Here is a 288358-nt window from a genome sequence, read left to right as displayed (position 1 = left end):
GACAGCTAAAGCAGCCAGCACTGACAGACTGCAGAAGTCCGTGGAAGTTAACGTTGACATTTGCCTGGAGTTACTCTTTTTATTATTTGTAAAACTGATCCAACTCTTTCATCATAAATAAGGCAGTAAGTTCAAACATGAACCAATTTACTGTACAACCATTTGAAGGACTTGCAGTATTCATCTGCCCCTATATTAAAGGCCAAGTCCCATTGCCAACAGAAAAGAACTGAAAGAACTTTATGTTCTAATTCATTCTCCAAGAAGTAAAACCAGCCACAGTATCTAATCTCCCTCCTCCCCCATACACTACCCTACCCTACCCTACCCCTGCCCCGCATTCTTTTCCCACACCCCAGATATGAAAACAGATAGCAAAGTCTACAACACGCTGTTTCCTGATAGTGAGTCATTGCTCTGAGTCAGCCTTTGTGTTCTAGGGAACCTGGAAGTCTTTGAAATACATTGTTGATTTTGGCAAAATTATTTCTCATTGCTTTGAGGGAGAAACAATTTACATACATCATTTTAGTTCTGATGTTACCTTTGAGATGAACAGGGTAAAAGGATGGCCTAGGATTTTCTTGTACTGGACTTACTGCTTAGGAAAAATGGAATCTCTGTTCTAGTGCACAATTGCATCAAAAGGCAATAATTGATTAGCAAGGGTCTCCACAGAACATTTGCACTGAGGTCTGAGGGTTCATGTGGCAGCACATATCCCACCTGCCATCTGTACTATGTCCATGGCAGAGAACAGTGCCTCTCCTGACTGCTATTTATGACCTTGGACACAGTTCCTACAGTACTAACTGACCCCATCTGTTCTCCCTCCTTCCACATCTTGAGAGAAGAGACACTTCCGTCTCCTGGGTTGTTCAGTCTACTTCACCACATTAACAGCCAAATCCAAATTATAGTTGCATTTCAACAAACAGGACCACATCCAATCCTATTATAAGTGAGCGCTCCTCCCATTGCAGGAGGAAATGCGGTTGTTCAGCACCTCTGAAAAATCAGGCCATTTCCACATAGATGCCTTTATATTTATTTAGGAGCCTAACTTTAAAGGATCTGTATTTGACAATGTTGTCTTTAGCCCATAGCTGACAGCTTGGCACACGTTTGCTTAGTCAGGACATTAATGAGGCAATCTCTGGTGTATCAAACTCTCAGAGTTCATGTGTTTTCCTTGGCTTGCCCTCTCTTCCCCCAAGGTCGGACTGCTATCTTTATAGAAAAGAATTTCCATCTTTCTTGGCAGAGGGAAGTATCAATGTTTTTGTTAGCATGCTTAAACATTACCTCAGCTGCTCATCACAAACATTCATACATCTTTCCTACCTCTGCAACCGTATCCATATTACAACATCTTTAATTCATTACCTCTTAATATGATTTTTAATTTCCACCTGCAATTATGAATACTTCAGACTTCTTTTGAACCCTCATTTCCCCCCCCCCCCCAAGTACATCCCCTCCCTCTGTGTGTGTTTGGATAAACACCTTTGCTCAAGCCAGGTTCATTAGCATTTTAATTATTTTATCCCTCTAGGACTTTTCTCTCTGATTTCCTTTCTGAACTCACTATTTTTTTTATGCACAGGTACATTAGAATAGAATAAGAATATATGGTGGAAATGGTATCTTAAAGTTTGTCTAAAGCTTTTCTTTTAAAGGATCCATTACAAAAAAATCTTTTAAAGATTTTCTTTTTGTTTTTAATTGACATTTTCCGGGCAAAAGAGAAAAACAAAAACAAAAAACAAAAAACAAGAACCTGAAACATGCCAATAAAAATGAGAACTCAAAAACTTGAAAGATTAAAATAGTCTTAAAAAGCTGTAATAAAAGGTTTACCTGAGTGAGTGTTCAGAAACACTAAGACCTTAGCACTATCACCAGTGCATCACTTCCTGCAAGTACAGCTAACATAAGCCCTGATCCTGCAAAGTACTTACATGCTTAATGTTACACACTGTGGGTAGTGTAATTTACTTCAAGACTACTCACAGTACATTCAAGTTAAAAGCACATACAGAGGTGCAGGAATACACACCATGATGGCAGCACTCAGTATTGGGCTATGTCTTCACTGACAAAGGTGTGGTTTTACCATGAGGTAACTAATTAATGTTAGCTATTCCACTGTAAAATCAGAGCGGAAACAATGCACCTGTAGTTTTACTGTGAGGTAAACTAGGTGGGGGGTATAGTGCCTACCTCACCTAGCTACCTCATGGTAAAAATTACAAGTTCCTAGTCAGGATTTTACTGCAAGATAACTATTGCATGTTTGTTACCTCACTGTAAGCCCCTGCCCCACACACACAAGGCTTGTCTACTATTTTCACATGATAACAGCAGTTGTGCTAGCTTACTGCTCGCTCCCATATGCTCACAGTGTGCCTGGCATCCCACGATGCTTACAATCACTGCTGACATCATGGGAGAGTCCTGTGTATGCATGTGTCACACAACCTTCCCTAATCACCCATTATACTAGCAATCATTGCAATCAGCATGGCATATCTCCTCCCCTCCCAAGATACACAGTGTGAGAGCTGCTATCACCAGTTCTGTGACTGCAGTCACTCCCACCAGCATTGAAAGGAAAAGGTCCATGTGTGTAGCACATCAGAGCAGCCCAGCCCATGTGTCTGCCCTGTAAATAGTAGCCTGCTATATTAACTCCTCCTGAGAAGCAATCCTACTGGCAACTCACATGCTCACCTGTAGGTTCTCAGTGAGATCAGACTATGGAATACAGAAGCCATTTAAAGCTGGATCTTACTGAATATCAGGGCCTGCAAACAGATTCCAATGGGAAAAAATAGTTCACCAGCATGCTGTGAACTGATCTTTGAAGGCTCGCTCAACTCAGTGGTTTACCTGCCCAGGAAGTGTGCAGTTTTCAGCTAAATCACTGCATGGGTGATCTGATTATTACATGTGTGATCTGATCGGTTAACATTGTTCCAGACCTCAGAATTATTGACCTCTGAGGAGGTAAACAACAACTTGTGACTGACTTGTCTCATGGCTGTTATGAGGCAGCCGCAAGCCAGGATTTCTCTCGTGGAGGTAACAATATTAATTATAATTTAAACACTTACCTCCTAATGAGAATCTGTGTCATTCTTGTGTCATGGGTAGTGTTTCCACTGGAAAAGGAAAAGGGCAGAAGAGGAAAAATAAATAAATACATACTGAGCTTTCAGACCAGTTACCCCAGTGGCTGCAAGTCAGCATAGCTCCATTAAGGGGTCTGTCTACACTGAAAATGCTGCAGCTGCACTGCTGTAGCACTTCAGCGTAGACACTACGTACGCCGACAGGAGGGGTTCTCCCTTCAGTGTGGGTAATCCACCTCCCCGAGAGGCAGTAGCTAGGTCAATGGAAGAATTCTTCTATTAACCTAGCACTGTCTACACCAGGGGTTAGGATGGCGTAGCTACATCTCTCAGAGGTGTGGATTTTTCATAGCCCTGAGATTTGGTCTCACTAGGAACTAATGTTGGTATAGCTACGTCACCCATTGACATAGCTATCAGCTCTCGGGGAGGTGGAGTACCTATGCCGACGGGAGCAGCTCTCCCTTTGGCGTAGGTAGGGTCTTCACTAAGTGCTGCCGAGCTGTGCAGCGCAGTGCTGTAAGTGTAGACAAGCCCTGGGAGTGTAGCTATGTAAGTTCCCAGTGTAGACCAGCCCTAAGTCACTGATTTACACCAGCTGTAGCCCTCTAAATTTGTCTCAGGGAGTGTGAGAGCTCCACAGTCATTTTTGTTATATATATATTTATATATGAGGTTTTAGATCCATTCTAAGGCTGTTTAAAGACTGGAATAGGACATAACAATAGAGAGGACCAGAAGAAAAACCCTGTGCTTATCAAGCTCACCTAGCTTGGGGAGGGTGGGATGGGTAGAACGGCAGGCCAATATTCCATGCAATTTAAGTCTACCTGAGGCCCTACATATTTTATTTCACACAATGACCTGTAAAACCCAGGTCAAATATCTGACCTGCTTGGTATTGTTACGTGACCTGAAAAGCATGTTCAGAATCTCTCTTTTGTTTAACATATAGAGTGTACATTTATAACAGTTATTTACAAAAATAACCTGCCAAATGTGAGTTGAGTACAATGTGATGCAGTGTTGCTTTACAGACTCTGCATACAATCTAAAACAATGGCTTGGGGAGGCAGAGTTTGCACCTGTCAATTAATCTCATTTATCTGTTAGAGCCTATAACCCACTAACAACCCCCACCAGCTGCCTTTCCTCCTTCCCCCACCCCACTTCCTTTCCCCCCTATGGTTGCAGGGATGTTAACGGGCCACTTCACCTTGAATGGTCCGTTGAAATATGGGTTAACTACTGAACCATTTGTTTCACCTTGTATTTAGCTGTAACACTCTGAGTACTTTGCCAGACCAAAAGAGCTCTGTGTAGCAGAAAAGTTTGTTTCTCTCACCAACAGAAGTTGGTCCAATAAAAGATATTACCTCACCCACCGTGTCTCTCTAATAGCCTGGGATTGACACAGCTACAACACTGCATAAAGCCTAGTGGTGACATTTTTAATGTCAGTTTATGGTTGGGATGAGAAGAAAAGGGGGAAATTGGGAATTGCTGTAGGAATGGAGATACAGACAGAAGAAAAGAGGAGACACTCAAGGGCAAGGAAAGGAAACAGAAACAAAACCAGAGAAAGGAAGATTGGAAGACAGGGCAGAAAGTAGTGGTCCTGCATGTGATCTTATTTTCAAACTAAGGGCATGTCTACACTGGCAGAGTTACAGTGCAGCTCAGAGAGCACCAAAGGAAAACTACTGTTGTGTGTTCACACTGTCAGCTGCCTGCACAATAGTGTGTTCACACTTGCAGCGGTATTCAGAGCTGTGCACTCTGGGCAGCTATCCCACAGAGCATCTCTTCCTCTTCTGCCACTAAGGCCTGGTCTACACTGAGGAGTGGGGGGAATTGATCTAAGTTACGCAACTTCAGCTACGTGAATAACGTAGATGAAATTGACATACTTAGATCTACTCACTGCGGTGAGTCGACTGCTGCTGCTCCCCCGTCGACTCTGCCTGCGCCTCTCATGGCAGTGGAGTACAGGAGTCGACGGAAGAGCGCTCAGGGGTCAATTTATCGCGTCTAGACTAGACGCGATAAATCGACCCCCACTGGATCGATCGCTGCCCGACGATCTGGCGGATAGTATAGACATACCCGAAGAGTTGTGGGATAACAGAGGGGGTCACAGCGCTGGTCCCCGTAGCGCAGAAAGCTGTATGCCTCTCGTTGGGGTGGGTTTTTTTACAGCGCTGCAACTGCGCAGTTTCTGCGCACTAAGTGGCTTGGCAGTGTGTACACCTCAGGAGTTACAGTGCAGAAAGCTGCTTTACTGTGCAGAAACTTGCCAGTGTAGACAAGGCCTAAGTGACACTGAATGCGAAAACATGGTGCTATGTAAATAAACAGTGATAACAAATGTTTAGATACCATTTAAAGACCTAATTCTACTCTCTATTTTTGTGACAACCTCCCACATCATGAGTAGGAGTTTCACTGTGTATTGAGGGGAGTATGTCACCCTAATTTTACATCACAGCCCTAATTAAAAATGGAATCCAGCCCCCTACAGTAGATGAATTTGCTACCCCTGACCTGGACCAACCCCAGCAGTGGCTAGCATTGCTGTAGATAAAGCGGCATTAAGCAAATCACTTATGTGACAGATTTAGTCCCTATCAGCTCATGAAGTTTTCCTGAGCAAGTGGCAATTTCTTTGAATTTATCAGTTATTCAAAATTATTTGACTTTTTTTAATAGATCTTTTTTAAACAGATGATTAATTGGAAACACTTAGGGTGGAAGTCAGATTTCACTATTTGTGCTGTATTGGTAAATTGTGAATGGTCAGATTGGCACGGTTTCTGTTCCCTTAGCAGATAAGCATTTTCATGCAAATACTCAGAATTATAAATAATTTGCCTTGAAACTTGAAATTCTGGGATGATTTGTACAACTAAACCTTGATCACTCTCATTTTCAGTGTGTGCATGAACATAGAGGGGTCCAAGCATGGCAGAGGCGAATTAGGATTTCAGCTAACATTAATGGGCAATGTTTTCTCAGTATTAGCCCAGCTCTAGTTTCATCTCTCTATACCTACTTAAATATATGCCTTGATTTATATTTTTTACATTCCCTGAATAATCCTGGAGACCAGTGACAGGATGATCTGAATAACGTGGGTATTTACTGGAAACTTCCTCTCTTCCTTTGGATACAATCCACGGGATTCAAAAGTTAAAACAGGAACATCTTGCTAATTAGGACATTTTCCCAGCTTCCGAGGTTCTATCAACAGGCTTTCAGTGTGCCAACCGGGAGTGTTTGAAGTAATCACATACCTATGATGTGTTTCTGATATGCTTAGTGTTATCTGCTTCTTCATGTCAAAAATCAAAATGCAACTTTTAAGGCCACATCCTCAGCTCGCTGGAAGTCAATAGAGCTGTGCCCACGTACACCATTGAGCTTAGACTCTTAGTTCATTGTGTGAAGGTCAATCCTTACAACAGAAAAGCATTCTTCAGCCACACTATTCAAGAGTTTCATGTTCTTAAAAAAAGAAATGTGAACAGAAATGAAAGACCTACTCCCATTTGTTCAGAACTTACGTTCCCTTTATTGTGCATTTGTTACATACTATTGTTAACAAACAATAGAGATGTTTATAAGGAAAAGACTTTTTAATATATTTTTATCACAAAGGATCACATGAAAATAACACCATTCATTTCAATTCCATCATAACCTAGCAGCTAGCACTTCTGTCCTGCATCCCCAAACGAAGTGAAATCCATTTGAGCAACTGCCCCTATCCTCACTTACCCTCCTTCTCTCATTCACTCCCCTCCCACCCCCCACCCCTGGAGCTGGAAAAATAATCTTACTGTATTATATGCAAAACACAACAAAAATGAAATAACTAGTTATAGTTGATGTAACTGGTTGCTCTAATGATCCAGGAAGTCCCTTCCAACCCTATTATCTATGATGAACTGTACATTTTATTGACCAGGGAACATATAGTAGTGTAATTAGCTTTCACTTAAACAATTATGCAACTGTCATTTCCGATCTAAAGGCAGGAAACAGCACAAGAGGGAAGGCATGTTGGAATTAACAGGCATGGCTCACTGTACGGAGGAGCGTTAACCCTAGAAGGGCATGTTTCAAACATTGCCAACAGTCTGATCAAGACACCACAGCATCCAGAGGACTGCTACATTTCTAACTTCATTAATATTGTCATAGATATTTATCAAAGCCAGTGTTCCTGCTTTAGAGTAGGCCCAGGAAATAATGACTCAGCCCCCATTCCTCAGAACTCACACTAACCACCAACTCCTGTACACCAGGATCACACCACTACACATGGGACTGTCAATTCGGTTTTTAGGAAGGGGGCAGCAAGATCATTCTTTGCCCTCTCCACCCCAACTTAAATAACTCATGTAGTATGGGGGGTTGGTTGGAGAAAGGAGATTGGTATCAACAGCCTGCTCTGCTCCACCAGAAGCACAACTTAGGGCCTATGCATCAAGCTGGGGTTGTGGGACCAACTGCTCCCATAGGTGGAGGGTGCATTTTCAGCTTTTTCTCTAAGAGAGATTCAGAGCCGGCGCTAGGCATAAGCAGACTAAGCAATTGCTTAGTGCTCCGAGCAGCTCAAGGGGCCCCCCTATTAATTATTAGTATGTATTGTGGCGGGGGGGGGGCAAAATATTCCTGTGTAGGGCCTCCAATGGGATAACACCAGCACAGTAGAGACTTCAGAATAGCCAACAGCATAAGTACTTGATACAGCCCTGCCATCCTGTCCCACTGTTACAAGTCGATAGAACGTCTCTCAAGGATAATTAATAAAATCAAGAAGGATAAATACAGTAAATTAACCTAGGTGTTATTGGCCCGATTTTCAGAGATGCTATTTATGAGTTACTAGTTTGTACAGTATAAATTTTTCAAAAAGTGCTTAAGTAACTGAGGAGTTTATGTCCTAATTTAGTCACTTAGAAACGTAAATCAGGATTTCAGCTCCTAAATCACTTAGGTGCTTTTAAAAATAGCATCATTAGGCTCTACTGCAATAGAAATAATAAAGTTGCTGAGCCACAGTTGCCATTTACTTCAGTCATCTGTAAAACAGGGGTATTAATGCTACCTCTTTCACAGGGCATTCAGACGAGTAACTAGCAGAGCTGGGCAAACCTTTTTCCACACACACACACACACACACACACACACACACACACACACACACACACACACACACACACAAAATGCAGATATGTTGAATGAAACAGTTAATGAATGTGTGTCAATTTCAGCATATAGTTTAGGGCCAAGAAAGGGGAAAAAATTCAGAAATGTAAAAGTGAACTTTTTCAACATTTTCACAATGTTCCAGTTTTCTAGGTTAGATTCCCAGGAAGATAAAGGCACTTTTCACAAAACAGAAAAGGAGGTGGTGCCAGTGCCCTTGTACTCTAAAGAAGGGGTTCTCACAAGAAATTTTTTGGTGGCCTCAGAGTGTGGCCACCAACTCTTGCTGGTGGTCGCACTGACAATTGTTCCTAAAATACATAATTAACTTTAGGAAAAACAAATAAATATGCACATGTCCAAATCATTGTAATTTATTTAATGTAGGGTATTTTTGCCAACTCAATAATAAAAACAATGTACAGTTGTCTCCCTTCTTTACTGGACCTAAACAGAACAGAAACAAAATAAGATGCTTTGCACATTTTTGTCCATTTTGTTGTTGTTTCTTTTGCAGCTTTTTTTTTTAAACTTGCTAGCCAGTAAGACTGCTGCTATGAAAACTGATATATGTATATTTGTATGTACAACTTTTCACAGCAGACTTACTAGCTAGCTGGGAGGCAATGAAAAGTGATATTAACAAACATACAAATATTGCTTTTCACAACAGACTTACGCAGCCCCGGCAAGCCGGGGACAAATTAAGCCATGGATGGAGAGGTAGGGAGGGAGGCAGTGGGGGCCAGGGGCAATGTGGGGTGGGGAGGTGAGCCTGAAGCCCCCAGACTGGGGGATGGAGACTGAAGCCCTGGAGCCAGAGCCTGGCACCTGCCACCCCAGGGCTGAAACTGGAAGCCCAAGCCCCTCCACCCCTGGGAAGGTGGGGAACTCACACCAGCTGCCTGCTCCTCTGGCATTTGTGGCTGCAGAGGAGGGCAGGGCCCAACCCCTGCTGGCAACCCTGGGGTAAGGGCCACTCCCCTCCCCCCCCTACTTACCAGGAGGGAGTGGCCATAAGAAAAGCCTCTGGTGGCAACATTTGAGAAACACTGCCTAAAACCCAGTGGTTTTTAGATACTCATTGGGGAGAGTGGGTGTAAGAACACAGGGTTCAAGACGCTGCTTCTGAGGAGGGATTTGAACTTGTTCTCCCACATGCCAGGTGAGCTCCCCAACCACAGAATTATTGGGTACCACCACCTTCTTCTCAGTTTTGTGAATCTAGCTTTCATTTCCTTCACTTTTATTTTAAAGTGGTTACAAATGCCACCAACATAAACAAACTGTTTGACCCAAAAATTTTTTCCCAATTCTCAACTCACTGAAAATTGCAAAAAAAAAAAAAAAAGTTTGGGTTTTTTGTTTTGTTTTTATTTCTTTTGAAAAGCCAGTGAACCAAAAGAATCATTTATTTTCATAGCTCCAGTAACTATTTACAGTGCTTTAAAAATTTACAGTGTAAGATTTTGATCTAGTTGAGGATCAGGTGCTCCTAATTCCTCCCATTTTAAAGTATATGTCCAAATTCTCAGATGCTTTAGCTTAGGATAGCAGATTTATTCCAGCTGAGAGCACAGCACTGAGGTTGCAGTGAAAGTTGTTATGATGCTACATGGGATTTATGTTTTCAAGTGGAAAATAAACCACTCTTCTGAAGTTAATTTAATGCTCCCGAAAAAAGATTCTGGTTTGTCTGTCCTGGAGTCTGAAGTCCTCTGTTTGTTCACTGAATGGATACAGCACAGGTAGTACAATGCAAACTTCCTTACATTATCCCACATCATATCTCAACCTTTATGTTGACATACCACATTATAGTTAGAGGTTATTTTGGTCTCCACTTGTATTCAGACTTTAGGGCTCTGCTAAAACTGCCAAGAAGGGGTGTCAATTTAAAAGTAGGTTTTTTATGCTAATATTTGTCTACTAGGATAGCAACAAAGACCACTAACAGCTAATGAACTTTTAAGAAACAAAAGTGTTTTCAGGTAATAATACTTAGTGACAGAGAACATTAAAAACAATCGATCAAAAAATCAGAATCAAGTACATGACACAAATATAGCTGCATTACAGGGAATGTCTATGGGTGTATCAGGATGTATGACTAAGTAGCAAGATACAAGAAACGGCAAGTATAGAGGCTATAATACAAGCATTGAGCAACATTGTTTTTAAACTAAATGTTTATCACAGTTTTCCATGAGTAACCAACTGCTCCTTAAGTACCATTGTGTATATTCTTTGATACAGATTATAAATACATCCAGTTTATTTAGCTCTTCCAGGGGTTTCAGTGAAAAGGATGATGTTTATTTTTAATATATAAGAATGATGAAGAGTTGTAGAAGGGATGAAATAGATTTTTTCTGAATGTATAAGATGCATCTCTACATGGTTATAACCCTGCTTGTCCAAGGGAAAGGTTTCAGTCTGCTCTTAAACCTGTAGTAACACTCCTGGAGCTATTTCGACTAGACTTTTTCCCTTTTATTCCCTTCAGTATATAGTACATGGATTATATACTTTTCATTTTTATAACACATTTACCCTTGTTCTCATTTCACACATTATGCAAGTGGGCCCAACTGCATTTAAGACAATGGAGTTGTGTAAAATTCACTTCATAGACAACAGTAAAGTTACATCTGCGCTGAATTTAGCTCAATGTATGATTTTTTTTCAGATAAGTAGAGTGAACTATAGAAAAATGACTTGTCTAAGGTCATACAAGGCAGAGTAAGAAATAGAATTCATGAGTCCTGATGATCTGTCTCCTTCTTCAACTACTGTAACACACTCACATAAATATTAAAATCAAGATTTCGTTTATGTGAGGAAATTGGAGAGAAAAGTTCTAGTCAAGAGGACACAAGAAAACAGACTCCTATTCTATTTGGAGCCCATGCATTCACTGTTTGAATAACTTCTTAGTCATACATCCAGAAACACCCATAGACACTCCCTGGAATGTAGCTATATTTGTGTCATGATTTTGGGACAACATGGAAGGGAAATTCATCAGCATGAGGTTGTCCTGAAATTATAATCTTGATTTCTTAAAGAAAACACTATTCTGACAAATCTATGGCAGCCATCATGCTTTGTCTTATCAAGAACATCATTGGGATCTCCAAGAGAGGGAATACAGCTCCTTCCCTGCCTTCCCATAGTGATGAATTCACCTGCAATTCATGCATCAAATTCATCCCCAGCATGATTCCATTCAAATTTAGAAAGTTATTTCAAGGATGAATTTTCCCCATGGGTCTTTCTCATAAGATAAAAATCAAACAGACATTAAAAAAAAAAAACATATTGTATAAGAATGAGCCATAGCAGAACAGAACTAAATTAACTGGTAGTGTTTTAAACTGGAAAGATAAGAAGTTCTGAGAAAGGGAAGAGACATGCCGGAGAGATAAGACATTCTGAGAAAGGGAAGGTGAAGGCAGCTTTATTTTCACTCAAGAAGCTACTAGCTCATCCTCCATGTTTTTAAGGAGCATAAGGAGGATGTAATTTAATGTGACATATATAGTCTTCCCTTACCTTAAAGGGATTAGGAGAAAAATTGTTTTTATCTTCTTTCCTCTATTCACAAATGTTCCATTATTTACTCTCAGATATTATGATCACAGCTTTACAAAACTCACTGTTTCAGTTTATTTGGGCATCATGAAACCTCTTTTGGACTAGTTTTTCATGGGCTCACCCCCAAGAGTTTTGACTTGAGTTTCAGCTTCATGGTAGACACAATTATTGCACCTTCAGCTTCTTTCTTATATACTATTCTCCAAAAAGTCAGAGTGCATTTTGGTGTCTCTTCTCAAAATGCTTCTTTCTCTGACCAACGTGGCATGCAGCACAGTAAATCAATGGTGTCATTCAATCACAGCTGATCAAATGAGGTCAGATCTTCAAAGACCTTCAGAATTCTTTGAACACTGATAAAATATTGCTGTATCAGCTGTTCCTTGATGTGCTATAACATGCTTGTCTTGTAGGAGACTGTTACTAGATAATTATGTGGAGACACTACTAAGGGGATGTAGAAAAGCTATGCAGAACTATAGCTAACTATCCGCAACTCCACAGTCCAGTAGATGAATAGAACATCCAAAGAATCAAATTATACTTTGGAAAAAAGTGGAAATGTACCATGTTTATATTTCCAACAAAATCAGTTGATAACTCTACTGCCAAATGATTAATTATTATACCAAGAGCATTCTATGTTACCCATAAAGTGCTGCAATACAGTATACATACCCAACAGGCTTAAAGGATGAATGCTTTCAAAGCAAAGGCACTCTACCTCAGCCTCATTACTACTTTATGGGTGAAAAACACTTGCCTGATAAACACTATAGAGATATATTCTGATGGAAGCAGATCTAAGCTGTTTTCTCTCTAGTGAGGCATTTCTAATAAGAACAGTATATATTAGAGGAACCTTCCAAACCAGAACCAAGCCTCTGTTCTCGTGAACCACTAACAGCACAATTCTAGTAAAATGAACAAATAGATGCTCCTCCTTCCCCACTGTGGCTGTTGGAAATTATCTGGGTTTCTCAGTTAGTCACTCAGGACAGGTGGACTTTGTTATGCTTGTTAATTATACCATTATATACCAATTATATACAGCAAACAGTGAGGGAAGAAAAGAAAGATGTGAAAGAAGAGCCCTGACAAATAAATGGGGTAAATCTGTTTTAATCTGTTCATTTGGTTGTTGGTTTGTTTTAAATATGAGAAAGTGATAGAAATAACAACCTAAGCGTGTGTGAAATGTGCAGGTTCTTCAAACATCATGGCCACTGTGTCTCGTATGCCGCTATGTACCAACATGTAATGTCCCCTCTTGCTGCCCTATGCAGTGCCTGGTGTCTGCTGGTCACTGATGTCCACTAATATATTTGCAATTAACTGTGTAGTGAATTATTTCCTCTCTTTAAAAGTAGCCCTCTGTCCCCTTACTGTTACAGTAATGATCATGTCACTATAATATGAATACATTATTGGGATGAATGTATAGAAACTGCTAGAAAGTGAGTGAAGCAAAATGTGAATTTGTCTAACTCCTTCAGTGGTTTTGTCTAACTCCTTCAGTGGTTTTATTCTTCTTATCCCACACAATAATACCCTATAATAGAATGGCTTATTAACCACAGACCACAAGGTTAATAAGTACATCAACAAAACAAATATACTAAATTAAAACAATACATTAACATTCATTAGTATTTCACTGTTGATTCCCAAACATGCTGCTGTCGCATTATTATCAGGTGATAATTGTCATGTCAGAAGATAGGACCCATATGGCTCAGCCAAAGCCTCTGGGAGATTCTTCCATGAACAAGTCAGTCAGCAATAGGATTCTGAAGGAAATGCAAGAGAGCTTTTGTCACCACATCCAGCTCATCTTAAAGACTCAACTGCTTTTTAAAATATATATTTTTAATATGGAAAAAGTCAGCAATAAGAAATCAGCTATGAAATAATGGGATTTCTCCCAGGGTATAAAATTCAGTCTTTGCCAGATCAGGTCCTACTAGCCAGCAAAGAAGAATATGCTGTAGCGTCTTGAAGGAAGCTTATACACTGAGTGGATTTTAATGCCCGCAGGTAATCAGCAACACTGATTTACATTTCAGCTAAAATGCAGTGCCTCTCTGCCTGACCCTATCTGCCTTAATGAGAGCTGCCCCCTGTTGAGGTTTAAATTGGGCCTCCCCAGCTAAAATCATGAGCTGCTACAATTTAAAATAAAGAGCCAAGGTTCTTTAGTAGGGCTCTGTAAAAATTCATATCTTCTGTGGCTCAACACAGAGGGGGATTTGCATCACACACTCCCAGGGGGTTACTCCATAACTTGTTCTTTTCCTTTAAGTCCCTTTTAAAAACCTATTTCAAGTCCGCCTTATAGCTCTAATCAAAACAATATTAATGTTTAAAATATTTTAATGGGAAAGATGTATATGCTAGCCTCCTAATCTTCCTATCTCTTCTCTCTGTTAACTCTTCTTTGGTTGCCCTGAGCCCATGAGGAATCAAAATGAAATGAAAGTAACTCTATATGGGATCAGGGTTCTGTGCTGATAGCTGCAGGATAGGGGCTTTGGATTGAAAGTTGTTCTAGAATCTATTTTTTCCCATTTTTTCCTGCTCTGTGACATGCTAGGCACATCTCTGGACCTATATAAGTAATAATAAGAACTCACCAACATTATTGAAATAACTAGTAAAGAGTGAACATATGCACACAGTTAAATGCATTTGACTAGTACTGATCTGCATCCCTGTTTCAGATATTTGTTCTTTTTCCTTGTCCCATCACAGCTGTTCCCTCTGCCTGAACCCGCAGCAAAGCCAGGCGCCTGCTTGTTTGGAGTGACCTCCAACTCCAAGTCAATATGAGTTCAAGAAACCCTTGGATGCCTTTATCTCTGGCTGACTCATGTGTGCAATGGATTTTTATTAAGTTGCTGACATGTTTACAGTTTATGATTTTGAAGCAAGACTTAGATTACATTGCTGCCTTTGTATTTCTACATATCTCTGTAAATTAACTTGAAATTACCTAATGTATTTCACTTTTTCCCGCTAATTGTACACACTCTTTTGTCTAGCTCTATTACCCTAGTTCTATCTGGAGTTTTGTATTTAATGGGCATACTAGTTTTGAACATGTTTGCGTAATCTGGTTTCTATGGTACATTTCTATTCACCATCTGCTTGACTGAAAAATATATTTTTCAGTTAACAGACAAAGCCTGGTAGTGTTTCACCTTTTGTTTCCTTCCAGATGTAGTCTTGCAAACACAAGAGGGACCACAGACAGCTGTCGGAGGAGTAGGACAGAAACTTTTATTAAACCCTCTACTCACCTAAGCAGATCAGCCCCACCTGTATGCTCTTGGTGGACCTAGATCCAGAAAACCTCCCCTCAGGGTGTGGAAAGAAGGAGAGAGCTGCAATTCTGGGTCATGTTTCTTGGGGATGGCCCTTGAGGTTCTGTAGAAAGACTGGTCTTTGGGTGGGATGGGACTGTCTGCTCTCCATGGCATTGCTTTTACACAAGAGAACATTGTAAATATTAACATTAGACATACTGTTTTGAAAAAAAAATCCTTCTGGCTAATAATATCCAACAACAGAACCAGCCTCTAGGCGATCATAAACTTTCCAGAAAGGCTTGGATGGGAAGGATGAGAACAGTGTTACAGATGATACATAACAAGATGTCTATTTTTGGATCTGAGAAAACCACAGCTCTCAGGAGGAAAAGCTTCCGTTTCCACAGCTGCATGAGGCAGTGGAAAGGTCGTGCCTGTAAAATCATATGTTAATCAGAAAAGCTGAAAGTAGGCTATATATATATATATATATATATAAGCCTAAACCCAGTAGAGATGCCTAACGCTAAAAATTAAGCACCTGCCATTGTGCTTCATCACCAAGTGTTAGCTGCACCTGAAGAGGATAGCAATCTACTGCAGGGATCATTTCACAGCAGCCGTGGCAACACAAGATCAGACAGCTACCCGAGCTATATAAAATATTATCTGAAGACAGCATGAAGCGGCAAGATACTGTAGATACCAAACACCAGCAAAACAGGTTATCCCCTACACCCCACCTTTTCCTCCCATTCATTAGTGAGAATAGATTGCCATCCACTGGGGCCTGGCAACTTGCTGCTGTCTCAGTAGAGTTTGGCAATGCCATGAGCATCAGGCAGGGTCACATACTTATGCAAAAGAAGAAAACAAAGCTGTTCACTGAGGATGCCCTCAAAGAAAGCAACTCTGATACTCAGGAGTAATTATGGTGCCTGAAGAGCTTCACTCGTCACATATGCTTGCCTGGAGACTGGCCTTTGGGAGTCTTGCTCTTAATTTTAATGGGAGTCAAATCTGGCATACAGAGGGTAGTCAATTTATACAACACCAATACAATTCAGAAAGTGCAATGTGCTGTGTCCTCAGGTACTCTCTCTCTCTCTCTCTTCTCCCACAGTTTCCTGCCTGTAGTGACACAGATACACACTTGACCAATATTACCAGTGCACAGAAAGATGCAGTGTCAAGTTATCAAAAGCACCCTTTTCAAAAATCTCACAAGGGTATCAAACTAGGCAGCGATTAGCCAATAAAATATGACAAATCTGGCACTATTATGTAATAAAGACAGTTTCTGTGGATTAACCCAAAGGCTAGGCCATCAGCTACTATGTTGCATTATTACACACTGATACATAGCCTGATGGATTTAGGGAAATTTAGAAAACTCTTTTCACTTTTTAAAAAATAGGCATAGTTTAAAAAAAACAAACAAAAACCTCAAACTATGAGTAATTTCATATATTCTTCCATCCTAAAAGAAATGGCTTATGACAGACATGTAACATGGAATCATAGGGAGAACATCTATAAGAATTATATTCATGTTTCATGGTGTGGCAACATCTGGATCTGAGCATCTGGAGAGAACATTCATAGGAGGCCCAGGAGAAGCAAAACAAAACCCACTTTGGGGTTTATGGCTTATTTACAGAGTTCAGCCTAAAAAACACCAACCAGAAGGGTATCTGACCATATTCCCTTATGCAATTTAGCAGCCTTTTTAAAAAATCCACTCTTATATCACATCCCTTGACTACTGGTCAGCAGAATCCTGCTTGTTATCTAATCATAGTAGCCCTGTCCCTTTTTAAAGATCAGGCTAGGCTCAGTTGCACCTAATTGTCTCAACTAATTGACTCTAAAACCCCTACTGGCAATTAACTCATACTGCTGTTAGGCTCTGCAAGGCCTTGTCCTAAGGACAGCACTGAAGAAGGTGTGATGGGGCTGCAGGGCACCTCTGGGATAGCCTGCATATCCCACCACACATGCTTACTGATTTTTAAATACGTCTTAATCCATGAAAGGTTTTAGCTCCCCACTGTTGCAGATCTCGTATCATCTGCTCAAAGCCACATGTCTCGGACACTGGCTGTTGCAGCTTGGGGGTGGGGGTGTAAATTGCCTGCTTCAGTAAATCTGGATTTTAAGTTAAACATATTTTTTTCTAATAGTCTCATGATTTTTTAAAGCCACAGTCATGGAGGAAATTGCTTAGTGAAAATCCCTGTCCTCCTAAAAAAGACAATTTCTTATTTAGATGAGGACACTACAAAGGGCCTGCAAGCAAGGTTGGAAATGATAAGGGAGGGACATAATAACGCTGTTTTTAAAAGACCAAGCTATGCCTTAGTAGCAGTAACCTGCTCTAGAGCCATATCACCTCAGGTTGTGATCAAGTCTTGCAAGCTACACGGAGTTGGATTTAGTCAGTAGTTGGATGGCAGTTTGGTGCCCAGAAAGTGGCATTCTCCCTAGTCAGTGCTACCCAATGCTAGCCTGAGACACTGGGCTGTCTTTCTTTAAGATGAAATGTAAAACTGAATTCCTGACTACTTGTGGTTGTTAAGGTCATTTTTTCTAAAGGAAGCCTCTAATGTTGCATACTTGGTCGTTTTCACATGCAAAGGGAATGTTCTGTGAAAACAAAATCCATTACTTGCATATGTAAAAACTAATATGTTCCAAATTATTTGTACAAGTGATTGTGGCCACACAGAGGGATTATATTGAAATATCTTTAAAGCTTTGGTCTTTTTCCTGTAAGTGTGGCAGTTAGCCCTGGCACCATGTCCAAATTCAGTGTGGAAAGTTACTGGCACATTCTGCATACCTAAAACGCCTCAAGCTAGAGACTGTATTTTTCGTGAAAGGAAAATCCTGCCACATTCCTCGGTGGAAAGTGTTGGATACAGTGGAACCCATAAGGTTCTGCTATGCATGGTGGAGTTATTGCGGGGAGCCTCTCTACTGGGTCTACACTATGTGCCACATGCTAGTGCTGTAAAGGAGCTGTATGTGCCCTATTCAGTGAATCCAGGATTATACAGATCAACAGTCCAAATTCCTAATTGCACTGAAGGCTTCCCAATAGGTTTTCAAGTTTGTGGGTGGAGGGATTCCATACTCCACAGATGTCCCCAGTGCACAGCCTATTTACTTAAGCAGTACACGCTGAGGAAAGCCATAGTCCTCTACTGTTATTTTCTGCTGTATACGTTAGCTGTGTAGTGTTAACAGTTGCCATATTCCACTCCAGAGGTGGCTGCCTTTCAGTGAGAGTTCAAGTTACCTGGATATATAATTGTATAATGGAATTTGAACAATGGTCTATCTCCAACAGGCTGTCTCCCACGTCTCTAGTAAGCTCAAGTAGCCCCAAGTTCCCAGTACAATATATTTTAATCCTTAAGTATGACCTCCACTACACATGATTTATGTGTGTCCTTTAAGTGACTGCCTAAGACATGTTTCACTTGTATATCATTTGTAAATTGCTTTGGGCTGAAAAGTGCTCTGTAAATGCAGTAGATTGTAACTTCAAATGATGTGCCTGCTAATATAGCCCCTATAAAGCACAATTCATAACAGTTGTTGGGGATAAAGTTACTATAGACTTTTGTCTTGTATGGTCCTGAAACCTGACAATGAATTAGTTGTATTTTTACTATGCAAAATCTTATTGAATTATGACCTTTATTTTTATGTGTATTTTTTCATATTATAATACAAAGTAATAATATTGAGTCTTCCTTTTATCACAAATGTGAGAAATCTATGTTAATTCAGAAATGAGAAGTGTTTCTTAATAAATAAACTCAGTATAAGAGCAAGTATTTTAGTGCTCATGGAACAAATACTGAAGTACATCTCTTTCACTAGCAGAAGTAACTATGCAGATATGCTTCACAAATATCTTTTGGAGAATAGAGGTTTGTAGGACCACATGCAACACTTGCCTTCTTTTACTGAAAAGTCACAGACTTGATTCTGCTCCCACTGAAGGCCCATGTCAAAACTCCTATTGGTTTCAAATTCAAAATCAGGCCCATGGATATGCAGCCTAAGAGGAACAATTGAATATATATCATAGGCTCCAATCTTGGCTTTCAATCAATAAGCTCCTTGTCTCCAGTCCTGCAAAGGTTTGTGCAAATGTTTAACTCTAAGCATAAGAGTAGTTTCATGGAAGTGAATGAGACTACTCATGCTTAAAGTTAAGCAGGCATGTATGTCTGTGAAGGATCAGGGCCTTAGGGCTTGTGTACATACAAGTTCCATGGCTTTAATTTAAATTGGTTTAGTTAAACTAAAATAATTTGTATGTGTGGAGTCTCATATCAATTTAAAACTGTTTATATCCATTTTGCTTTCATCTGTAAATTTATTAATTTAAAACCACTCAAACCGAAATAAGAGTTGTCACGCAACTTTTTGCACTGATTTAACTAAATCAATTTTTAAACCAATTTAAGTTAAACTGGGGCAATTTTCTCAAATAGACAAGGCCAATAATGAAAACCTGTTTTCAGTGTGCCCAGCTTCTGCACCCGGCTGAACATCCTGAAAAGTAACTCTTCTTCTGAGAGGCCCTGGGGAAAATAAACAATACAGGTGCTATAATCCTTTGACTTAAAGGGCTGAGTTCAGGGTCAAGTGGAAGTCTGAACTCAAATTATTTTCTTTGCGGAGTTAAAATCAAACATATATATTAAGGAATACAGTCTCCTGAGTTTAATAGCTGGAGGCAATTACAGCAAGGAAGTTATGAAAGTAAATTAAGAAAAACAAACAGTGTTGACTCTTGGGGTATGTCTACACTACGGGATTAATCCGAATTTAAATAATTCGAATTTAGGAAACCGATTTTATAAATTCGAATGTATTCGGCCACACTAGGCACATTAATTCGGTGGTGTGCGTCCAAGCTACCGTAATAGCATCGATTTCCAGAGCGTTGCATTGTGGGTAGCTTTCCCATAGCTATCCCATAGTTCCCGCAGTCTCCACCCCCCTTGGAATTCTGGGTTGAGACCCCAGTGCATGATGGGGCAAAAAACATTGTCGCAGGTGGTTCTGGGTACAGCCTCCCCCTCCCTCCCTGAAAGCAACGGCAGACAACCATTTCGCGCCTTTTTTCCTGAGTGAACTCTGCAGACTCCATACCGCAGCAAGCATGGATCCCGCTCAGCTCCAGAACGCAGTCATGAACATTGTAAACACCTCGCGCGTTCTCGTGGAGTTTATGCTTACCCAGGACCAGAAAAAAGAGGCGAGGAGGAGGAGGCGGCGACTGCAGCGCAGCGACAAGCGTGATGAGGACATGGACATGGACCGTGAATTCTCTCAGACCGCGGGCCCCGGTGCTTTGGAGATTATGATGTTAATGGGCCAGGTTATACGCTTGGAACGCCGATTCTGGGCCCGGGAAACAAGCACAGACTGGTGGGACCGCATAGTGTTGCAGGTGTGGGACGATTCCCAGTGGCTGAGAAAATTTCGCATGCATAAGGGCACTTTCATGGAACTTTGTGACTTGCTTTCCCCTGCCCTGAAGCGCCAGAATACCAAGATGAGAGCAGCCCTCACAGTTGAGAAGCGAGTGGCGATAGCCCTGTGGAAGCTTGCAACGCCAGACAGCTACCGGTCAGTCGGTAATCAATTTGGAGTGGGCAAATCTACTGTGGGGGCTGCTGTGATGCAAGTAGCCAAAGCAATCACGGAGGTGCTGCTACGAAAGGTAGTGACTCTGGGAAATGTGCAGGTCATAGTGGATGGCTTTGCTGTAATGGGATTCCCTAATTGTGGTGGGGCGATAGATGGAACCCATATTCCTATCTTGGCACCGGAGCACCAGGGTACCCACTACATAAACCGCAAGGGGTACTTTTCAATGGTGCTGCAAGCACTTGTGGATCACAAGGGACGTTTCACCAACATCCATGTGGGCTGGCCGGGAAGGGTTCATGACGCTCGCGTCTTCAGGAACACCAATCTGTTTAAACGGCTGCAGCAAGGGACTTACTTTCCGGACCAGAAAATAACCGTTGGGGATGTTGAAATGCCAATTGTTATTCTTGGGGACCCAGCCTACCCCTTAATGCCATGGCTCATGAAGCCATACACAGGCAGCCTGGACAGGAGTCAGGAGTTGTTCAACTACAGGCTGAGCAAGTGCAGAATGGTGGTAGAATGTTCATTTGGCCGTTTAAAAGGTCGCTGGCGATCCTTACTGACTCGCTCAGACCTCAGCCAAACCAATATCCCCATTGTTATTACTGCTTGCTGTGTGCTCCACAATCTCTGTGAGAGCAAGGGGGAGACCTTTATGGCAGGGTGGGAGGCTGAGGCAAATCGCCTGGCTGCTGATTACGCGCAGCCAGACACCAGGGCGATTAGAAGAGCACACCAGGAAGCGCTGCGCATTAGGGAAGCTTTGAAAACCAGTTTCATGACTGGCCAGGCTACAGTGTGAAATTTCTGTTTGTTTATCCTTCATGAAAACCCGCCCCCTTTATTGACTCATTCTCTGTAAGGAACCCACCCTCCCCCTTCCCCCAGCTTGCTTTCAAAGGAAATAAAGTCACTATTGTTTAAAAATCATTTATTCTTTATTAATTGATTATAAAAAGAGGGAGAGAACCTGAGTGGGGTTTGGGAGGAGGATCAGCGGGAAGGAAAAGCCCACTAAAAAAAGGTTTAAAAAATGGCAGCCTTTTGCTTGGGCTGTCCACGGGGGTGGAATGGGAGGGTGTACGGAGCCTCCCCCCCCCGTGTTCTTACACGTCTGGGTGAGGAGGCTATGGAACATGGTGAGGAGGTAGGGGGGTTATACAGGGGCTGTAGCGGCACTCTGTTCTCCAGCAGCCGTTCCTGAAGCTCCACCAGACGCCGGAGCATGTCTGTTTGCTCACGCAGCAGCCCCAGCGTTGCATCCTGCCTCCTCTGATCTTCCTGACGCCATCTCTCATCTCGAGCGTCTCTCCTCTCCTCACGTTGGTCCCTTCTGTCCTCACGTTGGTCTCTCATGTCCTCACGTTGGTCCCTCCTGTCCTCACGTTCACTGGGTTCTTTCCTATACTTGCAAACCGTGTCCTTCCACTCATTCAGATGAGCTCTTTCACTCCTGGTGGATTGCATGATTTCTGCAAACATCTCATCTCGCGTCTTCTTTTTCTGACGCCTTATCTGGGATAGCCTTCGGGAAGGAGGAGGGAGGCTTGAAACATTTGCAGCTGCTGGAGGGAGTGAAAAAAGGAGAGAATTTTTTTAAAAGATACATTTTTCAGAACAATGCTTATACTCTTTCACGGTGACAAATACTATTCACATTACATAGCACATGTGATTTCTGTGCAAGGTCGCATTTTGCCTCTTAATATTGAGTGCCTGTGGCTTTGCTGCTAGAGATCACAGACGCAGGTCCAGGCAACAGAATTCAGCTTGCATGCTGCCATGGTAAGCCACTGTCTTTAGGCTTCTGCGCCCTGCTTTCCCACATACCAGCCCGTTGTGCTGCAATTTTCCTGTTAACCTTCAGCAGCAGAAAACAAGCTAACACCCCCCCACCATCCAATTCTCTGGGATGAGTGCTTTATCCCTCCCCCCACCGCGTAGCTGGTATCAGGGAAGATGCCTGCAGGAACCAAACTAACACCCCCCCCAACCCGCCATGAATTCTCTGGGATGAGTGCTTTATCCCTCCCCCCACCGCGTGGCTGGTATCAGGGAAGATCCCTGCTAGCAAAACGCGAAAAGCTCTGGGCCAATCCTCCCCCCCCCCCTTTGCACTTGGCTAAATGCAGGAAAGGATTTCTTTTCAGCCACAGGCAAACAGCCCAGTAGGAACGGCCACCTCTGTCCCCTTAATTAAATTCCCGTATTTCAACCAGGTTACCCTAAGCGATATCACTCTCCTGAGGATTACACAGCAAGATAAAGAACGGATGTTGCTTGAATGCCAGCAAACACCGGGACCATACGCTGCCAGGCTTTGTCATGCAATGATACCAGATTACTTGCTACTAGCATGGCGTGGTCAAGTGTCCTACCATGGAGGACGGAATAAGGCTGCACTGCCCAGAAACCTTGTGGCAAGGCTTTTGGAGTACCTCCAGGAGAGCTTCATGGAGATGTCCCTGGAGGATTTCCGCTCCATCCCCAGACATGTTAACAGACTTTTCCAGTAGCTGTACTGGCTGCGAATGCATCCCAAGTGCTCAGGGCAAATTAATCATTAAAAATGCTTGCTTTTAAACCATGTTTTATATTTTAAAAGGTAAACTCACCTGAGGTCCCTTCCATGGGGTCATGGTCTTGGGTGCTGGCTTGGGAGGCTTGGGAGGGTACTTCAGTCAGGGTGAGAAACAGATCCTGGCTGTTGGGGAGAACGGAGAGCTGGGTGCTCTCTGCCAGCTCGTCCTCCTCCTCCTCCTCTTCCCCTTCCGCGGAATCATCAGGTGTACCTGATGAGATTATCCCCATCTCGGAATCCACAGTCAGAGGTGGGGTAGTGGTGGCGGCCCCCCCTAGAAATGCATTTAGCTTGGCGTAGAAGCGGCATGTCCGCGGCTCTGACCCGGAGCGACCGTTTGCCTCCTTTGCTTTTTGATAGGCTTGTCTGAGCTCCTTGACTTTCACGCAGCACTGATCTGAGTCCCTATTGTGGCCTCTCTCCATCATGCCCTTGGAAATTTTTTCAAAAGTTTTGGCATTTCGTCTTTTCGAACGAAGTTCTGCTAGCACTGAATCCTCTCCCCATATAGCGATCAAATCCAGTACCTCCTGTACGGTCCATGCTGGTGCTCTTTTTCGATTATCAGCCTGCATGGTTACCTGTGCTGATGAGCTCTCTGTGGTCACCTGTGCTCTCCACGCTGTGCAAACAGGAAATGAAATTCAAATGTTCCCGGGGCTTTTCCTGTCCACCTGGCCAGCGCATCCGAGTTCAGATTGCTGTCCAGAGCGGTCACAATGGTGCACTGTGGGATAGCTCCTGGAGGCCAATAACATCGAATTGCGGCCACACTAACCTTAATTCGGATTGACAATACCGATTTTGACACTACTCCGCTCGTCGAGGAGGAGTACAGAAATCGAATTAAAGGGCTCTTTAATTCGAATTAAATGGCTTCGTTGTGTGGACGGGTCCAGCGTTAATTCGATTTAAAGCAGCTAAATCCGAATTAAAGTCGTAGTGTAGACCAGGCCTTGAGGAATGACTACATTGCCAATAACTGTTCAAAAAGTAACTAGACTGCAAGGGCACTTGTCACATCCTCTAGTCTTTTTGAAGCCTGAATAAGTGGAATATGCTCTAATTTCTCTCATTAGTGATTTGTTTATGAATGTCCCCTTCTGCTGTTATTAGATCCCCCTTTGTTAGAGGCTAAATTTACCTCCTTTCTTTTCCAACTCCAGAGACCACCAATGTAAAACCAGCCTCTGTAAAGCAGCAGGATGTTACAAGATGCTCACTTTCATCCCCTGAGACCAATGAAATGTGAAGATCAAATGTTAAAAGGCATTAAAAACATATATCTAAAACCAAAATTGATCTTGCCATATGTTTGAGGCTTTCACCACATGGCACCACCAAGTCAGAACATACTTTATTGTAAAGAGGAGGAGATAATTTTCCCATATCACTGTAGCCCTTCCATCGTTTCTGCATGAACAGCTGGTGGCACATAACCATCACTCACAATTTGTTATGCTCCTTCATCTACCTTTTTCAATTTGCACATGTTCACTAAATTTTCTATCATAAAAATGTCTTGTTTGCTTTAAGGCTGTGACCTGATTATTTTCCTTTAAGCCTGTAACAATCTTATTCTAGCTCCTGTTTACCGTATGTAAACTGTTACTTCTTTGGTTCTTTAACTTTAAAAATTAGATAGAATTAACTAGATCAATAAATACAAAGGTAGAGTTAAATGGAAATCTTTGGGGACTCAATTTAAATATAATGTTGTGCAGGCATGTATGTACTATTTATTTATTTTCTGTACCAGTACTAGAGATTTGCACTTAAAAATTATCTTTGTTCTAATAATTAATATTCTTTGTTATTTCCTTCCTAAAAACGAAGTATATTGTTTGCAGGGAGTTGGAAGTGAGGCCAGTTATGGTGGAGCCAAAGAGACAGCTGCTATTCATGACATTCTCTCCCCTGACACAGAGCACACCCCAAACTTGCAATACAAACAGGCAAGAATCAATGCTCAGTGAGCCATCATTATAATGTGAGTCCACTTCCAGGCCATGAAAGCTCTATTGGATGGTTTGGGAGACAACAGTCACTGAGGGAGTGCCTAGTAGCACCCCTTCAGTGGAGCCATTTTGACATGGGGTCAGGAGACCTGAAAGACCCCATAGCAGAGCAGAGGTACAAGGCCTCAATGTAGAAAACCCTTGCATGCAGTAGCTCCCCTGAGATCTGTGGGTCTGGAGATGAACAGCTTGGAACTACTAGGAAGACAGGGGGCAGCATTTGTCCCAATCTGCAACAATGGGGACTATCATTTGATTACATGTTATGCATGGAACTCTATACCATATGAACTTGATCTGCCTACTGTAGAGATACGTTTATGAAAGATTGTGATTTGGAGACGCTCCCTCAAAAGGGACTGTGTTTGAGTTTGGGAATTTGGAGATGTGCTCTGGAGATGGAGGTTGGGAACACCCACATATTAGAGGTGTAGCTGTGTTAGTCTGTATCCACAAAAAAAATGGCAACTGAAAAATGTATCTGAAGAAGTGAGGTTTTTTACCCACAAAAGCTTATGCCCAAATAAATCTGTCAGTCTTTAAGGTGCCACTGGATTCCTCGTTGTTTTTGGGAACACCATAGATGCGGTCCGGTTTGTTTCATTAAAGTTTTATTCCTTTCTCGTTCACTGGTTTGTTATTTAATGAACCCCAAGATCATTATACCTACCTCGTTTACTTAGACAAATCTCCCATTAACTTCAATGGCTGTTGGGAATAGCTGTAGCTGATTTCTACCACAGGAAAAAGGATTGGATGTAATCTTATATGTGTATTATATATTGACACATTATACTCCAAATCACTGGATGGCAAGCTTACATTTGAAATGATTTACTGCAGTGGTGCTCGCCTGTTTTGTAATAATACATAACTGGGATTTTTTAAATTAACATGTATTGAAACATCTCCAGGTTCTTCGATAATTTCTAATTCCAATTCACTTTGAGTCTTTAAAAGAAAAGACACAGGGACAGCAAAGGTGTTACTTGCACCACAAAATACAGTGTAACATCTAGAAATGGAGAAAGCAAACCAAAAATAAAATCACAAGGGAAAAGAAGACCTTAGAGAAATATAAACATTAACTGCAGCGCCACCAAGTGTCAAAATTAAAAATACCACATATATCTAAATTCCTTAGGAAGATCAATATTTTGGGGCACTTTTTTTTGAATTTTTGACACCTACATTCATATTTAGGCACCTAAATAAAACTGGCCTTTTTTTCAGCGGTGCTTGATAAAGATGCCAAAGTTTGAAAATCATTGCCTTTATGCCTAACCAAGACAATATAAATATTTTAAAGAAGAGTATAAATAGCAACGTGTAAGAGAATACAGTTTGGGAGAATTTGGGATTGTTTGGACTTGAGCAAAAACTCTAGGATTTGAATTGGTTCATATCTTGAATTGGTAACATTAGTTCTTCCATCTCTGCTTTCTGGATGGGTAACTGTGGATATCAACAATATTTTTTTTAAAATCATTTGCTGGGAGCACCTTTTAAAATTGCTATTAATATGAGCAATTGCAACTACTAGCTGGAGTTCTCACCAAATTCTCTAAACATTGCTACCATCTCCTCTCATCTGGGTGGAAAGAAGTCCTCATTTGCCTGTCAGTGAGCGCAGTCCTACAGTGGAAATCTAATCCAGACATGTCCAGGAAGACAAGGAATGCACACTCAACAAAGTGAAAGAAAGAACTAAACACGTCCACATTTAGAAGCCAAAATCTGATATCTGGGGGAGGAAAGACCTAATGTGTGTGAATAGGGATGAAATGTTCCTTTCTAAATATGACCTCAAATTCCTACGTGATTTAAGTGACACCAATGAGCATTGGTGCCGCCAACAATATTGACATAAGGAGAGAAGCATGAAAAAGACAAGGAATAATTAAAAGTTCAGAACTAAAGTGGGTGATAAAGTTCTCCACTCAATAACTTTACTTTTGGCACATCCCATTCACCTTTCTTCTTCTATACAGCGCTATTTAGGGCATGATCCAATGACCATTAAAGTCAATATTTTAAAAACTGATGCCTCAAGTTAAACTCTGAGGGTGGCCTTCTTAAAAGTGCACAGCAATAGACTACCTCTGCCCCTGCTAACATCTGTGGTAAAACTCTCATTAACTTTCATGGGAGCAGAGTTAGGCCACTTCGGACAGCTTTTAAAAATCCCAACTGCAAATCCTTAGTTTAATGTCAATATATGAACCCAGGAGACTCATTTTAGGGACCCATTTTCAAAAATGTTGACCTACTTGATTTCAGGGAGGGTTGGTTCAGACACTTTGGTTATAATCAAGTCCCTGTGTCTCCCACAGTAACCTGGACCTAGATGCTGGTAAGATGAGGCCCCCTGTATTCAACAATACTACAAACCCTGTAGTAGCTTCATGTAAATTTAAAAGAGGAGGGAGTCATTCAACTATGAAAATCAAGAAGGTGATCAGTGCAGTATTCTGCATTATTTAATCTCATATTACAGTCAATGTGCTATACTTTGCCTCACAGTTTACAGAGTGTGTCATAATTTTGTCCTGAAAATGAATAGTTGCATGTGAGGGGGAAGCTGGAGGTTCTGGCAGCTGTGAAGCGGTACTTGGCATCCAGGAAAGCATGAGAGGTGATATGAAATTGTCACCCAGAAATCCATTCAACATTATTATTATTGATTATTTGTATTGTCGTAGCACGTGTGAGCCCCGGTCAAAGATTAGGACCCTGCTATGCTAGGCAGAACAAAAAGATGGTACCTGCTTCAAAAAGCTTACATTGTAAGTATAAGATGAGAGACAACCAGCGAATACAACAAACAGCGGGGAGGAACACAAGATAACAATGAGATGCGCGTGACAAGCACTACACCAGCTGCCTAGCTCTTGTCAAGTGTTTTGTAGGCATCACATCAGAGTAGAGTTTAAGGGAGGACAAGGCAGTGGCTTTGTGGAGAGCTCCTTCCATGCACAGAGGAGAGAGTACAAGGGTGCTTGACAGGGAGGGAATTCATGTTTCTCTCACCCCCTCGTGGATAGGAACTGAGGATATATTAAATTTGGAGAGAGGGCTTGAACTCCTAGTTCCTCATCTCAGCTACTCTTGAGAGCAACCAACTGCCCCTTGCTTAAGTATTCACCACTGTTCAAAGAACAAAGGGCATGTACATTAGCTGAATGTTTCTGCTAAAGTGGCTTCAGTGAACTAATTAACAAGATGCCATTTAAACAGACATCATTAGGGTTAGGTAGTTCACCCCTCTCACAGCTATTGCTTCAGGCTGCCTGGAGACACTGGGAAACAATAGTGTAGTGGTTTGCACTCACTTTACCTTTGGAAGGTTAACTTCACAATCAAAAAGGCTAATAACATTTTTTTAAAATTACTCTGGAAACGGCTTGGTAGCAATGGGTCGATTCTGCGGAAAAGTCAGTGGCCACAAGATCACAGGATACTCTGGGCACTAATTTAAAACTTTCTAGAGCATGGACCTAGTCTTTTACTTTCCTGATTGTCTAAAAAATAATAAATATGAAGGAGAGAAACCTGAGATTTTTCTGATTAGCCCTAATACACAGAACTATCATGTAAAAACAGAGAGATGAGGTGATGGAAAATTCACATATTCTTGCTCAAACCATTGGATTGCTTCACATTGCAGCAGCTGGTACTGCAGTGGCAACAACTAAAGAGTGCTATTTTCTGGGAGATCTTTCTCTGCTGGCAATAGTGTATTATAATGCAGTTTTACTGCAGAATTATACACCTCTCCCATCACTCATTAAAGGTCTCCAATGTATATGCCCTAGATGTGGATCTTGAAAATTCCATTCTCTGGCCAGATGTTGACATATCTGGAGGTTCCCTTGGGGCCTTGGATCACACAAGACAGGCATGCTAATCGGTCTCTGCAGCAGCTCGAAGGGAGTTAGTTACATGCTTCTCCCTTGTCAACATCTGTCAGGAACTACACATTAATAACTCTGCTATCTTTTCTCCGGTGAAGGAAGGAAAAGGTAATGATTGACAGCCTTTATATTTTCAAACAATGTGAGAGTCTTAGTTCCCCACTATTAGGTTTAGTGTGTGCAGGTAAATGAAAGAGATGAGATGGGGAGATGGATATAAAAATTGCACACACACACACACACACACACACACACACAGGGTAAAACCAAAGGAGGGGCTTCCTGTTCCCCAACACAGTCTGTGCCAGAAGTGCTTCTTGAGCACAGATCAAAATTTGTAGAGCAAATGAGGAGTCACAGCAAGTTCAGGATAAAGCAAACAGCCTCATGCTTCACATTCCTGTAATGATCATGTGCTGTTATTCCCATACTTGCTTGCTTCTTGTTCTGTGGTATTTTTGCTAATTCCCGTGCATTAGTAGTTTATAGAATGTGGTTTTACTTAGTATTTTTCATATTGATACTAAAGCACTTTACAAATCAGTGAGTTATTAGATATTAGGGAGCAATCCTTGGCTGGTGTAAGCCATGGCTACATTTACACCAACTGAGGAGCTAGCCCTGGTAGTGCAGTAAGGGTTTCATTGATTTCAATTATCTTTAAATCAGACCTTAACTGTTTAGGCAAATGCATTATATGCAGAACAATAGCTCAGACACAACCTTAGAAATTAAAATGTCATTCACTCAGACTCAGACTATAATAGGCCCTGATAAAGTGGTTCTCACCCCCAGTCTTCAGAAGAGTCAGGGGTTTTTTAACCCACAAGTTACCAGAAAAAAAAGCTCTGAACAGTTGCCAGCTATTGAGAGAATGAACCTCTACTTAGTGGCTCATTTAAAGAATAAAATCTCTACCAGCACAAACCTTCCTTTGGATTGCAATACAGATACAGCCTTGCCTTTCAGAACAAAGGTAACATTTTCAAAAGCGCCTACGTCCTATTTTCAAAAGTGAGTTTTTCACTTAGGTGCCTGAGTCCTGATGACTTTGCATGAGGCCTTTGCGCCTAAGTACCTAACTGTTGAAAATAGAACTTAGGCTCCTAAGTCACTTGGGTGATTTTGAAAATTTTACCCTAATTCTTATGTAAAATTAGCATTCACGGCCTTTTACCACAGAGAAGTGATTACAACAAGCTAAGCCATATTGGACTCTATTTCTTCGATGTAATCTATATACACACAGTAGTAGTGCCCACTTCATTGAAATGAAGCCCTTCGGTGGAAACCCATGATCCAGATCACACAGCACCCAGTAGCATTATTTTTGCAGGTGGGCTCCGAAGTATTTGCATGGATCATCATTGTTTTTCACTGTTAGTTTTCTTGCCTTCACCTTTGCTTTCCTTACCACTGGCTGCTAATTTGCATAAGAAAAAGACCTGTTCATCCTGTTTTCTCTTTGTTATTGTACACATTATGGTCCCTATCCAGAAACCCTTACTCACATCAATAGTTCCACTGAGGACAATGGATTTAGCCACCTGATTAAGGACTGCAGGATCAAGCCCTATCTCTGTTGATCTTTAATTATTTATTTATTGTGCATTGGAATGTAGGCAGGTAGGTTAATAATAAGGAACATGATTAGAAAATCATCACCCACAAAGTCTTGACATGTACACCTAAAACTCCATGGATGTATTTATTTTACATATAGAGTATCCAATACTGGGACATCTTGACACTACACACACACACACACACACACACAACTATAAACACCAGTTTGTAACCTTTCACACTAGGTACAATGCTAACCCATCCCCCATTTAGCTAAAACCCACCAGGAAGGAAAATCAGAGAAGTAAGAAGTTAGTTTAGATTCATCTGGCAAAGACTTGGCCAAAACATCCAGCATTACAATTGTAAGGATAACAAAACTAAAGAGTTTGGGAAAAGAAATAAACCCTCATGCTGCAAAGCATAAGTCAACCTCTGACTAATGGAGCTTAGGGGGAAAACTGCCTACTGTGGGGTTTCTTGCATCTTCCTCTGAAGCGCCTGGTATTGGCCACTCTCAGAGACAGGAATCTTGCCTGGATGGACCACTCAGTGGCATGGTATGGCAATTCCTATGACCCTATACTGTGAATTTTAGGAGGTTAGGAGCTTGCTTTGTTTAGGGGGTTTAGGAGCTTGCTTTGTTGACTGCCCCTAAGAAGAGTTTTACAGTCAAGAACCCTTCACTGTAAATGCCTTGTCAGAAGAGACCACACAGATACTTCTCAGAAGAGCCCACACAGATGCCTCTGCCGAGCTCATTGTGGGGCATACATGCACTTCTTTAGTTCCAGTGAAAGGGAAGAAATGGCCATTTTCTATATGATGAGATGAAGGCATAGAGACATATCAAAAAACAAGAAGCTTGCAAGTCTGAGGACTGGCTTTTCCTTCTCTCCTGCCTTATCCATAGAACTGAAATCAACAATTTCTTAGCAACTTTTCTTCCTGGACATCATAAGCCAGCTCCTCAGCTGGTATAAGTTGATGTACCTTCACTCAGCTCACTGGAACCTTGCTGGTATATACCAGCTGAGAATTTGGCCCCAGGTTTACAGGATAAAGAATGATATAGCAGTTCTGGGTTCAAATTCATTGGCTCTGTGATAGTCCTTGAAAAGAGAGAAAGAATTTTACTGCATTTCTAAAGTTGACAAACTTTCTGAAACCTTTATTTCTAAAAAGATACATCTCCCCTGTGAATCTCACAGGGAGACCTCTTATTAAGCACGGCTACATATGAGTACAGGCCCAGCAGCTCAGGCTGCTTTCTAGCAGTGATTTTCTAGCTGTCCTGAAGATGGAGCTACTTGCTTAGCTAACTTGTAACCTCCACCCACACTGTTCACCTGCCTGGCTGGAATCACTATGATTTCCAGCAGGTCCTCAGAAATGTGTAAAGACTCACATGAAGTATTAGCTAGGAATCAAAGCTATAAGTTCAGTGCAATAATGAAAAAATTCTAAATATTAATCAAATTGGGTTGTTCAGTGCTCGATGATTTTTTGGAGGGAGGGGGGATTTATAATTATTAGCTCTAGAGCTCAAAGTGGAGTACACAACCTACAAATGTGATTAGTATTTTTATACTGAGTACCAAATATGAACGTCAAGCAGAAGTGAAGCGGCACATGTTCAATTTGTTATATTTTTGATTACCAAAGGCCTTGAAAATGAGAAACTAAGTTCACCAGGGAAGATATAAACTTATTTAATGCAGTTCTCAAAACACTGATAGGAAAAACTCAAAATGTGGTATTCAAATGTGACCAAGAACATCCCAAATTAGTCTATAGAGGGATTTGTGATATTTTAGACTGATTTTTCATAAATTCAGATGGATTAGCTTGGTTCTTTAAGAACTACTGAATGCAGCTAAAGTTATTCATTGAGTTAAAAATTCAAGGACAAGACAAATGATTAAATATTGCATCTCAGGAGCTTTCTTGTAAAATAAAGCTTTAATAAATGAACTAAGCTGGCAGCAAAGTATTTAATGACACCACTTAAGTATAAACTGTGGAATGAAAACAGGAATGGACTTTAAATAATCATCTATGAAAAGTAGCTATGCAAACTACGCAGGATAGCACTGAAAGTAAGACTGGGTGAACACTAAAAAAACAACATTCAAATGAAAACTGCAAATTTACTTTAACAGTATTCACAACCTTCTTAATTAACTTTCCGTGTACATTCATCTGAGTGATTTTATTGTTGTTGCTGTTGCTCACAAAGAATACAGTGGAAAGAGAAAGAATTGTGAATATTCACACGAATACGTTTTTACCCTGTTAGCCACTTATGCAAGCTCTTTCCAGCTTATGATATATTCAGCCATCCAGTCAGGGAACAGAACAAATACCATTGTGGCATAGAAGCCCTGTCATACAGCATGAACTACAAAGAGTAAATACACAAAGAAATGTTGAATAGTTCATGAGCAATCAATAAGCTGAAATTTATTTCCAAAAATATTCAGTCATTTCAATAGCAAACAAAAATAATAAAAATTGCAAACAACTTCATAGGCCTTATTTGCAAGCAGGAGAAGTGATTAAATTTGTCAAGTAAATTGTTTGCTTTGTATAGTTCACTTAGCTTTAGTTAAGAGGTATTTCCTAAAGTCATTTCTTTAATCTTTTGATAAACATGAGGGAGACAAGGTAGATGAAGCAATATCTTTCATTGGACTAACTTCTGTTGGTGGAAGGGACAAGCTTTTGAGCTTCACAGAGTTCTTCCTCAGGTCTGGAGAAGGTAACCAGAGTGTGAGAGCTACATATAAGGTGGGACAGACACCTACCTTGTCTCTCTCATATCCTGCGGCCAATAGGACTACAACAACACCGCAAAAAAATTTAAAGATGGACAGAGAACAAAGAAAAGCAGGACAAGAAGGAATTAACACTTTTTAAACAAAGCCAGAAGAAAAGAGGAAATAATCTTCTTGTGGTAGAGAGACAATCTAAACCAATGACAAGATAAAATATAAGAAATGCACAACAGATGGGCCTATTGGAGAACACATGGCTTGTGTAATTAACCTTGGTACTTAGTGATGATGATTAACAATCCTTACCTATCACTTATTCCAAAACAAGAGATCCAAGCTTTATGGGCCTTATCAAAACGCTGCTGAAAGCAAAGACAAGAATCCCATTGGCTTCAATGAGCTTTGGAGCAAATTCAAGCCCCTTGAAAATGTATTTAATTTCAAGAGAAGTTACAGTATTTGAAGAAATAGAACTAGAAAGCAATCTCTTCCTCCCCGTATAACTTTTAAAAATCACATATGCTAGTTATCCTCTGCCACTAAAACCTGAAAGGTTTTAACCTTCTGCTGTCCATCTCCTATGGCCACTGGATTGGATTTGATACTATTCAGAAACTTGCAGAAGTGATCCTGTTGTGCTAAGAATGAGAGTAAAGCCAAGAGAAGCTTATGTTTTATTATTTTTAATATTTGCTAGAGCTGGTAAAAATAGCAAAAATTCTTCTTAAAAATGCTCATTGAAAAATTCTTGCCATTTTCCACTGAAATTTCAAAAATGTGCATCAGTGTTATACTGAACAGCTGCATTTATTCAGTCATGGGACAGAAATATGCCATGTCACCTGTGTGTCCAGTCAAACAGCTCACATGTTGAATATTAATACTCAAAAGAACTGTTCAAAGATGAGCTACGGGTCAATACATATTCACAGAAATTATAAAATGCATCACCTTGATAAATGAAAACACAGCTTGCATGTAGATAATCAGTGAAACAAAAAGAAGGCAAAATTCATTAGATAAGTTATTCTTTACAAATTATTCACCATTATATTAAGCATTGAAATGGCAGAAGAAACATTTTCTGGAGATAAATGTAATCCATCATAGTGGCCTATTGAATTCCTCTGTATTTTCCAAAAAGTTCATACATTCAAAACTTGTTTTTGAATCCGAATTCTCCTGTTCCTACGGCCTACATACAGGATAACCATTCAAATGCCAACTTCTAGTAAGCATGGTCATCTGGAAGACATGCAATGGGGGTGGACATTGGAGGTGGAGGATGAAAACTCTAGGCTTGTTTAGGGGTTTCTTGGTAATAAATGGCAGGGTGGCCTATTCCATGTCTGATACTTGGCAGCAGCTGGAGCTCAGAGGTGACCACAGGTATGTAGATATAAGCACGACTAGTTATAGGAGTTTCAAGATAGCCTGTCCAGGACTCAAACCATTTGTATGCATCAGGTAGGCATGCTCCTAATCCTTATTGGCAGTGGACACCCCATATACCTGTTTGGAATTGTCAATTTCTGGCTTACCCTGCATACTGTTTGCCTGACTGTGCATACATCAATAGATGTTTTGATGAGAGACTGCAAAGGAAACATTTGTATGGCTTCTCTCAGTTTATTTATTATTATTTAATTATAGTTGTCTCTTTATTATGCATTAATGTATGGTATTTATTAGTTAGTGTATTCCTTTCATCACTTATAAATGCTTTACATGATCTGTGGATTAGTAGTTGAGCGTTCAAGTAGCTCTTTGGGGCAGAGACTATCTGTGATTCTGGGTTTATACAGCATCTAGAACAAGGGGGTCCTAGTCCATGACTAGGACTTGAAGGTGTTATGATATAATCATCATCATAAACCATATGAACATACCCATGTATATGGATATTATTTCACTCCCGAGTATGTGTCTTTTTTTCTGTTCTTCCTCAACCTCCTTCGACTCCGCTTACTCCTCCAGCCGAGGTGGAGTACGGGCGTCGATTCGGGGATCGATTTATCGTGTCTAGACGAGATGTGATAAATCGATCCCCAATACATCGAACACAACCCGCCAATCCGGCGGGTAGTATAGACGTACCCTTAGTGTTTTTATTTCCCCTCTACACTGTATATTTACTCTATTTAGAGTATAATTTAGGAACTTCTCATTCCTCAGAAACTAGCAAAGTTTATGGGATGGGAAGGAGGGGGCAGAGTGCCATCCTGACTCCACAGAAGCTCCTCCATAGGGTCTGTGCAGGGAATGGGTTCTGTATTGGGATGGTGAAGGAGTGATAGCTGCTCTCTGCATTATCCCTACTCCAAACTCATTGGGTTCTGACAGGAGCAGCATTAACTTATTCATTAACGTTCCTACTGTTACCCAGTATGGTGTCAAACACCCCAAAAGGGGTATTCTGGGAACAGTGATCACTGGCAGGTTGGAGACAGATGGGACTGTAGGGAAGCGCAGAGGTACAGGATCTCCGCATGAATGGTCCAATATCCACACAGATCCAGTAATTTTGGAGAGGAAAGCTTCTGCCATTTCAGAGGAATGAAGCCAAAATTCCACAAGGAAAGAAAAAGAAGGAAACTGCATGAGTGAGAAGTGACAGTCCTATAAGTAAATTACACTCGCATGGGGAATGGTAGGGAGCTAAGTGACAAAGACAGGAGCCCATTCATGACACATGAATACAGCAGCATTTTGATAGGACCGTTCTAGATCTGAAACAAAATTATATATATGAAAATTCAGTAGGAAAAGGTATCATTTTGCTGTGTTACCTGCTGCTTTACAGGTGCCAGATCTTGACATAGGGTTCATCTTTCTGCTTTTGAAAAGAACAAGGATTGATTACTGTGTGCAACTCTGCCATTCCATTGGAGGCTATTCACACTCACACTTACAGGACAAGTCATGTAAGCAGCAACACAGCCAGGCTGAGGAGGGAGCTGTCTTCCGATGATGGGAGTAGCCACTTTCCTCTGCTTATAATGAAGACACAGATAATCACTTATTGGTCAATCACTGGTGGCAAGGTGCCAGGCTTCCTCTGTTCAAACTGGTGTATCTACACGCAGTGCTACACAGTCAGAATCACAGCACATAGCTGCTCCAGCTACATGACACACACGGAAGCTTACAGGCTCAGTTGTCCTGTTTCTTGCACAACTATTACACTTGAAAAAGAGGTGTACATTGCTCTCAGTGGCACTGAAAATCCCATTGCTAAGGGCCTGTCCATACTAGAGTTTTGTCTAGATCAGGAAAAAATGGTCAAATTAAGGATGGGCTTAGTTAACACAAGCTATCTAGCCTGGCCTAAAGCCAATTAGGTCCCCTGGTGTCCACCTGGACCAGCTAACTTGTATCAAAATACTATTTACCCTGTCTACAAAAGAGTTTTCAAATGTGTTTGTTCAACTGTGTTAGCTAGGTAACTGTGTTTTAAAAGCACGAGGCCCATGTCCAACCAGAACTAACTAATACAGCTCAAACTTTTTTGAATTCTTGGAGTCGATAGTTCATGTGACAAAGTGCTCATGCATGATCTATAGGATAAGATCAATGCACAGTCTTTGCCAGAGGATGTCGTGAAGGCCAAGACTATAACAGGGTTTTAAAAAGAACTAGATAAGTTAATGGAGGATAGCTGAATGCATTTTCAAAACAATAATTGACAGACATATTGAATTACAGGAGGTCTTAGGAATAGTACAGTTAGAATCAGTGAGATTTCTCCCTCTTAAAAATATGGATAAACAGAAAACTGTATAATCTGTTTTAATTACATATATTTCCCAATGTGTCTTGTTTTTTTTTCTATGCCAGTGCAGAAAGAAAGATAATTTGTTCTTACAAGACAGAATTTTCTATTTATCTTGTTTATACTCATTCTTTGTTTAGAAGAAGTCCTTCTGAAATATTAAAAAGCAACTAAGAAATTTAAAATAAGATGATGCTTTGCCTGGCAAGGCTCCAGATGAATTTCAGAGGGAACATTTGCATTTTCCCTTCATTGCTAAATTTGTGGATCATGTCGATCAGTAAATATGAGGTGGAAACAGAGGAACTAGGATTGTGCACTTTGGACTAGGACTGAGTGTACAATGTAAAAGGCATATTTTGCAACTGCATTATCTGTTTCAGAGTACAGCAGTGTGCAATGTTAAGAGATACTGGACTTGTTTCTCACTTCTCTTCCCTTTGTTTGTTTTACCTTTGTTGGTTGCTTTTTTGCAATGTCAAAGAGATTTAGCAAAAAACAACAGAATTAAATGATAAAATAGAGCTATAGGAATGCAAAAATAACGGGTCTTGTTCTCTACTGCTTTGCACTTTGTACATTCAATTAAATTCACTATGTACCACTGTAAAGTGCTACCAAACCAGAAAACTCATTAATGTTAGAAGTTTAACGCCATCTTTATACTCACTTTCGTAAGCGGCTACACAAGGTGCAAAATAGTGGTGAATATAGGGTTGCCACCTTTCTAATGGCTGGTAACTGTACCCCCTAGACCCCACCCCCAGCTCCGTCTCCTCCCCCGCCCCCGGCCCCACCCCTGTTGCTCACTCCTAGGGGTAATAAGCACAGTTTGCACACACACAGGGGGATTTTCATTTACAGACACTCATTTTAACTTTTTAATTTCCACACACTCTCAGTGGGAGGTTTGCTTCTGGAGAACAAGGGAAGGGAGCTCCGCCTTTTGCACATACAGCTGGGGTGAAAGGGAGGACTCCCCATCCATTTACACAGATGCCCAGATTGGGGGAGACACTCCCCTTATTTACACTAGTACCTAAGAGAGAGGAAGGCCCCACCCACTTGCACACACTGTGGGCATGTGGAGGGAAGAGAACCAGCTGCTCCCCCATTTGCAGCACCCCCACCTAAGAGAGGAGAGGAGGGGAGCACCCCCCCATTTGTTGCACACCTGCCCAGTTCACACGTCTCACCAAACTCCAGGCTGAGAAACTTTCCAAACTTTCCCCATTTGGGTGGTCAGGAGTGGGCAGGAAAGGGAGGTCTGTGGGCTGTGATTGGCTGGGCGGACAGGGCATTGGGCTGTGATTGGCTGGGCTCTGTATCCCTCTTCACAAGGATGGCGAGTGTTCATTGGGTAAGCATATCTGAGTGGGTTACATTCAAATCAGTAGTGAGCAGTTTCCACAGATAAAAAAAAGCAGACATCAGGGCTTGTCAAATGGCACCCGGACATACAAGCCAAAACCCTCTCTATCTGAGTGAAAACTGGATGGGTGGTAACTCTAGGAGAATAAGGCCCATTATTTGAGCATAAAAAAGTAAATATTATAGCAAATTGACAATGAAAGACTAACAAAAGGCCACATGCTCCCATCCTCTTATAAGAGTGGAGGGGGAACAGAGATGTAGTAGTAATAGATATTTATATTCTGATAGTGGCATGTAACTGGAGCATCAGTTTGGAGAGGGGAGGCACTGGTTCAGCAGCATGTTCTGCCTCTCCTGGAAGCACACAGAAGACTATGTGTAAATGCCATAAGGTTGAGGCTTCATGGATTAGGAGAAGGAGTGTAAGGGATGGCAGGGGCAAGGTGGAGACAGAAAGCCACCACTCTTCATGACATGCTTTTCTCTGAACCCAGAAGGTATCCAAGCAGAAGTTAGTGGTACTCTCTCTCAGAAAGAGAAGTTTACATAGATTAATGTGAAAGATGCACTAGGTGCATCAGAAGCCATGCTGTAAGGGAAGGGACAGGCTACATAAGATAGACAGATTCCTATCCCAGTAGATCCTCAAGACCCACTGGGGTTGGAGGAAGTTCTCCATGCCTTATCTACCTGGAGGCCTTATCTAGACTAATAGGACTTAGAGGTGTTATATTAGAACATGTGCGCTCACATATAGTAGCCAACATTTTAAAAGTCTAGAGTAGGCAAGGTCCTCTGGCTTAGGCTTTAACTTTATCAGTTTAACACATACAAAGGCAGTGTACCCTGTCTATGCTAGACTTTTAAAATGTGGTAGTTAGTCTAGTCAAGGCCTGAGAGTATTAATTGGAAAAGAAACAGGGCAGGGAGAAGAGAGATGGAGGGGAGGGGGGAAAGAAAGAGCATGCAGGGAACCAGAAAGAGGAGAAGGGGGAAAGACTGAAGGACAGAGAAGGATATAAAACAGAATAAAAAGGAGAAATGTATGTCACATTTATACTTAAAAATAGTAAATACTAATAGAACTGGTAACAGCTCTCAACCCAGAAGAAATTGTGAGTGTGGCCAAGCACTACAATAGAAAAAATGAGAATGAAACTAGTGAAAAATACACATAAAGGACTGACAAGTAGAGAACAAAAGCCAGGGCACATGGTACTTTATATTTGATGGAACATTTGCTGTTAAATTTACATATGCCCAAGTCATAATAGTCATTCTCCCAACTGCTGAAGCCAGTGGGAGAGAACCATACTCACCATACCCGTGGGAGAGAACCCATGGGAAAAGCCACAGTAGGACCAGAGGGGAGGATTTCTCTGAGGAACTCCCTTGAGCCATTGCCTCCAATGTCAGGGAGTGGGAAGCTGGGGTCCATCACAAAGGGTGGAAAGCTCCCAAACCTTGTGGATCTCCCCAGATAAGTCCTGAGAATCTCATAGAGGCACAAAACCAGTTGTGTGGAGGCATTGTGGGTCTGCATCATTTCCTGAGCCCCCTGATTCCCTCCGGCTCCTAAGCTGAGCAGCTTCACTGGAGTCAGACCGCCAGAGAATCCTAGACAGAACATGATGCTGGAACTACCTTTTAGTGTTTGTACTCCAGCATGGAGGGATTTCACACAAAAGGTAATACTATCTAGGGCTGTATGTCCTTTTGCTTGGATTTCCTTGAGAGTTGGGCTAGGGTAAACAATGCCCATGCCACACACGTATAACAGAACCTACAGGAGCAATATGTAGGATCCTGGAAAATGGAGGGAGTTGATGATACCACAAAGGTAACTGACCTCCCTTTCTACATGGGCTGATCAAAGCCAGGATATGGGGCCTCATTCAAAGTTCATTAAAGTCTATGGGAGTCTCTGTTGACTTCAGTGGTCTTTGGATTAGGTCCATGAAGAGCCACATCCATGCATGGACTCGAGAAATGATTCCCTAAGCAGCAACCACCCTTACTGTTGTTTGTGAAAAAGGTGCTGTTTAATATCTAAAGTGTACCCAATAGAAAGAGTGCAGCATGCATCAGTACAGGGTTCTGATGAAAAGAAGATTCACAGCTGGGATGGATGATTTTTGATAGCTGTCAGAAAGTGAATTGCTTTTTGTGTCAACACTTCTAAAGAGCTGTTAAAAGCAAGACACACTTTACACTACTAGTGGTTCCTAAATTGACTGTGAAATGCCACTGGGTGACACAGGTGGTGGAGATTGGGGGACAAAGGGAAGGGAAGATCACTCAAAACAATTTCATTGTACATAATGTATGATGTACCCCTTCAAAGTTTACACCTTGTAGCCAAGTTCACTCACTGCTAGGCATCCTGTCATGGCATAGCAGCTCTTTCACTGCTAGCACCCCCTGCCAACATGTGGAGGGAAGCTAGCACCCCCTGCCAACAGTTGCTCCAGGGCAGTGGTGCTAACTCCGACAGTAACTGTCAAACCAGGTCACTGTCTCAGGTCCATGCCTTCTGGGGTCACAGTAGTCAGTAGTCCAAACTAATAGTCCCAAAAACACCTTTAACGCAAAGATCTTTCCCCCTCTCTGGAGCTCTTCCTCAGCCTGTCTTCAGATCAGCCTGCAGGCCCCTTGCTGTGCTCAATAACCCTTATGATAGGCTTGTACACCCCCTTCCTTGGGGCTGGTAGGAGAACTGTTTTTTTTTCTGGATTCCAACCCAGGGCCCTTTACTAAAAAGGTATTTCTGCTCCTGTACCTGTGCTGTAATTTCCCTAGGCTACTCCCTACCCAGTCTCTTAAGTTCTCCTCTGGGTCTCCCCATCTTTTCCCTGATTAATCAGGGTCCCTCCCAGGCCTCAGTGCCTGAAGAGCTTTCCTTGCTTTCTGAGCTTCCTGCCAGGCTTTATCACCACTTAAACATGGTTCTTATTCCCATTACTACTACCACCTTCTGCTCTTTATGGGGGAAGTGCCTGATTCTCCTCAGGTGGGGCTCATTCTATAATCAGGTTGGCTTAGGGCAAACACCTATCCTGCTTAGAAAGAAACAGCTTGAAGTGGGCTGATTCTACAAGGATAGGGGTTTCATTTATTGAACTATGATAGACAAAGAATTTTCCATGATGTCCAGCTCACTGCAGAATGCTTAAAATATAGACTGAGCTGAGTCGGAGAGGTAGAAACAAAGCTGCATTATATCAGATGTAATGACGATTGGAATATCTTTTTTCATTCCAATGGATCATTGATTTAACATTCTTTGTTTTATTATCAATGAATACCTACAACAGCCACATTTCGAATGTGATTTAGAATCATTTTGTATGTACTATAACAGTGTTTTGATAACAGTTTCAGTATCATTTTGAGGGGGAACTCAAACAGAGCTTATATTTTTGCTCGGAATTCAGCAGAACATTCAGTTTGTGAGTGAATGGAAAGGGTATTGTAAGTATTTTCAGATTTTAATTATTTCCTAAGGAGGGGGGGGGAAGCACTCCCTTTAAAGACAACACTAAGGAGATTTCTATTTAGAGGATATGTAATAACTCATATTGAGACAACATTTTAATCTCACCAAAGCTTTAGATAATCTGCTGGCACCTGTGTTTGTTCCTCTTCCTTCCCATTATAGTCCTTAGACTTAGGGCCAAAGGTCTGACCTTGCAGGCTTTACTCATGGCAGTGGCCCCACTGAAGTCAGCGAGATTCTTGGCATGAGCAAGGCAAGCAGGATTTGGCCCTGAAAGTGTCACCTATGAGGAAGTGGTCCCAGTGTCCCCCTCAATTTATCGCCACTGAAACATTTTCCTCTTCTTTTGAGTGCCACTTCCTGCACCATGTTTCCTGTTATTTGTGTTGGAAATGTGGCAGTGATTGCTAGAGGAAAGTAGGGCCTGTGGTATCAGTAGAAAATATAGTGCATGTATAGTATGGTTACACATGGGTCGTGCATAAACAAGACCAAAACTGTCCTAGTAAATCAGATGAATATGTATTAGCTAGGATGATTATTAAAGAATTACCTGAGAGCTTTCTCTAAGTGTCTATTGTATTCCACATCATTCTCTATACAGTGTCTATATACTATATAATCTAGGTTATTAGATAGCTTTATAGTCTGTAAACTCTTTTGGGTAGGGGCTAGCTATCATGAGGTGTAAGCAGGATGGAGCCCCTTCTCTTTGGGGGCCTCTAGGCTCTCCTGAAATACAAATAAGTAAAAATAATTGCATAACCCAAAGTCCAGTCCATGAAGTCTGGAGCAAGGGGAGAAAAACAGAAAAAATATACCTTTGTGTGTCTAGTTTATAATCTGGGAGGGGGGAGATTTAGTGGATACAATGATGGGCACTGTACAGAAGCACAAAAAGGCAGCTGGTGGGAGGGAAGGAGATTCTTTATGTCCTATACTTAAAAACCGCATAATTTTGAAAAGGTTAAAATAACGTCACGTTTGTCTAATTCTTTGATACTTTAATTCATGATTCCCTTTTTAAAGTGTACACCCCAGGAGGAATGGTGCGTCATTAAGGAAAGGAAAGAGGCTTGCCGGGGACAGAAAGCAATTTCCCGTAGCAGGTGCATGTAGCAGGTGGTACACAGTGTACCTGCAACGAAAAGGTAGCTTTAGCCTAAGATTTTATTTAATATGGAAACCTTATTGCATCCTGAGCCACTACTGGGGGTGTGCCAAGAAATCGTGTCTGCAGCATGATTTATTACGTGAAAATACCACCGAACTAATCAGTGGAGTTACTAATTAATACAAATCTGCATTTTTGCATAAGCAATTAGTGCAAAGAGAGTGCAATGAAAGAGGAAGTTTGACTCGTTTAATCTCAGTGCCTATTCAAGCGGAAAGACCCACCAGGGCAAGGCACTAGGATCTACATTTGGATTTTTTTCTCTTTTGATTAGTTAAAGGAACTAAAAGGTCAAATTATCAATATTTAATTCAAATGGAAATGCGTTTGTTAAAGAGGAAAGAAAAGACTTTATTTAAACAAGGTGAGACTCTGGGGGTAACTGCCGGGATCAAAAATAATTAGATTTTTCAGTTACAACAGCGTCTAAATCCCGTCTGATAAGAATCCTAGTTCCTAATAATAGAGGTGGTTTGACACCAATAGCACAGACTTGTTGACAGTCCTTAAACTCTAACCCAGGCGGTTGCTGGCCTAACAATGCCATCTAGATATTTGTTTTAATGGCACACACTTCTGTGATTTGTTTTGGAGTTTTTTAATCAACTAGAATGATATTTTAAATCTATTGTGATTTCATAATTGTATGTACTTGACCAAAGGAGTCACTTAGCAAGCTGATAATTAAACCTTGGTCGTGATGTATTTTCCATTAACTAAATAGAAGTTTACATTTATAAAATTAAAAAAACTACCACATTTAACTGGGGGGGGGGGGGGGGGGGGAAATAGGCCATTGAAATTAAAACACTTCCTCCTAGGGGGCAAAAAACTACCAGAAAAGAATTTAGAATTGTATTAAACTCTAGCACAGCCCTGAACGCATTCTAAAATATTATACTATAAGATATTAACAGATTCCAGTTAAATGATATGCAAGAAAAGCTGGCTGTATCTGAACCATAAATACGATAACCCCATTTGGTTTGGACAGTTTGCACTGTGATTGCGTGTGTCGTACTTTCACTTGTAGTAATCTGCAGTCGTTTAAGGGAAATAAGATGGGGGCCGGTGATTTCACTGAAATGGGGAATTAAAATTGTTCCTCTCTTTAAAAGTTCATGCACGATAACGGAGAAGGGAAGCCCTTTGAGATATGTAAACAGCAGACGAGGGAGGAGGTAATGCCCGGTGGCCTAGATCGGGTAACTGACACTGGGAGCTGGCCTTGGTGCTGATTTGCTCCCTGTTTGCCCCTCCGATTTTTGCTATCAAATTCATTGGCTGGCCACACAATTGTCCAGAATGTAAACTAACAGGGACCATTTCAACTTTGCTCCCAGTCTAGGAAGATTAAAAATCCCAACCCGCTAACGAACGCTTTTGCTGGGAGATCGGCCTTTGTCTGTTACCTGGCTCTGGGTTCCCATTCGGGCTGCAATCTGCTTCCGAACCTTACTGTAAACAGGTGGGAGACCTTTGATCAGACCACTGCAAATATGGGGACGCCTCCAAACTCTAACCAACATACAAAGCCCGTTTAAGTCTTTTTTAATGAGCTGTAAGTGGCAACATCCACCAACGGCTGGGGGTGGCGGGATTCTATATTGTCAACTTTTTATTTTAAACACTCATGTTCTGTCCTTGTCTAATCCCGTTCATTGTTTGGGAAGACAGCAGAAAATGTAAATAACAAATACAAGAGAGACAGGCAAACCGGGCTGTTGATATAGTAAATCATTCACTAAATTACAAGCAAGGCTTCCTCTCTCCAATAGCTTAAAGCTATTTGGGGGGGGGTGTACTTTTTTCTTCGTTCTCGCAGGTGCAATATGAATCAATTATCTTAATTAAGATAATGCAGCAAACCCAGGAGATTTCCCTGGGACGGATTTTTCACTCTGGACAACTGTAAGGCATTTTAACAGCATTTCCACGCCTTCCTACGCCTCTTCTCCTCGATCAGCAACACACACGTCCCTGTATTTTCGAAAGCATTTGCTCTGGTACATTTGATTTGTCTTTCTTTAAAAAACAAAACAAAAACAAAGCCCCACTATTACCGAATCTGTAAATCTTTCGCCCCGATTGTCTGCTCTGTGTTAGCTGTTAACTTAGCTGCTCAGCTGAGCGGGGAAAGAGGGAACGAATGTTAGAGACCTGCAGCTTTCTGGACGTTGGGAATTGCTTTTGTTTTAATAAAGGAAATTCACCTCCTTTGGGGGAAGTCACAGCAGTGCAGAGAAGCAGACGAGCATTGCTGGACTCAGAAGTCCAATCCTGCCCCATTGTTTTTCCAGCCCGTCTACCCTTTGCCCTGCTCCCTCCCCGCTTCTTTCCCTCCTCCCCCATTGCGTGCCCCTCAGCCGGTGATTCTTCCTTCTGCTCCTGCTGCCGAAGTAACCGTCAGGCCAGGAGCAGGCGCCAGCAGATGAGCTGCAAGCGGGCAGCAGAGGGGAGCAGATTTGGGACGTTGCATGGGGGCAGTGAGCCGTGAAAGGGGCTTTTGTTGACAACGCGTGCGGTTCGCGTGCCGCTCCGCGAACAGGAGCCCCCAAGCCCGGGGAGCGGGAGGGGGAAAGAAAGAAAGAAAGCCTGGGAGTCAGAATTCGAGAGAGGAAGAGAAACCTGAATGGAAGCAAGGGGAAGCTGAGTCAGAAGCCAGATGGAGAAGGAGGAGGCTGAAAGTCAGGAAAAAAGGAGATGCTTAAACGTGACCAAACATACAGCTTACGAGAAAAGGAGAGAGATCGGAATTCCAGAGACGCAGAGCCAAAGCGAGGGAGTCAGAAACAAACAAGTTAGGGAGAAAGAAGGTAAAGCAGAATGGATGGGAGCGAGGGCTAGCTAAGAATAGAGACCGAGAAGCAGAGGGGAAGACATAGAGTGAGTGGAAGACAGGGTGAATTTGAAACAGTCTACAATACAGAGAAATCTCCCTAATTCTCTGATCAGCCTGCCTGTTGGCCCTTGCCGTCAATCTCTCTCCAACTGCACCAAGAAACATATTCTGTACCTGCAGCCTCCAGCTTCTTCTCCTCGTCGAACTTCTCTCCTGTCCCTAATTTAGAAATCAGAACCTGCCAGTCCTCTATATCAGACCCAATTATGGGTGGATAATTGGCGAACTAGCGAGTTCAGTGAGTTCAGTTTGCCCATGTAAACCGGGAATATGTAAAATATTAAAATAGATATGTGCGTAAAATATGCTTGCTGCTTATTGCAAACCTCACCTGATTACAGTTTTCTACTGTTTATTATTGGGTTTTTAACGTAGCCACTGTATCTACGTTTTGATCTTTTGTCATCCTAGTTTATCTCTAAGTTGTACATTTTAATGCTGAAGAAATATAAGATGTAATCAAAATACGATTCAAAACATTTCAGAAGCTGAAATAAAAATTATATCTAACTATCCCTAACCTCGCCCGCCACTTGAAACCAGTCCATTTAAAGAGTGAAAAAGTGTAATTTGCATTATATTCGTAGGTTGAGAGGAGAATCCACCCAGTTTGACTATTTGTCCAGTCCAGTCGATAAAGTGGACCTAAAAGTACAATGACAAAAACAACAACATCCAAGCCAAAACCTACAACATTCTGTCGATCTGAGGGTATTTCTGCCTCAAAATAAGAGAGATGGAAACTGGAGACAAGCAACACAAAGTAAAAGGGTTTAGATTCGTAGGCAGACAGTTCTATTGCATCTTTGCTTCCCATAGAACAGGTTAGCTGAACAGCTATTTGTGATTTTATATCCAGATGTGCAAAGAGACGCATCACCTTTCCACACGAAGCGAACATAATGGTATGTAATATGAGAACAACTTAAAATAGAAACGTGTCCAGGTCCAGACGGGGTCCCTTAATCGTAGTTAAAATAATTAGTATTGTCCGTTATTAAATACCAGATACATTTTACACGTTACCAAAGTTTAACTTGAAACAAACCAACACACAGTAACTAGATAATGGACAGATGTCCTTAATCGATAACTATGATTAAGACAAAAAGTCGCATTCTGGTGTTTTATGTTTACCTCTAAGCGTGGGGGCCACGTAGGATCATCAATGTGATGAAAATATTTTAAAAATAACACGACCTGAAAATAATAACAAAACAAAAATACTTTTCAAATCTGTTCCTGAAAGGCAGAGTTATTGGTTTCACATTTAAAGCCGCATGACGCCAAAACAAATGATTTCCTTTCTTTCTTTCTTTCCCTTTCGTGATTAAATCCTTGGATAATGTGTACTGTACCAGTAATAAAGCTCCACTTGTTACCATGCAAGCCAGGATACTTCCTTGTTAAAATGCATCCCTATGAAACTTGGCAATGTTTGCGAACTCAAGAGATCTGTTTAAAGTCTTTTAGAGTAATTGCCTATAAATGGTCTTTTAAAATACAATGTTGACAATTGATTTTTAAAGAAGGGGATTAATTTCGAGCAGAAATGGGAGGAAAGTATGCATCACAAACTCCAAACCATAGAAAGAGCTGTCCGATTCTGTTAAGATTACTAAACATCAAGACTCGACAGTTTCATCGACGCATAACACCTTAATTCTTCATCTTGAACCGTAATTTAAATGTGAAGATCTATACATATTAACTATTTTTCCATCTTAGCCCTCCGTTGAAGTGGATGCATTAATAAAGGGGTCTGAAAAGTAGAGCACAACACGCTGCTCTTGTTTTCATATTACAGATTTGCACTTGAGCTACTGAATAGTGAGAAGGCACCTAACATCGCTTTCAAACTAGAACTAAACAGCCTATCATTCTTCCCCAAATAACCAATAAAGCAAGACCCATTCTGATAAAGTATTAATAGAAACGCTCACTGGTCCCTAGGTATAACATTTACTTTACCTACATCTTTAAAAGATTTTCATTTTCTGGTAACAAAGTTAAATTCTATTTAAACGTGCAAAGCTTGATTCATGACACACAAAGGAGACTGTGTAATACTTTCAAGGATATGTACAACCCGACCTAGCACATGGTATTTTATATAGATACAAAAATATATGCATGGATGATAACCGAAGGCAATGATACTCCGATAGTGAAATATATCATTAAAATGTGTGTTTGTGTGAATCTGTGTGGGGTGTGAACAAGCGCACAGGACTGGATGAAAAGTGCCTGAGAGGAATTTCTGGTCTGCAGGAAATCAGTTTTTGAGCTGTTTAGGTGAGTGTGACATTGCAATAATTGACATTTAATGTCTAAAAGATCTTTAAAAGTTGCTCAGCTGTGTTTCCAGTGAGGAAAACAAATACACTACGGGAGGAAAATGCTAAAAGGTGCCTTCATTGGGAAAGTGGAGAAATTGCAAACGCCCACTCTCGGGGCAGAGGTGAGGAGTGGGGGTGAGGACACCAGACTAGGAGATAGTAACAATTACCGTGAAAAGAGGATATGTACATGCTGAAACCTCAGTGGATCTGTTCCTCGTCCCTGCTAACCAACTCTACTGGAAATTTCTTCTCTTAAAAAACAACACACAAATCCCAGAGCAACAACAGCAGCGCCAGGAAAGTGCTCCCCTTCCCAGCGGCGAAAGGGTTAATCTCTCCTGCGGGTACAAACAGGTCCGCAGAGTCTCTCACTGGCGACAGATGGCCACTTTCTTTTGGCCACAAAGGGATGGAATCGAGAGCTCCGCTGAATACAAATGGGCAGGTCACGTGAGAAGCCCGGACCCTTTGCTTGACGTGGACTACCATATGGCGCGTGCCGCGGAAAGCTGAGAGAGGAGGGGAAAGAGGAGGGAGGAGGGGTTTACCAGGCAGCACCAGGGGCGCAGGCGCTATAGGCTATTAAGGGGGAGCGCCTAGATCCCCTTTACCCCTCCCTCTCCTTTAGCATCACTGGCCCCGCTATATAACCTGCGCGTCCTGCACCCAGCCCCTAGAAAAAAGAGAAAACACCCCCACACAAGAGAGCTCTCCAGGAGTAACAGGGTTATGAGACCATCACTGCAAAGAAGACACTAAAAAAAAAGAAGGTAATTATAACCCCCGATTTCCTCCTCCGAAACAGAATTTCAGCACAGATACCTGCAGCTGTATGTAGCTAGAGATATACGTGTGAGTGTTTAATGTAGTTTTTAATCTGCCTACAACGGAAACAGATTAATGCCCCAGTATCTCAGTGTGTTTCATTCTAAGACATTATTTCCACAGGTTGCGATTATGGGAGCCGGGGGGTTTAACCCCCACCCCCGATTAACTTTTTCACATATTTAGTTGGTACTCCTCCTCTTCCTCAAACCCCAGTGTAAATTTGGTCTGAATATCATTGTTTTCTGTCTATTTTGTAATTTACCACTTATATTTTTTGGGGGGGTGAGGGACAGAGGGAATACGGCGAGTTAATTATAGAATGGAATTGATGGTCCAAAGGTTTGAATGAGAAGGGTATTATTTCCCATAAGCAGAAAGGGTTGTTGGGAGAAGACGTTGGAAGAAATACTGCTGCCATTTATGGTAAAGCTGCTGTAGTGTAAATCGGGCTTGGAGGTTCGTTTAGGTAAGTGGCGAAGAGTTTGGAGAGGAGAGAGAAAAGCGAGAAGGAACTGCAAGAGCTGCTACCTGTTACAGTGTCGGAGATACCAAAGGCTTCAGAAGCCACTCACAGCAATGCACTAATTCCGTTGTTGCACTGAAGCCCTTGTGTTCACCTCAGCAGAGACTTTGCCAGCATGGAACACTGCCGTTCTGCGAATGATACTTGTTTTCATCTTTTTGTGAAAGGGTTCAGCAGAACTTTGAGAATCCTGAAATGAAGGGAACAAGTAGTTTTCAGGTGGACAGTTTTTTAGACAAAGTGTCACACCTGATCCCCCATCTGGAGAGCTGAGCCTTGCTTGGCTCTGAACAGTTCTGGAGGTTGCATTCTGGCTATAGTACGGGGGAGGGGGGGAATTGTAGCTACTATAGGGAGGCGGTAGGAAGAAAAGGAGTGCAAGAAAATGAATAAAACCTGTGGTTACTGGATCTTTGTTTACAACTTTTTCCCATAGAATCTGCAAACGTTCACAAAACTGCTTCACGTACTCCGATTGTGTCAATCACATTTTCTTCTGCATCATCAATTTATATTCCCCGCTAATATTAGCAAGTTACATAATGGCATTGGGACATAAATACATCAATTATAAGCGAGAAGCGCAGGCACAATTAAAAGTTTAATTTCTTATTTTTGGGAAAACATAATGCCTTTGTGTACACACACACACACACACACACACACACATTTTGTATATATGGAAAGAGAGAGGGAGGGCTGTGGGAGGAGGGTTGTGTTTCTTCTGTTTAAAGTGTTTCTTCTCTTTTTGTCCCCTCTTAAATGCAGGACTTCAAAAATGACCAAATCGTACAGCGAGAGCGGGCTGATGGGGGAGCCCCAGCCCCAGGGTCCCCCGAGCTGGACTGATGAGTGCCTCAGCTCTCAGGACGAGGAACACGAGGTGGACAAGAAGGAGGAGGATCTCGAAGCCATGCAAGCCGAGACCGAAGAGGACTCGCTGAGAAACGGCGAGGAGGAGGATGAAGACGACGACTTAGAGGAAGAGGAGGAAGAAGAGGAAGAGGAAGAAGACGATGATCAAAAGCCTAAAAGACGGGGTCCCAAGAAGAAGAAGATGACTAAGGCGCGCATGGAGAGGTTCAAGCTGAGGCGCATGAAGGCTAATGCCCGGGAGCGGAATCGCATGCACGGGCTGAACGCGGCTCTGGACAACTTGCGCAAGGTGGTGCCCTGCTACTCCAAGACGCAGAAACTCTCCAAGATCGAGACCCTGCGCTTGGCCAAGAACTATATCTGGGCGCTCTCCGAGATCCTGCGCTCCGGCAAGAGCCCGGACCTCGTTTCATTTGTACAGACCCTGTGCAAGGGCTTGTCCCAACCCACTACCAACTTAGTAGCCGGCTGCCTCCAGCTCAACCCCAGGACTTTCCTTCCCGAGCAGAACCAAGACATGCCGCCCCATATGCAGCCGGCCAGTGCTTCCTTCCCAGTGCACCCGTACGCCTACCAGTCCCCGGGTCTTCCCAGTCCGCCCTATGGCACCATGGACAGCTCCCATATCTTCCACGTGAAGCCTCCGCACTCGTTTGGGGCTGCTCTGGAGCCATTTTTTGAAAGCACCCTCACTGATTGCACCAGCCCTTCCTTTGACGGACCCCTCAGCCCGCCCCTCAGCATCAATGGAAACTTCTCTTTCAAACATGAACCTTCCAACGAGTTTGATAAAAATTATGCCTTTACCATGCACTATCCCGCAGCTACTCTGGCAGGAGCCTCAGGCCACGGATCAATCTTCTCTGGCTCTGCCTCTCGCTGTGAGATCCCCATAGACAACATTATGCCCTATGAGAGCCATTCCCATCACGAACGAGTCATGAGTGCCCAGCTCAATGCCATCTTTCACGATTAACCCTTGAAGGCGCATCAGCGTCATGACAGAGAAGGAAACAAATCGACTGTGCGTACAGTGACTGACTTGTTTACAAAGGGCAGCCCTTTGGGTACCACTGCTACGAAGTGCAAATACTCCAAGATTCAAGTGATATATGTATTTATTGTCGTTTCTGCCTTTAGGTGAAACTGGGATGCAAAGTTCCTGTTCACCTTCTGTATTATTTTCTAAAAGCTCTTGAAAACTACACTGTAAATTTGGTGTAGGGGTATTCAGATCGTTTTAATTATCTGATCGGGATAACAAAATCACAAGCAATAATTAGGATCTATGCAATTTTTAAACTAGTAATGGGCCAATTACAAAATATATATAAATCTATATTTTTCAACCAACATTTTACTACTTGTTACCTTTCCCATGCTGAATTATTTTGTTGTGATTTTGTACAGAATTTTTAATGACTTTTTATAACGTGGATTTCCTATTTTAAACCATGCAGCTTCATCAATTTTTATACATATCGGAAAAGTAGAATTATATCTAATTTATACAAAATAATTTAACTAATTTAAACCAGCAGAAAAGTGCTTAGAAAAGTTATGTTGCCTTAGCACTTCTTTCTTTTCAAATCGTTAACAAAATGCACAGTCCTGGCAATTTCTTCCCATGAAATTATTTCCCCCCTTACAATTAGAACCAGATCCCTAATTCTTGAGAGGATATAAGAACGAAATACTTATTTTCTATTAGAACATATCAATTCAACACATTACTTGCACAAACTTGTATATAAATATTATAAGCAAATGCCAACACCCTTCTATAATCAAAAGCTGCTTGACTATCACATACAATTTGCACTGTTTCTTTTTAGTCTTTGAACCCCTTTGCATCCCGTAATTTTGAAGAGAACTTGAAAATAGTAATGTTTCCAGACAATATAAATGCATGATTTTATACATATTCACACAATCGGTGGTTTGTCACATACTTATATTATGAATTGGAGCCTAAAACTAATCAGGAGTTAACGTTGGGCTATATACCTATTGTAGTCAATTAGTACAGTAGCTTAAAACAAATTCAAACCATTTAACCCGTAATTAGAACAATAGCTATTGCATGTACAATGCAGTCCAGAATAAGTGCTGTCTGAAATGTAATGCTGGTTCAACTGGAATCAATCTGTACTGTAATTTTGTTTGTAATCCTGTATATTATGATGTAATGCACACTGGGATTTTAGAAACATCCATCCATTTGCAACAACATAGTATTGGACATTTGATCGAATGTTGTATTTCTCTTTATATGTGATTTTTTTCTTAGTGTAAGTAATTCCTATGGGATTATTGTTTTACTTGGATAGCTCATGAAAGATGCAACATTTATTATTTGTAGAATAAAACGGACTCAAAAACAAAGTCCTGGATTCTTTCTTTGTTTTTATTTTTAGTTTTGTTTTGTTTAGTGTAAAACTACATTATTTTGTATTGTTGGTCTGTTTAATTTCAAAGGATGTAAATAGAAATGTAGTACAAATTTGTGAGTAATATGGAGACGACTGAATTTGAGTTTTCAGCTTGAGGTTGCTGGTTTTGGCTTTTGTGTACTCTTTGTGACTGATGTGACCCTTCTCATTAAAAAAAAAGAGACAAAAGTGTTAACATTTGTGGGCTACCAAGAACTTGCAAAATTTGCCTCTACTCTCGATTTTTTAATCCTTGTCACAACACAGCAGGGTTGAGAGTTGGAGTGGATTTCTTTAAATTTCAGGAAGCGTCTTCGTGTCTCCATCTTCTCTTGATTTTTAATACTTGCAAATTGTCCTGGTGCTCAGTGAGAGCACTGAGGGAAAGTATACATTTTAGCCATTGTTTTCGAATAGAAAGTGATTCAGCAATCACTAACGTAGTTAAAGCGAACCGGTCATTAAAGGATTAATTCTGACTCATTAAGGATTCCCTAAGTGGTACATAAAAAGCGAGTTATCCAAAGTTGTTTGCCCACAATATGGGAAGAATTGACCATTTATGATCCAACTATTTGTTCATGAGATTGTTTCTCAGCCAGAGTCTTTTCCCGGCAGCAGGTACTAGCCTAGGATTGGCTCCCCTGGACTCCGCCTCTTACGGCCGTACCTCTCTTGAACCATTGGGCAGGTTCTTCCTGAGTTTGGTCCCAGCTCAGAAGTCGGTAGAACTAATTGCTCGCTCCACTCTGAAAAGTCTTGCCGCTCACCTCCGCCATAGAGGTGGTGGCTAAGAATGAAGTATCTGGAGAATAGTATTTTGGCACCATCCCTTCTCCCCATCCCCAGCAGTGCTTTCATTCTTCTCCTTAGCAGCTGCACAGGGTTGTTTTTTTCTCTAACCAAGGCCATGATTCTGACACTACCAATTCACCAGGCACTGTTCCCCTTCTTTCGAGACATGAAACATGTGGTCCTTTAATTTTTAATCTTCAGTGGCCTTCTGGGGCTGTAGAAACCTACAGACACAAATTGCCCAAGAAATCTGAATAATCTAATGGCCATGAACAATCTAGAAATGAAATTATCAACAGGTCTGTCACAGACTGGTGCAAATGAAATGAGTGACCTTAAAACTTCTCCTTGAAACACATTGTACAAAGTCCTTCATCACAAGTGGGAGATACTTTATAAAGTGCCTTAAAATGAACCCCAAATGAATGAGTGAAACTTTGCAGGTCTGACCATAGAATATCAGGGTTGGAAGGGACCTCAGGAGGTCATCTAGTCCAACCCCCTGCTCAAAGCAGGACCAATCTGCAGACAGATTTTTACCCCAGTTCCCTAAATGCCCCCCTCAAGGATTGAACTCACAACTCTGTGTTTAGCAGACCAATGCTCAAACCACTGGGCTATCCCCCCCTAAAGAAGTGAAGTGACGTGACTTGCCCAAGGTCACATAGCAGATCATATTATTATCTCCTATTTCAAAAGGTGCTTTATTGTAAAAACAAAAATCAAAGAACCAAAACCATATTAAAATTTGCAATGTGTTTATTGCCAGTCTTTTGGCCTAAAAACAAACACATTGAAAGTTAATTGCTAGGCTAGCTGATTCACTTTGCATTAGCTCGATTTCATTTGGCTGTAGTTGGATAAAGTGTGTTGCTCTGCAGTCTAGAAACTGTTGCTGAGTGAAAAAGAAAAAGAAAAACAATCATTAGAGAACAACTTTTCAATTACTCCATTGCTCTTTTCTAGACAGCAAAGATAGCTAAATATACTCCTGAATAACCTAAGGAGAAACACTGAATGACAATTTCGAATACAAAATTAAAAAAATCTGACCTAGGTTTGCATGCCTTTTGGTTATATGTCTTCTTCTTACACATAAGGATTCTTCTAGTCAGTCAAGGGGCAACTCACTTACCACCATCTTTTATTCAAAGGCAGGCACAGATGTTCCTTCTGCAGGGGAGGTTTTAATTTATGAAAATTATATTGTTTATGCATGAATGCACTCTGCATAACACACAGTATTTCCATGTGATGAGAGAAATACCACAGAACCAGTGCCAATGTCAGGAACATATTCTGCAAATTTAGTCGCTTAAATGTTTAATGAATATTTGGAAGGCATTTCCAAACCACAAGAAACCTTTTTAATTACCTTCTCTTTTTCAGTTATTAACAAAATTCAATTCCTCTAACCAATGCAATTTACTTTAAAGGTCTGACTATCCTTTTGAATATTTGTTACCACGGTACTTCAAAAGAAATAATAATTAATAGAACAAACAAACGAATAAAGAAAATTAATTACATATTTTGGCAGATACTCCATTTGACACTTCTTCTTGTGAGTTTTGTTGTTTCTATTAGGGTTTCCCCACCACCATTACCACCCTCAGGCAAGACCAATATATTTTGAGTTATCTTTTCATGGTGCCATTTCTGATGATTGTACAATATTTTTTTTCTTACTGGAAATCATAATAGGCCAAATCCTGAAGTCCTTATTCAGGGTCTGATTGTTGTGCCCCATCAGCTAGTGTTTAAAGAGAAGAAAGTACCTGCACAGTTCTCCTCACAGATATCAGTAAACTGGTGGGATTACCCACCATCCTTATGTGGAGTAAGCGGAAAGCCTGATTCTCCAGCCCATATGGATCCCAGGTAATCAGCTGGAGGTTGGGACCAGCTGCACAGAGGCCCTGTGCTTTCATTCCAGCTCTGTGCACTGGTGGCCCTTTCCCTATCTCAGCAACATAGCTCCCTTAGAACAGAATGTTTAGTGTTTCTGCAGTTGGCAGGTGCCCAAGAAGCCACACTTAAAAGGAGATCACCATCATGCAGGGGGCTTAGTAGAATGGTCTTTCTACCATGATCTTCTTAGGGCTGATGTGTGGATGGTATTCGTGGCCTGACCACTCTTTCCTCATCCCCATCCACTTCTTGCTTTCTCTTCCTGCATGGAACTCTGAACCCATCAAAAGCACTCCATAGGCTCTGAGATAAGTAGGATCACTGCTGCAGAGGTGGCTGAGCCCCCTCATTATGCTTGGGAAGGCTGTGATACATGGGTGAAGGACTATAATTGGGAACCTCAGATTTTACTCAATACTTACTTCATTGACTTCAGTGAGAATTATGCCTGAAAAAGGATCTCAGAGCCTGGCTCAGTGACTTCAGTGGGACTATCTGACTGAATAAGGGAAGCAGGTTTAAGCTCATTGGATTAATTGGAAGGAGGACTGGGTTCTTAATTTGGATAAAATATATAAAGAGTTACTTTCTTCAGGAGCTGGTGTTTCAGTGGCTGAGTAAACCACTAAATGATAGCAATGTATGATCTCAGAGGCTAATAACAGGGCAATAAATATCATTCTAAACTCAATCTTGGCATAAATAGACCAGCCATTAAAACAAAGTTTTTTTAATTAAAAAAAAACCCACTTTCAATCACCCAGCACAAGTTTAATGTAAAATAAGTTAGACTTGGTGAACTAATAGCCTATATATTGCTTTCACTGTTCTAAAAATAAAGGATTTGAAGTGCCTCAGATACTAAATTTTGACAAGAAGGGTACTTTTGATAGGATAGAACATAACTGCCATAAGGAACCCTACCAAACAATTTAGATAATTATAGAGCCAAATGCTGCTTATCTTATTTATACAGTCCTTACTCATTCTTTATTCAGGAAAAACTCACAGAAATCAAATCTGCCATAGTGGGAATTTTGCATGACAGAGTACTGGAAAAAACTGCAGAATTTGGTCCTCGTGTTTTTTTATTTAAAAATAATATAAATATGTTTCCTTTTTACCCATCAAGCTGCATTGTCTTAAAAAGTATGAGTTAAAGTGTACATTTAAAAATGGTCTAAATACATTATTTAGCTAATAGACATATTACAAACAGTTTAAGATATATTAATGTGGCTTGAAATGATGGGTTGAAGAGCTACATCAGAACTGTTCTGTATAAATGTGTACATGTGTTTTTTAAATAATTAAAATACATATTTAACAAACTGTCAGAAGCGAGGCAATCGAAAATTAAGGCTGACATTGCTCTTTAAGCATTTCTTTTATGTATTTAGGTTGCCTATGGGGTGTGTTAAGCATAGAATATCAGTCCTGATTTGCAATTTCCTGGCCTGAACCAGTTTGCATCACAGACTTAATTGCATGTAAGATAAAATAAGTATAAGTCATTGCGGTCTACAGTTCCTAGAAACATTGTGGTGAGCGCAGGACAAAAACCAGAATTCTGATTATAGTGTTATTGTACATTTTTAACAAAACATGTCAAACTTAATGCAAAGAAGAAATAAAATGCCACTCTAGCCCATGCATCCTTATTTCATCTTGCTTCATCCATATTACATCTTTTTTGTTTGTCTTGTTCTCACTGATCTTCCAGTTCCCTCACTTTTCAAAATTAATTTGCCTTGTCTTTCTGTCACCCTTCCAGTTGCCTCTTGTACCTGTTCAAGCTTCCCCATTTCTTCTTGTTTTTCTCTTTGCAACGATTTCGTTCTTTGGCTTTTTTTTCAAGTTTACTTTGTCCTTCACAGCTTTCTTGTCTTTCATTTTCTCTTTCTCTCTCTGTCTCTCTCTCTCCCTCTCCCCTTGCCCCCCTCCATCTTCCTTGATCTACCTTTCCTGTGATAGGACACCAATAAAGCTCACCAATAAAGCTCACCCACAGAAAAGGTTTCTACTGCTAGAGTTCTCAATAGTATTTCACCCATGGCTATATCAATCTTAGAATTTTAGTAAAAGCTGAAGCTGATGTTTGATATTTCTGATTTAAAATCAAGACAGAAAAAATTAAAGTGCCTGGGCTGAAATAATATTGAAAACTGTAGGTACACAGACTACTTTAGACTTTAAGTTCTTCTCTAGAGTAAACATTCTAGACGATACATACTTAAAAAAAAGGTGATGCTCCAGGTTTAAAAATCCATGGCATAGTATGGACTTTATACACTGGGTCTACTATTGTCACAAAGCCAGAAAAATGTGCAAGCCAGTGATGTGCTTCCAATGTCTAAATCCAGGCTCCTCCAGAAATTAATCTCCCTTAGCCTCTGATACAGTCCAGCAACCAGCAGTTTTCAATTTCACTAATACTCAGTACAAAATCATACATTTGAATCACAGTGCATGATCTTTTGCACAATTATTGCCGAAATAAGGGGCAAAGTGTGTCCTCCGTTGACTTGATGGAAGTGCATTGTGGGACATTAGATACAATAACAGATAACAGATCATCTTTAAAGTGAGGTATATTTTTTAATATAAAGACTGCCAGTCTTTTTAAACATAGAAAATAACCAACATTTTAACATGAGGCTCCTGTGTAACCCCTCTAAAGCCTTTCCAGGCAGCAGAAAAAAGTCATCTGAAGATTTTTTTACACCAAATCCATCTGTGGTTATGTTCTGCAACTTACCTCCTTATCATAGGCGTGTACAGCACATTTCACTAGGGTGTGCACCCAGGGAGCCCTGCCCTAGCCCCGCCCCCGCCCTGCCCCCATCCACTCCCTCCTATTTCCCGCCCCCTGACTGCCCCCTTCAGAACCCCCAACCCCCCCGCTCCTTGTCCCCTGACTACCCCCTGGGACCCCTGCCCCTATCTGCCCCCAGGACCCCACCCCCAATCTAAGCCTCCCTGCTCCTTGTCCCCTGACTGCCCCCCTAGGACCTACCCACTACCTGTCCCCTGACTGCCCCAACCCTTATCCACACCCCCGCCCCCAGACAGACCCCCGTGACTCCCACACCTATCCAACCGCTCCCCACCCCCTGACAGGACCCCCAGAACTCCTGACCCATACAACCTCCCCTGCTCCCTGCCTGCCCCAACCCCTCTCCACACCCCTGCCTCCTGACAGGCCCTCCCCAGAACTCCTGACTCATCCAACCCCCCCCCCCAGCTCCTTGTCCCCTGACTACCCTGTCCAGAGACCCCCCACCCTAACTGCCCCCCCAGGACCCTCCTTGCTCCCTGTCCCCTGACTGCCCTGACCCCTATCCACCCCCCGCCCCCTGACGGACCCCGGAACTCCCATGCCCCATCCAACCCCCCCTGCTCCCTGACTGCCCCCTCCAGAGACCCCCGCCCCTAACCCCCCCCGTGATCCCACCCCCTATCCAACCCACCCTGCTCCCTGTCCCCTGACTGCCCTGACCCCTATCCACCCCTCCACCCCCTAACAGACCCCGGGACTCCCATGCCCCATCCAACCCCCCCTGCTCCCTGATTGCCCCCTCCAGAGGCCCCCTGCCCCTAACCACCCCCCCGTGATCCCACCTCCTATGCAACCCACCCTGCTCCCTGTCCCCTGACTGCCCCCACCCCTTATCCAACCCCCCTGGCCCCGGACCCCTTACCATGAGGCTCCTAGCAGCATGTTCTGCTCCGCGCAGAGCCAGACATGCTGCCCCGTGGGAGCGCGCAGCCCCGGCCCCCAGAGCGCCACGGTGGCATGGCTCCAGGGGAAGGGCCGGCGGCTTGCTGTGCTTGGCTGGGCGCTCCGGCCCGGGAGCGCGGACCTCACGGCTTGCCGTGCCGGGAGAGTAGAGCGCCATTTGCCCACCCCTGCATTAGGGTGTGCCTGGGCACACCCGGCACACCCCGTGTGCACGCCTATGCTTCTTATCTACCCCCATTGCTCTAGGCTTCCCTACTCTCATTGGTTTATTGTCACTATGCTAGCATGCCCATTTGCAATGGGAGGACACATATGGCAAGTTATAGAATCTTTGAGCAACTTGCAACAGTATTCTTACTACCTTATCCATATTTCTGGTGGCAGCAAGCAGCATGTCTCCCACATGTTGCTGACCATGCCACAATCAGAAATAGCTATGGGCCTTACCTCCACTCCTGGGACATCCTGGGAGGTCTACAGAAAGCCAAGACTATAGTGTGGAGACCTTGTACTTTTGTATTCAATCTGGACCCTGGTGGCTTCCCTCCATTAGGGACTTACCCAAGCTGTTGCTGTCTCTTGGATCTCCAGGAGATGAGGGCTTGGTGGAAGACGTAATTTGGTATTACCTTTTCCCTGGAATCTCCAGCATGCCTCTCCTCCCCAGCAAGATAGGGTTGACATGTCCTGTTCAATCTCTGACCCCTCTCTCAACTCAGATCCCAGATCTGCAGAGAGACTTCTGTGCTATCCAGAGAAGCAGGAACAGCGATATGTAGGCAACTGAGGTCCCTTCTGCCAAGGAGAGGGGAGATCCAAATGGGGAGGTTTAGGAGATTGATCCAGACCATAGCTAAAAGCTACTGAAAGGCAGACCTATATCAGTGCCAGGTGGAAATGATTATAGTTAGTATGTATAGAAAAACTCTTCAGTTGTGACAGCTAATCTATAAATTGATATTATACATCTGAATTTAAAAATATTTTTGTATACCAAATTAATTAAGTATATTGGAAATCCATGTATTATGCATAAAATAACAGTTGTCTTGGAAGAAAATACCACCGTAGAATTTACTCAAAGGTTTTGATAATGGAGTATTTATTAATGGCAGCAGAGGCCAATAACATCTAATGTTCCCTCTAAGGATTTCCTCTGCTACATACATTATGTATATATTTAATTTTATTCTTTTATGTTTTTAATCTATTTAATTTAAAATATTAAGTTATTGATTTACTATCACCTTAAAGTAAAGTTAATAAAAGGCTATTACAACTTCCACTGACATCAGTTGAAGGGTATTACAAGTCTCTTGGGAACTGTAATACTCTTTCACTGATGTCAGTGGAAACTGTAATAACATTCTAGGGACACAAAGGAGTTATCAGTTTATTCTTTGATTGCAATTTACTGAGAAATAAACTGGTATTTATTATATGAGATATACTGTGTAGGCTAATAAGTGGTTCCAGAGACAAATAAAGATTGCTTAAGCAGTTAATATAGAGCATAGAGCCTGAAAGTTGATGCACCTATTCTTATTTTTATCATATATTGTACTTTACCTTCTAGTTAATGATTTAACTTTCCTTCTAAGTGACATCAATGAAAATACATTAAAGCTCTCATTGATGTCAAATAACTGATACAGGTTTTATTGGTTCATCTACTGTTACAGTTGTCAGAATAATACTCTGGAAAGTATATTTGGTCTGCAGTTTTTTATCCTGCTATACCAACTTCTGGCCTGAATTCTGTTTAAACAAAAGACAGATATCTCCAAATTTTCTACATAATGTCAACCTTTTGCATTTTATTTTGTTATTTTGCAAAGTATATAGATTCCAACAGAGAAGATCCACATGGAAAAAATACTGGGCACAACTTACAAAAAAAACCACATCAGAATAGGTCCCTTATTGTTAAGACTTTTAAGCAAGCAGAAGTTTTATATGATTAGATATGAGTTGGGGCCATATTTGTCCCTTGTAAAATAATCCTTGTTTAAACAAGCTTTTGATGATTTGTTATAAAATACGGTAATATACTACTGTATTTTTATTTTTCAAATTTTATGTTCAAGTACTGCACGTAAAATATTTTCATAGAAAGGTTGACATGATGATCCTATAACAACAGTATAGTGGTCACTGGTGTAGACCTTGCTGTTTATCATTCTTGACCTGTAATTCTCTTTTGCTAAAATCTCTATCTGCACTTTTTATGTAAACAAAATATGTTAAAGCCAAATTGTGCCATCAGATATGCACACACAAGTCACAATCTGAAAGAATTACGTGTCTTTACCTGAGGGCAAAATGTCAATTGTTACTGGTCATATCCCATAGGATATACATGAAGCTACTCTAAATAGAGACAAATACATTACAAATAACTATATACACAGTTATGATAACAATGTAAAACAATGTTATCTATAAAATATACCAAAAAATTACATAAAGAGAGAGAAATCAAATCCCATGGTAGAGCAACAATTAAAATAGATTGTATCTCTTTTCTTTCAGAATGTTTCCATTAAAACAGAAAAGGTCTGTTCCTTGAAAACAATGGAAGAAAAGAGAGGTCGATTTTTCAGTTTTAAGAGAAAGCCCAACAGGGGGATTTTAGTAGTGTAACAGTGGAAGACATTATCGGCTACATTTTAATTAAAGCTGTGTGAATGGTTTGACTTGAACTCAGAAGTACTCAAACCCAGCCTTGATTTGTATGTTTTAGAATTACTTAGATTATAATTCAACCAAGTGAATAACAGAGGTAACTCAATAAGCTAAGTATCACAAGACTGTAAAATAATGCATTTTTAAACAACTTGCCTTAGAAGTGTATTTTCAGCTAGATCAGGGGTTCTCAAACTTCATTGCACCGTGACCCCCTTCTGACAACAAAAATTACTACAGGTCCCAAGGAGGGGGAGAGGCGGGGGACCGAAGCCTGAGCCTGCCCAAGCCGCACCGCCCTGGGTGGAGGGGGCCAAAGCCCCAGGGCTTCAGTCCCAGGCAGAGGGCCTGTAATATGAGTCCCACCGCCCAGGGCTGAAGCCCTCAGGCTTGGGCTTTGGCCCCAGGCCCCAGCAAGTTTAAACCAGCCCTGGTGATCCCATTAAAACAGGGTCATGACCCACTGTGCAGTCCCAACCCACAGTTTGAGAACCACTGATCTAGATCATTAGCAATGGTGTACAGATAGTTATGATACTTTCACAGAGGGCAATTTTGTTGCCTTTGCTTGAGTAAATCACACCATTTATTTCAGTTTTGTGTGGGTGTGGATAGGATGATTTCTTCAGATGTATATAACATCACTTAGATTTCTAAAATGACAGACATTTTTACATTTAATTTTGAATCTTAATTCACACCATTCATAGCTCATGGCATGCAATATCTTTTATTGCTTATTTTCCTCAACAAGTACCCCCATTAAAAACATCTTTATTATCTCTGGAAAATGGTGAGAGAAAAGTGAACCACCCCTCCCCCTTTTGAGGAAATTTTGTTTGCTTCATAATTGCTATTGTTTGTCACTTAGATACTGAGATGACCGACACCTTACAAATACCATAGACAGAGAGAGACGATTATTGCTATAAAGCACAATCTGCAAACAATTATAATAGTATAAATGTATGTCTTAAACATGAGACTTCTGAATATCAAGGAATGGCAAATTGTTTGCGTGTCCTTTTAATGGTGCAATAAGGTAAAAGTAAAGAGCTGAGTCTTTAATACAAAACACATATTGCCAGGCTTGAGAAAAAAATCTGAGAGCAGTTTGCTTGAGAAAAAAATCGGAGAGCAGTTTGCTATTTATTTATTTAGGAAAAACAAGTTTACAAATTCCCTGCCATGTAACTACCAAACAACCCCTAGCTTTTGTTTAGAGAGACATTATACACGACCATAATGATCAGATCTTTCTGTGTAACAGGGTGTTACCATATTAATGGAGATATCCTATCTCCTAGAACTGGAAGGGACCTTGAAAGGTCATCAAGTCCAGCCCCCTGCCTTCACTAGCAGGACCAAGCACTGATTTTGCCCCAGCTCCCTAAGGGGCCCCCTTAAGGATTGAACTCATAACCCTGGGTTTAGCAGGCCAATGCTCAAACCACTGAACTATCCCTCCCCCTTACAACACCTCTAAGTGCTAACATGCCGTTCCTAGTGATTTTAGTAAGTTGAGTGAAACCTCAACGTAGAAGTAAAATAGCGAACATTAGCAACACTTGTAACAGGGGTGCGAGGGGCTGAGGCTCAGGGGATGATCCTGCTCCCACTGACTTCTGCGTGGTGGGATCCAGCCTCTCCAAACAACCTGGGCAAGCTCAAAGCAAAGGCCTGATCCTATTAAAGGCACCTCAGGCTTCACATGTGCTACGGCCAAGCGACCCGTGCACCACGCCGTCAGGAGCGGTCAGTGCGGGCGGGATCCAGCCCTTTCCTCCTTTAAGGAGGCGGGGCTGTGCTAAAGGCCGCGCAACAGGGACCCAGCTGAGTAACGATTCCTAAGGGCTCCACCCGGCGTTCCGCGCGCGACCGTATGGACGGCCGTTCACGGGCACGGCTGGAGGGCGCGCGCCTGCGTGTGAGCACTCACCCGCCCGACTCCCTCCACCCCCGGCTCGCACCCTCTCACGGGATGGGAGGGGGAGAGGAGTCGCTGCCTTGGCAGCAGCCGGGACGCGGAGAGTCTCTCGCTTCAACTTGGCTTGGAGGGGGGTGGCGCCGCCATGCTGGGGGCCGAGATCCCCTTCCCCCGCCCCAGGAGAGAAGCTTGGCCAGAGCTTGTGGAGGAGCCTTCGCCGCCGGGGACCGGGGTGGAAGATTCGGCTGGGCAGGGGATTGCCACCACCACCACCTCCTCTTCTTCCTCCTCCTCCTCGATGGCGCAGCGGTGGGAGGAAGAGGAGAGGCGGGGGGCGGCCCCCCTGGCCAGAGACCCCCTGCGCGGGGGGGAGGCGGCCGGGGGCGAGGAGGAGCCGCTCCTCAGGGGCATTTTCCAGATCGGGAAGAGGAGCTGCGACGTGGTGCTCAGCGCCAGGCAGCTCCGGTGGAGCCCCATCCAGCCCGAGAGCCGCGGGGGTGAGTGAGGGGAGCTGGCTGGGGGGAGAGTGGGGAAGCGGGGGCGGACCCTGCTGCTTCAGTGCATCCCCAGCAGCCTTCAATGTGCCTGTCAAGGGGAAGGCGATTTGGGGCTGGCATATTCCCCCCTCCAATCAAAAGTGACTGCTAAGTCTCCAACTTGTTAGCGGAGACGCTCCAGCCCCAAGCACCGTCCCAACCTGGCGCCACCCACCCTGATGGCGCATGGGGGACTGTGCATCGCCACTGTTTTGCCACTTTAGTTGGTCTTGTTTTGAACACTTGCTAAATTGATTGAGGCTAGTTCAGGCAGGGAGGGATCAGGGATGCCTGCAAGGGGCTGGGCAGCCACAGGGCAGAGAGCAGCAGGGGGAGGAGGTAGTTGCCAGAGTATGTTAGCGACATACATATCAAGTTACTGTAACAACTAAATCATCGCTAAAGTGCCACTTGCTCCTCCTGGAGAGGGCCAAATCTTTGTGTTCAGTTTTTGGACCAGTATCACTTTATGCTCCTGTGGCTATTTCCTTTTCTGCCAGACCACAAATTTTACCTATGGAAGGGGGACAATTAGCCTCAGATGAAATTTTCAGAACAAAACTGCTGAATTTCTAGTAGAAGAGGGCTTTTTCTGTGGTTCCGTCTTACAAATCAGTTTATGGAAATTGAAAGTTTACTTAAAACAGGATTACAGTAAATTAGTTAAAAGAGATAATTACTGGCATCTCTCTTCACTTTAAATCTGTGCCAGCAATAAAAGTGAAGAATTTAATTAAATAAGGTTATCAAGATCTCAAACCTAAAACAAAGTATCCCTGGGCAGTCTTTCTTTATTATTCTAGTATATAAACACTATGGAAACATGAAATAGTGTCTTACAGCTTTTAGCCATAGGCAGAATAGAAACAGGATTTTTATTGATTCTGAAGCATCAGTTTTTTGCATTTTAATCTAAATGACAGCTGTATATATGCTATATAGTAATTTATTGTGAGCTGTCTCTAAGTTTTAGGGTGAGGCTTGTGGATCAAATCCTGCTCCACTTACTCAGCTGAGTAGTTCTTCATATTTCTACTGTGAGTAAAGCAAACTGGATTTAGTTCAGCGTCTTTATCTCAGGGTTTTGTGTCAAACTCCTTGATATTTATTATGGTGAAATTTTTAAGGCAACAGCAAAAGAAATTAAGCTCCAGAAAGTTGTCATGATAAAACAGTCTTCAGTCAGCAAAGTTGTTGAAAAGGACTTGATTGAGTAAAACAAGATCTGTTTTACAAAAGATTTTACAAAGGGAAAATTTTCAAATATCCGCATGCTCTTAATTCAGAGTTACAGATAAATATTTGGCTTTCCAGCAACTTGGCTTTTTCAGCAATTGCTAAATCATAATCTCTGCTCACATCTTCTCCAGGGTGTCCACAGTGGGACTCTACTGTACTTCTCTTTTAGAGCTGGCTCTCTAGCAGAAAGCAAATGGTATGTTTAATAAATGCAGAGAGGTGCTTATTGTATGAGAGAAATGGCACAAAATCCATGCTACTATGATCAGATTATTGCTGTGGCATAGCCAACTCATGCATACCCAAAAGCTATACCAAAGGAATTTTGTGTTCAGCTGTAAAAAAGAACTTTGAGACCTGGTATGCCACCAAATAATCCTGTTTCTCAGGGTTCCCCCAATCACAACAGCTCAAAACTATATGAGACTCCCGGGGCATATGTCTGTGTGCATATGTAGTCCAATATGCCAGGCTGCATCTCAGGACTCTTCAAAGTTGTCTGGCTTCTGTTTATTCACCAAATCATCACCATCTGAACATGGTGCCCTTGTGAGTACTAACTTCACTAGATTGGTGGACAGACCCCCTTAGTGTTTGTGTGGGAGTTCCCTTTGTCCGCTGTCAGCCTTTGATGACACTGCTGACGAACACATCTGCCCTGTGATGGGGAGCTCATCTGGGTCCCCTCTGAACTCAAGGTTTGTGGTCCTTAAGGATCTCCTATCTTCATATCAATGTCAGAGAGCTAAGGGCTGTCTGCCTCACCTGTCAGGCCTTCCTATTTTGTGTCCAGGGAAAAAGCCTGTTTGTTCTTACAGACAACACTGTGGAGATGTTTGTTTTACCTCAACAGGCAATGGGGAGCTCACTCTTTCCTGCTTTGTCAGGAAGCAATTCACCTATGGAACTTTGACTGAACTTGCAGTGTGAGTCTCAAAGCCTCTTACTGTACAAGGGTGCAGAATGAGCCAGTGGACCACTTAAGCAGATAATTTCCAAGCCACCATGAGTGGTCTCTTCACCCGGATGTTGCCAGATGAATTTCCAACAGTGGGGGACTCCCCAGATAGACCTATTTGCCAAGAAGGCTGTCAGGAAATGCCAACTGTTTTGCTCCTTACAAGGCCACAGTCCCGGTTCCATCACAGATACTTTCCTGCTGCCCTGGACAAACAAGCTGTACTACACTTTTCCCCCAATCCCACTCCTACACAGAGTGCTGCTAAAGATCAAACAGGACCACTCCTAAGTTATATTAATAGCCCCAGTGTGGCTTCCCCTTTATTGGATCTGTCATTGGCAGCTACAATTTCACTCCCATTGCACCCAGACTTGATCTCTTAAGATCATAGTTGACTGCTCCATCCAAACCTACGGGCCCTTCATTTAGCAGCTTGTAGGCTCTATGGATAAATTGTAGGGAGGAGTCTTGCTCAGAGCAAGTTTTCCATGCATTGTTAAAAGTATCAGAGCTTTTTACATGTCAAAATAGAGGCGTTTTCCTATCTGGTCGTGTCACTTCGGGGTCTCACCAATGCAGTTCTCTATCCAGGATATACTGGATAATCTCTTGCACCTAAAACAGGTCTGTCAAGGTCCAGTTGGCAGCAGTATCAGCTTTCCATCCGCATGTGGATAACTGTTCTATATTTTCTAATGACGTGAAGGACTGGAGAGATTTTACCTTCAAATAAGGGAACCTATTACCCTGGCACTCGAATCTAATTTTGTTGAAGCTCAAGGGCTATTGTTTGGTCCTTACTGCACCTACCTCTAAAGGTGGCTTTTCTAGTAGCTAGTGCTTCAGCCAGAAGAGTGGCTGAACTGCGTGCTCTGACGTCTGAACCACCTTATACACATTCTTTTTAAGGATAAGGTGTACTTGCGGTCTCATCTGAGATTTCTCTCTAAAGTGGTATCTAACTGTCATATTAAACAGTTAATTTATTTACCTATGTTTTACCCCAAGCCACATGCCAATAAAGAGGAGTAACATCTGCAAACTATACACATTAGAAGAGAGTTGGTGTTCTACATAGACAGGACTAGTTTCATTTGTTAACCCAACTGTTCGTGGCCATAGCAGACAGAATGAAAGGTCTCATGATCTGTTCACAAAGAATTTTGTCTTGGATAACTTTCTGCATGTGTTTGTTATGATCTGGCAGGCATTTCCCCATTGGGCAAACTGACACCATGTTCCACAGGATCACAAGCGGCCTCAATGGTGTTCCTTATGCAAGTCCTTATCCAGGACATTTGGAAAGTGGCAACCTGGTCTTCAGTTAATACCTTCTCATCCCATTATGCTTCTACTGAGTACTCCAGAGAAAATGGTGTACAACTCATCCAAGTTTAGCAGTCTGTGTGTACATTAACTCAATCCCTCCTCCTACATTACAGCTTGTAAGTCACCAAGAGTGGAATGCACATGTGCAATCACTCAAAGAAGAAAAAATGGTTACTAACCTTTTGTAACTGCTGCTGTTTGATATGTGTTGCACATGTCCATTCCATGACTTGCCGTCCTATGCCAGAGTTGTCTGTCAAGAAGGGACTGAGGGAACTTGGGGGCAGCTGGGCCTTTTGTACTGGCACTCAGGGTGACCAGATGTCCCGATTTTATAGGGACAGTCCTGATTTTTGGGTCTTTTTCTTATTTAGGCTCCTATTACTCCCCACCCCCGTCCCGATTTTTCACACTTGCTCTCTGGTCACCCTACACTCAGTGGCACGCATCAGCAGAGGGCTCTGGAGCCTCCTTGATGGGTACCACTGAGGGGAAATTTTCTAGCAATTCTGCATGGGGTGCACGCACACCAAGAGTGAAATGGACATGTGTAACACATCTTGACAAATAACAGTTACAAAAGGTTAGTAACCAACGTGCACTTCATTTAACTATAGGGTTGGTTGATCTTACTTTAGGCCACCGGTTAAGTTACCCATTTCTCCTTGGAGCCTAAACTTACTGCTAAGTATCCTCTGTGTTTGAACTCATCTTGCCACTCTACATTCGTTTGAGGAAAGCAGTTTTTCTGCTATCAGTCACCTCAGCCCAGAGAGTCAAAGGACTTACTCCAGTTCTGACTTATGATAACTTATGATAAAGTAGTTCTCCAAGTATGTTCCAGTTTTCTCCCCAATGTGTTCCCAGCCTTCCACCTTAGCTAGGAAATCTTACTGACCAACTTCTATCATAAACACAAGACCAGATAAGAGGCCCAATGGCATTTCCTGGACATCCATTGAAAACTTAGTCTTCCTTTCCTGAAGTGAAGGGAGCCTTCCATGTTAGCCCTGGGGCTGCTGTCCTCAGGAAGTGGTCAGTTCTCCTCAGTGGGCTTCCATTGGTCCGTTTCTGAGACCATAATAATGGCCATATTGGGTCAGACCAATGGTCCAGATAGCCCAGTATCCTGTCTCCTGACAGTGGCCAGTGCCAGATGCTAAAGGGCAATTTCAAGTGATCCGTGACCTGCCTTGTATAGTCTCAGCTTCTGGCAGTTGGAGGTTTAGGGATATCTGGAGGATTGGGTTGTCTGTGGCCATCTTGGCTTCTTCTCTCCTGTCACTTTAGCCTAACCTTTCTTAGCTTCTCCATAGTTACTCTGTCTCCTTGGTTACTGCTAGTCAGACCTATTTTTCCACACTGATAGGCATAACAGAAAATCAGATTTCTTACCTTGTAAGTTGTTCTTAGTGATGTAGCAGCACCAGTATGGACACCCTCTCAGGATGTTGCAGTGGAAAATTGGGCTCTGACAAAGTGACTAATCAGGATAGTGTGGGCTAACCATAATTTTTCCCCAGCTCTGGAAATTGTCTGTTGGTGGAGGAAGTAGAATGAGGTGTCCTGCACAGGTTGGCTGTTACTTTCCTGACTGAGAGAAAAGGAGGGCTTGCCTATTTGTCAGTACTGGTGTTACCAAGTCAGGGAAAATAATTGATGAAGAAAGGGGAAAAAAAAGTTTTTTCTAATGCTGATCAATATGTAACCTGAGATAGTATAGCTGCTCACGCCTGAGCAGCAGTTCAAAATCATAGAAAAGAAAACTAATTGAAGAATAGATTTAAAAATTAGTTGTGTGTGGTTATTTGAAAACCTTAAAGATTTATAATAGGTTTTGTTGGAAAAAAGTAACGAACAGCTAAAGTGAAATTTAATATTTATGAAAGATACTGGATTAACAGCACTGGAAATGGGAGTCACTTGCATATTAGAATAGCTACAGCACAAGGAATTGCAAGCTTCCCTGGGCTGTTCTCCCAATATATCTTTTCTCTGTCCTGGGAAGGCTTAATGTGGTTGAAAAAGGACTTTATTCTCTGTCACTTTCATTCTTGAGCGTCTTTCTTGAGACTGCCAACAAGAATTTCAATTTGTGGCAATTTTGGTATTGATTTATGATGCAGATGCTTGTCACCTAGGAAATGGACAGAGATTGCCAACTGATTTAATATTGGCCTTGGGTCTAAAACTTTCAGTATCTGTAGATGTGGGGGCTTCTGATAACTAAAGATAATTTTGGCATATGTCTTCATTCTTGAAGACCTCTGGACACATCTAAAAATGTGTGGAAGCACTCTTCAAGTATCAGAACTGGGTGGTTGCTAGCATGGGTTGGGTTCTGGGACTCCAAGATAAAGCATGCTTTTGCATAAGTCACTAGACACAAATCACATAATTTATGTTAGCATGTAACTAAGATACCTGGAGAGCTCAAAGAAAATCTTTTCTAGAATACTGAACAATATGTTTTTGTCGAAAATTTTAAAAAACGGTAAAGGAATGTTTTTAAAAGCATAATAGGAAAAAATGAAATATCAAAACAACAACAAAAGAGTAAGTCCTTAGTAATAAATGACTTAGAATTAATTCCAAGTACATAGTAGTCTGCTGCCAAAGCTATTTAGGAACAGATGTGGGTGAAATAGATACCAGTAGTCTGTTCAGGATATTAAGGTAAGACATCTGTCAGTCTATCGGGTAGTCAAGAATAATGGAAACAGGAATAACACCAAAAATGGCCCTTTACAAAATGTGAATTATTGAAGTTATTAGTTGATCAAATTAGAAGCTTTTGATTTGGCTGCTGATATACAGAGAACATTTTCTTTAATATTTGAACTAATGGGTTATCGGGTGTCCAAATACAAATGTGATAATATATTCAAGTGGTGGACATAAAAATGAGTAATACTAGATACATCTGACAAAGTCAGCTTTGTATTACATGGTTTAATTTTCATTTTTAAAATTATCTGAATATCTTTAGCACTTTCACACATTCTAAACTTTTAAGACTCAGCTATTTCCTGAGAGAAACAAAACAGGATTTTATATTAGTATGTCCTCTATATATCCTTTTTTGTTTAATAATGTATAAATATTCATCTGCTTCTTTCTGCACATGAACATTAATTTGTGAGACTTATTTTTATAAGATGGAATGTGCTGATAAATTTTAAGACAAATTTTCATCTTTTGTTATCTTTTGCCACTTTCAGGCATTACTTCTTTGATTCTCTTAAGTGTGGGAGCAGAAATTGAGTAGAATTAATAAACTTTGAGTGCATGCTGGTGCTTGTGTCTAGTTTGTGCATGCATTACAATTTTCTGCATACAGGCGAGAGAGAGAAAAGTCAAAAAAATATAAATACAAATTTCTGTATTAGACCCTGGTCCTGCAAACATACATGTGCTTAAGTTAGTCAGTTGGGAATATTCATGCTTTAAATTTAAGTGCTTTAAGTTTTAAATTAAGCATGTGATAAGGGCATGCAAGGTTGGGGTCCTAGTGCTATTTGGATTTCAAACAGTAGTGCCTTCATAATATTTGGATTTCAAACAATACAAGGGAACTCTAATTTATTGAATTTTTTTTTGAAAACATAGAAATAGTTCTATTGGACTTAGGTTTAAAACAACAACAACAACAACTCCTCCCCACTCCAAATGCCTCCCCTTTGTTTTTATGAAATTTAAATCTTGGACAAATCTTAAATTGATTGTTTTTCTGCACTAAGGAATTATTAGACTTAACTATCTGTAAGCACTGTAAATGGAAAGATACTCTCGTTGTAACACTAATTGAAGTCATGACTTGCCACTGGTACTTCCTTTGCGAGTTTTTGTGTGTGCATATAAGGGGTGGAGAATATCAGAAATGAGTATTTCGAGAGCCAGAATGTGAGTTAATTGTTGGATAACTTTGCTTTGATAATTTTGCTTTGTACAGAGTGTGTTTTGGCACGTCAGTGTTTGTCAAAATATGTTTATCAGCATTTCAAAACTGTTTGAAGAAATCCTGGGTGAAATCCTGTCCCCATTGAAATAAGTCACAATTTTGCCATTAACTTCAGTACGACCAGGATTTCACCCTCTGATGCTCTCTTGGTTGAACTGTGGCCCTTACTGGAATAGCATAGGATCAAAGACATAGGCAATACCAGTCTGCATAGATAAACTCAAATGTTGCAGTACAAGTTGCTACTTTACTTGTAAGTGAGAAAGCTTTGCTCTTTTTTTCCAAATATTTCCCCCCCTGTATTGTGCTACCAAGGCCGACATCTTCAGATTGTTGGAGCTTAGTCCTCTCATTCTGATTTTTCCACTCTACCATGCCAAGAATCCGAACCGAGGTGCTCTGCACTGTGGTGAGATCATCGCATGCACTGATTGTTTCTGGGACTCATCAGAGTTTCCAACTCATTATTTCCTTAGGAGTGGAGAATTTGCTTTCCTTGGTGGAACAGGTAAGGGAGTTCAGTCCCATGGAATCTCCTGGTCTTGGGAGATGCACTGAAAGCCAGGGCCATCTTCATGGAGGGTCTGTGCTTCCACATAGCTTCCCAGCCCCTTGGTCACTAATACAGTATAGCAGTACCTTTCTACCTTCCAGTACCCCTGAACCATCATCTGTGTGTGCGAGAGGAGACTGTTTCATTGTATGATGTTATCATGTAAGTTAATGCTGATGGGGTCAGCAAATAGCTATGACTGGAATCCTGATTCGCTTGAGGCAAAGGGGGAAGAATGCAGCTCTCCATGGCTCCTACCTTTACCCCGCCAGATGTGCTTTTGCTTGTTGCTCTTGTCACTGAAATGAGGGGAGCTCAGTTTGTGGCCAGAATGTGCTACATAGTAAGTATCATAAAGCATTTAAAAAAAAATTACTTTGTGCCTTACATCAGAGGGTCTGAAACAGATTTACAATCAATTAGTTAAATTCCATTGCATCCCTTTGAGATGTATAAGTATTAGATTCTTTTTAAAGGTAGATAAGTTAAGGAAAAAGAGGTTTGTTGGGAGTGGAGGGGTTAGTTTCACTTCAATTGCAGCAAACTAATGCATTTATCTATTAAATTTGGAGGAGAATCTTTCTGACATGCTGATCAATCTTTCTTTCATTATTTTCATTATTTAAAAAAACCTGTGGGCCAAAATTTACCCTAGATTATATTCATTACATCTTCATTGAGTTCAACAGTGTTTTGCCTGAAGTCTTATAGCTAACAAATAGGTTCCGTTCCTGACTCCATCATAGAAGCTTTAAATTTAGGTCATTGGTAACTCTAATGATGAAGCCAGTCAGATTCACATGAATGGATTTGTTTCTTAGCTATTTCCAAATATTTCTGAATGGCCATATCATTCTGTGTTAGGGATTTTAGTTCTTAGGCTTATTGAAGCCCTGTCCCTTCTGTGTGCCTACACTTTAACTTTTACTGTCACTTTCATTCTGACCAGGTTACTGATGTGAGTTGTAATATTTTCAAACTTACTTCTGTAGTGATGTCAGTTCCCCACATGTAAAATGAAAAACTGCTGAGTATGTGTTTTTGTGTATTTTCTTTTTTAACTCTATTTTTTTCCCCTCCAAAAATCTTCTCTACTGACCAATCTGCATTTTTTTTTTCATTTGGTGAATTCCCATTATAAATATTCAGATTGAGTAGTTTGAGTGTACTGTACAAAACAATAGTAAAAAGAATGATTGGGAAACGGTGCATCTGCTTTTGGGTTCATTGTGTTCACCCTTAAGTTAATCTTCCTGTCAATATTGGCATGTTTTATTTGTTAACAATGTGCATTACAAAACAGGAAATAATATCTAAGTATGTTTGCACTAGAAAACAAGAGAAGTAATCAATACACATAGAAGAAATCTTGTTTGCTTGCTGTTTCATTCATGTAAATTGTAGTGATTGCAACTTTTTGTCTTTTGGAAGACAGACTTTATTTTTATTAATCACAGTCCTTAAAAATATTTTTATCCACACCAGAAGTATTTACAAACAAAAATAAATACCTGAAAATTCTGTGAACTCTGAATAATATGCATTCTTGTGTTCTTTTTAAGCTGTATTTTAACCTTGATGGATCATACAACTTGTATTTTTCTCTCTTAGCATACTGGCCCCCATTTCTACTACTTATGTGTGGTGGGTTTTTTTTTTTTTTTTTTTTTTTTTGGTGTCTGCACATACTGTTGCAACATAATGTGTTGAGTATTTGATACATATATTACCATATTGCCATAAGGAGCTGTATTATTTTAGACACCAACTGATTTCATGAGAGTGTCAGATTTCTTTCACATATGCCTATGTTTTTGTGCAGATGACCCCAAAGAACATCTGTTAGTTTTGTAGTGGTATCTGCTGTTTCCTTTTAGAATTTAACCTTTTTGTCAATTGTCGGTGGGACTCTTACAGAATTTCATTATGGGGTCCTTTCTAAATTGATTTCTGTTCCACAGATATTAACTGTCAAAGTTCTGAGTTAATTGTGTTCTGGCATAGCATGACAGTGAGTGCAATTGTGAAGTGGATTATAAATGAAACTTTAAAAAAATCCTCTCAGGATCGCTGTATTTTGCAGTGCAGCTCTGTTATTTAAAATAAGTGAATAAAACACTGTCTTTTGATTGGTATCTCTATATCTTTACTAGTCAGGTAGTGTATTTACATCCCCTAATACAGTGGTTCTCAGCCTTTTTCATACTGTGACATTATGTTACAAGAGAAAGTTTTGGAACCCCTTTCTTAATGGTTTTGGGACCCTCTCCGATCTAACTATAAAGAATGGTAGGATGGTTGAGACCCTTCAGGATGAGAACTTCTGCCCTAATGTTTCTCTTAGGATGGTATTCCTTTCATCCGCATACTGCCTGAATAATTAGGATTTACATGGATAACATGTAGGAGAGCTGGAGGCAGCAATATCCATACTCCCAACTTTCGGATTGGTTACAGGGCCTTTAGCTATATGTTGTGGATCCTGTGGCCTCTTCTCTTGCCTGCTCTAAATGTTTCTCTGTATGTAAAACTTGAGTAGGGCTCCCTCTCTGACATACATGAAAAATGTTCAGCCAAACTTGGACTTTCAGCAGTGCAAAGGGACTTTCTCAGGCCCTCTCCACAAGTTTGAGTTTTTCCCAAAGAACAAGGAACTTTTACTACATACAACTGAAAGAGAGGAAACGTGGATTTGTTGATAACATGGTGTTTGAATTGAAAACCATTTAATGTTTCAGTTGAAATGAGTAAGCTCTCCATCCCGCAAAGACTTGAGCATATTTTATTTTTTTAGACACAGCCTGTAGTCCCATTGTTTTCAATAGGACTACTGTCTGCATGTAGAATTAAATGCACACCTAAGTCTTTGCAGGACTGGGGTCTAATATAGCCCTGTTTAATGCATTGAAAAGATATTTAGCCTATCTCTGTTGTATCTGCTGGTGTTTCTATAGCTTTATTCAGTGGTAAATATTGTGAACTAGCAGGTAGTTCTTTTAAATTTAAAAGGTGTCTTGCATTATGTAGATATTTATCAAGTCAAAAGGAAAGTACTGATTTTTTTTTTTCTCTCCCAGTTTAATACTTTTCAGCAGTGATGTCACATTAGTAGAGCATGTTCTTATGTAACATCTAAAATGCTGTTATATGGTTTTCAAATTTCAAACATTTAAAATTTCTTTGCTAAATCTTTATATTGTATTCTGCTAATTCAAAATAGCAGATTGAAATGCACTGCTTCCAGTGAATATGGAAAACTTTGATTGTTCCCTGCAATGACTGAAAATAATAACTCTGTTTCCTGACAGTGTTATAAAATAGTAAATCTTCAGTCAACCAGAGAAACATCTCATAAAACTGGAAGTTATACAGCATTCAATATATCAGTTAACTCATGAAGCTAAATTAGTAAGCAGTCTGTCTTCCTGACTATTGAAAGCAGTTACTCACTGACATCAGCTATGGCTCTGGTATGGTATGAAACAGTAGTATTTAGGCCCTATACTTTGCTTGTTGCTCATGGAAGAATAAGATTTTCTGCATTGATATGAACTTTACACTGTTCTATGATTTGACAAGATACCAGATACAGTACAATGCTTTATGGGCATTTGTGTTGCTATTGCTTTATGGGTGTTTGTGTTGCTATTGCCAATTTCAGTAGACAAGTCCTGACTTTTTTCTCCAAAGTCTTCAAGTCATGAAGTTGGAACTTTGTAGGCATATTATTGGCAGCCAGAACATCAGAACACACTACATGGTTTTGAATCAAATGATGTTAAATCATACATTTGTCATCCTATTTCTGCATTTCTTTCTGAACCCTCACTTGAACAACTTGCCACTGTTTTTCTCATAAAATGATCTATCTTTCAGAATAGACTGAAAGATGTATGCATTGCAGCCACGTGAGTCTCATCAGTGTCCTTGGGCTTGTATATATCCCCATCTACAATCGTCTCACAAGAACACTCCTCTAAGAGAATATTGACATCCCCAAGAACAAGCAGGCTCACTGACTCCAATGCCACCACAGAATGAAATTCTGTAATAGCTAAAGTAGAGAGCCTGGTGAAAGGGGATAGTATTATACCAATCACACTTTAACTCATTCTTGAGTTTTCTGGATGCAGGGCCTACAGCAGAGCCAGTCTCTGGGCAACATAACAAGCACAGCTGGTTTATAGTAGACTGCCTGATCCGCTACACTGTCTGATTGGTTGGAGGAGTCAGCAGAGCAGCTCTTAAGCCCAGCAGCAGCAGTTCAGTGGCTGCTCAAATTGTCACCCACAGCTGTGATCACTCCTGTACCTGTCTTTCCTCACTCCAGGTAACCAAGTTGGGAGGGTCCCAGAGCTTGGGCTTCAGCCTGAGTGCAGAAGTCTACACAACAATGAAACAATCCCGCAGCCTGAGCCCAGAGAGTCCAAGTTGGCTGGCACGGGCCAGGTGCCTGTTTTTCTTTACTGTGTAGACATACCCAGACTCTGGTTCTGACCCTGGGCTATGATGCCTCACTCTGGCTCTAAGTCTGGGCTTCAATTTCTGGCTACTAACTCCTGCTCTGACCATTAGGCATGACTCCTATTCCAACCATTAGGCATGACTGCCCACATCCTGGTCATGTGACGCTGGCCTTGATATAAATTACATTCAAATGTGGAATGCAGGCAGTTCTGACTTTAGCACCTGTGATCTCCCATACATCTGTCTGTAAAATATAAATATTAGAGTGTGTGTGTGTGTGTGTGTGTGTATATATATATATATATATATATATATATATATATATATATATATATATATATATATATATATATATATATATATATACACTCTAATATTGAAACAGAAGGAGAACACAATGTGGTAGGGTGACATCGTTTTTTAATATGAGTTTTGGGAGGGACGTGTTATTCACGAGTGGTAAAGACATGAGTTACATATATCTTCCCAATTGAGTGAGTATTCATAACCCTTTTGCAACCCCACAACATGATATATTCTGCATATGCCACCTATTTAATAGTGCTTTACAAATGTTTAAAGATTTTTTTTAAAAAAAATTATTTGGACTTTTTAATATATAGTTGCTTATAAAGCCTAGTGTCTTAGTTACTTTGGGTTTGATACTGTATGGTGCAGAACACTTGAGCCACATATGCTTCAGAGCTTTGCTAATTTTAATGCTTTGGATCAAGGCCAGAATGTTCAATACCTTGCAGGATTGAGTCCCATGAACCGAATTGTTACAGTGCTCAGAATGAGTCATAAAAACGATTAAAGCCATCCTAAAATAACTTTTATATACTCAAAACAATTTCACATACAGGTCACAATTTCAAAGGCTCTCATGGGACTTCCTAAACTAGGAGTGAGTGCTAGGTCCCTTTGGAGAATTGAGAATAACCTCTTTCCACTAGTACAAATGTCTTGTGTCTAGCCCTGCAAGATCACGAAGTAACACAATATAAATTGAGAAAGTGTGTATATGCAGAAGACCTCAGAACTGGTGTAGGACTGAATCTTGCTGATGAGTGGACTTGGGATGGGGATAACTTTTGGGGGAATGGGGAGATATTCCACATTTCAGAGGAGAGAAGCAGGGACCAATTCTATGGCAGTATTTTTTTTTTAAATTTATTTATATATATAAAAACTCATCAGCAAGATATATTTAATTATTCAGTCCCACTTTTTGAAGCTGTTTGAGTTTAAAGTGTAAGAATACGTTCTTGGGTGAGGTAGAAAAAGGTGCATATAAATATACTTGGCACATGGTTCTGCAGTTTATCACATGGAAATCACGTGTGTGTGTGTGTGTGTGTGTGTGTGTGTGTGTGTTGCAATTCCTAAACAAATAAGGCAGTTTATAAACAGAATTTGATCCCTGACTCTGATTTTCCTGGCTTTTGTCTATTTAGGCTACATAAATAGCTAGTTACTTAAATGGCTTTCAGTATGAAATTAGTTGTCACTGTTAGTTTATTTGAACTATGACCATATATCTCTTCTGTCAGTTCATATACTCAAGTGAGTGTAGGAAAGCGTGCTTAGCTAGGTTTTGTAAAGCTCTGGAAATGCAAAGCAACAGATGTTATGCTCAGCACAATTGCATGTATCCTGGAAACAAATCTTTATAGAGTACAGACTGATTCTTAGAAAAACAAAAATATGCCATACAAATGACACAGTTAAAGGTATCAGCAGTAAATACGTATGACTTAATATAATGCTGTTTTGCAATATTGTACCTGAATGTGAACTTTTAAAAATATAAACATATACCGTTAGTTATAAAAACATTAAAAGGAATGCATAGAGTTCTATGGAAAAAAGACGTAGTGACGTATCTTTATTGTATTTAAAATAGGGTTATTGTAGCTTTTTTTTTTTTTTCATTTATATTAATTGTGATGTAGCAGAAATGGAAAAAATATACATAATGGAAAAAAAAATTTTTTAAATGAACTTGTGGGAAAACAAGCTTGTGTATTACATTTTTTGCTTTCTGTGATAGGTTTTATTTACTATATTATTGCAACTTTTGTAGAAAATTGTTTGCATGAGTAGATAGGATGTCTCAGGATAATTTGCTTTTAAAAACTTACATAAAAAACACATCCCACCCTTTTGAACATATAGAGGAAACTGCATGACAGAACCAGATTACCATTCTACTATTCCATCTTTTTAAAGTGACTTTTGTGCTTGTAATAGCTAGAAGTTTAAGTCCACTCTTCAGTAATAGAACAAATGAAAAATGTAGTGGTCTTTTGTTGTGTAGTTCAGAGTGAGGTCTCTTTCTCTGTTCCAATTTCAGAAAAACAGCAATTGCCCAACCCTTCCTCTGGAGGAGACAAAAGGCAACCCCCTCAACCTCAAGCTGGGGGGTCTTTGGGCTGTCAGGAAAAATTGTAGTGGCTTCTTTAATAGTTCCCCCTCCCTTGGAAGGGAGTTGATGGGGTGGGGGAGTTAAGGCATTGCCTAAAGAAGCTGAAACAGCCTCCCCTAATGTCTGTTACAGCAAGGAGCTGAATCCCTTTCCCAAGCCCCTTAACCCTCATACGAGGAAAGGGTGGTGGGGTCCCAGCAATGGGCTGGGGACTATCTGTGGAGGGCTTTGGGGCTGACAGCAGCCCTCCACCAGGTGGAAGTGATTCAGGAAGGAATCATGACCTGCACTCTGTGAATTGTTGCTGGCTAGTTCCCAGATGAGTTAATACAGTTGCAGCCCTATGAAGGGCCAAAAACCAATACCCGTAAGACCCCACTAGAAACATGCCTGCTGGATGATGATGATTCCCTGTTTACAATTACATTTTGAGACTTGTCCGTGACTTTTTTAATACATTTAGTGTATGTCATGTTAATTTTATATTCTAGTTTTTTAATCAAAATGTTGTCCGGTAGCAAGTCAATTGCTTTACAAAAGTCCAACTGTAATGGCTGTTTCATTACTTTGCCTGGAGTTGATGTCAGGATTAAAGGCCTATAATTACCTGGGTCATCCAATTTACCTTTTTAAAGAATTGGCACAATTGGCACAAACTAGCTTTCTTTTGGAATTTCCCCAGTGTTCCAAGAGTTACTGAAAATCAACATTAATGGTCTAGCAAGCTCCTCTGCCAGCTCTTTTTAAAAATCCTTAGATGCAAGTTAGCTGGACCTGCTGATTTTAAAATGTCCAACATCAGTTGCTGCTGTTTAACATCCTCCTGTGTTACTATTGGAATGGAAAGTATTTCATCATATCATATGACATCATCATCTGTTTTTCCCCATACAGAACAGCAGTATAGGTCTGTCGCATCTTACGCGCATTTAACATGTGCGATTTCAGCTTTACGCAGTCAGCAAAACCAAAAAACCCCCAAAAAAACAAAAAAAAAAGAGAGAAAAATAACAATTTTAATACTGTACCTGTAGTGCAGGCGATTCCGCCCGCCATTGAACTCAATGTAATTTTGACTATACGCAGTTTTTGCTTTACGTGCTAACTGCGGAACGGAACCCCCGCGTAAGATGAGACTCGCTTGTATTTGTTGAACATGTCTGCCTTTTCTGCATTATTATTGACAGTTCTACATTTTCCATCTAGTAATAGACCATTAACATTGTTAGGATTTTTTATCTTAATATCATATAAAAACTCCTTATTGTCCTTGATTCTGCTGGCAATAGACTTCTAGTTGTGGCAGGGTGGATTTGATTTAAATCACTAGTCAGGAAGACTTGATTTAATCATGGATTTCTACATAAAAGTCCATTCTTGTTGGTGGTTATAACCTTGTACATATTCTTCACAACTCAGAGATAGATGTAGGTTTCATTTTTAGAAGGTACACACTATACATTTTTTTAAGTGATTTATTTTGAAAACTTTTCAGATTAGTTTTACAGCTATATCAGAAAATGAATGATTGTTTGGTTATTTCATTTACCAAAGGTAATTGAAGCAAATATTTATGAAGTCACTGGGAGGTGAACTATCTCCAGTTCAACAGGTTAATCATTAATATTTGGAGGATTTTTTTGCCATGCTGTATTAGGAGGAGAACATCACCAGACAGACATTTAAATTGTTTTATTTAACTAAAACAACAATGTTATGTATTCTGTTTTTTTCTTTAACAAGCATATGAATTTTTGAATTTAGTTAAACATTCAAGTTTTTTTTAAATCAGGTTTGTTTTTGTTAAATTTGTTAAAATAATTAAATGAAATATTTTAAAAAACCCACAAAAATAAATAAATACATAAATTGACTGTCAGCCAGGTCAACATGAGAAACTTTAAAATATTGGCTTCTGCAGCTAATTCAGTCATCTTCACCTTCATTTTCCTGTTTGTTCATAATCTAGAAAAGGAAAAACAAGCTTTCCTGCTTTTTCAGGTCCCAAATGATTTCTCAATTTGGAATGAATTAGTCCAAAGGAAGAAAATATTCTTTCTACACCGGCAGAAGAAGCTACTGCTGTTAAGTGAGATTATCACTTCAACAGTCTCTGAATCCAAGTGCTTAAGTGACTTCCACCAGTTCACTGGTGTGACTTTCTTTAAAACATCATCAGCAAACATATATTTCTTGAATGGTTCACCCTTAGCTCTGAAGTTTATTACAGTTGGTATTATTGAGGAATGGTTGCTGGATGTCCATATCATAGTCAACTCTTCTTCTTCAGCAGTAAAGGTTTGACTCTGGTACCGAGTATTGAGAATATTTGCAAGAAAATGAGCTGGAGATGGTGCTCATCCTATTCGTTTTTTTAATGCTTGTAATTTAACTCTGTCATTGCATATTTCTCTTTTTAAGATCTCACTCAGTTCCTTCTAGATTTCAACAGCATCAGCAATAAAACAGTTATTTCCCTGCATTTTGTTCAAGGTTATAGAAATAGGCTTCAGGGTACTCAGCATGTATTCAACATTTCTCTTAAGCCCAATGTTGAGAACTTTGGCTGTGACAGTGCCATCTATTTTTTCATGAGTTTGTTCACAAACTGTCAACGGATTAGGCCAATTCTTGATATAGTGCTCAAAACAGTCCACTACTGAGTTCCATCGCATGTCTTGTGGGAGAGTTAGCTTGGTTCCTCCCCACTTTTTTCAGAGCAGCTGCTGCAAAGTGGTTGTTCCGGAAGTACTTGGAGGAGAGGAAGGTGATCAGGAACAGTCAACATGGATTCACCAAGTGCAAGTCATGCCTGATCAACCTGATTGTCTTCCATGATGAGATAACTGGCTCTGTGGATATGGGGAAAGCAGCGGATGTGATACATCTTGACTTTAGCAAAGCTTTTGATATGGTCTCCTACAGTATTCTTGCCAGCAAGTTAAAAAAGTATGGATTAGATGAATGAACTATAGGGGTAGAAAGTTGGCTAGATTGTCAGGCTCAATGAGTAGTGATCAATGGCTCGATGTCTACTTGGCAGCCGGTGTCAAGCGGAGTGTCCCTGGGGCCGGTTCTGTTCAACATCTTTATTAATGATCTGGACTATAGGATAGATTGCACCCTCAGCAAGTTCACGGATGACACTAAGCTGGGGGGAGAGGTAAATAGGCTGGAGGGTAGGGATAGGGTCCAGAGTGACCTAGATAAATTGGATGATTGGACCAAAAGAAATCTGAGGTTCAAGAAGGACAAGTGCAGAGTCCTGCACTTAGGACGGAAGAATCCCATGCACTGCTACAGGCTGGAGACTGACTGGCTAAGCAGCAGTTCTGCAGAAAAGGACCTGAGGATTATAGTGGATGAGAAGCTGGATATGAGTCGGCAGTGTGCCCTTGTTGCCAAGAAGGCTAATGGCATATTGGTTTGCATTAGTAGGAGCATTGCCAACAGATCGAGGGAAGTGATTATTCCCCTCTATTCGGCACTGGTGAGGCCACATCTGGAGTATTGCATCCAGTTTTGGTCCCGCCCCTCTACAGAAGGGATGTGGACAAATTGGAGAGTCCAGTGGACTGCAACGAAAATGATCAGGGGGCTGGAGCACGTGACTTACAAGGAGAGGCTGAGGAAGAGCTGCATACTAGACATTTTAATTTTTTTTCACTGTGATAGCTTTTATTGTTACTTCTTGTATTCTGCTATGTGTGCATTTCCTGATGTATCAATTGTTTCTGTAAGGAAGACATTCCCTTCTTCTGTTGTCATACAAGCACATACAACAGAATCATTGTGGACATTGCTCCACCCATCAAGACTCAGGTTAACAATTTTACCCTCTAGACCTTTTGCACACTGCTCAATTTCTCTTTCATACTCTTTATCCAACAATTTGCCTGTGACATCTGCTCTGTTGGGTGGACTGTATCCTGGTCTTAATGACTGAACCATATTAATGAAGTGTGAGTTCTCAATCATATGGAAAGGAGAGTTTGTTGCATAAACAAACGGGCAATTTTTTCATCAACTACCTCCTTTTGTAATCTGCTGGTTCTTATCACAAACTTATCTATGGTTGTTTCTGGATGATGGAGATTTTTTTTTCTTTTTGCTATAGGTGATATACTGTGGCAGATAATTCTAAACTATAGAAAATTATGGTGATCTTGAAGGTGTATAGACTTCAGAATCCTGTATTTTGAGGATGGATTCTCCTAAACAAAATAAGTCAATGCAGTTATTTAATTATTATTACCATATTGCTCATTTAGTATTACTCATTGCATTCACTGACACTCCGTGCTACTTTAAAGGTGAAATTGTAAAAGGAAGATCTGCCTATTTCAGTTATTTATTTATTTTTATCACAACTGCATCTAAAATGATAGTACAATAGAGTAACACCTATATTTATTTTTTTGCTCAAACATGAGAATTCAAGAATAGTTCAGAAGGAAGACAGGCAGTCCTTAAGAAAGAAGTAGGAAATAAAAAAGTTTACCAACCTGAAGATCCTGCATGTTCAGACATGTTCCTTTCATCATCTTCAATGCAGATTCCTCCTGAGAAGGAACACTTCTCATGATGTTGTTTCATTTGGGCAACCAGGCCTTACATTTCTTAGTTGCACTGTTTGCTTTGTGCACGCATGCCTGTCTTACCCCCAGGTAGAGGAACTTCATTATAATATTCCCAAAATGGGTCTTTCTTATGGCCTGCTGCCATTATAGGTTTTCCCTTCTAGTGAGAGAATGGTATGGTAGATCTCAGATCAATGAAGACTACACTCAGAAAGACCTCAAGACTTCTGGAATATGCTGCTCAAGCAGTTTCACTTTTGTTTCTACTGCCTGTCCCTCCCTTCTCCCATTTATCTCCAGACTTCTTCTCCTTGTCCAGATCTATTCCACCTCTAACAATCTTCTATTCATTGAATTTTTTGAAACTTTGCACTTTTAGAGAAGGGGGAGGTGTTTGACTCTGTGTACAAAAATTTGCAGAGGGACAATAGGGTTGAGGTCTGTTATTTCTCACCTCTATATTTATTTATTTATTTAAAAACATGCTTGTTAACAGCAAAAATGTTATCTCTGGAGACACAAATCCACAGTTTGAGAACTGCAAAACTAAGCATCTCTGATGGTATCTTCTAGACAGAGCACTGAGTCCCATTGGGTAGATAGAAAGATTAACCTAAATAATCTATACAGAAGCCCCTGGAACCCCATAAGATTGGGTCCCTAATCCATGAACTACTGGAACTCATTTACAAAACTTTTGTTAGACATTACATGAATATTTTGTCTCATACTATAGAATTAGAATTTATAATCCCTATTCCATGATGAGATATCTTTGAGCTATATGTATCTTAATTAAAACTATCTTTAGATAGGTTTTTCCCCCTCAAAAAGCATTTTATCAAAAAAATCCAATTTTAAATAAAAAAAAAAATCCAATTTTATTTATTTATTTAAAAATTATTGATTTTTATCCACCCTGAGTTGTGGTCTTTTGCAGCCCTTATAAATTTTCTGCAGTTACTAGCTTCTGATTTATATTCATTAGTCACCTTCACCTTCCTTCTTGTTTTATTTATATAACCTTTTTATAGTGGCCAGGTTTTGTTTGTTTTTTAACTGGGCTACCTTCTTCTTTATTTGTTGGTTTTAGGGCATCTAGGACAATGTTCTTAAACAACTTCCAATCATTATTCACATTTTTCTGTTTACATTTTCTCTCACAACCAATTTCTCATAATTGTTTTCAGCTTTCTGAAATTGGCTCATTTAAAAGCGCCAAGAATACTTATTACCGATTTGTACTTTATTCTGTTTGCACATTACAAATGTGAATTGGCTACCAATACAATTTATTCATCAAGGCTTAGTTTACTGTATGTTGGATGCAACACTTTTGATTTAGGAAGTTGTCATCTATAATATTAAAGAATTCAGAGTGTGTTTTTGTACTGGCAGCATGAGATATCCTGCCTATATCACCCAGATTGAAGTCCGCCATGATCTCTCAGCCTTTTTCCTACACATTTTATAGATAGGTGCTTGAGGAGTTAATCACCCTGTTCCCTGGTGTGATTTGATAGTCTATGGAAGACACCAGCTAGTACCCCCTTTTGTGCTTTATTTGTTAGGACCTTGATCCATAAGCATTCAAGACAATTTTTTATGAGCAGTCAATGATTCAAACAGGTTATGGCATTTTTTACTTAAAGTGCCTCTTGATCTTTCCTAAATAGGTTATAACTGTTGATTTTAACATTGCTGTCATGCATATTCCACCAGGTTTCAGCAATACCAACTGCATCAAATTTATATTCCTAAATGAGCAATTCCAAATCCTCTCTGTTATCTAGGCTCCTAGCATTTGTGCAAAGGCAATTAAAGAATTTCTTCTCTTCATATTCTTTGGTTTCTTGATTAATTTTATTCTCAACATCATGATTTTGTGCTAAATGAGTGCCCGTTTTTTCCTTCTTCTCACCCTCCCTTCTTGTTGTTAGTTTAATGTTCTCCTGACTACTGTAGCCAGCCTGTCTCCAGGATGATTAGTTCCCCTTCTATTAAGATTGAGGCTATCCCATCTGTAAACAGTTTCCCTCCCCATAGAAGAATGATCAGTGTTACACAAAACTGAAATCCTCTACCTTATACTTAGCCAGTGGTTCATTTCCAGAATCTTCCACCTTCTGTCTTTGCTCATGGGACAAGAAGCATCTCCAAGAAGATGACCTGGATGGTTTTTCTCCTGCAGCACCCTCTCAAGTTCCCTGAAATCACCAATAGTCTGAGATATCCCATGTTGCATTGTCATTATTGCTGACATGCACCAGTGGATTCTTGCCCATCAACTTCAAAAGCCCATGCAGTCTTAGAGTGACATTTTGTGTCTTGGCTCCCAGAAAACAGCACATTTTCTTTTCGTTTTTCCTAACTATCGTTAGGGATTCTATGCTGTCTGTCATCCTTGGATGATTGAAGATCTCTTTGTAGGCAAGCTTGATTTTCTTACAAGTTGTGTGAGCATCCACAAGTGTGTCCCATTCACCTCTCCATTCCATTCAACAAGCTGTCTCTTCAAAGATCTCTTCCATGGTTTTCTTGCTAAAGACTTGGTATTGAGCCCTGTCAGGTTCCCATGGTGTTCTCTGGACCAGTGATCTGCTAGGTAACTCCAATCCTTGACTCTGGGAGCCAGCCTTACCCTGCTCTGCTGTGAGAACTCCCCACTCCCAGGCTGTTCACGCACAGCCTCTAGCATGTAAGCTGGTCCCAGCTACATGAGTGAGCACTTTTGGCCAGCTGCTGCTTAGATTGTGCAACTGAATGACACTAGCCAATATCTCTGGTCCCAGACACAACCCTAGGAACCTCTGTCTTGCCTGCTGGACTCTGCAAGCTTATAGGAGTTCATCAATTTAACAAAGAAATTGATATGTAGCAGGCTTGTTATTCCAAGGGGAATCTCTGACATTCTACAAACCAAACACACTGCTTCAGGTAGAATAAACAAATATATTCACTACAAAAGAGAGATTTTTAAGTCAAAGCACAAGTCAGATTTGGTCAAATGAAATTAAAAAAAAAAAGCAAAATGCATTCTAAGCTGATCTTAACACTTTCAGTGCCCTTACAAACTTAGATGCTTCTCACCACAGGCTGACTGGTTGCCCTTCAGCCAGGCTCTCCCCTTTGATCAGCGTTTCAGTTGCTTGGGGGTGGTGTCTGTAGATGGAGGTGTAAGAGAGATCATGGCAAATGTCTCTCCCTTTTATCATGTGTTTTTTCTTCCCTCTTGGCTTTGCCCCCCCCCCCCTTCAGAGTCAGGTGAGCATTACTTCATCAAAGTCCCAAACTGACCAAGGGAAGGGGGTAACTCACTTGAGAGTCCAACAGATCCTTTGTTGCAGCCTAGGCCAGTGTCATTTGTTCCTGTGAGGCTGGGCTGGGTTTGTCCCATACATGCCCTGATGAGGTGTGAACTGCCCCTCTGCTCCTGAAGAGTTTTCCTTGGGCTTGTTTTAAGCCATGAGGACACATTTTCAGCCTCATAACTCTATACATGAAATTACAACCTATAACATTACTATACCAACAATGCTCAGTGCATCATGAGCCTTCCAAAGACACCCGACATGACAAACTTTGCATTGGATACCACATAATCATATTATAAGGATGAACATGGGAGGGGGTGCAGGGTGTTCCCCCGAGGTACAGAGTTTCTCAATCCCTATGTAGAATCCCTACTGGTTCTTCTCTTCTCTCTGGTGTCCACAGCTTGCCCATCTTCCTCCAGCTGTGTAGAATGCCGGCTCGTTGTCTTGCCTCTTGTGGTTACAAACTACCAGGCCTCCTCTCTCATTTTCCCCTCTCTCTGATTCCTTTGTGGTCACATCCTTTTTCTCTTAAATCTGGGTAGCGATGCTTCCTGAATTTTGGTTGTTGATGAACTCATCCGCTTCTCTGATGCTCTGTATTGTCTGCACTTGCCCTTCCAATTCAAGAATCTTTTCTTCAAGCACAGCCACCAACTTACACTCTATGTATAAAAAGTCCCTTCTGGCTTCAGACAGGAAAGAATACATGGCACATCTGTCGCAGGTCACAGACACAGTTCCATTGCTGACCATTACATTACTGAGCATAAAACTGTTCCTAGAAAAAAGCCTTTAATCCGGCCTTTCCAAACTACCTCCGAAACTCTCCTGTTTGTTGCTCATTCTCTGCTATCTGCTGTGGCCTTTCACACCACCTGCCCCCAATCCTACTTTTTATGCCAGGGCTTTTAAGGGGGTCCTCAAAGAACAGCATATGTCCTCAATAATTGTGCCAAGGGAATTCTTCCAGCTGGATCTGGACCTTTCAGAGCCACTTTTTGACACTCTGGCCCTTTTACTTGGCATTAAGTGGCCTGAGCAGGGTGAGAATCTCGCCCTATACAAATAATCAGTAGTTCTCCTTTGAGCGATTGTGCACGTGTATATTCCATTGTAGGTGTGTATGCACCCAATGCAGTGGAGTCAGCAACTTCTGCCAGCAATACCGGAGCGTGGTGCATGTGCCCTGCTGTCCTTGTGCACAGAGCTGAGGGGTAACAGGGCATGGCTGCCACCTCCCTTTCAGTTCCTTCTGACCATCTGTAGCAAGAGTATTATACAACCAGCATTTTTCTAACTATTTAGTACATAGTTTTATAGTGTACACATTTTCATTGTTATAGTATAGCTAATCCTGGCTGGCTGTGAAAATGCGGAGGTCCCCAGGGTTTAAGCAGTGTTTCACTTGCAGGCTGTAATGCCTGTAAGTAATAAATACTTTAATTTATTTTGCTTGGGAGATGGACATGTCAGGGATAAATGTTCCTTATGTACCTCTTTCCCAGCAAGAACAAAACAATCAAGGGAATTCTGCTTTGGGGAGCATTGCTTATAAAGATGATGTGCCCTTCTTCAGAACAAGACCCCAATCATGAGAGAATGGAGAGCTCTTCTACTAAAAGTGCTTCTCTAGCTCCTTCGGGCTCTAAACCAATGACTGGAGAAAGAAGATGCTCTTTTCCTTCTCTTGCAGCGACTTTGAAGCTGAAGAAGTTTCCTTCTGAGACAGAGAGGCTGACGAAGTCTGACACCGTGATCCACAAACAGGACAAATCAAGTAAAAGACATAAGTCCCCTGGTACTGAGTCAAAATCTAGGCATAAGCATCAGCATTCACCAGTACCATGTGAGGTGGCACCATCGACTATGGCCCCAGCAGGTCCATCGAGGTCAGTGCCTTCAACTTTTAAAATAATCTACAATATTTTCAGTGAAGCAGACACCCTTGTCTTAATCCATTCTAACATAATTGGGACCAGTGCAACATGTACTATCTACCAAGAACTTACCTCCAGTCTCGGTACTATCGACACCACAAGCATATTTTGCAGCAAAAGACTTGTATACCTTTCTTTCCCAAATTCACTGATCATCATTGTCAGATACTAGTGATGGATTCTATCACTACACTGGCACCATCAGAGCCACTGGTGCAGTTGTTACAGCAGAAGGCATTTTGTCCTCCCGAACAAGCGCTATGTGTGTCTACATTGGTACTGTTAGAGCCATCTCAATGCAGTCGGTGTCACCAGTGCAGCAACATGCATCGCTGCTGGTACCGAGACCACCACTGATGCTGGCTGGAACAGCTCCTTGCTTCCCTGAAGAGAGCTATGTCTCTTCTTCTCATTCTGAGCAAGACAGCCTGTTTCACTCTACATGTCAAAATCTAGGCATGTTGCATAAACTCATGGGTTGGGGAAAGAGTATTAACCACCTAAGGACATTCCCTTATTTTGTCCACCACCTTGGGCAAAGCAGAGATTTAACTACCTCCTTTGTCCATACTGGACACTTTGGACTGCTACTAGACCTTCCAGATCTCTATCTGCAACGCAATCTAGAAGGAAGTCTCAATCTCCTTCCCAGCAAGGAAAGACCCTATACCTGTGCATTTTGTGAGCCATCCCCAACTTTGGGGGTTGCTGAAGAAGAGGGAACCAGGGAGGAAATCTTGGATCAGCCGCCACACACATCCTTATTCTTCCCTGATGAAATCATTACTCCTGAATCTTCCTCGGTTCCCCCTAAGGACCTGGAAATCTTATAAAGCAGCTTGCTACATCTTTAGGAATACAAGCGGAAGTTGTGCAGGACAATCTGTACCGGCTGCAATGTATTTTACAGACTCCAGCCCTCTGGAAGAGTACCTTTCCAATTAATGATCCTTCTTAGATCTGGCCAAAACTCTTTGGCAGACTCCAGCTTCCATATCACCGACTTTCACACACATGGATGATAGGCATTATATAGTTCCTCAGCAGGAATTTGATTATTTTTTCATTCACTCTGTTCCAGACTCTCCTGGAGTCATTACAGCTAATGAACGCTTGAGTCAATCTCAATTCAAGGCTACCTCACAGGATAAGGACCATAAAAGACTAGACCATTATGGCAGGAAAATTTGCCACCGCAAACCTACAAATGAGGATTGCAAATTACCAAACTTTGCTGTTCAAATATGTTTATTAATTGGACTTTCATCGCAAAATTTGCTGACAAGTAGCCAGAGGACTGTAGGGACCAGTTCTTGGCAACAGTGGCTGAGGGACATCTTACAGCTTGTACATCTCCTAAAACAGCCATTGATTCATCCTGTACTGCCTGATGCTCCATGGCCATAGTGATTTCAATGAGGCATTCTTCCTGGCTGAAGGCCTCTGGCATTCCCAAAAGAACTGCAAAACACAATTGAAGGTTTTTGAAGGCTCTGGTCTTTTCTGAGAACAATTTAATGATGTGATGCATATGTTAAGACTCTCTTGTGACTCTGCACTCACTGGGAATCTATACTCTCATGACAAAGAGGAGGCAATTCAAATCTCAGATGCAGTTCAGGTCTTCTTTTTATCAGCCCAGACTTCCAGGATTCTTCCAAGAAGAGATCCAAGCCTCCCATGTGTCAGCCTTCAGACTTCCACTACAACAAGGGAATCATTTTGATGATACTATTGAGGACAGTGTACCAGTCAGGGCAGATCTCCTAGACCCCGTATCTCCTTTTAGAAACCGCCTGTCTCTTTCTTTTATGGTGCATGGAGTGAGATGACATCAGACAAGTGGGTCCTCAGCAATGTGAAGGAAGTGATCATGAAATCATTGAGTTTGCAATTCTAAGGAAGGGTAGAAGGGAGAACAGCAAAATAGAGACAATGGATTTCAGGAAGGCGGATTTTGGTAAGCTCAGAGAGCTGATAGGTAAGGTCCCATGGGAATCGAGACTGAGGGGAAAAACAACTGAGGAGAGTTGGCAGTTTTTCAAAGGGACACTATTAAGGGCCCAAAAGCAAGCTATTCCGCTGGTTAGGAAAGATAGAAAATGTGGCAAAAGACCACCTTGGCTTAACCACGAGATCTTGCATGATCTAAAAAATAAAAAGGAGTCCTATACAAAATGGAAACTAGGACAGATTACAAAGGATGAATATAGGCAAACAACACAGGAATGCAGGGGCAAGATTAGAAAGGCAAAGGCACAAAATGAGCTCAAACTAGCTACAGGAATAAAGGGAAACAAGAATACTTTTTATCAATACATTAGAAGCAAGAGGAAGACCAAAGCCAGGGTAGGCCCACTGCTTAGTGAAGAGGGAGAAACAGTAACAGGAAACTTGGAAATGGCAGAGATGCTTAATGACTTCTTTGTTTCGGTCTTCACCGAGAAGTCTGAAGGAATGCCTAACATAGTGAATGCTAATGGGAAGGGGGTAGGTTTAGCAGATAGAATAAAAAAAGAACAAGTTAAAAATCACTTAGAAAAGTTAGATGCCTGCAAGTCACCAGGGCCTGGTGAAATGCATCCTAGAATACTCAAGGAGCTAATGGAGGTATCTGAGCCTCTAGCTATTATCTTTGGAAAATCATGGGAGACGGGAGAGATTCCAGAAGACTGGAAAAGGGCAAATATAGTGCCCATCTATAAAAAGGGAAATAAAAACAACCCAGGAAACTACAGACCAGTTAGTTTAACTTCTGTGCCAGGGAAGATAATGGAGCAAGTAATTAAGGAAATCCTCTGCAAACACTTGGAAGGTGGTAAGGTGATAGGAAACAGCCAGCATGGATTTGTAAAGAACAAATCATGTCAAACGAATCTGATAGCTTTCTTCGATAGGATAACGAGTCTTGTGGATAAGGGAGAAGCTGTGGATGTGGTATACCTAGACTTTAGTAAGGCATTTGATACGGTCTCTCATGATATTCTTATCGATAAACTAGGCAAATACAATTTAGATGGGGCTACTATAAGGTGGGTGCATAACTGGCTGGATAACCGTACTCAGAGAGTTGTTATTAATGGTTCCCAATCCTGCTGGAAAGGCATAACGAGTGGGGTTCCGCAGGGGTCTGTTTTGGGACTGGCTCTGTTCAATATCTTCATTAACGACTTAGATATTGGCATAGAAAGTACGCTTATTAAGTTTGCGGATGATACCAAACTGGGAGGGATTGCAACTGCTTTGGAGGACAGGGTCATAATTCAAAATGATCTGGACAAATTGGAGAAATGGTCTGAGTTAAACAGGATGAAGTTTAACAAAGACAAATGCAAAGTGCTCCACTTAGGAAGAAAAAATCCTCCATACAGAATGGGAAGAGACTGTCTAGGAAGGAGTACGGCAGAAAGGGATCTAGGGGTTATAGTGGACCACAAGCTAAATATGAGTCAACAGTGTGATGCTGTTGCAAAAAAAGCAAACGTGATTCTCGGATGTATTAACAGGTGTGTTGTGAGCAAGACACGAGAAGTCATTCTTCCGCTCTACTCTGCTCTGGTTAGGCCTCAGCTGGAGTATTGTGTCCAGTTCTGGGCACCGCATTTCAAGAAAGATGTGGAGAAATTAGAAAGGGTCCAGAGAAGAGCAACAAGAATGATTAAAGGTCTTGAGAACATGACCTATGAAGGAAGGCTGAAAGAATTGGGTTTGTTTAGTTTGGAAAAGAGAAGACTGAGAGGGGACATGATAGCAGTTTTCAGGTATCTAAAAGGGTGTCATAAGGAGGAGGGAGAAAACTTGTTCACCTTAGCCTCTAAGGATCGAACAAGAAGCAATGGGCTTAAACTGCAGCAAGGGAGGTCTAGGTTGGACATTAGGAAAAAGTTCCTAACTATCAGGGTGGTTAAACACTGGAATAAATTGCCTAGGGAGGTTGTGGAATCTCCATCTCTGGAGATATTTAAGAGTAGGTTAGATAAATGTCTATCAGGGATGGTCTAGACAGTATCTGGTCCTGCCATGCGGGCAGGGGACTGGACTCGATGACCTCTCGAGGTCCCTTCCAGTCCTTGAATCTATGAATCATCCAATTTACTTCCCTTCCTTATCCCAACCACCATCCCCCTCCCTGTTTAGAGTCCCATCTCACAAGATTTTATTATTTCAGGAAGTATATTCTCCTCTAGAATTGTGAGCTGTAGAGGAAGTTCCTTAACACTCAGGGAAAGGCTTTTATTCTTGTTACTTTCTGATTCCCCTAAAAGAGGTGGGTTAAGACCCAGTCTGGACTTGAGAAACCTGAACAGATTTTTCAAGAAACTCAAATTCAGGATGGTCACCTTTTTGTCTGTCATCTAGTCCCTAGAGATTGGTTCTCTGCCCTTAATTAGCAGGACGTTTACTATCATAGAACTATACATCATGGCCACAGAAAACATCTGTGGTTTATATGGGAACACACACTGCCAATACGTAGTGCTATGTTTTGGTCTATCCTCTGCCTCAAGGTTGTTCACCAAATGTATTACAGTGGTCATGCCCATCTCTGGTATTTAAATATATCCTTGCCTGGATGACTGGCTGCTCTGATGAAAATTAAAGGAGCACATTCAGAATTGCATCAGTCAGATCATACAACTATTCTCTCATCTCGTGCTGAAATTGAATGTGGAGACATCAACATTACTTCTGTCCCAGAAAATACATTTTATTGGTACAGATCTTGATGCCTCGACACCCCTCACTTACCATCTGAAGGATAGGTTTCTCTCAGTACTCACTTTCTCAAAATCCTCAAGTCCAGGCCAAGAGGAACAGTATACTCTTGCCTCCAGCTTCCAGAGCATATGGCCTAGTGCGAATACATGACTCAGCATGCCAGACTTCACCTCAGGTGTTTGAAGGCTTGGCTTCACTACATGTACCAGACATACTGGGCACGCTGATTTGCATACTTGCATGAGTGCTTGTCTTCGTGGACTAGCTGATGAACCCTCCAAAATGTAGTGTATGAAAACATAGAATCAAATGCCTTTGACATTAACAACTGGGTGAAACGGGTGTGTGTGTTGGGGGGGATCTTATCCCCAGTGCTCTTTAACATCTGCTTTTTATTCCTGCTTCTTCATGCATTTAAGGACAGCAGTGATGGCATTTATCTTCAACCCAGACTAGATGGAGGCTTGTTCAACAGCACAAGATTTAGGGCGAAAACCAAGTTGAAGGAGCTGGTTCTGAGAGATTTCTCTCTTTATTGCATCTACCTTATCCTTGATTTGGCATTTGCTAGTCTCCCTGTCTTCCTCCCCATGGGCTGATAGGTAAATGAGTGGAAACTTCCCAAGATGGGTTTGTGACTCCCTGAATTGATGACTGCTCATTCTTCCTGAGGAATTCAGTCAGAATGCCTATTCCTGATCCATGGGATAATAGTTTTCTTTTTGTCTGTCTTTCTCACGCAGTATGATACTGTTTCTGCCATCTCTCTCCTCCTCTTCCAACCCCTCCCCCGCCCAATGTCAGTGGAATTCTGAACAGGTACATGGGTCTGCTCATGAAGATGCAATTACAGGATTAGGAACTAAGATTGTAAATAAACAAAAGAGAGAGAAGCAGATTGCTTAATAGGAATGGTAGTGTTGATTACTTAGGTATTACCATGTGCAAGGATGTATGTCAGTAGTTATGAGAACTACTTTTTGGTTTAGTTATTTTTTTTGTTTGTTTTGTTTTTAACCAGCTGACATATATTCATATGTGTGTTGGGCATGGTCAGATATGTTTGGCTTTCCTGTAGGAAGTCCTCAGTGTGTTACAGGGTCAACTTTATTTTATTTTGTAACCCATTGGGACATGTGCTATTTATTACCACCCATTTTCATTCATTCAACATCTGCTTATTTCTGCCTATTATATAAAGTGTCTTATTTGTTTAATTTTTAAAAAGTGCTGCTCCATTTGTTTTATTATTTTTATTTTTATTATTTTATTATTTTATTACATGGACCAAAGAGTCAGGGGTTCATATTTGCATGGCTTGTGATTGTTCTCTGACCAGAAAATGGCCCTATGAACATTTCCCAAACACATTATTTGTACCTGTTAGTTGTTTTCCTAAATTGTTTAAGTATTTTATGTAGTTATACAGACTGGAGTTCTTGATTCCACTACTGTTTATTGAATGCATTTTAATTTAATGCATTTTAAATATCCCAAGTAAAGCTTCTTTAATTACTTCTTCCATCCTTATCCGAACATGACTAAAAATGTTTTTTCTTGTTGTTCATTAAACCATTGTTTAGAGTTGTCAATAAATTTTACCAGTATTCTGTATGTAGCTATTTTAATTGGAATTATGAAAGAAAAATGCAATATGTACACAATTTTTATTTTATCATAAGTGGATTGCAAGTATATTGAACAGTTCCGCTGCTGAACAAGATAAACATAGATGCTTCGCCTGATGCACAGGTGGATATCATGGTGTTGAGCATCATGCAGTGAAACACATGGCACAACACAACATGAGGCAAACAGCACACAGTTTGAGATAGAATTCATTTTATGGATGCCTTGCAGATTTGTGCATGTCCATATATTCCATGTAGTTTTATATTGAAAGTTTATAGAAGCATAAACTACTGTAAAGGAGTTGTCTTATCTTAATCAAGATACATGCTTTATTATGTAAGCCTCTTCTGTGTCAATATTTTAATAATTTGTATAACTACATTTTGTCTATTTTCATAATTACATTGGTTCCCTGTATACAGTAGTTACAATCAGTGCTGAAAGGAAACTTGCCTCCATCTGGAAGCAATAAACTTTTCTAAAAGACTGCACTGTGTTACTTAATCCTGTGATTTCTTACTGTGAGTGAAATTAAGGTTTGCTTCAGTTGTCATATCGTATTGATATCAAATTTGTTTGAAAAAGCTTTGACAGAAGTATTGAGCTATTGAAGACCTTTTAAAATAATGAAATGAAACCCCAAAAATTGCACTTTCCTTTGATTACTTGCAGCATAAACATCCTTGTAAAATAGTGAAGTATACAATAAAAATGTTACAAAATTAGTAAAATACTCCTATTTTGTAAATTGTTATCTTTATGTGAAAGACCAATGATTGGCTTGTATTTTAGGGTCAAGTAAATGGCACATATACTATAATATTGTTCCCCCTCAGGTTATTTCTAGTATTCCCACATACTTCGTATCGCGTCTTTTCTCCTCAACCATTATATACATAATACGGACATTTCTAAGATTAAGAATAAAAATTATAGCAATACATAGCAGTGTATGTTACATGGATTAATCCAGTTTTACCATAAAATAGTCTTAACTTTTCTTTCTCCCTCTTTCTTGGAAATGCATTGTAAGACAAAATAGTATGGGGCTAGACTCACTTCCTGTAGGCATAGGGGTGTGATTTACTTTCTGCCTGTTCCCATTGGTGTAGCTGTGCTGGAGTAGAGAAAGGGAAGGAAATTTACTCCTGTGAGAGAATGCTAAAGGCACTATTGCTGTTGCCTGCCCTGGGTGTTCGGTCGGGGAGGGACGCTTTAAAATTTGTCTCGGTCTGCATCTGAGTGCTGCTGGTGGAGGTTGCCCTCGGCGAGGTGCTGAATCAGCACATCTTCCAGACAGCCTGAATCCATCATCTCCTTGATCAGTTCTACCCACTTTGGGGTTTGTGCTGACTGATACGAGCCTCTGCTAGAGTATGGTTATGGATGGCTTGTGCCTCTTTGCCCCTGCTCCAGGCAGATTTACAGCTGACAGGATCCCACATCAAAGCTGGTACATCACGTATAGTAATCTGATTCAATATATAATATATGAATGTCTAAAGATGTTTTGATTCACTAATGTCTCAGATTATTAAAGTAAATGTCATTATTTAGCAGATGCAGAAGTACGTATGTGTATAATATGTTAAATCTCCCAATGGGACATAAGCACATACTTAACTTCAAGCATGTTCTTAAGTGCTTTCATGATTAGGGATGCTTTCTTGAATTGGGACATAAGTGAATTGCCTGATGCCACTCAGTAAAGCAGTGGCAGAGCTGGAAGTGAGGCTGGGATGAGGGGAGAGAAATGTGCTGGTGGGGCTGCAACACACAGCACTGTGGAGATTCCGGGCAGTGCTGCAACTTGTAGAGCAGCCCAGGGGAGGCTGCCGTAACTTAGACAGGCTGTTGGGCTGCCTATGTTATGTCAGGAGTGCCAGAGCAGACCAAGATCAGGAGGGCACAAAGATGTCTTAGATCCCCTCCCCCAGGTCTGTGAGTTCTGTGCTGGGAAAAATGTGAGAATTCAGAAATTGCCAAAATAAGTTTGTTATGGAATTTTATGTGTAGCGCAACAAATTTAATATCTAATGACCTGAATGGCAGATATTAATAGAAACCACATTTTAAAAATTGTAAATTATTTTAAAATCTGTTCTGAAGCAGAACATTTAACAGGCCTAGAACTATACTTGCATTGTTGTAAATTATTCATTTAATACCTGATTCTGCTGCTTTATGTGCTAGTTTTTATATTTTATAGTATATAAATATACACCTATTGTACTGCATGTACAAAATTTGGCAAAATATTATAAGCCATAGAAATAATGTTATGGGAGAAATGAATATTGTAATTGAGAACTATATTTTCTTTGGTAGTTCTAATTTTATTATTTTCATAATTTCTATAGAGCTCATCACTGCATCTGAGTGCCTCTCATTCATTAATGAATTTAAACTTCACGGCATCTTTGTGAGGTAAAGAAAAGATTAACTCAATTTTACATAGAGAGAAACTTAGGCAGAGAGTGGTTAAGTAACTTGCCTAAAATCACACAAGGAATTTATAGCAGAGGACGGAATAGAAGCCACATCTCAGGACTCCTAAATCCTATGCTTTAACTATAAGATTATCTTTCCTCTATATTTTTCCTTCTTTTTGTGCTTGAAATTTATAGATTGAATTATAGAAAGAAATTCTATAACAATGTAGCATTGCACTTTCTATACCATGTCAGGAGATAATGCACATATGGTTTAAGAACTGTTCAACAAATGCTTTATTTTAATATTCCTGTTTAAAATATACATAGCAACAGCCTGCTAAATTCTCTGTCACAAATATTCTTAATTTTCAACAGAATTATTTTCTTTTTTTGTATCTGTTTTGATCTTTTTGGCTCTAAAAACAGTTTGTTTAAAAAAAAAAAAAAAGTTTAACCTTATTAATAAATAATTAAATTTTGGTTTTCTATGTACAATTAAATTGTATTCAAATTTTAGTCCCTTACCTCACAGTTTTATCTCAGTGTGTGGTGTATTCAAACAGAATTTTGTATTAGGAGATTAGATCATCCTAAATAGCAAAAAATTGTAGGATAACCCCATTGCTTGAAAATCTAGTACAGCTTAAGTAGGTGTATAAAACGCGTTGTTAAAAATTCATATATCAGGCTGGCTTATTTTTCATGCTGTATTTGAAAAAGTGGACATGTGCAGAAACTGCGAGTACAATTAGCGTCAAGCAGCTAAATCCAGCTCTAATCCTGTTTACGCTCTACATCAGACAGATGTGCCAAGATTGATTTAGACAAGCCCTTGGCTTATAGTAATAATATATATATATTTTAAAAAGATCCATACATTATTCTATTTTTGTTAGACCTTTTGCTAAATGTTAAGTGTTGTTAATTTTGCTACTCTTACTAAATACTGTAACCTACTTTATGCTGGTCTCTTCTCTGCTCTCATGGTGACATGACAACCTGGCGGGAGAGATTATCTTTATTCCTTGTAATTAAATTGACTTTTTCTTTTCCAGAAGATACAACAATAGGAAGTGGGTGCTGAATTAAATAAATAGCATGATATCTAATAGATGTATACTTAAATCCCTTGCAAGAGCAGATGGTACCCAGTATCTTTCTAAGTAATGTGAGAGGACAGTTAATGTTCTGAAACAGCTAGCAATAACGAACATGATACTAATGAACCAATAGTTCTTAAATGAAAAGAAAAACTGCATGTCTAAGCCAAGATTATGTCTATTTAATGTGAATTTGGTTACTAGATCACATCTGAAATATTTTTGTTTGATAGATAATGCAAATGAAGTTTTATACGTTCCATGATCTTAGTTGGATCTTACACATTTTTATTTGTTCATTTTATGAAAAAGTTATTCTTTTTACCAAACAACCACTATTCAACCCACCTAGGGGATTTGTATGTCTAATTCCTAATAATTTTAGTGGGAAATAGGTATCCAAATCTGTTAGGTATCTTTGAAAATCTCAGCCTAAATATATTTCAAGTATATTTTTAAAGTGTGGCCTAGAGTATGTCCAGTTCAATGTTTCTGAAGTTTAAATTTTGACTCTTATAAGAATCTTTTTGGGGGGTCTAATCGGCATATAAAATGCATGTATTTTGTCTTATTAGAGAGTACTATATTTTCTTTATGAAAAAGAGAAGGTTGGTATTCATATGACCAGCCCAGGAATTTGACACATTTAGAGCCAGTGGAGGGTAAACAGGACTAATTTAAAACAAACAGTGTCAGGTTTAAAATATTACTGTTAAAGAAATGTTCTTACCTACATTATAAACTTCTTGCATTTTGAAAATTAAGGATTTTTAAAATCAAGTTTGCATTTTATTATTTTGATTTGTTTTTTTTACTTTTTTGCAATTTACTTTTCTTATGCAATGGAAATACTAATTTTCACTTTTGTTTGCAGTCTGAATTTCAGATTCTCATGCACTATTACAGGAGTGCCAAACAGTGGCTCGCAGAGCCCCCCACAGCCCCTCCATTCTCTGCCTACCAGATTTGCCCTGCAGTGGGGTGGTGGGGCTAGTGGCTTCTGTTAGAGATGACTGGTGCCTGCTGGGAGTGGGGGCAACAATTTAAACGTTCAGCCCGCCAACAGCTTGAGTCAAGCCCCCCAGACACGCTCCCTTTCCCCTCAGCAGCCCCTCCCTGCAGTTCCCAGCTGTTTGTCACTGCATCTCCAGGAAGAGCTAACAGCTGGGAACTGCAGGGAGGGGACACTGCTTCAGCTCCACAGGAAGAGGCAGTAGCTCTCACTGCAGCTCCCAGATGTTTTCTGCTGCCTCTCCCCATGGCCATAGATCCCAACTTGCTGGCTCCAGCAGCTGCCTTGCAAGGAGGGGGCTCGGTGGCACCATGTGACTGAGAAGGGCCAGCACACCCTGGCAAAAATCTGGTGGGGCACGTGACCCCATGTGTCTCCCCCCTCCTTCCCCCCAGGTGTTGCTTCTGGCTTCTGACCAGCAGGGAGAGAGGTCTCAGGGCTTCAGCCCCACAGGGCATGCCTGCCGGGGCTCAGAACTTCAGCAGGAGCAGCCCTGAGCCCTGGCAGGCATCTCCCACAGGGCTGAAGCCCCTAGCCCCGGCAAGAACTTCTAAAGGTTGTCACAGACGGCTCGGAGGGTCAGTAAGTTTGGCTATCCCTGCGCTATTACCGTGTAGCAATATTTGTGTTACTTGCAGCATAGGGGAATAGTTTAAATAGTTTAAATTAAACAAACTGCTTGTTGAAATGCATATCTTTGAAGCACTCCTTCTATACAGGGAGCAGGCTGTAAGAATTAGCTTCCAGAAGGAGGGTATTTGTCTCTTTCATACTGTATTGCTTTGTTGTTAACCAAACTTACACAAATTTATTGTCTGTTTGGTCTCTTGAACATTTTAAAGAATGACCCATGAATGTAGTCATACAATTGGCTGCACCGTTTAGTCTATACACACCAATTATAGTTAGGGCTGCAGAACAGTTTGCTTTATATCAGGGGTCGGCAACCTTTCAGAAGTGGTGTGCCGCGTCTTCATTTGTTCACTCTAATTTAAGGTTTCACGTGCCTGTAATACATTTTAACATTTTTAGAAAGCCTCTTTCTATCAGTCTATAATATATAACTAAACTATTGTTGTATTTAAAGTAAATAAGGTTTATAAAATGTTTAAGAAGCTTCAGTTAAAATTAAATTGAAATGCAGAGCCCCCTGGACCAGTGGCCAGGACAGTGTGAGTGCCACTGAAAATCAGCTCGCGTGCCACCTTTGGCACGTGTGCCATAGGTTGCCTACCCCTGCTTTATATAATTGTTTACCAGTCTTTAATTACACGATCACATACTATTTTTTCCACAGGAGCCCTGCATCATTCAGTTCAAAGAATGGATGGTGCTCAATTAGTGATCAGCTATTCAGTATTTTGTTTTCTCCTTCAGTGGGTGGGCCCAGGCCTTATTTATTGCGTACTATTCAAACCCTGCCCTGAGGACAGGATTACTAATTTCTTCTTGGACTTTTCTATAGAGTGCATCACAATAGTATCTGAGTGTTTCATAAACATTAATGAATTTACTTTCACATCACCTTTGTGAGACGAGGGTGTATTTTTATTCCCATTTTACAAATGGGTAACTGAGGCACATAGAGATTAAGGTAAAAAGTTTGACGACCTGGGAAATATCTGTATTTTTTTTATAAATATTATTCATACCTCTGTGTGTCATGGATTACTTGCTCTGGGGTAGGATCAGAAGGAGATGTTAAAGAAACCAAGCAGAAAAGGCAAAATAATGCCAAAGATAAGATACTATCATGAGAATACCAAGGCTCCATAAGGGAACATTGTGGGAAACTATTAATTGGTTTCTGCTTGGTCCTTCCTGACTGGCAAAGTTTACTTTTCTGAGATCGAACCTGAGATCAAAAGGAATACTAAAACCTTATAGGGTACGTCTACACTGCAGCTGGAAGCGAGCCTCCCAGCCTGGGTAGACATACAAGCTAGTGCACTGAACATAGCAGTGTGGACATTGCAGCTTGGGCTCTCAAGCCCAGATCCCCTAGGCTTGAAAGTCCAAGCTGCAGCCCAAGCCACAATGTCCACGCTGCTATTTTTAGTGCTCTAACTCAAGCTCTGCTACCTGAGTCTATCTACCTGTGCTGTGAGGCTTGCTCTCAGCTGCAGTGTAGACATACCCACAGATACTATCCTGCAGAAAGGAAAGGGGAAGTTGTCTGTTGCAGGCTGACACAGACTGGCAGAGTTGTTCTGCAGCAAGCAGGCTGTACCTTGGTCCTGAAGGAAACAGGAGACACTAAATTTAAGCCATTTCTACCTGTGTGATTGAGGGGAATGTCAAGTGTAGGTAATACAATATGCTTATTGGTCGTCTTATTGCTTTAAATCCATTTTTCTGAGAACTGTGTACCTTTTGTCAAATAAATCACACTTTGTTGTGGAAGATGCTGCTTCTGTGTCACTGCAAGGTGTTACTATCCACAGGTTCCTAAAGAGAAACTTGCAGGTGCCAAGCCTATTGAGCTTGCTAGGTATTACAGTTAGCAACCAGAGGGATGTAACCTGGAGATGTTTGGATAGTGAGGTCCCACCCCAAAGGGCAGGGGAGGCAAGGTCCTGTCACTTGAAAGGGGTGTGTACTTGGGGGACTAGAAAAGGATTTTGGAAGGAGCGCTTCCCTAAGGATGTGACCGAAAATATCCATTAACTTTAGGTGCCTGATTTGAGACAGCTAGGACTTTATACTACAGAGAGCTTGACATTATGTAAGATGTTCAGATCATAGTTCCTATTGACTTCAATTGCTGCTCTGAGTGGTCAGCATTTGTGCAAATAAGACCCCAGGATCTCAAGTTGGGGACCCAGAAAATGAGGAAGAGTTTGGTTTAGTGACTTATCTAGCATCACGTAGGAACCGTATAGCAGAGGTAGGAATAGAATCCAGTTCTCCAGGGCAGCATTCAGCTTTCTTAAGCATGAAATTATTAATTCTCTTCTTGCAGTCCTCTGCCTCATTCACTACGCCTCTTCCAACTTCTGTAACAAATGAGACAAGGGTATCATCAAAAGTAGCCTCACTAACTATTCAACTCATTCATCCTCCCTGTCCACTCTATCTACTGTCTGTTCTGCATTCAGATCAGGCGGTGTCCTTCACCCTGCTGTGGTGTCAGCATGAGGAGCATAGGAAAACCAGTAATGTTACTCTCAATTTTGCAGTGTGCAGGAGCAATTTCAGGGAAAGTTCTGCTAAGTCATTGCAGTCCTGAGCTAGAGCGTTATCAGTGCAGATGGATTCTTCAGATAATTTAGCTGCCAAACTTTTAACAAGTCTCTACTGAGCCTCTGTGAACTGTTGTTGGTTGTTTTTTTTTCTTCCCCCAAAGGCTTAAAACTTGGCCAGATCTGCGTGTTTTTGAACAAGAAGAGGCTCCGCTCTAACACAGAGGCAAACTCCCTGGCAAATATCAAGTCCCTGTATCAAAGCGTGGAGATACTAGAGCTTCTCAGTGAGACAGTTGTATGAATTCTTTTTTTTTAACCTGGACAAAACAACATATTTTCCCCTAATCTCATTCTCAGAAATGTATGAACTGTTTTAACTGGAACCTGCAAAACAAACAAAAACCCAGTGTGAGGCAGGAACTTAATGTGGAAAATTTCAGTCTTAACAATTTAAGTTTGACAAAGTTTTAAATACCCAAAACTGTGGTCTTACAATGGGAAGGATAGGACAACCATAAGTACAGGCGGTGGTACCTGCTCTGCCTATAATAAAATCTGCATGGATATTGGTAATCAGCAGGCAAGGACACCCACTAACTTCTATGATGTAAGAGCTCTTGCCCTTGCCTCTCTCTGTTAGTGTCACCTCCCTATCAGATTCGTAAGTCTTGCAAGGTTCTTGTGCATCTATTCAATACCAGCAGAATACAGGACTTGGGGGTGGGGGGTATTTTGATCTCAGAATGTTTTTAACTCCCTTCTGAAATCTGGTGGTTTTGCAGGGGATCAGTCCACTACTCCTACCAATATCCTCAAAATTCAGCAGAGCCCTTTCTATGTATAGCATCCACAATGAGGTACTAGTATATTGCTTGGAAATTTATGAGGTAACCTTAATCTCCTGCACATCCACACTCCTGCATAGTCATGTAAGGTGTGTTGGGGTTTGTGTGTGTGAGTCCTCACTTCCTTCTTCTGGAGACACGTGGCTACTTGCTTCTGACAAGGGTGCAGAGGGCTCCTCTCTTCTCTCAGCTGTCTCTTCCTCCTCACAGTTTACCTCTGGGAACTCAGGAACATATTCCTCTTGCATTTCCATTCTTTGAAGTTTATACTCCCTTTCCACCTTCCTTTCTTGGGCTGTTGCTTTTCTGCTTCTTGCTCCTTCTCTTGACCTTCATGCTTTTGATTTTCCAACTCTAGTGTTCTCTGGTTGGCCTTCTCTTGCTGTTGCTTTTCTTCCTTTCTTTGTGACTCTCTGCTATTTCCAGCTTTTGGACCTCTATCCTGGCCAGGTCGAGATTCAGGGCTGCCTTGCTGGAAGCTGTGTCAGGCTGGTTTTCTAAACCTACACCTCGCTCAGGCTCTTTTGCTGGATCAGTCAGATCTCCTTGCTGCTTATCACATTCCATGAGTAGAGATCTCATTCCTTCCACGTTTTTCTCTGTAGCATTTGAGCCACGTTCTGTGCACAGTTTTTCCAGTTGCTTTCTGGTATGTTTAGCATATGTCTCCTGTTTATTCATCCCGTACTTTTCTTTTGTTTTTATTTCCCTTACCCAAAATAAACAAATGGAAAATAACTATTTCCAGTCTTCTCACTTTTGCATCTGTGTCTGTATCACCTAGAGTATGACCCTTAGTTAACCAGCAAATGGGGTGGAGAGCCTGCCAACTATGCCACTGTGCTGCTTCCCGCAAGTACCCAGGGTTGTGAGGCACCTTGCTACCACCTGTCATTAGAGTGAAGAAGCCTTTTCTGTGCCTCCTGTGGGTCAGCTCCCCAGCTTTATCAGCCATGGACAACACAAGCATTCCTCTCTCTCAGCCTACTCCAGCTCTGGTCCTTCTGCAGGTTAGCAGTAGGCACGCTCCAACCCCCGAATATTCGAAGTGTCCAGCGCTGGTCCACTGGACACTCAGATAATTCACAAACACCCTGTTCCCAAAGGAACAGTGCACACCAGCTTATCAGTTACACCTCGGATCATCACTCAGTTTATCATACAACACTTAGATATGTTTGTGGCACTCTACCCCTAAGCAACCCTGGGAACCCATATTCACCACTGTCATATAATTATGATATGTTTCATACAAAGCATGCTATGTAAGATATATATATATATATATATATATATAAAAAGCCATGATCTGCTGAAACCCATTATTCTGTCCAAATGTGTATATCGTTAGTGTGTATCAAGTTGAGATTTTTGCTGCATGGTTGTTACTGAAATATGTTTTAAGTTTGCTAGTGGCATACAAAGAAAGCAAAACACTCACATGAGTGTATGACAGAATGTACTTAACAGCCATTAACAAGCAGGGGAGTTGTAATGAAGGGATTTACAATTCCAGGACAGTTGTGCAAGCACCACACAATGGGGACTGCTTGATCCTGTGACTCCATTGCACAAGACCAGGGGACTGCTCAACTGAGGGACTCAGGGAAGCCCGTCAGGGCATGTCGAGACAAGTGTCTTCTAGGCACAGAGACTAAGGATGTAAAAGAGAGAACAGTGGCTGCATGTTTTGGCCTCACTCCTCTCAGAACTCAACACCTGGAAACACATCTGGAAGGGGGAAGGTGGTCCCAGGCTGGAGGAGAATTCCAGCCTTTGTATTGAAGATCTGTTAGCTGCCTGTGCTATCTATCCGGGTGAGACACTGCTTGATTCAAATCCTGTTTAGTTTATAGAACTTAGATTGTTCACTTATTTTTTTTCTTTTAGTAACCATCTCTATCCTTTATGCCTACCACTTATAATCACTTAAAGTCTATCTTTTTGTAGTTAATAAACTTGTTTTATGTTTTACCTAAAACAGCGTGTTTTGGTTGGAGTGCTTGGGAAATCTGCTCAGGAACAAAAACTGGTGCATGTCTTCTCCACGTTGAGGGAAGGGCAGACTGGACTGGGTTATGAACATATACTGCTCAAGCGTCTGACCAGGACAGAATGGTATAGCACTGGAGTGCAAAGCTGGGGAGCTGGGGGGAATTGGCTGGAGCCTTGCTATTGTTAGTGCATGTGTGGCTGGGAGAAGCATTCATGTAACTCAGCTGGGTGTGTCCCTGCCTGTGGATGTCTGTATGAGTGTAGTACCTACCAGAGGTTTGCAACTTGTCACAACAGCATAGTGTAAGAGGGAGCCGAGGTTGATAAGCCAGAGGACTCAGTGGTACCCCAGTTCCAGGTTGCACCCTGGGAAGACCCATCACAATGTTTATAATGAAAAAAAGCAAACGTTTATTTAACAAAGAGGAAAGATTCAAATGATAACGAGTAGAAGTATTGGAAACAAATGGTTACATATAAAATAAAAACATACGCATTCTACAACCTAGACTTTCTTAACTAGTTTACTGTCAAGTCTTATAGGGCAAAGTTCACCCAAAATCCTTCCAACATATTACAGCCAGGCTTGGCTGTGATCTTCCATTCATAAAAAGCATCCTTATCACCTTCTGATGACCTGCCTTAACTTGCATACCTCCTCTAGACAAATTCCAGACTGGAAATAAGGTGTAAATTTTTAAGAGTGAGAGTAATTAACGAATAGAACAATTTACCAAGGGTCATGCTGGATTTTCTGTCACTGACAATTTTAAAATTTATGTGAGATGTTTTTTCTAAAAGATGCACTCTAGGATAGTGGACAAACAACTGAACGTGAGCTCTCAGTGCGATGTTGTAGCAAAAGAGCTAATGTGATCCTTGGATATATAAACAGGTTAGTAGAAGTAGGGAGGTGACTTATCTCTGTATACAGTCTTGGTGAGATCAGTGTTGGAATATTACATACCGTTCTGGTGTTCACATTTTAAAAAGGATGTTGATAAATTGGAGAGGTACAGAAAAGAGCTACAAAAATTATTCGAAGGCTGAAGAAAATGCCTTGCAGTGAGACTTGAAGAGTTTTATCTGTTTAGCTTATTGAAAAGAAGATTGAGACGTGATTACAGTGTAAAAGTTCCTTTATGGGGTGAAAATGCTGGGTTCTAAAGGGCTTTGTAATGCAATGGAGAAAGGCATAACCACAATCAGTGGCTCGAAGCTGAAGCCAGACAAACTTAAATTAGAAATTAGGCACAAATATTTAACAGTGAGGTTAATTAACTACTGGATCAAACGGCCAAGGGAAGGAGTGGATTCTCCATCTATTGATGTCTTCAAATGAAGACTGGAAAATATGCTTTAGCCAAACAAGTTATGCATCAGTCAGACATAAGTTATTGGACTCAATAGGATAACTATGTGAAAATTAATGGCCTGTGATATGCAGGCAGTCAGATTAGATGATATAATGGTCCCTTCTGGCATTAACTGAGGACTAACTCTAAGGGCTTGGCTACACTTGCAAGTTAGAGCGCATTAAATCAGCCCCGGACACCCTAACTCCTGAGGTGTCCACACTGCCAAGGCACTTAGAGCGCCTGAACTCCGTGGCTGGAGTGCCCCTGGTAATGTGTTGCTAATGTTCACCATTCTATTAGGTGATCCAGAGCCAAGTAGAGTCAGAGAATCTGAGACAAATGTTTCCTCATAACATAAATTCTTCCCAAATTGTTTTTAGATTATCTGCTAAAAATAAGGTTTGCAATCCAGTGGATTGATGAACTTTCTGGTGCCATTCCTGGTCCATTAAACTGTGAGAACAATTGAGACAAGTTACTTTCTTTTTCAAAGTGGGGTATCTCTTCTGAAGTCCTTGCTCAAACCTTAAAGGTTATATTAAAAAAAAAAGGTTTCTTCTTCTGCAATCCTAGGAAAGCAAGATTTGCAACCTCCTCCAGAAAAAAAAAAATCCTTTTGCAATTTCTCCCCCTTCGCTTCAAGATTGCTAGTGGCAATTCAACAAAATCTTTTATGGGGTTTTCTAAAGAGGAAGGCACAAAGTCTTTCTTTGAGATTTAAAAAGCTTTCTGAAGTAAGGGCTTTCCCTTCCCCCCCAGGAAGGGGGGACCATTGGAGTTGTGACTAAACAGAGGATACAGAAACACTTCCCCCAGGGTCTAGGACAGAGGTGGGCAAACTACGACTCACGGGCCACATCCAGCCCGCGGGACTCTCCTGCCCGGCACCTGAGCTCCTGGCCTGGGAGTCTAGCCCCCGGCCCCACAGCCTCAGCTCACTGCGCTGCTGGCACAATGCTCTGGGCGGTGGGGCTGCGAGCTCTTGCCTGGCAGTGCAGCTGCAGAGCCGCGGCCTGACCCGGTGCTCTGTGCTGCGTGGTGGTGTGGCTGGCTCCAGCCGGGCGGCATGGATGCCTATCCTGGTGCTCTGGGCAGTGCGGCTGTAGCGCCGCCAGACACCAGTGCTCCAGGCAGCACGGTAAGGGAGCAGGGGGGGTTGGATAGAGGGCAGGGGAGTTCCGGGTGGTGGTCAGGGGGTGAGGGTGTGGATAGGGGTCGGGGTGGTCAGAGGACAGGGAACAGGGGGGTTGAATGGGGGCAGGGGTCCTGGGGGGGGAGTCAGGAAGGAGAGGAGGGGCTGGATGGGGCAGCAGGGGGCAGTCGGGGGCAGGAGGTCCGGGGGAGGTCAGGGGACAGGGAACAGGGGGGGTTGGATGGGGCAGGAGTCCGGGGGGGCGGTGAGGGGGCAAGAAGCAGTGGGGGGGGGCGGATAGCGGGCGGGGGCTGGGCCACACCTGGCTGTTTGGGGAGGCACAGCCTCCCCTAACCAGCCCTCCATACAATATTGGAAACCCGATGTGGCCTGCAGGCCAAAAAGTTTGCTCACTCCTGGTCTAGGATAATCTCTCGCATGTCATCCCTACCCAAACTCAGTTTGGCTTTGAGGAATCTACTCTCTCTACTTTCTGATATGAGAGTAGGAGGGGATAGGCCTGCATAAGCTTTAAATGGGTCAATGGTACTTCTCAAAGAGGTATTTCAAGGTGGCATCCTCAAGGTCAGCTTTCATAAGCATGCATCCCAGAGACTGTCTGGCATCCAAAGATACATTAGAAACATTTCTGTAGCCTTGATATAGTGCTCCCAATCCATTGCCAGTCTCCAGGGACTGAGGGTTTGAGTTGCTACTAGAATCTCAGGCTGTTTTGTTCCAAGTCAAACTTAACTGAAAATTTAAATAGAAGTTAATAATACCAGTGACCCAGTTCTGGTTTGGTTTATTTTGTATGTTTCTGTGTGTGGGGGTGGGGGATGTTTGCTTTCTCTGATCTATATTTTCTAGTATTCTCACCTAGTACCTTTCTCATTTCTGAAGAGCATGCAGTTATACCAAATGAGAAAATAAAGCTGGCATACTGATAGCTGCTAAGACGACCATGCAGTGATTTAATGGACACAGAGAGCTTGTTTTAGGAGACTGAATTTAGGGATGGAGAGATTTACAGAATGGAGGAATTTACAATTTTTATATAATACAACTTTCTCTAATTTCTAAATGTAAAGAAGGAGGTTCAAGACCTATAAAACAATGCTAATTTCTTACAGCAGGATATTAAACTTGAATACTAGAATACAAAGAACACAACCAGTGATTTATGCAACTGATGCACAATAAGTCAAAATTTGAAGATGTAGACCAAACAATTAAAATATAAAACATTGCATATATAATATATAAGGTTTCTATCAGTGCGAGATGTGGGTTAATACACACTGTTAATATAGCTTTCGTTCTTTTAACAGGTGATTCCAATATGAACTTACCATGTAAAGAGGAGTTTGTTGAAATGAAAGATATATTTTCCGTAAAATTGAAACGTCGTCGTTTTGTAGGACAGAAGAAAGGTGGTGTATTGTTAGGTATCACAATTTTTGTATGCCTGAAAAAAGAAAATAAACTAAAGGACACTGCCATCAATTTTAATAATTTAAGTGAAGACCACTGTCATTCCTGGTTTAGATGTTTGAAGGAAATTTTGAATGGTAAGCACTTTTTTCAAAGATAACTCATTTCTAACTTCATAATAGTTTTATTATCGGACTAGTTCTGTAATATGTAATGTATTCTATATGTAATGTTGAATGTGGGTTACTGTAGTCTTAGAACAGCTTATTGTTTGGAAAGTAAAAGGTAAATATTTCAGTATAAAGGACACAAAGATTACAGTTGTTGAAACCTTTTGCTCATTAAGGAAATTTATAAACTTGCTTATTGCAATTTAAAACTTAAAATTTAAAAAGAGGAAGAATAATAGTAAAATATCTACATTTAGAAAGTAAACCGATTAACTGTGGAAATGTGCTGTACTGTTCATAATATTTCTACAGTCATTTATGGTAAAGTATGAGAGCAATTTGTTGAATTAAGAAAGAATAGGGCTGTCAAGTGATTAAAAAGAATTAATTGCAATTAATCACATGATTAATCATGCTGTTTAACAATAATAAAATACCATTTATTTAATATTTTTGGATGTTTTCTACATTTTCAAATAAATTTATTTCAATTACAACACAGAATACAAAGTGTACAGTGCTCACTTTATATTTATTTTTGATTACAAATATTTGCTCTGTAAAAACAGAAGAAATAGTATTTTTCAATTCACCTAATACAAGTACTGTAGTGCTATCTCTTTATCATGAAAGTTGAACTTACAAATTTAGAATTATATACAAAAAATGACTGCATTCAAAAATAAAATAAAATAATATAAAACTTTAGAGCCTACAAGTCCAGTCAGTCCTACTTCTTGTTCAGCCAATCGCTCAGGCAATAATTTTGTTTACATTTGCGGGAGACCATGCTGCCCGCTTCTTGTTTACAATGTCACCTGAAAGTGAGAACAGGTTTTGCATGGCACTGTTGTAGCCAGCGTTGCAAGATATTTATGTGCCAGATGCACTAAAGATTCATATGTCCCTTCATGCTTCAACATGCTGATGCGTCAACATGCGTCCATGCTGCTGATGGTTTCTGCTTGATAACGATCCAAAGCAGTGCAGACCGACACATGTTTGTTTTAATTATCTGAGTCAGATGCCACCAGCAAAAGGTTGATTTTCTCTTTTGATGGTTCAGGTTCTGTAGTTTCCACATTGGAGTTTTGCTTTTTAAGACTTCTGAAAGAATGCTCCACACCTCGTCCCTCTCAGATTTTGGAAGGCATTTCAGATTCTTAAACCGTGGGTTAAGTACTGTAGCTATTTTTAGAAATCTCATGTTGGTACTGTCTTTGTTTTTTGTCATATCTGCAAGTGTTGTGAAAGTGTTCTTAAAACAAACAATATGTGCTGGGTCAATCATCTGGGACTGTTATAACATGAAATATATGGTCGAATGTGAGTAAAACAGAGCAGGAGACATACAATTCTCCCACAAGGTGTTCAGTCACAAATTTAATTAACACATTATTTTTTTAATGTGTGTCATCATCATGGAAGTATGTCCTCTGGAATGGTGGCTGAAGCATGAAGTGGCATACAAATGTTTAGCATATCTGGCAAGTAAATATCTTGCAATCCCGGCTACTAAAGTGCCATGCGAACACCTTATTTACAATGTCACCTGAAAGTGAAAACAGAAGTGTGCAGCATTATCTCCCGTAAGGGTAAAATAACTTGTTTGTCTGAGCAATTGGCTGAACAAGAAGTAGGACTCAGAGGACTTGTAGGCGCTAAAGTTTTACATTGTTTTGTTTTTGAGTGCAGTTATGTAACAAAAAACTACATTTGTAAGTTGCACTTTCACGATAAAGAGATTGCATTACAGTACTTGTATGAGGTGAATTGAAAAATACCATTTCTTTTGTTTATCATTTTACAGTGCAAATATTTGTAATAAAAATAATATAAAGTGAACACTGTACACTTTGTATTCTGTGTTGTAACTGAAATCAGTATATTTGAAAATGTAGAAAAACACCCAAAATATTTAATACATTTCAGTTGGTGTTCTATTATTGTTTCACAGTGCGATTAAAACGGTGATTAATCGCGATTAATTTTTTTGAACTAATATGTGAGTGAACTGCAATTAATTGACAGCCCCTAATAAAGAATGTTTTCTACTGAGGTCTTCACATTTTTGTTTGATCAGCAGGAGTATTTCCAGTGGAGTGGAGGGGACAGAAGCAAGATGATAGGGGACTCAGGAGAGAGCTAGATGAGATGAATCCTGGGTAAAATTTTAAAAAATGCCTAGCTCCTACATTACTCTTGAAAATAGGACTTAAATTCCCATTGACTTTCAATGAGACTTAGGGTATGTCTATATGGCAACTGAAAGCGAGCCTCTCATTCTGTTCCTGGCACGTGGCAAACTGAAGCAAAAGAGTCATCAGACTTATAAGTTGTCTCAAGCTAACTTGTCTCAGGGCTATAAGCCTGAGAATGCCCCTTCTGGCTTCAGGCTGGAGCTCGGGCTCTGAAACTTGGCAATGGAGTAGGGGGTGACCTTAGACTCTAGGTCAATGAGAGTTTACTTTCCACAAGAGAGATTCCAAAATCTCCCCAGGTCTCCCCAACCAACTTAAAGATTACTCAAGAATATCACTGAAAAGGTTTCTCAGTCTTAGATCACGTGACCTCATTCACTTACGTCACATAGCATGCCAAAGTTAATCTGTGTTCCATGCAAGGGTGGTTGAAATCATTGTATCTACCCATCAGACACCATATGTACATATGATGGTTGCAGGCCCATAAGAAGTACTCTTAGTTAAAATGGTGGGAAGATCCTCTTCAGATGTGCAATGGAACCCCGCTACCCGCCTTTTTTTTCTTTTTGCACCTTTACCTACCAAGATTGTGGTGACAGATGCTTCCATTCAAGGATGGGGGATTTATCTAAATCACTTTCAGATTTGGGGCCTGTGATCCTCTCAAGAAGCTCGCCTCCATATATATGTCCTAGTGCCACTGATCTGACATGAAAGCATTCTTGCCTCTTTCAGGATCCAAAATGCAACTGTTGATAGACAGTACCACAACTATCCATTATGTCAACAGGCATGGGGGTGCAAGATCATCTCCACTCTGTCAGGAAGCCACATGGCTAAGGGATTGGTGCATTCTGAATGAAATCACACTGATGTGCTGCACTTCCCTTTAAAACACCTTGGCATATCAACTTGGCAGGCTGTTCTCCAACAGCCATGAGAACATATTTTGGTAGTGGAAATTCTCAGAAAGTAGACCTGGTTTAGTGTATGCCACTGTTTCAGATAATTTAAACATGTTTCTTCATACCAGGAAGGGCAAAGATTTTATTCTTCTCATCACCACTGTTTTTTTTCTTTGCATGCTGCCTTTAAACTTTGGGCCAAAATCTCTGCAGGTGTAAATGGGAAAACTACATTAAAGTCAGTGGGTCTGTGCCAGTTTTCATGAACAGAGAATTTGATCCAATTTTTTTTTTTTTTACAAGTTCTATAAAAATAATGATAAATTGGGGGAAAGGCAATATTTCTCAGTATTTTGGGGAGAGGGTAAAAAAAAGACTACTATTCTCTGCCATGTAGACAATCCTTATTAACTCCCATTCAGTAGAGTAACAATAATAATAATAATAATAAACTTTGCTGATGTTGTTATGATTGCAGTATTTAACTTTATGGGAAGTTGACTGCAATTTAATATGAACCTTTTTGTAGGTGTTCAAAGCAAGTCATTATTTTTTTGTGATGGCTACATGTTGGAAAAAAAACAGATATAACAAGCAAAACGGTATTAAATATAAATACCACCATTTAACCATCATCTAAAATGCAAAATGAAAAATCCCCTATGCAATTTTTATTATGGTCTTTCTTCTTCTTGCTATTTATTTTTTTTATTCTTAAGCTGCATGTTTTCTCACCATACTTCTGCTCTTGTGTAATGGTGTAGAATTTATCCTAATGTTTAGTAGGTGGTATGTGTGTTTGGAAAAGAATAGTTAAATATTTTCTGAATTGAAATCAAAATATATATATTTTAATAAGTAAACTAATGTTTTCTCAGTGAGAGAGAAGCACTAGAAAATAAATAGGTTTAATTCAATAATGAAAAGGGCATTATAGTGGCTTTCACTGATGAGATGCAGTGTGTAATTTAAAGAATTGACCATTCCATGCACTTCTGCTAAGTTAACAAGAACAAATTATTATATAGAGAGACGTAATCCTTTAAGTTTCTTTCTATGGTAGATAAATATATCAAATGTAGGAAAATTATATTACTAGTGAAAACAAGAAAAGCTCCACTTTGTGATAGTTTTTCTCCATCTCTTTTTCAAAAAATGCAGAATATAATGAGTTTGTGACAAAGAAGAGTATATCTGACTGATCTCCAAAATTATATCTCTGTGATCACAGACTATTAATAGTAAATGAGTTTTACTTTGAAAGAAAAACAATTTTCATTGTTATAGACTATCAAACTGCTGCTGAACTGTAGTCTCAGAAGCTGGAATACTGAATCCAAAGCTTTCCATATTTTAATGTGACCATTCTTTTCATAAATTGTAGTTTATGGCCTTCTCCTGTTTCTATTATGTTAAAGACAGGAGATAGATCTCCGTCACTGTCAAATATAGAGCTGTCGAGGAAGTTTTTGACAAAACAGTTTTTCACCAGAAAATGCCAGTTTGTCAAAACCAAACTTTTTGCAGGAGCATATCGATTTTGATTAAACTTTAATCTGAAAGGTGTGTTGGGTAGAGAGGGAGAAGGAGAGAGAGACCTGTCCCCCCAGAATAGCCAATAGCAAAGTGATCTAGTGGTTAGGGCACTCACCTGACACATGGGGGAGGTCCCCTGCCTAAACTACCAGGCTAAAAAGTCCCTGCCTAAACTACCAGGCTAAAAAGTCTATCTCCCTTTCTGGTCAAATGAATATTTAATTTATACACAGCAAGACAGCTGCAACAGGAGAGATGGAGAGAGACCCACCCCAGAAAAGCCAATAGCCTGGTGGTTACAACATTCACCGGGGATGTGGGAGGTCCAGCTTCCAGTCCTTGCTCTGAATCAAGAAGAGCAGAAATTAGAATTTGGGGACTGCCACATCCCAGATGAATGCCCTAACCACTAGGCTATTGGCTACTTTGGGTGGTTTCTCTTTGGAAATATTGAAACATCTCAATTTGTTCCTGATGCAGAACTGGGAAAAAATTCTAAAATCTCAGTCTTTGCAGGACAGGAAAGCTGTTTCCCACCCAGCTGTGATCAAAAGCGGATACCAGTGAAAGCAAAATAATGTATATATTACTATTTCTGCTTGCATTCTCCTCTAAATTTTCTGAATAGGAATATTTGAGGTGTTTCTCATCTTCCCTCTTCCTTAAAGGTCCGGCGGGGGCTTTACCCGTAAACATCTAAATATGCAAAAGTGAAAAGATTCCTGCAGATCTCAGAATAATCGTAAGCGCATGCTACTTTCATAGAAGCCGCAAGTGCCTGTGCTTTCCTCTGTGAGTTCCCTGCATTCATCAGGAGCTGTGATGCCATATGTTCCCCAATGGCAGCTGCACTATCGCCTACTCAGGTTGCTTTGGGTTCAGCCAGAAGTAACCCCTTTGTGGCTTTTCAGTTGGAACCCCCCTGGACCTTAGAAAAGTATTATGTGCAATGTGGCTATTTCTAGCTCTTTTGTCAGTCCCATTCCCTCCGCAGACCTGCAACTGTGTAATGTTTAGGTGTCAGGGGAGAATACACATTATCTCTCCAACCCTCTGTGGGTATGGGGAATCTGCAGCCTCAGAATATCAAAGAAAGTCTGTGTAGTTTATATGTCATTTTAAAAACAAATAAAACAAAACAAAAATACCCACAACACAAATTTTCTTGTTTCAGTTCTGCAATACAAATTCACTTTTGAAAACAAATCAAAGAAATAAGACAACCTCTCCCCATAATTATATCTAGAAAATCAACAGAGACAATTTTTTTTTATTGTTTAGGGGTAAAATTTTCAGAATTTCCTAAGTCCCATTCACTTTCAATAAAGTTCAGGCTCTTTTGGAAAACTTTACCCTGATCAGCCATGAATGTTCATGGCTTTGTCCCACAGCTTGTTTTCAAAGCAACATTATGAATGACATCTTTACAAAAGCAACTCATTGGAAATCTCTCAAAAGTTTTGTTTTCATTTTTTACAGTGACAGAAAAATCTGCAAAGTAAAGTTTTGTGCTTTTTAAAAAAAATTATTCCCGATTATATGTGCATCTCTCATTGCGTTGCATCTAGAACTTAGATGAGGTTTCAAGTGAATTGCATTATTTACCTGGGTGATGTTTTATTACACCTAGGCTGGAGCAAATGAAAAGCAGGTGGGTTACCAGAGTAACTGCATGTGAGCAGCTAACAGTAAACATGTATTTTTATTGGGCACAGTGGCTAAATATTAATGAAGGATGCGTTCCTAATAATCTAACATAAGTGTAATTACTGTTTTCTGTACCCTATATGGAAAAAGTCAAGATTTTGTTGTTTTTGTTTATACAAACTACAAAAAGTTTAGTATGGGTGAATTGACAAGAATTATATTTTGAAGACAGTTCTGATGAAGACCTCTTGAAAACCTTTGCTGAAGTGCAAAATAAACATTATTTTCATTTTGCTTTTTTGTGGGTTGTTTTCTACATTAATGTTCCTGGTATGTGGTATTCTCCCCCTCACCAGCCCCCTTCATCCTCTTTCTGAGTAGTATTCTCTATAGCAGTGTTTCTCAACAATCGGTCCATGGTCCGGCGCCGATCCTCAAGCTCTCCCTGACACAGTTTAGGAAGGCAGCAAGCCAGTCCCTGGTATCAAAAAGATTGAGAAACACTGCTCTATAGCTTCCAATTTGTGTGTAATCACATATGTTCCAAGAGTATCTAGTCTGTAGAGAGTGCAGCTTTCTGAGAACTTCAGTTCCAACTCTATCTTGTCCATGTTACAATGCTCAGCCTCATCATAGTTGAACACCTATGTGTAGTTATTTAGACCTCTGTTTTGTAATGTATTTTCATGTATTCTGTACTGCCTCAAATGAAGAATAAGTACATACCTTATTTTATGTTTTCTGAATTAGACTCAACATTTTCAGAAGGATGACTTTTTTGCTTTTATTCATATGGGTACATACAAAGAAATAAGGCTTTCTTTCAATAATGTGTTTATTTAAGAGAATATGGTCTTTAGCACAAATTAGTGTATGTTCTGTTAAATGTTAGTAGGAAACAACTAAAAGATCCAGAAAAGAGATGTAACAATACTCAGCAATATTTTTATCTGCAATAATATAGATTTCATATAACTCTAAATAGACATTTTTAGACATTCAATAAAAGTATATTAGAAAGCCTTTAACTTTTTGGCCCTGAGAGTTTAAATGTATTTTATTTATTTTCTTCAATGGGTAGTAATCTAAAATTTAGCTTGAAACTAAATGATATAGTAACAGTTAATATAAGAATGTATTATATTTTATGTATTGCTTTGCAGCATACTTCGCACACTAAGATTTAATGTGAATGTCTGCAGCTTCATGCATGAAGTTTTAATTATACTATTAATGTTAAACATTAACTTTGGTTAGTGTAACATTAACAGTGGTGCGTATCCATAGTTACAGTAACAAATCTTTGTTTCACATTATTAGTTTTTCTGATGCGTAACATACTTGACGTTGCTTATTGTGTAAAATAGTTATAAATGTACATGGCAGTGACATGATTCCAAGCTCTTAACTTTTGTAACATAAACCTACTGCCATAAAGCTAAGTACTGAAAACAGCACAGATGTGTGTCTGAGAGCAGCGTCTCTGCTGCCCTATGAGCCTTTGTTTTCCAAACACCCTGATTAACCCCCACCCTTCATGGTTCATTGATTCACTGATAGATCAAGTTTAAACTAGTGCATATTAGCACATGTGTTAGTACCAGAGGAACAGTTGGCCATTCTGTTTTAGATTGCTGGTCCACTTCAGATGGAGGAGCTATGGTAAACAATATAACAGAATATCAGTTTGTGAGGATACCAGAGGGCTGAAGGACTGAAGTCAGCTGCAAATTAGTAGTAAATCTTATTTATTGTATATGTTGGCAATAAGAGTTACCAATCATTATTTATTAAATTCAAGAGATTTTCTGAAGATTTCAATTCATAATTTGTTTTTGTACAAAGTTTTTCATTAAAGGTGAAATTATTTAATTCACCTTTAATTCAGAAGTCCAGGCTCGTTTCCTGCATTTTAACAGTTGCTATGCGATGGTAAACTTTTTTTTTCACTGTTCCCCTGAACTAGTGTTTATTGTCATGACCATCTTCCAGTCATGTTTATTGGCAACCATTTAGTACACACAAAAATCATATAATCAGTATAGGCTATTTCTTCATGCTGAAATATTGAACAATCAATTGCATGTGACTGGTCAATAATTTAAGTCAAAGATGCTTACTTTTTTATAAATAAAATTTTGTTGTTTGTTAACTCTTTTTGGTTTTTCTAAACCAGCTACGTTGTAAAAAAAAAAGAAAAAGCAGAACATAACATTATTATGGTTTATTCCTTATATTAACAGCTCTCTCCTGTGAATGGATAGTGTTGCAAAGAATTACTTTAGGATCCATGTAATATCTCCAATCTACTTATCAATAATAATTCACTTTTTAAAGAAAAGAATAATCGAGATTTAAATGATAGACCAATTTGTAAATTTTTAGAATTGCAATTTAGATTCTTTATAGGGAAAAAAATTGCAGTAATGAATTTGGGGTAAAACGATGAAACTTTCAGATGCAAATCTCCTAAAATTTACCTTTTTAAAAAGATTTTAAAATGTGCCGTATACCTATCCTCATTTGAATGCCCGGATTACTTTAATACTTTGCATAGTCCTTTTTGGGCACAGGCATCTTAAAAAAATAAAGTTTGAAGTTTTCTATTTAAAAGTTTTAAGTGGGGTAGCAATATTCTGCTATCTCTCTTGCTGCCCCTCCCCCCTGCCCTTTCTCCTGATCCTAGGCAGGCAGTGAAATTATAACTCCATTCTTTGTGTATGTCTTATCCCTACAGTTCTCCAACAGCTTAAAGTTCTCCACCTTTTCACATATTCTATACAAACCTTCACAACCCCTAACTCTTCTCTCCCTAGTTTGTTCATAGTAAGATTTATTTGTTCATGTAGTTTTAAATATATATTTTACAGACAAATTAGACTACGTACAATTAAAATGGTGATATGGTATAAAGTTAAAACAGTTATTTTCCCCCAAGTTGGTTGAGGCCAGCTCACTTCACCACAGGTAAAAATATTGGAAAAATAGGAATTCTGCCTCTGCTACAGGCATGCATGATTTCTCTCTATATACTTTAGACAAAGTAATAATTCATGAAAATGAATTTTTGTCCCACTTTTGTTCTAATTAATTATATTGTTATATTTTACATTTTAAAGTCTCATTACTTCTTAATAGTCCATCTACTTGTAAAATATTAAGATAGTATCAGAGGCCACTGTAATTCTACGGTAAACTACTTGAGTTATCAGTCTTATAGTAGCAACTATGAAGTGTTACAGCCTGAGAACCTTTGTGTTTTCAGCTGTACTGCTTATTTATATCACTATGATAATGACATTATTGTTATGGTTCAGCAATATACTTTTACATTGCTTTCCTTGTTTTGCTTTCTCATAGTCTGACAAAGCAGTTAATATAAAATAAAAATTAGTAATCATTAACATTATTGAGTACACATATTACTCAATATTGAAACATCATAAAAGCGTATACCTTGGTTATAGCAAATGCTATAAATGTCAGTTTCAGCAGCTGAACCCAAAATGACACACTCTTCTGGATGGTGAAATATGGCTCATCTTTTGAGTGGATTTTATCAGGAGCTTTTTAAGTATTCTGTTTGAAGTACAGATATTCAGGAAGGAAGGACATATACCTGGAAGAAGGGAGCAGGCCATTAGTATCCTCTCTGTGAAGATACATGTTTCTGTAGGAGACTCATGCCTTCAAGTGATCTCTTGAGGATTCATCTACTGCAAGAGTGCTAGTTATTCTTTGAGGATCCATGATATTGGAAGAGGAAAGGAGCCCAGCATCAGGTTCCCTTGAGAATTCTATGGAAATATATCTGGATGACTCATGCAAATTTATAATTGAATTGTTCGGAAGTTTTTTCCAACACATTTGTTTTGTCTGATGCTCTCTTAGATAATACCATAAAACCAAGGATTGTTCTTCCAGGATGTAAAGATATACATGATATAAATAACCAGGATGAGCCATACCTGATGGTTCTTCTTCGAGTAGTGTCTCCTAAGGATGCTCCACTTCAGGTGCACATCCGCCTTTGTGCCTTTAATCAGAGATAGTTGGTAGCAGTGTCCATTCAGCCCATACATGCACTCCACACCTCCTGGTGCCCCATAGTGAGGATATACATGGCTGTGCAAGTGAACCTCCCTCAGTTCTTTCTCCATGTTTTTGGTCTGAGATGGAGCATTGAGTGTGCCTGCTTTACTTAGACTTAGTTCTTAGTATAGTTAGTTAGTTTAGTTTGTTTAATTATTTGTTGGGGTTGTTGTAGTTCCCCATCCCGCCCCCGGTTTGAGGGGTTATTCTGGAAGTTTGGTCTGGGGTATGCCAGGATCCCTAGGATTTAAGCTATGTCCTTTCTGCTGGGAAGCTATCCTGGTCAGTGATGGATGTTCTTAGTTCCTCTGCTGTTTGGGAGACACCCATATTATGAGTACATAAGAATGGCCATACTGGGTCAGACCAAAGGTCCATCAAGCCCAGTATCCTGTCTTCCTACAGTGGCCCATACCAGATGCCCCAGAGGGAATGAACAGAACAGGTAATCATCAAGTGATCCATCCCCTGTTTCCCATTCCCAGCTTTTCTGGCAAACAAAGGCTAGGGACACCATCCCTGCCTGTCCTGGCTAACAGCCATTGATGGACCTATCATCCATAAATGTATCTAGTTCTTTTTTGAGCTTTGTTATAGTCTTGGCCTTCACAACATCCACTGGCAAGGAGTTCCACAGGTTGACTGTGCGTTGTGTGAAAAAATACTTCCTTTTGTTTGTTTTAAATCTGCTGCCTATTAATTTCATTTGCTGACCCCTAGTTCTTGTGTTATGAGAAGGAGTAAATAACACTTCCTTATTTACTTTCTCCACACGAGTCATGATTTTACAGACCTCTATCATATCCCCCCTTAGTCATCTCTTTTCCAAGCTGAAAAGTCCCAATCTTATTAATCTCGCCTCATATGGCAGCTGTTCCATACCCCTAATAATTTTTGGTCCCCTTTTCTGAACCTTTTCCAATTCCAATATATTTTTTTTGAGATGGGGCAACCACATCTGCACTCAGTATTCAAGATGTGGGTGTATCATGGAATTATATAGAGGCAATATGATATTTTCTGTCTTATTATCTATCCCTTTCTTAATGATTCCCAACATTCTGTTCATTTTTTTCACTGCCGCTGCACATTGAGAGGATGTTTTCAGAGAACTATCCACAGTGACTCCAAGATCTTTCTTGAGTGGTAACAGGGGTAAATGTAGACCCCATCATTTTATGTGTATAGTTGGGATTATGTTAGTAAGTGTATGATCTGCTCCTCCTTCAAAAGCAGATCTTGAGGGTTGGGGGGCCATTATCAGAGAACCCTCTGTCCACAGGGCTCCGAGCACACTTAGTGCCCTGTCAAGTTTTCAGTCACTGAAAGCCTCAGGGGATGCAGTACCTGCATTGGTGTCTGCAGTGCAGAGAGCTTCACATTCTATTTTTGTGGGTATTGACAAGAAAAGTAGGAATACTAGGTTTCCTTCTAACAAGTCCCAGCTACTGTCTGAGAAGAATGTTCTGGAGACCTCAGGTCCCAGTGGGAGTTTTGTGCTCCAAGAGTCAGTCGTGGGGCTGGTTTTGTTCAATATCTTCATTAATAATCTGGAGGATGGCGTGGACTGCACCCTCAGCAAGTTTGCAGATGACACTAAACTGAGAGGAGTGGTAGATACGCTGGAGGGTAGGGATAGGATACAGAGGGACCTAGACAAATTAGAGGATTGGGCCAAAAGAAATCTGATGAGGTTCAAGAAGGACAAGTGCAGAGTCCTGCACTTAGGACGGAAAAATCCCATGCACTGCTACAGACTAGGGACTGAGTGGCTAAGCAGCAGTTCTGCAGAAAAGGACCTAGGGGTTACAGTGGACGAGAAGCTGGATATGAGTCAACAGTGTGCCCTTGTTGCCAAGAAGGCTAACGACATTTGGGGCTGTATAAGTAGGGGCATTGCCAGCAGATCGAGGGACGTGATCATTCCCCTCTATTCGGCATTGGTGAGGCCTCATCTGGAGTACTGTGTCCAGTTTTGGGCCCCACACTACAAGAAGGATGTGGAAAAATTGGAAAGAGTCCAGCGGAGGGCAACAAACAAAAATGATTAGGGGGCTGGAGCACATGACTTATGAGGAGAGGCTGAGGGAACTGGGATTGTTTAGTCTGCAGAAGAGAAGAATGAGGGGGGATTTGATAGCTGCTTTCAACTACCTGAAAGGGGGCTCCAAAGAGGATGGATCTAGACTGTTCAGATGCCTGAAAGAAACTGGAACAAAGGACAGTAACTACGGGTGTGTGAGTGATTGCTGGGCCCAAACTAGGAAGGAGTCCAGTCTGTGAAAGAAGCTTATTGGAACATCGCTGAGGGTGAGATTTTTATCTGTAATCAGTTTCTTAAATGTATTTGGCTTAGACTTGCATGTTTTGTTTAATTTTGCTTGGTAACTCACTTTGTTCTGTCTGTTATTACTTGGAACCACTTAAATCCTACTTTTTATACTTAATAAGATCACTTTTTGCTTAATTACTTACTCTGGGTTAATTAATAATACCCGGAGGAGCAAACAGCTGTGCATATTTCTCTATCAGTGTTATAGAGGGCAGACAATTTGAGTTTACCCTGTATAAGCTTTATACAGAATAAAACAGATTCACTTGGGGTTTGGATCCCATTGGGAGCTGGGTGTCTGGTTGCTAGAGACAGGAGCACTTGCTAAGCCGTTTTCAGTTAAGTCTGCAGCTTTGGGGTTGTGGGTCAGACCCTGGGTCTGTGCTGCAGCAGATTAGTGTATCTGGCTCAACAAGACAGGGTTCTGAAGTCCCAAGCTGGCAGGGAAAACGGGCTCAGAGGTAGTCTCAGCACATCAGTCCCAAGGGACTCTCTGTGACCCAACCCGTCACAGACTGATGAATCATTTTCCATAGATTAGAGAACCTTGTCCAATATGGGATTTAAACCTTCTTTTTAATTGTCTTAAAACTCTTTTGAGCCATTAGCTACATGTTTTTTGTTTTGCCTATGAAAACAGCTGTCTTGGTGGCTATCACTTGTGACTGCAGGGTGACGGTTTTAATGTCAGATCCTGCCGGCTTTGCAGTGTTCTTCAAGGAAAAGGTTTAGGTAAAAAACTTAGGATGTGGTTGTAATTAGTGTCTTCTGAATTTCACATCAGCCAAACCATTCATTTCTCAGTTCTTTTTTTCCTGAAACCACATCAGAGTAGGCAAAAATCTTCCTTATCTTGGATGTCAGAAGGGCATTGTCCTTCTATTTGGACAGAACCAAACCATTCAGAAAGCCTCCCAAACTGTCAATTGCAGACAGATCCAAAGGATCCACAATCTCCATCCAAAGACTCTTGAGGGGGATTTTTGGGTGTATTTATCTCATGTTATGAGACTGCCAACATTCAGCCTCCTTCTAGAGGCCGCAGTCTGTGTCTATGACTTTACTCAAGGATTTTCCTGTGACTGAAATTTGCAGAGCTGCAGCCCTGTGCTTTTGGTTCATGCTTCTAGATCAGATGCTGCAGCTGGAAATGCAGTTCTGTGCTCAATACTAGACTCTGCTCCGAAGCACCCTCCTGCCTGTGGGAATACTGCTCAGGAATCACCTCGAGTGGAGCCCCCACAGGGACACTGCTTGAAGAAGTGCTTACTCATCTTGTGCAGTAACTGGAACACTTTGAGATGTATGTCCCTATGGGTGCTCCATTACCCACCTCCTTTCTCTTTGCTTAGAATTTCCTTTGCAGGACTTTTCAGTAGAGAAGGAACTGAGGGCAGTTTGCCTGCGCAGCCCTATATATTCTCATTGCAGGGCACGAGGATGTGTGAGGTGTGTGCGCAGGCTGAATGGGCACTACCAAAAATCTCCGATCAAAGGAACAGAGGTGCATGCATGCTTGGGATGGAGCACCCAGAGGGTGGGGGGGAGGGGGAGGGGGAAAGGAAGGACACACACCTCCAAGAACTCCAGTTACTGCACAAGGTGAATAACTTCTCCATTTTGTTTCTCATGGTGTTTGAATGTTACCAGTAGAAAAGAGCAAAAGGAAGAGCCCTACAGGCAGCTCATTAATAGCACCATCTACAGGGGCAAATTTCATGTCTCAGTTATAGTCTTGATTTGTGCTTTTTGCTATTTATCATGTTTACTTACAAGGGAAATAGCTTATTTGACTGGGAGGGGGAAGGAGGGGGGGCTGGGCAATCAGAGTGCCGACCTTCTTTATCTACCTCAGAGAAAGAGGGTCAATGATTTTTACAATGAACCTAGAGATTCACTTCAGCAAGGCCTTGAGGTTGTGAGTTGATTTGAAAAATTATTCAAACTGGAATAGAAGTAAACATTTTTCTACTCTGTTACTATGTTGTTGCTATTTCATACATGTCTATGGCTTTACTTTGAGAGGTGCATACATAAAATTTTGTACCAAATGACTTATAGTAAAGGTATTGGTTAATAAATATGCTGTTTAAAACTTAATTAGGATAGCCTACAGTACAGTGGCATGGCATTGTCTTGTATTAGTAGGGTCTATGTTTAAGAATGAATTTAAATCCTCAACTACAGAACAATAGATTTTTTGGGAGCATGATCAGGGCAGTAAATTTCTAGTTCAAGAGACCTCTCTGACCAGTGGTTGGGACCAAAAGACACATCCTGGCCTATTCAAGGAAGGAGTAGAAAGGCTCTAAAAGTAACTCTGTCCAGACACCTTCTGCTTGAAAGGCTATCACCATAATATGAGGAATCTGAAAAACAAGGAAACTAAATGCCAAAAAAAGTACAGATCTTCTGGGGTGGGGTATATCTGAAACCGATTCTCAAATGTACATATGACCAAAATCTCTAAAACAATTATAACACTCAAGAAGGTTCAGTTCTGTCAAGTATTTTTGCTTTGTGTTCCTATTGTGCCTATTCTAGTTGCATATCATCCTGGAGACCCTTGGTATTTTAAGGGATAATTATTAAAAGTGATTCACTCTGCCAGACTGTTGCAGACAGTAAACATGCTGAGCCACTGTCATAGTAGTCTGTCTAGTTTTGTAGGGTACTCATTTTGGATTAACTAGTTTTAAAGTTACTGTAAGCTTTTATAGAAGAAGAGATTTGTGATTAATATTTGCTTCCTCCAGCATCAGGTTATTTTGTTTGTTTCCTTCATTTTGGTGCTCATAGCTAATCTTGACAAGATTATGTATCAACATTTGAAGAACTGGGCTCGATTTTTCTATACTTCCTTTCAGTTTTCAGTGAAGATGAAAATATACAGTAAACATTCTTTAATAATTTTAGTCCTTTAATTTACATTCATCAAGACAAATGGGTTAGTAGTACTAATTTTTATTCCTAGAGTTTTCAAGGTTTTGATACTTGGAAAAGTTAATTGTCTTCAGTGCAAAAATATATTTTTCCTTGACATTGAAATAGCTTTATTATTAGCATTTGTTGAGTCTCTTAGAGTATGGTATAGGCACCTTTTAAAATTCAAATGTTCAGATGGGTGTTCAGATGTTTTGTTATTCTTTTCAATCTTCGAAGTAAGGTGAGTGAAGAAAAGGCAGGGATCCTAATCAGCAATTGCAAGATGTATCTGGCTTTAAGGATTGAACTAATGTCCCATTTAGGGTGAGAAGTAAAATTTTTAGTTATGTCTCCTTCTGGCTTTGGAGATAATTTTTTCACTTAGTACAACTGAGCGTAAGGCACTTTCATATTGAAAGCATTATGCTTAGCAGCTCTGCTAGTATTAATGCTGTTCCCTCGCAACCTTCTTGAACCCTTGTGCAAGCTTACAGTTGAATAACAAACTGTATTACATGTTTTCTGAATTTACACTTGAATGCAGTACTGCACAGAGCACATATATGTATGTAGGTATCTCTATTAGAGAGCATGCATGTACAGATATTAATTTACTGTAGAATTCATTATGAATTTGTTCAAATCATACATTGTAGAGAATTACCAAAGAAACAGTTACTCTACATAGTAGTCCTCAGTTTTTACAGCTCAAGATCAGACTCACTGTTACTGGCACATAATGCTGTAGGTGATGGTGACTAACTTGCTCCTACTGGTTATTCTTAGCTGTAGACTAATAAGCAGGTCAGCGCTTCAGTGGCCCCAGGATTAAGTGTCAGATTAAGATAATGAGCACACTCATTCAAGAAGACAATAAGGGCCTCTAGGTTTATTATAACTACTACCCTCAAACCAAATCAAAAACACTTTATTAATATGTTTAGGGTTTTTTTTTTTAATGTAAAGCTTTCCCAGTATTCTCAAGGATGTTTGCTTAGAAAGTTTGATTCACCTGTAAAAATATCCAAATGGTATTTGTCTTGAAACCTTTTGTGCTTTTTTTTTTTTAGGCTTTCCAAATAGACCAAAGTTCCTAAAAGTATTTGTTAACCCAAACAGTCATAAAAGAGAAGCTACTCATGTTTATTATGAACAAGTTGCACCTCTCTTTAAGCTTGCTGACATCAAAACTGACGTCACAGGTAAGTTGCTTTTTGAACATGATTTAATCCTTTTTTTTTTAAACTGATACGTAAGCAACCAAGACAACCTGAATTTACTGATAATCCTTATTGGCTTTATGTGCAAGTAGTGCATTGAGAATTGAATTAAATGCAATATTACCCATCTGGTTTTATTTCATTTCACTGCTTTAGTTTTAGCAGTTCCATTATTTATTGATTATATTTTATTTTTATAGTTTTTCTACTTTAGGAATATTTTACACTTTGTGTGGGGGTTTTTACGTTGCTGTTTGATTTATTAAAAAAGGAAAGCTTGAATCTCACATGGGTCTGATGATGTATGTTATTTATTTGTGGACTCTTCTTGAGTTATTAAACTTCCTATATAATCCTTTCCTTTCACAAGGCTGTTCTTGCTTTAACTCAAACCCTTGCTAGTTGGATCAAACCTGATCAGCTGAACAGATGTAAATTTGCTGGGAATTTACAAAGCTACCATGTCATTGAAGGTTTCTGGTGATGATTTAAACTACTACATTAGAGATTGCATGAACCAGGATATTACCTGAAACCACAAAATAATGTAGGACTTTATGGTCTGGCTTTCCCAAGTTGTGGTAGTGGTGTTTTTTATTCATGGATGTAAATGTAAAAACAAAATCCATTCCTCCTTTTGACTATTTTTATTCCCATGCCGAAGGTACTAACCCCTTTTTGTAGTCAATGGAGCAAATCCAGCTCCCTTCTCTGTAGCCTCACATGTGTGGGAGGTTAGGGGAGAAAGAGATCTCACATAGCATGGAACACTGTTTATGTATGAGTCACCTCTGCAATAAAGTACAAGGGGTGGGAGGAATGCTGCTCTGTGGATCTTCCCATTCTTCCTCCCCCATAAGGGATTTTAGGTACATTGAAGTAAAATAGCTTCTGATGAGTGTCCTGGCAAGCACTTTGTTACGTGGGGAAGAGGATTCCTTCCCCAGTCCCCTGAATTTCTCTCCAGTCCCTAGCCTGGTTGAACAGCATGCACCCTGGGGTCTTGATCTTAGCTAAAGTGTTGATTACTTTTCCAGCACAACTTCAATTTCTATACTGTAGTAACTTTTTCCAAAATTGTTTTCAAGCGTACACTAATGCTGCAAAAGCTGCATTATTACATTTCCATATTCCTGCCAGTCCTGGCCCAATGGATAGACACCCACCAATGAGCAGGTTGTATTTGCTTAAAGGCCAAAAAGTTTGTTTTATTATTTTTACTTTTCAAATGTTTCCTCAAATATTGGGGGTAAATTTAGGTCATTTTTGGTGTTGTGCAAGATGATGCACATACGTCTAAACAAATATTTTATGACTTTTTTTTTTTTTTTGCCCTGCATTATATCCCACATCAGATAGGCATGAAAAGTGCCTTTTCTGCCTTGAGGAAAATTACTCCATTCAGGGATCAGTGTTCTTTGGATGAAGTCAAGGAAAGAACCACTTATAGTTTCAGCCATTAGTTCCAAGAGACCACAGGGGAGAAAAAGCCATAGTCTGGCAAGATATCGCCATTCGATCTGGCTGTATCCCAGCGGGGTAAGCATCTCCAAATCCTAGGAGTTTTCAGAATTATAGGGTTTCTTGGATGCAGTCAGATCACTTGTCTGCACCGGGGTGCTTGCTGGACTTGTCTAGTCAAATCGTCTGACCCAGCAGTCTCCAGAGACTTGATAGAAGCCCTGTTGGATGATGTGAAACAGTCATCTGTGCAGAGCCTCAACTATTTCTCCCAGGGGATTTGTCAGACTAGTTCCTTCAAATATTTTCTATGGAATTATCTTCCCCTCAGCAGAGTGTGGGTGAGTGTGTTGGTACTATTAGGAATCTAGGGTCTGGCTCAAGCTCTTTTTCTCAAAGGATCCAGGATGTATTCAGTTGCTGCTGGATCCAAATTTTGTGTGGTGGACTTCTTAGCTCTGATAAGCTGATTTCATTCCATACTGCTGCAGTTCCACATCCCTGGGAGTCTGATTCATAATATAGGAAAATATTTGGTGCTTCAGGTGCCTCCTTGTACAGATACATAATATATTTTTGTGTAAGTATTGTAGATTATGAGGCCCTATGATCCTCTGCCTTCTGCATCGGTGGCCTCTTAGTGAAAGGTAGTGAAAAGAGGCATAGGTGTCCTACACCTGGGAAGTCTCCTCCAAAGAAGATGAAGGATCCTGTAGCGATTCTTTAGCCTCCTCCATCTGAGTCCTTTGGAAAGGAGGTACTACCTGATCTAGAATCAGATGCACACTCAGGAAGAGGAGAAACCAGTCATAGCAACCCCTCTGCTTCATCCCTTGCTGTAGTTGTCTTAAAGCTTCCTTTTCTTTTCCAGCTGACACAAAGACTTCCAGGACAGAGTGGATGGAATAGCTTGTAGCTGTACCCAGTTAGATGAATAAATTATCTGAGGTCTTGGAGCTACAAGAGAAAGTAGCACTCCAAATCAATGAAGGTTTGCTGGAACCAGTTAAATTAATTTGTAACCACCCTGTATTGGATCTAGGAAGTTTGATTCTTTATACTAAGTCTCTAAAAAGGATTTGAATTTTTTTTCAGTACATGAGTACTTCAAAATCCATCTACAAATACGTTTTCTATAAAGTAGAGAGGAACTAAGAATTGTTTAGTGAGAGAAGTATTGATTATTTGTATAGCACCCGAGGTTCCAATCAGTATCTCGGCCCCATTGTAGAGGTTCTGTGCACTTATTAAAAAGATGGTCTTCTTCCCAAGAGTTCACAATCTAGGTTACACCCTTGATCTATGGAATGTAAGGCTTGAGAGAATTGCATCTGCTTCCTAATTGCCAATTATTGCTCAATAAGTTTACTTTTTGACTATGTACTTGACTTCTGTAGCATGGCTGTGTGGAGACGATACAATTGGGGAGTTTTACCATTGACTTCATTGAGATCAGGATTTCACCTTTGGAGAACGAGTTTTTTCCTTTTTCTACTGTCTGTCACATATGTCTGGAGGGCTAAGGATGCTGAGGGACACTTGCTAGGGATGCTGAGATAAAGTTTCTAGACACTATTAATGACTGCTTCTTGTAGTAGCTAGTCCTGGAATTCTAGATTTAGTCTTAAGTGGAGCACAGGATCTGGTCCAAGAGGTGGATATAGATGAACCACTTAGTAATAGAAACCATAATATAATTAAATTTAACATCTTTGTGGGGTGGGGGTAGGGGAAATTCCAAAGAAGCCCACCAAAGGGGAACTACAAAAAAATGAGGAAGCTAGAAAGAAATTAAAAGGAACAGTCACAAAGGTGAAATGCCTGCAAGCTGCATTGAAACCACAACAGAGGCTCAAATTAAACGTTTAGCCCAAAATTTAAAAAAATAAGAGGATCAAAGAATGCTACCGTGGCTAAAGAACAGCGTAAAAAGGTGGTTAGAGGCAAAAAGGAATCCTTTAAAAATTTGAAGTCAGATCCTACCAAGGAAAATAAAAAGGAGCATAAACTCTGGCAAGTCAAATGTAGAAGTATAATTAGGCAGGCCAAAAAAAGAATCAAAAACTAACTGCAATTTTTTTTTAAAGTACATCAGAAGCAGGAAGCCTGCCAAACAATCAGTGAGGCTACTGGACAATTGAGGTGCTAAAGGAGCACTCAGGGAAGATAAAGCTATTGCAAAGGAGCTAAATGAATTCTTTGCATCAGTCTTCACTGCAGAGGATGTGAGGGAGATTCTCACAACTGAACCATTCTTTTTAGTGACAAATCTGAGAAACTGTCCCAGATGGAGGTGATGATAAAGGAAATAAGGAAATTTTGGAACAAATTGGTAAATTAAACAGTAATAAGTCACCAGGACCAGATGGTATTCATCTAAGAGCTCTGAAGAAACTCAAATATGAAATTGCAGGACTATTAACTGTAGTCTGTAACCTGTCATTTCAATCAGCTTCTGTAGTAGATGACTGGATGCCAATTTTTAAAAAAGGCTCCAGAGGTGATCCTGGCAATTACAAGCTGGTAAGCATAACTTCAGAGGAACTACAACAGTAGACAAGCGAGGAAACAGTAGACAAGTTCCTGTTATTCCCCCAAAATAGTTGTCAGTCATGTTTCCTGTTCCTTTCCTCCTCAGATGTCTTCTAAGATATTACGATTAAGATCCCAATATGTGTGGTGTTGAAGGTCCGGGCATGGAAGGACAAATTTAAATAAATAAATTTTATTTATTTATTATTATAAATAAAGTAAATCCTATTTACTTGTAAATTTGCTTTCTGTGAGCGGGTTGATTCAGCACAAATACCGCTATAAAGGGATTTGGTTCGTGAAAGGAAAGGAGATGTTTTATTCTTCCACAGTAGGGAGATACAAAAACTTAACTGGATTTATTTCATTTCAGAAGGAATCATATGGGGAATGTAGAGAAGTCATTGCTACAGGGAGTAAAAATCCATCAATCTGATTGGCCATTTTTTCCTGCATATTTGTTCTAGAAGGGAGAGAGAGAAACCCAGAATCTGTGCTTCCAGTCAGAAGAGAGCAAATTTACAGGCAGGTGGGATTAAAAATTTTCATACCCCAAACAATTTTATATTTTCAGATATTAATTATTTTTAATATGTCACTATTAATATGTTTCATACCTTATGCACATGTAAAAGGACAGGTTACTGCACCAAAGATTATGCACCTTACAATTTAAGGGCCCAAACCTGCTTCTATTAAAGTAAATGAAAACAGGATCACTTCCCAGACTAGACAAAATACAGACAGATGGCCTTATCAGGCAGTGGTTACTCATGTGAGTAGTCCCATGATTTCACTGAGATTGCACATGTAAGAATGATAGGAGCAAGCCCAAAAGTTAGGCCAAAAGTTCTTTTGCCTAACTTTTGGGCTTGCTCCTATCATTCTTACATGTGCATAATAATAATGCACATGTAAGAATAATAATGTGTTTGGGTTTGTGTATGATGTTAGTGCCAATATTTGTGTTTGTTTTAAAAATAATTTTATTTGTAATGTAAGTTCAACTAAAGAAATAGGAGGTGAGGCATGGAACACACATAGATGAATAGAAACTAATTTTCTTGTATACTGGTAATTAGTCAGTTAACAATAGCATTTTGACTTTTCTTAGTCTCAAATTTTAAGAAAAAAATCTCCAGCTTTATACAAGTTCTAGTTATCATTTAAACATTTGTATAATCTGTAACAGATATACTGAAATAACAAGGTATGACAATAATGAAGAGTTGCTATGAATATTTTTAATAATTTAATGTGCACAAGTAAGACTAACCATCTTTCATCTAGCTGGTTTCTGCCTCAGTTGCTTTTTAAAAAAATGGAAATAAACAGAGGGTATGTTTTAACTTTTTAAAAGGGTAATATTATCATTAGTCTATTAACACTGTTTATGCAATAGCTAATGGAGTTTTTTTCTATAAACCAAATAACCTGCCAATAGCTAAGTTTATACAAAAGCTTTTGTAGATATGTTAGTTAATAGGAAATGAAACTAAGCACCATTGTAATGACATTAACCACCTGTTTCTCTTACTAACAAAAGAATAGTTTTAAATTATTCCTCATTTTTTTATTATATAAAATGCTGTCTGAACTAACTAAAAACATATTATTCTGAAGGCAGTTCTACTTTGGCAATATCCAGGGTACTGCAAGATTTATTAGCTGCCTAACACTCCTCCTACAGGTAAACTGGGAAAATTACATGACAGTTCTATAAATGTTAGTATAGAAATACACATTTATTTGTACATTTAGAACAGTTTTAATTGGGAATGAATACAAGTTTTGGTAGTGTTCACTTGTACTCTTTTTAGAAGTTTAGGTACCTCACTAATAGCAATGTTGATGTCCTTTCAAATATTGGCTTTGGATTTTGTTGGGCAGTAAGGTTATTATGTGCCATAGTTCACATACATACTGTAATATTAGGTACTTAGAATAAACATTGTTTTCTGAAATCTTCAAAGAATCCTCTGTGCTAAGGATTCAGTCTGCATTCATTATAAATTAACAGCTACATACATTCATCTTCAAAACTTAAAATACATTGTTCAAAAGTGTCATACAGTGAACGTGAACCTCTGAAGTGACATAAGAATGTGGCTAGTTAGTACAGTAAAAATCACAATATTTTTATATATCATTTGTTTTCTCTCCCACCCCCAAACAATAAAAAATATTTTAATAATCTTTTCAGAATGGTTGTAGAGAGTTATTATATATAGAACAGAATACAAGAAGGTAGCTGGCAATACCTATACCTGTAAATATTCAAAATTTTTGCTGGTGGAAAATGATAATACAAAACTTTCCTCAGAAATTTGGATATTTTATGCCTTGCTATTTATAATACTAATATTAAATTAGTGTTTTTCTTCCATATATTATGAAGCACACCAGAGATTACCTTTTAATTATAATTTCTGTAGTAATATATTTTATATAGTGATATATTTTTAGGAATCTGACTGTGTGTGAGAGAGAGATACTCAACCTCTTCACTACTATATCACACACATGCTTGAGAATGTGATATAGGTAAATGAGTAAATTGCAATGTAACATGTACCACTGCTCATTATCTTACTCTTTTCTTTATCTGCCTTTTCTGGGAAAGGTTAGCATTATAGTGTCAAATCATTTAAAACTGATACATTGTTATAACATTTAGCTGCAAAGCAAACTGTAAAATAACACGTTGGTAGGGCTTGTATAAAATTACATAGTAAGAAACTTGCGTACTGAGAGTCAGAGCCAGCGCTAGGTATAAGCAGACTAAGCAATTGCTTAGGGCCCCAAGCAGCTCAAGCCCCTTTTAGTTGCAAGCCAAGTATGTGTTGGGAGGGGAGTGGGCAAATATTCCTTCTTAGGGCCCCCAATGGGCTAGCTGAGAGTCCAATACAGCTGAAAACTTACACTTTTTATTGATTATAAAGTAAATAAAGTTTGTCAGAGGAGTTTAGCTTTTTTCTCCAAGTATTAGCACCAGTTAATCTGTTGCTCTACATTAGCAGTTGTAATCCTATTGGGCTTAGTCTGTGGCTAAGGAATCAGTATTTATACATGTCATGCTGAACTGTCCCACATATTGAAAGGCCAAAACGATTTGCTCACTGTCTTTTTGTCTTTATCTTCATTGTAGGGATTATCCTTGAACCCTTAGTTTCTTGTGGGCTACTTGAGATATGGGGCTCTGGTAGCTATGAATATGTGGCTTTAAAATAAGAGCTGAATGTTGGGGAGCCGTCAGGCACCAAATCTAGGTTTTGCTGCCTGATCCAGTGATTAGTTTGCTCAGATGCACTCTTAGTAAGGTTCACCGAAGAAGAGCACTGTCACATGCCTCTGAACTCATTAGCGGTTATGTGTAGTTTCTTTATGAACAGTGTTTCACAGCTTTTGGTTCTTGATAGTGATTAGGTATTCTTTTCTAGGTACACTGCCTCTTTAAATCTTAAACCACTTCCATAAGGTCAAAAAAGTCAGATGAAACATTTTTGCCTTGGAATTTGCTGGTTTGTCGAAATCTAAATGTTTCATGAACTGCTCCTGACCTGGGGCTCCATTCCCTTTTGCAAAGAATTTTGGAATTTTTGACTTTCATTCTGAAATGAAGCAAACTTTCTCTGCCCAGCTCTAGTTTGCATGTATAGTCTTTAGACAAGCTTCTCTGTGCCGGCCTTGGACCTTATTCTTTGGTTATACCTCCTGTTTAGAGTTGTATCCATTAGGAAAGCACTTCTGTGCCTTGTCCTTGGATTTCTGCTGAAAACACCAGATACCTGATCCCTTTCCCAGAAGAGCTCAAAATAGATGCCACCTACCTCTGCTGTTTTGCTTTGATTAAGCTTTTACGTATCTTGGAAACTCTCCTCCTAATGCATTATTGCGAGAGTTGAGACCAGCAGGGTTTGCATATTGTTCCCTGATTTGAACCCTAGAGGGGAAAAAAGAACTGTGTTCTCAAAAGAGGATGTTAGCTCTGAAATTCACTTCCCTCACTGGCTCAACAATAAACAAAATTTCCCCATCTTCAGAGTGTGCTTCATGGTCTTTTTGTTCATCCATATGTTTGACTGAAAGAGGTGGCTTGAATGTATTGAGTTGTGTGTGCTGTGTGTGTTTTGTATAAGCTCTTTGTGAGTTGATTTTATTGTAAATGGATGTATATTACACTAAGAGGCCTGTGAGTACATTTGAACAAATCAAAAGAAAAAGAAATTAAAAAAAATCTAATTTAGCATAGCAAGCATACCATTTTTATTTTTTCCCAGTACTGTCATAATAAGTTGTCTAAAAGTTGCCATGTTCATTTAAAAAGTTCTGGTGTAGCCCCATTATTAATCATGTGGTTGCAGAGGATGATTTTTTTTTATCACAGTGAAATACTAATGATATATTTGAGCCTTTTTTATATCTTCACATCAAAAGCAATGTATTTGCCAACTGTGTTATGTTAGTTGCTTTTATTTTTCATGTACTATAGCTGTTGTTGAGGGGATTTAAATTCCCACCTGAAAGAACAAAGAAGCTGAATGCACCAGTGCCTTAATATTAAGCTTTTTATCCACCTAAGAATACTTCTCTATGAAGCTAATATTGTAAAAAATGCTAGAAAACTGTTTGTGGTCATGCAACAATATATGCTTCAGCAGCAAAATTTTAATTCACTAACTTTGATTTCAAGATAGCATACTGCTTCAAATTCTCCCCTTGTATGCTAACCTAGTTTATAATTACAGGAACTTATTACTGTGGAAATTCATTAGCAATGCTGAATGATAGTTCTCTGCTGATGTTCATTCTGTTATTGTAATGAATATGAAAAATATATTGTAATATGTAATTAATGACTGGAAATTACATCGCTTTCTATGTCTCTTTCAAATTAAATAAATATTGAAGAGTACAAATATTCAATGTACTTATTAATTCAAAGCTTTCCATTCATGTCAGCAGCATCTGAGTGGTCAATAGAAATATTACAATATAATGTTGGGGTAGATAATACTGCAGGATATGGAATCATTATTTTAGACACCAAAACTAATATTTTTAACAGTATCCAGAAACATTGGAGGAAAAGCTTGAACTGTACTAGCACCAGGACAGACAAGCATGAAAGATTAATCTTGCATATCATGATGCACATTCTTACACAAAAAATCCATCTGCAAGTGTCATGTCAGTCAGCAGAAATCTTTGATGGGTGGATGCAGCTGGGCTGTCTCTTCTGGCAAAGCTGCCCTTGAAAATGCTAAATGTGGTTATGATGCTTTGTGCCATCTGTAGTATGCCAGTTTATCCTGTCTTCATTGGCATTTTCAGTACTACACAGGGCATCAACAATCACAGAGACAGCAATGTAGAGTGACAGATTCATTTCCTCCAGAGGCTACCAGACTCTGGTGTATACTTGTGCCACCTTGCTCCTTGTGTTATATTCTGTTATATTGTGTTATAAATCAGGTATTTGATTTTATTTCATATTTCTATTTTTAACTCAGATTTTTAGTTAAGCAGCTTGCATATTCTAACATGGTCAGTTGAATGTGGTTAGTATTTAGATAATTTACTTCTATCTGATGATAGGCTTAAACTTTTCCGATAATATGCCAACTGTGCCATTACAGAAACTTGTATTTTTGACCTATGAACAAATATTGCTCATCCTCTGAATTTGAAAACACCAGCTTTAAATTAGAAACTGGTTATGTATCAGATACCACCAAATAATTTCTGTAATCGAGTACGATTTTGACCTTTTTGTTTATAAAGTTGTTAAACTTGCAAGCCATTTAATACTTCTAATGCATTTAATGATCAAAATATAAGCAAAAATAAATTCTGACTTATTACTTTATGTTCATATGAGAGTGATAAAAATAAGTTGTTTGAAGTTAGTTCTTAAAACTTTCAGTATTTTAATTATTAAAATCTCTTTCATAGTAACTGAATATGAAGGACATGCTCTCTCAGTGCTTACGGAATGTGAACTCCACCCATTTGATGGGTAAGTTTGGTATTATTAGTTTTGCTTTTTACTGTGAGGTGTCTAATAATAATCACATAGGGCTTGTCTAAACAAGCACTTAGTTCACAACAAGCTGAGGTGTAAGTCTACCCTGTACTGGCCTACTGTCCCATGGACCCTGCTGCCATGCACTAAAAGTTCCCTAGAGTGCTTTGAACTACCCCCTTTGAAAGCTTACGTAGGTACAATTTTAGTTAATTTATAGAATGCCTGCTGGTAAAATTTTAGGTTGTATTAAATTTATTACCCTGTTTTCAGGTACATATTTGGACCAAATAGATTAGTTCTGTTCTAAAACTTGGCGCCTCTAATGTGATTATTTCTTTTGTTTTCAAAAATTATCCTAGTAATTTTAAATTTCATATTCTTTATTGATTACTGAATATATAGTAATCCATAACTCTCTTGTGCAGGCCTAATCCCCCACCCCCAAATAAACATTAAAGGCTTCTCAGATCATTTTCTCTTAAATGTCAACCTTCTGTATTTGCAATAATGACAGAGCTACTGTGCTTTAAACTCATAGATTTATTCATACAAATGGTTCCTAATGTGAAGTTCAATACTTTTCTCTTAAATAAATGTTAAACTTGAAATTTTTTTCCTTAAAACTCCCAAAAAGTGACTCAAATTAAGTTTAATCAAAGAATGGAAATATGTTTTCTGACAATATTAATAGAAATTATATGGACCCAATCCTGTCACCTTTGAAGTCAGTAGTACTGTTTTTGACATGAGTGGGAATAGGATCAGGCCCTGTGTAAACACTGTAGTGCTATATAGCATGGCTATTTTTACAGCCTTATTTTGAATTTGTATTTTCTTTTACTTTTTCCAGTGATCCATATAAGAAGGTTTAAATTATGCCTCAATAGTACTTCCAGAACAGTTCTACCTCTCTTACTTGATATTAGCTTAGAGATATAGTCACTTCCAAAAATAGTATTTATATTTTCGCCTTCTGTTACATTTGCTTCCTAACCAACAAAGGGAGTCCCTTCTAATTTGTGGCTGAGGCATGTTGGTGTGAGGCAACCTATACCTATACAAGACTACCCCAGATAGTTCTACCTATACAAGACTTCCATTTTCTGTCAAATTTTTCCCCTTCATGAGAATTTGTTTTTCTTAATTAATGGAAGGATTTTAAAATGTCTGGGAAGACAAAAACCAAAAACATATGAATTTCTAAACCCTCTAAATTAAAAAAAGTGCAGCTGAAAATTACTTCAAAGGTCTATTTTTACATTTTGCAATCTCTTTAACCAAAAATTGGATTAGAAAAGGTAACTTCTGTGGCTTGGTGGGAGGGAGGCAGAGACAGGCAGAGTGACAGCCTATGGAATCATAAGAATTGCCCTCTCTTCCCAGGGATCTGTAGCTCAGCAACTATCTTACCTACAGAAGGAAAAAAAATGTAACTGAAGAGAAGTGAGATGTACAGACAGGCAGTTCTGGTGGCTGGCTAGCAACTACCACATTGCATCTACTTCAGCTATGGTGATAGCAATGCAAAATCTAAATCAAGGTAGCGAAAAGGCACTATGTTGTGTTTCTTGCCAGAGTTCTTTGTGCACTGTGTCTAGGGATCATCTTTTTGCTCACTCTGAATGGCTGCAGCTTCCATCATTAGGAAAGAAAGCAGCAGCCCTTGCTTCACCGGGGCAGTCCCAGCAATTCCCCAACAAAACCTATCCCCTGTACCTAAAGCAAAAGGGAGGCAATGTTCCTAGTGAGAGCAGGGAACTGAAGAAACTGTAGCTAATAACCCTGGGAAACTAGGGAGAGGATTCTGGACCTTGAGCCAAAAGGAAAACCATCTTGAGGAACCTACTCCCCAAAATTCTTTTCCTGAGCAAGACAAGGCAGATAGATATAAGTCCCAGCAGCTGGATTTAGCTTTTGGACAGCTAGAGTTAGGTTTGTTTTCAGCCTTGCAAGATGAATGATTCTTTCCCTTTTGGTACTTGGATTTAGGCTTACATTTAAATCAGCTTTAACCAGGACATCTCCCACCCCACCCTAGGGCTTGGTAAGGTGCTCAATTTCTCACACTAATACCAAACCTTGGTACTGGTATGGTGATTATGCCCTGGTGATGCTACTAGTCCTAGCCTGCTGTACATCCTTAGCTTTGTTTTCTTATATCCAGTCTGAACTATGACAAAAGCATAGAAAATGCACGCAAGTCTTTTCTCCCTAATCAAGAGCTTAAAATGTCATGGATTTCGGAGAAAAATATTTCAGGTTAGACAGGTGTCAATGAAAACTGGTAAGAATATTGCACCTGATGACTGTTTGTTCCCATTGGAGGCCTTCACAGACTCCCATAGAGTAGCTCAATAGAAACTAATTCTTGTCTAAACAAAGTGGTTCTTGGTGATTTATATTAAAAAAAAAAAAAATTGTTTTCCTTGTCTGTCTGTCCTTAGGCTATGCGGTGTAGTTGTAGCCATGTGGATTCCAGGATATGACCTCCTTCACCTTGTCCTTAGGTTGTGAGTTCCTCCTAGCAGGCTGACCTTCCTGAATGTCCAGAAAGTGCCCAGCAAACAGAGGCTTTTTCTATAAACAAACAAAAAATACAGCCATGAATTTGCTGAATCTTACGTGGGGGTGAAAACCCACTTACAGGGTTCACATTAAAGTGCTTGCAGGAGTTCTGGCTTTATATCATCCTATGGAAGATTAAGGCAGTAATGAATGCAACATAAGTCTTCAGAACTTGATATCTTACAACAACAAAAAATAAGATCAGACAAACAACCAAGGACTGCCATTAACATGCAGAAAAGAAGTATGTGCCAACCTTTTGTGTCATGGAGATTTAATGGTTTTTATGTGGGCAATTTTTAGCCAGAACTTCCTTTCTTGTTTCATGGGGATGAGGTGGATCCTGGTTTAAAAATAAAGACATAAGTAAGAAAAAACTATGAGATGAGGAAACGTGTCAAAGTTGAGAGAATACAACTTCAGTATTTATAGTAGGATATATTTTGTTTTTCCAAAGAGTTTACCATTATAAAACTGGCTGAATTTTTGGATATAGTTGCAAGAATTCAACAGAAGATGCATGCATGCAGAAGTTTAAGTAATGTCCTCTGAACAAACTTTTACATCAATTTTATTCTTAAAATTTTTCCTAACATTGGAGAGTGCTAACGCCCATATTTTTATTATTAAATTATGTTTATCTGGGGAAACTTCTATTAACATTCACATACATTGCTTTGTAAAACTGCTTAATAGCTGTTTAAGAAACAGAAAAAAGACACTAGCCACAGCAGTACTTTTACAGACAAAAGCATTCTCCTCTATAGCCACAGCAGGTGGGAGTTTAATTACCTACTACAGAAACAATGATTAAGTACCTTCATGCAAAGGATTGCTGGTAGTAGGATTTTATGCCTTGGTATATCCCTCAAGTGTTTGCATAGAGTCAGGATTAGCTCTTTTGAAATGGGTTTTAGCCTTGTTTTATTATATTTCTGGCAATTAATAAACACTGACATGCATTTATGGCTTGATCCTGCAAGGTCCTGCTCTGTCCCTCATCCAGCAAAGAACTTAAGCAAGAGCTTAATTTTATCCATATGAGTAATCCAATGGCAAGAGTATTCAGCACCTTATTTAAACTATCTCGCATAGCTGATTTATACATAAGTTGTTAGATATTTATTTACATATAATATTTAATTCTACTCTGAAGTGCAAAGGAGTATACATCAGAGAGAGCAGAAATAAAGGGTGTTAATGTTGTATTTAGATTTTAGAATAGCCGATGCAGCAGTGAAGTTTTGATCTCTTTCGAGATATGACTATACGCAGTTAGAGTTCTGTTATTCTTCTGAAGCCACACTTTTTTTTTCTGCATTTTCAGTTATATCTTATCTCTGCCACTTGTGGTATCAATAAAAATGCATAGAGCAAAATTTTGAGCTCAGCTGTCTTGGTGTACGTGCAGCCTACATAGTCTTCAATGGAGTTATTCAGGATTTACATCAATATATATGAAAGCGGAATTTAACTCTCGGCATTTTGGTTTTAAGGCAAGCCTTACTAAACTTAACTCAAAGTTACTGCCATTTAGTCCCTACTAAATCACAATAAGGCTTCCAAAGATTCTCACAGACCCAGAGAGTCCCCATGGCAAACCTTCTGTTAAGAGCACATGGATCACCTTCAGTGTCAGATCATAAAGCTCTTTTCCAGGCCCCATCCCCTTCCAGTCCCTGAATGTTTTAGCCGTCCATTCCAAAGCTGCAGCCAGCTTCTTTGAGAGGCAAAGATATTTCAGTTCATGTCACAAGACTCTTGCCCACCAGTTTTTGACACTCAAATTATTTACTACTTTACTTGAAGCAACAGAATGCCTCTTCTACTTATCTGCTGCATCCATATGCTGAATAACACTCAAATCAGTGACCTGAAGAATATTTAGGCCTATGACACCACAAGATATACCAAAGTAGTGTGCAACAGAATGTGGCAAATGCATTATGGGAAAAATTCTTTCCTGAACTAAATAAGATGAACTGCTAAATGTCTTTGAGCTATCTGGCCCAAAGCAGAAACATACCCCTTATATTCCAACACCTGTTTGCCCAGCAAATTTTGAGAGTATTTAAAAATCTAATTTATTTTTCATTATTTATACTATTTATTTACTTTTTGAATTGTGCCCAGTTTGGATTATAAACATAGATTTAACAGTTATGCTTTCATTTGTAGTCTGTCTGATCAATTTCATTTTCTAGTTCTTATGTGTAACTTTAAGTGAGTGTTAATGTGTGGATGTGTTTAGCAATGGCCAGATTTGGTGATTCTTTTAATCTAGATTAGTATTTTGCTTCTCAAACAATCCCATTGAGACTATATGGGATTGCCTGCCGGAGCCAAGGTACTACAGCATGTGAGTAACGGTGGCAGAATCTGGCACAATACTAACAGTGGAGTCTTTCTTAAAATAGGTAATACTGACTTGTGTCACAGGATAGCCTTAATAATAAAGAGTAACAAATAGAAATCATGTCATTGTGAAGAACATGCCTGTAATAATTCATGAATATTATATATTATTTTTGTCTCATTGTTTTGTGTTGTTTCCTATGTGCGTACAAGAAAAAGATCAGCGGTGCAGTTAGCCCTATAACTGTGACAGTCATGTTTAAAAGACGAAACCAGTGCCTTGTAACATTTATAATATTTACACATCTATTATTATTGTTAGCACCACTGTAAATTAAGAGATGTTATCTATAAATGATTTTAATGCCTCTGAGTTTTTAATGAATTATTGAAAATAAGCAGTATTTTATAATTTCGGATTACATTAGTATGTTATGTATGCTACCATGAACAAAAGAAGAATTATATGCTTCTTGCCACTGAAAGAAATAAAAAGATTGTTTGTGCAGGTGAGATAGGGTATTAACACATTCCAATTTCTCATGTTTGTTAACCTACCTATCATACTTCACAGATTTAGTTACTGAACTTGGGAAGTGATGTTTCTCTTAGTCATTATGACCTGTACACTGTGTGTGTATTTCTCTATATGTAACTATAATTCAAATACCTAGAAATGATTCTGTTTTTAAAAACTATTTAGAAATATACGTATATATATAATATAAGTATTTGAATTGTCCTTATGTAGATATTTATTGCGTTATAATTGTCTTTCATTTATGGATCAGCTATGATATATGAAACAAAAGTATTTATCTTGTACTGCTGAGCCTCATCGTTGATTTTTTTTTTTTTTTTTTTTTTAATAGGGTGGTTTGTGTTGGTGGCGATGGGTCTACCAGTGAGATAGCTCATGGTCTACTACTTAGAGCTCAGATGGATGCTGGAAGAGATACAGATTACATTCTTTCACCTGTCAGAGCACCACTTCCTCTTGGCATTATACCAGCAGGTGAGAACAGAAGATACAGATTCATTTAAGTACCTTTCTTATAGACTCTAAGGGTAGGTCCACACTACCCGCCCGATTCGGCGGGTAGAGATCGATCTTCTGGGATCGATTTATCGCGTCTCATCTGGACGCGATAAATCAATCCCAGAAGCGCTCCCCCGTTGACTGCGGAACTCCTGCTCGCCGAGAGGAGGAAGCACTGTCGACGGGGGAGCTTGCCTGTGCCGCGTGGACCCGCAGTAAGTAAACTTAGCTTGATCTAGGAAACATCGACTTCAGCTACGCTATTCTCGTAGCTGAAGTTGCATTTCCTGGATCGATCCCCCGCCCCAGTGTGGACCAGCCCTAAGGCCAGAAGGGACCACTGTGCTCATCTAGTCTGATCTCCTGTATAACACGGGCTATAGGACTTTCCTGAATTTAATCCCTGTTTGAACGAGAGCATATCTTTTAAAAAAACAATCTTGATTTTAAAATTTCCAGTGATGGAGGATCCACCATTCCCTTAATAAATTGTTCCAGTGGTTTATTACTCTCACTGTTAAAAATTTGCCTATCGTTTCCAGTCAGAATTGTACTGTTTCAGCTACTAGTATAAATAATAAATAAATCTTACTTGGATTAATTCATAGTAATGGCACAGATCAGTTCCTTACCTGTGGGAGGATCCCCTGGGAGAGGAAATCTCAGTTCTCCTCCTGCTCCTCCCCATTCTCGAGTTCCATGGGGAGGGCAGGTTTCATCTCCATGCCCTCATGGAAATGGTGCCATCCTTGTGGATGTCCCTGGTGTCCTCCTACTTCCCTCCACCAGTTTCTTCGGCAGCATCTCCATTGGATTCATGTTTCCAGGAGCTCCCCTTAGTAGCAGTTGCTCCAACAACCCTGTGGTAAATTATGCAAAAAAGATCATACAGTCTCAGGCCATATTAACTCTCTTACCTTATCTCTGCAGGGCTATAGGGGCAGAGTGTGCATCCCGTTGACTTGTCCTGTCCCTGTCCCTATCCCAGCTGAGCCTTCCATTGACCTGACTCTGTCCCACCTGTTCTTCTTTACCACTACCAGCTCAGCTTGTCCGCACTCTGCTGCTCCTCCAGCATCTACAGTAGAATCTGAGTTATGAACACCTCGGAATGGAGGTTGTTCTTAACTCTGAAATGTTTGTAACTCTGAACAAAATGTTAGTTGTTCTTTCAAAAGTTTACAACTGAACATTGACTTAATACAGCATTGAAACTTTACAGAAGAAAAATGCTGCTTTTAACTATCTTAATTTAAACGAAACAAGCACAAATAGTTTTCTTTGTCAAATCTTTTTTTAACTCCCGACCCTTTTTTTTTCTTTTTTTAGTAATTTACATTTAACACAGTACTGAACTGCATTTGCCTTTTTTTTTTTTTTTTTTTGGTCTCTGCTGCTGCCTGATTTCATACTTCTGGTTCCTAATGAGGTGTGTCGTTGACTGGTCAGTTAATAATTCTGGTGTTTGTAACTCTGAGATTCTACTGTACTCTGGGCTACGCAGAGAGATTTCCACTGAGTCCAGAGAGAGGGATGATACTGCAGAGGTGACTGAGAAACTCCCATGGGGAAAGAGGGATATTTATGGATGGAGAGTCCCTTCTGTTTGTGAATTTTTTGGGGGGGAGGGGAGGAGCTGATTTGATTTCATATTTGTAACTGTATTTTTCATGTATCCTTTATAACCAGTAAGGGAAAAAATGGAGCTATGTCTTTTCTCTAAAGCTAATGGCCGTTCATACCTTACTCGTTTAATCATTTCCCATAAGAAATATTGAAGTAAGTGCATGGGTTGCCTTTGGAATGATTTCAGCTATCTATATTCCTCTCCTTTAGGCTGACCCAATGTCCCGATTTTATAGGGACAGTCCCAATTTTGGGGTCTTTTTCTTATATAGGCTCCTATTACCCCCCACTCCCTTCCCGATTTTTTCACATTTGCTGTCTGGTCACCCTACTCTCCCTTTTAAAGAAATAATGGTAGTTCTTTGCAAGCAGTATTAAAGAGCTTCAACTTGCTTTTGCTTTTACAAATTGCAAATAACAGCAAAAACATTTTCAAAATGCAGTATTTAAAATAAGCAATAATTAGAAGAAAAATATGGTGGATTATATTAGAGATGGTTTAAAGTACACAAGAACAAGGGAATGGTTTAGTGAGAGACCACATAATGATCTCAGCTACATGAAGCAAATAAATGTTAGGCCACCATTCTGACCTTCACTTGTCATTTGAGTTGCTGTGAATGTGGTGGTGGTGGTGGTATGAGATGGAATCTCTCCAACTTTTTACTTCATGCAATTTGGATGTGCTTAGGTTACTGTTCCTCTTCATTAGTACTTATTCTCTTGAGTTTATTAATAAGGAGTTGTACATCACAACCAAGAAAGATAGGTGCACCCAAAGGAATGTGCATTTAGAATATGTTTGGGAGTAAATTGAATTATAGGGTGATTAAACTAATTTAAATAATGCAAGTAAAACAAATGCCTTTTAAGAGAGATTTTTATATTTTTTTAAATCATATTTTGGTTAAGTATTATGTCATGCTGATTATTATTATATGTACTTTATAAATTATCTGTTTTGGAAAAAGTAGTCTATTTGTGTGTATTTAAAAGATATATCAATAGATCATTTAGTAATTTTATAAATAAATTTACTGTACAAAATAGCATGCTTTTCTGGTTGAGTTGATTAAGAATAGAAGGTATTTTAGAGAGTATATTATTTACACGGATTAGAGTTCATTTTCTGCCCCTTAGAGTCGGTATAAGATTTAGAGTGCTAAGCAGTAGTTTTCAAGTTTCAGCATACTTGAGGAGAGAGGATTGCTTTTGGAGCAGTTAGCCTCCTGGAGAGAGAGAGAGACCCAGAGGGAGTGTGTTTCTACTAAAATACTTCAAGTCAGTAGACCAAACTGCTGTATTGTGGTCAAAATCAAATGGATCACATGTGGGGAAGCCTGCAGTTGTACTGCTAGTCATTAGTAATAGTGTTTGTTGCTATGGGAACTACTGCTAAGGAACTGTACAGAGGGATTCAGATAGAGGGGAAAATCTGGAAGAACATAAAAATAAAAAAGCAATCCAGTTGTTATAAAATAAGAGACAATCTATACACTGATGATTGTGATCCTTATCGTCCTAAATAGTCCACTTAAATAAATTTGTGCTTTCCAATTAATTGGACAATAAAATATTACTGAGGGACTGTTAATTTCTATGATATTTCAGGCAAAGAATGAAAGTGGTGCAGTTTTCATGAGAATTTTAGATATGCTTGACTAGGAAGTCATTACATCACATTTATCTGTTTGGATGTGGGAGACATTAACAGCTTTATGAATATTCATGTTTGGTTAATTACGTTAATTGTTCTGCAGAAGTGTATGCACTTCCAAGGACAGGGTGGATTTTGTTTTTTGTTTTTTTGTTTTAAATTTCTGCCTGGTACCTCCATCAGTCATTGTAATAGATGAACTATTACACTTTTGTCCTAACTCTGATGCTTTCATGAGGAGATAGTGAGAAGTAGCTTATATTGTCAAGGAAAGAAAAGAAAATTCTGTCTAGAATTTTATTTTTCTGGATAAAAAAATCTGTTGTAATTTTTTGTTAAAATATATTTTGTGATAGTTCTGTAGAATAGTGCCAAAAGTTGAATCTTTTTTTTAAAACAAATGGTCCATTATGAGTGGTACCTAAATATTTAAGGCTAAATAATGATTGCACTGTGTAGCTTATGGGTTCACTGCATCCATTTTCTCACTCTCCCTAAAGTGACAAGGTGCAGCGGCACCACCCAGTCTCTGTTAAATTTAGGGTAAATAGCATCTCAGGCCAGAGAGGAAGGAGGACATAATTTGGGAAATGAATCAATAGCTTAAAAAGGCAAGCAAGTATACTTTGAATATTTTACCTATATATTGTCTGCCTGTTTAGTGTTTACCTGTGTTGTCTGTAGGTTTTTTGCAGCACATTGTACATTTGTGTAATACGTGGCATGATGGGTTCCTGATCCTTTATTGGGGTTGTTGGGCACTATCATCATATAAATGTTTGGTTGGAAGAAAAATGTTGTAGCATATAAGTGGATGTGTTCTAGATATGTTCTTGATGGTACTGGTGGACAGGATCTTTTCTGAGCAAAAGACCCAACTTGTCTCTTTTTTTTACATGTCAACATGTATTTTGCCTTCTCCCGTGAGACATAAAAAGGTGGATTGTTCTCTTGTCTTCAAGTGAAGATGTGCGTGTTCACAGCTTATAGTCTATTACATAATATATAGATTTAAGAGGAGGGAACAGTGCTTGGGGCCTATTTGTTTAGTAAGGACCTGATCAAACTCTCGCTGAAGTCAATGGGAAGATTGCTGTTGACTTCAGTCAGGTCCTAGCTGATCATAAATTCGCTTCAGGCTGCAGTAGCAAGTTGCTTCTGCTTAAATCAGGCATCCCCAACAGCTTCAAAACAGAATGGTCCTGATCTATCAAACTATATTTCACTCTATGCAATGTCTTTATTGGCTTGATCCCTAAAGACATCAAGTGGAAATTTTTCAAAAACATAGCACCCCTATTGTAGTGAATAGAAAGCAAAATTATTTTTGAATAGTTTCTAATAACCCAAGTTGTGTGATTTTTTGGGGATTTTTGTATGCATATCTGTTTTTTCTCCTACTGTAATTTTGGAGAGGGAATTTTGCATTTAAAACCCCTAGTAAGTTATTAGTATCAGTACCCGAACGTTCCCATCTTTTAAGTACTGATGGAGTTGGGATTCACACAAGCACTTACATAACAGGTATTAGGATTGCAAAAACAGTTTTGCTTTAAGATTGGAAAATGATTCTAACCAAACCATTTGGAACAACTTCTTTTATGAAATGTCATGCAACGGTTCAGACCCTGTGCTTCAAACTCCAGAGATTACATGTTATAATGGCCTTTAAAACATAAAATGGTGCTGAGCATGCATTTGAGATTCTTTGCCAAGGATACATTTTGAGGTCAATGCTGATTAGTTAATTTTCTAACCAAAAATGTTTCCAGTGCTATACATTATAGCATTACAGACACTGAATTAAAAAGCCCACAGAATTGTATCTTATATGGAAAAATGTTTTAGAGTGATGATTTTGCTTTGTATTTTGACACCTATTGTACAACCACTAAAGGAAGGGAAAATCAAATAACATGGAGAAAATACTTGTTCTGTCAACTGAATGATGGATTTATAAATTGTAGATGGAATTTATAAAATTGTTTTCTGTGTCTAGTTGTAATGTCCTAATAGTGTGCTGCATAGCAAGTTGATAGTATTTCTTTTGAACCTGTCAGTTTCCTTTTTCACCTCAAAGTACTTCATAACCCTAATTGACCATTTTTTTCTGTTTTAGAAGAGAGAATGCAATTGAATAAAAAGGGTCATTGTATAGCAATTTCTTTAGCAAAGAAGAGATACAGAGATGAATGAGTCAGATTAAATTTTTTATTCTTTAGAAAAAAATGAAGCTTCTTTAGAATTCTTAAAGTTTGACGGACAATATTCTCCATAGAATTTCTATTGCATTCACGCACCCTGATTGTTTCCATGAGGTGCATTGCAAAACTGAAGATGTAAATTTCAAAGATTGTTCTACACGCAGCATCTTGTTAGATGCACTTCAATTATTTCCTTCCTGTGGTGTAAATCCTGAGGTCATTACTCAAAGCCTCCCAGGTACTGAGGGCTTCCTGTGAGGTGCTGAGTACTCTCAACTCCTGTTGAAGTTCATGTGAGATGAGTTCACAGGAAATACTAAGCATTTTGTGGGATTGACCTCCCAGTTCTTAATCAATCCTTACTCAAGAAAATTGTTACAAAAAGCAGTATGAGTTTCACTGAATAAGAACCTCAGGATTTGGTTCTAGCTATATATTTGGATGCATAGCCCCTCCCAAGTTTTGTAAGTCCTCCCTTCAGTAGGGATATCAGTGTTATCTTGATGTATGTTTGTTATAAACATGTACCTTTCATTTTAGTGCAAAATGTTCCTTTTAAATTGTTTACTTTCTTGGTGTGAATTTTTTTGTTAGTAGATTTTTTTGTGTTGTCATGTGATTTTCTGATAGCCAAGTTAAGTGCACCTGTGAAATTTAAGGTGGCCTCAGGTTTCCAAAATTGTTAATTGATGCCACAAACTGTTACGTACTTTTAAACACCTTTTTCAAAGATCCACACTCCTTTGCCTAGCTTTTTTTTTTAATTGTAGGCCCAAATTGTATTAATTGCTAATGGAGTTGAAGTGAGGATTGTTATTTTTTGCATACATAGGAAGACAGTAATCAATGGGCAGAGGATGATGCGTAGTTTACCATTGCAACATAACTTCCATTTATAAGTTACGTTATATAGTAGACCGGGCTAAAGAGTCTTGCCCTGTGGAGTAGAAAGTTTATTCAAATGAATCCTGTTACAAATTGAACCAAATTCTTCTTCCTCAAAAGTCTATATTGAGTGAAACATCGTTTTATTTATTTTGTTTTGTATTCTCCAGTCTATCATTCAGTACCAGTCTTATAACAATTGTTTGTATTAATTTTTACAGGTTCCACTAATGTTTTGGCTCATACTCTTCATGGAATCAACCATGCAGTAACTGCAACATTGCATATTATAATGGGTAATTCATAAATGCGTTATCAGAAGCTTTCAGATAATTAAAAGACATATCACTTAAAAATTTGAATACCTGTTCACAAAGGAAGGGAGTGCTTGCCTAACAAATCAATGATACTTCGTTGTGTCAGGATGAATTTTGTATCATCAAATAGTTTGGTTTGAAAGGGACCTCTCCTATGAGATCTAATCCACTGTGTATCTTAACAGAGTTGATTCTCTAAACTGTTCTTGATAAACTATTCTTGGGTATCTAGTATGACTATTAATAGCTGCATTGATGAGAGTTCACCACATTCCATGGCAGGTGGTGTCATTGATTAACTGTTTTATACTGCTTTTCTTTTAATTTAGTAAGTCAGGAAAAGCCAGAGTTGCACAGGCAACCTTTAACTCTGTCTCTTATGTATGTGCATTATGATACACAATTCACTGATCACATACTTTTTTAAAATTCAGGAAGCCTGCCTAATAGTAGGGAAAATGGGTGGTTGAAGCAATTGTTCAATATTGATTTTTATCCTCATCTTTCGGTGTGGATTCAAGGCATACCAACAATTTCTGTATGGAAGTAGTTGTTTACTACACAACATGGCATCATTCACCATCCAACCAGCACAATAAATGGGACAGAATTTCTAAGTATATGAAAAATAATGTGATAATGCTATTCAATATTATGTGTATTCAAAGGGGACAGAGTTAAGGTTGCCAGTGTAACCTTAACTTTGACTTTTCCTGAATTTTGAATACTTCACTTTGCATCATTAATAATCCTTTTAAGGCATATTTTTGTATGGAACTGTATTGCTTTCTTGTAAAGAAAAATGGGGAAAAAAAGCAAAAAAAAAAAGCTGTTCCATTAAGTGTAACTGCTTGCTAGACCTCAGCTGAATGCTTTATTAGTTAATATGTCAATCAATGATGCAAGCTCCATTTCAAAGATTAATATTGAACATGCCCCAGTACATTAGATTGGGAAGTTCACTTCACTTTCTTTTTCACACATGCACAAATCCAATGGAAACCTGAGAGAGAGAGAGTTTATTAATGATAATTTCCGTTCAGTTTTTATAAGTTCCCATGTCTCTAACATAGGCAGCTAGTTTTATTAGATAGAAAAAGGAAGCATGTATGTTTGAAGTCCTTATAACTTGGCCAATGAAAACCAGTTTTCACCTGACCATCAAATCGTGCATCTGTTATGTAAGGGACTTTGTCAATTCTAAATTTCTACTGCAGTGCTAGAACTTTTTAGTAAAAAACATTTTTTTAATATCAGATGTTCATTTCCTTGAATATAGCTGTTTGCATAAATCGTACTCAGACTGACAAGTGCCAACTTGTACACAAAAACATAAAAAGTTTCATATTTATAAGCATCTGAATGTAAGCTGTTAGAATGAATGCACTTGCACAATCTTAACTATGTTTCACTTCATGCTCCTTCTATAATGCTTAACTTATTAATCTAGAAATTAATTAATAGTCTGCTTGGAATTCTCTTTCATCTGTTAACTCACATGTCCCCGCTTTCCTCTCCTTTTAAGCTACTGTTCTCTCTTTATTCCTTAGAAGTGTAGATAAGTTTAGGTTGAAAACTAAAGGAATATTTGCAGCTTTGATGTCTTCTGTAATATTTCAGGACATATACAGCCAGTGGACATCTGCACTTTCAGTAGTCCAAGCAAGCTTCTTCGTTTTGGATTCTCAGCTATGTTTGGTTTTGGTGCAAGAACTCTGGCTTTGGCAGAAAAGCATCGCTGGATGCCCTCCAACCAGCGGAGAGATTTTGCTGTAATTAAAACACTGGCAAGTCTAAAGTATGCTGGTTTATTTTCAATATTTTTATTTTCCTCATGAAAATGTAATATTATTACCCTCAATTTTACCAGATGTTAAATATATATTAATATATTTCTTAATGTTTATAAAAATGAGACTGCAGGCAGACACTTTTCAGGTTTTATCATGTACTTCCTTGCAATGTCACCATTTAATTAGGAGAAGCATCTGTATATTAATCATCATCATCTTAAAATTATTTTAACCTTGATAAAAGCAGATTTAGCAGTCAGAATATTGGTTTATGTGGAAATGAATGTCAATATTTTTCTAGGCCAGAGGAATGTGAGTTATCATTTCTACCTCTGAAAAATTCACTGCAGGGCTCCCAGGAGAATGTTACGTAAGTAAATCTGAATTAAACAAACCTGTATCTATACAAGTATATAGCTTTGAAGATAAAATTAGAACAAAATGAAATATTGTTTTGATGCAATAATATTACAAGGCAAAATGGAACTTTATTTCTTTTAAGATTATGATTTAGCCAACAATTACATTTTTCATTACATAAAGTATACATTAACCTTGTTATATAGTTTTACTTTTGATATTAGCAGTACAGAGGACCTGTCAGACAAGCACTACTCCATTTTGTTCACTGCTAAGTGATCCTTTCTTCCAGTGTCAGATATCTAATTTATTCTTAGATAAACTGTAACATTAAAAATTGTTCAATTACTTTTAAAATTGTATTTCTTTACGTTCTTTGTTATTTGTAATTGTTTTATGTGACACATTTTTATTTTTAGAAAGAAGAAAGAGAGATTTAAAAAATCTGGTGAGTTTCAAATTAAATTGTCCTTAAAAGTGAACTGTGTTTGGTTAAACTAATGTAATACTGAATTACTCTGTTATATTTAGACAGCAAGGTTCAGTGGCACACGATTCAAGGTCACTTCCTGAATGTGAGCATTATGGCAATCCCCTGTCTATGTTCAATGGCACCAAGAGGCTTGGCACCTAATACCAGGTCAGTAAGGGTTTAAAGAATTAGAGTAATGTCTATAAATTCTGACATCTTACTCTAAAACCTTGGCTTTTCCTGGAATGCCTGCCTGTGTCTCGGGCAGTCTAGACCCTCTTGTAGTGGGGGAGGGAGGATGGACTGCACTTGACTCCATAATCTCAAGAATTGTAATCAGTTTTTGGATCAAGTCATCTAACTAGAATAATCATTGGATAATTACAGTGATTAAATTAGTTGACAAGACTGACTTAAGTAGTAGTCATCAAGTAATCATGTGTCTCAGGTTTCTTGATAGGAGGAGAACTGGGTCGTGGATTTCTCGTAAAAATTCCTCTTGAACTGGAATTCTCCAGTTGGGAAAGTCCTGTTGATTTTTTTTCTCCTACCATAAAGAATTTTAAATGCTCATTTTGTCATTTTGACAAATTCAGGATACACAATTTTTACTAATCCCTCTAAATTAAAAAGGCATATCTCATCTTTTCAGGGGAACTGTGTAGTGCTGGCGATTGGTTATGAAAATTGGAGTTTTTCACCTTTAGCTAACTAATCTGAATATAATCCCAGATTGAAATGTTGAAAATATTTATCATCTGATAGCTAGCAAAGTATGAAAAGTGGTAACTGTGAATAGTGAGTTCATAATCAACTATGCCCCAGCCAATAGCCCATTTTAGTGTCAGAAGAACTGAACAAATAGCCATTGCATTCTTCAGTCATGCAATCCGTGTGCCTTTACCTTGTGCCTGTTGTTTTTTTCTGCAGCTTCCCAACTGTATGGGATGTATTGTTTGCACATATCACACCAGATCTCATGCAACTTTTATTGGCTTTTGGCAAAAGGCTACTCACCACTAGGTATAATAACTTGCTTTGTTCACTTCAGCCCCTCTTGCCTGCCTTGTAAGCAGTTTAAACAGATATTCTTCAGAAAGCAAATTCACCAATCCATATGTACTCTGGGGATATGGCTCCTCAGTGGGGGAGAGTTTTGCTGAAACGTTTTCATACCAAAACCATCTTCCTTAGAGAGGGAAATGTGAGGTGTCATAGCCTGGATTATTATTATTATTAGTAGTAGTAGTAGTTATTTATTTGTTAAGAGAAAAAGTATGTACTTGAAGATAGTATATTGATGTTCTATACTGTTTAGAAATCTATTCTGTCAACATGTTGACTCTCAGTGCAGTTTTCCAGGCAATGGAAAAGGTTCTGTGAAGATTTTAGGAAGAAGGTCTTTCAGCTTTCCTCTCTCGTCCTCTCTAATCTGTCCCCGTCTTTCAATGGTTGCAGATCTAATGACAGCTCCAAGGCACTGTTTAGAGCTCAAGTGCAGATGAGCCCCCCCCCCCCCCGCATCTCAGATAACCGTGTACTCCAGTGTCTTCAACCCAGCATCAATTCCAGCTGTCAGCACTGTACTTCGAACAAGATGGCCAAGGAGAAGCACTCAGCTAGATAGAGAGAGGGGTGCTTTCTCTGCAGGTGACTCTTGCAGGACAGTGAACAGCAGCAACGCTGCACAAGGTGGAAGATAAAATGCTGCACCAATTGCAGCAGGTACGTGAGCCATTTCTGAAGCACTTGGCCACTACTGCAACCTCACCTACTGTCTTCACTCCAACTGTCATGTTTCCCCCCGAGAGCCAGCCCACCTGCCCATTTGCATCTTATAAGACATTTTGATCAGACTGAATACATTGGGTCTGACTGACCACTGTTCATGTTAATCCAGCTTTACAGCTATTAGTCTAAAGCCCCAAACGTGACTATGATTTTGGATCCCTTTGGGTGCCCTGCTTGAGATGCCCTAAAGGGGTTGGTTTTCAGAGTGTAGGTGATCGGCACTTTCTAAAAATCATCCCCCTTGAAAGTATCTCAGTGGCACCCAAAAATGGAAGCATTCAAAATCACTAGTCACTTCTGAAAATGTGAGCCATAATGACTAAATAAAATATTCTTGCACAAAATTATATGCCTGCCTGGCAGAATATGTAGGTTTCTTGATCATAAAAAAGTGAGCTAGAGAGAACATTTTCAAACACCTCCTTTACCTTGCATCCTACCTCAGAAAACCTCTGCAACATCAGATGACTCCACAACCGAAAAAGATTGTCCCAAACTAAAAGTTGCCTCTGTAGAGGGTACTCTGCAGAATGTTGAGGTCTACAGGGATGTAGCAACACAGAATTCAGTGTGTGCAAAGGCAAAGTCCCCAGCAGGGGATAAAGCTCATTCAGAAAGATCTGTGGTGGCATTTTAGGAAGACAGTATCTTAAATTGTATCTTTCAGATTGAACATTGGCATCCACTTCTTAGCAGACACTATACAATTAAATTATCATCCTCATCAGATGCTGCCTCTGTCCATCATGTCCTCAAGCTGATGGGATCTCAAGTCTTTGCTGTTCTCCTCCAACTTTTTCCTTCCTTTGGCCTGGTCTACACTAACCCCCCCACTTCGGACTAAGGTACGCAAATTCAGCTACGTTAATAACGTAGCTGAATTCGAAGTACCTTAGTCCGAAGTTACCGCGGTCCAGACGCGGCAGGAAGGCTCCCCCGTCGATGCTGCGTACTCCGCTCGCCGAGCTGGAGTACCAGCGATCGATCCGGGGCACTTCCGGGATCGATCCGGGATCGATTTATCGCGTCTTAACCAGACGCGATAAATCGAACTCAGAAAGCCGATTGCTTACATCCGGACCCGGATGTAAGTGAAGACGTACCCTTTCTTTTATCTCTTGATTGCTAACTCCAGAAGTACTGTCAGAATGTTGGTGTCTTGTGTATGAGATTAGAATAGTCTCATTAACATCTGTAAATTGCTCTAACAGGTGAATTTATCAGTCAGGGTTCCTTACTTTCATATTACAGATTGTTGGCATAGTTTCTGTGTTAAATAGTTTTTATTAATTGTTCCTGTTGATGTTTCATTTTGTGGGCTGCTGTACATCACAGACCCCTTTACTGAAGGATGTCTTTGGCACCAAAACTTGTGTACCATAAAATCCCTGTCCCAAGTACTTTACAATCTAGTGCAAGTATTAAGGGCCAAATCCCCAGATGGTGTAAATCAAGATAATTGTATTAATAGAACTACATCAATTTATGTATGATGATGTTTTGTGAAAGGACAGTCTTTATATGGAAAAGGCGGTTTCTGTTTAGGTGACCATGGATTTTAAAAAAATCATCTTAAGTAAGCTAACATGTACAAATATTAATTTTATTGCAGTATTCCACAACTAGATTTACTTTTAATTGTTTTTTATATTAAGTTCATCAGCCTTTTATGTGAAATGACTTTAGATTAATGTTAATTTCATAATTTAAGTGTAATGGATTCCTATCTACATTGTTTTTTTGTGAAGCTGATTGTAATCAACAAATTAACTGAAAAATTACAAAGCTTTTTAATGTTCACTGTATTGCTGTTATTCCTTGGTTTAGGATTCTATTTACCATTTATTTTATTTAATCTATACATTTCTCTTTTGCTACAGTTAACTAAAGTGATTTATATTAAATTTAAACATTCGTATATACAAAGCAGTAGAACAATTAAACTTGATCTGTAATTCTCTCATGATAGTTTATTAGACCAGATCTTTAATTTCATGTGAAATAAGAATCAGAATAAGCAGCTCTCAGGAGTAAGCTGATTCTTGCGTATAATTGTTGGGAAAGTATTTGATTCATAACCAAATAAAAATCACTGAAGTATATTGAAAAGTTCTGAATAATTTTAGTAAAGTTAATCTTGTTTTATATTGATTTTTAAACCAACTTAAAATGTTTGTGAATTTAGTTTAAGACCTTTGAATGTAACATTAGTTTAATCAAAACATGTACTTTTCAGGTTGAATAATGGTAGCATGGCTCTTATTGTTGTACGAAACACTTCTCGGTCAGAGTTTATAAAACATCTGAAAAGATATGCCAGTGTGAAAAATCAGGTACAGTTAATCACTCTGTGTGTGTGTGTGTGTGTGTGTGTGTGTGTGTGTGTGTGTGTGAGAGAGAGAGATTATAAAAGAGCTACTAATCATGAAGGTAGACATGCTACAGGAGTTAATATTAGTGTCCTCATAAGGAGACTTAGTTTCCCTGTCAGAATGCATTAGCCCCCTTTTATCTGATTTTTGAAAATCACTAATCAGACTACTACCGATTAGCCTATTTCAGCCCATCTGTTATGGTTTAGTTTATATGTGGTTTACACGAGCAGTTGCACAAGAGTGTAAAGCTCCTGAACTAAAATAAGGACAGAGAAATTTTGTGTTTAAATTTAGTGTACTGAGATTAAGGGCACATAATGGGGACCAGATGCTACTCTTCAGAAGAAACAAATACTTAAGTCCACAATTTTGGCAAATCACTGCATGCTATAATGGCAGCAGTAGTTATGCCCTTTGATTTTCATAGACCCCAGTTCCTGGATCTGGATATGAATGGACTGTAGGAGAGGTTTGCAGATCTGCCTTTTAAAAATATTCCACCATTTATTTAGCTGCATCACGGAAATTAGAGAAATTAGTGGTGTTTTTGTTTCTTCTATCAGAGTGCCTCACTGTTGCTTCAAAATATTCAGTGCAAACCCAAGTAAATGTATTACGTGAAAGTATACTGGTCATCTTCCAAACGAGTCATGTCATTATGTAAAATTAGTGATCGGCAAGTTTAGGTTTGGTTCAGATCATTCAGAATTTAGGACCTTTTGAAGAGGTGTCATTCCTTTGTGCTGGATGTCATCCCTGGGAGATGCCTAGCTCCATACTGTGGTGGCAGCAATATGCCTCAGAAAAGGCTTTTAAGCCTTTCTCATTCTGTCACTGTAGCACTCTTATAGGAAGAAGTGTTTGCACTTTTCTCTCATTCTGTCAGCTAGCACTTGTGAAAGGGAACATGGACCCACTTTATAATCTGCATGAACCTTTACTATGCCTATAACTCACCTCATTTGGGTCAGGGTTACTGGTTATGATGGACAAGCCAGAAAAAACAGCATAACTTTCAAATCCTTGAGTAAGTCTACAGAGTTGAAAAATACACCACTTTGCTTGTAAACTGAGCAAATGTATCTGGAAATAATTGCATGACAATAAAAATGGAATCCTGTGATACCATTTCTATTGAGTCACTATTCAAAGTAAAATAGCACATTAAATTATGAACACTGGCTTGAATATAAACAATACATTTAATGGGATCAAAGCCAGAGTCAAAATTTTAGTTTTGTTCTGTCCAGGAAACAAGTTGCCTATAAAATGTACATGACTGAAAAAGTGCATGACAAATGGGTAGTTAATGTCTCTTGCTTTATCTACATGAATATTTACTCGTGTGTTTTCTGTATCCATAGTGCACCAACATGAACACCATTAAACTGGAACCTTTTTTGGCAATGCTTTAATGCAAAACTTAGCGCTCATATAATGGTTTTCATCTGTGAATCGGATACTGTACTTTCTTTCCCAAGTTTCCCATTTTCATGCTGCCTCATACCCGAGAATCAGCAAGACACCTTGTTTGCTGTTCCTGTTTTCTAAAACTTATCCTACTTAGATCAGCTAGTGTTTCAGTCTATGAAAAGTGTGTGTGTGTGTGTGTGTGTATAAAAATATGTTTGAGAAAGTGGAAATGTTAAAGAAAGCAAGTTTATATGTGAATTTTAGTAAGACAGTAATCCATTGAAGCTTAAAACTCTGAAAAATGCTTGTCTTTATCTGAGGTATTGTTTGATCAGAGTGCATTGGCTTTATGCTACTCAGTTGGGGAAGAAAAATTAATTGTAGCCTAAAAGTCTCCCACTGAAATCAGCACTCTTCAGCAAATTCTGGCTTCTCTATGGGAGATATCTCAGTCTTCCTTATCCTTTTTTCCTGTTTTTTGGTAATTTCTTAGGATACTTTCTCAAGAAAAATCCACTTCTAGGCAACTCCAGATGCTTCTCTGCCTCAGACATTACCATTCTGTACCAAAATAAAAAAAAATTGCTCAGATGATTGTCTCTTGATCTAAACTACCATGAAATGTTCAGAAGCTGTAAGTCTGATGGTTTAGGATTAACTAAATTTAACTTTTTTTTTTTTTTTACATATTTTTCATATAAATCTAAAACCATGGGAATAATAGAAATTGAGTGCCTACAATATGATAAGTACTTCATAACACAGAGGAAGCCATAGTACTTCCCCCAAGGATCTTTATGTTTAAATAGTCTAAATATTAAGCTGGGAAATAAAACTGTGCTCTATGTACTCCAAGTAAATAGCTGTTTTGAAGTTCTTGTACCTGGGAAGATTTATTGTAGGAAATATTCTCTGCACTTTTTCTTCCATAAGTTACACACTTCAATCAGTTTAAGTCTGAGGTTCTAGTGTATTTAAGGAGAAAAAGTAAGATTTTAATTTCACAATTTTAACCAGTAAAGAACCTATTTTTAGTTACCTCTTTGACTTTAATACACATTTGTGTTTGTTTTTAGTTTAATTTTCCCTTTGTTGAGACTTATGCAGTTCAGGAAGTAAAAATCCAACCAAGAACTAAAATTGGGCATGACACAGAAGAAAATGTGGTTTTGCATGCTACTTCTGCAGAAGGGAATTATCCTTGGAATATAGATGGAGATTTAATGGAAGGAGCATCAGAGGTTCACGTTCGGTAAGGCTAAGCATAGTAATATAGGATTTGCTGAACTAGACTATTGGCCCATCACATGTGATATCCAGCCTGCAGGAGTAGTCAGGCAAAACACCTGCTAGACTTGGCCTATTGTACTGTTATCTCTTTCTTGTGTACAAGAGATAACATTCCCCCACAAAGCTGACTTTAGGAAAATTTGTTGCTAAAAATGTCAGACAGGTCTGCATTATACCATTTAAAATAGTTCTGAAAAAGAATGTAATAGTATAATACAGCAGTACATCAGTGCATATCTTAGAAGATGTGCTTCTGCAATTACATTTTTCAATTACAAAGGATTGCGCCAATTATTAGCGGGAAGAATCAAGCACAGCATGGCCGTTGCATGTCTATCTTTGCATGTTAAAATTGTATATTCAATTAATACTGTGGCAATACAACTGCCCTGCGTTGTTGAGGACAGTAGGGTCTTCTGCATAAGTGTTGACAGCTTTGTCTATTGTCCAAGAAAAAAATAGTTACCAGGTAGAATAGAATTTCTATCAATCTCGAGGCTGAAAATAATAGAATTTTTGTATAGGGTTGTTTTATTGAACTCATAACATTTTATAAAAGTTTGTATTTACAAAATCTAAAAAACTGGGCCCAGTGTGAATTGGGTGTTTAACCGATTATCACAGATTTGCCACATTATTCCCATATAAGTGCTGTATAGGGAATGCTGCAAATGTTCATATTTTACTGTTGCTCACTCTGTAATCCCCATATCACAAAATGGGGTGCTGACATTGTTCAAAGTGAGCAATGTTTATCCTGGAGAGAAGAAGGTTGTCATTACACTAGGTTCATAATGCAGTGGGCATTATTTCAGGTTGAAAAGGCCTTTTTTGAAGAAACAGGTTCAAGATGAACTCCCTACCAGCCAGGCCCTGAATTCTGAGATCAGACTTAAGTCTGCTGCTTGGAAGTGCCCACCCTGCCTTTTGTGTATTTGCAGAGTTAACCAAATATGTAGTGCCATACAACAGAACTTGTTCGATTGTGGATAGTTAGTGCTACTTGAGGATGGTTAAGGAATGGAAATACATGAACACACACATTTGAACAATCCCTGGAATGGAAAGGGGAGTTGGCTTATTCTCCAATAATAGCACTGTGGCCAACCAAAAACATGGAACTGATGGTGGGATGCTCACTGTAACACAGGGTGCGGATGTGGGGGGAATGAAAGAGGGATCATGATAGCCCTTTCTGACCCAAACCCCGAACCTCCAAAATAAAAAAGATTCTCTCTCAGAAGTTTTTAGTAATCCAAAGAAAAGACTGGAGTAAGCATACATGTAATTCAGCTTAATTTTATTCCCTATAATTTATTATATAAATTTTTCCTCAAAGAAAATGTCACATGAAAACTACAACAGAGTTATTAAGTTACTTTATTTTTATTTCTTCACTTTCTAGGGTGCACCCGCAACTTATTAATCTTTATGGAGTGAGCATTGATGAACTGGATGATTCCAAAGCAATGTGCAGTTGTCTGTAGAAGAAATTTATGAAGAAATGTGTTTCATGGTGCAGGCTCTGCATAAAAGACTCATATTTTCATCTTTAAACAGCTATTTAAGGCCCATTCCTTCATCCACTGAAGTCAATGGATGAAGGACCGAGACTGAAATTAGGATATTTATATAAAACTAACAATATTAAAAAAATTATCAAGTAAAATAATTGTAATTATCAAACAAAATGTTCATAGTTTTAACCTTAAAAAACCTGAAAATAAATATATTGACAAATATACTTATTTGTAAGTATTATATATTTGGTTAAAGTGATTACTAGAATTTCAGCAAAAAAAGTCAAGTTTTTTAAACAGAATATTGCAGGGTTTGAATTCAATTTGGGGTTTGATTTGGTTACCCTTCGTTGTATCTAGTCATATTTTACTTCACTGGTAACCCTAATTCATATCACTAGAACTAGTCCTGGAGTAAAGTACTACTTCCTGTGAGTTGGGGTGGCATAATTTGGCTTCTGTCAGGTCCTTCAATATCCAGATAATCTCTGACCTTAAATGATGATGTAAAAATTTGCTTGCTTTCAGCATTGGCTAGCTAGGTCTTAAGCTACTTTTCCTTTTACAAATAGTATTCACTTAGAATGTAACATTTGTTCAAACTTACTTTGTTTTAAACTTTAATCTTATAGAAAATATTTAAAGTTTACTTTATCAGTAAAACTGGGTAGTAATCAGCATAATGCATTAATTTTTGCTAGAATAAGGCACAATGCTGAGTAAGCTTTCTAATTTTAGATTTTGAGTGATACTTTCATAGTGCAAATATTTAGTAGAAAGTAGGTATGTAAACAGATTAATTTTATAAATTACATGGTAAATGCAATAATTATGCATGACACTGGTACAGATTAGGATTCCAGCCTTCATGGGAATTGAACTTGTTATGGCACCATGGCTATCCCCTGCATTGCGATTGGTGGGAACTAACATGACAGATTTGTCAGCCTCCTTGACCTGCAGGAGGAGGAGCTTAGATTGGGGTGTGCCCTTATTCATTAAAGATATGAGGCATCCCAACCAGGGCTGAGGGAGGAACTCTGCATTTCCCTGTGACTAAACCACAGACGTTGTTGCCCATTGGTCTTTAAGGCCTCAATTCATTAAGCATTTAAGTCATGCGGATTTCACTATGTGCCTAAGTCTTTGCTGAACTAGGGCCCAAGTATTTAAATGGGATTAGTGAGGACTATAGGAACACACCAGAAGTTTGGTTCATAATTATTAATTATAATTAATAATAATAATCCTTATACCTCAACCTTAAATCAAAAAATTAGTATGGATATTTTCTTTCTTCCTCCACTCCCTTCACAAGTAGCACCAGCAAATGATTATTCATCTTCAAAAAACAAAAGAGCAGATTACATAGAACCAAATTCTGTCTTCATACTCACATTAACGTCAGTGGAACTGCAGGCAAGGCACCTGTGGGCAGAATTTGGCCTGTAGTAATCGGCCACATAATCTGCAGTATAGTGGATTACAAAGTAAATCCAGTGGACCAAATTCTGCTCTCCATTACAATGGTGTAAAACAAAAGTCACTAGTTACTTGAATGGCGCTACTCCAGATTTGTGCCACTATAACTGAAAGTAATTTGATGCTATATAATTAATCCAGAAGCATTAAAGTACTATGCTTGAGTATTGAAAACTGAATTTCTTCTTTGATTCTTTAAAGATATTCCATCTTCATAAACCATTATAGATTTAACTGTATTTTATTACCTCTGCAAATTCTATCAACAAAATAATTAAACTTGCAAAAGATAGTGTGCACAGTTGTTTTTATTATAAAATTCAGTTGAATGATCATTTATTAATAAACATGCTGCCATCAGGAAATCTTACATTCACATTTTTCATTTACTTATTTAGATTAAACCTCAATGTTTGTTTATTAAATTAATTGAATTTTGCCTGAATATCTCAGAGAAATACCTGATCAATGTTTACATACTAATAGCAATGTGCAATTTCCAAGTAACACTTGTGTATTTAGTTACTCACTAAAGCAATTCCAAAAAAATCCTTTGTAATCTAATTCCTTGCATTGTTTGTATTAAAGCAATTTTAATGCTGCTTTCAGTATTTGAGGTACAGTTCTCACAACACACTATATTAGAATACCTGTTCAAATATGTTTTGATTAAAGTGCAATAATTCATTTGGCTCTATACTCTTTAAAAGTCCTTTTTAGAATATACATTTTGCAAATAGTTTAGTTTTTAAGGATGAAATATTTCACTCATAGTACATTTTGTTGTAAAAATAAGATCATCTTTCTGTATGTACACATTTGTTTGTTCTTAATATAATGCAGAATATTTTAGAACAGAAAGCCAATGCCTTGAGATGAGATCTGTTTTTCAGAAGTATGGAAGCACCCATGACACCAACTGAAGTAAATGAAAACTACAGGTGCTTGGCCCTCTGGAAAATCATGCTCTGTTACCTTTTGATTCTTTAGCCTAGGTCAAAAAGCCACTTTGGAAAAAATGTATATAACTCTATTAGCAAAATAATTTGTTGAAGGCAATCTTTGTTGCTATTAACTCTGGAGCTTTATTACCGAGTGATGTTGCATAATCAGTTTGTGTGATGTCCACATTTATTACATAAAAAAAAGATGCTGGAACTAAGTTTTCTACTAGCAGTCCAGAAAGACAGCAGAGAAAGGACAAAGACGAGCCATAGGAAATAGTATGTGTTGGCATTACTAGGGGAGAGTAAGTTTAAGATGAATTTAGCACTTGGATGAGATGGTGCATAGCCCAGAGAATGAAATCCTTTCCCCCTAAAACAGGTATCAGTGTACTTAAAGTAGGTGGCATTGCTAGTATCTTTCTAAGAATCTGAAGGGATCTCCTGTAGGAGCAATTCAGTCCTCCATATAAATTCAGTTTTTTCCTTTTTACTGCCACTCTTGAGTGCCAATTGCAATGGTGGCATTAAGCTGAAAACATATCCACTAAGAACTGAACTTAGTTTGGATATCTATTTCATTATACAGGTTTCAGAGGATAGCAACTTTTGGGCTGGGGTTGCACATCTAAGGATGGAATTAGCCCTATGGAGTTAAGGTTTTTTGTAAATGTTCATCAGAGCCTCTTCTGTCTGCTACTGGAAGTGTTCTTAAATACTATAAGGCTGAGCATTATTGAAACACTTACAAATAATAATTGTTCAGGATAACACATGAATGTCTTTCGCTCCAAAACCTCATGCTCTTGGTGTTTAAGGAGAAAGAGGGAGAAACAGAATTAACTGTATGCTCCTGCCCTTATCAGCTAGTACTATGTTAAGGATGGTTGATACTGATACCTTGAAGAGTCAAACATTTGAGGCTAACCCTCAATGTGATGCATCCTTGACAGGACATTGAGTTTTCAGTGCTGATCAGCACAAAAAATCTTACCATTAATTGATGTGCATGGAAAGATTTTATGCTGCCCCTTTTAGAGGCTCAGCACAGAACTCCCAGCCCAGGAAAGGGAAAGCTAATGTGGTTTTAAAGCCACCTTTGCATCCTCCCAGTCCTGGACTCCCCTGAAACTGGAGAAGCCCCTGGCATAATTTAGACAGCCCTGGAGGTCTGTCTAAATTACAGTAGCCTCCCAGGCTGTCCTATGGACTACAAGACTACCCAAGACCTCTATAGTGCTGTAGTTATGTGCTCTAGTCCAGAGCCTGCAGGAGTGTTCAGAAGGCCTTGTGGCTGTCTTCTACAATGCATACACTGGAGGCTTCCTCCCTTGGCCACTTCAGGCCTTTCACCCAGTGTAAAGGTGCCATAGTGGGATGAGGATCTCCTCTAAGTCTCTAGTTAAAAATGAAAGTTGAAAGCTAATTGAGTTATGAGTTACCCCATGGCCAACCACTGAGATCTCATTACCCAAAAATGGTTGATAATACTGTACTATCTTCCAAGAACTCTTCTTCGGGTAAGTAATTCTTCATTTTATCTGCTTAGTGTTCTTGTATGCATTTGAAGAGATGGATACTTCTGGTATTTCAGATATTACTATTAGTTTCTTTATTTGAAGATCCGATTGTCATTTGTATTTTAGTAAGATGATGCTACATTTAGGTGTAATCCTCCACAGAACAGCAAAATCAAATGTATATTCTAACACAAAGAGTAAACAGACTCATCATCAGTTTTCTCTCATCACTGTTCATCATGTAAGTCACACTGAGCCTGAAATTCATCATTTGAAAGAAGCCTTTAATTGTCATCTTAGTCCTCCTTATTGCTGTTTACGAAGTTCCAACTTCCTCTTTGGGCTGCTCTTGAGGGATAGGTTGATAACGTCTTTTAAAGAAGCCACTCTGAAAAACAATTTCAAAATCAATTGGTGTGTGTCAGCAAATTCTTAATAAGTCAGATTTAATAAAATCTTTTATACTGTTTAAAGTAAGTGTAAGATGACATGCTGGCATATGCGATTAAGTATCAGCTTGTTACTCTGTTTTGGGAGTAACAGTGATGTTACTATTAAAATGATTGTCATATTGATAATATGAACTAATTTTTTAAAATGTAGGCTTTTTCCCCCCAGTTGGTACATAATATATCAAAAGACAGCATTACTAAAAATTACTTTACATCTATGGGGCTAATTCTTTCCCTTCATTCACAATATGAGCAAATGGGCTGTGAACTGTGGAAGTCCAGAGATCAAAATCTTCCCACATAGGATATGGAATGATAATGGAATCCCAGCATTTGTTACACTTCTGTACTCTTCCATGGGAAGAATGAGTAGTGGAGTCACATTCAGAGATGTACAATCCCCACCTTCCCTTACTATGGCACAAAAGGAATGCGTGTGGCAAGCAAGGGGTACACAGAGTGAACAATCCCTTACCCCATCAGATCTTTTCTGGACCTTGTATGCCTACTACCAGGGGGGAGCAAGATTTGCCCCCTAGTATTCATATATAAGAACTTAGAATTTAAAATATTTAATTCTGGCAAGCAACAAGACCATCTTCACCTTTTCTGTTAGGAATATTGTAGACCATTCTGTTGTGTGTTCATCAGAATAGCAAAAACATGAAGCAGCAGCCTACAAAAATTTTTGTTTGACTTCTGGAAGGAAATTATGCAAATCTGGCCCATAAATATGGGGAAAAAACTTGGGGTACAGGAGTTGAAGATCTCAAAGAGGTAAGTTAATGCAATAAGTACTTTCCCTGAGATAGGGAAAACATGGGGTAAAAAGGACAAATGAAGAAAAAACTTTAAAAGACGTTTTTTGGAAAAAAGGAATTAATCATACCAGGATTTGTTATTCTTTAGTAAGAATAGATCACAATAAAGCACATTATTCCTGTTTTTAAAGGAGTCAATGAAAATAATAGAGAAATATTGATAAAGGAAAAAGAATCCTACCTTCCATAACAACAGCACTATAAGCAAAAACAATAAAATGCCAAGTACTGAACCTATCCCAATAATCAGCATGGTAACATGAGGTTTTGGCTTTTGGTTATGTAGTCCTTCCAGAAAGACCTATATGAAGTAGGGGAACATTAAAGTAAGAATACTAGTATGCTTAGAATAGACAATTTATTAAATTAAAATATAACAATGTAGTAATTATTGCATTCATTAAATATCTACATATGGTATATATTCCCATAAATGGTATCTTGTCTTTGCTTCAGATGATGACAAATAGATCTATTTGCCTAACTAACTGCAATTTAATTCAATTATGTACATATCTATTTGTGCATAATTCTATAACTTCAGGCGGTACTATTTTTCTTGAATATATTTTTTTTAGGGGGGAGGGCTAACCAACTTGTGTACGTAAAGAATTCTTACATGTGCAATTTGCCTTTCCTTGTGTAGTTCAATGACTTTTGGATTTTTTTCTGGTGATGCTGTAGCACTTATTTCAAACTTAAGTGATGATGCCTCATCCTGTTTTAAAAAAAAAAAAAAAAAAAAGCCAAGTTGCATAAATACAGTAACACTTTATAATATTATATCATCTTTTATCTGATGACCTCAAACAGTGAATTAAACCTTGATGTGTAGGTGCCCTAATCTACAAAACAACTCAGTGACAGAGCCAGGAACAGAACTGTACTCCAGTAACTCAAAAGGTCGGTGTATGTATAAATTTAGACAAGTTAACTTGGAACGATGCACTATTGCTAATCAAAGCTAAATATTTTAAAGGACTGAGCTACTGACAAAGCTGTAGATACATTTTCTGGGGGGCAAACAGAACAAACAGAGTTCAGTTTTCTATTTTAAAGGCTTTCTTCACATTTCCGTTTGTCCAAGAGCTGCCCCCTTCCTGGAACTTGCATCTAACACCCACCAAATTAATGAAACCGCTGTGCCATTATTAGAATGTTCCCTGCAACACCACTCCCCTGAAGGCTGTATTCCTAGTGGTGATCACTTCAACCAAGAGAGTTTCTGAGATCCAGGTATTAATGGCTGACCTGCTGTATAAGGTATTCCTTAATGATAAAGAGGATTTTTGTCCACACCCTAAGTTACTTTTTATCAAAGGCAGTATCTGATTTATAATTATGCAAATATGGCAATTTAGCTGTATTTTCTACAAGTCCCATTCATTATCAGGAATTGTCTAGGTGTTAAAATGGCTCTTAGTTATTATCTAAACAACACTAAACCATTCTGTAAATCACCTAAAGTGTTTATAGCACATAGAGAGACAAATTCAGATAGTAATTGTGTTTAGAATAATGAGACAACAATCATTCACCCTTTAACCAATTTACATATGTATGACCAGGAAATGTCATGCTTGAAGACACCAATGGTCCATTCACTCTGGTACCTTTCCTCTGCTTCAGTTTATGACAAAAAAAGCTTTGATGTGCTTAACTGCAGGTATATTCCGATAGCTGTTATCATATCCTGTTAGTGACTGTTGTAATTAAATTATCAATAGTGCACGAATATTAAACCAAATCTATCACCATTTTATAGTATTATAAGCTTGAAGTGAAAGGTATATCATGGAGCTTGCTTTTTGGTTATAATATGCCCACTTAGCCACAGCATCTGTCACTTTGAGAGGTTTGAATCGTGTTAGACTAGAGTACAGCAACCCTCTTACGTTTAAATACCTCTCTGTAGTGTTCTGAGGTATTTGAACTAAAACATGTATACTGATTATTATTATTATTATTATTAACTTGGATTTAACAATACTTGATTTATATATTAAATGAATATTGTGCAATTTATTTCTGTCAATTAGAAATATAGCGCAGTGTTCACAAGAGGGTGCTGCAAATCTATGTGATGTCATTAAAAAGCAAATAACCTTTTAAAATTATTTGGTTAAAGATTTAAATACAATTTACCATTTCTAAAACTGAAGGAGTAGCTTCCAGTTGCATTCGGACAATTGCTTCTTTTCCACTTTCCATGTTTCCAAATTTACACAGTATTCGTAAACACGAATGATCTTCTTTCATGCAGTACTTTGAAGGAAAAAAAGCAAAAATACAACACTTAACTTTCGCAGCATGGTTTATTTTTTCTTGTTAATATCAAGGCCTCTAGCATCTAGTCAAAAAGATGTGTGGGGTTTTTTTTTTGCGCTTGACGAGGTCAAGATGCAAGGCTACCTACAATAAATATCAATAACTGTTCCAGAAACTGGGCGACAGAAGAGCTACACACACGGCATCACAATCACCACAAAGACTGTCAGGTTTTCAAAACACCATGTGGCCACAATTGGGGGGAAGTGAGGAATTTTCCAGCGAGATAATTTCCTATATAAGAATCTAAATGAGAGTTGAGCAATTCTGAAAACATGTCTATAAGTAAATTGTTTGTTGCTACAGCAGGTTTTGTTTTACATTGATCCAGTTATTAAGAACCATAAGGGCACTTTCGAACTTGTACATCATTCATACTGTAGATTTTTGATTTTGCTTTAAGTATTTGCAAAGAGTTAGTATTCAAAAATGAACTAGTAGCACTAGCGTCATTCAGGACCAGTACAAATGGGCCCTATGCAAACTTCCTTACACAAGACGGCCACTACCTCTCAGTTCTGACCTGCAATAAGTCTGATATTCCAGCCTTCTCTTGAGCAATATGAGGTGATTCTGTAATTTGTATGAGTGGGATCTAAACTGAAAATATTTAATCCCTTTTTGCTTATGACCAAAAATGTTTGTATAATAAGGTACAGTCTTTTAAAAAGTATAATTTCCCACGGACTTCTAAAATCAATCCTGAAAAGTATGTGTAACGCATAATATGAAGTAACTTCATGCAGTTTATTTCAAGGGTTAAGTAAATTGGGACTGAACGAACCAAAAACAAACAAACAAACAAAAAAGACCCTTACCACTCGCCTCTTGGGAGGTTTTGAAAAGAAAATGACGAGATCCTTTAATATGTTCATGTGTCCATTTTTTTCTGGTAAAGTACAGTCTCTTGTATAATTATTATAAAAACATTCTCCATCAGCTGTCTGGAAATAACAGCACAATCATTCCTGGGTTTTAAAAATTTCCTGATACTGCTTTGAAGACATTTCTATACATGCAGAAACTCAAAGAAAATTTCTGTATTTGAAAATGATTTCTCTAGAGTATGAGAGAAATGCACCTTTGGCATAGTGGGTGCAATTCTAGCACAGTTTGCTTAACCAGAACTCCCTGCTTACCTCTTACATGCCCTAAGAATTGTACTGAAAGCTTCTGGAATGAGCCATACTCAGCCAGAGAGAGGTGTGATGGAAAAATAAATAGGGGAAATTATTAAGACACCCACCCATTCCCCTGTAATGTAATGGAATTACATTAAAGAACTGTTTTTAAAATGGGTGTTATTTGCTTGTTTGACTCCACTATGATAGACAAATAGGTCAATAAAACTGCAGGCTACGATGCATTCTAACAGATTCAAGAAAACAGCAAAAATCTGTAGAGCAGGGACTGTGTATTGTGGGTTCTGTACAGCAACAAACATGCTGTCTGGTATCAAATAATTAGCAGCATTTTGATGGTGAGTAGAATCTAAAACCAAAACTGAGATGGTTTATTGGACAGGATTATGGAATGTAGGAATTCACACTTCCCTCTTAAAAATATACTGCATTCTACTCTTTACAAGAAATCTTCGGTGCTGTAACACTGAATCCAAGAATGGGGAAAATAGACTGAAACACTCCTTAAAATTTAGAAACTGGCCCAATACTGAGCTCCAGGCAGGTGGAAACACTAACTTTAATGAGGCTCCAATTAGAGTCTAATGTACTAGCTAGTTTATTTCAGAGAAAGCATAGATTGAATTCTGATATGTACTAAACCTAAATGTAACAAGTATACCTCTACCCTGGTATAACACCACCCGATATAACACAAATTCGGATAGAGCGCGGTAAAGCAGTGCTCCGGGGGGGCGGGGCTGCGCACTCCAGTGGATCAAAGCAAGTTTGATATAACACGGTTTCACCTATAACGTGGTAAGATTTTTTGGCTCCCGAGGACAGCGTTATATGGAGATAGAGGTGTATTCACAATTTCACTGTAAGTGGGCACAGTATAAGTAAGGATCCCCAGGCTATTTGACTCTTTTTGTAGAATACCTCAGTATATTTTAATTCAGCATTTCTACTTCTCTGCTAATTCAGCATCGATACCCATGACAATTTCTGAAACGAGTGCATGTTTGGTTTATTAATTCATTTAGAATTGGTTGATGCACTAAAATAAGAGGAATTAAAATATTTAGGCAAAATTAATAAGTTTCACACTAATTGTTACAGTCAAGTTTCACATACAATGTAGCTGAATAAGAAAAATTTAGACATGCCTTTTCAAGCACTGTTGTACTCCATCTACTTTTGTACTTTCATGTACTACATACAGAGCAGTGTAGGGATGCATAGCTCCCGAATCGTCAGCTCACAGGTGCGGCACACTGTGTCTGTGGCTACGAGGCAGGAGTGGCCTTCACCCCAGCGTCTGTGATTAGGAAACTTACTGCCTGACTTGATCATCACCCTCGCAGCTGGCTTTCACGTGCACAAGATATGGGTTTGTTATCTTATGTTGTTGTACACTGTATGCTGCTTCTATGCGCAAGAATTTAACCAGTTAGAAGTGTTGTAAGCAGGGAAGTAGAAAGAATAAAAACCTCAGGGAAAAGTCCCTGGGGGTTTTTTTTTTGGCTTTCTGGCTACCACAGACCAGGCGTTCTGTTTCCTTTCTTCTCTCGTCGCCACAGAGCAGTATGTAAAATCATAATATAATAAAATAAACATACCTGGATATCCAGAATGTTAAACAGCTTTTCTTCTCTTGGTGCAAAAGAATTAGGAACCATTATCTCCAAAGCTATAGCAGGAGCCATGCTCGGTCCAGCACTGATAACCTTGGGAGAAAGCAGGCTACAGTAATTGAAACTTTCATTCACATACACTAATCAAGAAATGAATACACAGAATTCACACACTTGCAGCAGCAATGGCAGCAATGGAGGCTTCCCAATAAAACTGGACTGTGAACTAGAGGGAAGCACCTCAAGAGAGGATAGTGCAGTTCATTTTCTAGCCCTATTGAATCCTTGATCTCTCTCTGTTAACTCTGCTAATAAAGTGCCATTTGGGGTAGTGGTAGCTTTGCGGTATGACACTTGTCTGCTATGAGCTGAACTGAGGTCATATTTCACCACTTCAGGTGGGATATTCAACAGGATCTAAGGGAGCTAAGTGCCCAACTTTCATTGACTTTTAATCCACCAGTCTGTGATGGATATGAACTGGTAACCTAGAGAGACCCTATTACTAATCTCCAGAGCCAGCTAGTCCCCCCATGCTGTACACACAGTACGTGCTGTATACCAGCTCCTTGTGCAGCACTTGTGTTCAGTGAACAGATATGTAGTACAAATCACAAGTAGTTTTACAGCTGACTCCCCTGCTTTAGTAAATATGTACTGTCTAAGAAAACCCATTGAAAATTATAAGCCAGGGTGAAGGAGGATATTATCAAAGGCCCAACTGAGAGTTCGGTACCCAGCTCCCATTGACTTTGAATGGAAGTTGGGCACCTAGCTTCCCTTTCTGTCTTTTAAAATTCCCCCTGCCCCCAACATCCAGGTCTATTGTCAGTCTAAACCAGTGAAACTCACATGCATGTCTGGGTCAAATTCTGACCTCTGATGTGAAACAAATGAGCAGCAAAAGTTTCCTGACCTGCAGCACTCCATAAAGGTGACAGTCAAAGGTGCTTAACAGATGCTGGCTGTAGTTAGCAGGGGCCTGGAATGAATGGACTTGCCATAAAGAAGTGACAGGAATAGGGAACCAAAGACTATAGGAGGCTACGAAAGTGTTCAAAGGCAATTAAGTGAGATAGGTTCTTTTTAATATGGCTTGCACCCTTAAATGGAACTCCAACTTCAATTAGTGACTGATCCAGCTGCTATTGAAGTCAGTAGCAGTGTTTCTATTGACCTGTAAGGGGCATAGATTATGCTTTTCAAGCACACTTTACTAGATCTAAGGTGGCTTCATGGACAGAGAGAAACCAAGCCTAAAATTTGTAGGGGCACCCCATCTGGTGAGCTGAGCACACTCCCTACAGATGTTAATAGCTATTATTGTTGATGGAAATTTAGTGCTACAGGTATATTTTTCTCAAGCTTTTTGAAAGCACTCGCTGGAAGTATATATTGATTGGTACACCCACAAATATAAACTGGGACTTGGATTCCAAGAATCTACGGAGCTGCTTCTGTTAACAGCTACATGCAGAAGTTCTCACCAATCCCAGGATTTATGTATTTGTTTCTATATTAAGCACTTTACAAGAGCAACGCTTTCCCAGTAAGTTACAAGGTGAGGTGGAAGTGCCTTTTGTCTTATCTGTTGTTAAGAATTAACTTTTAGAAAAAGAGGAATGGTTTCTGTAAAGAATAGCTCTTACATGGAAAGTGAAGTTGATCTTCTCCTTCATGCAATTAATTGGTGAATTTTCCTCACTGGGTCCATAAACAAATGAAGCTGGTGATAGAGATCTACAGTAGTTAAAAAAATAATTACAAAATAGGACAAAATTAACACTATTTAGTATGCAATGTTAATATGAGCATTATCCTCTCTAGGCCAGACTGTCGTCTATGCAGGTCACTACAGAACTGGAAAGTCTGAATTAGCACCTAACTCAGCCCTGCAGTAGGGAAGGTCAAGGGTAAAGCCTGCTTTAATTTAGGCGGGACATCTCTGTGGATTGAGTGGGCACAATGTGGTAGTGATGAATCATCATCATCCTCCAGCCCTACCCACTGATTCCCAACTCAGAGAGGGGCTTTTATAAAGGAGGGGGGAAATTATGACAAAGGGGCTACTCATCTTTTACATCTGACTCATTTACCTCCCCATTACCAGTGGGATTTCAGTCCCCTCCACCTTCAGAGAAAGAGTCGTCACAAGTATGGTTCAGTGGTTAGGTTATGAGGAATTACGGGTTTATTCCCAACTTTGCCACTGATTCTGAGAGATCTACAAGTAACATCAACCTTGTGCGTCAGTTTCCCCAAAGACTTCTGAGATCTTCAAATGAAAAATGCTAGAGCTAAAATGTTAATATTCCTGTAGTGGCTGCAATGATGGATATGGTGGCAAGGGAAGTGGTGGGAGAGTGGAATGGAGATAGTGGAAGCAGTTGCTGCCCCTTCCCATCATCCGTTTGAAAGAAGTGTCCTGCTATATGAAGTAGAGTTCAAATATGCTGAGCCTGCCCCTCTGAAGCAGCCTCTCTATAAGCCCTTATACCAAGTGTCCTTTACATTTGCCATCACCTGATGACAGTGACAGTCAAAGGAAAGGATCCTTGAAAAGTATCCCTGGGCATTCCTGCTACATGACTGCAATCCAATGATTATGGTACAGTGGGGCTGGGCAAACCAAGGCCCCGTTTAGAGGGGTCTGTCTGCCCAGAACAAAGTAGATCTATTCATAGGCAAATTTATGACAGGCAGTAACACCAGCTGGGACAAGCTGAACAGCAAACAGTCAATATAGTTGAGTATAAAAGACAATGTGTTTGACTCAGGCAGTGGACAATTACACAGAAAAGCATAAGGCTGAGCAATTACCAAAATGGAATTTGATAGGCTAAAGGATTAAAATATAGTTTTTGTTCACCTTTGCAGAAAACAGGATTAAGTGACAGAAAAGCAGGAACAAATAATACTACTATGATGGAAAAAGGTGTTATAGAAGAGCAAAGAATCAGTCCTCGGATATTAAATCTCAGCCCTCTTGGGGTTTTCCCCCCATTTTAGAGGGACAAACTGAAGCACAAAGTCTGCAGCAGAACCTGGAATAAAATCTAGATCTTCCCACTCCCTGTACTGCAATTTTTCACTAGGCCATGCTTCCTCTCTGAAGATCATGGGAGTTCAGCTGAGGTATGTGTTCCTTAATAATGGATAAACAACAATCTTATGCACATGGATATGCAGAGCAACCATTAACTTACTTACCCGTGGACATTTAGCTCGATCTCATGTTTCAGAGGTATGACTAAAGCTATGGAGTTATCCAACAGCAGGTCGTTATCCTCTTCATTTTTACTGTAGAAGTAAGCGGGGGGAGGAGGGGGAAACTGTGTTAGAATGCATCATACACAGTGTGTTATCTCTAGAGATAACAAATTACATAAAACATACACCTTGCAGCTTATTTACATAACTTTTTTGTAACTATCCATGTGCCAGTAAGAAATCATTTTTATGACAATGTTAGCAGAAATCTCATTATTTAAATAGCAATTATCTACTTTTTTGTGGTTTCAGTTTCTCTATATTTTATGTAATAAATGAGCTTTCTTTTAGTTGTGCTTCATTAAGCCTTTGCTGTGCTCCCTATTCTGTTTTCCAAAGCTAGGGATATTTTTCATCAAACGCAGCAATTTTTATCAAGCAAGATTTACCAGGTAGCATTAACTGTGATGGTGAGGTCATCTTCTGCCCTGGTAAGTGAGCTTGCATCCAAGAGAAAACTAAAATCCATCTGTAGAACAAATGAAACACTGTTTGTGCTAAATGATTGGGTGTGTCTTAACAAATGTTTAAGATGAAATGTTACATCATTAAACTAATTTGAAATTTCCCTCCTCCTTAAACGTTTAACCTTTGTGAAAAATTCTAGAGTGCGCCGAATTATATTTTGCACAAGTTCAGCCCCCAGTTCATTAGGGCATAATGCTTTTGTTTGTAATCTCAATCAACCCAATCACTTTCCTACAAAACATTTGTAGGGAAGGTTAAGGTACAGAAAATGTATTGTGCTATAGACGAAGTTCCAGTTCTGGATTAAATGCATGATCACAGCATGCCCTAAATACATTTCCACCCAAAGGGGGAGAGGGGATTTGGTGCTCCCTTCATTTCCTCTAACATGCACTCCCCTATTGCAGTGGTTCTCAACCGGGGGTCTGTGGCCCCCTGGGGGTCTGCAAATAGGTCCCTGCTGCCTGGGGCTGAAGAACATGTAAAAGCCTGAGCAACTGAGCTCAGGCAACTGCCCTGCTTGCTGCCAGCCTTGGCTTTTATATGCAGAAAAACAGTTGACGCACAGGTGGGCCTTGGAAAGAAAAAGGTTGAGAACCCCTGCCCTATACGATCTGCTTCCAAAAGGATACTCTGGTCCTGCTTGGCCAATTGCAGCAGAACTTTCAGGCTGCAATTTTGAGAAGCACTCAGCATTAATCTAACTCTGCTCCCATTTAAGTTCCCAGTACAGCTCCCAGATGCTTCAATGGGAGCAGAGATAGGTTGGGATTTTCAAAAGAGCTCAGCATTGGCCTAAGGATGAGATTCTCTCCTTTGCTCTAGCCTCTGTATGGCAGGTAAAAGGGATTCTAAAATACCACAATCCAGCCAGGTCCCTGGTACAGGAACTGAGTAAGTCACCTCCAGACCCCTTGTAAGCCCTAGTGTAGGAGAGACTATGCTGGGAGCAAGGCAACAGAACACAGCACTGCAGAGATTCTAGGCCCATAGGCAGCTGGTGACAGACTGCCATAACGAAATTATACTGAGGGCCACTCCAGTTCTTGGAGCAGCCCAAAACCAAGACTATGCAAAAACGAATTATAGCCACCTTAGTCCCTGCGCATCCTGGGCTGCAGGCTCTGTGCAAGAAGCACAGCACAGCCTCAGTCTTTAAAAGTACCCCAGACTTAAATGAACAGTGCTTTAAATGAACTGACATGAATAAGGATTCTGGGACATATGAAATCCAACATTTGTGCTAACAAGAGAACATATGTTAAAGGAAACAGGAAACACCCTTTTGGAACCTTTAGGTTTGAAGATTCATATAGAAGTGACCTATTGGAGAGTCGTCATAGTGGCCCCCCATACTCCCTCATGTAGAATATGCCTAAAGCTGCCCCTGAGCAGAACAGACTTAATCTTGAAATGATTTGTACCTAAAAAACTATAAACTCTTCAGGGCAGGGACTGTGTTGTCTGTCTCAAATACCTAGCATGTTGCTGATGCTAAATAAAAAATAAGGTAGTGACCACCTTTTTTCACACAATGGCCCTTACAGGCCTATTTACAGAGAGGCTCTAACATCTGTGTGCAGACAAAGATGCCAATCCTTACAGCCAGAAACAATTCAACTAAATCCTAGTTAGCAGGCAAGGAACTAAACAGAAAGAAAACTATGTTGGTAGAAGCACAGATGTTTTAGTGAATCTAGTACAAGAGGCAGACTGACAAATAAACTTTGTCTCTAAGCTTTTAAACACAAATACCTCTCATACTCTTTGTAACTGAAAACTGAGATGTTATTGAATCTTTGGATTAAAAAAATCGTTTTCTGATTGTTAAAATCCTTTTAAACACATGGTAACTTCACATCAATATCCGTTAAAAGAACAAAACTAGAAAAGTAACATTTAAATGACTTCCTTGGTACAGTTCACCATAAAGTGAGCAAGATTACGGTACCTACGATATGCCTGCTCTTGATACATTGTAATAACTAATTTGATTTGAATGCATTGTTTCAGATAAATTGTAGAAGGCTAATTTCTTGATAATGGAATGAAGGGTTTTTATTATTATTACTTTAAAGAAAAACACTGGCATACCTACAAAGTGTCTACTTAGGTGCAATAAACTGCATTCTGTTGTGTATATCTTGTCCTTGGTGTCTCAGTGCGATATTTCAACTTTGACTTGTTAACAGAAACTCAGACCCTCCCATAAATGCAATAATGGGGATAGTGTCCTCAATGAAGTAAAGCAAAAGGAAATGGGATGTCATGAGACATCTGACAAAATGTTAACTCTTAATAAACTATTCCTAGAGCTGTGCCCATTCAAGTCTATGACTATGAGAAGCTCCGGTTCTCAATTATCATGATGGCGAATATGGTATAGAGAGGAAGAAGGTGAGCAATAATTTATTTGTTGAACATTTTCATTCTAGCTTTAGCAGATCTTATGTAGAGTGTGTAATATAAAGTTTCCCCTTCCAAGTCATACATTTTAAGCACTTACTCATAAAACAAGACATAGTTTTAAAGATTAATAATTTCAGGTTTATTTTACCTTTGACAGATGATCTACATATAAATACCCAACACTGCAGTCAAGTCTCACTGCATGAGCTTCCTTATCTGATATTTCACAATGTATCTGTTTTTCTTCCTAAAATTAAAGAATGAAAAACCAGTAACAGTTTTAAGTGATGAATCTAATGACCATTTATCAAAGTTATTTCAGAAATTTCAAGCTACATATATGCCATAAAATTTCACTTTTGAGTATGTACTGTTTCAGTGAACATCAGTGGGAATTTACAAAATATTTCTGCTGCTAATAGTTGACTAGTCCAATGAGTCCATATTGCTCAATTCCTTGCACCAATCAAATTATTTTGTTACTTCTTCATATTCTGTTGGTTAATGAGTTGACTTTGCAAGTATATTGTCAACCTATTTAAGTCTAAAATTACCCTCTCAAAGATAAGAAGTCCAGTATAAACATTTTAGAAGTAAATTCTTTAAACAAAATAATAAAAAGAATTTAGAGGGAAAGAATTTTTGTATCTCCTTCGCAAGATTACCATTCACCTCCAGCTTTCTTTAAAAAAATAATTAAAAAAAAGGCCTGATCCAACAAGGTGCTCTGTACCTCCTGAGAACAGCTCAGAGGATCAGCCCCAGGAGAACAGGATAGACAAATATCTCTCAGGGATGGTTTATGTACATTTAGGCTAGGTCTACACTAGGGGGGGATCGATTTAAGATATGCAAATTCAGCTACGCAAATAGCGTAGCTGAATTAGACGTATCCGATCCGACTTACCCCGCTGTGAGGACGGCGGCAAATCGACTGCTGCGGCTCCCCCGTCGACGGCGCTTACTCCTACCTGGGCTGGTGGAGTACGCGCGTTGATTCGGGGATCGATTGTCGCGTCCCAATGAGACGCGATAATTTGATCCCCGAGAGATCGATTTCTACTCGCCGATCCAGGCGGGTAGTGAAGACAAGCCCTTAGTCTTGCCTTGGTGTGGAGGGATGCACTAGATCAATGGTTTTCAACCCTTTTTCATTTGCAGACCCCTAAAAATTTTGACTGGTGGTGTGGACTCCTTTGGAAATCTTGGACATCATTGGCCGACCCCCAGGGGTCTGTGGACCACAGGTTGAAAACCACTGTTCTATGATAATGATAACCTTTCGCTGATATAGTCGGCGGACCCCAGGTTGAAAACCACTGGATTAGATTATCTCTTGAAGTCCCTTTCCAGCCCTATATTTCTATGATACTAGGAGTAGGGACTTACCAAATTCACGGTCCATTTTGGTCAATTTCATGGTCACAGAATTTTAACAATCATCAATTGCACAATTTCAGATATTTAAATCTAAAATTTTATGGTGTTATAACCAAGGGGGTCCCGACCCAAAAGAGGGTTGTGGGAGGATCGCAAAGCTATTGTAATGGGGTTACAGTATTGCCACCCTTACTTCTGCACTGCTGCTGCTGGGGGGCACTGCCTTCAGAACTGGGCAGCGGGCAGCACAGACATGAGGGTCACGTGGTATGGGGGGGGGTCATCATTTTTTGGGGAGGCAGGGCTGGCCTTATGAGTGGGTGACCGCCCAAGGCCATGTGGTCATGGGGGCGCTGTGGTCTGTCCCCCTCCCCGAACACACACAGCCAGACCAAGGCCCCTTCAACTCCCAAGTGCTGAGCCTAGAGCCAGAGAGGAGCAGGGGCAAGGGTTCCTGAAACCTTTGTAGAAGTGCCACCAGCGCTGGAATGGGAGGGGCCATGCCCCTCACTTTTTAATATGGGCATAGTTTTGGGGGCAGGAGCGGTGTTGCCCTCCAAACTGCAAGCCGCCGCCAGGGGCTCTGCGCCTTCCCAAGGCTTGCAGTTTGGGGGCGGGGGGTAATACCACCTCCTACCCCACAAACTTTGCTCATGTTAAAAAGTCCCCTGGCCCTCCTGGTTCTGGCGTTGCTGTCTGGGGGTACCCCGGGGGGGGGTGGGGTGTTCCAACTGTGCACCAGGGTCAAGGTGCTAGTCCTGGTGGGGCTGGGGAGGGACAGGACTTCCTCTTCTCCTGCAGGGGCCACTCCCGGGGCTGGGTCAAACCCACCTCTGGGACCCTCCTCCGGCTGCAAGAATCTCCGCGGCTGCTCACTGTACAGTGATCCCCCCCTCTCCCTCCACGGCTGGAGAGCAATGGGGGCAGGAAGTGGGGTGAGGGTGTGGAGCTTTCTGCAGTAGGGGGATGTTCCCAGAGGTGGGTCATGAGCCCAGCACATGGTAGGGGTCCCAACTAGGGCGCCCCCAGTCCTCTCCTGCCCCTCCCCAGTGGATTTCATGGAGGAGACCAGATTTTTCACTGCCATGAATTTAGTAGGGACTTATCTATGAGGGAGGTTAAATACTAGTATTTCCAAATACATTTAGAAGTCACTACTTTTGTTCATTTACTGCAAAACTTTACTATTAAATAAAAAATTTGGCCAATTTGATTAAACTGTGCCCACTCTGTGGATGGATTAACTAAAGCTTTAAGCAGAAAATCTTGAGTGTTGTCAGCTTTCCCTACTTAGAGGTTTTTTTGTCAACCCTACCCCATGGGTCTGAGCTCAGGTGGGTAACTCGAGCCTCCACTTGTGCCACAACATCCACACAGCTATACTTAGTGTGCTAGTGTTAACCCCACTAGCATGAGTCTGTCTACCCCGGCTGGGAAGCTTGTTCTCAGCTGTAGTGTAGACATAGCTGTATGGTCTGTCCAGGTAATGTGAGAATGGTCAAGGAATTATGAGGACATAGAATTTCAATTCTTACCAGTTCTAGAACTCTGACAAAATAAAGACCTTTAGGGAGTTGTATGTGGAGGGCAGTTTCATATGCATCATCTCCAGCATTGCTCAGAGATATATTCAAGAGTAAAGTCTTCATACTTCCAACTGAAAGATATGTTTTCTTTTCATGAGGTCTATAAAAATAAGGAATATATTTAAAATGTTATACTGTATGAGAAAACCAGTGATATGTACAACATGTACAGAGACAAGTGACCTCAGTAAAAAGGAGAGTGTCTGGAGAAAGGGGGGGAATAAAAAGCGAAACCCTTTCAATGTGGTAAGGTATTTGCAAAAGCCCAATTGGAGGTTGTTGGTCAAATAGGTATTTGCTCATCTAGCTGAAGGCAACTCAATCTTCCACTATTTAAACAGTACTCAATCCACCATAATGTTTCATTTACATTGCACTTTTTAGGGTCTGAGTAATTGGAGTGCTAGTTCAGAGATGCATGACTAGTAAGGAATGCTGCTTACTCTTTTGCTAGGTCTTGTGTCCCAGACAGAGATGTAGAAGAATGTCCTCCTGCTTCAGCATCTCTAAGGGGAAGTTACTCCTGTGCAGAGGAGCCACATGAGGTCTATGCACCACTTATGCCCTCAAGTTAAAGCTTGGCAGGCCCTCTGCATAGAGGAGAATTTCACCCAGAATGGAGACCATTAGAATGAGGGTGGCTATATCAACTGAATTTATTAAGGAAACATTCCAACAGGGCAATAAATATGTGCATAAATTGTAATGCTTATGTATGGTTGAGAGTTTCTGGTCTCACTAGTTGGGTTTTTCTCTGCCTTCTATTGAGATCTGCATTATTGATTTTTTTAAACACAGGGAAATGTTTATGATTAAAGCCTTGTATTTATATCCCTATGTGCTACAGAAGGCTGCAGTCTTCAGCTTTCAATTGAGGTATGGGACTGAGTTAATGTGAAACAGGACAAAAGGAAGGTGAGTGAACATGCCTATTTTATGTTCTACCTAGTGTTCTATAATCATGTTACAAGTGAAGGCACCTAAGAGGTTCTAAAAGTAAACTTCAGTTTGACATTAAAGTTTAATTAAGACTTGCAAAAGAGCTGCCTAGAAATAGGCATTTATCAAATATTCTGGCTTGAAACCAAACATTAGTCTCTGAACACCTTTGGGAAAGAAGTTGGCACTTAGACAAGCAACAGAAGGTGAAAGCACTGCATAAGCAGCTAGGTTCCAAGACAACATCAAATTAAAGAGAAACACAATGTTATCATTTCAGTAGTTGGATTTCTAGTTCACTTTACCTTTTAAAGTTATTTTACCACATTTACATAATTGCTATTCTACTCTTTTTCTGGTAAACATTTTACTGCAACTTGATTCATTAACAAGGTGCCGTCAAAAAGATGCCCACCAGCTTAGTACATAAGTGCAATAAAGCACCAGGTGCACATCTGGGAGTGTGACAAAGCTGAACTAGAGCTTTTCCCTGGTAATCATATTTCATTCTTCATTAAAACATGCATAATGCATATTTGAAATTTATAGAGCAGACCAGAATCTAAGCAATAGAAACAAAACAAGGTAGTGCATACATGCTGAACCATAACCCAAGAAGTAAAGGACAATAGTCAAGTATTTCAGTGACAACCCCTGTACAAGTCCATTCATTTAGGAGACATTTGTCTTAAAAAAAAACAAACAAAAACAAACAAACAAAAAAACCATTTGCTTTGCTGTTCCTGGATAATGAATGCATTCTGTCTAGACAAAATAAATTAATGCTTCACAGCTAACCAGTTTTTAATCAAGATACTAGGGCAAAAAGTAATTTAAGGTGATATTTCACACTTTATCAAGATATGTAGCCTATTCATTTTAGTTGAAAAAGATGGTACAAATTCTTGTACTCTATTTCCATCCTGTAAAATGTAATGGTATTTATAAACCTGCTTAACTTGTATTAATGCTAGTGAAAATACTCCAAATCCTTTACGTTAGAAAAATGCAAAATTTTTCAAGCAGTACTATCTTAAAGCCTAAGAAAATGGTTGAGGGAAGGAGAAGAATCTTACTCTGAAATCCATGAAGACTCAAAAGCTTGTGCCCAGAATCACATAGAAATCATTAATCAAAATAACATGATTATAATATTACTTATGTACCATTTTAACATGTTTTACAAGATGAAACTAGCAGCTCAATTCAATAGGACCTGTAAAAATCTGAATATTCATAAAACAAAACCACGTTTAATCAGGCAGCTAGTTCCATGTTGTATCAGGGATATGCAGCAGATAAAATTTCTCAGCCCTCAGGGTTTGCAAAGAGACACTGAAGCCAGGTTCTAATCATGAAACTCAATGAAACTGATAGCAGATTTAAAACAAAAACAAACAAAAGGAATTACTTCTTCATACCACACACAATCAACCTGTGGAACTCATTCCCAAGGGATGTTGTGAAGGCCAAAGTATTACTGGATTCAAAAAAGAATTAGATAAGTTCATGGAGGATAGGTCCATCAATGGCTATTACCCAAGATGTATGCAGTGTTGTTGTAGCCATGTCAGTCCCAGGATATTAGAGAGACAAGATGGGTGAGGTAATATCTTTTATTGGACCAACTACTGTTGGTGAGAGAGATGGTCATGGATTCAGCCCCATGCTGTGTGTGTCCCTAAGCCTGTGATTGCCTGATGCTGGGACTGGACAACAGGGGATGGATCATGCAATAATTGCCCTGTTCTGTTCATTCCCTCTGAAATTTCTGGCATTGGTCACTGTGTGAAGACAGGATACTGGGTTAGGTGAATTATTGGTCTGACCCAGTATGGCCATTTTTATGCTCTCATACTTGGGGAGAGGAGGAGGGAGATGGCATGAACAGATCTTTTAAAATCTTACTCAAAAAAGAATTCAAATCACACTGGGTAGGAACGCTGTCACGTGAATTGAAAACTAGCTGAAGGACTATAAAGGGTAATGATAGTATCTCACAGAGGAAGAGTGTTTAGTTCTGCAGAGATCCAGTCTTAATGAACTGTCATGACATTTAAATAAAATTAATAGTCTAGCATGATAATGAAATTTAAGGATGATAGCAAATTGGAAGGAGCTGCAAACACCTGTGTGGACCAAGAAATACTACAAAGGACCTAAAGAGATTAGGAACATGGGTGAAAAGTTATAAAATGAAATTCAGCTTGGAAAATGCAAGCTAGTATATCTAGGGGAAAAGAATCCAAACCACACATAATGTCCAACCATCTGGTGCCTCGATCATTAGTGTTAAACTGTACAGCGAATATTCTTAAGTAGTTCTTTTTCCTTATTTCATAATTGAAATAGTAAATACAGCAATCTGCTAGCACAAAAATGAAGTATTTCCTTTTGTACACTGCAAGTATAGTACTGTCATAACAGCAGTAGAAAGTTTAATTCTTGTCAGTTAGAAGGGGTCTAAATTTTGGATGTGCAGCGAGTTACATGCATCTCAGTACATCTGAATTAGAAATTCAGAAGTTTATTTTTATGAACAACAAAATGCTTTTTTGGTAATATCTTATGAGTATAATTGAAAAAGAACTGTTCTCATGTATAAATACATTACTGTTATACTTTCTGAAAGGTTGTTTGTTTAATAATCTTTAATTGGAAACTAATTTTTATTCCTGTAATGTTTGCTTAGGGAACTCAGTCTACTTTTGCAAATTAATTTTATCTAGATAGCAAGGAAAACTAAATTAGACAAATAAAGCCCTACTCAGTCTCATTCAGCAGACAGAAGTCATATTGTACTTACTTTGGAAATGCAAGTTTTCCAGAAACTTTCAAGTCAGCAGAACAGTTTTCTCTGGAACAAAATCTTGCAAAAACCATCTGTGAAGAGATGACAAAAGTGAAAATATTTCAAAACAGTGTGTACACAATAACAGGTACAAAGTAATTCTAATGCACGTATCACCATGTTATTATCTAAGCATCATGAGTGCCCAATAGCCCTTGCTATTGAAGGAGGAGCTAAATCAGGTGGTGACTTGCCATTTCTCTGGCCACATGCACTGTACATAGAATAACAGACACAGCATTCTGTCTCATGCTAAGGGTCTCATTCTTGGACCAATAGAGATACGATCAGCCAATTCTAAAAGGTACATGCAAGGACAAAGCATTTTAGGGGACTGAAGTTCCTGGGACAGTTCTGCAATCTCCTATGATAGGGCAGCAGCTACCCAGGCTACACAGTTTATCTCAATAAAGACTGCCTATGTGATATTAGGTTTCTTTGACAGTAGTGATGTGAGTTGGTTGTGTCAGTGCTGTGGTTATTAAAGTTCCACAGAATAAGTGTATGTCACTGTATTGCAGTATGGCACGCAGCAAGATTCTCTTTTGTTAAAACTGTATGTGGGTCAAGAAATGGAAAATTGAGATGGACAGCACAAGTAAGGATATTTTGCCAGTTAGAAGAAACCGTAGGCATCTCAAAATTCTGGCTGTCAATTTATTTTGAATTTGTGAAACTTATTACTGGTGAGGAGTCAGAATAATGTTATTTAATTATACCAATTACAAATCATAAGAACACTTTGACTTTTGCTCCTGGAGGAGGGGGAAGGGGAGGGAAATAGCTTAATTATGATACTGTAATGTATGGTTTTTCCAATCACTGTGCTTGAACACTTGGGAGTAGCTCGAGATAATACATACTTCATCAACATTGTTGAAATAATGGAGTATAAATTAACGTAAGCAGCGTGCTGGGTATCTAACATGCAATTCATGCTGGGATTTGACTCAGCAGATCATGTGAAACTAGAAGACTGGTAAGAAAATGTCTAGTACTAACACCAATATACCTAAAACAATAAGAGAATATAATTAATAAGAGATAATTACGTGCTTCAGTATAATCCTGTGCCATTTCATATGTACCATTAGAGTAAAAAATATAAAATACAAACTAGATATATGTTCTGTAAGCAATGCATCCTTTAGACAAAACTTAGCATTCTAGTTTTAGCCTACTGGTTTATTTAATAAAATCAAGGCATTTTTAATGTCCCTGTCACCATGAGATCTAGACACCAATTCAGAAAATGTGTTCCTTAGTTATACTGCACTGTGTGAAATTTTCTCTAGATAATGATTTACAATGTGTGTTCATTTTGTTGAAGTTGAGACAAAAATATCCATATCTTAACCTTGTTTTTTATAATGTCTTTTTCTTTCCTCTGCTGAAGAACTGGTTCAAGTGGTGGGAATTCCTCCACACTTCTTTTCATTATAACATGATGCCCAAGATGATAAGTTGCTTCAATGTGTATAGGAGTCAGGATATCCCTTACATCTTTCTATGAAAATTGGAAACCTAATGAGTTAATCATATAAAACAGACATGTATATAAAGAAAACACTGCAAGTTTATCTCTATTTTCATATATACAATCACTTCCTAAGCCATAGAAATGAAATCTTCTTCCTTGAATATATCTTTTTCTTCCCTACTTCTCCATGACTTCTGAGCTAATTTTCAGTAACAATAATGAGATGAGAGCAGTCACTTCATAACTGAAGAGTGTATTTTATGATTAAACAACAATTGTTAATTGAAACTTTATTTGGTTGAAGACCCAACAGAATTTTCTTTGGCACCAGGTTGACTGTTTTATTTTAAAATATTTATGGTCACAGTTTAGTAATTTTGCATTTTCCAAGTAAGGGTAGGTGAAAGAGAAGGGTAATGGACAAATGGGACAAACCCAGACAGGCACAATGGATCAGGTATTTCTGAGAAGTCTAAAAAGGCTCTGCGAGTACACATAAATAGGATATGGAGCTGGGACGGAGAGAGGGGGTTCCCCTGTCTTTATATTTTGTACTCTGCATTAAGATGATTAAACTGCTAAATAAATCGTAATTTCAACATTAAACCTTGACCGTGTAGGAATGCCACAAATCGAAGCCCAAATCCCAAGTTATATACTTGTAAAAACTGAACAGCTTGAAGCACTGAGTTTTACAATAGCAAACTTGATTAAATTATTCCCTAGGTATCTGAGATAGACAGCCACTGATTGTCCCTCCACATGTCCACTGCTTTCATTCTTATCTACAAGCTTTCTTTGACCAAATCACATGTTATCTAATTCACAATAATTTTCCACAAGGTCTTCTCTGCATCTGCTGTATATTACTTTCATTATACTAATTAGCTATTAATTATTCTTTACTCAAAATATATAAAATGTACATGCTTTCCTGTAAGGACTGTACTTGGAAGACATTCACACTTAGTTAACTTTAACAGCTTCATACAGGCATAGAAGACTCAGTGAGGTGATGGGGGCAGTCTTGATATTACTACTAAAGAATTTAAAAGGAAATGGAGTATTATGGGAAAAGTTTACATGAGATCAATTATATATAATCACAAATTAAATGACAAAATAAGCATGCATGTATAGTTTATCCATTACATGTTTTAATTGAAATGTGATAACTGTGAAAAGTTTTAATATAAATCTTAAAATCACCTTTAGGTTTAGGTTTCTCTAAGTTAACCTGAGGATAAAACAGCATCACAGCACTTCACACACACAGACAATGCATATGTATTCCATAGACTAAGAGTCCTGTGATGCAAAATATGGACAGTCTCACTGAGATCACGTCCCATGTGTGCTATTACCAATGGGCTAGAGTCTATTCAGTGTGAGTAAGGGTGGCAGAATCTGGCCCAATGCAAAGTTAGGACTAAACATTAAAATATGGTTATCTATGTTGCACCACCCACAAAATTCCTATGTAGATCTCGCCTGAAGAAACCTTTATCTTCATGCAATTATATATAGGAAATAAACTATTCTAAATGCAGATCTGGACTAGATCACTGGGCAACCAGGCTTTTGGCTGGTGGGCTCAGCCCTTTTTCTGGGCTTCAGGACCAGCCAGATGATCAACGGATGATGATACTCACTAAGCTTGGCCTAGTCTTGATTTATGTATCGCCACCTGAGCACTAATCTGTGCTTCTGCTCACTCTTGCCTAAAGACCTGGGTCCAAAAGCCTTATAAGCTACCACCCGGTCTATACAGGCAACCTCTGATCTCTGGGGAGAGAACAGAAATCACCTGGTGATGTGGCGCCCATTTCCTAGGGTGGCGTATGGACCTGTTGACTGTACAGTTATTCCCTGATGGCTGCTACGGTTCTGTCACGAGAACCCTCACCTATGGAGAAGTCCCTTTTGATAGGCTGCTCTTTCCCAGAAGGTGGAAGAATGGGAGAGATCAGCCAATCAGATTCTGCAAGTGTTGATGCACAGCCTAGTGCTCCCTTTCTTTCCCCCTTACCAAGAGTACTAGGAGCGTTGTATGCTGCAGCAGCTAGGGAGCAGATACTCCTACTGCCATCTATGCACAATTATTTACATATGTAAATCATACAAATTATTTAAATTTAGGCAAACATTATGTAGATATTGAAAGCAGAGTCAGGATACACCAACATATATATTAAAAGGAAAAAACAAAATCAATGTAAACATAGTGGACAAATAGACAAATTTATCCTGTGTGTAACTCTGCTGGTATCACCAGGGATGAGTTTGGCCAAGTTAGTTAATAATTAAAATTCTATTTTAAAATGTTACCAAAAAATTAAAATGTGTAAACAAAAATATTAGGCAAACATCAAACCGTAGCGTGACCCACAAAATTTTACCAGCACACCCCTAAATCCCAATCTGTCTAAATACACCATTTCAGTAATTTGTTGAGTCAGCTCAGCACTACTGATCAGATGTTGACATATAGGATTCTCTTGCACCTATAGTGAATCTGTGCAATATCGTAAAACATAGAATCATAGAACTGGAAGGGACCTCGAGAGGTCATCTAGTCCAGTCCCCTGCACTCAAGGCAGGACTAAGCATTATCTATACCATCCCTGACAGGCATTTGTCCAACCTGCTCTTAAAAATCCTCAATGATGGAGATTGCACAATCTCCCTAGGCAATTTATTCCAGTACTTAACCACTCTGACAGTTACAAAGTTTTTCCTAATGTCCAACCTAAACCGCCCTTGCTGCAATTTAAGCCCATTGTTTCTTGTCCTATCCTCAGAGGTTAACAAGAACAGTTTTCTCCCTCCTCCTTGTAACAACCTTTTATGTACTTGAAAACTGTTATGTCCCCTCTCAGTCTTCTCTTCTCCAGACTAAACAAACCCCATTTTTCACTCTTTCCTCATAGGTCATGTTTTCTAAACCTTTAGTCATTTTTGTTGCTCTTCTCTGGACTTTCTCCAATTTGTCCACATCTTTCCTGAAATGTGGTGCCCAGAACTGGACAATACTCCAGTTGAGGCCTAATCAGCGCAGAGTAGAGCAGAAGAATTACTTCTTGTGTCTTGCTTACAATACTCCTGCTAATACATCCCAGAATGATGTTTGCTTTTTTTGCAACAGCGTTACACTGTTGACTCATATTTAGCTTGTGATCCACTATGACCCCCAGATCCCTTTCCGCAGTACTCCTTCCTAGGCAGTCATTTCCCATTTTGTATGTGTGCAACTGATTGTTTCTTCCTAAGTGGAGTACTTTGCATTTGTCCTTATTGAATTTCATCCTATTGACTTCAGACCATTTCTCCAGTTTATCCAGATCATTTTGAATTTTAATCCTATTCTCCAAAGCACTTGCAACCCCTCCCAGCTTGGTATCGTCCGCAAACTTTATAAGTGTACTCTCTAAGCCATTATCTAAATCATTGATGAAGATATTGAACAGAACCGGACCCAGAACCGATCCCTGTGGGACCCCACTTGTTATGCCCTTCCAGCATGACTGTGAACCACTGATAACTATTCTCTGGGAATGATTTTCCAACCAGTTATGCACCCACCTTATAGTTGCTCCATCTAGGTTGCATTTCCCTAGTTTGTTTATGAGAAGGTCATGTGAGACAGTATCAAAAGCCTTACTAAAGTCAAGATATACCACATCTACCACTTCCCCCCTAGTAGCCACAAAGTTTGCCATCTGTCTCTCGCTCTCTCTTCCCTAAAATAGGGTCGAAATGGTAAAAATAATTACCAAGATTTTTTAAATCCTACTATCACCCCAAATATAGGAATGCCTATATTCTCCTAGTGGAGACATCTGCATAATGTTAATAGGTACACATTCCTGCTGACATTAACGATGCTGGCACACACTTAAAAAAGTCAAGAGAGTCACGTTGACTTATCCATTAAGCAGCAAAGGGTGGAGAAGCGGGGTGTGTGTGTGGGTGTGTGAGGGATTCAACATTTACTTAATGGACAAAGTTATGATCTGCTAGGACAGACATTTTATTTTTTAATTTCGGTGAGGGTATCATAAATAGACTATGTAAACACTTTTTTAAAAGTAGGTAGATACCCTTACACATATGACAATGTTACTGTTTTAAACAAAATAGATACTAAAGATTACATTACCTTCAAAAATGCTGGATGACTTTTGCAGGTAACATTGCTGTTGTAAATCTCCATACTTCCTGAGACCATATCTGATGTTCCATTAGAAGAAAAGTAAAATCTTGCAGGAGTGTTTGTTTTTCTGCTTACATCTATGCTCAGGTCATAAAGCAGTACTGCAAGATTAAAAAGCAAGTGAGTAAAAGCTTTTTACAAAATATCTTTGAAACATGTTTATTTTCACTAATTTATGATAGGAGTTATACCTCATCACTTACAAATGGAGTGCTGGATACATAATGTCTGTCTCAAAATGCTCTAAAGAGCATCATGTTAAATGCATTTTTGAACCTTTGGGAATATACACAAAGCTATAATTTAAAAGGAAAAAATAACTTCACAATTTTTAAAGAAAACGTATGTATGCAGATACGTAACACATTCTCTTAAATTTATTATTTCCCTTCTGACTCCCAGAGCCAAACTCATCCCTAATATGAGCCCGTGGCTCCACTAAAATCAATGGAGTTGCATGCATTTACACCAGGGCTGATTTGGGTGTATTGTTTTTATATTTAGATAAATATAGCTAGAATCTGACTGAGAAAACCCAGTGTCAGTTAGTCACAGAGCTGGCATTAAAATTTCAGCAAACAGTAGACAAGAATAGATTCAATGACTGAAATTTAATTTAAAATAAATACAAAAAACTGTAAGATCCTAAATCACAAATAGAACACTGTGGATAATCAAATCACAAGCAAATTTTGGAACACCATTGTTTTAATACTTCATTGTTTCATTTCTGTTGTGACTTGAGTTTACGTATTCTGGGTTTTGTGTAGCTCCTTCTCCCCCTGTTGCCATTACTGTTACCCAAGGCCTGAATTCAACAAGGGTACATAAGCCAGTTCTTAACTCTTAAGCATGCTGAATTGGGGACTGTTGCAGACAAACACAAAACTCCGGGAATCTGAACTCCAAACCTTTCAATTCACCCTTAAAATTATTAGTAGTTATGCTTACAATACTTATATATTCTACTCGTGGAGACACAAACTATTTTAATTTTTAAAGCATTTCAGTTCACTTAATATAGTAATTGTGTTCTCTTCAAACAACTCTTTTCAATAAAAAAAGAAATATGTATGCTATCTAGTCAAATTTGGAAAGGAAAAAAGCTGTTTCAGATAGGTTCATCATGTGAATTCTTGATCCCATGAAGACTTTTCAAAGCAATTATACATATTTAAAGAATCAGCATTATTTAAGTAGCTCCTTTCTTATTTTTTCTACCATTTTACATGTTTCAATTAAATGCTTTAATCATATAACAAAAGGACTTGTGTAGTAAAACTAAAAGTGTACCCAACTCAAATTCTGTAAGAGCGATTCCCTGTTCTGTGCTTTTGAATCTCTCTCTCTGCCTAACTGACTAAAGAGCAGAGCAATGCATTCAGTCATCAAAGTTGGCAGCATCTCATACTGCATTTTCTCCATAGCACTATGGAAGGTTGTGATGGGCAACATTTCTGTACGATCCTGATCAGTAATGCCTTGGATGAGACTGCTTCCAGAGGACCAACAATGTTACTGCTGGTCAGCTAGTATGGATCTTCACTTAGTATTGATATTTGTCCTTCACTAATTTCCTACCTGCCTGCAATGTGACGATCCAGGATTAAATCAAACTGACCTTGGGCATGGCAGTTTTTCACACAAATCTGGCGCTAGGTTTTGTGGGTCCCATACAAGGTGAAACACAGGGTCACAGATGCACTATGTGAACGAGGGAAGGTTAGGAAAGTAAGTGTAGCACTTTTTCATGCTAGACCAGGAAGCATTTTTGGCAGATGGGAAGGAGTTTGGATTGGAGCCCTTGTCCTTATGAAGCAGTGACAGGTACAAAGTTTAGCAATTCAAAGGTCTACCCTCACCCCCATTACACTGCTTTGCCTTTGTACTTCTTTATGAACTTTAACATAGACAATTCTGCTATGTCCTTTAACCTAGCTAGTCCTACTAAGGATTTAAAAAGTTGCTTAAACTCAGGAGAAGTATGATGGCTCAGAGGTGGACCTAAGAAAGTTTGGAGTTAATTTCAAAATACCAAAATAAATAATCAATCCAAATAAATAATGTAACTTTTCCTGAACACTCAAATTCTCATTGAGAATAGAAGAATAAAACAAATTTAGAGTCTCTAGGCCATCCTGTTATGAAGATAAGCCATTTTCTCCCCACCCGCCCCCAAAATTAAAAATTTTGAATTTTTTGAAAACTGTATAGGTTTTTTAACCTCCCATATCTCAAAAGGCATTTGCCTGATTAGTTATAAGTTTTCTCAAAAATTCTCTAGCAACTCTGCTACCACTTATGATAAAACTTATACAGCTTTTATTTGTTTAGATGATTAAGGGTAAAAATTCAGGCATATTAATAGAAAACTAGTTATAACCTTAACTACAGGATTGCCCCTCTGATATAATGTGTGCGACTTCTTTTAGTAGTAATGTAGCTAATGAAATATTCATAGATTTTAAGGCCAGAAGGGACCATTATAATGATCTAATCTGATCTCCTGCATAAAACAGGTCAAAGAACCTCATCCAATAATTTCTGCTTCAAGCCTATGGCCTGTGCTTGAGGTATAGCATATCTTTTAAAAAAAACATCCGGTCTTGATTTTAAGACTTCAAGCAATAGAGAATTTACCACATCACTAAATAAATTGTTTCAATAGTTAACTATCCTTGCTATTACAAAACAGTGCCTTATTTCTTGTCTGAATTTGTCTAGCTTCAGCTTCCAAACATTGGATCTTGTTACACCTTTTTCTGCAGATTAAAAAGCCATCTACTATCAGAAATCTATTCCCCATGCAGGGACTGGTAAACTGGGATCAAACCACCTCTTAACTTTCTCTTAGATATACTAAATTGATTGAGCTTCTTTAGCACGTGTGGGCAAACTACAGCCCGCCAGCCGATTTAATCTGGCCCTTGAGCTCCCACTGGGGAGCGGAGTTGGGGGCCACTCCGCGAGCACATGCTGCGGCTCCCGGAAGCAGCGGCATGTCCCTCCTCCAGTTCCTATGCAGAGGCGCAGCCAGGGGACTCCACACGCTGCCCTGTCTGCAGGCGCTGTCCCAACAGCTCCCACTAGCCGGAAACTGCAGCCAATGGGGCTGCAGGGGCAGTGCCTGCAGATGGGGCAGCGCGCAGAGCCGCCTGGCCGCGCCTCCATGTAGGAGACAGAGGGGGGACATGCTGCTGCTTCCGGGAGCTGCTTGAGGTAAGCGCCGCCCAAAGCCTACACCCTTGAGCCTCTCCCGTGCCCCAACCCCCTACCCCAGCCCTGATCCCCTTCCCACTCTCCGAACCCCTCAGTCCCAGTCCTGATCCGCATCCCGCCCTCCTAACCCCTCAGTCTCAGCCCAGAGCACCCTCCTGCATCCCAACCCCCTCATCTCCAGCCCCACCCTAGAGCCCGCACCTCCAGCCAGAGCTCTCACCCCTCGCACCCCAGCCCGGAACCCCCTCCCACACCCTGAACTCCTCTTTTCTGGCCCCACTCCACAGTCTGAAACCCCAGCCAGAGCCCTCACCCTCACCCCCTCCTGAACCCCAACCCCAATTCCGTGAGCATTCATGGCCCACCATACAATTTTCATATCCAGATGTGGCCCTCGGGCCAAAAAGTTTGCCCACCCCTGTTCTTTAGTCTTTCACTCTAAGGCTTTTTTCTTATCTGAAGCTTTCCAATTTGTGAACATCCTTTTTGAAATGATGGGCCAGACTTGGACAGAGTGTTCCAATTATGATCTCATAAATAGAATAATAGAGAATCATAGAATCAAAATATCAGAGTTGGAAGGGACCTCAGGAGGTCATCTAGTCCAACCCCCTGCTTAAAGCAGGACCAATCCCCAACTAAATCATCCCAGCCAGGGCTTTGTCAAGCCTGACCTTAAAAACCTCCCTAGGTAACCCATTCCAATGCTTCACCACCCTCCTAGTGAAAAAGTTTTTCCTAATATCCAACCTAAACCTCCCCCACTGCAACTTGAGACCATTACTCCTTGTTCTGTCTTCTGCTACCACTGAGAACAGTCTAGATCCATCCTCTTTGGAACCCCCTTTCAGGTAGTTGAAAGCAGCTATCAAATCCCACCTCATTCTCCTCTTCTGCAGACTAAACAATCCCAGTTCCCTCAGCCTCTCCTCATAAGTCATGTGCTCCAGCCCCCTAATCATTTTTGTTGCCCTCCGCTGGACTCTCCAATTTTTCCACATCCTTCTTGTAGTGTGGGGCCCAAAACTGGACACAGTACTACAGATGAGGCCTCACCAATGTCGAATAGAGGGGAATGATCACGTCCCTTGATCTGCTGGCAATGCCCCTACTTATACAGCCCAAAATGCCGTCAGCCTTCTTGGCAACAAGGGTACACTGTCGACTCATATCCAGCTTCTCATCCACTGTAACCCCTAGGTCCTTTTCTACAGAACTGCTGCCTAGCCATTCGGTCGCTAGTCTGTAGCAGTGCATGGGATTCTTCCGTCCTAAGTGCAGAACTCTGCACTTGTCCTTCTTGAACCTCATCAGATTTCTTTTGGCCCAATCCTCTAGTTTGTCTAGATCCCTCTGTACGCTATCCCCACCCTCCAGCGTATCTACCACTCCTCCCAGTTTAGTGTCATCTGCAAACTTGCTGAGGGTGCAGTCCACACCATCCTCCAGATCATTAATGAAGATATTGAACAAAACCGGCCCCAGGACCGACCCTTGGGGCACTCTGCTTGATACTGGCTGCCAACTAGACATGGAGCCATTGATCACTACCCGTTGAGCCCGACGATCTAGACAGCTTTCTATCCACCTTATAGTCCATTCATCCAGCCCATACTACTTTACCTTGCCAGCAAGAATACTGTGGGAGACGGTATCAAAAGCTTTGCTAAAGTCAAGGAATAACACATCCACTGCTTTCCCCTCATCCACAGAGCCAATTATCTGTGTATTCAGAAACAGTGTATTCAGATGTAATATCTTCCTAATCCTACTTGGTATTCTCCTGATTATACATCCAAAGATCACATTCACCCTTTTTGCTACAGTACTGAATGAGGAAGCTCATGTTCAACTGGTTCTCTGCCATGACCCCCAAGTCTTTTTCAGAGTTATTGCTTTCCAGGACAGGATCCTCCATCTTATAAGTGTGACCTATATTCTTTCTTCTTAGATGTATGAACTTGCATTTGGCATCCTAGCCAAGCAATCTAGGTCAGTCTTTATCTAGGCCGATCTGTCCCCGTCATTATTTATCACTCCACCAACTTTTATGTTATAAGAAAATTGTATGAGCGATAATTTTGTATTTTTATCCAGATCATTGATAAATATATTTAATTAGCATTGGGCTGAGAATAGAACCTTGTGGGACCTTACTAGAAAACCGTCCATGTAATGACAATTCCCAATTTACAATTACTTTTTGTGATCGATCAGTTAACCAATTTTTAATTCATTAATATGGGATGCCTTGAATTTGTAGAGTGCTATATTTTATCAGAATGTCATGAAGCACTGAGTCAAACGTCTTAAAGAAGTCTAAGTACGTTGTTTCAACACAATTATCCTTATCAACCATCCTCATAATCTCATAAAAACATTAGTCTAACTATTTTTGATAAAACCATCCGGAGTGGTGTTAATTTTGTTAGTTCAAGTCCACTGGAACTTCCCCGTTGTTCCGAGATCTGTTAAACATCAACATTAGTGGCTCAGAGAGCTCCTTTGCCAATTCTTTTTATACTTTTTGGGTGCAAATTATCTGGTCCTACTAATTTACAAATGTTTAATTTTAATAGTTGCTGTTTTATATCCTTCCCAGTTGATGGTGGAACAAAAAGTATTTCATTATCACTGTAAGACATGAATACATGCTCATTCTTTCCAAATACAGAACAGAAATATTTATTGAATTCTGCCTTTTCTGCATCATGATTGTTAATTTACCATTCTTGTCTAGTATTGGACCCATACCATTGTTTGGATTTCTTCTGTTCCATATATGCTTAACGCATTATTGTTTATTCTCCTTAATCCTACTGCCATAGCTTTTTAGTGATTTTTCATAGTGATACCTACTGTGTTCAGGTTGATGGATTACTTTACAAACACTGTATTTGTTTATATTCCAAATGGTAAAATATTCTACAGCATAGAAACTGATCCATGTATTCAATACAAAATATTTATCAAGTAGCTTACCAACATAACCAGGGACGTCTCGTCCTTTATAGGTAAAGCAAAGCATTAAATTCACACACACAGCAGGCTGGCCATTTTCCGCACATTCCAAATTAGTTCGATTTACAGCATTAGGGTGTTTTAAAAAAGCTTCAACAACCACCACTGGTCTTGTTCTAAGAATACAAAACAGTTTATGGTCACAAAATGCTTCAGCATGAATTTATAATTACCTCTGCACACATTTGTTATTTTCAAATATAATGTTTATGATAGTGTCTTATCTTATACACTGTAAGAATAAAAATAGAATTTTACATGTTGAATGTGAGGGTTTTATTGCTCCAAGAAGTTTCAGGATGTCACTTTCCTTTGCTCAGAGGTGTTTACTTAAATACATCAGTGTAGAATAAAATTCTAGTGCTTAACGACTGAAGTTCAAAACACCATAAAGAGCATTAAGAGCTCAGAGGTGTTTACTTAAATACATCTAGTGCTTAACGACTGAAGTTCAAAACACCATAAAGAGCATCTCATAATTTACAATTAAGTCCAACTGTCTTTAAGCACTGAAATGTATCAGCCTCACCTCAGCAGCACCGCAGAATCGTTGAGAAAGGCACCAACTGCTACATCTGTACAAAAAAACAAAGATAGATGCGCATCATTAGTCAAAAAGAATCACTTCTCAGGCGTAAGTACCTTACTGCACATTTAGCTTTTAGACTATATTAAAACACTATTTGCACATTATTAATTAGAGGGGATATGCTAATATATATATATACAGAGAGATACTTTATCTATCATTGATATTTCCAATGCAGATTCCTCAATGAGTATCTGTTTACTTTCTGTTAAAGCTTCATGTTAATGTTCCTGCCATTGCTAATGCTATAGCTAAGGCTGCAACTCAAAGTCCACTAAAAGTAAAATTTACTGAAGCTGAAGTACAATTCAGCTAAAATAAGAGGCATTTGCATCTTTTTCTCTAACCCAGAATTATTATTCTCGTTAAAATTTAATGTAAAGTGTTCACATGACAAAGTAAAGGTACAATGTGAAGTCACTCTGTGAGCCTTAGTCTAAGGGTAAAATTTTCAAATGTGTCTAAATGACATAGGAGCCTAAGTCCCATTGACTTGCAATGAGAGTTAGGCTCCTAAATGCGTAAGTCTCTTTTCAAAATGTAACTTGGGCGCTTATGAAAATTTTATCCTGGCTCTCAAGAAAGTCTTTTATTTGGAGATAGTGAATGAACAAAGTAGAGGGCACCAAAGCAGAAGAACTTAAGTCTCTGATAGATGTATTCACTTGAACCATTTATCTAGATCAGGGGTTCTCAAACTGGGGGTCACAAGGTTATTACATGAGGGGTCACGAGCTGTCCGCCTCCACCCCCAAACCCTGCTTTCCCTCCAGCATTTATAATAGTGTTAAATACAAAAAAAGTGTTTTTAATTTATAAGGGGGTTTGCACTCAGGTTTGCTGTGTGAAAGGGGTCACCAGTACAAAAGTTTGAGAAACACTGATCTAAATATTGCTATGTCTCTCTCTAGCCATGGAGTTTCTGCTTCTATGCAGTAAAACTTTCCCTAAGGACTCTCTGGCATAAAGGGACTCTAAAACAAGTGAGGAGCTTTTCCTCTGAGGAGCCTCTCTCAAGCCCAAGCACAGGGGCATGTCAGCATTGGGGCCATCCATATGTCTCCTTGCAGAGGCTGCCATAACTTAAGGTTCCAGGGAGCTGCTCCAGTCCCCTGGGCCACAAGTTCTGTGCTACACCTTTCACTCCTGGTCATTTCCTTTAATACCTTTGTTGATTATCAAGACTTTGCCAGTACAAACATTAAATCCTCTTTCCTAATTTATTCCGTAATTCCATAATTTAGTGACTGACGTCAGTCACCTGCATGTTGAAAATGGTGATGTAATAAATGTCAAATTGTGACATCACTGGATGAAGTACTACAGTCAGTACTACAAACCGATATTATGGTTATTTTCTCTTCTACTGTACCACAAATTTAGTTTTAAGCCTGAGATCCTTAACTAATAGGAAATTAATCTGCCACAGAAAAACTGCCTCTTGCCATCAGCTTTACTGCTTTTTTTCTCTTCCAAAACTGTTATAATAATGGCCTGTCCCTCATAGTTTTTGCTCCTTCATTTATGTTAGAAATACTGAGTAGCATGCCTGGTTTGTTTCCCACCAGCTTACATTTAATTTCATTTATATTACTTTAAACAGGAAGAATAGGAATGACTGTTTAATTCACCTGGATAACCATTGTTATCTGCATCAATTCCACTTGATATGGATTGTCCAAACATGCTTAAAGTGTTGCTGATTCTGTGTCCTTGTATTCTCTGAAAAATAAAGGACTGCCCTAAATGAAAATGAGCTTTTCCAAACATTCTAAGTAATATTTATTTTAGGTGGTAACCAATGGGAAACTGTAGCACAACCACTCTGCACCTTATCCCAATCACTTCTTGATTTCGGTTTAATTAAGTTTGAATCCAATATTGGTTCCTTTGTTGCAAATATTATATCCCATAATCCATGCCTGAGAACTACAATGTATTCAGATATTTCTGTTACATTGAGAAAAAGCAGATTTCTCCACTGGATCTATATAGTTGTTATAAGGCGGCTATGGCCCTTTAAATGAAGGACCTAAATCCCACCTCCTTGAGAGGAATCGCCAAATAGAGAGTAGCAAAGAGGCAGGATTTCCCATCACTGTTCATTGAATAGACCTGAGCAAACAGTTTGGGACTCCCAGACACATACAGTAGATAAATAGGATGAGTCATCCAAATATGCATGGTGAGCATGAACCCAGAACTGTCATATATGACTGCAGTGGAAGTGCTAACAAAACCAACCTCTGTTGAGCATAGTACGCTGGGAATATGTATGTGCAAAAATGGCCAAGGTTGAGATCAAAATAAAAACTACATACTAAGTGAAAGGTCAGAAATTCAAAAACTCAAATATATTCAGTTGTCCCTTAGGCAATACAAAGAGAAACACACTATGGCCAGCTCGACACTACAGACTTATAGCGGCATAACTACGTCATGCAGGGGTGTGAAAAATCCACACCCCCAAGCAACATAGTTATACCGACCTAACTCCTGGTGTAGACAGCGGTATGTCGACGGGAGAGCTTCTCCCGTTGTCATAACTACTGTCTCCCGTGAAGGGGGATTAGCTACGCTGACGGGAGAAGCTCTCCCATCGGCATAGGAGCGTCTTGACTTAAGTTCTACAGCAGCGCAGCTGTGCTCATGCCACATTTTAAATGTAGACCTGTGTGACGCTGACAACCTGCTCCAATGAAATTTAAATGTAATCATTTTAAATACTTTACTGGGCAATGTTTTTTTTAAAGAGAATATCAAGAAAGCCATACCTGCGAGAAGGATGAAGATATCCCATCCTTCCTGCCATTATATATATAAATTGCTCCTTCTAGATTATTTTCCTGGGGAGCCCCAATGGCAACATCTGTAGAAAGATTTTATTTTAATGCAGGGAAATGATATGTAATCAATAAACAAGAAAAATGTTTTTATACAGTTTTCTCATTTTTACTTTGTTTATATTTCATGTATGGGAGACAGTATAGGTTGATAAGTTTATATTTAAGGAGTCAAATATTGCTTTTACAAGTTTATAAAATGTCTTGCCGACCAGCAGATATGAGTATGATGGTTCCATATTTTATAACCTATTCAGCAAGAGCACAGGAAGCAGACTGGATTGGTCCTATGACACATGAAGATCCATTTATAGCTGTAATTTATGTGTAAAATATTTACAAATGTAGCCCTGATGCTGTAATCAGACACGCTACAATAGACGCCTGCATGGAGGCTCAATGGACCTATGCCCAAGTACATGGTTCACACTAGTAAGTTTGATTTCAGAGCCCCATTTTTTTGTAATGCTTCAGAGTGAAGGCTCGCTCTTGTCTTTTTTCCAAGAGAAAATAGAGGGGCTCACGGAAATATCCGAAGTTTGAAAAGGGGCTTCAGGATTTAAAGAAAGAGCCGTATCAATAGTACTGCTTCTGTGTGGTTTCTGCCCTGTTTTACACTAACAGTTCAGTCTGAATGCCTTTCTAGATATGGTTATTCTGAGGTACAGTGACTTTGGTGACAACAGATGGGATGGGGACTCAGTCTAAGTGTGAAGAAAACAGCCCTTCAGCTGGGAAGGGTTTGTCTGCACAGTGCATTAGTTCATGCTAAAGAGGGGTAAATTCTGGTGTTCATTAGCTGGCCACATGGAGCTTGCTAGTGCACACTAAAAGTTCCACATTCACGTTGTCCAGTTCAAACACTACTGCCATCAAAGTCAATGCAGTTGCGCCAAGTTACAGAGAAGTTAAATTTAATTTTTAAACAGTAATAAGGGGTGATAGCCAAAATGACCAATGGCCCTTAAAAAGAAAAGATCTCCTCCCATTGCTAAAACTATGATAATTTTGCTGCCCTCTGTTGTTCCCACAACGATTAAAGCTGTGAGACACATGCCATACGCTATTACTTTGTCTAAAACAAGTCAATTTTCCTTATTTTTAAATGTGCTTAACATCTCATTAACATGCTTGTTTGGGCATATAACAGGGAAATTAAGGTAACTGGCTTTAAACAAAGTAATATGTTGAATGCCTACATGATTTAATTCCAGTGGGGAGTGCAGATGCGAAAGAATAGCAATAGACTAGTTCCTAAATCACAAACATAGTTGTTCAAATAGCCAGAGCAAATGATCCAAAAAGAAAGTTACAAAGTACATGAGTTCAAAATGCACCAAGGGAAATGAACAGATTTTTGGCTTCACTCATAAACAATCTGATTCTTTGCAAAGTGTAATAAAATAAGTGGAACCAAACCAAAAAAAACTCACGAAAGGAAAGTCTCTGCTGACTAGGTTCAGTCGAACAGTTCTCTGATTTAATCCAGTACTATACTTCAATGGTTAAAATGTTACATCTCTCTACTGACTAGATGAAAATATGACAGACAGTTGTGCTATCTAATTAAGACTAAACATACATTCTTTGGGGTAAACTCATTCACTAATGTACATCCAACTGACTTCACTAATTGATTCATAGGGTTTTAAACTACTGAAAAATAAAACAACCAGTTCTTTCATATACTTTTTCCTTGCACTTCCTATAGACAAATGAACTCTTTCATCATTCAAGAGTTGTTTTTATATTTCTCTGCCATGTCCGTTTTTCTCTTACAGGAAATATCTCCTCCACTTTCTCCCTCCTCAGTTTTAAGTTGCCTTGCCTCCTCCTCCACTGTCTCATCTCCCCTAACTCTCTTAACATAATAGGTAATATGACATAGACGGGGTATGATATCTGTTCTGTGCTATATTACCTATTACAGCTTTTGATTGTACAACTCGTTCCACTTAGCACATTGTGGGCACTACTGGAATTACAAATTATAACTATTTGCATGATGATGATCTCTTTATACACCATAAACTTCTGGCCTATCTTTAAATTATGTTAATTTGACATACCATATTTTACCAATTATCATCATCATTTGTATAGATTAATCACAGAAAGGTAGAACTCAGTTTCTAAACAGAGTAAGAAGTTTTCTCTGTCCTGAGAACTTGCATATAAAACAAAGAAAGGACAGGAAAAAATGCAGCTATGGAGATTAATGGTGAAGGAGGAAGAAAGCACAGGAGGAAAGATTCTTGAAAGAAGAGAGAGGGTGCTCAGAGGATGAGAAGAAGATGATTGTTCCAAGATTAGGGGGCTGCATGACAGAGTGTACTGCCAAGAATGTGAGATAACAGGAGCAGTAAGAAGAGTGAACCAAGACAAGTATAGGAAGTGAAGGGTGAATAAAAGGAGATGAATTCAAAGTTGTAGGTGCAGGGTGAATCTGATGTGGTAAAAAGACACCTAGTACATTAAAGGTTGCCTGTTCTTGGGCCTGGGCATGATTAGTTTCTCCTATATAGATTAAACTTTGAACAAAAAAGCAAAACCTATGGCTGAGCTTACAAAGGGGACCCAAGAAAACAGCAGAGAACTCCTGAGAAGTACTTCCTCTTCCCTCACACATCGGGTGTCTGCTTGCCTGCCTTCCCTGCTGATAGAGAGTAGCGATCTACACTCGACTTGCTGGAGTGGAAACACGGACTGTTCCTGTTCTGTATAAAGACATGAGTGCTGCCACTTAGCCCACTCTCCTCAGCCTCCCTTTCCTCTGGGGTGTCCATCCCATTTGGTTTAGCTAACTGCAGCCCCTCCCACCCAAACCAAATGTTTGAAAGCCACTTCTTAAGCTAGTTCAAGGGCTGAAGGAGGGGATGACATGGTCAGAACAGAAGGGGAGGAAGATTTCTTTAACGGTGATATTTTAGACAGAAGAGAAGTAAGAGAAGACCATTAAAACCACTGTAGCTCAGACTGTCTGTGGTAGACCCTTTAATTGCAATTTTCAGAAGAGCTCGCATGTTGGTGTTTCTTTTTAATGTGAACACAGTGCTCTTTAGAGGAGTTGGCTTGACAACCCCAGAGACTGAATTTCTCTATCCTCTGAGCAGGTCTAGTACAGGCAACAGCAGTGTAAACTTTACAACCTTGTTTCACCAACATGAGGGAGGGAGGGACTTCATCTAAAGGTGAGAGGGTAATTCAGCCTCCATATCCATTCAGTCCTTGGCCTCTCTGCTGAGACAGGTAGACACAATTTGGACACACACCCACTACAACCTGGTCTAACATTATTGTTTCACACAGGAGAAGAGTTATCAGATGGTAATGACTATGGACCTGGAGTAAATTCGGAACACAGGTGTAGAATGAAAGGCCCTTTCATCCATTAGCAATCTCCTGAAACATTCACTCCTCATATTTATATTACATTGCTGTCATGAATTACAAATATAGTCATTAGTACCTTCAAAACCATCATTATCAATGTCTCCTAGATTAGCTATGGATTCGCCAAACCTCGCTGCATAAGAGTCACTCCCAACTAGTTCTATCTCCAATTCTAGCATCTCTGCTCCCTAAAAGAAAACAAAAACAAATGTACATTAAAAAAGGGATTGCCAGTGACGTGTTGTTGACCTTTTCAGTGCATAAGCTATCAAAGATAGTAATATGCTATCTCAGAATACACATTTCTGAATCGTAAGGCTGATATAGGATATATGAATTGCACAAGTAAAGGGAGCTTAAAGTGTGGCTCTACGCTGAAAAATTAACATGTAAAATTGGCCTGATCCTTGTGTGTTTTCAAAATCACGTTTGCACATTTCAGTAAAAAAGTTAACTACTTTTTACTCTTGTTAGCCCTGAACAGTCACCAGAACTCAGAGAGTGGGAACTGGATCCTCTTCTTGTGAATCATCAACATAATTGTTTACTACAAACAGCTGGCTCTTGAACCCAGTTTGACTTTAATATACCAGGGCAATTTTCATAATGCAAGGCAGGTAGCCAGAAACAAAATCTCACTCCTTAAATTGACCACATTGGTTATGTAAATCACTAAAAATAATATATACAGGACTCTGTAATGTTAATAGAGTCACTTTTCATACTAGAGTTGTTCTTTAAAAAGGGGGAAACAATTTGTTGTAATGGTGAACATCTGTGTGCAATAAAAAGCCTACATCAAAACAGCACACAGATCACTGCAGTGCCACAAAGAACATCATGCTAAAAGGGAGTGCCATCTTCCCATCTCCCATTCCATCTCAGTTCACTCCCTATTTCATAGACTTAACATGATCTTTGGACAGCTGGAAGCACCTTTGGAAGCATCAAGGAATAACCAGCCCTTCATGAAGACAATAATTGTGGTAAGAAAACAATAATGGAAGATGCATATGTGAGAGAGAAAATAATTGAGCATAAAAATTCTAAAAATAAAATTAACAAATTAAAACTAAGCAGATGAAAATGGAAAAAAGTGATTACATTTTAACCTCTGATTAAAAAGCATAGAAAAAACGAATACCAATACATAATAACTCTAGTTATTTCATTTACCAAAATATGGGGAATAAAGAGATCTACCATTCTCTTTCCTGAATGCTACTAGTGACTACACAGCTTTCACTCAGCTGCAAGTTGCTTGAGTTTGAAGCATCACCTATTCTGTTCACAAACTGTTCCCTTTTTTGGTGGTTAAAAGAATGGCTTTCAACAAGCTAAAATATCTGTTTTTCAAATTATAAGCCATGGGTCGGCAACCTTTCAGAAGTGGTGTGCCGAGTCTTCATTTATTCACCCTAATTTAAGGTTTTGCATGCCAATAACAGATTTTAACATTTTTAGAAGGTCTCTTTCTATAAGTCTATAATATATAACTAAACTATTGTTGTATGTAAAGTAAATAAGGTTTTTAAAATGTTTAAGAAGCTTCATTTAAAATTAAATTAAAATGCAGAGCCCCCCGGACCGGTGGCCAGGACCCGGGCAGTGTGAGTGCCACTGAAAATCAGCTTGCATGCCATAGGTTGCCTACCCCTGTTATAAGCAATATAATTGCGGAGTGCATGCAAATAGACTGCAGTAACATACTAACTAGCATATCGAGTTATGAAATCACATTGATCTTTCTACTTTAACACTTTCTCTTATGAACAGCAGATTTACAGTAGATGTGGCTAGCACTTGATACATTCATATGCAAAATCATACTGCTGTTCTACCATATTCCCTGACACTAGCATAAAGTAGGTTCTAGTTAAGATCCCAGTTTTCATAGTGGTATTTTAGCAAAATACATAGTTGTACTGTAAATCATGCAGTTCAAATGCATCATCTCAGAGTTCCTGTAACAAAGCAGAAAATACTGCTATTCAGTTTGTAGGACCAGAATTACTTTAAATAGTCAGAATTAAAAAAAGAAGACACACTTACAGAACCTGAGTTGATGTAAACATAAACCCTTCCTTCTTCTCTGACTTTACTTTGCATTGGAGCGCCAACCAGTAAGTCTGAGAGGCCATCAGTATTCAGATCCACTGCGCAAACAGCAGCTCCAAAATAAGAACCAAGCTGTGCACACACACACACAAGAAGTGAATAGTCATCAAATCTTTAAGACAACACACAAGAAGTTATAATATGTACCAAAATAACATGAAAGGTTACCTTTTTACCCTTTAGTTCAGACAGAATATTTAATGCCCTTGTCCCAATGCTAAAAATGTATGCCTAAAATAAGAAGAGAATATAGGAGAAATTCAACTCTTTGCACTTACGGTTTGTCAGTAAAAAAAATGAAATACTAAATATGCTGTAGAGGAAAGACAAATCCCAAAAGGCACCAAGACCACACACAATTCAAAATAAAATACAGTCATGCAGTGTCTCCTGCCTGATCCTTTCTTAGCACCACTGAACAAGCAAGACCCTCTTTCACACTGTGTTTCCTTTCATTCTTTCTCACAAACTCAGAGAAGCTCCAATTTTCTGTGCTCCTCTGGACCACAGAAATCCACTCTCTTAGCTTTCCATTGCAACAATCCAAAGAGGAAAAGTTACAACAACAACAAAGCACCTCTTACTTTACCAGTCTGCTCCTGTTGGGGAGCTCCTCCAATTACTTCTGTACTAGCTGGTGTCAGAAAGTGGCCAGCTCCAACAGCATATCCTGTAAATGAAATAGAGTCATAACTGAATGCAGTAAATATGATTACAGGCACCATGAATATAATTTTAGAGGTGCTCTCTATGGCATATTGTCAACAATCCAATCAACTATAGTCTATTACTTTTCATACAATATATGCCTCACTCAGATGAGCTCTGAAGGAATAAAGTGCAATTTCATGCAGGTAAATAATAAACAAAATGTTTAGAAAGGTACGTTTTCATAAGATAAACAAGATGGTCAATAAAAATAATAAGGTTTGCTCCCAATTGCTAGAATTCACATTAAAAATGTCAGAAAAACATCTCACATAAAAGATGTCAAACACACCTCCATTTTCCAATTATTTGCCATTTTAAATAATGGAAATCCACCTTATTTAACAACACAGATTCATGAGTCACTTTCAAATAGGTCTGAGTTGTAACAACAAATTAATGCAAACATTCACATAAGAAAATTCAAAGAGAAACTATATCATTCAAAGCAATCACCAGATTTGTTATTTCAAATGTGGTTGGTTTCTATTGTATTGCAATAAAAAAAAAAAGGCACAATACTGTTACTAATACTGATGATTTTTGTTTGTTTGTTTTTTGGGACGAACACCTTCTTAAACAACCTGGATATTAGATTTGGCTGGCTGACAAGAAAATATTGCTGGCAATGATCAGGCAGTTGGATCCACAGGGGTAGACTTTTACGTCTGTGCAGGGCCCTCCTGACTAATGGGGCTATATAGGGATATAAAAGTCCACCCACAGATAACCTATTTGAAGATTGGGGCCTTATTTTTTTTAGCTATGCATAACTGGCCATTTGTATTCCTCTCAAATTGCAATATGGGACACAACTGGCTGAGCTCAGACAGAGGAGTAATTTAGTTTATTTATATTCTGCTCCCCTTGTAACTACAGAACTCTCATCAGCTTTCCATGAAAGTAGGGAGCGCAATATCATAGAGGAGAATTGTGCCTTAAATCTTTAACTTGCCAAGATGACTGTGTGGAACTCAGGTTCCCATTATGCCAGCATTTTCTTTTCATGTTTTAAGCTATAAGGGGTGAACAAGACCATTTATCATTTAAAGGTCAACCCCCAGTTTCTACTTATTCAACAAAAAATTAAGCTTAAGTAGATGAACCTTAATTTTCATGCTCTGATCTTTACTTTCAAGTTATTTTGTTTTGTCCAAATGTAAAAAAACATTCATTTCTAATGATTTTTTGGTAACTGCAGGTCCCAGGTCTCTGCCCTGTTCTGAAGATTATTTTTCATATGTTGTATGAAAACGATGTGAAGTTTATGCCTTTATTATTCAAGGCTCCGCACCTAAGCAAACCATTTCTGAGGCTGGGACAACAGTTCATCTGGGTTTTGTTCTTTTTACTGCTAGAACACTTCTGAAAAATCTCAGGAGAAAACCCTGACAAAATGTTACAAGTCACAAATAAGTTGATTAACAACTTCCTCATTCATTCACATTGACAAGAGGGAAGCAGTCAAATGGGAAACCTGGAAATAAGCTGAATCAAAAGGTGTACATTTTAGAGGAGCCAAGGCAGTTTTATTCCAAGATTTCCCTAACCTAGCTCCTGGTCTAACTTCCATTTAAGTCAGTGGGAGTTTTCTGATATTTAATGGGAGATGCATTGGGTTCTTAGTAATGGGTGGGTGAAGGCTTTCTATCTCCAGACCTAAAGCACACAGAGGATGAAAGAAGTGGCAGTCATGAATTCAATAGCCCTGAAACTGAAGAAGGAAGAGGAGCCAACATGGCATTGTCCGCCTCTTCTCAGAAGCTCCTTCACCAGAGCAATATGTATTTGGAACTCCCAAATGGTTAAATCCATGAAGGAATGTGGCTTGGGGACAGGTACTAAACATGGCTTCATTCCTCAGCAGTTCTGTCAGAAATTTCCCTTGGAAGTAAATACTCCCTTGTGCCATCTTTCCCCAGACAGATAGGGCTATGGCTATAGGAGGGGGAAGCAATAGCACAACTTCCTTAGGAGTTATGCTGCTGGGGGAATTGGAGAGCAATGCAAAGGGGCAGAGCCTTCACACAGATGTTCTAAGATCTCCAGAATGTCCCCTATCCAACTGGAGGCCTACAAACCCTTAACCTTGCCTGGAGGAGCAATGTCCCATGTAAATGTACCCTTCTTGCAAGAGTGTATGATGTCAGTGCTTATAGTTAGACTTCTCCTCAGGCCTAAATTAATCAAACCACCTAAGCACGTACTTAACTTTAAACACGTGGAGCATTCCCATTGTCTTCACATGTTTTTCCTACCTAAGTTGCATCTTCAATGGGTTGACTCGTGTTTAAGTGTAAGCATACATGCAAGTGCTTTGCTGGATCACCGTAATTATGAGACAGAGTTCTCAAGACTACATATATTACTGCAAAGGGGCATTTCTGCTATCCCTCTCATCATCCATCTTCTGTAAGAACTCTGTTTCTCATTCTGAAAAGCAGATGAAACACCTCCCCATTAGGCTTACCCTACAGGAAGTATGGAAATAGAAAGACCAAGTGCAATTAAAAATGTATACTGGACTATAAGAGGAAGCATAGATGGAGTTAAACTTCTGATAATTATAAATTAACTCATTAAGATGCATGTCTAGAATGTATTCATATACATACCTAAGTTCAGAACTTTTATACTGTACCAACTTCTTTCAAAATGGTAATCATTATAATTTAAAACCACCAAGAAAGTGGCTAAAAATGTTGAGACCACATCCTGTTTTAAAACAATTTCATCCTGTTTTTATTATTGTAATTAGAGCTATTCAAGTACAGCTAAGGAAATCCTGTCAAACATTATTTATTCACTGACTTCTCTTTCCCAATGTATTCTCTTCCTCAGGGGGCTGGTACTGAAACCCCTTTCTTCCCTCCAGCTTGAAATCAAACCCTACAACACCCATTTCTCATGTTCTTCTCCTGTAAAACTCCAGATTGCCACAATCTCCACATTGGCTATTAAGAAAACAATAACTCTATAAAGTAGAGACCAATCATTGATCACTGCCAGAAGAAAGGACAGTGAAAGCATATAGATTAATTACAGTAGTCTGTTTTGAATTGTATGCTGGTCACAAAATATACTTTCTTCAATTGGTAATACTATTGTTATTTATGTGCGGACGATGTGCTTAGCACTGTAAAAATAGACAAAATGACTTCAGAATCAGCCCTGAAGAAACTGCAACCTAAAAGACAGAAATATAGGAGATTGGACACACTTGGAAGCCCAGGGCAAGGAATAAATTGTGACTCAGCTAGCATCGCATGAAGGGGCACCACAGGAGAAGCAGTGCAGGGGGGGGGGGGACTCTCAGATGGTTGGCAGGATGGGATGTATTGGGGTGGGGACTGGGCAGACCTTCTCTGCTGCCCCAACCCGCCGGCCAGGATAGCTGCACCAGTGCTTTGGGAAACGTGTGTGCTGTTCAGTACAGAGACCTACTGCAGTTTACTCCTTCCCTGGAGCAGCAGGAGAAGCAGGAGGAAGCCTGTGACTGTTTGAGTCACAATCCCCCTCCCAGCTGTCCATGCGGAAGGACAATAACACACAACCCCTTACTCCAAGTTCATGGCAAAGCCATAATTGAGCCTGTTATTAAACATATTTAAATATTGCATGACATCTGCTTACTGCAGTGCTGAGTGAAGTCTACAAACCATTTATGATCAAAGTCCTTACAAACAGAGCAGTCTTAAGTGTGCAGTGTGAACTGTCACTCTTTTAAATCAAACAAGACTAGAAATTATTGTAAGTGAAGATAAAGCAATTCAGAAATAAATGTTTGAGGCAATTCAGATGAGAAGAATGTAGAGGAACACAGAATAAAAGTGAGATTTAAAAAAGATTAACATCACACTCAGAATCACAAGACAGGTCTGCAATATTGACACTCTGGGTTGTAACAAAGATGACATTTCACACCCAGTTGTATAGACCAGGGAATTAACGAAACAGATGAATAAAAAATATTTTAAATACCTAAGTAACTTCCAAATTTTACTTGGTTCCTCGAATCTGTATAAGCTTGAGAGGTTTTCGCAGTGGTATTGTATACAAAGACAGAACCAGTCCAATAATATGATCCTGGGGCTCCCATTATAATTAAATCCTGGAGAAAAGAAAAAGTATTATGTTTATGTATTAAACTCTTAAAGATAAGCATGATGAGTCAAATTCATTCCTGGTATAACTCCCCTGAAGTCAATGGAATTACACTGGAGATGTATTTGGCTCAATATCAGTGCATTAAAATCAGATCACATATAAAATGTTTTACATTTTTAAAATATGGTTATTATTTCCCTACTAAAAGCTTTGAGCGGTGAGCAATTTAAAGAAAACCAGAAACAAGGTATCTTCCCCCTCAGCAGAATATTTTAGAAATCATATTCTCAGGTAGAACATAAAAATGTACATCGCTCTTTATATACAGAATGTAAGCCTTATTAGTGTTTAATAGTTCTTTCAATAGGTTATTCTGAATGGAATAATAAAAAATATGCTCTATTATATTCTTCACTTCCTTTCAAAATAAAAAGGAATTTTGGATTTAAAATAGAGTGCCATGATAAATTATGTTTTGGCATTTTGAAAATTATTATATACCTAAAACTCTTATCTTTAATAAATTTCATTTTAAAAAGATGAAATATCATGACTATGCACAAATGTATGATGTTCTCCAGGAAATAATTAAATAGGAAACTGATTTTTTAATACACACCTTAAAGTAAAAACTAGAGATCCCAGCCTGACATGACCCATGGTTTTCTCCAAATTTTCGCACATAATCTGAATATAAAAAGCAAAAATGATTTAAAGTCTACAATCATCTTGAAAAATAGAGAGTTTCAGAATTCTTCTGCAGCTCTCTGAAATGAGAGTAGAGATAAGTAACAAGAACTGGTTTCTACTGTTGGAAATAGTACATGGACTTCAACTTCATACCAGAATAATAAAGGACTTGAGAAAATTGTCCCGTTCAAAATGCATCACTTGATTGGAGCTAGGTTTTGAAGCCTGAATTTAGCTATTCTAAAAAGGTGACAATCTCCTTTAATACATGTCAGTCCATGAAAACAGCACGTCAAAGTGAAACTTTGTTATTCTTTGCTTGAATAACAAATGCTAGTAGGTTTAACACTCCTCTTCCCACCCCTTTTACAACTCCAGCCATACTTTCGATGGAAATAACTACTTTAACTGGAGTTCTCATGATGCCTATGCCATGCATCGCTGCTGGGAATCCAGTACATGTACAGTTTAGAGCTGTAATAATCAAACTATTGCTCGTATCTATGGTCAGCCATAGCTTCTTTTGCCTTCTCCTGCTGCTCCATTAGATTTTTGGAAGAGCTCCTCCATTGTATATACCAGTGTCTTGTTCCCACTTTCCATCTCTTTCATTTTTTATCCTTCCTTTCTCATGTTTTTAGTCTCAGTTCCCTACGTCTGTTTGTCTTTCCTCTGCAAGGCTCCTTATATCCATGCTCTTCCAACTCCAATATCTTACTTTTCTTTACTAACACTTTCCCTTCAGTCTCTCCTTCATTTCACTCCCATGTACACTCACCCGTCATTTACCCGCCTCCTACTCCCTTCACCCAGTAACCATGGGAGGTGGAAGGATGATCCAGCCAGTGGCTGTCTTTGATTCCCGGGGATGGATGCTGGAAGGAGTTTCTACATCATTCTCTGTGGGAAGGCCAGATTATCTGCTCTCCCCTGCCTCAACTGGGGATAGGATCACTAAATATTTTGACATATTGTTCCCTCAGGTTTGGGGAAAATACCACAGGAGCTGGGGATCCCCTGGTAGGTTGCTGGGGGGCACTGAGGCCACCATTCCCATCTTGGGTCCCATCCTGCTCTCACTCTTGTTCCCCTGTAGATTGCACAGGGGCACCGAGGGAGGCCTCTTCCTGCAGGCTACAAGTTGGGTGAGAGATTAGGCCTGGCAGGTGTTAGACTCAGGAATGGGGCGGTAGGCAGCACTGGCTGCTACTGGGAACAGTCTGTCCGATGCTCAGGAAGAGGGAACAACAGCCAGTTGAGGATGCTGTTTCTAGTCAACTCAGACATTGTGCTCCATATGCCTAGCTGGTGGATGGAGCAAAGAGATGAACTGAGCCTGCACTGGCCTATTTATAAAGAAAATAGGCCCTGCAGGGGACCAGCCCACTGAGTAAATATTGGTTGCCCTTTTCAGCTGTTGAATCAACATTATTTCAAAGTGATCAAAATTTCACCAGAAAGTTTGGTCCATAGGCCAGATTTCTGTCTTCAGAACCCACACTGCAGGCCCTGGATAGCAGAAAGCCTACCCAGGGCAGGTGGGAGGAGGGGGCAGACAAGAAACAGTTTAAAGTGTCCACAACCCCCAGCTCATTTCTTTTTTTCAGGGGCATATCTGTTCTTTTATTTCCTCAAAACAAGTAGGATGTTATCTTATCAAACCCTAGAAATCACCAAACTCTCTGCTTACCTTTATAGCAAGGACTTATTCTTTCACTTAGTTGTGTTCGAAAATCAGGAGGGATTTCATAACAAACGCCATTAGGGAGTTTGTGTTCAGTTTTTATGTAATATATATTTTTCCACCTATGTCCACATGCCTGTATATATAAAGAAAAAAAAACAACACGAGATTGCGAAAGGAAAATGTAAAAGTTGTGAAGGTAGTATGACAAAAGGCATACGGTACTTAAGGCAATACATACAACAATGGTTCCATTTTCCCTTGGCTGCCTGGACAAGCTGACACCCAGCCATTGATTATCTCTCTCTTCAAAACAGGTCTTTCCACAAGAATCTCCTGCTGGATTGCCTGGAGCAAAGAAACCAAAACAAAACAAAAAAGCTATGACAATCAGCTTGATCACAGGAAATATACTAAAGTTATATGGACTTCCTTATTATACAACTTGATTACTAGATGATTATATTAAACAGTGTAAGTTCAGCAGAATTTATACAGATGTGTTTTGTATAGGAAGTTCCATGTACAGATATTTAGCATGGTTCATATTTTTCAGAAAGGAAGGTATGCTGCCATACATATAATATGTCCAGATCCAAACACAGCATATTAGGTGTGAACAGGACTTATTAGTCATTGAGCTCTGATTGTGTGATCATCACTGCTGAAACTGAGAAAATCAGGAAGCTGAGCACAAATCCAACATGAGTAGCACTCCTGTTAAAAAAATGCATTGCTTGTTTTATAGCCGAGGACTTCACCCCTGTGGTGTGATCTCAAGGAAAGTACTAATAAAGTGGCATTGTTATTCACTGAGCTAATTTATCACAAAAAGTATGATATCTTATTATAAAGATTCATCATTGGTATACAAGGAAATTTAAGACCTAATATTAGGTATTCAGTGAATCCAAAATGGGAGAATTTTTCATATCTAGCAGTGAACTCAAACCTCAGGTCTTAATCCTCTACCATACTGAATTAAGACTCCCATATCGAAACCCACCCTTACAGCTGATTTTGCCCAGTCCCCTAACCTGAAACCTCAAAAGAGCCTCTTGTAATTCCTGATGCATTTGGATCTGAATTCTAAACTAGAGCCAAATATCTCCTGTTCTTGCCCCTTCTTTACTCATACCGCTATTTCAGGGATTGACAACCTTTGGCATGCGGCCCATCAGGGAAATCTGCTGGTGGACTGGGATGGTTTGTTTACCCACACCATCCGCAGGTTTGGCTGATCGCGGCTCCCACTGGCCGCGGTTAGCCGTTCCAGGCCAATGGGGGCTGCGGGAAGCGGCGTGGGCTGAGGTGACAAAGGTTGCTGATCCCTGCTCTATTTGATGCAGTGCTGAGAAATCAGCTCTACTAGGTATTCCTATTCTGGTAAAATAAGATGTCTATAACTACAATCTTTATTTTGGAGATGAAACCATTATGGATCAAACTTCTGCGTACTGAGTACTCTTTATACAGAATGAAAGCAATTATTTAAAGGTGGTTGCTAGTTTGCTTCTCTTTAAATGTCAGAAAGCACTTTTTACACATGGAAGGACTTTGAGAAATTCTGCAAATAAATATTTGGCAAGTTCTTGTTTCCTCCCAACAAGTTGGTGTGTGTGGAAAGAATACTTTTATGTAGACAGGACTACAATTTAAAAAAAATATATTCTGCTTGAAAGGCTCAATTACATTTGGAAACACATTTTTATAGAAGTCTCTCTTACGTATTTACTTGCAAGAGCACATGACAGAATACAGTACTCAGTGTTTCAGTCCAATATCTTCAGATAGCATTTTGCTGCTCAATTTACCAAAACTACTAAGGTATCTATTTTTCTATCCGAATTTTGTACGATAGTTGGAATAAAAAACTCCAACAAGACTTGTGCTCACCAGTCCCAAGGCAAACTAAATCCTTTATCCACGAACACAACACAGAATCTTTCTGTCACATATAAATTAGCCAGCAGAGGGCTCCTATACAGATCAGTGAAAACAACAGAAATACTGTACAGTATATTGACATTAATGGAGGGGCAAATGGGCTTGCGTCAGAGCTGACATTTATTTGTAACATATTGGTGTAAGGGCTATTAAATTTGAACAAATGCATACTGAGTTCTAAGTGTCTGCTAAATTTCTTGAAAAGAAAATCCCCCTATATTGACTTGATGTACTGCCTCCTCTTATTCCATGTATAGCCTCTTTATGTAATACAGAGGAAACAAGAATTGTCTCAGAATAATCAATGTATATTTTTATTAGAAATAAAAGGAGTGGGGAAAGCTAGCCTCTCAGATTATCTCATGTTCCAAGAACTTTTGGAGGTTTTTCCTGAACAGCAAATAAGACTAGATTGTCATGTGGTCTGAGACGGGGAGGTTTCACTTGTATCTTCTCCGATCTCAGTGCTCCCTTCTGTCACCCATTTTTAGGTGTCCCTAAGAACTTCAGAAGCAGTGAGAAAGAGCACTTTCCTCTTCTCCCATCCATTGTATTCTCCCTTACCCACTTGGTTATTTTCCCTTCTCCTTGACTCTAAACTTTGGCCCTCTGCTCTTCCACCATCTCCTGTTTCCTCTGAAGCTTCTCTCTTGTTTTCTACTCTTCTCCTGCTCTCCACTCCTTCTCAAGATTCATTGTTGTTCCCCTTTATTTAACAGTAGAGTTTCTAGCATTGTTTTAAGGAAGGAATAGTATGAAGCTCTTGTGGGCATAAAGATGGGTTAAGGGAGCGTGGGCTTAATACCATAGATGTAATGATGAGCGTGGACCTGATATTATCCATGTTTAATCTAGTGAGAAGACAGTCGGCACAGTCTGCATCAGTTTACAGACAACAGAGAACAGCACTGCTGAAAACACCAGAGAGGAAATTGCAACTTAATTGTCTCAGGGGAAAGGGGCATGCCTTGCTCTTGTAAAGTCACTGTGAGATAAATAAAAGTGCAGCCTGTGTAAATTGCAGAGATGAAAGAAATCTCTCTGTATCACTCCCACTACATGACACTCCATGGAAACAGCAGAGTCAAATATAAGTCATACAGACCCCTGCCTTTTGCAGCCCCTACAAATCATCAAGTCTTGGATTAATAAATCTATTCCAATACATCCAGTTAGCAATATATGCTGGGTATCAAAGCAGGAGACCCCAAAATATCAATGCACATGGAAGGAAAAGATGTACGGTTGTGTACTGTAATTAGGAGTAAACAAGTCACTCAAATAACTGAGCCTCTTTGAATTGTTTTATATACTTATTTCAAATTATTCAGTGATTTGTTATTATTCACAGTAAATAATTCTTGGTCTTAAAATTGTGCAGTAGCAATTCACTTCATCTGTTCAACATCTGAAAAGTGAGTTGGCATGGATCATGTTGACTGGAGATAAGTCACATGGGATTGTTTCCATTCTCCCAATTGGATGAGTGTAAGTCTTAGAATCAGGCTCTTGGTGCAAATACTTGCATTTGAGTTTGAAGTTTGCTTTCCACAAATGTCCTTTCATATTTCTGTGAACACTTCCTTCTCCCTTGCCTGCCCCCAGGCAATCTCATTAACCAAAATATTAAGGGAATGAGGACAGAAGAGGGGTGTGAATGCAGGTGATACAAATTCTTTATTTCCTCCAAGGAAATATTTGCAGAAAGTTGTTGAAATGTTCCCTTGACTTTAACTGTAATCCTTCACCTGGGGGAGCTACAGGGCAACTTGTTCTAGCCTGATTATGGTAAGGGCTTAAGGGGAGAAATTGTGGGTGGCAGCTCTGGTCCCTACCTCAAGAAGCTGTGTAAGCTTATAACTGGAATATAGCTTTTCTTTTGTTTAATGCTAAACAGCATGAATCACTCACTGCTTTTGTGAACAATAGCTTGATTCCTCTCAGTGTTATTGGCATATTGATCATACTCAATTTTTACTTTGAGAGAAATTGAACATACAAGATATCATTGACTAAAAATGAAGAATATTATATTTTGAATCCCTCTACAATAATATACAATCATCTTAACTTGGTGGGGGAGGAAGCTGGACTCAATGGAAGTTAAAAGCATGCAGCATGTCACAGAGTTAAGGCCCTGATAGGTCTTCTGGGATATCACTCTAAAATAATATACCCTGAATCTTTATTCTTTGTATTTTTGCACACATCTAAGCACTAAAAAAACCTCACATGTGCAATCACTGTTATAAAAGCCCAGTTTGTGTATAAATTTATAGAGTAGAATACTTGATTTTATTGACAAACCAAAAACACAGTAAATTAAGTCTGAATTTCATGAAATGCTGCATTCATAATTGAACATAAACTAGAGAAGAGATTCACTGAACTCCACTGCCCTTTGTATTCAATGGACTAGATGCTCAGCTATGGGTGAAATACGCTGAGTGCAGCTGAGGGGTTGGGAAGGCAAAGGTGCACTGAAAGTACCTTCATGGCCCATGCGGCATGGGGCCAGTTGGAAACCAATCCAGCATAATTTAGAGCAGGCTTTTCTAAGTTATGCCTGGCTGCCCATGAGCCCAAGGGTCAGATCTGGCAGCTGAGATCACTGAAGCACAAGACTGCTCTGGATAACTTTCCTACACCAGAAGCCTTTGAGATCTCGTAGCTCTGGCCAACCAAAAATTTCCTAATAGAGGGACAATCAGCAGCTAGCTGGTTAAACCACTCGTAAAGCTGCTTTGCCACATCAGATTGTTAATGAGAACTCTTAATAGGGCCAAGGATCTATCCCAAAAGCTTGTAATACTCAGTACCTTTGTTGTAGACATAGAACAGCAGCAAGAATCCTCCTATACCTATTTTAGCGCATCTGCAATATCTGTGGCTCATAATTAGAAGACGTGAGTTCTCTGAAAAAGTGCTTCTTGCATTGCATGAGTAGAGACTTCAAATCTTACTGAGGTTACACTCATTAAAATGGCCATTCCTCCTCCTATTGAAATAACTAATTTTCAAAGCAAACAACCACCAGCGCTAAAAGGTCAGAACCGGAACATTCATATGAAAAATACTAACTAGGAAAAACAAGTTCAGTCATAGAAAGATACTGTATCTACAAAAACATCCATGCTAGAAAATAGATACCTAAATAAGTTAGACTTAATTGTCCTTTGTCTACCTTTGTCCCCCTTCCCCAGTCATAGATATATAAAAGGGAAGATTGAACTGAGGAGGGTAATCAGGCTAGCCCGATCTGGGTCTTATTTAACTTCCTTCCTTCCCCCATTCCCCTCCAACATGGCTGTTTTTAACTTATTTATTTTATGGCAGAACTGTTCTTTTTTATATAGCTTGGATTTTTTTAACATGAGGATTGTTTTAGAACCAGTTTAGTGTTATGGGGAAATGGTCCAGTTTAAAAAAAACCAAACTAACAGCACACTATGAGTGCTAAGTTAGCCCTGGTCTACACTACACAGTAAGATTGACATAAAGCAGCTTATGTTGACTTAACTATGTCAGTTCATAGTTAAGCCTTTCTCCTGCCGATGTAAGTACCCTACTACACCTACATAATATCTCTACCTCCATGAGAGGCGTAGGCTTATGTCGCTGTAGTTAGGGCGACGCAGCGTCCACGTAGACGCTGCATTACTTACATGGGCTGTTGGCTGTCATGGCTCCAAATTGACAAGAAAGTCCTCCCTCCGAAATCCCAGCTCCCCGCCCCCAGCTGGCTCCGTGCTTGGAGCCGTACTGCATCAAGGCTCCTAGCTCCCCACTCGAACATACAGCCAAGAGCGGCTCCTACAGGGAACAGACAGCGAGGGGCGGGGGGGAGAAGAGGTGCGAGCCAGTCTTCCGGCAGGAGCTGCGAGCAGAGCTGAGAGACCAGGCTTTCAGCTCCCCACACTGCCCCCTTAAGTCAGTGAAAGAGCTCCTGCTGAGGACGCACACCAGCCACCACTGACTGTAGGAAGATAGTGTGGACATGAACCACCACATTAAAGACTGCAGTGGCTGTAAGTTGTCCTAATATAGGTCGACTTACGTTTTTAGTGTAGACATGCCCATAAACGTTTATATTTACCATTGTCATCAATAGCAAAGTGGCATGTGGAGAGTCCTGTTTCTATTGTGACATAAGCATTCAATGAAGTGCAGTACAAGACAGAAAACATCAGTGTGTACCTCCTGCAGCCTCTACATCTGCTGGCAGAAGTCCCCCAAATCCATTTAAGAATAGCCTTTGGCAAGTTTTAAACCTGTAATTGCTTAGCTACACCCCAGGTTCAATTCAGAAACCTGTTAACTGTCAAGAAAATCAGTAGTGATTGTGTTTAACACAATCAAGGACTCATTCTTCCTTGCTTCTTCTTCATTGACAAAACTAGTAAAAGCAAAATCAAGAAATCCTGCAGAGGCAACAAACATTAAACAGCATGTAGAAGGTAATACCCACTTAAGCCATGCTGCCAGTGGCTCTGAGCATTTTCCATTCTTTCAGTGAATTATAGGGGTGCATTAGGACAGTAGTAGTGGGCTTTCCTAGCTAACTATCAATTTGGCATAACGTAGGTGCCTGCTCACTTTATCTAGAAAGAGCACCTGAAGCAGGGATTTAATTTTGCTGTTACTACCACCAGATTATAGAAATTCTTTACATATTTTTTGTCTACCTTATGTGGTTCCATGTGTCACTTCACTCTACTGAATAGAGTCACAAAATCAAATCAGGATTGACACATAAATGAAGAGTGCTAATCCAAAAATAGAAATGTAACAACTACAGCCAAAACGAAGACTCTTACTTCCTGAGGTTACTCAGGTTCTGTAACCCCAATCTACGTTAATTTAGAGAGGCATATTCTTGATTACTTATTGTATTTTCACTCCAACCAGTTTCACTGCCAAACTCCCCAGAAAGAGAATCGCCTGTAGATAGATATATTCACAGATTCCAAGGCCAGAAGGAACCATTGTGATCATCTAGTCTATATAACACAGGCCACACAACTTCCCCAAAACAATTCCTAGAGCATAGCTTTTAGGAAAACATCCAATTTTGATTTAAAAATTGTTAGTGATGGAGAACACACCACAAACCTTGGTAAATTGTTCCAATGCTAATTACCCACCCCATTCAAAATGTATGCCTTATATCCAGTCTGAATTTGTCTAGGCTCAACTTCTAGCCATTGGATCATTGTGGAGTAGAATATGTTTTGTTGTTCAAATAAAAACTCATTCTCTTTCCTCTCACCCTCTCAAATATCTACCTATTTACCTATATAGGCCTATCAACATAGTAATGGAGCACCCCGTCCCCTATTTAAAAATTACTCTTTTTTTCTCTGCATGTATGAAAATAGGTTTGGTTAATTAATCTATTGTTTTGGGGACAGTGTGGGGATATTGGCTTATGTGTAGGAATAATGAAGGGAAAGCTAAGTTAAAGTAAAGAGCATTTATTTTTTGACAGTAGCGAATGTCTTGTGGGAGCAAGTTCCATAGTCCAGCTCCTTTGAAAGCGGTTTCCTGCACTCCCAAACCTCCCCTATTGGCTGGGTTTCATGGTTTCAGTGGATCACAATGGACGTGGGAGAGATTTCAGGTAGCTCAGGGCAATCTCATGCATGGCTCTGATTACAGGATTCAGACATGGAACTGGACTCTGTAGTCAAGGAGGACAAGGGCAGAGCACGGGGGTGATGTGTTCACAGCAACCTGTGTTCTTTAACAAATGGACTGCTGCATTTTGTACAAAAATCATATACTTGGAGCAGGATACATATAGTTGCCTGTATGCCACTAGCAATCCATCTGAAAAAAACATTCCAGTTACTTCATCATGGGTTGGGAACTGAAATGTTTTAGAGAAAAACTCCAGAGCATAATTTAGAAACTTTTTTTCTTTTCCCCATTGACTTTAATTACAGTTGCCTTCAGTTCAGAAGATTGAACTACTTTCTCGGGGGGGGGGGGGAATAACAGAGGTTTAATTTAAATTCTCACAAGCCTTTGGAATCATACATGCTGAAATCAAAATATGGAAAGAAAAATAAATATGAAGATGGGAACGGTCATTTCAATTTAGGGTTAATTCACTTTTTTAAATCTAATGTTATTGTATTCCTTTCTATTGGTAAGAAAAAGACAGCTTTTTAAAAATCTAGATTTTTTAGGATTTATATTTTAAATAATGTAATCTAAATTTATAAAAGCATTGATCTTTTATATTACTGAATAGTAAATATAAATGCTAATTTCTGAAATAGCAAAATGAGACATAAGAATGTGAAATAAGCATATAGAGGACATCTCTAGGTTCTTGTATTATTGCAAGCAGTGGTATAAGTTGAAGGAGGTTTGTTTAGTCAGATCTAAACTGGGCTATGTTGTACAGGTTTTGCAATGATAAATAGCCACTAAGATGGTTTGAAAGTATTTGCAAAATAGTGGAGGGAGGAACATTTATTGAGACAAGCCAATATTTCTCCATGCTTTGGGGGAAATTCTATTAGTTGTTTATTTTGTCATTTATAACTGTTGAGGAATCAAGGGAACATAAGTGTGCACTTCGCTTCTTCTAAATAAGAGGGTTGTAGTGGCTGGCTAGCTTCTGTATTCAACTATAAGTGGCAAGCAAGCTTGGAGTTCTTCGCGGAAGTTGTAACATCATCTTCAGGTGCAAACACCATTCAACTCACCCAGCTGGAGCTGTTCACAAGTCCCACTGGGGTTGCTCCCAATCCTGCATCTGAAAATTGCACCTGGATTGACCACAGAGCTATTTGCCAACCAGTTGGCTTTAGGGGCTCCCACAACCAACCTGAAAGTGAGGAGAAAAAAATTAAACCCTGTCAACAGAAATGCAAACACTAAAATGCAACCCTCCGCCCCCAGTACCCAGGAGAATTAGAAACGAGCTTCATGCTCTTCTGCAGCCAGGGTGCAGACGTTTGCAATACGCAACTGTGTAACGGCAAACGAAAAGAAATTGCCTCCCAACTTCCTCGGTTTCTTTGCAGCGGGAATGCTGTAAGTGGATGCCCCATGTAATGGAGTAGCCAAAAAGTCACTGTAACTTTAATCGGATGCAGGATTGCGCGAGCTGGGACAACTTGAATGAGGTTCAGATTTGAAGCCGTCCCTAGAAGAAGTTCTTGGGAAGCTCCCACTGAGTGACTCACCGACACCCACAAAGCAAAACCTTTCCTCGGGGTGCCTTAGATTAAAATGTGAGCAGCCGGGCAGCAGTCATTGCCAAGTCAGACCAGCAAAAACAGCGATGACCAGAATGGTGATAGTCGGTTTACTGCTGTTAGGAAAGTTCCCAAAGGTTTCCCAGCAGCCAGAGTTACAGAGAGCTGAGAAGTCGCCTGGCGAGCGAGTGATACTTACCATCTACTAGTGCCATGACTGTGCAGCACAACCGAATAGCCAAATAATGTCCCACTGAGCCCCTTGAAGACCACGGGGTGCTGTGTGTCTAGGTTGTAGGCGTGGGCAGTCCTCATGTAACGGCCCAGGAGAAGGAGCAGCGCAGCCCACACGGGAGCCCCTCTTGAGGCGAGCCCCCCACTCAGCCTCTCCCAGATCGGCATGGCTCTTTGCAGAGCGCGGCCAGGTTACAGCCACCAGCCCCGGCAGCGTGCCGGGCACAGTCCGGGGAGCAGCCCCTGCAGTTGGGAGCCGAGCAAGTGACTTGTAGGTCCCACGCTGTTCCCTCCCCGCCCTCTCTCTGCGGCGCGGGCGGCCCGAGAAGCTGGAGGCAGGGGGTCCAGCCCGGCAGCCCCCAGGGCACAGCGGCGGTTTAGTGAGGGGCTGGGCAAGGGGCAGACAGAGCCGCCTGGCCTTGGCCTTACTGGAAATCCTGGGCGGTGGGCGGGCGAAAGCCCCTCATTCAGCTTCCCCCTCGGGCACCGCTTAACGCACAGCGGCCAAGTTAGGGGCAGGCTCCGTGCGATATTTCTCACCAATGGGAGCACCCCCCATGCAGGGGGTAGAGCAGGGAGGAGCCCAGCCCCGGGCCCGCTGCTGCTAGCCGCAGAGGGATGCTCCCCTCTTGCCCTGGGGAAGCAGCACTCTCCCGGGCCGGAGAGTGCGGGCAGCTTTACCCACCGACCCCATGTCAAGCCCCCTGCGCCATCCTGCACCTGCTCCCAGGCCGCCCCCCCCCAGACGTGCTCCCACGCCCCAGCCCCCCACTACCACCCTGCACCTGCTCCCAGGTCAGTGCCCTCCCCCACATGCTCCCACGCCCCAGCCCCCCCACTACCACCCTGCACGTGCTCCCAGGTCAGAGCCCTCCCCACGTGCTCCCACGCCCCAGCCCCTCACTACCATCCTCCACATGCTCCCAGGTCAGAGCCGCCCCCCCCCACGTGCTCCCACGCCCCAGCCCCTCACTACCATCCTCCACATGCTCCCAGGTCAGAGCCACACCCCCCCCCACGTGCTCCCATGCCCCAGCCCCCCACTACCACCCTGCACATGCTCCCAGGTCAGAGTCCCCTCCATGTGTTCCCATGTCCCAGCCCCCCCAACTACCACCCTGCACATGCTCCCAGGCGAGGCCACCCTGCACGTGCTCCCATTGCTGGGGAGATGCTGGGCTTTGCCACTTGTGACAGATGTCACCCTGGAGCTGCACACAACTGCCTTGCCCCTCGGCAGGAAGGTAACCAGCAGGACACAAGGGGGACTGGGGAGCACTGAGGAGATGGGGGGGCAGCAAAATATTTCAGCAGGGGGAGTATAAGGGGTGCTCCCCAAAGAGTTTTTAACCTTCCTCCCCCTCCAACAGACATTATTACCCCTCCCTGCAAAATGCCAGTTGTCCTGTTCTCTCCTTGCTAGCCTCTGCCCCCAGGGGTGCCTGTCAGATGGACACTGCCAGGGACACTTCTGCCCCTGGGGCCCAGCAGCAGTCGTGGAAGATGGAGGAGAATTACAGCCAGAAGGGGAGGCTGCAGGAAGTGGGGGTGGGGATGGCTGTTGATAGGCCCACCTTCTAATCCCTCCCTGAATGGACGCAATGCACCTGGGCAGAATGGAAAGGTGAGGGAGGGGCTCAGGACCTCAAGCAGTGAAAAGGGCCCGGGACCAGAGAGACTCAGGGTGAGCAACAGGTTTTGGGGAGTGTGATAAATGAAGGGGCAGGGTGGGCTGGCTGGCTCCCTTTTATGGACACCCACCCAGCCAGTAGCTATAAAATCCCTCTTAGTAGCTGTTCTCTAATTGATCTACATGTAGAGGGTTAAGAAGTCTCACTGCTATGCATAGGTAAAAGGAAGTGAGTGGGTACCTGGCCAAAAGAGCCAATATGAAGGGTAGAACTTTTACAAATTGAAACAAGACTCCCCTTTTGTCTGTCTGTTCTCCTGGGGAGAGGTGGACAAGGCAGAGCTATGCTGTAAGAAGTTTGGTCCTGGTATGAAAAATCATCAGTATCATACCTAGAAACTACTAATTTAAAACCCCAGATATGTAAGTAGATCAGGAAATGTCTAGGAAGATGTGATTAGGTTTATTTATTTTATTTCTTTATGGCTTGTGGATTCCTCTGTGCTAACCCCAGGTGCTTTTGTCTTGCTTGTAACCTTTAAACTGGACATCAAGAAAGCTATTCTTGATGCTTAATCCTTGTAAGTTTTTTTTTTTTTTTAATCTAGCAATAGCTTGAGTTCCCAGATGTATTTTCTTTTATTTATTTTTTTTAATAAAATTTACTAAATTTACTTTTTTTAAAAGCAGAATTGGATTTTTGTGTCTTAAGAGGTTTGTGCACATGTTTTTTAACTATCTGGTGGCAACAGCTGATTTCCTTTTTTTTTTTTTCTTTCTCAGCTCTTCCCCGGATGGGGGGTGTGTGTGTGAAAGGGCTTGAGGGAATCCCACAGGAAGGAATTCCCAAGTGCGCCTTCCTGAGTTCTCAAAGGGGTTCTGCACTTGGGTGATGGCAGCATCTACCCATCCTAGGTCAGAGAAAAACCATAACCTTGGGAGTTTAATACAAGCCTGGAGTGGCCAGTATTAATTTTTAGAATCTCTGTGGGCGCCAGAGTGGGGAATCAGCCTTGATAGCTTTAATCATAGATCAATAGTAGAGTTTTTAATGTTTTGCAAGACACTCCCCATTTGCTAGGGTTCCAGGATATACACAAATCTTGTTCTAGGCCTGCAGGAAATCTAAATTAGGGAGGATCTTATGAGCCAGGAAGTTGTAACAAGCTACAGCTAGTTGGGTGAACGTATGGTGCTCTCTCTCCACATTAACAACAATGCTTGGCATGGCTCCTTGACTGACCTGGCAGCTAAAAAGTGGGTAACATTTCAGAGAAGAGGGACCTCTGACAAATTTGAAAAGATTTGGTCTGACTTTTTAGAAATTTTTGATTAATTTCTAGCAGATGGAAACTGAGATGTTGCTCTCCTTGGGGGGAAGGGATAGCTCAGTGGTTTGAGCATTAGCCTGCTAAATCCAGGGTTGTGAGTTCAATCCTTGAGGGGTGTCAAGGCTATATCCCCACTTTGAACTTTAGGGTACAAGTGTGGGGGCCTGCATGAGGACTTCTAAGCTTAACTACCAGCTTAGTTTTGGTCCGCTGCCACCATTCCCTTCCCTGGGAAGCTTTTAGAAACTTCTCACCAATTCCCTGGTGAATACCGATCCAAACCCCTTTGGATTTTAAAACAAGGAGAATCAATCAGGTTCTTAAAAAGAAGGCTTTTAATTAAAGAAAAAGGTAAAAATCATCTTTGTAAAATCAGTATGGAAAATAACTTTACAGGGTAATCAAACTTAAAGAGCTCAGAGGACCCCCCTCTGTCTTAGGTTCAAAGTACAGCAAACAAAGATAAACACTCTAGTAAAAGGTACATTTACAAGTTGAGAAAACAAAGTAAAACTAAGATGCCTTGCCTGGCTTTTTACTTACAAGTTTGAAATATGAGAGACTTGTTTAGAAAGATGGGGAGAACCTGGATTGATGTCTGGTCCCTCTCAGTCCCAAGAGCGATCAACCCCTTAAACAAAGAGCACACACAAAAGCCTTTCCCCCCCCAAGATTTGAAAGTATCTTGTCCCCTTATTGGTCCTTTGGGTCAGGTGTCAGCCAGGTTACCTGAGCTTCTTAACCCTTTACAGGTAAAAGGATTTTGGAGTCTCTGGCCAGGAGGGATTTTATAATACTGTACACAGGAGAGCTGTTACCCTTCCCTTTATAGTTATGACAAGGGGCCATTTAGGGATCTGGGGAAAACAAAAACAAACAACACTAACTGTCAGGGTCAGTACTTGAGATAGGTATATATCCATTCCTTTATTTTTGTCTTTTTTGTTCTCCACTGATTTTTGGAAACAAATTATCAAGTAGGAGACAATGAATGTGTGGGAAAGCAGCCACTTATTTTCCTCTTGCCTCCCAACTCATCCCCTAAAAAGCCAATCCTATTCCCTTTGCTGCTAAGTTCTCCCCACAACTGTGCATGAAATCATAGCTGCTATGTGGGACAGTATGATATTAAAATAAAATGTGGGAGTGTCATGCAGGAGATATGACACTTGGCAGGCCACTCCAAGTATCCACAACTTGTTATGAAGTGTCTTGCTATATATGTGTTTCAATGAGATAATTAGACCCACAAATACTTGCAATCTCCCTCATTTCAGTTGACTCAGCTGGCTATCACTAGAGTTCAGAGTGTGCATGTAGGCCTTTCCCTACATTCCCATGATAAAACCCCATACATGAAGGAGAAAGAGGACCTAAAAAACTCTGCTTGGTAAATTCACTGTTTAGTACCAAATTATCCTAGTTTTATGCAAATTTGATGTCCCCCTCACTTCTCTTGTTCAAAATTATTTACATCAGAAATACAGAATAATCAAAGGGAGGTTATAGAAAGACTTATTTACTCTAAAGAAATGAATAGCATAGCATTTGAAGTTTCCTGGATTAATAAATGCTTCCCACATTTGGGCTTTGGCTGGTTGAAAGGTAGATTCCTTTCCCTCCTTGAGTGCTTGCAACCTACTATGGAGATAGGACAGCACACAGCCAAAGTTAATACTGTATTAATTTCTGCTACAAGTATTCTGGTTTGGGAGAGGAATATGTCATGTTGGGTAACTGCTCCCCAGACCTGGCCCCCTTCTGCCCCAATATATCTTAGCCCCCCAATTCAGAGAGGCTTGACTGGGTAGGGGCTATAAGGAGAGAAGGGAGATGTCACAAAGCTGCTAGTTTTGCTTTCCACACATACCCACTGCATGATATCAGTGCATTAATGGACAGAAGCTTGCAGTCCTCCATGTTATCTGTTGCGTACAAAACAGCACTGAAAAAAAAGTGTGTGATACCTATGGGCTGAGCCAGTTGGTCTTATTTTCTGTGTGTTTGCCTTGTTCTCAAGTGTTTTCCACAATAGTTGTTTCATTTTGCAGAAATGTTTGAGATGTTGTTTTATAATTTGAAAACAGCAATTATTTCAACCATTATAGTGCTTAGCCATGGTTGTTTGAAACATGTCCAGGAAAGGTTGATTGTAGTACTGCATGGGCACACAATTAAGTTGACATGTTCCATGGAAGTTCTGATGAGGAGACTGGAATTGCAGTAAATCTCGTGGCCTCTGACTGTGCATCAGCTGTAGCATTTATAGAATTCAGAGAAATAAAGCACTTGTATTTATATGGCTAAGTTGCATAAAAGCAAGAAAATACTACAGGGATGGGGCCATTGTACAGATACTATGAAAGCATTGGGTTTCAGAGAGAGTCTGACATTACTGGGTGTCATTACTCCGGTGGTCAGAAGAGTGAGGAAAATGGGTTACCAAGTGTAAACCATAAAATCTTGTCACTAAGGAGAACAATCAACGGAGCGGAAGGACAGGCAGGGCAGAAAAGGTGGGGGAGTTGTGTTGTATGTAAGAGAGGAGTATAACTGCTCAGAGCTCCGGTATGAAACTGCAGAAAAACCTGAGTGTCTCTGGATAAAGTTGAGAAGTGTGAGCAACAAGGGTGATGTCGTGGTCGGAGTCTGCTATAGACCACCAGACCAGGGGGATGAGGTGGACGAGGCTTTTTTCTGGCAACTAGCAGAAGTTGCTAGATCGCAGGCCCTGGTTCTCATGGGAGACTTTAATCACCCTGATATCTGCTGGGAGAGCAATACAGCGGTGCACAGACAATCCAGGAAGTTTTTGGAAAGTGTAGGGTACAATTTCCTGATGCAAGTGCTGGAGGAACCAACTAGGGGCAGAGCTTTTCTTGACCTGCTGCTCACAAACAGGGAAGAATTAGTAGGGGAAGCAAAAGTGGATGGGAACCTGGGAAGCAGTGACCATGAGATGGTCGAGTTCAGGATCCTGACACAAGGAAGAAAGGAGAGCAGCAGAATACGGACCCTGGACTTCAGAAAAGCAGACTTTGACTCCCTCAGGGAACGGATGGGTAGGATCCCCTGGGAGAATAACATGAAGGGCAAAGGGGTCCAGGAGAGCTGGCTGTATTTTAAAGAATCCTTATTGCGGTTGCAGGAACAAACCATCCCGATGTGTAGAAAGAATAGTAAATATGGCAGGCGACCAGCTTGGCTAAACAGTGAAATCCTTGCTGATCTTAAACGCAAAAAAGAAGCTTACAAGAAGTGGAAGATTGGACAAATGACCAGGGAGGAGTATAAAAATATTGCTCAGGCATGCAGGAGTGAAATCAGGAAGGCCAAATCACACTTGGAGTTGCAGCTAGCAAGAGATGTTAAGAGTAACAAGAAGGGTTTCTTCAGGTATGTTAGCAACAAGAAGAAAGTCAAGGAAAGTGTGGGCCCCTTGCTGAATGAGGGAGGCAACCTAGTGACTGAGGATGTGGAAAAAGCTAATGTACTCAATGATTTTTTTGCCTCTGTCTTCACAAACGAGGTCAGCTCCCAGACTGCTGCACTGGGCAGCACAATATGGGGAGAAGGTGACCAGCCCTCTGTGGAGAAAGAAGTGGTTCGGGACTATTTAGAAAAACTGGACGTGCACAAGTCCATGGGGCCGGATGCGCTGCATCCGAGGGTGCTAAAGGAGTTGGCGGATGAGATTGCAGAGCCATTAGCCATTGTTTTTGAAAACTCATGGCGATCGGGGGAGGTCCCGGATGACTGGAAAAAGGCTAATGTAGTGCTCATCTTTAAAAAAGGGAAGAAGGAGGATCCGGGGAACTACAGGCCAGTCAGCCTCACCTCAGTCCCTGGAAAAATCATGGAGCAGGTCCTCAAGGAATCAATTATGAAACACTTAGAGGAGAGGAGAGGAAAGTGATCAGGAACAGTCAGCATGGATTCACCAAGGGGAAGTCGTGCCTGACTAACCTGATTGCCTTCTATGATGAGATAACTGGCTCTGTGGATGAGGGGAAAGCAGTGGATGTGTTATTCCTTGACTTTAGCAAAGCTTTTGATACGGTCTCCCACAGTATTCTTGCTGCCAAGTTAAAGAAGTATGGGCTGGATGAATGGACTGTAAGGTGGATAGAAAGCTGGCTAGATCGTCGGGCTCAATGGGTAGTGATCAATGGCTCCATGTCTAGTTGGCAGCCAGTTTCAAGCGGAGTGCACCAAGGGTCGGTCCTGGGGCCGGTTTTGTTTAATATCTTTATTAATGATCTGGAGGATGGTGTGGACTGCACTCTCAGCAAGTTTGCCAATGACACTAAACTAGGAGGCGTGGTAGATACACTAGAGGGTAGGGATCGGATACAGAGGGACCTAGACAAATTAGAGGATTGGGCCAAAAGAAACCTGATGAGGTTCAACAAGGACAAGTGCAGAGTCCTGCACTTAGGACGGAAGAATCCCATGCACAGCTACAGACTAGGGACCGAATGGCTAGGTAGCAGTTCTGCAGAAAAGGACCTAGGGGTCACAGTGGACGAGAAGCTGGATATGAGTCAACAGTGTGCTCTTGTTGCCAAGAAGGCTAACGGCATTTGGGGCTGTATAAGTAGGGGCATTGCCAGCAGATCGAGGGACGTGATCGTTCCCCTTTATTCGACATTGGTGAGGCCTCATCTGGAGTACTGTGTCCAGTTTTGGGCCCCACACTACAAGAAGGATGTGGAAAAATTGGAAAGAGTCCAGCGGAGGGCAACAAAAATGATTAGGGGTCTGGAGCGCATGACTTATGAGGAGAGGCTGAGGGAACTGGGATTGTTTAGTCTCCAGAAGAGAAGAATGAGGGGGGATTTGATAGCAGCCTTCAACTACCTGAAGGGGGGGTTCCAAAGAGGATGGAACTCGGCTGTTCTCAATGGTGGCAGATGACAGAACAAGGAGCAATGGTCTCAAGTTGCAGTGGGGGAGGTCTAGGTTGGATATTAGGAAATACTATTTCACTAGGAGGTTGGTGAAGCACTGGAATGCGTTACCTAGGGAGGTGGTGGAGTCTCCTTCCTTGGAGGTTTTTAAGGCCCGGCTTGACAAAGCCCTGGCTGGGATGATTTAGTTGGGAATTGGTCCTGCTTTGAGGAGGGGGTTGGACTAGATGACCTCCTGAGGTCCCTTCCAACCCTGATATTCTATGATTCTATGATTCTATGCATGGAAAAGTGGCATTAAATGGGTTGTACTGTATTTGTGCATCATCTTGGTGTCCCCTTTTGCCAAGTGCTGTGTGCCTTCAATTGACTTCAGTCCAACGGGAGTTGAAGACACTCAATACTTCCAGGAGTTGTTCAGCACCTTGCAAGATCAGGCCCTTATTTGTCTATTAGTAATATTTTATACCATAAATAATTACTTATATAGCAGCAAGAGTACTGCTCAGCTACATCTTAAGGTCACACTGTTGGCTCATATGCAGTACTTCATAGTGAATGTTCCAAGGGTAGGAAAACTACTTAAGTAGATCCTCAGCTACAGTAAATCATCATAGCTCCATTGATGTTCATGAGCCAGGAAGATTTCTTCATTGTTCGTAGAGCTGCCTGAGAACACTTTGGCCTGAGGGGTTAGCTCAGTGGTCCACAAACTTTTTATGTCCTGCCCACCCCTTACTTATAATGTAATATGATTGCACACACACACATACCCCTGGGAGCGGGGTCAGGAGCCAGAGCCTCTGCCGGAGCTGTGACCAGGAGCCGCAGTCAGAGTTGGGCCTGGGAACTGCAGCCTGGAGCAGGGCCGGGAGCCAAAACTGGGGCCTCAGCTGGGGCTGGAGCAGAGCTGGGGGTAGAGGGGGGTTGGGTGGCACTCCCTTCCCGCTCCCAATGGAGGCTAGCCCGGACCCTTCCACACCCCACAGAACATTCTTCCGCAACCCCTTCAGGGGCATACTCCACAGTTCGGGGACCTCTGGGTTAGCTAATATTTGGGGCCTCGCAGAGTTGTTTCTATTAGGGCAGGGGTCGGCAACGCTCGGCACGCGGCTCGCCAGGGTAAGCACCCTAGCGGGCCGGGCCAGTTTATTTACCTGCTGATGCAGCAGGTTCGGCCGATCGCGGCCCCCACTGGCCATGGTTTGCCGTCCCTGGCCAATGGGGGTGGTGGGAAGACGCGGCCAGCACATCCCTCGGCCCGCGCCGCTTCTCGCCGCCCCCATTGGCCCGGGACGGCGAACCGCGGCCAGTGGGGGCCACGATCGGCCGAACCTGCCGCGTCAGCAGGTAAATAAACTGGCCCGGCCCGCCAGGGTGCTTACCCTGGCGAGCCACATGCCGAACGTTGCCGACCCCTGTATTAGGGGGAAAAGCTGTTGATAAGAGTTGGGTATTTCTTTGGTGCAATCCTGTTTATTTTCAAAGAAAGTATACCAAGTCCTGTTTCTTTGACTACAGTAGAAGCAAACAACAGCAGTCAGTTTCCTTTCTCACAATTTCCAAGTCTACCCTTCCAGTGCTTTTTGTGCCCCCAAGGAGTTCAGTCTCTGTTCCCTCAAAGGGCCACGCTGTCCGCTGACTTCCTGCCTCTCACCCAGCTACAGTCAATCCTAGGGTTGCCAACCCTCCAGGATTGGCCTGGAGTCTCCAGGAATTAAAGATAAACCTTTAATTAAAGAGAGCATATCTTGGCAGAGATTCTTCCTGAAAGGGCTCATGTTCTGAAGTGCATTTCTTTCTGCTCCATCTCCACCTTTCACAGAAAACACTTTTGCATGACTTTCAGCTAGACCAGTAATAAATAAAAGGTTGAACATCTGCTGTGAAAGAAGAAAGCATGTACACAGTATTCCTGTTGATAATTTTAAGTTCCATGCAGCATTTGTGCCTGTTTTGTTACAGGACAGGACATAAAAGCCTCCACTGATCTAAGGGCAGGTCTTCATTACAGGGGGGGGGGTCGATTTAAGATACGCAAATTCAGCTACGCGAATAGCGTAGCTGAATTCGACGTATCGGAGCCGACTTACCCCGCTGTGAGGACGGCGGCAAAATCGACCTCCGCGGCTCCCAGTCGACGGTGCTTACTCCCACCTCCGCTGGTGGAGTAAGAGCGTCGATTCGGGGATCGATTGTCGCGTCCCGACGAGACGCGATAATTCGATCCCCGAGAGATCGATTTCTACCCACGGTTTCAGGCGGGTAGTGTAGACCTAGCCTAAGAAAATAGTGATAGTTGGTACACCCAGGTAAAAATGGATGGATGGAGTTCTGGACATTAACTTTTTTTTTCTTTGTTTAGTAAGTTTTCCTATGGGAACTAGACAGATTGAAATTCCTTTAAGATGAAAAAGTGGATTTTTATTTTCCCAAAGAAAAGTTTCATAATGTGATCTGGAGGGAAATACCTTCCATAGTCCTTATTTGACTCAAGAGGGGTGAAGGGGCATGGTCACAGGGCCCAGAATGCCATTGAGTACCAGAGAGAGAAAGTGGGTGAGGTAATATCTGTTATTGGACCAGCTTGTGTTGGAGAGAGAGACAAGTTTTCAAGCTTACACAGAGCTCTTCTTCAGGGGGAAAAGCAGCAGGGAGGAAGGTTGTTAGTGGGTTATAGATTGTTGTAATAAGCCATAATCCAGTGTCTCTGTTTAGTTCATGATTTTTAGTGTCTAGCAAAGTTATGAATTTAAGCTCCTAGAGTCATTTTTTGAAAGTGTTGTGCAGGGTTCAGATCTACCAGTCCAGCAAAGATATGAGTTGTACTGCACAAGATTAACACTAAAAAAACTGACCCCTTAAACAGCCATCTCATTGTTTACCAGTATCAGAGAAGCACACAAAGAAAAGGCAGCTTCAGAGGCAGACTAGACAAGCACAGTGTGTGGCCTTGAGAGAGAACCTTTGGGTCTGGCATTGGATAAAAGAAATTTGGGGCTGTGAGCAAGGAAGCCATCTCCTGTTTGGCTCCTCCTGTGTTCAGGGAAACAGGACTTAGAACATTGTTGTAAATTTACAAGATTGTACAAGAGCTACGTGGCTCCATCAATTTCTTCTCCCAACTGGAACAACGTACAAGGCCCTGAATTTTTAGCTAGCTGCTCATGGTGAGAAAGGCGTAAGAGAAGCTTTATCACTGACTGCAGTGGAGTCAGGACATGATCCAGTGATTTTACTTTTAGGGGGTAATGTGTAGAGATGCAACCAACCTAATGCTAACATGTTTAGCAATGTATGTTTGTCTTTAGATTTGTACCTGACAAAAATTGACCTTGTATTAAAAATCTGCATGGAAAGTAGTCATTAACTTAAAATACATTTTGTATAAAAAAAAAAAAAACTTTAGTGATTGGTTTAAATAGATTCCTCTCAAACTTTACTACTATAAAAGTGCACAGTATATCATGATGGCTCTATTTTTCTATGTTGGCCTCTTCAGCCCTTTGGGGGTTTAAACAGAGCTTTTGGTTACATTCTTCAATGTCTTATTTCTTCTTAATGATAAGTACTGTAGCAGTTACTTGAGATTTTAAAGAACAATATTTATTTAAAAAAAACAAAATTCAAAGCTAAGATTAAACATTTTAAAGACATAAAACATGGAAATGCAGAGCTAAAGGGATACATGTCAACTTGAATTCTAGCTAAACATAATAACTTAAAGTAGTTTCAGGAATTAAATCTGCTTCTGATGACTCTGCTTTACAATCACATTTTCAGTTTTATGTAATGCTTTTTTTTATCACCGATAGCTGTGTGAAAGGCCCTCATATATTCAGTTTGTCAAATGGAAATAGCAACCACTCATTTTGAAATCAGAAATAATTTATATAGGATCCAAATCTGCCATGACCTCCTGCACAGAACCTCTTTGAAGACCTCTTTTATTAGTTTTCTTGCACATCTTTCACTTCTAGCTTTTAGCGTTTGAAAAGTTTGGTAGGTGCTATTAACAAAGAGTGTGAAATCAAATGGCTGTGATTTTATATGTTGCCTGGAGGCATCTGCCTGTTTCTTGGTATGTTGAAGGCAAGGGAGCTGCTCATGGCAGACTGACAATGCAGATCTGCTCTGAAAAGTGATTCTAAAAATGACATCCTGGTTGTTCAGTAAATAAGTGTGCCCAGTCTACAAGTGAAATGTTTAATTTTTTTCTGAATGCCAGTTATGGAACCATAGTTTGTCCTGTGGGAATCAAATCAGTTTCTTTCCTTTTCACACATTACTTGTAATAAAGGTTCTGCAAACCATTTTATGCCCCCAGTGACACCTCAGCAAACACATTGTCTTCAGTAGGTTTGCACAGTGTAACTGACTGTACCTTAGTTAACAAGTCTGTAGATGCTGTACAAGGAGAAATAGAATTCTGCTGTATCTGTCCTAGCTGGATGAGAGCTGCAGGCTTCACAAAAATTAAAGCAGTAAACAAATATTTTACTGGAGAGAGAGGTGTTAACAGACAGCATAATATGCAGAAGAAAACATAGGAAGAAGCAATGACCTCCTCCTCTTTTGTAATGTGGATAAACTATTTAGTACCCCTCCTTAGATTCAATCCATGGTTGTTCAAAGAAAGGGGTCAGTTTCTATCTCCATGGAGGCGGAGAGAGAAAAAATAGTTATGCCATTGATTTCAGTGAGGCTTCAGGATTTCTCCCTCAGAATTCAGCTGCATAAGGCAGGGAAGAAATATGTTGTAATTGTTCAGTGCATAGTATAGAACAGGAGAGGTTATTTACATGAATTCTCCACCTCCTGTTAGTTCCACACTAATCTACAGCTGATGATAGATGATAAAAACATTTTAAAAGCTTCAGCAGGCTCACTATTTTTTCTTAAGTCGCTGAATCAGTGAAGAAATGACTTCCATTGCTTCAGGTGCATTGCTCAGCCCAGAGCCCTGTAGAAACCATAAAACATTTATAATTAATTATGCCTATTCAATTAGTGATCCAAACTCATGAAGGCATTTCAGTGGTGACCTTTTCCTCCATAATGGGTCCTGATCCGGTGCTACTGAAGTCAATGGGAGTCTTTCCTTGATTGCAGTAGATGCTGGATTGGTGCCTTTGGATGGATGGGCATAGGGGACCAGAACAAAGCAAAAGCTAATGGTGCTATCCTGGATGGAGGTATAGTCAGGACAAGCATGGGATATGCTGATTCAGTGCATCCTCTATAACCTAAAGCTGACTTCTTCAAGGGAAAACCCAAGGTTTCTCCACCTGCTGTCCCTCGGAATGCTCTTCCAGGGTTGAAAGATCAAACTGATTGATGGAGACATCATTTCCAAACCTCTGTGTGTCTGTCTGAGTGAGTTTAAAGTTGATTTTAAAGAATATTGTCCTTTTAGAAAGTATATTCTAAAATGAATTGTTCCAGTCATTCCTTTAATTTGTTTAGTTTTTGCCTGTTAACAATAAAACCATATCAAGTGCTAATTATTCATGAATGATGTGGGGTTTTTTTTCTCTCTAAGAAATGAATTTTGATCATTTATAGAAAATGTGAAGGAAACTGAAGTATTAGCACCCAAATTTAGGAGAGATCATATCAATGCCACCTACAAGCAAAAATGTGGGTTTTTTAAAATAATTAATTAGCGTGTGTTTGGTTTTGTTGCTTTAACAAACAGGCTAAATATTGGGAAACAGATGTATAGGAATGACCATCTCTTTGAGGGGAACAGTGTCTTAAGAGGGAATTAAACAAATGCCTCTATCTGTGAAAATCCATAACAATATGAAAAGATGTATACTTCAGCAATAGCTGTACTTCCTGAAATGAAATAAACAAAAATGTGGTATGATATAATAATGGAGAGGAGTCAGTTCAACCACAGGAAAAAATATAAGAATAGACTCAAAAGAATTAAGAAAAAAAAGGGCAGCATATAGTTAGAATAAACAGATTCAAAATTGTAGCTCTAGATCTGATCAGTTCTGAACTTGAAGGAAGCTGAGAATCTGATTTCAATAGACCGATGTTGGGGAGTAAGTAGCTTCTTGCAGGTACTGGTCTGTAATAGTTAGCAGCGCTGATAATGACCTTTCAGACAGCTAAGCAGGAACAACCTCTTATTCAGATACAGTCTGCAAAACTTCTAAAATGTGATACGGTCTTTTAGGTAAACTGTAGGCCTCTGTGCTGTGCCTCAGTTTTGGACATGAGAGATAATGTACCCAAGAGACCCTTCTTAAAAATCCCCTACCAAACTGATGCAAGATTTATGTGAATCCCTGCTGCTGGATTCTCTCTCTCTTCTGATAATTACTAAATCATCCCTGCTGAAGATGATTGTCCCTTGGATATTATAAAATACTTTTGAAAAACAAGCATTTTTTTTTGCTTTTGCTGTGCATTAGATTGCTCCAATAGCAGTTTGAACAAAGTTTCTAGCTGCTAAGCATAATACGTGTGCACTTAGGATAAATGCTGAAGCAACTGTAAAACATATAAAGAATACATGTGTGGGGCAAGATTATCAGCAGGTGTAAATCAGAATAGCTCCATTTAAGTCAATGGATTTACACTGATTTGCACCAGCTGAGAATCTGGCTCAGTGAGTTACTATCAAACCCTAATTTAACAGAAGATGTTTTACCTTTCTTCAAATGAGTATTTTGGGCCAATTCTACTCCTGCTTAGGGCCTGATCCATTGACTTCCTGAGGCTTTGGTGCTGATCCTTAAACCTGTGTGAACCAAGTAACGGTAAATGATCATGAGGAGGATTCAGTCTTTACCTCTGGACATATGAATAATAATATGTAGTTTTTATATAGCACATTTCATCTTCAGTCCTGAAGTTCTTGCACACACAAGCTCTATGTGACTTGCAGCCCTTGCACACCAAAACTGCTGTCTCCATTCACAGCTGAGTCCAACCTTAGTAGTAGCACCTAAAAGAAAAGAAGCAAGCCAGAAAGAATGCAGGTTCCTCGGGAAGTCTGAAAAATAGGAGAATGTTTGTTATTCATTTGTATTCCACTAGTGCCCTGTGTCCCCAGTGAGTATCAGAAACCCCATGTGCTAGATGCTGTACAAACACATGTAGCATTAGAAGTAGCCCTAAATATCAAGTGAGATTAAATATACATGTGGTGCAGCCACTAAACCTGCTTTTTGGGAAGTAAAGGAAAAAATATATTAATTTAGGATAGAAATAAAGACAGAGAAGTCCCAAGCATATGGAGACATGTACTGAAATAGTTTGTGCCCGGAGTACTCTCGAATTAGATTATGCTGAAATTGTTTTGAGACTAAAACCAAATAATAGTACAAGTGAAGTAAATGACAAGTCATTCACTTAAATGGGCTGTACCAAGGTTCATCCTTACATATTTTCCATTTAAGTCCCTCAAGAAACATTACACGGCTGTTTCTATTTGATCATATTAAGAAGAGATACAAGTGTCTTTCCATATGCTGCGGTATAGATACACCATTGTAATAGGGGAAGGAAGTCTTAGCTCAACGAACTATGTCTGTGTCTCAAACTTGCAGTTCTTCCGCAAAGCTCCCATTGATTGCCATGGGAGTTTGGGCTGAATAGATTAAAGTTAAGTAGAGTAGGATGAAGTACCTGGCTGCTTCTAATTCCAATATAATAAACATAACATCCCCAAATAGTAGGGAACCACTAGTGTGATTATTTTAAATCCCTTTTTGTATACATGTAACTCTATAATTCACAATGAAAAAATATACATATATATATATTTTTCGTTTCAACATGCCTAGTCTCTGCTAATTCTTATCTTCAGTGTTTCACAGTGAGGAACTAAAACAATGTCTTAAGAAAATATGTTTTGGTATTAAAAATACTTCAAACGTTCATTAGCAAATCATGTTTTGAGGTATTAGTTTGCTGATGTTGAAATCCAATAACCTACTTTGGGATTAAAACTGTCTTTTTCAATTATATGATCATTGATTTCATGCAAATAGGAAAGCTCCTTTCTAGACATTAATAATCTTATCTTTATTATAGATCATTTCCTACTCACAAGTTAGATGAAAAGGTATATATGTCCTCATTGTACTGTACTGGCTTTGCATATTTGGAAATGTTAGGAAAGATGAACAGGATAGGAAAGTGGTTGTATGTAGCATGGTACCCTTAATACAGCAATAAGAGTTCCCTGAAAAACTAGCCAGAGACTGGCACTAACATATTCATTACAAAATAATGAGCAAGGATACATGAATGCATCCTTCATCAACCACACTATGCATGATAGTGCAATGTAAAATGGAGGTCAGATATTCAATCCAGTCATTGGGCAGGAGTTTGAAATAGTGTAGTTTTGGTTTGCTGAACATTTTTTGTTTTGGGTTGACCCAAGACAATTTTTTTTGTTTTGAATCAGCCCCGAAACCAAAAGATCAGTTATTCACACAGCTCTGCTTATTTCCTTTTGCACTGACTTCACTACACTTAATATCATGAGTTTTGAGTATGGTGAACTTGGAGAACTTTTTAAAAAGCAAAAACTAGGTGGGTTTCCCAAAGTAAGTGATCTCTACTGTAATGTTCCTCAGTTTCCTATCATCTGATTTCAACCCTCAGAAGAAAAATCTTGATTTGAAAGTACATTTTGATAGAGCAAGTAAAACTTATTCCTGTGGGCTAGATTTTATGATGCATGCATTTAATTTTGCCACAGATTAATGCTCTTTTCCTCTTATACTCATGCACCCACTACATAATATAATACATCAGCAGCAGGAGGGTAAGACATTCTAGCTTTTTATTAACTATAAATAATTCTTAAGCATACAGAGGATATGAAAGAATTTACTATCTGCTTATGGTCTGCTGCAGTATGGTGGGCCAGAAAAAGTAAAGATAAACATATCTTGTATTCAGTTCCTGGCAATAATTTTCTGTGTAAAGTTCCTCCATTTTTATAGAGAAGACTAAATGCATTTATAGAGAATGCATTTAAAACCAAAGAACTAATACCTTACATTTATTGAATTGACTTTGATTTGTTAACTTCAACAAAATAAGAGCCATCCGGAGCACATAATCCAAAAGCATTCATAGGTTGTTGCCTTGTTGGGGTTTTTTTAGTACCACTGAAAAGGTTTAAGAGAAACAGCTATTTTATTTTGAGGGCTATTCAAACGGAAGAGAGAAAGGATGGTCTAGTGCAGAGGTCTTCAATTTGTGGGGTGTGCCTCCCTAGGGGGGTGCGGAGTAACATTGGGGGGGAGCATGGCTGAGGCCTGAACCAGCCCCCACAGGGGGTGGGGAGGGAGTTCCGCCCAGCTCTGCTCCTGGCCCTGGCTGCTGGCTGCATTGCAGGAGATCTGCTCCCAGCCAGGGCTGCCGGCCCCTCGCCCAGGGTCCAATTTGCCACCCCGCACCCAGGGCTCCGTGCCCAGCTGTGGCTGCAGGCCTTGGATGACAGTCCGCTCTTGCCCTGTGGCCCTAGCCCTTTCCCCTGTCCGCATTCCCCCCCCTCCCAGAACCACGGCCTTCCTCCCAGCTCCGGGGGGAGGGGCATGGACAGGGGTAACGGGGAGTGCAAGTTAAAAAGCTTGGGGACGACTGGTCTAGTGGCTAAGGTGCTAGCTTGGGAAGTAGGAGATGTAGGTTCAGTTCCCAACTCTGCTAGAGACATCCTGTGTGACCTTAGGGTATGATTCCATGAACGAAAAGGGAGGACCTAAGTTCTGTTTTAGGCACCACTGCAATGCACAACATTACCACTCAGCTGCCACCTGTGTTTCTGCCTCTGAGCATGCACACTGATGCCTCACTCTAGGCATCCAGATGCTTATCTCCTGCCTAAGCCCCAGAGCGATTCAGAAACTGGGGAAGATAGGCATTCATCCCCTTAAGTGGTGTATAGGGACCTGGCAGTGCTCAAAGGCTGCCTACCAGGTTGGGCCTTTCAGGTGAGTTCACACAAAAGAGCTGGGGGGAGGAGGAGGCAGCTCTCCCTTACAACCCTTAGCCTAGTAGATAGGGTACTAACCCAGGATGTAAAGAGACCACTGGTTCACATGTCCCCTCCTCCTGAGGGGGAGAAGGGATTTGAGCAGGGATCTGCCACCTCTCAGGTGAGTGCCCTGAATTGCCATACCTAAGTTCCTTCATGGATCTGAGCCTCAGTGGCTCAGTTCCCCTCTTGTAAAATGAGGCTAATAGTACTTCCCAACCTCACAGAATGAATCCTTCACCTGGCTGATGCACTTTGACTTAACAAGACTGTGACCTGAGAGACCCCTGGCTGAACTGACTTATAGATAACATTCCTACTTGGTCAGCTCCTCAAAGATGCAAGTTGACAGAACAAACCAGAATCAGGAGTGGTAGAGTGAGGGGGATGATAGCAGCCACTTCCCCAGTATTTCAGCAATGAGGTCAAAGGCCATGGGGTCCCCTCAGAAGGCATCTAAAGGGCTCCCAGGGTTTGTTGGCAAAAAGGAACAGTGATAAAACTTGATGATTTGCTAGGAAACAGGTTTCACCAACTTTTACTTTGAGTTTTTGAGTTCTTATGAACTTGGAATTCCAGAAACTCCAATTATACATCTGTATTTAAAATAGATTCCTTTATTGGAGTCATGAGCAACTTTCATTATAGGGACATATCAGTGATAATCGGTTCAAGGTGCAACTTTGTTTGCAGCATCACTGTAATTCAGTGGCAGAGTTTCCTCACATAATCCAACAACAAAGTGCACAGCAAGAGCTTCCCACAAGGATTCTAATAACAGGAAGCTTTATGTAAACAAGCTACAAATGAAAAAGGGCTTTGGAGGGTCTCCATTTATAGATGGATGGGGCATGGTAGACAAAGAGAGTCTCTTAAAAGGGTCAGAGAATTTCAGCAGGGTAATACGCACTAATAATAATAAAAAACCACTATTTTCTTATTTACGAATGACAGAATTCTTCTATCTTACATCTACTCATCAAAGTACCTTTTGTGGTGGCTAAATATTTAGAATGGGATTTCCAAAGCATCTAAAGGAGTAGATACTTTACACCTATTAACTTTATATGACAGATGCATGCCCTTGGGTGCTTTTGAAAATCCTCCCCTTAAATAATACATTCTTTTGCACTTTCTCTGGTGTAAATTAACCTTGTCAGTAAAGCTCTGTTATCATAGAGTACAAAGGTTGCTTTAAAGGAAGTTCTGCCTGAGCATTTCTGAAGGGCTATGTCTCTATCCTTACTATATTGAGGAAGGAAAAGATGACATGCATCTCACACTCTGTTTACTGGTCTTGGATCATGAAGTGAGACTGTGAGATGATTTTGTAAGAAATTTCTCAGAGAAATTCTGACTGTGTGCAAAAGTGAAAGGGTCTTTAGACCGCAGCCAGTAGGAAATAATTTTAGATACAATCAATGAATCACAGAGACCATTTTGCATCTGTGCAAGAAGACCTGAGGGTTTGTGCTGATCTCTGAAAGACACACTATAGAATTAGGGACAATTTCTCTCTTCTTTGTGGATTTTTGTTCCATGATTGCTGACTCCATTTCTCTATTATCTGTAACTTAATTTTCTGTTTCTATAACTATGATGTAGTAGCATTAGGTTAAATTGTAATCGAAGGACACACTAAGAGTGTTCTTCACTTGCAAATTATCACAACAGCTAATAGGCTACAATGCATAATTTAATCATATAAGACATTTGTAATATGTATCACTTCTTGTTTGCTATAACAATGGTCTTATGTTAATCAACGGTTTTCTAATGACAAAACATTCATAGAAATAAATAGCATGCCCTATTCTTGGAATTACGATATTTTTGGTAATTATGTTCTTAAAGTGTTTAAACAATCCAGACCAAGGGGCTGCTGCGGTGGGGGAGAGAGGGAGAGACCCCCCTCCTTCCCGCCCCAGCTCAGGGGATGCCACAGCAGGGGAGAGAGGGTACATTCATCGCATTAGAAAGGTAAGACTACTGATATTAAAATATGAGTTGTGTGCTTTTGTAGAACAAAAAAACATTAATTATTATTAAAGGTTTTTTTATATAATGCTTTTATCCAAAGTACTTTACAATAATTAGCTAATGATACAAACAACATTTGGAAAGATCATTAAGTGGTCCGCCGAGACCCTCAGCAATTTTCAAGTGGTCCGTGGAAAAAAAAGTTTGAGAATCACTGTCCTAGGGTACCTAAAGAACTAGCTGAAGCAATCTCGAAACCATTAACAATTATCTTTTAAATGTCGTGGAGGATGAGTAAGGTTCCAGAAGACAGGAGAAAGGCAAATATAGTACCTGTCTTTAAAAAGGGGAACAAAGAGGATCCAGAGATTTATAAATTAGTCAGTCATTGTGGCAGGGCAGGGGTAAAACCCCCTTTAAAGCCCTGCCAAAATGCTGGCTACAGCCTGCTCTCTGGCCAGTAGGCCAGGTGTAGAAATGCAGGTATTCAGCAGGGAGCCCAGCTGCAAGCCCTAACGAGGGCTGGCCCAGAGGAACAGGCTAAGCTAAGTACTGACAGCTGGGCTGGGGCAGGAGAGTGCTATAAACAGGGCCGGCTCCAGGCACCAGCCCACCAAACTTGTGCTTGGGGCGGCGCGGCGCTCTGGCTCTGGCCGCCGGGGAGAGCGGAGACCTGGCCGGGGCTCGCCGCCCTCCCCCCGGCGCTCTGGCCGCCGGGGAGAGCGGAGCCCCAGCCGGGCACTCCGCCCTCCTCCCAGGGCTCCGGCTGCCCTCCCCCTCGGCGCCCTCCCCCCGGCGCTCTGGCCGCCGGGGAGAGCGGAAACCCGGCCGGGCACTCCGCCCTCCTCCCAGGGCTCCGGCCGCCCTCCCCCCCGGCGCCCTCCCCCGGCCGCCAGGGAGAGCGGAGCCCCGGCCGGGGCTCGCCGCCCTCCCCCCGCACTCTGGCCGCCGGGGAGAGCGGAGCCCTGGCCGGGGCTCACCGCCCTCCCCCCCGCGCCCTCCCCTGCGGGGTTGGGGCGGCCGGAGGCTTTTTTGCCTGGGGCGGCAAAAAAGCCAGAGCCGGCCCTGGCTATAAAAGCCCTGGGCAAGCCTCAGTGGGGAGGCTAGCCTGGGAGGAGACAGGAGGGTAGTAGCTCTGTCTTCTTACCAACCAGGAAGCCTCAAGAGCCAGGAGACCCTGGGGAGGGTCTGTGGGGCACTAACTGTTGGGGGATCTGGGAACTGCACAAGTATGTAAATAAAGATACTGGGGAGATTCAACAAAAGAGGGAGTGAACTCTCTTTATTAAACCAGCCTAAACACAGGGTGCAGGCACAAAAGTGGGAGAGCCTGCACTGACCCTGTGACAGTCACCAATAGCAATTCTGGGGGACCCAGCCTACTCTTTGCTCCTGAAGCTATACGCTGGCCTCCTCGACAGCACCAAAGAAAGATTCAGCTACTGGTTCAGCAGGTGCAGAATGAATGTTGAATGTGCTTTTGGTAGACTGAAGAGATGCTGGTGCTGTTTACTCACTAAACTGCCTTGCTAAGATCCAAATATTCCCATAGTTATAGCTGCATGTTGTGTATTGCATAATATCTTTGCGGCAAAGCAGGGGAATCTCCAAGGCAGAGGGATGAGGTGGACTGGCTGTCTGCTGAACATGAACTGTCAGGCACAAGGGCTATTACAAGAACCAACCATAGAACTATACAGCTGAGGAAGGCTTTAAAAGACCATTTTAACAATCAGCCACGGTAGTGTTGTCTAATGCTTTTATGAAAGTGTCTCTTGTGTGTACAGAAATTAAATATGAGTGGATCTTTGCCTCCTGCTATGAATTTTGTAATGCTTGGTGTTGTAAACTAATAAAGACACTCTGAGTTTCAAAATAGAATTTTATTGTGTGCAAAGAAACAGGCAACAAAATTAAAGTGCAAACAAACACACAAGGTTAAAAACCTCTTACCAGCATGGTAACAGGGTGAACCAGACTTTAAAACCCCAAGTAAAAACGGAAGTAAACAGTGAACATTTATATTCATGTATCTCAAACCTAGTACAGTATAGTAGGCTGTGGCTACATATATACCAACCTGCGGTTTTCACAGGTTAGTGTACGTGTAGCTATGTTTCGCCTTGTTGTCCCCCAGCATAGTGTGGCAGGGGTAAGGATGAACATCATGCTGCCACCTGGTATGTTGAGGGTGTAGGGAGCACTGACCATGGAGTTCTCCAAGGATTGGAAAAGCTGCTGAGTCCAGGGTCTTTGGGCATGTGGGTCAATAATGCTCTGCAACACCTGAGTTTTTTGCTTGAGCAAACCCCTGATGTTCTGGTGCATTTCCCAATGTCCCTCTCAGTCCTGCAGCAACTGCTGTCTGCATTCTTGGTCTTTCTTCATGGTTGTGTTCATATGGACTCTGCAAGCCCTGTGCTCACAGCCTGAGGCCATAGAGGATTAGAGGATCCCAAAGAACATATTCTCCCTAGTCCTTTTCTTTCTTTCTCCTGCTCAGAGTGAGATATTCAGCAGGCATGCCAGAGGCTGCTGATTAAAACAGACAGATACACCATTAGATTTATAGTCACAACAGAAAGGGAAAGATAAGTGTTAAAACTCCCTTACATCATTCCCATAAATACTTTGAATAAGAAATGCTAATGGTCACCTCATTACAGCACTGCTCTGCAGTTCAAACTATGGTGAGTACAATCTAGCCTGGAGGAGAGGAGTGGGGGTGATCTGCTGAGTGGCTTTAAATGCTGGGCGCCCCTCCCCAGGTATGAGTATAGGGAAAGTGCAGTGAATATTGGCAATATTTTCACAGGCAGTGGTGATTTTGGGTGTCACCCTCAGGAATGAGATATCAAAGGCACAGAGAACCCAGTTACTACTGGAGTCCTGAAGCCACCTGGGCCCATTTACTTCTAGCCCATTTACTGCAGTGGTGGCAGCCGAATTTATTGCCGAGTGGCATAGGAAAGTCTCATTTAGCTGTGGGAGAAACAAGATTGCCATCCATAGAAATCTTCAGGAGAGGATTGCAGAGTATCTCCATGAAAGTTTCATGGAGATCTGTCAAGAGACTAAAAGGGACACCCCTACTGAGATAAACAAAATACTCCACATGTGCCCCCCACCAAGCCCAACAAACCAATGAATGGAAATGGGGACACACACTCTACCTGTTTGTTCTACCTCTACCTGAGCACAATGTTACCCAGGGTTTTGCTGAACCCAAAGCTCTTGGTAACCTTACTCTCTGAGGTGGTGGCAGGAAATAAATCAATGGGGACATGGCCATTGGCCAATAGATAGTTGATGCAAGCAGGCAAACAAGTGCTTTCACTCAAAGCTTCTACTTTATTTAGTCTCCAGCACTTACATACATCCGCAACAGGTCAGTAGAGCACCCCAGATTCATATTTACCCAGGGTCTTGGAGGTCTCGAGTGGATAATTGTAGATGTCCAGTGGCCAGCTTTCCGTCTGCAGGGGAATTTGAGAGGTGTTCAAGTGTCCACTGAGCCCAGATTTCTTTCTCTTTTTATACCCAATTTGTTAGTATTACATAGCTTGTTCATCAAAAAAACTGCTAAGCAGAAGTGTGGCATTTTCCAGCCTGTAGTATTCCATCAGTTAACCAGTTGTCTTTCACATAGCAATAATTAAATATTGCTAGACTTTCTGTCTTGCAAAACCGCATGCTTCGGAAAAAAACTCAAGTCAGGAGGGCACAGGGTCATTGTTTACTCCTTGTGGTCACTCACTTCCCCCTCCCCTCTTGGTATGTTAGTTGTGCTAAGGCTGCTACAAAGATCTTAGAGCTGCTTTCAGCAATAAGCATAACAACTGGTATTCCAGCTGCGGGCAGTGGTTTAGGCATGTTACTGGCTTAACGAAATTTCCTCCTTACAACAGGATACTGATCTGATGTGGATTGTGTAAGCAGATTGCCAGACTGCTATTTTTGAATTTATTCCCTAACATTTTCCCTAAGTATTTTGTATTAGGTTCTAATTATACGAGTAAAGTAAGCAATGAAAACTCAATGCCTGTGTCTTCTAAACTTGCAGATGAGATGGGCACCACTTTTAAATGGGGAAGAAGGGCTGGAGGGTGGAGGAACCAAGGGAGGGAGATGAGGTTTGGGGCAACGAAAAGGGGAAAAAAATATTATAAGGAGTAATGCATGTACATACTTACCCAAGCACCTTCCCCTTCTGCAACAGGCTCAGCTGCACTCGCCTAGTGTATTGTTTGACTCTTGGCTCACGGCAAGGTTTGAGTTCCCTGCTATGTCTCCCCCCTCCTCCTCACTGTTTATAGAAGGGGTCTCAACCTTTGGCTCCTGAGAAGTGTCCACAGGTGTATGCAGGGGGCTGGTTGGGTCACAGACATGCCTGGCATGCAGTTCATTATAAAAGGGGCAGGTCTGTGGGGTAGTACCAGTTTTCTTGTGCGCTCCCTTGCCTTCAGGTATCCCTGGTGAAGTTCCCTTGCTGACACTCAGCACTACTGCTCATCCCTGTCGTGCACCCGTTTCACCATCTCCTGTACAATCTGCTTGTAGATCTCAATGTTTCTACTGTTAGTCCATAGCTGTGCTTGCGCAGCCTCTTCTCCTCATAGGCCCAGGAGCTCATCTAGTAGCACTTTGTGTGCAGGGATCTGACGTGATCAGATGCACACAACAAAGGTTATCTGCAAGGTGTGCACCCCAAACCAGGCAATCAGGAAAAGGCATTTCAAAAACAAGCAGGAGGGCTTAAAGGAGAAGGGGGGCTTCTGGTCTCTGTGACCCTCTGGGCAGTAAAGTTCAAAACTGTGACTGGAGTAGTTACTATCGTGGGAACAGGCGCATTGTGGGACAGCTGCCGGAGGACTGGTAGGGTTGACACACATAATGCAGTGTCTACACTTGCACTGTTCGACTTAAGTTGGTCAACTGTGGCTCTGCGTTTCTTGGGGAGGTAGGGTTATAGCGTTGCTGTAACAGGGTGCTTATGTCAATCGCAGAAAGTTGTGGCGTAGACACATGCACAGCTAGGTTATCATGAGTTGACTTATGATGACCAAACTTTGTAGTGTAGACCAGGCCCCAGATACAAATAATGCTACACGTTGAGGTGTTGGTGCCAGAAGTTGAATCTCAATAAAATCCACAATTTTTCAGGATCTCGTGATCTTTTTAACAAGTTGAATCAAACAACACTTAGATACCATGGTGATAGTTTTGTGTATATGTGTGTGAGAGAGAGGCCCCTGCTCTTCAGGTTGTTTGAAGTCTGCATCCGAATTCTGCAGCTCAGACCCATTTCTAATCTTTGTTTTTTTCCATAATATATGAGCAGAAGCAGGTGTTTTCCCCTACCAGCATTTGATCTGTGTGTGAAGAATTAAGGGGAATTAAACACTGTCAAAGCAATGACTGGGATTTAACTATGCAGACTCTTGTGAAGTCTAGTGAGAGCAGCAATTGTAAAACCCTGCATATTGCTCTGAAAATTTAGGATCATCCAATGTGACACAGTCTCTCTGTAAACAACATTTCAAAACTTGATTACTCTGAATCAATACAGTAGAAGGGCTGTGTCCTGTATCAGAGCCAGTTGGAGCCATGGAGTGATATTTCAGATTATTATAATTCATTGCCTGTTTAGGTTGCCGATCATATTTTATAAGTGGGATAAACACTGGGCCCCCTCTGAAAGTACCCCAGAGTGTTCTGGTTGTTCTACACTGCTTTGATAATGTAAAACAACCCTAAAGCTGGCTTAATTGGCCACCTGAAGATTCCCCTGCCTTAGGAGAATCATTGTGTGAAACAGAGCCATTGAAGTGGTCCTTCTCCTTCCTGGTCACTACCAAAGGGGCATGGCTGGGGCATCCCTGTGATTCACCAGGACAGCCCTGGAGCCCATGACAGCCAGAATAAATTAGAGCTGCTTTCAAGCTATTCTAATTTGTGCCAGGGGTCAGACTCTGTAAATCCGTCCCAGGATCAGCAGAAAGGAAAGGTAGTTTAAAGCCTTTGTCTCTATACAAACGAACCCAATGACAATGCCAAGCATGTCTCTTGTGAGTGTGATTTTCTTAGATGAAAAATATGGTCTTGTCTTGCAGTCTTTACTCAGGCAAAGTTCCTGTTAGCTTCAAACTTCGCATTGAATTTAAACATTTTGGTTTAGCGGGATATAAAAAATATCTGCTGAGTCATATTTGTGTTGTGCGTTATAATGCACATTGTCAAAGAAATTCCTTTTCAAATGTCTTTGTTCATAGGGAAATACTATGTGTTTTATTATAAAATACAAATCTAAAATAATTAATGAATATCACGTCTAATACTGTTATTTACAGTCATTTGGTGATACTACAGAATTTTATTTGGCCTTTGTGAAATATACTACATTTCATATGTGTACAGACAAGAAGAGTTTTCTCTATGCAGAAGGAAAACCACCATATATTTCAAAATTATTTGGTTAGTTCATGTCATCATGACCCAGTTCTAAAAAGCAGAAATTTCCAAGAGAGGTCAAGTTGTTTGAATTCAAGAGGAGGCTGAAAATTATTTCTATAGACCTACAGTATTTTTCAAAGAATTTTCATACATTTGCCAATCCAAATCTGGACCAGCACTTCATTACAGTGCATTTGGCTCATTCTACACAATGGAAAATATTATATTTTGTACATCCCTTTCACTAACTGCAGAGCCATCTTAAAGCATGTTAATGCCTAAAGGAGGAATATTATATTATTTCTACTGGTAAATTGCAACTTGGCTAACAAATATGAGACAAAATAACCAAGGGATAAATGGGTCAATGGGACTAGTCTTGTGAGTAACTGCTCACCAAATGTGAGTAAAGATCTCACAGTCTTGTAAAACTTCTTAAATACTGTCTAAAGTTTGCATATCTCAAATATTAACCTTAAACACTATTATCATTTTTAATTCATAATATACATTGATTGGAAAGATTTATCTCTGTTACGAGAATAATTTTTTCTATCCACATAGAGAAATTATATTGTCATACTACTTCAAATTCTGCCATAATTTTCAGTTTTGTTTTCTCTCTCTCTCAGGGTTTTCTATAGCACCTGTAGAATATAGATGTCAGGACCCCAGAATAATTATAATTGTTGAAATGGTTCTATATTGCAATGCTTTGTAGCTAGCAATGAATTTAGATGTCTGAATAGTTTTTGTTGTTGATTTGTTCATGTATATTTTTGTTAATGGGAGCTGTACTTTTAAGAAAAGGTCATTCACTTGTAGAATTTTTGCAGAAGATTCTAAGAACATCAGAATGGCCATACTGGGTCAGACCAATGGTCCATCTAGCCCAGTATCCTGTCTGCCGACAGTGGCCAATGCCCCGTGCCCCAGAGGGAATGAACAGAACAGGCAATCATCAAGTGATCCATCCCCTGCCATCCTCTCCCAGCTTCTGGCAGTCAGAGGCTAGGACCCCAGGGCATGTGGTTGCATCCCTGACGCTCTTGGCTAATAACTATTGATGGACTTATCCTCCATGAATTTATCTAATTCTTTTTTGAACCCCATTATAGTTTTGGCTTCAAAACATCCCCAGGCAATAAATTTCACAGGTTGACTGTGCGTTGAGAAGAGAAGAGACCCTGTCTGAGTAAGCACCAGAATGTGATGACTTAGCTTCATAATCTTCTCTTTCAAGAAAACAAGCCTAATTTTTGAAGGTGTCAGGTTTCAGAGTGGTAGCTGTGTTAGTCTGTATCAGCAAAAACACTGAGGAGTCCTTGTGGCACTTCAGAGACTAACAAATTTATTTGAGCATAAGCTTTCATGGGCTAAAACCCACTACATCAGATGCATGGAGTGGAACATACAGTAGGGCGGTATAAATACACAGCATATGAAAAGATGGAAGTTGCCTTACCAAGTCGGGGGTCAGTGCTAACGAGCCAATTCAATTTAAGTTGGAAGTAGGCAATTCTCAACAGTTAAATGGGCCTTGATATTGCCCCATAGATCTTGCCGTCTGCCGGAACTCTTATGACTTCAGGAACCTGGCTGTCTCCTGCTGCTGCAATAAGGAGTGGGGCTTATTCCTGAATAGAATAGTAGAGGTAGGAGTGGGGACCACAGTAAAACACAAATAAAAATAATAATAAAACAGACTAGTGTTAGAATATAAATTACTCTACCCATTGTTTTTGACAAGGTGAAGTTTAACAAGCCAGAACTATGGCTTTGATGTGAGCCCCAAGAAGGGGCAGCGTGTTGCTGATGTCCTTAGGATAGGCTGGTATGCAGCTTGTGACTCTGAGTGTAGGTCTACACTTCCAGCACGGGGTGTTATTCTCTGTTTGAGGGGCCATACCTGCGCTACCTCTGATCCTGCCAGAACACTGACAATAGAATGTAGGTGTGGCGGTGGGAAGGGCTAGCAGCCCTGAGTGTGATCGTGTCCAAGATTCCAGGAGTTCTGTCCCAATGGCTTTGCTACAAGAGGGACAAGATGGGCTCTTGTATTTAGTTATTTATAAATCCAGTTACTTTGAGTACTGTTTTTGCCTATATACTAAGAAAATTAATGACATCAATTGTTAATCACAATGAATTGCTCATCCTATTAGAGTTCAGCTCTGTTTTGACATTAAAGAAAATTTTCCCAGATTTATATAACCATTCTTCTGGTGCCAGAATTCTTCCCAGTCTATTTGTCTAGGAAGCTAACCTCAGTTATTTTGAACTAATTTAGAAGGAATGGCTTCTAATGCACAAACAAAGAACAACAACAAATGTATTCAAAGCCTCTTACTGCAGGCCATATCCTGCCTTGTGATCTGGGCCTGCACCAGCTGGGAGGAGGGTGTTTAGTGAGTTTCTTCCAAAAAAACACTTGTGCACTTATGCAGCAGCACAAGGAGATTCCAACCCAGCACTCAAGAGGTTGCTGTGAGGGGGGACTCTGTTATGCCTGCTGATGCTCTACAGCCTTACGGGAGCATGCTGTACCAGGGAGTGGGTATGATCAGCCACCAGCCCTTTCACTGCACTTGCTAGCTTCTGTGTGGAGTAGAATATCCCTATCAGCCACCCCACAGGCTGCCCCTTCCCCCTGAATACTTATATAGAAGGCTGCCATAGAGCAGCTGTTTACACACGAGTGCTGGGGAGGGCTTCTGGAGAATCTCCAAACCCCAGTCTGAATGTGTCTAAACAGGCTGAGGTTATGTCTAGGCACATTCCGACATAGTCCTCTTTGAAGAGGAGGGTTACATGCTACACTTCTTTTTACAGCATGGGCCTAGCATAGGCCTATGAACTGGCTATAAACTCAACCAGAGCCCAAGTCTATGTCTCCTAACCCAAACCCTGCTCCACAGACTTGATCTTGTCCACAAAGAGGACAAACTGTCAACAACTTCTTTTTATGCTTTCCAAGTGTACGAGTTAGCTTAAGTATTAACCCTAACACTGGCCCATGGATGGTCATAAATGCTAACCAGAGTAAATGATATAATGTAAATCCTGACCTTAAGAGGGGCCCACAAACCAGTTTCAAACTCAGTCTTAGCTCAGGCCCATGACTTGCAATTTGTCAACCTTAGCCAAGGCCTACAAGCTGATCCCAAATCCACAATCCAACCTTAATATTATATCCCGCCTGGTCTTCCTCATCCTTGCGCATGAACTGGCTTGGGCTCATAAACCTGCCCCCAATACTGGCTCTGTGCCAGAATGAACCCTCTCCTGAATCCATGAACTTGTGACATACCCAACCCTGATCATGCCCCACAAATAGGCCCCCAACCAATATAATAACATAAAGTGATCTATTGTGGTTTATCCAATTCATGCTTTCGTAATCATTTGGGGTTTCTGATTACGTTTTTCTTTCTGTAATTGTCGGCACATGTTTTATATTTCTCTTTGAATACATTTTCTGGATATGCCCTTTTAAAATGTATTATTCTTACCCTTGTGAACAACTGGCTTCGGCTTGGTTCCACAACATTATTACTGTTAACCATTACTTCATCCTCAGGAAGCTAGGGGAAACTATGTAGCACAGCTCTCCACACTCAAGCCCATGGAGTACTTAGAATACTTTTCCCCCTGACATAGCTTTTTTGGATTTGACCCATTGAGATGTAGAATTATAAGAGAAAAGTGTCTATTGTCATCCATAATGTTTGCTGAGCACCTTTAAGTAGTACACTAAGTAATATGACTAGCATATGTCAAATCTTGTCCTTCCTTTCTTTCTCTCTTCCTCTCACCAGAGGAAAATTGCATGTGTCCAAATATATATTTACTAATTATTTTTTTACTGTATGTATGATACACTATGTTTTTTTTATTAGGGAAGGCAAGCTCAAGCAGTGTGCCTTGCACTTGAAGTGAGTATAGAATGAAGCACCGATGACATGACAGAATTCATTGTCTTTGAACAAATCTTTACAGTATATCATGTGAATATGTTTCAAACACTTAAAAGGACCAAGTTTACCATTAATTCAAAAGCCCTTAACTTTTCCATTAACGCTTTTGAGAGGCAAGTACATATCTTGCAAGTGAATTACACTGTATACGCATAGTAAAAATCCTACTGAAATAAGAATGCTATGATCAGGACTTACTACTCAAATACAATAGCCACTTTCAAAGTTTAATATCCCCACCACTTTCTATTTTTATATTACCAGAATCAATTAGAGCAAATTTTGGATTAACAGTCTTGCTTCATTCCACTTCTAAAATACAAAGGTACAAAAATGCATTTAAAAGATGGAAACTTCCAGTTTTGTCTAATATTTTTTTCAGTTTTACTGATCAGACTAATTTTTTTTTTAACAAAAATGAGCATTGGATTGAAACTTGTCAATTCAGTGATCTACTCTTACAAGGAGAGTTTTATGCTAAAAATGAAACAGACATGATTAAAATGGCACTTATGTATGTTGTAATTAATGCTGCATGGGTTATAGGAAAAAGTTATTGGTTATTGTATAAAGAAGCATCCTTGTTTACCACAAATAAAGGTTTTCCACATGTTTTAGTATTTAATTGGTAAAAAATACACACATTTGATAAATCCGAGGCAAGCAGAAGGAAAACTTTTCCTAGGATGTCAAGAGAGCATAGATACTCTAAGAACAGTTTGACCATGTGACAGACCCAGAGGCTATTTGATATCTGCTAGAACAACTGCCTTTAGAACTCACCAAGCAGCCAGATGTTGCTCCTGGAATCTTCAAAAACTTGGCATCTGGGTTCTGGCATGCCCCAAGAGTGGCCCTGGGTGCCAGCCCCATTGTTGGAATGGATGCACAAGGAAAGGGAAGAGACAGAAGAGTTAACAGATTCTTGGACTAGCTGTAACATACAACCTGCATGACGCAAATTTTAATCTTTTAACTATAAATGTTAAGTATTTTAGGAAAACAGATTTGCTTCAATGTAAATATTGCCTGACAAATATGCTTTTGTGTCATAAATGTATTTTTAAATATAGTTTCCCTTTCAGGTTAATGGAGATATTCTTGTTCCAAGATTCCAGTGTGGGTGTAGTAAAGTATGGTACTTTACAGTGTATTAAAGTATGGACCAAACAGCGTCTGCATTTTGCTGAACTTCTGGTAACTATCATAACATTTATGTATTTTAAACATTTGTGAAGTTTCTTGACTGAGTCTCATGACATTAGTCTTATTAGTACTGTCTTTGCACTTGAGATATAGGGGGAAATCCTAGCTCCATTGAAGTCAAGGGGAGTTTTGCCTTTAACTTCAACAGGGCCAGGATTTCACCCACACACTAGGTAGACTGTGACACAGAGGCCCATTGGTGATTCACTACTCTGTGTCAGCAACTCTTGTCAGGCCTGACAAACTCTTTACACCAGCACATTGCTGTCATAGTGTTTATCCAACAAGTGTCTTGTAAGGTATCAAATGAAAGCCAGTGAAACACTGGTCACTAATATAATTGTGAAATGTATGTATTAATGCTATATGAGGAATTATGGATAGTTACTGATATTATACTTTAAAGTCTATTACCAGATGCAGGGAGAAACAGGTTTTCTTCCAGACAGGAGGGAAGAAAGTTATTTTCCTGCCTCTAGTGTAAATTGGGAAACCAACACAAAGGAAGCTGCATTTTTGTGTAAGTCAACAAGAAAAGCCATATTGATGGGGTGGGGGATATGAAATTAGCATGAGAAGGCACTTGAGTTTTTATTGTCTCTGGCGTCAAAACAATGAGTTATGGGGAGAGTTAATGAAAAGCAAAATGATATTTTGTTATCCATTTACCGAGGAGACCCCTGGTAGGGCATGAGGGAGTCATAAAAATCTGGATCCTGATTTGATTGAAAATCAGCAAGCTCTCCAGAAAAACTTTGAGGGTAAGAAAACTGCTTTAGCCAAATGATTGTAGTTTGCTAAAGTTATGTTTTGTCCCTTAGAAGCACATTATACTTTTGTTTTATTTGTAATCAGTTCTGTTTCCACTACCCTTAGTCAGTATCACTTAAAACTCTATCTTTGTTAATAAGCTTCTCTTTGTTTTATTATGTCAATCTCAGTGCTGAGATAATAAATAGAGTGTGTCTTCTCAGTGGAATCAAGTAAGCTGTGTGTACACTGTCTCTTTGGAGGCCACAGACTTGGTAATTACTGTGAGTGTCTAGTGACAGGGGCTTGACATCACAGGGGGATGTGTCTGGGAAGTTCGGGAACTGGGGCACACCAAGTGTTAATCTGCAAGGCAAAGTAAAGTCAGGCAGAGCCCTGAGAAGTTTGTCTGGGCTATGGCACCAGTGAATCTCTCCCCCTGAGTAAGGGGAGTTATATGGTAACCTACGGTTCTGGACACCACAGGAAAGTTTCACAGACACTAAGCAGTAATTACAAGCCAGATCTTCAGCTGACTCAAATTGGCATATACTTCATTGACCTCAATGAAGTCATGCCAGTTTACACCAGTTGGGATCTAGGGCTTTGTCTGACCCCCCACATGAAAACTGTGTTTATTTGCCTTTTAGTGAAGTTTTACATTTTCCATGTGAATATGAGCAAAATCCCAGCAAATGGCCAAGATTAATTTTTACTCCACTGGTTCAGTTCCATTGACTATTAATAAGAGTTATACACATAGGGAGATAATGAGTAGAACCCTGAAGGATCTCAGCTATACACAGCTGCTGCATCTCTGTCCATGGAGAGGAGGCTGCTTGCACTGTACTTCTGATGAACAAGTAGCACTCAGTGAAGTAACATACTTCATCTGTTATACTGGATTGTGCATTGTGCCTCTGACCACAGAGGGTGGGCAGAAGCTGTGTAAGGGACAAAGTGCTTTAATTTTATGCTGAATACTCTGGCCAGTTGCCATGGCATGTTTCTTCAACCCCAGACCAAGAGTAAACTTCACAGTCCGGTCTGATTGTGCAAACCTTCCTTACATTAGTGAGCACTTTCTCGCAGGAGTGGGTCTGTAGTAGGGTCACGCCGGGGCTCTACGCTCCGGGACGGAGGGGCGCCACACCGGCTCACTAGAGTACAGACAGTCAAAGCTCAGGCCCCTTTACGCAGGGGCTGAGCGACCCACAGTTCAGGGAGCTCAGGCCCTCAGGTAGGGCTGAGCAAACACTCAGCTAGCCCAGGCCCTTTGGTGCAGGGGCTGAGCAATAATCAAGAGTTTACGCAGGCCCAGGCCCTGGATCAGGGCGGGGCACAAACAGTCACAGCTCAGGCCCTTGGATGCAGGGGCTGAGCAGACAAACAGTTAAGGAGCTCAGGCCCTCTGGGGCAGGGGCTGAGCAGACAAGCAGTTAAGGAGCCCAGGCCCTGGGTCAGGGCGGGGCACAAACAGTCACAGCTCAGGCCCTGAGCAGACAAACAGTTAAGGAGCTCAGGCCCTCTGGGGCAGGGGCTGAGCAGACAAGCAGTTAAGGTAAGCCCAGGCTCTTACACCTGAGCGTTGGGTGAGGGGGAAGCCTGCCACCCCTGAGCAGGGGCTGGCAGGGGGGAATGCAGGCCCACCCACTCCACTGCGTTCCAGCCCGGGGCCCTAGCAGCGGTTACTGCCGCTGCTGGTCAGTGGGGTATCCTGACCGAAACACACTGACATCGGCTCACAGGCCTCTGCAGCCTGACCGGGGTCGGCTACCCCCGGGCTACTTCGTTGGCGATGCCGGGTTCGGGCCAGTCCAGCAGCATCGGTTCCTCCGGTGCGGGGCTTGGGGGCCGGTCCGGCAGGTCTCCACCAGGGTCGCTGGCACGGGGCAGGCTTGGCTCCTCCTCAGGGTACCTGGCCCGGGGCAGGCTTGGCCAGTCCTCCTCAGGGTAGCTGGTCCGGGGCAGGCTTGGCCAGTCCTCTTCGGGGTACCTGGCGAGAGGTAGTCTCGACCGGCGCGGTGGGGTAGCAGGCGGCTCACGGCTGTCTCCCAAGTGGGAGCTCGGCCCAGGACGTCTGCTCTCTCTGCCGGCCTGGGCTCCACTGAGCTTGGCCGGCGGGCTTTTATACTTCCGGGTCGGGGCCGTGACCTCGGAGGGGCGGGCGCCGGACCCGGTGGCTCCGCCCACGTTGGGGTTAGGGGAAGTTCGGCCCTATGCGGGACGAAGGGGCGCCACACCGCCTCACTACAGGGTCAAATGACTTCAGTGGAACTACTTCTATGAGTAAGTGCTCACGAACATGAGTAAAGGTAAAGCAGTATAGCCCTCTGCTAGAGATCAAAGGTTGGGGGCTATATATGAAGGTTAATTGCAGCTATAAATGTGTCTCTGTGCCATAGGCAATGTCTACACTGCACACCACTGGTGGCGGCGTGTAGGGTATGTGTAGCTACATGTTGCAGTGAAAAGCAGGCGGTGTCCACACTGTGGTATGTGGCTACATGTGTCAGTGAAAGGCTCCAGCAGAGGGGAGGCAGTGGGGAAAGAGCCTTTCTCCACTGTTGGAGCCTATCCCCGCTGCCGGAACCTTTCACTGTGGTAGGGAGCTTCTGGAGCCTTTCCCCACTGCTTCCCTCTTTCCAGAGTCTTTCCCCGCTCCGGGAGTCTTTTCCTGCAGAGGGAAAAGGCTCCAGCACTGGGAGGCAGCAGGGCAGACAGGGAGGCACAGCTCGGATAATGCAATGGGGGGGGGGAGAAATCACAAATGTAACCATTAATCAGATAACACACTCCCTACCCCTTCCCCCCAAAAACAAAGCCAACCCCTTAAATAATCTAGACAAAATTCTCATTGAATACACTATGAGCCTGGTAACTAATTCCAAATGCAGTGGTCCTGGTTCTGATATTGCTTACAGCAGTTTAACTCCACTGAGTTGACTGGAGTTAATCCTAATTTACATCGGTATATCTAAGAACAGAATCAAGCCCATCTTATGAATGGGGAGTGCGAGAGTGTGTAAGGGTATGTCTATACAGCAAAATCTGAGCTAGCTTGAATTAGCTAGCGCGGGTAACAATAGCAATTAAGACAGTGCAGCCTGGGCAGTACAAGCCTGGCATGGACCCTGTGTGTTTGTACGCGGTTCATTAGCTTGCTCTGAAGTTCACGTTGCGCTGTCTACACTACTGCTGCTACCTGCACTAGCTGGATTCAAGCTAGCTCAGGTGGACTAGCTGGTGCACAGGTTTTGCAGTGTAGACATACCCTAAGAGCTTTGAAGGAGAGATTTGGTGAAAAGGTGAGGTTTTATTCACTTCTCAATACGGTAAGGTTAGTGGACATTCAAATGGCTAGTGACTTTGCGGTATATGCTGGTAGTAGAATAATTATTAAACCATCTGGTTACATTTGGCAACATTTTTGTAACTGAGTTATCTTTTACTTACTTAGATTCATTTGAATTTCCTTTTATTTCTCTAGTATACTTATTCATTACAACTGTAGTAATTGTTAAACACATTTTACCAGTTCAGAAAACTATTTAGCACAATCAGATAATGTGTGACAAGAATATATCCAATGCAAGGATGCATGTTATTTCTGTTGCAGGAGGGGCCCATTCTCTAGAGCAGTGGTTTTGAGAGGCATTAATACAGCAGTGTCCATATTAGCTGGGACTGGCAATGTCCTTTGGACTTTGGCATTAAGAGAACAATATAAAATCCACTTCTGTCTCTTTCTGAGGATGGCAGCATTAGCTCAGCTGTGCCACTCCGTCTGTAGCATTCAGCAGAAGCTGTGAATCCAGCCATATAACTACAATAGAGTCTGATCATCATCCTGATGAAATTACACTGATCTAATTTGCACGCTGTGAAGACATTTGGCACTGGCAGGATCCGAGCCTTGACATCTTCATTGGAACTAAAAAGTACTCTAAGAAGTGACATTACATTTCCTACTCTATTCTGCCAGACTGTGGCATATTCTCCTTTTTTAAAGGCATTATTTCAAGAACATTTAATTTGGCTTTGATATGTCTGCCATTTTGCTTACATGTAAGAATGTACTAAGCCAGAAAAGCTCAGCTGTAATAAAGTTTGGCACCAACAGCCCACCATATACCTGCACCATCCTATGCAATTTAATTGACATTCAGTGGGTTGATAAATGGATTGGCTTAATGAGACAATATACTTGACATATGCAGGACTCTCCTGAGGAATAAGATTCATTTTTCTACTTCACACATCAACATGCTACAGATACCAACACGGTCACCTCCAGCAGCTGTGCTATAGCCAGTGACATGCCTTCCACTGTGCTGACCAATAATATTGCTATCTCTCAAACATCCCACTAAGCTGGCATCAGTCTCCATGTGAGTCATTTCCCTCCATTTGTCTTTTAATTAGTATTTCCCCAATCCACAAAAAATAAATGGAGATGTCTCAACTCTTAATTTAAAAGTTTCTATAATGGTTATATCTACAAATCATAGGCCAGATCCTCAGCTGCTGTGAATTAGCAGCATAGCTGTGTTGACTTCAGTGGAGCTATGCCCATATATAGCAGCTGAGGATCTGGCCCCATATTTAGGATGAAGCTCTAAATATAGTCTGCAATAGGGAATAGATTGGCCCTGTTCATTTTAAAAATAAGGATAAAAATAAACTTCTAAGAACTAATAATATTCAGTAGAAAATATTCAGTAAAAAACACAGGAGAGAAAATTTGAATTGTTTTTCTTTTTTTGTAATGGACACATAGTAAATAGAAGGCAAGTTGATATTTTCTCTTGAAGGGTTCAATTTCAAGTATGAGTTAGGACTGTGCAAGAAACCTCCGTATTGCCCAAAACCCAAAGTAAGAATCTCTTACTATATATGTGTACAGTGCCTAGCACAATGGGACATCAATCTCGGTTGGAAGCTCTAGGCACTACTGTAATATTATTAATAATAACAATATTTACTCAATCCTTACTTAGGCGAAGCTGAATTTTGTCTGAGCAAATACTGAGTAAAAACTGAAGACTGGCAAGGATCTGGGCCAATGATTTTCTTCATATGTTTAAAAAATGAACAAAAACCAAACAGTAAAGTAATATAATGGTAAATCTTTGAACTCCACCTTCTGAGATGTAATCATGAATGTAATCAGTGTCCTTTGATGTTTTTCAGAGGCCTTCTTGTTGAGGTTACAGGTCACTTAAGCATTCTAATTGACCAGCCATCCAGACAGATAATCTATCTTGCGTAGAGAAGAGATTTAAGGGTTCAGCTTTTTGGTAGCTTACACAAAGCTTGGAAAACAGTTCAAAGAACAAGGACACAAACCCACTTACACAACACTCAAAATGAACTGAATTAAGATAATTTCATATCTTACATTCAAAATTATATATGTTTGCCTTAACATTTTTTCAAAATTAACCAGTCAGTCAAAAACTACTCAGCCATCCATACCATGATAATGATCATGATGGTTTATTTACTCACTCATCAAAAAAAAAAAAGTACTCACCCAGGGTGATTTGGCAAGGAGAATTTTGCAGAGACAGTGTATATGAACTGAATGGACAATTCATATACCAGTATGTAGAATGGAAACAGGACCAAATAAAGTTGGAAAATGTGTGAAAATCATGAGAACAAATGTGTGGCCATGACTCAGTGGAAAGCTGGATAATGAACTGGAACCATGGCTCTTCTAGGTTGGCCTGCCTCTGATAAATTGTGCTGGGATTTTCAAAAGCGCTTAAGAGATATGGGTGCTGAACACCGATTGGAAGTCAATGGGAGGTAGGTGTTCTACTCACCTAGTTCCCTTTGAAAACGAAACCTTACCTTTGTGTACAGGAAATATACCACCAGGACTGGCTACTGCTTTAACCTGGACAAGAATACTAGGCCATGCAAATAGGATTAAGTGTGGCTGCAGCTGGCTGCTACTGAGCTGTGCTCTGGGCCATTACAGTACCTGCCGCTGGCTTCTTGACCATGAGGTGGAAGAAGCCCACGTGTCACTGCTTCAGATTTCAACTGGATGCCAGTGTGATGCTTGCCGTTCTGCTCCAAGGAAAGCATCCTACATGCAAATAAGCCCAAGGAAACTAAAAAATGAAACGGTGTGTGACAGTTTCTAATTACTGCGTAAAAACAACATATGGAAACTTCATTGTCCATTTCATCCCTCAACATGTACTATCAAGTCAAATTTCTTTTGCTCAATCATTCTCTCTGGAGCATTTGGAGCTTTTTCAGTTGTATTATGTGAAGAAAAACAATACTTGATATGAGCTGAATGAGGCTTTTATTTTCCCTATCCAAGCTCATTAATTTCATGGAGCATTTTTAAATAAAATCTTACTGGTTTTCGTTCAAATTAACTTGTATAATTGCCCAAGCAAAGATCAAGTTTAAATACTCCTTTTTTTTTTTTGGAGTATTCAGTCTATTGTCATGAATCACGATCAAAAGAGCATACACGTAATTAAAAAGGGGGGAGAGCCACTTTCCAGTTAAATGCAGCCACAGTGAATTCTAACAGGGATAAAACACAATACACCAGGCAGTTTTTTGCTATCTGTTTAAAAATAATGATGAAACCATTTTAAATGTAGCTTCTTGCTATGAAGAATTAAATATTAATACCTATTATTTTCAGTTTTTGTGGCTGACAGAGTGTTTGCAGCTAGGTTTCACATTTAAATACTAATAATGTAGACATTAGAGGAAATTTAAAGGCTAAGGTTGGGTCAAGGAAGTGAGGCATACATCAAGGTCCCATTTTCTAGAAGCAAAAGCCTCCCAGCTTTTCCTGTTGTACCCTCTGGCCATAGAAGCAGAGTCAGTTAATGAATCAGAAAAAAGCTGGTTACCAGATGTCCTGGCTTATTAACATACACATTGCATTCTGTAATGGCATTCACTGAGCAATCTGTGTAGAGCAGACTCTGGTATGCTTAAAGTGCCTCTCTAAAAAGCCCTTCTAACTTTTCTTTTTCTGTGATTGATTTTTAGGGATGGCTGTTGTTTAGGTTTGGTTAAGATGCTGTCAAGCATTTTATCTGATTGAGATTTCCCTGTCATTCCAAAGATTCCTGAGGTACCAGGAGAAAACAAAATTATTTTTAGCATTTGCCCATTTCGCCTTTCCCTGCAGAATTCCTAGAAAAGAAGTAAAATAAAACAAAACAAAACTATAAACTTAGGAGCAAAGCAAAATAAACCAATTCTCTTGGATTGGTCTCCACTGCTGCTAATTTTAATGCCACCCATTGTTCAGTTCTGCAGTCTAATTTTATGTTAATATCCTGAAAGTTGTCAAATCTTGGCAAAACCTATGCATAAATTACACAGAAAGTAGCTCACAGGAGGGGGAAAGTAATGACTGTCATGGTTAGCCAAACCCATTAATAGTCTGACAAGCAATAACCCAAGAGCTCTGGTCAACTGCTGCAGACATCTGTGAAACTTTTGCAATTAATTTTTTTTTTGGGGAAGAGGTATCAGCTGTGAAATAGCACATAAGTGACTGATTATTATCAGCTCCGCTGGTAAGGGTAGAACCGATGGCCTCCCTCCTTAGACTACAATGTTGTTTTTGTATGAATATCAAACTTATTTTCCTTTCCTTCTAAAGCAGTCTAGCCTTTGGAAAGGGGAATGAGGAGTCAGTCATTTATGATGCTACCCAGGGTACAGGGTGTGGAGGGAGATCTCATTGTACCAAGACCAACATACCACTTCATCTGCTGGCTCTTCTCTCCAAAAACCTCCGATTTCATTCTGATGGTGATGGAGATATTTGAAGGTCTAATCCTAGATTTCTCATGCACCAAAAACTCTCACTGGGACTGGGGCGTTGGTGAAATACTATTTAAAGAGGACTAAACAGAAAAAGCCCTGATTTACCGTCTCAATTGTATGTGTTGTAATGCGCACATATGTAAGTGCTTAGCTGAGTCAGGAGGGCATAAGCCCATTGACATGCTCACAAGTAGCGTAATTAATTTGTGTGGATTAGGTAAGCAAAATTTGACCTATATCTTAACTGTGACTGTTTCATTCTCTCTTTAGGTATATGTACCCAGTTTGGTAGGCAGTTTTCACTGTTATTTTCATGGTGTGGATTGAGAAATAATCTTTAGAAGAAAGTTAATCCAGGAAATCTTTGTATGACTTTAATACCGTAGTTATCATTTTTCCTTAAAAAAAGAAAATCTTTTTACCCACCTTCTTTATCTTGTACCAGTATATTGAACATTTAAAATGTTTCTTTTAAAGTGGAAGGACTGAAATATTGGCTCTGTATTACTACCTAGCAATAGCCGGTAAAATAATTCAATAAATGTTGGTAAAAACAAAACAAGCCCTCCCTCTCCCCAAAGAACAAGAAGCATGATTTATTTAAAAATACTAAGCCTGTTAAAAAAATTCTTGCATGCACTAACCGTATTGAAAAAATAATGAAAATGACATATATGCAGCAGCTAAATGTTATTGCTGATCAATATACTGATTTTCTTAGATTTACCCGAAAACCCTATAATAGAAGGTGTTTAATTTCACATTTTTCATTTCTTGTAACTTTCCTTTTCCTCCCTCACTCTTGTACTGTAACAATTAATTGATGAAAATATTGTTAAATAACAGCATAAACCGTGGTTTCAGTGTGCACTCTGATTCAAAGACCATCTTGGACAAACCTATCCTGGACAAATTTAAAAAAAAAGGGACACACGGGATAGCACATACTATGATGCCTATGGCTTGGCAAACAAGTTTGCTGTTGTCTTGGGACACATAATTTTGGGGAATAATGGTCCATTTGGCAGCCTTACTCGTGTTACCAACCTAACATACTTTGTGGGAATTACTTTATTAATATATATAGTTTTGAATAAAATCACCATGCTATATTAGAGGAAACCTCACCACAATTCATTTGTTTTAAGTTTATTTCTTATATCATGCAATGTATCTTTACTCTTTATATTTTATATATACTGTGATGATAGAAAAATGTTATTTTTGGTCACTCCACTGTTTCACAAGTACAGCTGGTGCAATATTTAAAAATTACTGTCCATACTTAGGCAGGAATGAGCTAAACGGAATGGATTCCAGTGCACGGAGGGGAAGATGGGTGACTCCTAACCAGAAGTGGTTCTGCAATTGGGGTTCTGCCCCACTCAGAGAAGATGGAAAATAAAATCAGAATAAAATTTATGTTCCTTGATCTGTAGTCTGTTAGGTAGGAGGTTTTCCCTTCCAGATGAAGCAAATTCAGATTGCGTAGTGCGCTGTGCCCATTCCCAGCAGGGGACTTCAGAGAAGAAGCAGAACTACTTTGAACAGTGTGCCAGGTACAGCTTAGGGACACTTTCAACAATGGCCTTAGTCAACCCTTATAATGCTAAGCTGAGTATCCTCGATACAGACAATACTCCAGCAGGAGCTCAGGGGGGCAATGCATTTTCCTTTCCACATCCAGCTGTCTGCTGAGCAATATAGGTAAGAGAGCATGGCCCCTCTTTGTCCACACCAAGGCTCTAGCCCAGTTGTGTTCTTTCATTCCCTGAACATAAGGACTGCCATTGTGCCTGACCCCTGCAGTGGGGTTGCATGGGTGAAGAGGGTTTCCTTGTGCCATCTCCTTCTCTTGTACACTTCTGCAAGGACTCAGGCACAATCTGGTTCTTAGTCTCCCAGCTGGGCTGATTTTTGTGACAAGAAGTTTCTTTCCTTTTCTGCCTTAGGGGTATTCAGAGGAGAATGAGCTGAATAGGCCTCTTTTAGTCCTTCATCATAGAACTGAAATACAGAATTTTCCTCTTTTGGCTTAGACAGTGGCCTACTTAGAGCTAACCCACAGTTACACTTTTTAATACTGAAACTTGGTAATATTTTAGATAGAAAACCAGATAGAACATGCGGAAAGGCAATCCCCCCTCTCCTATAACTTACATTTTAAGGAATGGGTAAAATTCCTCTAGAGAAAATTCTGTTCCAAAAGTTATAGCTGAGAAAAAAGTAGTAGTCTGTATTTTTTTCCAAGCAATGGTCTGTATAACTGAAGCTAGGGAAACCCAGGATTTTGGGGTGGCCCAACTGTGAGCCATGCTATGGTCAAATCCTGCTCACTTTACTTATCAGAAGAGGCTCAATGGTGTAAACAGGACTACTTGTGTGTGTTAGATGAGTAGGGTTTAGTCCAATCCATGTCTGGTTATTGCAGTCATCCTGTGAGTGCTGTAGCAGTGATTCGTCAAAGATTTGCCAATACGGGGCCTGATCCCAAAGCCCAGAGCTTTGATCGAGTCAGTTGTTAGTCTGGTTCTATGAACACCAAAATAAATGAAAGTTCCTGCGAGTGGTAGTTTGGGCTAAATTCAGCTCTGATAATACTCTGCCAAAGGCATTGGAATGTATTGGGTATGAATTTGACTTCCTTATTTAGTTGGTAGTGCTAGAGAAGTATTTAATAGCATATGCATCATTTGTTTTTTATAAGTGCTTCACAGTGTAAAAGAGACTGGGAAATGGGACATAAATTGTATTATTCAGAAAAAAGATTCAATATTCCACAGTGATTTTTTCATGTAACAGTCTCCATTTGGGATAAACTTAAATGGCACAATCTGGACACATCTGACCTAGTGTCAAGGGTCAGCTCTAAAACAAGGCGGAATGGTTTGAACCACTCTCAAAAAGAGACTGTCACACTATGGCAAACTTACACAAAGGCCTCATTGAGACTGAGCAGTCTGCTTTACCAGTAGTCATTTATGTCACCCCTACTGCTACTAATGTAGAGGTTGGCATTTGATTAACCATTTGATACTGGCCAGTACCACTGCTTTTGTACCTAGGTACTGATAATATGATCAGACCCCGCCCCTCCATCTTTCACACAATCCACAGCAAGATCACTGCCACAGTAGTCCCATTTCACAGTATTTATTCGGAGTAGTAGAATGAATCACTATAATTAGGCTTTGAAAAGTAGAAGTGAAGGAGGGGTTTGCTTTTATTTCTCACAGATACAGCCTACATTAGATATACATGGATGTGATGGATCTGAACCCTGAGGATGAAATCCTGGCCCCACTGAAGTCAATGGGAGCCTTGCCACTGACTTCAGTGGGGCCGGGATGTCACCCTGAATGACAGAGATGTTGTGCTATGTGAAGCTGAAATCAAACCCACCACTACCACTTATCACTGCTGTTGCTTGAAGCCTGATCCAAAGCCCACTAAAGTAAATGAGTAATGCGCAGGGTCTGTGGAGCATCATTTAAAGTGGGGGGCTATAGAGCCGCTCCCCACGGCTATACTGCTGCCGACACCCCCTGCCAGACCCTCCTTTTCCCCTTTCAGGTGCAACCTTCCCAGCAGCCTGAAGCCCCTGGCCCATGAGTCCATAACACCCCCGCCCCGCAGGAGACTCAGACCTCAAGAGAGCTCCCCCTACCATCTCCTACCAGCCCCGTCCTCCCCCACCCTGCTCCTTATCTTACCTCTCCCTGCTAGTGAGCCTCACCCTTGGGTTATGGGTGTTGACCTGAGTTTTATGGGTTATTTGTTATGGCTCGCCACTGATCGCATCCGACCAGAAGATTTATAGGTTCTTGTCCAATTCAGACTACAGGGTCTGAGAACTCAGACAATTCTATATCAGGAGCAGACTCTCGGAGTGCTTGGCAAAAACACTTACACTGAGGACAATACCAAATTGATAAAAACTTTATTGAGATTAACAAAAGAATAATAAGTGCTATGAAACTTATAACTGCAAAACAGTAAAAGAATTCCAAAACTCCTGATGGTAACATTCATATTATAAGTACCTTAACTTAACATACTCACACCCTTCCTTGAGGACCTGATAATAGGAGATGAAGGACCAGCCTTACTCCTGGCATACCTGATAACACCATGGTTCTGGCTTCCCCAATAGTTAGGAGTGTTGAGTAGTGATACTATACTACACAAGCTGAGCTAGTAGCGTGATAGAAGATAGAATGATAGGTAGATAAAAAGAATATAGGAGAACAAAGGAAAGAAAGAGCTGAAGACTAAAAGATCGCTCAAAGAGCTTAAAGAGCTCCAGACCCTTGTTCACAAGGTATTTTATAGGATCTTGGCACTATGTAATTCAGGCCCAACCTACTATACCCAAAACTTATTTCCGTACCCTAAGAAATTTATGGGTACCCTTATCCCATAGGTTAGTGGATTATGACACTTACTCTCTGTATACTAATAAGGATTATCTCACTCCAAAAACTGCCAACTTTGGCTCCCTTGGTAACTTCCAGGCTTGTGGTGTACCCTGCGGTTACCAACCGGTTGCAGACGCCGGATAAACTTGTTCAGTGATGTGCATAGTTCCTCCCTTTGGTTCCCCAAAGTTCAGGGACCATTCCTATCTGTGCCAAAGGTTACCAGCTTTTATGATGACTTATTTTTAACTGATTATACTTTTAGCTATTTAGCGGCTCTTACTGGATACAGGCCAGTAGGCTTCTTGCATTTCAGCAAAACTTATTCTATGTATAATTATAGGAAACACATATCATATGCCTCAACACATCCTAATTTCATAGGAATTAATACTGATAAAATATAAGGATAAAATGGATTAATTCATAAAGAGAAACATATTATTTGATACAGCTGGCTGGATTAGTAGGATATAATAGCTAGCAAAATAATCCTATGGTCTACTTGGGTCTGTTCCGCTTCCTGGCAAGCCCCGACACTGAGAGGAACTGCCACAGTTTTGCCAGCTGGCAAGTCAGGGCCTGGTACGCTGCAGGCAGGGGCCACTCTAGTTATAGTGGTGCTGTGACTCCATGCACCAGGTCAGAGTGCCACTCATGCAAATTTGGCCCAGCCATCCTCCCATCCTGACAGGGGTTGCTGGGCCAAAGCTGAGTGGCTTTGCGACTCTGCGTGCCAGGTCACAATGCCACTCACTCAAATTTGGCCGGGTGAAAAAGTGATTGGGCCCTGGTCCAGGTGGTGCCACGGCTCTGCGGCCTATGGTAATGTGTGCAGTATAAAAGCCTATAAAAAACTAATCCAAATCAGGCGGTCCTTGCCAGATGTGAACTGGGCCAATGTGCCTTGGAATCCCATGCCATAGTGGAACCAGCTGCATGATCTACTGGTTACAAATGCCACTCAGAAGCTGGGAATTCATGCCCCAGTAACAGCCCTATGCAGCATGTCGAGATGTAGACATACCTCCCCTCCCAGCACAAACATGATCTGTTATAAATGGTGAGGCCTGACCCAATGAATGCCAGTAGATTTAAAAAGACACAGAGAAAAGCACCTTTACCCAGGATGACAACACTCCCTCCCCAACGGTGGCCGTGGCATAAAGATAACCAACTAGTTGTAGGGACATGGGGAGGGAGAGGTAGGAAAATAAGGTGCTCCACTCCAGCAGAGAGGGCAGGAAAAAGCCTGCTGTCCCTGAGGAATTGCCCTGTCTATACTCGAGCTCATGGGGCTCAGGCGAAGGGTCTGTTTAATTGTGGTGTAGACATTCGGGCTGGAGCACAGGCTCTAGGACCCTGCAAAGTGGAAGGATCCCAGAACTCAGGCTGCAGCCTGAGCCTGAATGTCTACCCTGCAATAAACAGCCCCTTAGCCCGAGCCATGCCAGCCCTAGTCAGCAGGCACAGGCCAGCTGTGAGTGTCTAATTGCAGTGTAGACATATGCTGTGTCCAGCCAATAAGGTTATGTGATGTCCAGTCCATTGCCGGGCAGCTTGATTGTCTTACTAATAGACTGATGGGAACAGGCCTGCCGACAGGGGGAGGGAGACAAAGGGGGCAATTGCCCAGGGGTCTGGGTGATTTAAAAGGCCCAGGGGCCCCCGGCCACAGCACAGCAGAGGCAGGCTTCCTGCCAGCCCTCACTCCACGCCGCTTGCGGAAGTGGCCAGAACAGCCCTAACCCCAACCCCCTGCCCCAGTCTGGTGAAAGTGAGTGAGTTTGGGGGAGAGCGAGTGACAGAGGGAGGGGGGATGGAGTGAGCAGTGGGGCGGGGCCTCAGAGAAGGGGTGGGGTAGGGAGCAGGGCAAGGATCTTTGGGTTTGCACAATTAGACAGTTGGCAACCCTACCAGGTGGGCATGTAGAAGCCCTGGCCATGCCAGAAGAGTGCACCCAGCAGCGCAGCCGGCATCTCGCTGGGCACCAGCCAGCGCAGGCGCAGCACCACACAAATGTCAGGCAGGCCGCTTGTGCGTGCATGGGGGCCCATTGATAGTTCTGCCCTGGGGCTTGGAATTGCTGTCGGCGAGCCTGGATGGGAACCCCTATGGTCAGAACTATTTCCTTCTTCCTCATCACCACATTGGTGACTTGATAGGCCTCCATCCTGTCATAGACGCCTTATGCAACACCTGTGTTTGACTGAATTGGAAGAGGCCCCTGGCTGTGTGTGTGCAATGTATTCAGGACTCTTGGCACTTTGCTACTGCACAGCTGCCCCAAAGGTGGGTGGAAGAGGCCCCAACTGGATGAGAAGAAACTGGGAGCAGTTGCCCTGCTAAGTCTTGAGCACTGCAAAACTTGTGCATTATGAAAAGCATTATTATGCATTTGAAAAACATAACATGTGAGCATTAACACTTTTATTTTTGTATTTCGGAATATCCTGTACAAAGCCTACAGCTAACTGAGATCCATTTTTATGAAATATAAACCCAGACACATTAGGCCAAATTCTTCTCTCAACTAATTTTCCTGTGTCTAATAAACACAATAGTTAAAATTTTAAGCTGATATGTGAAACTTTAAATTCTTCCTATACCAGAGTTTATAATTAAGGTGAAGATTAAATTATTCTTCACATTCAACATCCTTTTCAGGTGAAGATGTGACTATTTTGGTTCAAAATACCCTCGAGGCTGCTAATGTGTGAGGTGATTGGCAGCACTGAAAAATAATACAGGTAAGGATAATTGCATGAGTTCAGATCTTGTGCAATTCCAATGAAAGGTGATTTCAGTTAACAAAAACATTCTTAGCAAAATAGTAATCTATGTAAATTGTAATACAGGACTTCCAGTGTAAAAGTGCAGGTTGGATTGAAAAAAATGTCAATCATACTTGGGGACGGCTTAAAGGCTTATGGTTTTCTTTATTGTTTTATATGAAAATACTTAGAAATCCAAATACTACCATGAAATAGAAATGCTTTAGAAGGAAGTGTCTGTCATTAAAACTTAAAATAGAAAAGCTGAAATATCACGACTATATTTTATACAGCACAGGGATAATGTATTCAGACTGTATCTGAACTCATCAGCATCCTGAACTTTTGATTCTCTTATTTCACAAATGAGTTGCTTGCTTGAGTATCACAACTTAAATGAATGGGACATCCTGGAACAGTGTCACAAAGTTCTTTTACTGTATATTGGTCTAATATCTATTCATACTAAAATGCTCTATATATAGTTAAATAGTTAGATACATCAGACATTTTCCAGTGAACACCTGCCAGCCTTCTGTTTCTAGGTGCAATTTATTTTTACATTTTGAATGTACTGGGCCAGATTCTTATATCACTTATACTACTGTAAATCCAATGTAACTCTCTTGACTTTGGAGAATTACTCTAAATTTACACCAGGAAAACTGGGAGTAGAATTAGGTCCTTCTGTTATACATTTCTCAAACTTATGAATGGCTATCAAATCAAATTGATGTCCATTTGTTCTAGCTTTATTATCATGTAGAATCTCTTTCTCTCTGTATGTTTCTCCTTGACTTATAGACTACATTCTTATTTATTGTAGATCAGATTGAAACATTTTATCCTCAAGGTTACTGTAAGGCATATTTAAATGTGGCGTTTGTTTTTAGCTCCAAATGCCAGCTTTTGGAGACCATAGCAATTGCAGTGTCCCTAAGAAACTTGTCATGCATTATCAGTCATTTTCAGATTGATCTTTTTTTAATTAGTAAAATTGAAGTGGACCATTGTTTGAGACATCTTTTATGATATATGCATTTCCAAGTTGAATATTATGGATTGGGGATGTAGGTCTCAAGAACTTCAATCTAAAGTTAATCTTTATAAATCGGGCTAGAGTGGATTAAAAAGCAAGAAAGGAAAAACCTTACTACAGGTTAATGAAATGGACTGGATCTAATCCAAAAGAAACTAAGTGATTATAAATTGAAGATTACTACAGAATAAGTCCTCTGTAATCCTTCTATAGTTGACATTGCATGTGTGACTTTCTAAAGGCAGGCCTATTAGATTTTAATTCATACAGTGATTTTGTATTTTCTAGAGCATGGGACCTCCTTATATAACTAGACCATTGCAGTTGTTATGGGATTTTAAAAATCCTTTTCTACTCCAAGTATAAAACATTTAGGAATCTGTACCTTGGTTATCAACAACAAGTGGGCTGAGTTTTGTTTTGTTTATTTTTAGCACAAAGAAATGTCATCTTCTGATTGCTCCAGTTCCTGTAAACTTGAGTTTATCTTCCCTTATTTCTTTTCCTAAGCAAACAAAAGACCAACAACTAACAATCAGAATTAAATGTTTTGCATATGTGAGTTTTGGTTTTCAATAGGTATTGCAAAAGAAATCTCCAGGGTTTCTAATTCATATGATTAACTAAGAGACTTTCAAAGAGACACCCTGTGCTTCCTATCTACACTTTGTAGTTTTACGTTTGTTACCCCATTTACTTCATGTGGATACTAACAAATTGCAACTGAAAAACTCACAATTTGAGAAAACCTGATCATAACTTAATGGTATCTTCAACCCGCATTGCAAAACTGTCTGCTATAAGAGCCTCTTGGTGAAGAGTATATATTGGCTTCCAAAGCTATTGCGCTCATGGGGTCAGTTTAATCCCTAGTACAGTTTCAGTGCAGCCACACTGGGGATGAATGTGGATCATAATATTTAACTCCAATAAATTATGCTACAACAAAGGTAAAGTATATAGAGAAAGAAAAATTTGCATCACAGTGTCAGTTCTCAGCACCTTGAGGGAATCTGGGCCCAAAGCAAAAATAAGTTTCAACAAGTACTTTCTGACTCCTGTGCTCCAACAAGGGCAATGTCTTGAATTATAGAGAAGACACAAGATGGGTTTCCATTATAGGGATTTAAAAACCAAGTGCTCCAGACTATAAATCTCTAATCCTGAAGTTACTAAATAGAACTTAAGTTTTCAGAAGCCAATAAATCTGATATTTTATTCACATGGCTTTAAGAAAAGATAAAGCATTATTGTACAATAGGGTTCACACTGGTTTTGATTTGATGGGGAAAATCTTTTAATGCAATAAGACCAGGAGAAAAATGGACATTATGATTTGGGTATCCATTGAGGGAGGTGATGAAAAACACTAAAAGAAACGTTTGCAAGATATTAATACAAAGGGACCAGGTCCTGAGCTGGTGTAAATCAGCAGAGTTCCATTGGTTTCAGCGGCGCTATCACTATGCTGATATACACCAGCTCAAGATCTGGCCCAAAACCTTGTATCTCTCACTAGCTACAATAACTGTGGGTCCTTCTAAAGCACACAGAAAGGCAAAGGGAATGATTGTCATCAAAGACCAGAACAAATTCAGTGCTGCGGTTATTAAAAATGCCCACTTTTCTAAATGGTGGACATAAAATAATGGCATCTTTAAAACACAGCAACTGGGAAGAAATATCTCAGAAAAGGACATACAGTTTGTGTGAACACATGGATTATTCCGTCAGATTAATATTAAGAAAATTGTCCATGCTAATTTAGAAACAGAAACAATTTAGAAACAGTGGATGGGGCACTAGACTTAAAACTCAAGAGTTCTGGATTCTATTTCTGGCTCTGCCATTGACCTGCTGTGGGACCGTAGGCAAGTCACTTTACCATTCTGTTGCTCAGTTTCCCCATTTATAAGATGGGAATAATGATACTTACCTTCCTTAGTAAAGTGCTTTGTGATCTATGCATGAAAATACTATGCATTATTATTATTTTATTTCTTTATTTTTAGTAACTTGGAAATTTTCCATCGTAAAGTATCATAATTTAGCAATAAGGGCAGTTCTTTCATGAAACCATTTGTCTCATTTAGAATGTAAGCAATTTAGGGCTTCCGCTGTAACTTGTGAAGCATATCTTCCCCATAGTACCGAGTGCATTGGCATGCTAAATAAGGGTTTGACCCTACAAGGGCCTGAACATTCTAACAGAGATCCAGCAAAGCCATGGGAATTAATCACATGCTTAAAGTAAAGCATGTGCTGAAATGCTTTGCTGGATCATGGCCAGAATGTTCAGTACCTTGTAGGATTAAGCCCAAACTGGCAAATACTGTCAATAATGATGACCAGCCTCCTAAAGCAAAGTGAGCAGAGTTCCATTTTTATAAATGAATAATATACCATTAAAAATATCTTGGGGGTCCTTAGAAATGCCCACTTCTTCCCATTGCACAGGTAATTAGAGCAGTCCAGCATGCATTTCTAGAGACAGGACAATGAAAACCGGCTCTGTGGCTATTGGCTATTATGAGGATGAAGTGGACGAGAGCCAATAAATACGCTAATCATCCATATAGTTATGCCTCTAGCAGTGGGGATTCAAAGGAGTAAGCGATGAATGTGGTCAAGTGGCAGAATTAAGACAGATGGCTGGAAAAAAAGATATTGAGCCAAAACCTGCTCTCAGTTACACTTGTGTATATCTGGAGTAACTCTATTGATATCAGTGGAGTTACACCAGATTTACATTAGTGTAACCCAAGAGCAGGCCATTTAATTTGGAGCAGCACCTTATTGTGTCTCAGAGCAGAGAAATCTAGCTCTACAGATAAAAGGAATACTATTTAAAAATGAACTTCTCTGTTATATTTTTTAAGATACCTGACCTCTATTGCGAACCTTTTGCCTAGCAAGAATACTTTACTTGTGATATTGTCATTTGGGCCTTTGTCAATTTGGAGAAGTCTCTCTTTGAAAACATGTCTAAAAAGCTCAACTTCCAGAGCTGTAGCCACATTAGTCTCCTCTCATTTCCCCACTGCCTCTAACAATCTTAAAGATCCCAGTTTAAATTGCATGCAGTTACTACTATTGTATATACAATCAGAACAGAACAGACTGTTCTGAGCAGCACTGGCTCCCAGAGTGAACCTTTCAAAGTACAAACAGGAGTCAAACATCATCACCCCAACCATGTTTGCGGGTTTTATTGCCGTCATTCTTTACCTAATTGCTGGGAAGTTTACAGCTGGCGTTGAAATCATTTACAGAATAAACGGAAAGCTGTTCAGGCTTAGCAGACTGAAAGCCAAGAGAAAGATTTCCACAACATCTATTGTGGACCTTCAGTATGCTGATGACAATGCAATCTTTGCCCATTCTGAGAAAGATCTTCAAACTATCTTGAATGTGTTTGCCGATGCATACGCATGTCTTGGTTTCACTCTTAATATCAAGAAGACTAAAGTGCTCTATCAGCCCTTTTCAAATGAGGTATCACATATTCCATCCATCAGAATCAATGGAGTGGCACTGGAGAATGTCGATCATTTCCTCTACCTTGGAAGTCATCTTTCATCCAAGGCAGATATTGATGCAGGAATTCAATATCGCCTGAGCTGTGCCAGCGCAGCTTTTTCTCGTTTACGGCACAGGGTTTTTGAAGATCATGACATTTGAACAGACACCAAGCTTCTTGTTTATCAAGCCGTTATTCTCCCAACAGTGTTAGATGGGTCTGAAAATTGGACAACCTATAGACACCACTTGAAAGTCCTTGAGAGGCACCATCAACACTGCCTTCGTAAGATTCTGAAGATCATATGGGAAGACAGGCGCACCAATATTAGTGTTCTGGAAGAGGCAAAGACCACCAGTATTGAGGCAATGATCATCCATCAGCAATTCCGTTGGACTGGTCATGTTGTCCGGATGCCAGACCATTGCCTCCCAAAACAGGTCCTGTTCTCTCAGCTGAAGGAAGGGTACTGTAACATGGGTGGACAATGGAAGCGTTATAAGGACTTGCTGAAAGGCAACTTAAAAAAGTGTAATATTGATATTAACACTTGGGAGACACTTGCCCAGTATCATTTAAAATGGAGTGAAGTCCTACGTGATGGTCCCCTGCATTTTGAACTTGCTCACCAACAAACCGAAGAGGAGAAGAGGCGCAGGAGGAAGGAGAGACTGGTTTTCAGTCATGAACAACAGCCTCCTGCTGAGCCTGAAAACATCTGCCCTCATTGTAATAGAACTTATGGCTCAAGGATTGGCCTTATCAGCCACCTGAGGACCTATAACTCCCATGGAAGGTGATCATACTCGGTAACGAGTGATCGCCCATGAACATCATCATATACAATCACAATAATTTCTTGAGCAAATAATATGTAAGTGTGTTGGGTCAGAATCTGGTCTCAGTTACAACAGTGTATCTGGGGAAATTATCTATTGACTAGAGCTAGTCAGGAAATGGTTTTCTTGTACTGAAAAAACTGTGACCGATGGGAGTTGTGGGGGTGCTGCCTGCAGACAGTGGCAGTGCACAGAGTCCCCCTGACCCCACCCAGGGGCTGCAGGGACGTGCCAGCTGCTTCTGGGAGCAGTGCGGGGCCAGGGCAGGCAGGGAGCCTGCCTTAGCCCCGCTGCATCGCCAACTGGGAGCTACCCAAGGTAAGTGCCACCTGACCGGAGCCCACACCCCTCACCCCATCCTGCACCCCAACTCCCTACCCCAGCCCTGAGCCCCCTCCTGGAGCCAGCACCCCAAACTCCCTCCTGAACTCTAACCTCCTTCCCCAGCCCTGAGCCCCCTCCTGCACCCAATTCCCGCCCAGAGCCTGCACCCCGCACCTGCTCCTGCACCCCTGCCCCCACCCTGAGAACCATCCTGCACCCAAACTCCCTCCCAGAGCCTGCACCCCCTCCTGCGCCCCAAGCCCCAGCCTGGAGCCCCCTCCTGCACCCAAACTCCCTTCCAAAGCCTGCCCTCCTCACCCCATCCTGCACCCCAATCCCCTGCCTCATCCCTGAGCCCCCTCCTGGAGCCCGCACCCCCTCCCTCAGACCAACCCCCTGCCCCAGCCCTGAGCCCCCTCCAGCATTTAAACTCCCTCCCAGAGCTTGCATCCCACACCCCCTCTTGCATCCCAACCCCCTGCCCCAGGCTCAGCCCAGAGCCCTCTCCCACACTCCGAACCCCTTGGCCCCAGCCCAGAGCCCGCACCGAAACCCCCTGCCCCAGCCTGGTGAAAGTGAGTGAGGGTAGGGGAGAGTGAGTGATGGAGGGAGGCGGGATGGAGTAAGTGGGGCAGGACCTTGGAGAAGGGGCGGGGCAGCGGGTGGGGCAAGGATGTTTGGGTTTGTGTGATTAGACAGTTGACAACCCTATTCCTGACAGATAATTTACAGAGTTTCACAGATTCAGTGCATGACTTGCCCATCATACTGTCTGAGGCTGTGAGCGATGCAGACAGGGCATGCTGCATCACTACTTTCTACATCTCCTCCTGGGAACTTTTTCTCAGATGTTGGATCCCCCACAGTGATTTGTAGGAAACATTTAGCCCCAAATTAAGTGTCTGGGAGTTTTTTTGTTTTTGTTTTGCAAGAAGCTAAATATTATGAAAGAGAAAATAGAAAACAAATAGCTTGGCATTCTAATATTATATTCTAATGGAATATCTTGGCCACCCATATATTATCCATATGGTGCAGATTCTTAGCTGGTGTCAACAGTCATAGTTCCAGTGAAGTCAATGGAACATTGTTGATTTACACCAGCTGAGGATCTGCCCTATGGTTTGAACTGTCAGAATATACTCCAAATAAAAATGCAGTTTTGCATCACCAAGTCGAACAACCTGTATCCAGGAGCGGCACCAGGGTTTTTGCCGTCCTAGGCGGCAGAGCTCCTCCTCGGAGCATTCGGCGGCAGGGGGTCCTTCCGCTCCGCGTCTTTGGGGCACTTTGGTGGCGGGTCCCGGAGCGAGTGAAGGACTCGCCGCCAAAGACCTGGAGCGGAAGGACCCCCCGCCGCCGAATTTCCGCCAAGGACGGCAAAATGCCGCCCCCAAATCCTGCCGCCCTAGGCGACCACCTAGGGTCACCTAGTGGAAGCGCCGGCCCTGCCTGTATCTTATTTGAATTTTAAAACAGCATAGAGTTAAATGAACCCACGCTGTAGAGCATATAATAAAGCTAAAATGTTTTGGACCAATCTGATTTCATTTGGGTTGCACAGGAATAACTGAAAGAAGAATTTGACTTTCATCAAAGTTATTTTATGGGTTTTACAGTTTTATATCATTATAGATGATGAGTTATACCTAGTACAAAGAAAGGGATAGGCTGGTTTTAGTCAGAGTTCATAGCAAACCCAGAACTTTAGTGAGCCATATACATAAGTAACCAAAAAAATAGGCTAGTATAAAAAAGGCAGCCAACAGGAGTCCAGGTTTTTTTGCTACTAATATATCATGGCCTTGCCCACACAATGCTTTTACATGCACAACATTTATCATTAACATTATTAGAGATCCAACACAATAAAATTAAACTAATCTCAGTTTACTAAAACATTAACATACTAACTGCTACCAAGTTTGTTAAATCATAATGCAATGTCAAACTGACTAAAATGCAGGAATCAGTTTACCAAATAACGTATCTGAATTGTAAATATGTTTTTCTACATTTCTTTTTGGAAAAAAGAACAAATTGTTTACTTTAATACAGTGACATTTTATTTTGTGATTAATTTTAAAATAACATTGTAAAAACTACCAACTCATTTTAAATTTGACAAGCGTTTGGTAATTAATTTTCAAACAATGCAATGGGAACCTAAGAAGCACTCTTCATTTGACATGTATTTTATAATTTATTTTAAAACAATGCTGCACAAATCTGCAAAGGCATTATTCATTTGAGAGTTCATTAATTATGCAAATGAGTTGCAATTAACAAATCTGTTCCAAGGATGGCATTTGCATAATAATGAACTTCATGTTTGTGACATTATTTAATAAGATACCTTTGTGCATTTTTAAACAAAACACTCCTGCGAATACTCTGAATTGGGAGGTGGTTAAAAATGGACAACCAGTGAATGAGATTAAAAATTGTATCCGGAAAAACATTGTTGAAATAAATAGAATTATATATTATACAAATGATAAATATGAATATTGCTTTAAAAGAACTGGGTTTTTGATTAACCTGTGCCTTCCAAAACAGTATTAGACTTTAATTTACATTTATGAAAACCATGTAAGAGCTGGGGCTTATTGAGACAGCTGGAAATAAATAAAAATGTATGCAAACACCTATTTAGTATTGCCAGTACGTGACATAATTGAGTACATGACTCTGAAATGATGGCTCTTATTACAACTTCACTAATCAGCACATGAGCCAAAAGACCAATGTCAGTCAATGGATAACAATTTTCAGTTACGTTAGAACATCCTTTGGATTTGATGTGAAATAATACTATCAAACTGCTAGGAAAGGAGTCTTGCCAAATAAATGACTTTGGTTTCCACCACCTCAGAGTTTAATTTCAGATGGTTGTAGTTTGTGATTCCATTCACAGCTCAGTAATGGCTACATCTACAAGGAAATGGAGACCTGGGTGTTCGGCAAAGTCAAGGTCTCCATTGTGATAAATAAGCAAACTGATAGCTTTTTGTGGCATCTCGGTTTCAGCACAAGACAGGGTTGCTTGGCAACACTATGCCTGGTGAGGTCTTGGTCTGCTGTGAATCAATGATGAGACTGTAGTGCAATCTGATAAATTCACAATGGCATATTTTAGATACAGCTTCAAATTTAGACTGGCTGTGTCTCCTGTATTCTTGGCTCCTTCCTCAGAATCAAAGAGTTTCTATAGGTCTCTCTTACATCTGTTAGTCTGTCACGGATGAGCTGCTATTGACAGGCAATATTTGTTGTGTACATCATACTGGACTCACCAAAGTGCTGTGAAATGCACGATAAAGCAGTTACCAGATGTGAAAAGAAGTTATGCGAGAGTTAAAGATGGGTAAAGCCTTGGGATAAAGGCTTGTCAAAAAGGTACGTGAAAGATTTACAGAAAATTATTTCCCCAAAGTCAGTTCTTGAAATAAACACGTTTTTCAATATAAAATGAGTGGGAGGAAAAAAAGAACAGAAATTTCAAGCATGAAAATGTGAATAAACTTGTATTTTACTGGTAGATGTGTTTAGTGTGCAAAAAAATTACACACTCAGGCCCAAATTATGCTTTCATTCATGCTCAGGCAATCAATGAAATCAAGGATATTTATTTGTATTATCATCATTTATTTGTATGATGGTGGTGTCAAGGGATCCCAACCAAGCCTGAGACCCCTGTGGTGCTGGGTACTACACAAACATAGAGTAAGAGACAGTCCCTGCCCTGAAGAGCTTACCATTTAAATCAACAAGACAGACAAAGGATTGGGGAGCAGGGATAAAACAGACAAGCTGAGTGAACAGGAATAGTTTGCAAATGTCAAGTTAACGCAACAATATGTTTGTTGGTTTTTTATTTAAAAAAATGGAGTGGGCTTTTGTTGGGAGGGAATTAGCTAAACAGAGAGACAAAGCAATAGAGAGAGGAGTATAACGGGAGCAAGGGGGGCAAGTAGAATGAGGCTGAACTGAGAGACGGTCAGGGAGGGATAGGAGGCAGTTAGAGTGAACAGCCAATCAGCAGTTTTTCTGCTCAGAGCTGGCATGACTGGAGGGGAGTGCATGGGCCCCGGTGCTTCCATAGGGGCAAAAGCGCTGACTCTGTGATTTCCTCGGGGGACCCCCATTCTGCCCCAGGCCCTGACCCCACTCCACCCCTTCCTTCAAGACCCCGTCCCACCTCTTCCTGCCCCTGCTCCACCCCCAGTGCCTCCTGCACACCGCTGAACAGCTGATCTGCGGTGGGTGGGAGGCACTGGAAGGGAGAGGGAGGAGCTGATTGGTGGGGCCCACTGACAGGTGGAAAGAGCTGGGGATGGAGTGAGAGAGGAGCTGAGTACCCATTATTTTCTTTCCGTGGGTGCTCCAGGCCCAGAGCACCCACAGAGTTGGCCCCTATGCAGGGGCGGCTCCAGGCACCAGCGCAGCAAGCGCGTTCCTGGGGCGACAAGCCGTGGGGGGCAGCCTGCCGGTCGCTGTGAGGGCGGCAGGCAGGCGGCTTTCGGCGGCATGCCTGCGGGAGGTCCACCGGTCCTGCGGCTTCAGTGGCAATTCGGCGGCGGGGATGCCGATGGCGCGGCACTGGCGGACCTCCAGCAGGCATGCCGCCGAATCCGCATGACCAGCGGACCGCCTGCAGGCGTGCCACCGAAAGCTGCCTGCCTGCCGTGCTTGGGGCGGCAAAAATCATAGAGCCGCCCCTGCACCTATGCATAGGGGGCTCTGCCCGTTGCAGTTCTGGGTTCAGAGGTGCTTGGGAGGGAGGAGTAACTCCAGCTGGAGCTCAGCTCACTTCTCCCTGCTGTGGTGCAGCTGTCTACAGATGAGGGCTCAAGTTGGCCCAAAGTAGCAAATTCTACCTTAGCTGGTACATCTTGATCCACTAAAATCTTGTCAACCAGAGCAGGTTTCCTCATTGCAAGTCAGGGGCAATATGATGGCGAACACATTTTTCAGCTCTTCTGAACAGGAGTATAGAACATCCGTCTTTGCTTCTGGCTAGCTCTTGCTGCCAATGCACCGTATGCACTAGTCATTTGGGAGGGCTAGACATGTCCCCTAACTTTCAAAATACACCTCATGAGGGGGAAAGTAAAGAGGGGAAGAGGCTCCTCTTGTACACCAGGTTAGCAGAGGACAGGATTTAGCCCTTACATACAGGAGATGATAGCAGAGAACTCAGGAAAATAAATGCCTGTTGTTTTACATTGCATCTGCATATGGCGGCAGGGAGAAAACAAATATGCTAGGCCTAAAGCTGACAGATCATAAAAGGATCACTCCTGAGGACTGACCGTGCCATTTTGTTGCTGTCCTTTTTTAATATTTGTACCATTAATTGCCAGCTGCACTACTCACCGCTCCTGTGAGCCTCTCAGGGAGCCAGGCCATAAAATGGTGTTCCAAAAATCCTTGGGATGCTGTTGGTTGCTTGTCTCCACTCAAAGTGCACATAGGCCTGACATCTCCCGCAGGCCTGTCCCGCTGTTTCCACTGCAGTCTATTTATATTTAAACATTTTAAATGATTTTGATGGCCTTCCCCTTTGTGATCACTTTGCCAGGAACTAGAAGCTCATTGGAATTACACCAAGCTGTTGTCTGCAGTCAGCTTAAGCATACTGGCTGATAGTTTCCTGATTCTTGTGGCTTCCCCTGTGCCTCGTTCCATGGCAGTGTTAGCAGAGTGTTCATTTTTCGGATGTCCTTTTAGTCTGCATTTCCATGGCCTGACTCCATGGATCCTTCATTCAGTGTGTCCAAGGGCAGTAATGACATTCAGGATCTTTTCCTCTTCAAAATATCATGATAAAGAGACAGATTATAGTATTTAGTGCTATTGTCCACCGGTAGTTCTTAGGGCAGGTTGGAGATGATCTCTAGGGGATTTTGAGGCACCCTTACCTATCACTTGGGAGATAACAGCTGATGTGAGGGTATTGAAATTGTCAGAATTGGGAGTATCTGCCCAGCATAAGAGAACTGTCTTAAGACAGTGTAATATGTTAATGAAAATATTTTGATTTGTAATCCTTCAGTGTTAAAAGTGCTATATAAATGTAAGTTATTCATTATTTGAAATCTGACTGATAGCACAGAGGCTGTCAATACAACGACATGTATGCTGTTTGTGTTGATAAACAACACACAGATGGAGTACCACATCAACTCTGGGTATGCAAACTCTTATATCTGTAAATCAATCATCCATGGATCTTCAGAAAATGACCGGGGGATTACAGCGGACGAGAAGCTGGATATGAGTCAGCAGAGTGCCCAAGAAGGCCAACGGCATATTGGGCTGCATTAGTAGGAGCATTGCCAGCAGATTGAGGGAAGTGATTATTCCCCTCTACTCGGCACTGGTCAGGCCACACCTGGAGTATTGCATCCAGTTTTGGTCCCCCGACTAGACTTTAAGGTCAGAAGGGACCATTATGATCATCTAGTCTGACCTCCTGCACAATGCAGGCCACAGAATCTCACTAAAAAGGGATGTGGACAAATTGGAAAGAGTCCAGCGGAGGGCAACAAAAATGATCAGGGGGCTGGGGCACATGACTTACAAGGAGAGGCTGAGGGAACTGGGCTTGTTTAGTCTGCAGAAGAGAAGAGTGAGGGGGGATTTGATAGCAGCCTTCAACTACCTAAAGGGGGGTTCCAAAGAGGATGGAGCTAGGCTGTTCTCAGTGGTGGCAAATGACAGAACAAGAAGCAATGGTCTCAAGTTGCAGTGGGGGAGGTCTAGGTTGGATATTAGGAAACTATTTCACTAGGAGGATGGTGAAGCATTGGAATGGGTTACCTAGGGAGGTTTTTAAGGTCAGGCTTGACAAAGCCCTGGCTGGGATGATTTAGTTGGGGATTGGTCCTGCTTTAAGCAGGGGGTTGGACTAGATGACCTCCTGAGGTCTCTTCCAACCCTAATATTCTGTGATTCAGTCTATGATATAAATAGTCTCCATCTAACCTGCCCCATGAAGTGAACTTGCAATGTACCATGAAGGTAAATGCAATGTACAGCCAGGGCAAATAAATTTCAGGTTTACACTGGTGTATCAAATGAAGTCAAAGGAGTTACTCCAGATGCATTACAGCTTGGGCTTTGCTTCGAAAAAAACATCTAAGCAGGTGCTTAATTTTAAATTGAGTAATCCCATTCCTATTTAGCAAATCACCTAGAAGTATGTGCTTCTGTCCAATTGACTTCAAATAGATCCTACAGCAAATGCATAAAGTGAGTGTTTTGCTGAATTGGACTAGACTTAAGCATGTGCTTAAGTGCTTTGCTGAAGGGGAGGCAGAATTTAGCCCTCAATCCCTAAGGAATCTAATGTGAAAAATGCAATTGTCATTATCCTGTACAGGCTTATTCATTATGAAATTATTAAGCACAAGGTTTTTTTTTAAACATTAAGTCAAATTTCTCAATCAAGCTTCCATTACTCCAGAACTGAGAAAAAACTGAGTAGGGACCTCTGGATTTGGCTAATGATTTAAAATGTTTCTTATTTCTATATATGGAAAAATGCATATTTTAAAAGAAACAAATTTCTGAGAAAAGAAGGATGAGTAAACATAGGGTTAGATCATGTAAACCATCGTTTAATCATGGAGAGTAATTAATAGCCCTGCAAGTGCTGTAGGAAAAGAAAGTATTAGCTCTAGTCATCTATTGTTCAGTTTTTATTTACATGCTTCATATGCTGGATAAGTCCAGAAGCATTTGCAGCAGTTTCCATTTCCTAAAGTCTGTCCAAGTAAAGCAATGAAAGGGGAGTAGCCAAATGCTATATTATTGGAAGTAATTAGAGAGAAGAATGAAGGACTGCAGGACTTCCAGACCCCAGAGATGTGATGTTAATCTTTGCCCTTATTTCAGAACATGTATTTTCTCCCACTTACTTTTATATACTGAAACAGTGTAATGTCACAGAGTTTTAAATGCTATGGTCTTAAGTAACCTGCAGAGAGCTGATGTTTCCCTACTAGCCACTAGTGTTAAAAACCTACAGCAAAGAACTGATTATCTGAATATGGGGCTTGATCCTGAAGTGCTTAGTCATGCAAACCTGCAGTGGAAGTTTTGCAGAATTGGGCTCCAAAGGTCTCTTTTGTAACTTTTAATCACAGCCCTGCAGTGTGGGTTGGACAGAACCACCAAAGTGAAAACACAGGGAAGTATTGTGCTGCCTGTATTTTTTAGGAGAGCAGGGAGAACACAGAAAAGAGTGTGTGTTTGCTTCAGAGGGGGGCTGGGCCTTGACTCCCTCTCATCTCTATCCCTCTTTGACCCATTTGGGATATCTAGCACTCAGGGGTGCTAACAAGAGCAGTCCCTGCACTCAGGTGAATGTAAACATTTTGATTGTGAAAGCCCCTGCATGGTTCCTTGCATCCTACCCTCCCCTTGCATATCTGTGCTAGGGTTAGTCCCATTCTAGCTAGTAATTTGTAAGAGAGGTAGTTCCAGGATGTTAACCAAATAAATGAATTAGAACCATTTAGTTCTGTAGGACAATAAGAGCAAAAGTAACAGCCTATTGTTCTAACTATACATACATTTTATAGTGTGTCCATGACATGCAGCACCATGAAACAGTTTAAAAGAATGAATGGCAATGCAGATATCCCAGCTAGATACCAGAAGACAGAGAATTAACTACCAGTATATATCTCCTGCAGGTGCAAAGGGTGGAGTAATTAAGTATGGCTGGAAACCAAAGGTCCTATCAGATACTCAGAGGAAAGCCAGGGAACTCTATAAAAGCAGCTCCCAGCTAGCTATAGAGGTGAATGAGGGGTTGGGGTTGATGAATTAATTTTTCTTTCTGGTTAGGGAACTGCTTTTGCTATCACTTTCAGAATGAAGCCTCAGGAAGGGAGAATTTGTATAGTGAGATTTTCATTGTAGGAGCAGGTGGTCTGCTTTGCTATCTCTTGGCATTTTTAGGTGGGCCAGACCTGTGACATAATTGTTTACCACCTTTCCCAGACATAACTGATTCCTGTCCACTATCAGGGCTGTTCTGAGAATTTTGGCAAGGATTAGTGAGCTGATCTGACCTGCTATATTTTAAAAAACAAACTCCTTTGTGGGTATAAACACCATCTTCTCGTCAGCCAGGAAAGGGGGAGCCCAACTCCCTATATTTTGAATTGTTTAGCTAGGGATAGCTCAAATAAATAGAAGTCCTGGGTGTCTCTTGGTTTCCAGCCAAAGGAGGGTTTTGTGAATGTGTTGATGAATTTTAGTATAAACATTAACTAATCAGTTACCCCCCCCCCCCTTTGTGGTGGTGATAGGCATTATTATTCCTATTTTCCAGGTGAGGAAATAGACAAAAGTTAAGTGAGTTGGCTAAAGCCAAAATGGAAGGAGTCAGTGTCAGAGCAGCAATTAAAACAGAGGTGTCCCTTACTTAGTTCACTAGTCCAGGCTGCCTCATGCTATTGAACTGATCCCCACTCAAACTACCCATTGTAGCCAAAATGTTAGTTCTGTAGAGAAACCTACTCAGCTAAAGTCAGTCAGTGGGTTGTGGTGGCTTAATGCTATTAACAGTAGTCTGAGTGGTCTTTTCCCCACTCCACCCCCAACACAAGCTACACATTGGCATATGAGCTCTCAAGGAAGTGAAGGGCTTGTTGCTGTGGGTTTCATGGACTGCAAAAATCTGCTTGGTAACTACAGAGGGAAAAATGAATTCCCAACCACATTAGACAAAATCAGTGAGTAGCTTTCAAGCATAGCACTTAGCTTAGATTTTTCAAGGCTGTCTGTGAAGGAAAAGGGCTGAACACCGAGGTTTTCTTTTGAAATGAAAGCTGAGTTTAATCTTGATATTTCTAGGTCCCCCACATCAGAGAGGTGGGGTTTGTGGCTGAGGGCTGCTTTGGGCCTCAAAGGCTGGCTCTGCAGAGATTTACACACACAGGGTCTGGTCCAACACTCACTGAGAGATCCCCATTCACTTCAATGGGTTTTGGAGCAGGCATGTACTAAGCACAAACTGAAAGGTTTTGAATGGAAAGGAAAGTCACTCACTGAGGGCAGGGAGAGATTTGTAGAGAGCTGACAAGACATTTGTCAATAGCATTGTAAATGTGAATTATATTCCACTCTCATGCTGAGAAGCTTAGAATTCTGTCTCTGTTCCTTACTGCTGACACAGAACTATTGCTCCATTGCAACACACACATTCACCCAACTTCCCTTTATTACTGGTAGCAAAACCATTTTAAATGACAGATCAAAAATTAAATTATTTTAACATATTCTATTAGCTCCTTAGATTCGTTAACCTGCATTACTGAGAGTACTCTATATTTGTTTGCAAAATCTCCTGGTGGTGAGGCAGCTGGCCAGATGCTTGTAAACTTGCAAATGCTACAGAACTCACAGGAGGAACTTACAAGATACAAAGTAAACTACACTATACTGAAGGGATGAAATTTGACCAATAATGCACCACTAGATCTTCCTATTTAAAACCAGTGTTTTGTGTGGCAAATCTTTTCCTGATATTATACTTTGCTTAAGGAAATTCTGACTCAATAATGCAATAGGAATATGTGATTTTAATGATGGCAAGTCTTTTCAGCTACCCGGAAAAGAAAAGAGAGGTTAATATTACAGCAAATGCTATATTGGGAACTTCTATATTCTTCATTCTTACTGTAGAAAACCAAGTTTGTATTTCGGATTATGTTATGCTGGCGTATGAAAAGTCCACAGAAAACCTGTGCTTATTCTCTATGTTAATTGTATTTAGATTCTGAATGGAGATGATATAATATCAGCTTGCACAGTCCTCATCAAGCATATACAAGCATGAAAACTTTCCACCTTATTGACTGTGCTGCATCTTATTATAACCTATTCCATTGATAGCTGCTTTTCTTTTAAAGCAATACAGTGGGGAAATATTTCAGGAAAAACCATCCCTGATCTGTCTCTGTAGAAAGCGTTCTCTTTAACGATAGCAGGAAATAGCTCATTGCTTAATAGTCAACATTTTTTACAATTGCTATATTTTTTCCACATTCTCTATACTGTAACTAGAAATTTCTTATTAAGAACATTGTTACAAAAACAAAGTTAGATGTTGAAAGTAAAAGATACTCATTAAAATAAATATGCATAAATTATTTAATGTCTAAACAATACTAATCAACTTTTCTCTTGAGTTTTAGTGAGGCATACTTCACACATTATATAAAATGTAAGAGCATATGGTACTGGCATTGTTAAATTTGTAGTGCGCTGCAGATGTTTAGAACACTTGTGATGTTCCCTGATTGGCTCTCATAAAAATAGACCCAGTGAGAATAGTGTGTTAGTGCTGAGTATTCAGACAATGAAAGGGAGTAGATTACACTAATATTACACTGGTCCCACAGTTTACAAGGCATACAGTGTTATTAGGGGCCATATCCTCTCTCCTGTGGTAAAACCATGGGAGGGGACAAGTGCCCAGGAGACTCTGTCAGGTTTATCTCATGGCATTTCCTCTGTCTATTCCCCTCAAGGATGCTGTAAAGGAGGCAGGGGGCATGGTCTTCAAAACCTGTAGATAACAGGGATCCACAGGAATAGTCAACCAAAACGGTAGCTCAGCAGAGGAACCTGCTCAGCTGCAATCAGTCTCCTGACAGGAGCGGAGGTTGTGGTCCTGTGTTGTGCTTGCCCTTTTTGGTGCTTCCTGCCACAACCTTTACTCTACAGCTCCATAGTTCCCTCCATCACACCAGTGCCTTTTCAAACTTTCCCATCTCCAGTAGCATTACAAAGATAGAGCAGGAGTTAAAATTACTAGGAACAGTGTCAACTGCTATGAATTGGCCTTCTAAGTGACTTCTCTCCTAGATGTCTTCTCTTGGCTGGCAAAGCTCTAAATGTGAAGAAGTGGGGTTTATGTAAAATAAGGTAGGGGAAAGTAATGGTTCCTGTCTTCTACGCAAACAATCCAGTTCTATTGGCTTCTGATCCCTTCTGCTTTTGCTGAGAGAGGGATCTAGGTATATTTCCCTAAGACAGTACATGTCTTTTTTGCACTGTCTTCTGTCTGAGTATCTGCAAAGAAGTGTGGAATTTTGGATGTATTAATCAACAAATTAATTAAAATGAAAGAGAGAGGAGGGAGTTCTAGCTTTGCTCTGATCATAAGAACTTAAGAATGGTGTGAGACATAGCCAGAAAGGGTTAAGCAGCTTGCAGGCTAGTTGACCTGGAGTCAACCTTTAAAGTCATGTTAGGAAAATATGTGAATGGTAATTAGGGCCATTCCATGGTAGATAGGCTAGAACTTTGAAATGCAAACCTATGTTGTTAGAAGTTAGAAGTGATACTAATTATATGTGTGTACTCATAAATGTTAGCCATGTAAATAGATAGTTCCTGTCTGTCACTATAGCTATTGATTCAGAGATCAAAAGGGAATATTAACATTTAGATAAATCTTGGGTGCAATAATATCATTGTCTATATATTTCTTTAAAGTTTGTGATAAACTGATTAATGGATAACTTATTTTATGTTAATCCATGTAATTAATTACAGGTGAGGTTTAGGAAACAGTAGGTTACATCAAAAGCCTATTGTTCACCCAGGACTGTATGGTCAAGTGGCTGCTAGAAAACTGTATAAAAGACCCTTGTGTCCCAATCCTTTTTATCTCAGATCTGCTTGAGGCTTCATGCAGGGGAAGCTTAAGCTACAAGGCTGAGATCCCAGTCCTGACTGGACCACCCTGAATATAAACATTGGACTATAACCTATGTATTAACTCTGAAAGAACTCTTCGCAACTACAAAGCTCACCATCTCGGCTGTGAATCTGAACCTCAAGAATTGTACTCATGTCTGTATGTGTACTGATCTTTTAACCAATACTCTATCTCCTTTCTTTTTAAATAAATTTTAATTTAGTTAATAAGAATTGGCTGTAAGCGTGTATTTGGGTAAGATCTGAAATATTAATTAACCTGGGAGGTAATGCGTCCAATCCTTTGGGATTGGTAGAACTTTTTATATGATGAATAAGATTTTTCAGTAATCCTCATCATATTTGACTTGGGTGCCTGGGTGGAGGCCTGAGGCTGGGTTGCTTTAAGGGAACTTGTTGTTGGCTTCTGGGTAACCAGTGAGGTATTATAGAAGCTGTTTTGTGCTGGCTTGGTGAATCCAAGTATTGGAATATCCACCAGCTTTGAGGATTGCCTCCCCATTATTTGCAGTTCATC

General features: G+C 40.4%; 3 protein-coding genes across 3 annotated transcripts; 2 read left to right on the top strand and 1 right to left on the bottom strand.

Moving 5' to 3' along the window:
- The first annotated feature begins 50980 nt into the window (after positions 1-50980).
- Positions 50981-52054, top strand: NEUROD1 (neuronal differentiation 1). The gene has a single exon (XM_065413589.1). The coding sequence runs from the start codon at positions 50981-50983 to the stop codon at positions 52052-52054; it is 1074 nt and encodes a 357-aa protein (XP_065269661.1).
- A 12661-nt stretch (positions 52055-64715) lies between these two features.
- Positions 64716-161406, top strand: CERKL (ceramide kinase like). Its single transcript, XM_065413664.1, has 13 exons — positions 64716-65067; positions 110623-110862; positions 127607-127738; positions 137705-137768; positions 143570-143712; positions 150330-150404; positions 152046-152223; positions 152520-152588; positions 152998-153026; positions 153110-153218; positions 157078-157174; positions 159706-159881; positions 161325-161406. The coding sequence occupies exons 1-13, from the start codon at positions 64716-64718 to the stop codon at positions 161404-161406; spliced, it is 1746 nt and encodes a 581-aa protein (XP_065269736.1).
- A 4275-nt stretch (positions 161407-165681) lies between these two features.
- Positions 165682-222369, bottom strand: ITGA4 (integrin subunit alpha 4). Its single transcript, XM_065413155.1, is given in 29 exon segments — positions 165682-165728; positions 165731-165773; positions 166840-166959; positions 167278-167376; positions 168804-168923; positions 169805-169930; positions 171730-171837; positions 173394-173484; positions 174955-175044; positions 175404-175483; positions 178040-178138; positions 180807-180957; positions 184603-184679; positions 186005-186154; positions 190287-190441; positions 196542-196696; positions 197110-197155; positions 198801-198891; positions 199944-200038; positions 203482-203593; positions 205458-205595; positions 205692-205754; positions 206108-206193; positions 210213-210342; positions 210958-211025; positions 212719-212848; positions 212954-213048; positions 221364-221497; positions 222070-222369. Coding segments are annotated over 29 exon segments (3102 nt in total). The 5' UTR covers positions 222273-222369.
- Between the last annotated feature and the right edge of the window lie 65989 nt (positions 222370-288358).

This window comes from Emys orbicularis, chromosome 11 (assembly GCF_028017835.1).
Source record: "Emys orbicularis isolate rEmyOrb1 chromosome 11, rEmyOrb1.hap1, whole genome shotgun sequence".
NCBI classification, from domain to species: Eukaryota; Metazoa; Chordata; order Testudines; family Emydidae; genus Emys; species Emys orbicularis.
Note: the sequence above shows the minus strand (reverse complement) of the source record. Positions and strands in the feature narration are given on the sequence as shown.

What these genes read in the sequence shown, in the direction of transcription:
- NEUROD1 (XM_065413589.1), top strand. Translation starts at nt 50,981, where the DNA reads ATGACCAAATCGTACAGCGAGAGCGGGCTGATGGGGGAGCCCCAGCCC.
- CERKL (XM_065413664.1), top strand. Translation starts at nt 64,716, where the DNA reads ATGCTGGGGGCCGAGATCCCCTTCCCCCGCCCCAGGAGAGAAGCTTGG. An exon ending in AACATTGCATATTATAATGG is followed by an intron (nt 150,405 to 152,045) that starts GTAATTCATAAA and finishes GTAATATTTCAG; the next exon opens with GACATATACAGCCAGTGGAC. An exon ending in GCATCAGAGGTTCACGTTCG is followed by an intron (nt 159,882 to 161,324) that starts GTAAGGCTAAGC and finishes TTCACTTTCTAG; the next exon opens with GGTGCACCCGCAACTTATTA.